The 284,271-nt window shown below is 38.9% G+C and overlaps 13 protein-coding genes and 1 long non-coding RNA gene across 27 annotated transcripts in view; 6 read left to right on the top strand and 8 right to left on the bottom strand.

The window, feature by feature from the left end:
* LOC134304487 (apolipoprotein A-I-like) overlaps nt 1-1,113 on the bottom strand; it is a 2,687-nt gene extending 1,574 nt beyond the window's left edge. The window contains exons 1-4 of the mRNA XM_062990017.1: nt 1,084-1,113; nt 823-976; nt 663-722; nt 413-563 (exon numbers count right to left, since the gene is read on the bottom strand). Coding sequence (XP_062846087.1) covers nt 413-563; nt 663-702 — 191 coding nt within the window. The 5' untranslated portion in view covers nt 703-722; nt 823-976; nt 1,084-1,113. The remainder of the gene's footprint in view (nt 1-412; nt 564-662; nt 723-822; nt 977-1,083) is intronic.
* Nucleotides 1,114-3,857: 2,744 nt separating this feature from the next.
* On the top strand, nt 3,858-4,965 carry apoa4a (apolipoprotein A-IV a). Its single transcript, XM_062990011.1, has 3 exons — nt 3,858-3,897; nt 3,991-4,141; nt 4,443-4,965. Exons 1-3 carry the CDS (start codon nt 3,858-3,860, stop codon nt 4,963-4,965), a joined length of 714 nt encoding a protein of 237 aa, XP_062846081.1.
* Nucleotides 4,966-8,139: 3,174 nt separating this feature from the next.
* Nucleotides 8,140-14,376, top strand: apoea (apolipoprotein Ea). The gene is made up of 5 exons (XM_062990010.1): nt 8,140-8,175; nt 8,266-8,330; nt 10,388-10,514; nt 10,664-10,951; nt 13,821-14,376. Exons 2-5 carry the CDS (start codon nt 8,288-8,290, stop codon nt 14,086-14,088), a joined length of 726 nt encoding a protein of 241 aa, XP_062846080.1. The 5' UTR covers nt 8,140-8,175; nt 8,266-8,287; the 3' UTR covers nt 14,089-14,376.
* Nucleotides 14,377-26,214: 11,838 nt separating this feature from the next.
* Nucleotides 26,215-39,693, bottom strand: psmd4a (proteasome 26S subunit ubiquitin receptor, non-ATPase 4a). Its single transcript, XM_063010777.1, has 10 exons — nt 39,619-39,693; nt 34,258-34,398; nt 33,410-33,524; nt 33,179-33,265; nt 30,571-30,639; nt 29,449-29,664; nt 28,354-28,462; nt 27,432-27,563; nt 27,238-27,293; nt 26,215-26,564 (listed from the first exon to the last, which is right to left on the bottom strand). Exons 1-10 carry the CDS (start codon nt 39,642-39,644, stop codon nt 26,394-26,396), a joined length of 1,122 nt encoding a protein of 373 aa, XP_062866847.1. The 5' UTR covers nt 39,645-39,693; the 3' UTR covers nt 26,215-26,393.
* Nucleotides 39,694-41,603: 1,910 nt separating this feature from the next.
* On the bottom strand, nt 41,604-62,356 carry pip5k1aa (phosphatidylinositol-4-phosphate 5-kinase, type I, alpha, a). Of its 4 annotated transcripts, none has more exons than XR_010014878.1 (15): nt 62,108-62,356; nt 60,885-60,972; nt 56,717-56,751; nt 54,581-54,670; nt 54,118-54,248; nt 52,752-52,869; nt 52,150-52,302; nt 50,162-50,461; nt 49,117-49,310; nt 47,698-47,781; nt 47,546-47,594; nt 46,852-46,936; nt 46,064-46,270; nt 42,420-45,043; nt 41,604-42,318 (listed from the first exon to the last, which is right to left on the bottom strand). XR_010014878.1 is itself a non-coding variant. In XM_063010755.1 (14 exons), exons 2-13 carry the CDS (start codon nt 60,928-60,930, stop codon nt 46,065-46,067), a joined length of 1,491 nt encoding a protein of 496 aa, XP_062866825.1. In that variant the 5' UTR covers nt 60,931-60,972; nt 62,108-62,356; the 3' UTR covers nt 41,604-45,043; nt 46,064. The 4 variants fall into 4 exon arrangements, 2 of the variants coding, with proteins under 2 accessions (XP_062866825.1, XP_062866841.1); XR_010014879.1 differs by having other exon boundaries at nt 44,969-45,043; XM_063010755.1 differs by having other exon boundaries at nt 41,604-45,043.
* A 20,745-nt stretch (nt 62,357-83,101) lies between these two features.
* On the bottom strand, nt 83,102-87,436 carry LOC134300946 (nematocyst expressed protein 3-like). The gene is made up of 4 exons (XM_062985436.1): nt 87,385-87,436; nt 86,507-86,623; nt 85,018-85,135; nt 83,102-84,386 (listed from the first exon to the last, which is right to left on the bottom strand). Exons 1-4 carry the CDS (start codon nt 87,434-87,436, stop codon nt 83,222-83,224), a joined length of 1,452 nt encoding a protein of 483 aa, XP_062841506.1. The 3' UTR covers nt 83,102-83,221.
* A 991-nt stretch (nt 87,437-88,427) lies between these two features.
* tpm3 (tropomyosin 3) lies at nt 88,428-119,666 on the bottom strand. 9 transcript variants are annotated; one of them, XM_063010744.1, is made up of 10 exons: nt 119,407-119,666; nt 118,287-118,412; nt 106,679-106,812; nt 104,745-104,862; nt 103,961-104,031; nt 103,579-103,654; nt 98,019-98,081; nt 96,415-96,484; nt 96,057-96,135; nt 88,428-88,922 (listed from the first exon to the last, which is right to left on the bottom strand). In XM_063010744.1, the coding sequence occupies exons 1-10, from the start codon at nt 119,518-119,520 to the stop codon at nt 88,763-88,765; spliced, it is 1,011 nt and encodes a 336-aa protein (XP_062866814.1). In that variant the 5' UTR covers nt 119,521-119,666; the 3' UTR covers nt 88,428-88,762. The 9 variants fall into 9 exon arrangements, with proteins under 9 accessions (XP_062866814.1, XP_062866775.1, XP_062866762.1 ...); XM_063010700.1 differs by lacking the exon at nt 88,428-88,922 and adding an exon at nt 93,661-93,934; XM_063010684.1 differs by lacking the exons at nt 88,428-88,922; nt 103,579-103,654 and adding exons at nt 93,661-93,934; nt 100,451-100,526.
* Nucleotides 119,667-125,115: 5,449 nt separating this feature from the next.
* On the bottom strand, nt 125,116-204,405 carry arhgef1a (Rho guanine nucleotide exchange factor (GEF) 1a). 2 transcript variants are annotated; one of them, XM_063010666.1, is made up of 28 exons: nt 203,841-204,405; nt 186,182-186,288; nt 185,788-186,008; nt 182,973-183,147; nt 180,722-180,827; nt 180,581-180,620; nt 180,330-180,471; nt 157,435-157,597; nt 147,066-147,133; nt 143,879-143,945; nt 142,470-142,599; nt 141,880-141,989; nt 140,905-141,048; nt 138,593-138,843; nt 137,826-137,951; nt 136,544-136,661; nt 135,166-135,414; nt 134,212-134,288; nt 133,515-133,690; nt 132,547-132,614; nt 132,167-132,355; nt 131,931-132,029; nt 131,447-131,496; nt 129,402-129,443; nt 128,587-128,637; nt 128,178-128,471; nt 126,682-126,859; nt 125,184-125,848 (listed from the first exon to the last, which is right to left on the bottom strand). In XM_063010666.1, exons 2-28 carry the CDS (start codon nt 186,215-186,217, stop codon nt 125,778-125,780), a joined length of 3,441 nt encoding a protein of 1,146 aa, XP_062866736.1. In that variant the 5' UTR covers nt 186,218-186,288; nt 203,841-204,405; the 3' UTR covers nt 125,184-125,777. The 2 variants fall into 2 exon arrangements, with proteins under 2 accessions (XP_062866728.1, XP_062866736.1); XM_063010658.1 differs by lacking the exons at nt 180,330-180,471; nt 180,581-180,620; nt 180,722-180,827; ... (2 more) ...; nt 186,182-186,288; nt 203,841-204,405 and adding an exon at nt 168,448-168,654 and having other exon boundaries at nt 125,116-125,848.
* On the top strand, nt 128,501-132,416 carry LOC134329417 (uncharacterized). Its single transcript, XR_010014870.1, has 4 exons — nt 128,501-128,669; nt 131,019-131,120; nt 131,903-132,016; nt 132,234-132,416. It is a non-coding gene; the product is annotated as an uncharacterized LOC134329417 (long non-coding RNA).
* Nucleotides 204,406-205,869: 1,464 nt separating the features above from the next.
* Nucleotides 205,870-230,734, bottom strand: si:dkey-240h12.4 (death-associated protein kinase 2). The gene is made up of 12 exons (XM_063010648.1): nt 230,623-230,734; nt 222,781-222,916; nt 221,508-221,729; nt 220,628-220,766; nt 218,809-218,938; nt 216,764-216,812; nt 216,333-216,359; nt 215,594-215,746; nt 213,376-213,421; nt 212,908-212,997; nt 210,590-210,676; nt 205,870-209,228 (listed from the first exon to the last, which is right to left on the bottom strand). Exons 2-12 carry the CDS (start codon nt 222,840-222,842, stop codon nt 209,148-209,150), a joined length of 1,086 nt encoding a protein of 361 aa, XP_062866718.1. The 5' UTR covers nt 222,843-222,916; nt 230,623-230,734; the 3' UTR covers nt 205,870-209,147.
* A 9,644-nt stretch (nt 230,735-240,378) lies between these two features.
* Nucleotides 240,379-253,075, top strand: si:ch73-109i22.2 (uncharacterized). Its single transcript, XM_062985423.1, has 9 exons — nt 240,379-240,406; nt 246,115-246,317; nt 248,025-248,188; nt 248,335-248,424; nt 248,501-248,681; nt 250,180-250,452; nt 250,592-250,940; nt 251,990-252,189; nt 252,743-253,075. The coding sequence occupies exons 1-9, from the start codon at nt 240,379-240,381 to the stop codon at nt 252,902-252,904; spliced, it is 1,650 nt and encodes a 549-aa protein (XP_062841493.1). The 3' UTR covers nt 252,905-253,075.
* Nucleotides 253,076-253,960: 885 nt separating this feature from the next.
* On the bottom strand, nt 253,961-257,721 carry ssr2 (signal sequence receptor, beta). Its single transcript, XM_062990009.1, has 6 exons — nt 257,665-257,721; nt 256,065-256,225; nt 255,258-255,356; nt 254,916-255,024; nt 254,634-254,711; nt 253,961-254,449 (listed from the first exon to the last, which is right to left on the bottom strand). The coding sequence occupies exons 1-6, from the start codon at nt 257,710-257,712 to the stop codon at nt 254,339-254,341; spliced, it is 606 nt and encodes a 201-aa protein (XP_062846079.1). The 5' UTR covers nt 257,713-257,721; the 3' UTR covers nt 253,961-254,338.
* A 4,925-nt stretch (nt 257,722-262,646) lies between these two features.
* On the top strand, nt 262,647-273,172 carry LOC134329379 (uncharacterized). 2 transcript variants are annotated; one of them, XM_063010629.1, is made up of 6 exons: nt 262,647-262,752; nt 264,983-265,157; nt 270,606-270,649; nt 271,239-271,624; nt 271,722-271,856; nt 272,671-273,172. In XM_063010629.1, the coding sequence occupies exons 2-6, from the start codon at nt 265,105-265,107 to the stop codon at nt 272,770-272,772; spliced, it is 720 nt and encodes a 239-aa protein (XP_062866699.1). In that variant the 5' UTR covers nt 262,647-262,752; nt 264,983-265,104; the 3' UTR covers nt 272,773-273,172. The 2 variants fall into 2 exon arrangements, with proteins under 2 accessions (XP_062866699.1, XP_062866705.1); XM_063010635.1 differs by having other exon boundaries at nt 262,664-262,717.
* A 4,403-nt stretch (nt 273,173-277,575) lies between these two features.
* On the top strand, nt 277,576-279,678 carry LOC134300932 (uncharacterized). The gene is made up of 5 exons (XM_062985410.1): nt 277,576-277,656; nt 277,737-277,768; nt 277,888-278,008; nt 278,659-278,832; nt 279,025-279,678. The coding sequence occupies exons 1-5, from the start codon at nt 277,654-277,656 to the stop codon at nt 279,676-279,678; spliced, it is 984 nt and encodes a 327-aa protein (XP_062841480.1). The 5' UTR covers nt 277,576-277,653.
* The last annotated feature ends 4,593 nt before the right edge of the window (nt 279,679-284,271 follow it).

The raw sequence follows: 284,271 nt of genomic DNA, 5'->3' as shown, positions 1-284,271 counted from the left end.
TAATTCATAAAAGTTATAACAAGTTTTGCCATTTATAAAAGCCTTGAAATAAAATTGGTGTTTCTTCTAATTAAGAGACGCCAACAAGGGTGCTTTAGGTATCTTGACGATGATCCTTGGTTGGATCTTGCTAGAGCTTTTCCAGCCCACTGGAAAAAGTCAACAGGGCAATCTCAGGTCATGTCTGAGGAATTATATCTAACTGTTGGTTTGGGAAGAATTTGGAGAACCTGTGGCCCAAGGTAGAGAAGTCTGGCCTGACCTTCTCAGCCTGCTACCACAATGACAATTACCAAAAAGCTAAATCTACCTCATAATTCTACTTGTTTAATAGATTAGTGCAGGTCCTCGAAACACTTCCATTTGTACACTTGCCCTTCTTGAAGAAGAATGTTTCCTTTTTGTTACTCACTTAATTTCTTGTCCCATTTCAGACTCTCGGATCTTCTGCATCATGTCTTCGGTGGTTTGGGTTGCCTTGGCTACGTAATCCCAGAAAGCATCTTTCACAGTTTCCATTCCGAGCTTGGCCTGGTCCTGCCACATCACATTAGCATGGCAGCCTTTGGGTAAAGAAAAGTAATTATTGCATCATATAAAACATGATAGTTTAATAGCACAGGTTTGCTTTTATTTATTTAAAAGTTAAAGAAAATACTCACCAGTAAGAGCAATAAGAGCGAGAACAATAAACCCCTTCATAATTGTACAATTTTATAGATCTGTAAAGTAAATAACGAATGTTAAAGCTTTAATTAGCATGTCTATAGTCTACATTTATACAGATTCTCAGGTATTAAGTAGATTAGACCAGTTTCTTACCTCTCTACTCTCTCCTTGTGTCTGTGTGTGTATTAAGAGGGAATCAGGGGTGTTTTTATACAGTCCTGTGCTGTGATGTAAGAGACAAAGTCCAGAAGTCACCTTATTGTTGTCATCACTGACTGTGCCGTCATTCATGCCACATCACACGCTCCTACTTAATCAAACTTAATTAGATCATTACATCAGCTACTCAAATCTTATGTGTGCCTTTTTGTCAATGATGTATCTACATGAAAAGAAACTTATTTCAGTTCTTACCAGTAACACAATGTTGTTGTACAATGAACTGTGAGGCCAAGAAGCTGCTGAAAATTTCATATAAAAGTATTTATGTTTGAATACATTTTAAATAAAAACTACTTTGGACTATATTTAAAATCAAGGTCATTATATAATATTATTATATATAATATAAAGATGATTATAAAGCTAGACATTATAAAAATAAGTGGACAAATTGACACTTTTGTATACAACCAAAACTAACACTGACATGAAGGTTTAACTAAGATCTCATGTTTTATGTGTGGCTTCTCATCTGGTATTAATATTGTTGTTATCTGGCCACCACTTTAAACTACCTGGGCATTCCTGACTTAGGCAAGAAGCATAAATCCTGATGTAAAAAACACACGCTGCAACCAGAGCTGGATTCTGAGTACCTCGTATCGAATCCAGCTCTGCCTCCCCGGTTTGAGGCTGAGAGGCTGTATGAGCAACGATTGGTCGGTTGCTCAGTTGGGGGGTGGGACAAAGAACCGGATGTGGGTCTCTCTCTGTCAGAAGGCGATTACGACCTCTGCCGGCTGATTAAGGGCACCTGCACAGAGATGAGGAAGAGTGCCCTTAGGGTGTGTCTCTCCGCATGCAACGCTAGGTGGCGCCACACTCATCAATGTGTGGGTGGCAAAAATGCATCCGGCTGCTGCGCATGTTTCGGAGGGGATATGGGTTAGCTTCAATCTCTTTGGTCAGGGCAGGGTTCGGCATAGACAGAGAGGAAGCACGATGGAAATTGAACAATTGGATGTGCTAAAAAGGGGAGAAAAAGGGGGGGGGGAAAATCTGTTAGTGGGGAATTTCAGGAAACTTGGCCAGGTAAACTTGTGACATCTCAACACATTGTGTGAAAAATATAGCACTGTTTATTTTGTAGAGACTCTGAATTGAAATAAATGTGTATTATGTAGTTTAGTTTAAATACAATACAAAGATCTGTTCTTTATTCTTTGATATTGTTATTGTTTGCAGTTGAAGTTGAACAGTAACAGAACTGATTCCAGATGTGGTCAGATGCTGCAAGATAAAAAGAAGTAGGTTAAGATCTAAGGTTGTCTTGACTTCTGTATGTTAATGTTCTGATTATCAGTGAGAAGGTAGGTTCAGTAAACAGAATGATTACATCACTGGAATGTGGAATTTCACATGATAATCAAGTTAAATGTCAAACTGTGCAATAAAATCCATTATAAACCAGACCTACCGTCTCCTTGTTTTAATCTAGAAGTAAATAATAATAATAATATTTATTTAAATATTAATATTTTATTTATATAATATTTAAAGTAATTATTATATAAATATATTATATTATTTCTATATTATATATATTATATATTAATAGTAATAATAATATTCTATATTATATAATACAGTATATTTTAATAGTAATAATAATAATAGCAATAATAATAAACTAATTATAACTTGGAACTTGTTATATACTGTTATATACTGTTTATAAAGTATGTTACAGAGAGTAACTGTGATGCATTACTTTTAATCATTATTATCAGGTGCCTGGTCATGCCACTACTACATAAAATAATTTGCACAACGGTCAATGTCATTTTGTCTCAGTAGTTCTGTCTGTAATATGACTGGCAAGTGGGACGCAAACAAACAACCCCAGACTTATGTTTTTTTTTTCCTAGATTGTGTGTTACATGACTGAGCAGTCACAATCAGTGCTGGAAATCACACTGCTATTGGACTTAGAAGACATGGATACACTGCTAGAAAGCATAGTGCTAGCTAGAAACTATGGTGGAGGAGGAACACAGGTTTTTGTTGAGTACCGTAGTATTCTAGTATTACAGTTGCAAAGGAGGGCAGCACCATATTAGAGATAGACAGATGGATGGATGGATGGATGGATGGATAGATGGATGGATGTATGGATGGATGGATGGATGGATTGTATGGATTGGATGGATGGATGGATGGATGGATTGGATGGATGGATGGATGGATGGATGGATTGGATGGATGGATGGGTGGATGGATGGATGGATGGATGGATAGATGGATGGATTGGATGGATTGGATGGATGGATGGATAGATAGATGGATGGATGGATGGATGGATGGATGCATTGGATGGATGGATTGGATGGATTGGATGGATGGATGGGTGGATGGATGGATGGCTGGATGGATTGGATGGATTGGATGGATGGATGGATAGATAGATGGATGGATGGATGGATTGGATGGATGGATTGGATGGATGGATGGGTGGATGGATAGATGGATGGATGGATTGGATGGATGGATTGGAAGGATGGATTTGATGGATGGATGGATGGATGGATGGATGGATTGGATGGATGGATGGATGGATAGATAATGTCTGTGGTTTTGGGATATAATTTCTGACTTTATGCTTATAATTAGGTTAGCTTGGCAGTAAAGTCTACCTCAAGAAAAAAACAAGCATTATTAATGTATTGTTTGTATGTATTATAAAGCAGCCACGTTTGGTGGGTTGGAGTGAGGATGTGGAATCGTTGACAGTTTAGTCACTGACGACAGCAGGGCGGTGAGTTTTGGACTTTGCCTTCTACATCATAGCTTTCTAATCTGTATATATAGTACCCTTATTTCAAACGTAAAGAGTCAGACAGGAAGAGAAAGAGACAGGTAAGAGCAAGACAATCATAAGATGATTTTTTTAAATTCATACATACTCAGTGTGTATTAAAACATTTTTTTATTTTAGTTTTTTTCCAAAGCTCCTGAGAAACCCAGACATGAAGGTCTTCATGATTTTAGCCATTGCCGTCTTTTCAGGTAGGTAAAATTGTTAAAATAAAATATTTACATAAAATAATTCACTGTTAAAACGTTCCTAATTTGTTTGTTTTTTTTGCTTGTTTTTTAAAGGCTGCCATGCCAATGTGATAAGGCAGGACCAGGCTCAGCCCAGTATGGAGATGGTAAAGGATGCATTCTGGGATTATGTAGCCAAAGCAACTCTAACAACTGAAGACATTCTGCAGAAGATCAAGGAATCTGAAATGGGACATGAAGTCAAGTGAGTGTCAAAATATACATTTACATTTTAGGCATTTAGCAGACGCCTTTATCCAAAGCGACCTACGTTACAGTTACAGTATACAGTCTGAGCAATTGAGGGTTAAGGGCCTTGCTTAAGAGCCCAACAGCAGCAACCTGGCAGTGATGGGGCTTGTACCAGCGACCTTCTGATTACCAGTCCTTTACCTTAAACACTACGCTACGGTTTGCCTATAGTATAATATAGTAATACAATATGCCAATATGTACAATAAATGCACACTAGCTGTTATTTACCGTCTAAATGTTTCTATGTTCAGTACCAGGATCTCTGAAAGCGCAGACGCTGTCAGCCAGTACGCAGTGTCCGTTCGTGGGCAAGTGTCTCCCCTGACCAAGGAGCTCCTGACCAACGTTTCGCAGCAGGCCGAGCAGCTGAAGGCGCGTCTGCAGCAGGACCTGAGCTCCGTGAAGTCTGAGCTCGATCCGTACATCGAGGAGCTAAATTCGGAGATCCAGCAGCAGGTGGAACAGCTCAAAAGGGACGTGGCTCCGTACACCGACTCTCTGCAGTCCGAAGATATGACGGCCACTCTGGTCCAGAAGAACGAGGAGCTGAGGATGAACCTGCAGAAGAGCATGAGCAAGCTTCAAGCCCAGCTGGAACCCCAGGCAGAGGAGGTGAAGCAAAAGCTGGAGCAGCATCTGCAGGACTTCCAGAAGAGCTTGGCTCCATTTGTCCCAAGTAGTGAGGAAGTGCACCAGAAGCTGGACCCTTTCGCCCATGACCTGAAGACCCAACTGACTGCACTGTGGGAGTCCTTCACCAAAAATACCCAGTAATCAGACATTTCTTCTGCTGAGATTTTTAGATTCAAACTTTATTTCAGTAGTGAAACTAAAAATCTTTAATGGTGTAAAGAACTGCTGGTTAACACTACTACACTGCTATTTTGTTTTTTATATATTCTTTATTTTTCCATAAATGTTCACGTTTGTATTTAAAGACATAAAAACATACATATTATAGTATATTCTATATTCTATATATATTTTTGTGTAAAGAAAACACAAAATAACATGTAATCACAGACCACCCGTAATGACCAACCCATAACTGTAGCCCATCATCATTTGATAAGTGTGTTGAGTCCACAGTTTATATGTATAAAACAACATATAGCAAGAATTTATTTTAAATATACAGTGAGAGAAAACAAGATTAAACTACTTTAGTTGTTATTTGATATAGTGCATATGTACTGTATATATTGTATATCCACTTTAAATGTACATGTTTTTTTTAATTGAGAACACAATTCGAGTGTTACAACAACTCCAGCACAGTGTAAGTACAGTAAATAAAGTAAATAGAGTAGAATAAAAAAAAAATATATATATATATTGACTATGTAATGCGATAATAATAATAATAAATATGGTAAATAAATATATTAATTAGTAAAAAATATATAAAAGTGTGTAATCACAAACAAAGATACGCCGATGAGGCATAACATTATGACCACCTTCCTAATATTGTGTTGGTCCCCCTTTTGCTGCCAAAACAGCCCTGCAACTGTGATGCCCTGTGTGTGTATTCTGATACCTTTCTATCAGAACCAGCATTAACTTCTTCAGCAATTTGTGCTACAGTAGCTCATCTGTTGGATCCAGCCTTCGCTCCCCACGTGCATCAATGAGCCTTGGCCGCCCATGACCCTGTCGCCGGTTTACCACTGTTCCTTCCTTGGACCACTTTTGATGGATACTGACCACTGCAGACCGGGAACACCCCACTAGAGCTGCAGTTTTGAAGATGCTCTTACCCAGTCGTCTAGCCATCACAATCTGGCCCTTGTCAAACTCGCTCAAATCCTTACGCTTGCTTATTTTTCCTGCTTCTAACTCATCAACTTTGAGGATAAAATGTTCACTTGCTGCCTAATATATCCCACCCACTAACAGGTGCCGTGATGAAGAGATAATCAGTGTTATTCTTATCACCTGTCAGTGGCCATAATGTTATGCCTGGGCGGTGTATGCTTGAAATTGATAGCAAGAAAAAGCTTTCACTCAGTTACATCAAAATGTTCTTATGTAACTTCCAAAGGATATGCCATTGGTTTGGACAATCTCCCACAACACTTATAATGAAAGTAAAGACACTTAAAAAAGATCTTACCAATAAAAATTAAGTTACAGAGCCACAGCAAATGCATTAATGTGCCAATGCAATTTATGCAGTAATATGCAAATGGAAAGTTCATGGAACCACAAATCAGCCCAGTACAGGTGGCTCGGTGGGTAGCACTGTCGCCTCACAGCAAGAAGTGTTCTCTCCGTGTCCATGTGGGTTTCCTCCGGGAGCTCCAGTTTTCTCTTACAGTACAAAGACGTGCAAGTGAGGTGAACTGGAGATACAAAAATTGTCCATGACTGTGTTTGACAAATCACATTTTATTTTAGAAATGAAATGAAAGTTGGCCCTCAGGTCTAAGGTCTAAAATAGTCATTCCTAGTTTGACCACTGAGCGTCGCTATTACACATAATCAGTCCAAAACGCTCCACATCTCTCATACGCTTATACGTTTATAGTCGCAGGCCTATTATTTTTTTATTATTTATTTTATTGCACAGAATTTGTGGCCTGTCATTGCAAGAAAAGTTTCAGCACCCGTGATCTACTGTAATGATCAAATCTAATTCGTTCTTTCTTCCTCCATAGCTGTTTGGTACGGCTCCTCCAACTCACTGGACCTGGCCAAACTCCCACAGCTTATCAGGACAGCAAAAGTGATTATTGGATGTAATCTGCATCACTTCAGAACATTTACAATGCTAATGTCATGGAGCATATTGACATGGTTAGAGCTGACCTCTCTTAACCTGTAAACCACTTTTTTCTACCCCCTTAAATCTACTTACATCGGTCGGAAAACTCTGTGCCTTTCAAGTCAGCAAATTTATGTGTGAAGTTTTTAACCCTACAGCTGTATTTCCCATCAGTTCCAGCTGTTTGAATGTCACGACCCCTTCATAATGGTTAATGCGCTCAGGTGGCACAGCGGGATAATCCGCTAGCACATCAGAGCAGAGATTGAACTCTCAGATTCAAATCTTGGCTCTATATGGGACAGTGGTAGCCTACTGGGTAGAGCTTTGGAAGATTTTGGAAGAAAACTCCTGGTCAGGGGTGCAGTGGGTCAGATTCATTTGATGAAAGAATAGGAAATACTCAGGACAAAGCACACACATATTCTCACACACATACATACACACACATACACACACATTCACACACATACACACACATATTCACACACATACACACATATATATATACACACACACATACAAACATATTCACACACACATACGCACACATACACACACACATATTTACACACATACATACGCACACGCATATTCACACACACACATACACATATTTACATACACACACACACACATATTCACAAACACACACATACACACACACAGTCTTGACTGTGACCATGACTGTTTGACTTTGAATTTGACTTGATGAATGTTGTGTTACCTGTAACTACCTGTCCTGTCATGAATGTAACCAACGTGTAAAATATGATGTTAAAATCTTAATAAATGAAGTGACTATCAACCAGTTTCTTTATTTATAAAACACACTTTGTCTTGTAATGGTGTAGAATTAATTAATTAATTAAATGAATAAAATAAATGAAAAACTTGTTTGCTTATTGTTTGCAGTAAATTCTTGTAAGTAGCTCTTAATCACTGTACCAAAAATCCTATATAACTTTCTATTTTTAATCTAAGGCTTTGACTTTAGCACCTTTGACTTTTGGAACCTTTATAAGACAACGTGGAATAAAAACAGCAATTAAACAATAGATTAGCAAAGCATGTGGAAACTAGAACTTCGGTCAGGGCCAGACACTTCAGCTCGATCTGAATGCCTTCTGTGGATCATGTGACCAGTTCCTCGCTGTATAAATACCAGACTCACTGCAGTGGTTCAGTCCACAGCTGAGAGAGATTCCTCACTATCAGTAGGTTTTACACCTGGTTTATGATCTTCATCTGGATTTTTATTTTACCTGAGTTTATTTTAAACCTCAAGCCTGTTGTGTTTTCTGCAGGTGTGCTCTCCACTGAGTCATCATGAAGTTTGTTGCTGTGATTCTTGCCATTGCAGTCATTTCAGGTGAGAATTTCTTTTATAAATAAATGTATTAACTGCTTATTTGGAAAGAAATTGTCTTATTAATACTTAATACACAAAGAGTTTTATCTATGCATACTGTATTTGATTACAGACTAAGAACATATCATTATGAATTATTATTATTATTATTATTATTACTATTATTATTATTATTACTATTATTATAAGGAATGAAATTGTATTATTAATACACAAAGAGTTTTTTATCGATGCAGGCTGTATTTAATTACAGACTATGAATATGCTATTACTTATTATTATTATTAGGAATAAAATAGTTCATTAATACACAAAGAGTTTTATCTTTACAGACTGTATTTAATTACAGACTATGAACATGTCATTATGTATTATTATTATTAGGAATTAAATTGTGTAATTAATACACAAAGAGTTTTTATTCATACAGACTGCATTTAATTACAGAATATGAACATGCCATTATTTATTATTAATATTAATATTATTATTATTATTATTAATAATAATAATAATAATAATAATAATAATAATAATAGGAATTAAATTGTGCTATTAATACACAAAGAGTTTTCATCTATACAGTATTTAATTAAAGACTATAAACATATTATTATTATTATTATTATTATTATTATTATTATTAATAATAATAGGAAATGAAGTGTATTTGTAATACAAAGAGTTTTATTTTTCCAGAGTTTTATTTTTTTATTACAGTATTTGATTATTTACTGTATTGAATTATTATATAATTTATTATTATTATTATTATTATTATTATTAATAATAATATTAGAAATTATTAGAAATGAAATTGTGTTATTAATACAGTATATTATATATAGTTTTTATCCATACAGACTATGAACATATTATTATTATTATTATTATTATTATTATTATTATTATTATTATTATTATTATTATTATTATTATTATAAGTAGTAGTAGCAGTAGCAGTATTACAAACCCCATTTCTGGAAAAATTACCTTAAACTTTTGCTTAATTGACAAAAGTACAAAGAAACACTAAGCAAGTACACAAGTACAAGTTTTTAATAAGCAACTTGATTGTTGTAAATGTAAACAGATTTTTAATTTGATGCCTTTTTTAAAACATGCTTTAAATACATTGGGACAGGTCGAAATAAGAGTGAAAAAATCTATAGCACATTAAAGTTTCACAGTTATAAAATATTCTTCAATAAGCAGGTGAATTGTTAACAGATGAGGGAATCATGATTGGCTGTAAAAAGGTATCCACTAAAGTCACCAGTTTGTGCCAAATTTCATAAGAGATTTGTCAATCAGTTTAGGAAGAGCATTTCTCAATGCAAAGCTGTAAATTATTCATGTCTTTCATAGAGCTTAATATAGATTTATGTATAGAAGCAAGTATTTTAAAAAGATTCAGGGAATGCAGTGAATTCTCAGTCTGTGTAGATCAAAACCAGAAACCACTGAGCCCTCAGATAGCACTACATAACAAATGAGTGCATGTGCTTGACTGGCCTGGCTGCAGTCCAGATCTGTCTCCTATTATAAATGAATCAAACAATGGCAACCACGGACTGTTGAGCAGCTGAAGTCTTGTAACAAGAAAAAACAGGAAAAATTCCACCTGCAAAACTGCAGCAATTAGTGTCTTCAGTTTCCAAACCATTAAAAAGTGTGATTGATAGAAATTGTGATGTAACACAGTAGAAAACATGCCTCTGTTTTAACTTATTTTGAATTGTGTCATACAGGCTAACAAATATACAAAATAATAAATGTGTGCATGCCTGCCACACAGGGACTAAGATGAAATGCCTAAACATGTGCTGAGTAAAACAAAAAGTATGCTACAGCAGATATTACAGATATTTGCAGATTGTTGCAGATATTACAGTGCAACAAATCAATCATGCACTAACTGTTACAATATATGTCATAGCCTACATATAGAAATGTAGGCTTTTTATGGCTAACTGCTATTATTATTACTGATTTTACTGTTACTTTGAAGATTTTTTAAATCAGCTATATGGTTTGTTTCTGTCTGTACTTTTCAGGCTGTCATGGACGCTCCCTGTTTAAGGATGAACCTGAACACAGTTGGGAGAAGACGGTGAATAAGTTCTGGGAGCAGGTCTCTAAAGCTCAGAACATGAAATCCTCTGAGCTTCGCAAAGAGCTCGAGTAAGTAAAGCACTTCATGCACCTGTTAATGATCCACATTCAATTTTACTCAGTTTACAAGAAAACCTGTCCAGCCAAAGATGTAGTAACCAAAATGTGCATTTCCTGAGTCGTTGAACTACATAAAACCTCGGTTTTCTCCCCTGCAGTTCACTGATCAGCGAAAGCATGGGCGAGCTGCAGATGTACGCGGATGACGTGCACTCAAAGGTGGCACCGTACGCCCAAGAGAGTGCTGATGAGGTGATTGAGGACCTGAAGCTGCTGGCCAACAAGCTGCGCACGCATATGGAGGAGGCGAGAGATAAAATAACTGAATATGGCAAGGAGCTTCAGACCGTAGTGGAGCAAAGCGCAGATGATGTCAAGAACAAAGTCGGCGCATACCTGAAGAAACTGAAAAAACGCCTTACCAAGGACACCCAGGAGATCAAGGAGTAAGTCAAAAACCTGAAAGTCCTTATTTTGTGGAGGATACAGATTATTCTTTGTAGCCATGTATTTACTAGTCTACCCTGAGTAAGCAGGTAATTTTTATCATTATAGAGCTAAAGCTGTATTAATTAATTTGTGATCTAAATAACTATAAGGTGTTCATGACAAAATTAAGTTGAATTTCATACATATACTGATCAGCCATAACATTAAAACCACCTCCTTGTTTCTACACTCACTGTCCATTTTATCAGCTCCACTTACCATATACAGTGTATCACAAAAGTGAGTACACCCCTCACATTTCTGCAAATATTTCATTATATCTTTTCATGGGACAACACTATAGACATGAAACTTGGATATAACTTAGAGTAGTCAGTGTACAGCTTGTATAGCAGTGTAGATTTACTGTCTTCTGAAAATAACTCAACACACAGCCATTAATGTCTAAATAGCTGGCAACATAAGTGAGTACACCCCACAGTGAACATGTCCAAATTGTGCCCAAATGTGTCGTTGTCCCTCCCTGGTGTCATGTGTCAAGGTCCCAGGTGTAAATGGGGAGCAGGGCGGTTAAATTTGGTGTTTTGGGTACAATTCTCTCATACTGGCCACTGGATATTCAACATGGCACCTCATGGCAAAGAACTCTCTGAGGATGTGAGAAATAGAATTGTTGCTCTCCACAAAGATGGCCTGGGCTATAAGAAGATTGCTAACACCCTGAAACTGAGCTACAGCATGGTGGCCAAGGTCATACAGCGGTTTTCCAGGACAGGTTCCACTCGGAACAGGCTTCGCCAGGGTCGACCAAAGAAGTTGAGTCCACGTGTTCGGCGTCATATCCAGAGGTTTGCTTTAAAAAATAGACACATGAGTGCTGCCAGCATTGCTGCAGAGGTTGAAGACGTGGGAGGTCAGCCTGTCAGTGCTCAGACCATACGCCGCACACTGCATCAACTCGGTCTGCATGGTCGTCATCCCAGAAGGAAGCTGACGCACAAGAAAGCCAGCAAACAGTTTGCTGAAGACAAGCAGTCCAAGAACATGGATTACTGGAATGCCCTGTGGTCTGACGAGACCAAGATAAACTTGTTTGGCTCAGATAGTGTCCAGCATAAGTGGCGGCGCCCTGGTGAGAAGTACCAAGACAACTGTATCTTGCCTACAGTCAAGCATGGTGGTGGTAGCATCATGGTCTTGGGCTGCATGAGTGTTGCTGGCACTGGGGAGCTGCAGTTCATTGAGGGAAACATGAATTCCAACATGTACTGTGACATTCTGAAACAGAGCATGATCCCCTCCCTTCGAAAACTGGGCCTCATGGCAGTTTTCCAACAGGATAACGACCCCAAACACAACCTCCAAGATGACAACTGCCTTGCTGAGGAAGCTGAAGGTAAAGGTGATGGACTAAACCCAATTGAGCACCTGTGGCACATCCTCAAGTGGAAGGTGGAGGAGTTCAAGGTGTCTAACATCCACCAGCTCCATGATGTCATCATGGAGGAGTGAAAGAGGATTCCAGTAGCAACCTGTGCAGCTCTGGTGAATTCCATGCCCAGGAGGGTTAAGGCAGTGCTGGATAATAATGGTGGTCACACAAAATATTGACACTTTGGGCACAATTTGGACATGTTCACTGTGGGGTGTACTCACTTATGTTGCCAGCCATTTAGACATTAATGGCTGTGTGTTGAGTTATTTTCAGAAGACAGTAAATCTACACTGCTATACAAGTTGTACACTGACTACTCTAAGTTATATCCAAGTTTCATGTCTATAGTGTTGTCCCATGAAAAGATATAATAAAATATTTGCAGAAATGTGAGGAATGTACTCACTTTTGTGATACACTGTAGATGCACTTTGTAGTTCTACAATTACTGACTGTTTCTCTACATACTTTTTTAGCCTGCTTTCACTCAGTTCTTCAATGGTCAGAAACCCCCCCACAGGACCACCACAGAGTAGGTATTATTTAGGTGGTGGATCATTCTCAGCATTGCAGTGACACTGACATGGTGGTGGTGTGTTAGTGTGTGTTGTGCTGGTATGAGTGGATCAGACACAGCAGCGCTGCTGGAGTTTTTAAATACCATGTCCACTCACTGTCCACTCTATTAGACACTCCTACCTAGTTGGTCCACCTTGTAGCGTCCTGTGACCACTGATGAAGGTCTAGAAGATGACCAACTCAAACAGCAGCAATAGATGAGCGATCGTCTCTGACTTTACATCAAAGTCAGAGACGATCGCTCATCTATTGCTGCTGTTTGAGTTGGTCATCTTCTAGACCTTCATCAGTGGTCACAGGACGCTGCCCACGGGGCGCTGTTGGCTGTATATAGTTTTGGTTGGTGGAATATTCTCAGTCCAGCAGTGACAGTGAGGTGTTTAAAAACTCCATCAGCATTGCTGTGTCTGATCCACTCATACCAGCACAACACACACTAACACACCACCACCATGTCAGTGTCACTGCAGTGCTGAGAATGATCCACCACCTAAATAATACCTGCTCTGTAGTGGTCCTGGGAGAGTCCTGACCATTGAAGAACAGCATGAAAGGGGGCTAACAAAGCATGCAGAGAAACAGATGGACTACAGTCAGTAATTGTAGAACTACAAAGTGCTTCTACTAAGTGAAGCCGATAAAATGGACAGTGAGTGTATGTGTATTTTAGCCTATAGACAGTTGCGGTTATAAATGGATACCATTCTACACATACTGTTTATAAAGACGTAATATTGCCTGTTGACTTGAACTTTGCAAAACAGGACAAAAAAGTTCTCTTGATTTAAAGCATGCTTGTTCATAAAGCCTCTGTATGAAAGTAATTTCTAATCTTTTAATCCCCTTTCAAGTAAAATAGAAACCTTCTTTGAGGAGATCCGCTCTCGTGCTGCCGAGCATCTGGATGACATCGGGAACCGTCTCTCAGATTTCTTCGGCTCGATACGCGAAAGCGCCAAAGACAAGTTCAACAAACTCAAAGATCTAGTCAATATCCAAGCTGAGGACGTAAAAGAGAAGCTGGAGGAATTCAGAGATCAAGTCGAAGAGACCAAAAAGAAATTGTGCGACTCATTCCGTAAAAAAATGGAAGATGTGAAAAAATGGTTCGGCTACTAAGGAGAAGCTGCGGATTGATGAGAGATTTACACCAAACATGAACTAAGTAATAGAAAAAAACAAAAAATTGAGGCTATATAGCAAAAAACTACATATACGACACTTTTCCATTGCTTGGTACCCTACAATACAATAAGGTGTGTATCAAAACCCAGAACTAATGTGCTGTTGCTCATTCCTGGTTTCAAAAGGGTATCAATGAGTGTAAAAAGAGTTCGTTGTAGGTACGCAATGGATGCTTTTCAGTTGTGCCCACCTAAATAAAATCTATTCCAGTTGGGTTTTAAATATGCCACTTTGACGTCTCTTTATTGTCTCACTTCAGTGGTGATTCAGTAACTAGTCAATTTCACCAATCAATGGTCTGCACTGATTTTTTGCTTCACTCATACAGCCTGCCTCATTATGCTTGGTCCCTGGTCAAAAAGGTAACCTAATTTAGACAGATCACAAGTCTCTTGGCAATAAAAACGACCACTGAATGTGGATCACAGGTCTAAAATACGGCCGTACAATCAGGTACCGTGCAGTGGAAAATAAGCACTAGGGTTGTATTGCATCAGAATGTGTATAGTCCATATAATCATTCCAACACTTCTCAAGAGTCAACTTTTTCTAGCCTATTTTAGACCAAAGCTCTGTATAATGGCTGTATAACATTGTGATGTTAAGTTAATGTAAGAGCCAGGGTGAAACAATATGTTGTCTGGTCAACTGACCACTGACAAAGTTTTTATCTGGCTAATTTATATTAAAGGAAAAAGTCTCAGTTGAGTGTGTTACAGATGCCATTTTTGTTTATATCCACTCAAACCCACATATTTAGTAACTTTATATTCAATACTGGAAGAAATATTAATATTTAATATAGAGAATTTATTATGCCAGGGGATTGTCATTAGCTTACTTAATGATAATTGTCGGCCTGCATTAGTACATTTAGGCCTCAAGTTAAGTGAGTAATGAACTTGAAAAGGTAATTAAATATAGTAAAGTAATTTTGCATTGACATTTGTGTTAAGTATCTAAACTACACTGGCCACCAAATTAAGATGTGTTCTTAAAAACAGACCCCAACATCATACACCGATCAGCCATAACATTAAAACACCTCCTTGTTTCTACACTCACTGTCCATCTGTTTCTCTGCATGTTTTTTTAGCCCCCTTTCATGCTGTTTTTCAATGGTCAGGACTTTCCCAGGTACCAGAGCAGGTATTATTTGGGTGGTGGATCATTCTCAGTACTGCAGTGACACTGACATGGTGGTGGTGTGCTAGTGTGTGTTGTGCTGGTATGAGTGGATAACACACAGCAGCAGGTAGAGAAACAGATGGATTACAGTCAGTAATTGTAGAACTACAAAGTGCTCCTATATGGTAAGTGAAACTGATAAAATGGACAGTGAGTGTAGAAACAAGGCGGTGGTTTTAATGTTGTGGCTGATCAGTGTATTTAGTTATATTTGCATGGGTAAAAAGGTAGCGTATTTTAAAAATAAACTAAGAAAGAGATTTTAGACAATTTTTGTCAGTAATATGAACAGCCCGCACATCGGAACCCCAGACTGATGACTGATAAACAACACTGTGATATCTGTTATGAAAGAGGCTTTAAAAACAAGTAACAGCATGAAACGTGTAGACCCAAAAAGATTTATGAGCTGCTTTTAGCCAAAAAAAGGAGCAAAGGAATCTGGATAAGTCAAGCTTTGATCTTGTAGTTCACAAGAGCCTTTTAAATTCATCTGTTAATGCGACCAAGATGTTGTCTGCTTTTCATTTACATCAAGATGTTCAGCAGGAGCTGAAATAGTTTACAATAAAAAGCAATGAAAGATTGAAGACAAATACAATACATTAAAAGTATTCAAACAAAGTATCTGTTTGGTCTCCTCTACAGGACATGAACCCATCAACTGATGGCTAAACAATTAATGATGAGGAACCTAACTCTCTAAAATAGTCTGTGGCTCTCTAGAACAGCATCAACTTACAGACATATCACATTTGTCAGACAAGTTTATTCCGATTAAATCAAATATAGACGTTTGAACAAAAAATCTTGATGTAAATACAGCCAATGTTACCTAACTGCAGCTAGGAATGAAGAGAATATATTGCCACCAGCTGCTCCCGGTTTGAGACAAGCTCTTGCATGCTGTTCTTCTAAAACATCTGAAATACGTATACAGTCTTGCCAAGAAAAATGTACCAGCAGTATTTCAAAGGCTGACACAGTTAGTGTTAGTGTTTACCTCCAACTATCAATCTGCATCAGTTCTACAAAGCCTTTTCAAACTCAACCTGATAGAGGAGCAAATGCGCTTGAGAGAGAAGATTTAAAACTACCTCAATAAAAAATGCTGAAAGCACAAAGGCAGAAGTTCTAACCCCTAAAATACACCACTTTCTTGTTCATCCAGACAGAAACCACAGATTTATTTACCTATTTTGCAAGTACATCAACATGGCATAACATTATGACCACTGACAGGTGAAGTGAATAACACTGATTATCTCTTCATCACAGCACCTGTTAGTGGGTGGATATATTAGGCAGCAAGTGAACATTTTATCCTCAAAGTTGATGTGTTAGAAGCAGGAAAAATGGGCGAGCGTAAGGATTTGAGCAATTTTGACAAGGGCCAAATTGTGATGGCTAGACGACTGGGTCAGAGCATCTCCAAAACTGCAGCTCTTGTGGGGTGTTCCCGGTCTGCATTGGTCAGTATCTATCAAAAGTGGTCCAAGGAAGGAACAGTGGTAAACCGGCGACAGGGTCAAGGCTCATTAATGCACGTGGGGAGCAAAGGCTGGCCCGTGTAGTCCGATCCAACAGACGAGCTACTGTAGCTCAAATTGCTGAAGAAGTTAATGCTGGTTCTGAAAGAAAGGTGTCAGAATACACAGTGCATCACAGTTGCAGGGCTGTTTTGGCAGTAAAAGGGGGACCAACACAATTTAGGTCATAATGATATGCTTGATCGGTGTACATGCAACAACCACAACACAACTAGAACTTCAGAAGCCCTTTGTCCTGCCAATGACTAAGCCAGAGGGCTTCGACTCTGATGATGCACAGTTCTCAAAGTCACCCAGAAGTAGATTCATCAGTAGAGATTTATTGCAGCAAGAACAACTAAAACCTCATGCTGGATTCAAACACTGATGTAGGGTCAAACTCAGCTGACAAAACCATTTCTGAGACTACTGATAGTGAGAAAAATTTGATTGGCTTTAAGAAAGGTGACTTGTCATACTTGATAATACCCAAACATCTACAAAGTGCATAATATCTCCAAAGAAAGCAACAGTTCTTAGTAATATAATTGAGTCAATTGGTCAGTAAACAAACTGCGATAGTAAAGAACTGCAAATACTGTGTAAAAGAAATCAAATCAATACTTGAAGCTCAAAGACTCTTGAAATTGTGTTACGCAAGGAAGATGTAACTGAACATAAACAAGTCTCATAAACAACACACAGATGTCCCACAGTGCACAGATGTCTCCCTCTTTGCACTTTGACTTAGTGGAAATGTCGGAAGATATAACAAAGTGAACTGCGTCAATCTCTGTCCTCAGTATTGTCTCATTAGTTTATTTCTGAGAATGTCTACCCTACGTTCAGATTGGCAATGATTTTTCATCTCTTGTCGCCTGAATCACGCATCACTCATCACCCTGTGTTCACACCTGAAGTGTCATTATCACCTGCATTTGGTTACCTTGGTTAAACTAAAAAAAAAATGCAAAAGCCATAAGCAGCACAGTGTACTTTACTGGCTAGTATATAGAACAAACAGCAAAACAATATGATCACAAGTCAGATTCCTTCTCACCCAGTTTAAAGAAAAAGACGTAGGATATAAGGAGCAAAGACAGTTTGTAGACCATATGTTAAATGGTGATCATACTTTGGAGTTTGACTCTATGAGATAAAACAATAATAATACAATAATCTATTCTAAGATAAGCATTTATTGAGTGCAGACATTTAAGAGATATTAGTGATGAAAAATCTTTATCCAATGCAAAGTTCCCAATTAAACATTTAGACAATATTGTGATAAAGACTTAACAAGGATATGTACACTGACCACCTCCTTGTTTCTACACTCACTGTCCATTTTATCAGCTCCACTTACCATATAGAAGTACTTTGTAGTTCTACAATTACTGACTGTAGTCCATCTGTTTCTCTACATACTGTTTTAGCCTGCTTTCACCCTGTTCTTAAATGGTCAGGACCCCCACAGGACCACCACAGAGCAGGTATTATTTAGGTGGGGGATGATTCTCAGCACTGCAGTGACACTGACATGGTGGTGGTGTGTTAGTGTGTGTTGTGCTAGTATGAGTGGATCAGACACAGCAGCACTGCTGGAGTTTTTAAATACCGTGTCCACTCACTGTCCACTCTATTAGACACTCCTACCTAGTTGGTCCACCTTGTAGATGTAAAGTCAGAGACGATCGCTCATCTATTGCTGCTGTTTGAGTTGGTCATCTTCTAGACCTTCATCAGTGGTCACAGGATGCTGCCCATGGGGCGCTGTTGGCTGGATATATTTGGTTAGTGGACTATTCTCAGTCCAGCAGTGACAGTGAGGTGTTTAAAAACTCCATCGGCATTGCTGTGTCTTATCCACTCATACCAGCACAACACACACTAACACACCACCACCATGTCAGTGTCACCGCAGTGCTGAGAATGATCCACCACCCAAATAATACCTGCTCTGTAGTGGTCCTGGAAGAGACCATTAAAGAACAGCATAAAAAGGGGCTAACAAAGCACGCAGAGAAACAGATGGACTACAGTCAGTAATTGTAGAACTACAAAGTGCTTCTTTATGGTAAGTGGAGCTGATAAAATGGACAGTGAGTGTAGAAACAAGGAGGTGGTTTTAATGTTATGGCTGATCAGTGTAGCATTCTACAGTGAATACCAACTGTGTGGTAAGAACTTTGCTCATTTGTCCAAACTCAAATCCCATCAAAATGTCCCTTTGCAGCCTGTTTTTGTCATGTCCATGTTGTAGTAAGAAATTCTCAGAAAGAAATGATCTGATAGCTTATTTTAAAATTCACCAAATACGACCTAGTGAACCAGACCAAGATATTCAGTGCAAACCTGATGCTCCATCATTCCATTCCATAAAAAACCAAGCGCCTCATTGAAAGTGTTGAAGACTCATAAAAAGGTTCATTATATTCTTCTTATCTTTTGGTCCATGAGAAATCCAACTGGCCTATTTTAAGGACGCTTTTATCCAAAGCGACTTACAATTATGACTGAAAACAACTTGAGCAACTGAGGGTTAAGGGTCTTGCTTAATGGCCCAACAGTGGAACTTGACAGTGACAGGGCTTGAACCAGCAACGCTACAATTACTAGTCCAGTACCTTAACTGCTGAGCTACCACTGCCCATATGCATGTTCTGTTGGCACCAAAAGTTTAACTCAACTGAAGGCACTGATGAAACTCTATGAACTCTGTGACCATGGCTTCACTGACCCACCTGCACTGTGGGTGCATCAAAAAACCAAGCCGATTGTGTCACTTGCGGAGCTGATTATTATGTCAAATTATTACCAGATATGCAAACAAATGAATCAGAAGTGGTACCAGTATAACTCTTCACCTTCAAAGCCACACCAAGTCTCCACTTTTCCTTTGCTTTACCTTCAGGCAGAGTTATCAGAAGGGTTCTAAGATCCAGGTCAAGAACTGGCCTGAGGTGCCTCAATCTCTACAACCTTGCACAGTTACCCAAAATGCTCTTACTTGACTTTAAAAAACAATTCCATGTCAGGTGCAGGCCTGTTTCAGAGGAATTTTCAAACACCCCAGGCAGAACAGCTAAGTTCTAAGCCCTCTAAGGTTGTCAAAGCTTCATTTTAATCATGATCAGTCTTGCAAGAATCCATCATTATTTACACTTTCTGTGATGACATTTGCCTCTTTAAATTATACCCTGAAAGGGGTAGAAACGTCAACCAATTGGTTAAGATTCCAGTGTCCACGTTGTTGCCGGAGGTACGAGTGTTGTATGCTTAATTAATGAAAATGGTGGCAATCTGGTCCCACTGTGGTTTACAAGATGTAACGTAAAGCCTACACAATGAGGCATACATGGATAAGTTAATTTCGTGTTTATCTGCCTGTTAAAATTTGTTTATTTAATTATTATTATTTTTCTCTGCAACCCATTTTTTTGGCTCGTGACCCAAAAACCCTGGTCGTACTCTATGCCCATCAAATGTGCCATTGAGATCCACTTTCCCAGTAACAGCCTGTACCTCAAGTATGCTAAAACAGAGACCTCATCCTCACCCAGAATCTTCTCCTACTTTACCTTTAATATCAACTCCCAATTATTGATGCCTTTCCAGAAAAGACACTGTATGCATACCCCCATGCAGACAGGCAGTGTGTGACTCCTATTTCAAGAAAACAGCCCCCGGTCATTCATTTGAACTCAGGGGATGAGGAGCTCCAACTGAGCACTGGCTCTGGACCTTTTCCAAGAAGTCCTTACCCACATCAGGCTTTGAAAAAAAAAACAGAATCCGCACATGCTCAGACACAAGCTACTGAACACATGTTAATCTGACTCAGGTAGTTGTGTTTTTAAACAAGCATGTTCTTAGTGGAAACGACTACTGGTGCACGATGAGAGCTTTAAAAAATAAACTCTCTTGAAGGCTTACATAAACATTACAGTAAAAAAAAGGGGGAGTGGTGGTATTGGATGCAGTGCACATTTTATTTGAAGGATACAGTATTATGAATGTCAGGCTGAGAGAATAATAAAACTTATTATGCTCCAGACACCACTTGTCTAAAAGTTAACAATGAGCATTTACCTGCTCAGAATAATCAGAATAAATTAGGGTAATAATCGGGCAGTTGTAGCTTAGCGGTTAAGGTACTTGATTAGTAAGCAGAAGGTCACTGGTTCAAACCCCACCACTCCCAAGTTTCCACTGTTGCACTGTCTTAAGCAAGTTCCTTAACCCTCAATTGCTTAGACCAGGGGTCTCAAACTCGCGGCTCGCGGCCCGCGGGCCAGTTGCGGCCCGCAGGCCGATATTTTGTGGCCCCCGACTTAACGTCAAAGTTCATTGTTAGTGCGGCCTGCGCGGTTTTCTCACATGCACCTGTTTTGCCGAGTCGTTGCGCAACTCATTATTTTTTCACTTAGCAACGTATTAGCAACGTCACTTGGCTGAAACGTGATTCAGAGCGACACCAAGTGGAAGGAAAATATATCCTGTCAGCCAGTGCAAGATACAGAGGACAGAAAGGTGCGATCGCAAAAGAAAACAAATTTACCAAGAACAATTTAATCAAAAAGAGCAAGAATTTAAAATATATAAAACAGACAATGCACTTGATATTAAGAATTAAGAGAGGTGAAGTAACATGGACACCAGAGTTAGCTCAGTGGCAGGGGATTTGGTAGAGCAGAAGGATGTGTAGGATGTAAACAAAAAGAATAAAGAAACTAGATTACTTTATTTATGAATGTGAAATGTATAAACACCTGAGAGATAAATGTAATAATGATAAGAAAAACGCATTTTCAAATTCCTCTCAGAATATATAGAAAGGGCTTTCTGAATAATATCCCAAACACTCAGGTACTGGGCAGAGGTGGAAAGAGTACTAAAATATTGTACTCAAGTAAAAGTACTACTACTTTAAATAATTTTTACTGAAATACGAGTAAAATTACTAGTCTAAAAACCTACTCAAGTAAAAAAGAAAACTCATTTAAAACGTACTCAGAGTAAACGTTACTTCGTTACTTGTGTTAGTAAAAAAAAAATTCTTAACAGCAGGGGGGGTCTCTCCTGTGTAATGCAAACAGGACAAGTGGATATAAATCTCACAATAGTTGTTTTTAATTGAAATATAATAGAAAAAACATGTTGATAGAACATTTAAAGCTTTTAGGAATGTAATGTGTTATTTTAGTACAGAACATCCCATAAGACATTTTCAAACTGTATAACCACTGAAGTTGGCATTAATTGTGGATTCTATAGAGCAGCCTTCTTTATACAAATACAAATACCAAACAACATCCTACTGCAGATCTCATAACTCAAAACAAGTCACGGTTACAGGTGTTGTGACTTTCACTAAATGACCCAAAGAAAACCTTCAAGATGTAAGACAATTCTGGGAATAATGGATCTTTGAAGGGAGCTGGATCTTTAGGTTTCTGGCAGCAAAGAGTAGGTAAAAGAAGCCTATGTTCTGAAAAATTGTTCATGTTCTGAACTGTTATTAATAAAGATTGAGAAGTTTGGATCAGTTGTACTTTTGTTTGGAATACCTGAAACCCTTTTTTTGTGGAATACTTGATCGCGGCCCAGCCGCTCCTAGACTCTACCTCCAGCGGCCCCCAGATAAATTGAGTTTGAGACCCCTGGCTTAGACAAAAGTAAGTGGCTTTAGATAAAAGTGTCTGCTAAATGCCAAAAATGTAGAGATTACGTTCCATAATTGGGATACCTGTTTTTAAAAGACCATCAGTGATCAGATTTTTTTCAACCTGGTAACGTAGAGAGTAGCATATCTGCTATTTTAATACAAGTACACAACAAGTACTCCCAAGGGGTAAATGGCACAGTGTAAGATAAACTGACAGTTTAAAGTAAAGAGTAATTGTGTATATTGGAATACACAATGGTTTAACCCATACTGCATGTCACATTGATAAAAGAAAGTAAAATTTTAAAGATTATATTCCTACCCTCCTCACAGAAGTGCACAACTTTATTACCGATCACTTTACACATACTATATTCCTGGGGTTTTTCTGCATCACCAACCACCCTCTGAAATGTGCTTGGAGGCAAAACAAACTCGACTCCTTGTCCAGGCAAGTTTGTCAGTTTCAGTTAAAACATAATTTCTGCTTTAACTGTAGACATGGGCATATTTAGGAGAGTAGCTCTTTCCCTGACATCATGAACTATTGTTTAAAAGTACTTTAATGCTCCGAGCAAAAATATGAACGGAAAAACTGCTACATGTTTTCTAAGAATTTTCAGGGGGTGCAAATAAGTGTGTTCAAAATATTTATTTCTTGATAAGGGTTTTTTTTATTATTGAAATAAATTCACTTTAATTACATGTTGGCTATTTCTTATTTTTTTAATGTAAGCTTACACCGATGAGGCATAACATTATGACCACCTTTCTAATATTGTGTTGGTCCCCCTTTTGCTGCCAAAACAGCCCTGACCCGTCGAGGCATGGACTCCACTAGACCCATGAAGGTTTGCTGTGGTATCTGGCACCAAGATGTTAGCCGCAGATCCTTTAACTCCTGTAAGTTGTGAGGTGGGGCCTCCATGGATCGGACTTGTTTGTCCAGCACATCCAACAGATGCTCGATTGGATTGAAATCTGGGGAATTTCCTTAGACCACTTTTGATAGATATTGACCACTGAATACCAGGAACACCCCAAAAGAGCTGCAGTTTTGGAGATGCTCTGACCCAGTCGTCTAGCCACCACAATTTGGCCCCTGTCAAACTCACTCAATCCTTACGCTTGTCCATTTTTCCTGCTTCTAACACATCAACTTTGAGAATAAAATGTTCACTTGCTGCCTAATATATTCCACCCACTAACAGGTGCCGTGATGAAGAGATAGTCAGTGTTATTCATTTCACCTGACAGTGGTCATAATGTTATGCCTAGTCGACATATTTACCAAAAAGTAAATTTCTTATAACCCTTTTTACACCTCTTTACTAGGAGTGCCAGTAATTTTGGAGGGGAATATGTTCAAGTAATTACTGACTATCAGCTTACTTAAAGTCGAAGTAAATTTAAACATTTGGAATGTGATACTGATGTGTCTTATTATTTTAATGTGTTAAAGCACAATTTCATTACTACAGGCTCTGAACACTTTATTACTGCGCCATTAAATGAGCAAGTTCACAAAGTTCTTTTGACTTGGTTTTAACTGTTTATTAAAATGAATATATAAACACACACACACACACACACACAAACACACAATGATCAAATACTTGGCCATGAGCTTGTTGGACTACCTATTCCAAACCCATGGGCTTTTTCTTGAATTTCCACCTTTGTAGCTTCAATAATATCAAATGTTCTGGATATAAACTGAACATGATTTAAATTTAAATTTACATTTAAGTGTGTTTGCAATAGAGGATGTAAATATATGCTTTATTATTATTATTAAATTTTTTGAGAGTTAAACCAAAGGGTGAGAAGTTTTGCCCAAGACTCCCAAAGAAGCAGCATAATATCTATGTGAAGCAAGAAAGTCTTTTGGTCTATTAAGATCTCAAATGGCACATTAACCTCCTATTTAAAATATGATGGTGGTAGCATAAAATGCAAATGCATCTCTTCCACATTAACTGGCAATTGCATCAGGATGAATGTGAAAATTAAAGGTAGACAGTACAGGGATCTGGGATGAAAAGAAAATGCCATTGTGATGGTGCAAGCAGTGTCTCTCACGTTGTATACTTTTTCAGTGGTTTATGGTGGACTTTTCCTTAAGGTTTAATTAATTCATTAGGATTTTAACGGTATATTTTACACACTTTGGTTACATACAGGACAGGTATTTACTGCTTACACAGGATTTATCAGTTACCGTCTTTTAATGTCAAATACAGTCACGGACAATTTAGTATCTCCAATTCACCTCACTTGCATGTCCTTCATAATAATAATAATAATAATAATAATAATATGTTACATTTATATAGCGCCTTTCACAATCCCTCAATTTAAATTTGAGATTAGACAGAAGCCCAGTGCTAGCTGATCTGAGGGTGCGGGAGGGACGGTACAAACAAAGCAGCTCACTCGGATAGAAAGGGGCAAGACCATGAAGAGCTTTAAATGTTCAAAGAAGGATTTTATATTTGATTCGGCAGACAACTGGTAACCAATGAAGCTGTTAAAGAACAGGTGTGATGTGTGCAGTGCGTTTGGTGAATGTGGAGATTCTAGCTGCTGAGTTCTGGATGTACTTGGACTGGGAGGAAACCCACCCAGACACTGGAAGAACATGCGAACTCCACACAGAAAGGGGCCTAGACCGTTCTACCTAGGAGTCAAAGCCAGGGCCCTTCTTGCTGTGGGGCAACAGTGCTACCCACAGAGCCACCCTCTTAAGGTTTAATCATGATGTTATACTGTTGAGGAACTGGTGTACACGTGTGTATTTGTAATAAGTGATGGAATTTATAAGCTGGCATTGAAAAGATTCTTCTTATATTGGCTTTGCTTTCATTTTAATGCATTATATGGTTGACTACTGTATCAGTAAATAGTTGATTTCCCCGTGTCTGCATGGTTTTCCTCCGGGTGCTCCGGTTTCCTCCCACAGTCCAAAGACATGCAAGTGAGGTGAATTGGAGATACAAAATTGTCCATGACTGTGTTCGATATAACCTTATGAAGTGATGAATCTTGTGTAATGAGTAGCTACCGTTCCTGTCATGAATGTAACCAAAGTGTAAAACATGACGTTAAAATCCCAATAAACAAACAAACTAATAGTTGATTTATTTAAGAGAAAATTACAGTTTGTTGATTAGTAATACAAAAATTCTTTAAATCAGGGTCTTCACGGACATTGCGGCACTGTTAGATCAACTTTTACTGGATGTGTAATACAGTTCCACTGCAAATGTTAGCTTCTCAATTTGCTTGTTAGTGAAGTGACTAAGTAGGTGCCACATAACATGGGTGCATGGTTCAGAATGTGTTCCTGCCATGCCTGTAGTGTTTGCTGAAGGACCATTGTGACCCTGATGTTGATAACGAAGTTGATCCCTATGCCAACACAAAAACATGCAGTGTAGTGAAACTCTAGGATTAGGGCTGAAAAATTTACAATCTTAAACTGACTGAACGTCTGGTCTATTTAAAGCATGTGTTAATAGAAGAAGCAGCCATGATGAGTACCTGCATCATTCATCAACCAGTTTTTAATGGAAACGTAAATGTGAATAAAAGAACAAAGGATATTAAGCTATGTGTACATTTTGATACAGGCTGAGCCAATGAATATCTCAACAAACTGAATATTTCCAAAGCTGTTTCAAAATGTTTTAATGTCCCCATTCATTCACTCATTCACTCATTCTTACACGTGATTACAGAACCTTGTATATTTATGGGGCTTTCTCACAGCATTTTTTTTGTTAATTTTGCAAGGATTTTATTCTCATCAAATAACATGTCTAACATTTTGGTTTTACCATAGTCTAGGTCAATCATTTCTTCTTTTCCTCATCTTTTTTGCCATCAGGCTTGGTTCCGCTCTGAGAAGCTAAGGAGCCCATGGCGTTACGGATGGCCTCGTTGTTGGGGTCCACACCGGGCAGGTTCTCCAGTACACTTTGGAGAAACTCTGGATCTTGCATTACATCGTAGTCGTCCTCTTCCTGTTAACAGTGAGAGGTTTAGTGACCTGCATTAGTGGCTCATTATTACAGTGGAACACTCTTTCAGGGATGTGATTTTTAAATCCTAAGCTAAGATTTAAATTACAATGAACCAAGTTACCCGCAAGAACACAAACTCTCATAAATCGGATCAAGCCAAAATAGCTGAACATCTATATGTGCCATGAGCCATGTTAAAAACCATAACTAACTGACTAAGCTGTTTTGCTCACACTTTTGTCAACAAGATTAGAGCAACACCCAGGCCAAACTCTTTCCAAAAGACAATATCCACAGATTTTCTTTGTGTCAGAAGCTGGGTAATGTGTTTGCCTCAGTCAGGCAGTGGGTGCTTAATTACTTTCTATTTAAGCTTATTTCCACTCTTTTTTTTTTACCCGATCCAGTTCTGACCTCGATTGCACAGCAGAGGAAGTAACTGCCTAGCAATGAGGAACTCCGTGTCTGTGTAGTTGCACGGCTGGCTAATAGCAAAACTGACATTCAAACTTGAGAGCTCGAGACCTCAGAAGTTACCTCTGTGCCACCCGAGCATCTCTCCTCAATATTAATATTGCTAAAAAACCCACACAAAAGAAACTGCCCAGAGTCTTGCCATAGTTTGCTACAGCTCTATAAGTTGTGAAGTTTGACCCCAGCTTTGTGTGTTTACCTTTGCTGACTCAGCTGTGTCCATCGGTGCTGCCGTGTCCATTGATTCCCCAAATTCTGTAAAATAACAGAAACAGACGCATAAATTCTCCCATAAAAACACAGTGAAAATAAAAGAAATAAAAATTGGGCAGATTGCATAATCTTTGGTGATTTAATAGGCACTGCCACACATGAACTCCTTTGCAAACGTACCTTCACCAGCCAGAGACATCTGCATGGCATAAGCGATCTGCTCCTCCTCAGTCATGCTGCTGAAGTCCGGTAGTGAGGTCACACCCGACTCTGGCTGAGAGACTGACATCTTCAGTAAAGCTTCTTCTGATTCTAAAAAACACAGACACAAACAATGAATGTGTGGAAAGACCCACATCATTACTAAAGGAAAGTTCAACACAGACACCATAAAGACTCCACAGATTTTACTGTACACTGAAACATGGAACAGAAACTGGAACAGAAACTGGAACAGAAACTGGAACAGAAACTGGCCAATCTGACTACTCTTGCGTTCTTTCCTAAGTAGATTGTTTCTACATTTTTGCAATAGACTATGACTTTCAAAATGACAGCTGGCTCTCACTGCATGTATGCTTCACAAAAAAATCAAACAAGCATGCTCAGGTTCTCTAAAAGAAAACACATGCTCAACATACACCATATGTATGTTGACACCCCACGGTGAGCTTGTTTTATTTCAAAGCAATATACGTGGATATGGAGGATCTGCATTTGCATCGTGAACAGCCTGCAATCTTCTAGGAGGACTTTCCACAAGATTTTGTGACGCGTCTGTGGGAATTTTCACCCATTAGGTCAAAGGAGCATTTATTAGGTCTGGTATTGATGTAGGAAGGCTTAAAAAATAGATCATTATTATTTTAATAAATAATAAATAACAACTGCACCATAATCATCCATGGTGGCCTATTACTTTTTTCTGACTTCTTACAGTACTGGCAATGAGCTGTGTTTATTTCTGTGTCTTTTATCTATTTAGCCATAATTGCCAATTTATCATCAGCTCTAAAAATTAAAGACATGTGCAGTTTTAATAATAGTGTAAAAGAAGTACAGGTCTGTGATAAATAAACAACATTTTAAATTCTGAACACACCATCAGCTGAGGGGGTGGGAATTCCTGCCTCAGCTGCTGATTGGGCTGCAGCTCTGCGAGCCTCCTCCTCCTGCCGCTGCCTCTGCTCCTCCATGGATACACGCAGGGCCTAACAAAATAGAAAGAAAAATCCTGTTTAATACTTCAGAGAACATTCAGCCTTTTACCGTTTATACAAAGTATACAATATCAAATGGAAAACCTAAAAATAAAAAATTAAATTAAATATGTAGAACAATACGATATTCTAATACCCAGGTACTGTTTTGGTGGTGTCGTAATAGATTTCTATACTTTTCAGGCAAAAGATTCACCAATACAACCCATTAGTCATTTACAGGATTTAAACCCCTGTTGCACACACAGTGTTGTGGATTTGATCCTAAATTTACCCAGTGATCCGCCTCTCACAATTTGAACTGACTGGTTGGTTTGTTTGTGTTTTAATGATATGGTTACACTGAGGTTATATTCATCTATTAAAGCAAAGATCTTAGCTTGAGGTTTAAGTCCTGATTAAATCCTGTATCTGAGAGGAATTCAGAGCATTCATTAGGTGTTTTCATGTTCAGATTTCTTTCACTGAATTTATTACGGAGAGCTTTTGTCAGGTCTGTAGGTATTTGGGGCATTTGATCAGTAAGTGTGTGTGGCAAGTAGAAGTGGGGTGGTTTCCCCTTTCAGTAAGTGCTAGTGTGTTAAGCGGGTGTGGCTTAATATAACCATAAACCTTCCCTAAAGTTGACTCCTAGGCCAAATTGGGCATCTGGGCAAGAATGATCTTCACAGAACCCAATGGTCTCTCAAAGTAAGCTCCAGAAGTCCTATACAGAGATGGGACAACCTGTAGGACAGACAACAACCTCAACAGTTGTTGACCAACTAATTTATGTACTATCTGGTGTACCATGTGCCTGGTAGACAGAAGTAAGAAATGGTGCCAACAGAAGCTTTTTACGTCAGGCAAAAGTAAATGTCTATATCACTATAGGTAATTGCTTTAATTAATTAGTGTAATGAGCATTCAGGTATTCAGTTTTTTCACATAAAGGCAACATTTATTCTGAATCTACAATTACATTGATGCTACCTTACCAGAGCAAGTTCAGGATCGGCGCTGGGGTCCACCCCAAACTCAAAGTCGCTGGCCCCAAGACCCATCATTGTGCCACCTTCTCCTGCCAGGATGGGTGAGGAGAGAAGAGCATCTGCCAAACTGGGGCCAGGGGGCACGGTGACCAGATGAGAGCCTGTGCCCTCCTTTCCGTTCAGAGTGTTTACAAATGCAGTGAGCTTCTCCGTGTTCATTTCCTACAGGGTGAGGAAAGTGAGACAGTCAGTCAACATAAGCTGCTGTGTTATTACCATACTATGATGTTGTTATAAAGGATGATAATCCTTAACCAACAATCAACTATTTAAGTTCAACAGGACCTCACACATTTACATAAACAATAAAAATAAATAGCATAAGCACAGCTTGTTCGGCATTTAAAATGTCATGGAAAAAAAAGTTTTTTTCATGGCCAAATGTATTTAGGCATTCTTCAGAATTATTAATTTTAGTTGTTCAAGCCATATCTATCGCTAACAGGTCACTTCCAACTTTTTGGCAACAGCTCAGGAAAGGCCCCTGTGCACAAAGTCATGATTCAGTTAGTTTGCTCAAAGAAACTTTAGAATGTAATCAGAATGTTTATTGTGGGTCTGGCCTTTATGTCCAGCATTAATGCATGACCTTACAAATGCTCCTTTGATTGAGTGGTCACAAATATTTACAGATGCACTCCTAGAGGAAAGAAGGCAGTCACAAAGCCCATGGTTTTGGAATGGGCCGTCCATCATGCTCCTAGCCAAGACAACATGATCAGCAGTGCCCTCTCTGTGTCTGCGCATTCAGCAAAATATGCTAATCATGCTTGTTAGGAAATTATGTGACGCACAGCCACATGTGCAGGATTTGATTATTAATGCACAAATCAATTAGGCCACTATAAACCAGTCATACAGATTGCATATAACAGATTTAAATGCAAAATAGTTTGCTTGTTTATCTCTGTTGCTTTCCTTTCTGATGACTATAACCTGCTCAATACTTTGCTACACCTGCATTAAGACCCAGACAAATAAAAGCAGATAGGTTCAAGAAGTAGTGTAGATGTCGGGAAAACTGTTCAATCAAGGATCTGTAAAGAAAATCTAAAAAAAGACATTTACCTCCTCTCCAAAACTGATTACATCCACATTGACCTTTTCTTTCTTCAACCGTTTAGCCAGTTTCACCAACTATAAAGAAATGAGAAAAATAAGTAACTGTAAATGACATATATACCGTGGATCAAAAAGTAAACACACGGTCTACACACTGGTTACAATGGCAGCTTTTTTTGATGTAAAAAAAACTTAAGGCAAGATGAATCATTTCAGAACTTTTTCCACCTTTAATGTAAACTATATGTACAGTTCCACTGAAAAACAACCTGAAATCCTTTCGGAGGGATAAAAATAACAATTAACTGGTTGCATAATATGCACATCTATTGATTTTATTACATCATTCAGTCTTTTTGGGTAGGAATCTATCAGCATTGTGCATTCTAACTTCTCAAGCTTTGCCTAGTTTTCTCTTGTGCACATACAGCCCTCAACTGGATTCAAGTCTGGTTTCTGGCTGGCCCATTCCAAACATTTAAACCTCTGGTGAAGCCCTTATTTGTTGATGTGGAGGTGTGATTTGGGTTGTTGTGCTGATAAGTCAAATGCATATGCATCTTCAGCTTTTTAGCAAGGTATAGTGCCAAAATTGAGTGACACTGGAACTGTTTATAATTCCCTCCACCTTGAATAAAGTCCCAGTTCAGGTTAAAGAAAAAAAAAGCCACGAAACATAATGCTGCCACCACCATGCCTTTTGGAATTATGGGCAAAAAAGATCAACCTTGGTCTCTTCAGAACATAACACACTTATGACTTGATGTAGGTTTTAGCAAAACGTAGTCAGGTTTGGATGTTTTTCTTGCCACCCTACCTCACAGCCCAGACATATAAAGAATACAGAAGATTGTTGTCAAATGTAGTACACAACCAGTGCTTGCCAGAAAATCCTGCAGCTACTTTAATGTTGCTGTAGGTCTCTTGGCCGCCTCCCGCACCAGTTTTCTTCATGGCTGGACACTCAGTTCTTGCTTTTACATTCACAATTGAATTGATGGCAGGTTTGTATTGAATACTATTTAACATGATAGTTTGTTTAATGTGAATGTGGTTTATTTTGAGCACAACCACATCTCCAATTATAAAAAGGGTTTGTACACATAGGCAACCACATTATTTTAGTTTTTTCTCCTCTAAATGATTTCACTTTCTTTTTCTATTGAATTGCACAGAATACTTAAATCATTTAGATTGGTCAGATTCTTTTTTTTATTTTTTTTATCATATATTGTGTATATATACAGGGGTTGGACAGAATAACTGAAACACCTGGTTTTAGACCACAATAATTTATTAGTATGGTGTAGGGCCTCCTTTTGCGGCCAATACAGCGTCAATTGGTCTTGGAAATGACATATACAAGTCCTGCACAGTGGTCAGAGGGATTTTAAGCCATTCTTCTTGCAGGATAGTGGCCAGGTCACTACGTGATGCTGGTGGAGGAAAACGTTTCCTGACTCGCTTCTCCAAAACACCCCAAAGTGGCTCAATAATATTTAGATCTGGTGACTGTGCAGGCCATGGGAGATGTTCAACTTCACTTTCATGTTCATCAAACCAATCTTTCACCAGTCTTGCTGTGTGTATTGGTGCATTGTCATCCTGATACACGGCACCACCATTGGATGCACATGGTCCTCCAGAATGGTTCGGTAGTCCTTGGCAGTGACGCGCCCATCTAGCACAAGTATTGGGCCAAGGGAATGCCATGATATGGCAGCCCAAACCATCACTGATCCACCCCCATGCTTCACTCTGGGCATGCAACAGTCTTGGTGGTACGCTTCTTTGGGGCTTCTCCACACCGTAACTCTCCCGGATGTGGGGAAAACAGTAAAGGTGGACTCATCAGAGAACAATACATGTTTCACATTGTCCACAGCCCAAGATTTGCGCTCCTTGCACCATTGAAACCGACGTTTGGCATTGGCACGAGTGACCAAAGGTTTGGCTATAGCAGCCCGGCCGTGTATATTGACCCTGTGGAGCTCCCGACGGACAGTTCTGGTGGAAACAGGAGAGTTGAGGTGCACATTTAATTCTGCCGTGATTTGGGCAGCCGTGGTTTTATGTTTTTTGGATACAATCCGGGTTAGCACCCGAACATCCCTTTCAGACAGCTTCCTCTTGCGTCCACAGTTAATCCTGTTGGATGTGGTTTGTCCTTCTTGGTGGTATGCTGACATTTACCCTGGATACCGTGGCTCTTGATACATCACAAAGACTTGCTGTCTTGGTCACAGATGCGCCAGCAAGACGTGCACCAACAATTTGTCCTCTTTTGAACTCTGGTATGTCACCCATAATGTTGTGTGCATTGCAATATTTTGAGCAAAACTGTGCTCTTACCCTGCTAATTGAACCTTCACACTCTGCTCTTACTGGTGCAATGTGCAATTAATGAAGATTGGCCACCAGACTGGTCCAATTTAGCCATGAAACCTCCCACACTAAAATGACAGGTGTTTCAGTTATTTTGTCCAACCCCTGTATATATATATATATATATATATATATATATATATATGTTGCATATTTATTCAAGTATATGTACAGTAAGAAGAAATTCAAAACTGACCGGTCATGTGACAACACATACACACAATCTTACATCTTTCTCATTGTCCTCTATTGGGCTTCCCACAAAAGCGATGATTCTCATCTTGTGGTTCTTTCCCTGTCTGTGCTTCAGTGCCAGCTAAAGAAACAAAAGTGCCATCAGTGGGTCAGTACAGAGCAGCATGTCCCCTACCATAAACACTTGAGCAATTAAATAAATAAATAAAAATAAAAAATAAAAAAACTTGAATATTTGTTGTAGGAAATTTTGAATCTGACTCACGTGAGCTACTCTAATGCCAGTACAGAAGCTGATCTTGCCAAGGGGCTGAACAGCATGGAGTTTGGAGAGTATACGGCCGGTGTCTGGCGTTAGAGTGGTCAGGACCTCACAGTTACTGTCAACATAAATCAGATGTACACACACACTGTTATAAATGGCATACAATCAGTTTAGCACTGTGGTCCTAATTTGCAACTGAAAAGCAATTGTTATGGAAGGAAACACAGTGCAAATTATAACCATGTTTGTTTAATAAATTGCAGGATGACATTAAATATTCAGCAATTTCTGATGAAATAAGTATCAAAGAAATCTAATCAAAGAAAAGGGCAATATCATTTAAAGCACAGCCCATATGACCATGGATACTCTTAAAATCACATGTTTCTGTATTATTTATAAAACAGGGTTTTTATTTTATTTATTGATTTTTTAAAACACTAACATTAGCATGCCAGCCCAAGGTGGTGATTTTTTTTCTTTAAAAAAAATTAAGTACAGCCTTAGATTGATTGGTTAAAATAATGTTTAGCTGTATCTTCTTGGCATCGTGTGCTGCTTTTTGAGACCTTCTAGACTGCTTAAAAGGCCAGACAGGTTCTATTTTGGTGAGGTCTGGTATTAATCATGCCTGGGTGTGGCTAGTGAAACTAATCCCAATACTCAATTAGTAGCTAAGTGGGAAATAACTTTTTCACATTGATGTTTTTAATAAATAAAACAAAACAGCTAAAGCACAAACAAACACACACCTCAAATAATTAGCACAGAAAAGATCATACCTTAATTAACTTAAATAAAAATCTGTTACAGGTAAATGTTCCTTTAGGATGACGAGCAAAACTCACTTTGCCATTGTGATGAGCCCCACATTGTTTTCAGGGTTGCTGCGCGTCTTTGAGTGACAAACGATATTGACGGCATCTTGCTGTGCCTGCAGACGGGTGGGTAGAAAATCTCCATTCCTCATATATTCACTGTTGTCCACACTGGAAAACAGAACAACAGTGGGGATAAGTACAGGTGATGTGCAGTGTACCCTGTAGACCGTAACAAAACAGACAGGACAGTCAAACTGCACATACTAAATTATCTGATAATCAACATTTATGAAAACACCCCTGAATAAACACATTCTGCATGCAGTTTATCATAAGTCAATCCGAATGTCTGGGCTTCTTCAGATTTAACATGCATGATACCAAGCACGTTTACAATGTTGTTGTGTTATATAACCATGTCCATAAAGTCCCCTTTTATGCTATCATCCAAACCAGTTACCAGAGCCTTTTGTAGGTTCTGACATGCATTTCATATGAGTAAAACTAAAGAGGATCAGAAAAGTCCTTTTTTAAATCAGATAGTGTGGGTGGAACCAAATATAAGGCCAATCATTCCTCATTCTTTTCTAGCAACTACTTTAACCTGTTTGTCACTGCAAGTCTAGAGCCACACAAAGACAGGGTGCAAGGCAGGAACACAGCGAACAACACCCTCTGGGTAATACACTCTCTACAAGAAACAAACTTAAATATGGGACTTTTCTATACATTGGACTGCAAGTTTCTTTTCATTGGAGTGTGCTGTAATGGTCAGCAGAACAAGGACACTATTATGCACTTAATAATTTAAATCATAAATAGGTAATGTATTATTTAATTACACTGCCCCGCTTGTGAACAGTACTGCGCCACCAGCAAACAGCACTGGGCCTAATAATACATTGTAATTATATATTGTTGTTACTGTGGTTAACTCAACCTTCTAGTTCTACATTAGTACAGTTAACTGTATTGTTGGCTGTATAGTATCCCTAACCAAACTTTCCATATTCCGTTTGTACGCACAAGATGTTTTTACATACTGCACAGTAAGAATCTAAAGATTTGATCTGTATGAAGTAGTCCTGATTTGCACTGACCACCTTGTATTTGTTTTTGAGTCAGCATTGACCTGCAACATATGTTGTTTTTACATTTGCCTGTTTGTCTTAAATGCTAATAAATAACAGAACAAAACTGTCTGAATGGTGCTCTATTAACAACCTGGCACTCAACACCTCTAAAACAAAAGAGATGGTCATCTGCTTTAGGAGACAGACAGAGGAACCTACTCCCTTATACATCGGAGGAAACACAGTAGAGAGAGTGTCTAATTTCAAATTCCTAGGCACACACATCTCCCAGGACCTACCAACACCACTTCTCTGGTGAAAAAAGCACAGAAGCAACTCTACTTTTTAAGGACACTAAGAAAAGCCAACCTGTCCAAGCAGCTATTGGTGTCCTTCTATCGCAGCACTGTGGAAAGCATACTCACCCATGGCATTCTGGTGTGGTATGCCAGCTGCTCTGAGGCTGACAAGAAGGCTCTTCAGAGGGTCATCAAATCAGCTCAGAGAACCATCAACACTGAGCAGCCTTCACTAGAGAACATTTACAGAACCCGATGCCTGCGTCGGGCCACAAACATCATTAAGGACTCATTTCACCCTTGTTGCAACCTGTTCTCCTTGTTGCCCTCTGGTAGGCGCTATAGGAGTATCAAGGCCCGTACTTCCAGACTCCTGAAAAGCTTTTACCCCTCTGCCATAAAAACACTAAACTATCAAACTTTACATCCTAGGAAATAATATGCAATTTATAGGGACTGTGCAATAACCTTCTTCTTCTTTTTTTTATGTAAAGTTCTTAAAACCACACGTTTATTTTTGTATCTAGATGTGTATGTTTATTTTGTAAATACATGTGTATATATATATATATCTGTGTGTACATACATGTACCGTCAAGGAGATGCTCAAAAATTTCGTTGTGCACTGTGCAATGACAATAAAGGCATTCTATTCTATTCTATTAAAACTAGCATTATATATGATTTAAAAATTCATGCAGGCAAAACATAGAAATTCAGAACCTGACCAGATTGATTCAACTTTGTTCCAATTAAAAATAATTAATTGAATAGCAGGTATGTTTTTCTTAATCTATGTTATATGATTTAATTGTGTCAATACTGTGTACATACAAACAGTATACAACATATAGCAAAACAGGTGGATACCTGACCATGAACTTGTTGGACATCCCATTTCAAAACCACTGGCCTTAATTTGCCCCTTCGCCAATTTTACAGGAAGCATTTGTGAGTGTGTCTGGTATGGATTTATAGATGATTTATAGATCATCTATAAATTCCCTTTATTTATCCAAAAGGTAATGTCTGGGAATTTGCACCTGTTCAGTCAAAAAAGTTCCAATTTATCCCATGGGTGTTCAAGGGAGCTAGAGGTGGCAGACGTGAAGATGCTGGGATTCTCAATGGGAGTGATTGGGGGAGATTGGGACAGTTTGGGCATGTGCAGAGGAGGGAGAAGGGTGCTGAGAATGGAGCCATGCAGGAGGAGGAGAGGAAGGCCAAATGGAAGGTTTGTAGATGAAGTGAGGTAGGTGTGACAGAGAAGGATGTTCAGGACAGGGCTAGATGGAGACGAATCTTTCTCTATTCTTTTAATCAGTGAACACTTTCTGATCAGGCTGAAGCACAAATAGAACACACTGCCATATCAATACCACATTAGTGTCATTGCAGTGCTGAAAATACTCCACCAACCAAATAGTCCAGGTTGATTAATGGGGTAAGCGGGAGGGGTGTATGTGACAATCTGTCTAGTAAAACAGATGGACTACAGTAAGTAATTGTATATCACACAGTTCATCTGTATGGCAGGTCTAGCTTAAAAAATAATCAATCAATTGATGTAACAGATTGTTATACCTATATAAAGTGCTCGGTGAGTGCATTTGCTGCACAGACTCCGATCATGTTTCTTTGGAAGAAGAGATTAATTAAATTTCCTTCTCAACCACATCTCTCACATGTAATTATAACGCATTTGTACAGTCGATTGGTGCGGCATAGCAAGAAGGTCCTGGGTTCTATCCCCAAATGGGTCGATCCGGGTCCTTTCTGTGTGGAGTTTGCATGTTCCCCCCGTGTCTGCGTGGGTTTACTCCAGGAGCTCCGGTTTCCTCCCACAGTCCAAAGACATGCAAGTGAGGCGGATTGGAGATACAAAATTGTCCATGACTGTGTTTGACATTAAACTTGAACTGATGAATCTTGTGTAATGAGTAACTGCTGTTTCTGTCATGAATGTAACCAAAGTGTGTAAAACATGACGTTAAAATCCTGATCCAAATCACAACCAGTAGACATATTTATATCGTCAATCGGTGTTTATAAAGTCGTAACGATCTTTAGTTTTAATTATTTTTTCTAAACACTTAAATTCCGTTAATACCCAACCTACGGTTGCCAACTTTCAGAACTGGATATAAGGAACACCCTGGGCGGTTAGGGTTGCACCTATAAAAAATATAACGGGTCTTACACCGCCATAGGGACATTATCAAAATGTTTAATTTAGGCTGTTTAACATATATTATTTTAATCCTTTATAATAATAAATCAGAACCATATTTTAGGCAAAACAACATGCATGAAGAACATCATGTAAAAAATTTTCTCAATAATGCAAACAACATTTTTACATAATCATTTGTAAATTTTTTTTTTTAATAAAACAGACCTGGTATTATAAAAAATGCTGAACATTTCTCACACTTTTCCATAAATACTTTTTCCATACATTTTTTTTTAGTCTTGTTTAGTGTTCTTTGCAGCAGTGTGTTGGGGAAGCAGCCTCAGAGCAGGGGATGTAAAGAAACTCAATAAACTGATCAGGAAGGCTGGCTCAGGTTTGGTCTGCTCACTGGACAGTTTCGAGCTGGTGGTTGGAAGGAGGCCACTGAATAAACTCACAACCATATCTGACAACCCATCACACCCCCTTCATGACCTGTTAGTCGGACAGCTGAGCACTTTCAGCAACAGACTCATCCAGCTCCGCTGTAACAAGGAACGATCTCACTGTATAACAATTCACTAGTTCGGGACATCATCGAACACTAAACCACTATCAGGACAGACCCATGGAGCATGTTCTAGCACTCTGTTCATAAAGACTAAAGACTATACTACGTATCTCTTGTTATTTAACACTACTACAGCTTAGTATATCACATTACATATCTCATCTAAATATTTAATGCCAGGATAATTCTTAGTTTGTTTTTTTTATATGACATACTACTCTTTTTTATTCTATTTATTCAATTTCATAGTGTGTACAACATTACTTGTGTACTTAATTCTTTGGACTTTTGTATTTATATACTTTTGTACTTTAATTCTCTGTACTTTTTGCTTTAATGTACTGGAGCTGCTGTAATAACTGATTAATAAAGTTATCTATCTATCTATCTATCTATCTATCTATCTATCTATCTATCTAGTTTATGTATTACAGTGGGCACTGTTTGGAATAAACTCAACTGTGTGGCATCTTTGGCTGGCATGTTACTTTTTTGTATTATATTTTGTTAGAATTTCATATCACATGTACACTGTCAATTTGATATTTTCCTCCACAAAGTAGTTTAAACTATTTTAGTAATTTTAGTTAACCAAACTAGATTTAAGTAATTTTAGTTAACCAAACATAAGAAATGATTTCGTATTTTACGGGACGGTTGGCAACCCTAACCCAACCTTGTCTAGCAAGCATCACTGACAGCCTGTCAGTAATAGCAGGGAGGCGATGTGATAATACAATAGATTACCGGTGACCTATAAAAACGCAGTGACATGTACAGTTGTTCAATAAATAATAATTATACTACTAATTACATTTCTATAATTATAATCCACTTAATTTCACAATGACCCGGTATAGTCATGGCCTAAAGTCGGCTAACTGAGAGCTAGCTGAATCACTCAACACAAACAGTGCTAGCTCGATCAGCTACCTAGCCAGTAACGTCCAGTCTAACATGACTGGAACCAGTTTAAAAATCAGCTCTGCTTTTTTCCTTCAATGTTGTCAGTAGCACCAGTGCACTCACTGCACACTGGCTGCTTTATTGACGTGCTGTTATTTATGTTGTATGTAGCGTTAGCTTGTTAGCTAGCTAATAGAGATAATGACTCAGGAGAATATCGAATACACACTAAACTCCTCACATTTCAACAAACAGCGACGAAATACATAAAACGTTCAAACAAAACACATGTTTGTGATGTATTTTAAATGTAGCTTTAGTGAGTGAAATATAAAGCGCGCATATAAAATATTCTTTCTTTCTTACCAGACCATTGTACTTTCCAGCACCATCTTGGAAACTTTGTAGTCCTGAACACCGCGGCTGCTGATTGGTCAAAGTGTCGCTCTTCATAACCACACCAGTGATTGGCTGAGAGTTTCTTCACCATACAAAAAACCTACAGAGGATTCAAGCGTCGCCCTCTCCAGTAATCAGTTACATAGCACTGGTCAGAACGATTTTATCAGCTCCACTTACCATATAAAAGCACTTTGTAGTTCTACAATTACTGCCTGTAGTCCATCTGTTACTCTGCATGCTTTGTTAGCCCCCTTTCATGCTGTTCTTCAATGGTCAGGACTCTCCCAGGACCACCACAGAGCAGGTATTATTTAGGTGGTGGATCATTCTCAGCACTGTAGTGACACTGACATGGTGCTGGTATGAGTGGATAAGACACATCAATGCTGTCACTCACTGTCACTGCTGGACTGAGAATAGTCCACCAACCAAAAATATCCAGCCAACAGTACTCCATGGGCAGCATCCTGTGACCACTGATGAAGGTCTAGAAGATGACCGACTCAAACAGCAGCAATAGATGAGCGATCGTCTCTGACTTTACATCTACAAGGTGGACCAACTAGGTAGGAGTGTCTAATAGAGTGGACAGTGAGTGGACACGGTATTTAAAAACTCCAGCAGCACTGCTGTGTCTGATCCACTCATACCAGCACAACACACACTAACACACCACCACCATGTCAGTGTCACTGCAGTGCTGAGAATCATCCGCCACCTAAATAATACCTGCTCTGTGGTGGTCCTGACCATTGAAGAACAGGGTGAAAGCAGGCTAAAACAGTATGTAGAGAAACAGATAGACTACAGTCAGTAATTGTAGAACTACAAAGTGCTCCTATATGGTAAGTGGAGCTGATAAAATGGACAGTGAGTGTAGAAACAAGGAGGTGGTTTTAATGTTATGATTAGTGTATATGGACATAATGTCCTGGCATTTATTCATTCACTGTCTGTTTTATCACCAGGTTGTCCGATTCAGGGTTGCAGTGGGTCCGATTCACCGGACAGGTCACTAGTACATCACAGGGCAAACACACACAGGGCAGTTTAAGCAGCTCTAATAAACTTGACTGCATGTCATGCAAACTCCACACAGAAAGGACCCGAACTGCCCCACCTGGGGATAGAACCCAGGACCTTCTTGCTGTGAGGCCACAGCGCTACCCACTGAGCCACCGTGCTGCCGTAAAACTTCAGCAGCTCTAATAAACTTGACTGCATGTCTTTGGAAGGTGGGAGGAAACTCAAGCAAACATGTAGGAGAGAATGCAAACCCAAGAAAGGACCCACTCCATCTGGAAATCAAACCCCGTCTTGATGTGAGGCGATAGTGCTACCCACTGTGCCTTTTGTCCTGGCATTGTTTTCATCCATATACATACAATACAAAGACTCTTAAAAGCCAGTTTTAACCTAATAATGCCTTAATGAAGTGACCATCAATGAGTTCATAACCTCTGAACCTTGGAACTGAAGGAGTTACCAACATTTCTTTTTGTTCTAAATTCCCAAACAATCCTGTGAGACTTTGGTTTATGTTGGCATGATTGCATCACATAATTGCGGCAGATTTGCCAGCATGACACAAATGTTTGATTTAGGATTAGATTTAGATTTGATGATGGAGACAATTGAAGTACACTGAACCTGAATGTTGAACCGAGACATGTTCCTGGAACCAGATGGAGATGACTTGTGGTTTGTGACATGGTCTGTTTTCATGCTGGAAGTAGCCATAAATTGTGGCCATACAAGGATGAACTGTGGCATTCAAACAATTATTAATATAATACTATAATACCATAATAATAATATAATACCATAATACCAAGATTAATTACATGAATGAGCAGGTGTAAACATGTTCTTAATAAAGTAACATGTGAGTGAAGCACAGATCCAAACCAAAAGAATTTCAAGGTACTGAGACATTTGTGACAATCATTTTTCACTTTTTAATGATTTCTTATGAACAGACAATAGAAAACTGGTTTTCATAAAAAGAAACCTGAGGAAACTTGAAAAAAATTGAATGCAAAGACATGAACAGGACATTTTAAGTACAGTATTATGAAGAAACAGTTAAGTTTGTGAACCAATTCCAAGACGCATACAAACTGAGTCACAGCCCACTTTAAACTTTAATAACATCTTTGTTGTAGTTTTTAAAAATTATTTTAAAAAAAAAAGAGTAGAATTCAAATGAAAACAGAAAGCAGTGAAAATTTTTTTCATGTATTAATTTTTTTCTGTAAATGACGCCTGCAATACAGGGGCAGTTTAATACTATGAACACTGCGGTTTGTTGAGAATGCAATCATGCTTTGGTATTATTAAGGTATGCAAGAAAGATCTAGTCCTTTATAAGCAAAATGTATGAGCATTCTTTTACAAGTGATTAAAAAGACACATAAAGTGCAAAGTATTTTTTTAAAGATTCAGAAAATAGCAGTCAGGGAGTTTAGCAGTCTAATATGCTAGTTTGCTATTGAGTAAACTTTAAGTGTCTTTTAAGGGAGGAAAGGTTTAATAATGTTTAACCTTGTTGCTGCTGCAATGCTGGATGAGATGCTGGCACACGTAGTGGAGGAACACGGCATAGCAAGGCTGTCTGTCATGGCTCTTTGTGAAAATCTACCACTGACTGGTGTAAAGAAGCGGCTGGTGACAGAGCAATTGTAATAGGGAATTAAAAATGACTACACTGTGATAAATGTGTAAATTTCAATCCTTCAGATGGCACTGCATTAGAAACAACATACTTCTGTAATAATGATTTCCCACATGGGCTCTGGAATACTGTGTCAGTACTTTTGTTTGCTGCATCCACTAGTGCAAGTAAAGCCATGTCAACCATATCCAGAAACACAGCCAAATTCTTTGGAGCTGGTGTACAGTGGAAACAAAAGCGGTCTTACTGGATTGTTTATGTAAATACTGTATTTGTATAGGGACAAAAAAACCCTGAACCAATCAGATTATTTTCAGTGTTAAGTTTAAAAGCAGAGCAGGGGGGCTGTGCTGGAGCCTATCCCAGCTTTTCAATGGGCACAAGGCACACAGTAACATCCTGGACGGGGTGCCAGTCCATCACAGTGCAGACACACATACACACACACATTCACCTATAGGTGTCATTCATTTGGTGTCATTATGGAGCCGCCAACATAATCAATAAAAAGGTAAAACAGTAATAAACATGTTCCTGCTTGGTACTGCTTTTTAGAATGTGTTGCAGGCATCAAATCATCATCGAAATCAGCATATAGATAAATACACTGAAAAATAAAATAAAATCACTGCTTTCTGTCTTTATTATTATTATTATTATTATTATTTTTTTTTTGAATTTAGCTTTGTACAATCTGGAAGTAGTTCTGTTTTTTACATTTTACTGTATTGCATAAACCCAAAGCTATCAGTTATAATACACATTTAGAATAAATAATACATAAATAAAGAATGACTTGACCTGGGTTGTTTAACTGTCTCCACTTGAACTAGATCATAAGATTAAGCAATTGCTATATTTACTCCAAAGTACATATGTTTATGTTTATATGAAAAGAGACAAAGAATAACCTGTGAGAATAACCTGTAAGACAATGTAAATAAAACAATACAAAAGGATACAGTAAATGAAACAGTACCAATAAAAATTTTGTGCTAAAGCATATGAAGATTACGAGAAACAAAAATTAAAATGGTTATCTTATTTTAGGGCTGTGTGATAAGATTTATAACACAATTTTAACCTGGACATCTACATTTAAATACAGTGTGCTTATCAACACAGTCTTATTGTGTCAGGTTTTATACTATCCACTCTTTTATACTATCCACTCATCCCCCAATCTTCTACCCAATCTAGTCGTATCCAATTACCCTGATTGCATTATGCTTCCTCTGTACCGATACTGCCCTCCACCGCTGACTGTGGAGCATCGCAACTGACACACGCCCCCTCCGACACGTGCACAGTAGCCGACTGCATCTTTTCACCTACACGACGTGAGTTTATATGCGGATCAGCTTTGTGTACGGAGAGCCACACCCTGATCAACGCATTATTCCTCGACTCTGTGCAGATGGCATCAATCAGCCAGCAGAGGTCGTAAGTGCATCAGTTATGAAAAGTCCCTATCCTGCTCCCATCCTGTATGAACATGTAGCCATCCAGCCCAGCCGGATGGCAGAGCTGAGTTTCGAACCGGCGAGTTCGAAATGTCAGCTCTGGTGTGCTAGTGTGTTTTACCGCTGAGCCACCTGAGCGACTCTGGATTAATTATTTTAGTTAAAAATGTTCATACTAGTATCTAATAAAGCAGAAGCAGAATGTCATTAAATAAAATGAGTAAAAGTATTGTTATAACTATAGCAAACATGATGTACTATCTGTAACTAAAAAAAAAAGCTTGCAAGCATGGGAATGATATAAAGTGAGTCAGACACAAACTGTTTGAATTGATAATTGACCCTTGGTAAACAGGATGCAGGTGATTAACTAGTGTCACCATGACTCATCTTCAGATGGTAGCACGGATAAACATCAGTTCTTGTCTACCAAATACAGCAAATAAAGCATTTTATAATAACATTTGAGCATGGCAGTGTTAAGTGTTTGCAGTTTCAAGACCTGGTTGACTTGCTGTCACTGATGAAATGATGATCTGGAAACAGTTATACAAAAAAGTTGGGCATGTTTCGGTTTTATTAAAACCTGATGCTCCACAAATTTCAATCCAGCCCTATTAAATTTAGAGCACAATGACAGGTGTAGATTGCTTTTTATTTGAAGCTCTGTTTTGGTCATATCAGAAGCGATATGTCTGCTGTCCAAGCTGCTACAACTGTTTTAGATTTAAATATATAAAAATAAAGATTCTATATGAATAAAACATCACATGCATGCCCTATCAAAACCTCCACCAGATAAGTGTTTCTTTGATTTATTTAGAGTTTAAGCAACTTAACGTGCCCAGAGACTAACATATTCAGTCCTTAAAGTTCAGCCACTGCTGTCCATTTCCATCCCTGGTATCCTTATGAGATGAGATCTTTATGCCTCAGTGGTAAACCATGTCTGGTAAAAATGTATCAATTGTGTGTACTGTACTGAGGTATGAGGGAACAGTTTCTTTATTAATATTTGGAACTGGTGTTGATGTCCCTTTAGCAGCAACACTGGATGCAACAATCACCCCAGTAAACATCTCTAAAAAAATTTTGTGTAGCTCCTTTAAAGTTCCGTCTTTTAAAATGAGTTCTGCTCTTTTACCATGGCTGAAAATGAAAAGAAAACATCAGAAACCTTTTTCTTCTTTACTTCTTTCCTGTTCAGCTCATTCACCTTCCATCCAGAGGCCTGTCTGTCCTTTTTATACCGCTATATAATTGTTTCAAAGACAGAAAAGAACAAATACAAATGTTAGAAATGATAGTCACTTCATACCCTGAACAAAAATGTGTTATTACATATAAATGAGCAACTGAATGAGTGAATGTGGAGATTTGTATGTTCTTTCACTTGCTGGCTCTCGGAGTACTTCAGATTCCATCCACATCTCAATAACATGCTCGTAGGTGGACCGCCTAACCTACACTTGGAGGGAGTGTGAATAATGTTTTCCACACTTACTTCAAATACAGGGTGTTTACACAGTGGTTATAGTCACGACAGGAAAGGTAGGTAATTCTCATATTTCAGTTTATAGTCCTTGTCAAGTGTTGTTCCTTATATGCGCTCTTTTAGACCCAAAAATACCAATCCAGCATTGTATGAATGTCACAATCTATCATATAATAGCTACCTGCGGCAAATCACAAATCTGCTTCTTTAAACGTCAATGAGTTCAATGTACTTTAACTAAATTATTATAACAGTGGTAGCCTCACTAGGGCCTTGGGCCACCAATCGAAGGGTTAAGAGTTCGAATCCTGGCTCTGCCATGCTGCCACTGTTGGACCCTTGAGCAAGGCCCTTAACGCATCTCGGCTCCAGGGGCCCGTACAATGGCTGACCCTGTGCTCTGACCCCAGCATCCAAAACAAGCTGGGATATTTGAAAAAAGCATTTCATTGTACTGTACACGTGTGCATGTATACATGACAAATAAAGGCATCTTATAATATAAGAATTTTAAAAATGATTGTCATACTTTTCACACCTATTACATTTACACCATTTAGAAGACGTTTATTACAAGCCACTTGCACGTGTGACAGAATAAAAATAAAGCAATTGTGGATTAAGGGCTTTGCTCAGTGACAAACAGTTGCAGTCTGCTTGTAAAGGGGCTTAAACCAGTGATTTTACGATTGCTGGTTCAGTACCTCACCCGCTGAGCTACCACTGTTAACTTTGGCGATTGTGTAGATTGTGTACTGAAATTTTGTAACATCTTACCCTAATCCCCTGCTGTCTCTGTCTCTGAGGTGCTGGACAGGACACTGTTGCTGTGTAGCCGGGTTGTATCTTCATCTGGTTGATTCTGTTCGGCATTTGCCAGATATGTAGCTACTGGCTGAAAGTTCAGGGATTGTCCAGTCAATGTTGTGCTGACTTTGCGACCACCAGACACTCCTCTACTCTTTTTGGAAGGTGATGCCTTTACTATGGATGAGATAAACAATAAATCGCCTTTAATGTCTTGATACATTTTAATTAAAGATTTAAATGGTATGAACCACTGTAGCCTTATTACAAATCCCAGAATATATTGCATGCAATATGTTTTTAGTTTCACAAATATACAATAATAATCAGCAATCAAAATGAAAGGGGGGTTACACTATTGTATATGCATGTATTATTACACGTTGTTTATAAATAATAGTCCACTTTTTTATTTAGCTGGATTAATCGAATGGACTGCACTGGGCACTCGGGTGGCATAGTGGTAAAGTATTCTAGCCCACTACCACTGAGTTCTGGGGTTCAAATCTCAGCAGTGCTATCGGTTGGTCGGATGTCTGTACAGACATGATTAGCTAGTGTCTGAGGGAGGGGATTGCTGAAACAGTCTAGCCATTGAGAGGTGCACTTGTTAACGTACTCTCAGTGCTGACCCCAAGTCAAAACAAAGAGAATAGGAGGGTTGAATTAGGAAGTCCAATTAATTTGACTTTCCATTACCAGACATTTAAAATGTAACCTGGGCAACTGAAATTATACAATGACATTGCATGACTTACTTGTCATTTTCCTGAAAACAGTGCTGCACATTATCTTCTGGAAGCGGTCTGCATAAAAGTCAGGCCGGTGTACTGATACAGTATCCTGAAAAAGGAATTCATTATAAAAATTATACACTATGTTGCTGTGAGACAAAATACATATATTTAAAAAATAAAGGTGCAGGACCAATGGTAGCAACAATACTGATAGGATTTGCTTAAAGATCCATTGCATACTTACAATAAAACACTATTAATTTTGCAAATTGTTAGATTACAAATTGAAACTTGTTTGTGCTAGTTAATAGTCATTTTAGTCTGTGTGAACATTAGGACTGATTGACCAAATCAATAATAGTTGATTTAAAAACAGTCGTCAATTAGCTGTATCATTAATTAGTTGGTCCATGGCTAAATAAAAATACGTTTGTGAGCTTTGGTAAGAGCCACACTGTTGGTAACAGCAGTGCATGGGTTCCAGGGAATTGAATCCCAAGCTCTGCTCACAAATACAGATCTATGGTGTTATGTAAAACTAGCTATTGGGGGCGCACACAAATATTAGTGCACTCTTAGTGCTGGTCCCAAGCTCAGATAAATAGGAGGGTTGTGTCTTGAATGGCATCTGGCATGTAGTTTTTAAAATATACTGGAGACAATATTGTTGCTTTATACCACTCATCCGCACTACAGCAGTTCACAAACCACATACCCCATCATGCACCAAGGCTTTCAACGAATGCTCCAATCTCTTCACGAGCCTAACAGACACAAAATTTAACTTATATAAGCTATGAAGTATCAACTTATCACTTGGTTACTGAATAACAGCAGCATATCTGAACATTAGTAAAACCATTGTACCTGTATGACTGCAGAATGTCAATAATGCCAATAAATACCAGTAACCTCTCCCCCTTCGAGTTGCGTGCTGGGATTCCACCCATGCTGCAGTGATAAACAATACAAAAAGGAAATCACTGGTTACGTCAACATGACCAGCAGATACTGTACATGATGTAAATAATACACTATGCCAAATTTATGATAAAAAAATAAAAATAAAAAAATAAAATAAACATGAATAAACATGAATAAACATATGCTAATGGATAAGCATATTTATCCCAAACTCAGCATAAGAACAATAGATGTGTATATAGATGTGTTTATGTGTTACGGAAGAAAAAAAAAACAGATTTTATAGCATTTATAAACAACAAGCATATGGATATAATCAATGCTAAAGTTGTGAGCCACTAGGTGTAATTGACTACTTTTTGCTCAAGCAAGTACATTTAATTATAGTATAGTATTTTTTAATTTTAAATATGAGGGTTTATTTTTTAGGTCAATTAAATAAACTACAAAAAAGTTTTTTAAGAAAAACTTTCTAATTGTTGAAATTGTAAATACAGACCGACAAAGGGGGCATGGAGGCGCAGATGACTGATGTGTTGGCTCCTTTTAACTGACAGTAACCTGCACCTCATGGAGCGTTATTTTGCTTCAGGTATGAGTGTCTTTATATTACAGTTTCTCCCTTTAGACTTACCAGCTCCTCTGTCTGGCAAACCTGCTTTTCTCTATTTTCAGGGAACTCAGCTGGGGGTGTCTTGTTTGAAAATGCCCTGGATGAGCGAGCTGCTCCAAGATCGATGTGACAATCCCTCTTTTGGAGCGGTCCACTAATGTTTCGCTGTCCTAGGCTTGTGTTTAAGGTTCCCTATCAGTTCTTTTTTTGAGAACTGGGTTGACTAAGATGGATATGTTGAGACAACCAGTACTCGGGCTATAAATAGTTTTTGAAAACTCTTTCACTTGTTACTTTGTTTCCATTATTTTGGCCATCTTATTATTATTATTATTGTGATTGTCCCTTTTTTGTTAGTGGCTTTTTAAACATTTTAATTTGGATTTATTTTGATTTTTGGAGGTGTGGGGCTTCACTTTGTGCTTTACTCGTGAGGAGCAACCCACCCAACTACAATAGTGAAACAGTTTTGGTAGGTTACCGTGGCGCAACACCTGCAGGCAGTGTATGATGGTTTTTCATTTAGTCTGTCAGCTGAAAAGCTGAAGTTCAGTGACTTTAAAGCTAAAATTGTTACAAGTAATTAAGCTTGTAACAAATCTGCTTCAAAGATTATTGCCACTTATTACCAATATTTTGAAGTACAATAGGAAAACATGAGCTTCTTGCTACTCTAATATTATCTGCAAGATGAAACTATAAACTGAATTAAATTAAGAAGAAGGTAAAATAATTAAAAAAAGTCTAACCTCTCGCTGAATTCTGGTGTAGCACTGTCGCTGACCTCACAATGAATTGCATCCATGGCAGTGCAGTAGAGCGGCTTCTGGCCCTGAGCCCTCTTCTGATCAGGCACTGGCATAGACGTCTCGTCCCTAGACTTGTCCATATTGTGGATCCCAACCAGCAAACTATAGTCCATAATCTTGAAGCTTTGAAGCACCTGAAATGTAGACAGAATGGTAAGATTAGTCTCAAGCAGACTGTACAGAGTTTATTAGGGCTTTGGATTATCAATTAGAAAGTTAAGGGTTTGGATTCTGGTCCTGCCAAGCTGCACTGTTGGATCCTTGAGCAACTTCCAAACAAGCTGAGATATACAATACAAAAACAATTATATTGTACTGTACTGTGTTTATTACAATATTACAACATTACAATATACAATCATTTTATTTATTATATTTTGACCATGGAACATGGTTTGAGGATATCAGAAGATCAGTACTTTAAGCAATTTTACTAGCTCTGTGTAAAAAATAACTGATCAGTTGTAGAATATAGTGAATATATTTGTAGAATATATGTGTTTTATTTATTTTATTATAAAATATTCAAGAAGCCCTGCACTATTTCCTTTGTGCACACTTTGCATCAGTATTAATGTATAACCCTTTGGTTTAGAACCACTTCAGTCATCGTAAAATCACTGCAGCATGAATAAATAATATATGCATGCAAATAAAGGGTGTTGCATTTGAACCACACTGCCACATTTAAACCAATACAGAGGCCAAAAGCTTGTGGACACCCCACCTAATTCTACTTTCGGTCAGATAGTGTATTTTCTATGGTATAGTGCAAACCTTGTGATCAATTGTGTAATAGCCTACTAAGCTCCAGATGCCTAGAGTATTCATTTTAACCCACAAATGCTAAAGTAACATGCCCTTTTTATTTCGCTTTATGCATTCATTTAAAAATAAATACAACAAGTCTTGCTTTACTGTACAAATAACAGCATCTGAAGGCAAAATCATTTTTATAAAACATTTGACATGATTTTCCTCTCACCAGACAGTCTCGAGAGATGGTCCTGCAGAGTGCATTGTAGATTTCAGACTCTAGCAGCAAGCCCTCAGGAAGGTCCTGTAAGAAATCTAAGTCTTTAAAGGTGGGCACGCTCTTCATTCTTTCCTTAGGTGAGGCGCGTCGCTTGTATGTAGAGCCCTTCAGATCAAACTTAAGGTGCATGGGTACAGACCGCGGCAGTAGGTTGTTCATAACCGCTATACGGATATTCTTCCCTCCGGCTTGAATGCAATAAAGTCCATAAAACTTGGGCAGTAATGTCCGCTTGTTCTGGTTAAGGTTCTGGAAAGAAAAAAAACGAAGATAAGCGAGCATACCATACACATACGATGAATATCAGTCATGAGATTTACATGCTGTAGTTACATGTAGTTCGCAGCGTATCAGCTGTAGGAGGGAAACCAGTGTACAAGCTCAAAAATAAGACAATCAGCTTGGCTCACAAACCTTATGCAAGTTAACTTACTGCTTGACAATGTAGCTTCACTACAATGTAGTGTGCTTTCTACTTATTAGCACACTGCACACCTCCTCATACTACAGCAGATAAAAGCATATAGATATTACTAATTTATTAGGATTTTAATGTCATGTTTTACACACTTTGGTTACATTCATGACAGAACAGGTAGTTACTGGTTACACAAGATTCTTCAGTTCTAGTTCAATGTCGAACACAGTCACAGATAATTTTGTATCTCCAATTTACCTCACTTGCATGTCTTTGGACTGTGGGAGGAAACTGGAGCTCCCGGAGGAAACCCACGCTGACACTGGGAGAACATGCAAACTCCACACAGAAAGCACCCGGGCCGTTCCACCTGGGAATCTAATCCAGGACCTTCTTGCTGTGAGGCGACAGTGCTACCCACTAAGCCACCGTGCCACTCTCAAGCATTAAGATAAAATTGTTCAGATGTAATAATGATAATGTTATAACCCCCATTTTTTGGCACAGCAGTGAATTGCACTAGGCCACTACCACTGGGATTCGAATCCCCAGCTGCACTAACAGCGTGCTGGCCAACAACATACAGACATGACTGATTCCACACGATGGATTCACGCCCAGTGATTCCAGGGAAACCTGACCAACTGTGACCCTGACTAGGATGAATTGGTCGTAAGAAATAATAATAAAATCAAATAACTGTTAAAATAGCATTCACACTGCAGATGTGAACTGCACAACAACGTCTCCCAAGTGAAACTGCATTTAGCTTTGGTGCTAAGCCACACAGTAAACAGCAAATTATCTACCAACTCTGAAACAAATGTTACTAGTAAAAGGACAATAAGATACCGATAATGAATTTTTTTTATAACTATTCTATAACTTATAGCCACCAGTACAGCAAAACCATTTAAGGCTTGCATTATTAAATAGCCTTCCAAAGGAGTTTTAGGCATGTCGGTCCAGGTGCATTGAGCTCAGGTGTACTGAGCCCAGAATAAAGAGTTAAATGATTGACTGTGTCATCACAGTATTCTTTTTTTTACTAGTGGGGAGCGCAATGACGTCTCTGATTAAACAGAATGACAAAAGCCACAAAAGCCACAAACTACTGGCAATCATAGGCTTATTTCACATTTGTCCAATGACCTTTAAGTATTTTAAGGATAATGTCCTGTTGACTTTTCAAGAACAATTTGAAAGACCTGGATATTGTTACATCTGGCTTATAACAAAGAGCATTTCACAATAAGAACATCATAACAATAGTCAATCATAAAGCAAATATTTTGTTACAACAAGGTTAAGTAAAAAAAACAAAGTTGATCATATCAAGTTATCAGCATTTAAAAGTCAAGTATCTGCTGAGGACTCTAAAAGGGGAAAATAATAAATATAAGGAAATTCAAACCAGAATTTTACAGAAATGATGACAACTGTTCTAAAGGTAAGTGAAAACCAGACAGACAGGAAATGAGAGCTGAATTCAAATTCCACCCACACATTAAGTTCTTACCATGAAATACCCAGGCAGTAGATTTTGTAGGAATTCTGCCTCCTTGTGCTGGACTGTTTTAATGATAAACTCGTCGTCACTCGACACATAGAATACAGACCCGCTCGCTCCAGGGTTTGATAACTCTATCAGTGAATCACTACAAAGAGAGTTCTGTAGTACAAACACATTTACAAGTCAATACATTAGCTTTGTGCTGATGCAGTAAGCTTTTTTATTTACAGTTTAAAAGTTTGTAACATTTTACTTAGATTTCAAATCACTGATTTAGTAATCTGGCAATTTAATTTTGATATTAATTAATTTATTAAAGTAAAAGCTTGCACATATACACACACATAGGTTTGCTGGACCACATGATTCAAAAGTAGTCAATATACAACTGATTTAATAGTTCTGACTGTAAATAATAGCATACAATGTTTTTGGCAACACTAGCTACACACTTGAAATCACAAATGAGAAGTGGATTAAATGAAAGACATGTCAACTACAACAATGTCAAAAGCAATTGCAGTACTATTAAAAACAATTATTATAACAGAAGTAAAAAACAGACTGACTTCTCACAAATGTAAGCCAAAGGTAGACAAAAAAGTTACCAGGTAGTCATCAGGTCGAATACCAAACAGGTCTCTAAAGTAGCGGAAGGCAATTGGAGCATAGGTTTTGAACCTGAAGTCGCCATGATGGTGGCCAGGGGTCACATTACTGCCCTCACTTAAAGAGACAAAGAGACAGAGAACAAATAAAAAACAATAATACTGCAAGAAATACAATTTTAATCTATTAATGCCAGTTGCACACATGCAATAGTTAAACTTGCCATATTTATTTATTTATTTGGGATTTTTACAACATGTTAGACACGTGTGTCATTTAAAACTTGCCATATTAGTCTGGGACAAACCATTAACAACATGAAGTTGGTGAAATCAGCTATGCCATGTGACACAGTGCTTTGCAATTTATTTCATTCTGTGTGAAACACAACCATGCTTCGTTTTCTACTAGATACTTGTTCCTATGTAGAATAAAAGATGTTCTGCTTTTAAAATAACAGTTCAAAAATAAAAACAATCCTTAAAATGTATTTGAACTTGTATTGCCAAGTGTGGGTTTCAGTGGCACATAAAAAGCCAGTAACAGCCTACAGTTGTGAATCAAAATGTATTGTATACTGCCATACTAAATAGTACACCAGCACAGATTCATTACTATACTATGCAGTATGCTAGTATATTTTAGAAGCAGTCCATGTAAATTTAGGCACATTAAAGTTAAGTAAAGTTAAAGTATTTAAGTTGCCACTGTTGGGCCCCTTATTTACCTTATATACAGTTAACCTCGCATAGCCGCAGTGGTGGGCTAGTGTATTACACCTAGGCAGTGGTAGCACAGTGGATAGGATATTGGACTAGTATTCTAAAGGTGACTGGTTTAAGCTTCCCCACCCACCACAGACAGGTTGCCACTGTTGGGCCCCTCAAACCTGCATTGTATTCATCAAGCAATTTCAAGTCGCTTTAAAGGGGTCTAGTAAATGCTATAAATAAGGTCTACCTAATAAATTCTATTTATTCTATTATTCAATTTATGAATGTTATTTAATGACTGCTGTGAAATGTGGCACTTTTCTGTAAAAATTCGTAAAATCTGTGATTTTTGAATAACGAGGTCCATTAAATTAAGCACGTTTTCCTGTGAATGTAGTAGGGCCCTATCCATAAATGTAAAAGTACACCGCTGTCTCACCCGAGCACCCATTTTTGTGTTTATTTCTTAAGTATGTATTATATAGTCATTCACAATATTAACAAAATTAACTGTGTAGATCAATAAATGAATTTTTTTTTTTACTATTACTGCTGTGTTAATGTTTATTTTATTTCCCTAGTAGTGATTATACCTTACACGAGGTATATATGAGTCATCTGTAGACATATTTGCTTTTATGTTTGTACACACCTGGGAAAGAAAATGCTCTCCACTACTTCAAAGTCCTGCATAAGCACATCTCTCTCTGGCTTGCTGCTCAAGCTACCCACCGTATATGTGATGCCAAGCTGGATGGCACCTTTCAGAGCAGATGAGGTTGTCTGAAAAGAAAGAATGGCAGAAATGTACTTAAATACGGCACTCATCGATTAAAGAAATTGATAGCTTTAAAAATAACTATGGATGACCAGCTGACCAATATCAGAATGTGGTTTTATCTACTAAAAAGGATCTAAATAAAGGTTGTAATACAATATATATCTGTGTAAAGGCATAAAGTGCTGAAAAAGCAGCACTGCGATTTTAAAACCTAGGCATAAATTTGTGCTTCATTAAAAAAATTAACAAGCACATGAACATGTGATTTATTTAAAGATCATACGTGCCTCTCAAGCCGTGTGTGTGTGCATCAGATCAACAAATGTATTCTTGCCTTTTTGTATGTAGTCTCGCCTGTGGGGTCAATCCCGCGATGACCGATAGTTTTCTTATTGGTCTGGGTTAAACTCGAGGGGCCCGGACCCTAAGAGATACAAAGATAGAGCAATAAGGCAGCAGATTTCAGCATACAAATCCAGGATGTATCCAGTATAACTTTACTGTTACTGTTTAAGCTTTGATTAATTCCAAAATATAAAATATAGTCACAGTTACCATATATGTGACATCATGATTATTCCAAAAAAAGTCTTTAGGCTTTTTAATTATTCAGAAAATAAAGTAGTAATTTATAAATAAATGTCCTAAAAAAACATTTTACATCTGCAAGGAAAAAAAAAACTTTAACATTTTAACCAATAAATGACTGTCAAAAGTTACAAGTTAACTGCTAATCAACAAGCTACAGTCTCAAATTATAAATATATCACATCACTGAGTTATATACAGTGTATCACAAAAGTGAGTACACCCCTCACATTTCTGCAGATATTTAAGTATATCTTTTCATGGGACAACACTGACAAAATGACACTTTGACACAATGAAAAGTAGTCTGTGTGCAGCTTATATAACAGTGTAAATTTATTCTTCCCTCAAAATAACTCAATATACAGCCATTAATGTCAAAACCACCGGCAACAAAAGTGAGTACACCCTCTTAGTGAAAGTTCCTGAAGTGTCAATATTTTGTGTGGCCACCATTATTTCCCAGAACTGCCTTAACTCTCCTGGGCATGGAGTTTACCAGAGCTTCACAGGTTGCCACTGGAATGCTTTTCCACTCCTCCATGACGACATCACGGAGCTGGTGGATATTCGAGACTTTGCGCTCCTCCACCTTCCGCTTGAGGATGCCCCAAAGATGTTCTATTGGGTTTAGGTCTGGAGACATGCTTGGTCAGTCCATCACCTTTACCCTCAGCCTCTTCAATAAAGCAGTGGTCGTCTTAGAGGTGTGTTTGGGGTCATTATCATGCTGGAACACTGCCCTGCGACCCAGTTTCCGGAGGGAGGGGATCATGCTCTGCTTCAGTATTTCACAGTACATATTGGAGTTCATGTGTCCCTCAATGAAATGTAACTCCCCAACACCTGCTGCACTCATGCAGCCCCAGACCATGGCATTCCCACCACCATGCTTGACTGTAGGCATGACACACTTATCTTTGTACTCCTCACCTGATTGCCGCCACACATGTTTGAGACCATCTGAACCAAACAAATTAATCTTGGTCTCATCAGACCATAGGACATGGTTCCAGTAATCCATGTCCTTTGTTGACATGTCTTCAGCAAACTGTTTGCGGGCTTTCTTGTGTAGAGACTTCAGAAGAGGCTTCCTTCTGGGGTGACAGCCATGCAGACCAATTTGATGTAGTGTGCGGCGTATGGTCTGAGCACTGACAGGCTGACCCCCCACCTTTTCAATCTCTGCAGCAATGCTGACAGCACTCCTGCGCCTATCTTTCAAAGACAGCAGTTGGATGTGACGCTGAGCACGTGCACTCAGCTTCTTTGGACGACCAACGCGAGGTCTGTTCTGAGTGGACCCTGCTCTTTTAAAACGCTGGATGATCTTGGCCACTGTGCTGCAGCTCAGTTTCAGGGTGTTGGCAATCTTCTTGTAGCCTTGGCCATCTTCATGTAGCGCAACAATTCATCTTTTAAGATCCTCAGAGAGTTCTTTGCCATGAGGTGCCATGTTGGAACTTTCAGTGACCAGTATGAGAGAGTGTGAGAGCTGTACTACTAAATTGAACACACCTGCTCCCTATGCACACCTGAGACCTAGTAACACTAACGAGTCACATGACATTTTGGAGGGAAAATGACAAGCAGTGCTCAATTTGGACATTTAGGGGTGTAGTCTCTTAGGGGTGTACTCACTTTTGTTGCCGGTGGTTTAGACATTAATGGCTGTATATTGAGTTATTTTGAGGGAAGAATAAATTTACACTGTTATATAAGCTGCACACAGACTACTTTTCATTGTGTCAAAGTGTCATTTTGTCAGTGTTGTCCCATGAAAAGATATACTTAAATATCTGCAGAAATGTGAGGGATGTACTCACTTTTGTGATACACTGTATATATATAAACAAATAATTGAACAGCAAAGATCACTTACTTCCATGGATGACATCCTAGAAACTCCAGCAGTTCCTGCAGGAATATATAAATATATTTTATTCTTGGCAGCAGTATAAGGTGTGAGGTCAATTCTGAATGGACATGTGACCTGGGGTAGGTAGCAGTGTGGGGTATTCACAAGTTGTTTTTTTTACTTAACATGAGAAAAATATTGTATAGTTTTGATTTGTCTTTGATTAGTATTTTAAACTCAATAACCCAATTAGTTCATGTATTTATTAGTGACACGTCAAAGGAAATAAGTGAGTTAGTCTAATGGGCAGTAATGAGGTTCAATATTACAGTGAAATAGGAACTATCCTAATTGAACATGGTTTCCTCTTAACTGTGCACTTGCTGATGTCCTTTATAAGCAGATTTATGGAACCCGGGCTATCAGAAGACAACAGCATTCTTGGATTATAAAAATGGATTAAATACATACTGCTGACCTTAAGTCTACATTTCACTTAAAAGTTGTATTTAAATAGTGCAACAGTCTCTGGTACTGAAATGAACATCTTTCATGCCTTTATGGACCATAGCTTGTGCACTGGGGCACAGTCATGCTGGAATAGAAAAGGGCCTTCCCCAAACAGTTCCCACAAAGTTGGAAGCATACAATTGTCCAAAATGTCTTGGAATGTTACAGCATCAAGATTTCTCATCATTGAACTAATGGGCGTAGACCAACCCCTGAAAAAACAACCCCAAAGCATCTATCCTCCACCAAACATAACAGTTGGCACAATGCTGTCAGGCAGATAACAATCTCCTTGAATTTATCAATCCCAGACTCATTCGTCAGAAAAGCGTAATTCAATACTCCACAAAACTCAATCCCACCACTCCAGACTCCAGTGGCGAAGAGCTTTACATCACTTTATCCAATGCTTGGCCTCAGCACTCGGCGACCCTGGTCTATAACTTTACATTGTCTGCCACTTCATGGCTAAAATGGTGTGGTTTACCACACTGTAACTCGGTGAGCACTGTAGAATTACCAATTTTTCACAAATACATGTAAAGCAGACTGAATCTGAATGAAACACCTGAAGTCAATGATTAAGAGGTGTGTCCCAATACACACACACAGAGCATGTACAGTATGTATATACATCATGTTATAGATTAACCCACAACTTATACATTTAAACAAATGAACTACACGGAAACAATACAAAATGTTCATAAATGTACTATGTAATGTTATGCATCTGACAATGAACCAAGCGGTTTTGTGGAGTCATGCTTTTAGCATGGTTATTTAGCAAGCATTTCCTGTAATACCAGTTCTCAACGTTAGTTGATTAGCTCTGCTTGGAGGAAAGGTTTTGCATCTTATTATACAAAACTAATATTAATCTCAAGCTAGGGTTGAAGCTTTCTAAAAACATATTGTGCCTGTATTTAATATACTTTCAGTGCATATATTCACTAAACTTACTACTGACCAAATATTAAAAAAAAAAATTCTAGCAGAAACATATAATTACTTACAATAATAATTAATAATAAACAAAATAATTAATCAACACTTGTTTCTTCTAACAACTAACAAGTAGAAAAAAAACAACACCTTAAACATCCCTGTCTGTACAATTTAGTAAACATAAACATAAACAAGTGGAATGTTTGTGTTATGTAAGTGATCAAGGGTGTGAAAGTAATAAACAAGCCAGTACTCAGAAAGAGTGGCAGGATGACCTGTAATCAGCATGAACAACAGTTACACAGAAAACAAAGGCAATAAACGATTGTGTAAATATCTTTTAACACCAAATAGAAATTCTCAGGTATGAGATTATTTAGTCTATTGGATAAAGCTGTATAGGTCATGGATTTAAATCGAGGGGAAACTAAATACAATGCACCTGTAAACAAACCATAAACAAAGCTAAGACAGCTGTTTTGATTTATGATTTTTATGTTGAGTTTGTATGTTTGGTTTAATTTAATGTCATGTTAGCATCTATGGCTTTAATGACGTGCACCAAAGCCATGTATTCATTCTCTCTGGAGAGGTGCCAGTCCAGTGTTTAGTTTCTACACGAGTGGTTTATTTTAATGAAGTAAAACTTATGCTGGTGGGAATATTCATAGTCCATAAACAGGAAGAGGTTTTGGACAGGGAAGGGGCTGGAGAAACGAAAATTGCTATGTGAACTATACAGTCTAAATTATTAGAATAAATAAAATCCCAAGTTAACTGTTCACCTGGTGGCTAATTTATCTGTAAACTGCAACAATAAATGGAGGTCCTTAAAAAATCCCCCACAGATATGCAGAAAAAGAATTCCATTGTACTGTACACGTGGTTTGTTTATGACATTTTTTTGCATGTATTCCTTTGACTGATTCACAAATGTGAAAAAACACTAGACACAGTATTTACATACTGAGTGAAGTGTGACACTGACTGCCAATGCACAATCATACAGCGTGCACAAACACCTGGCACACGGCTTTAATTTCACAGTTTTTACACAGAAAAACCACGACACACCTGCACGCACTAAAAATATCACAAACAGAAGCAGCACAATGGAACTAAAGACTCTGGATTAACACATGCACTTCTTTCAAGATTAGTACAGCCGTCTAAAAACAACAACCAGCACACATTAGCGTGTAGCATGTACCTCTGAGGAAATAATCTCCTTCTCCAAAACAGAAATACTGCATCTAAATCACAAACATCAATTTACTACGCAAACTATTTAAATCAGGTTATTATGGTCCAAAATCACAGAATGAAAAGAACAATTCTATAATTGCAAAAAAACTGATTTTACATCCACTGTAAATCCACAGGGTATGAAACTTTATTTATTTATTTTTATCTATTTATTAGGATTTGAACATCATGTTTTACACACTTTGGTTACATTCATGACAGAAACGGCAAGATTTAAACAAGATGTCGAACACAGTATGTCATGAACAATTTAGTATCACCAATTGACCTCACTTGCATGTATTTGGACCGTGGGAGGAAACTGGATCTCCCGGAGGAAACCCACGCAGACACAGGGAGAACATGCAAACTCCACACAGAAAGGAACTGGACCTCCCCACCTGGGGATCAAACCCAGGACCTTCTTGCTGTGAGGCGACAGTGCTACGTACTTAGCCATCGTGCCGCCCAGACTATCAGTAATCAGATTGATTTCATAGGTAACAAGCATTCAATGAAAACAATTTTCAATAGTTAGGTGGTATTATCTTTTTTTTAATCAAGCAGCTAAGAACTAATCATAAGTAATACTTAATAATTTTATCCACCACATTTAAGCATTTAATATTTTAATATGCATAATATACTGTAGAACTAATTGTTACAGGTCCATCTACACACACTTTTATTTATTTATTAGGATTTTTTAACGCCGCCTGGTTCAGTTCAAGTCTTTAATGTCAAACACAGTCATGGACAATTTTGTATCTTCAGTTCACCTCACTTGCATGTCTTTGGCCTCCCGGGAAAAAAAACCCCATGCAGACACGGGGAGAACATGCAAACTCCACACAGAAAGACCTAGACCGCTCCACCTGGGAATTAAACCCAGGACCTTCTTGCTGCGAACAGACTGAGCCATCGGGGCGTCCACACACACCTTTCCCTAAGGCATAAAACCCTAGGTCGAAATAAGTAAGTCTTTCAGTAGCATCTTTAAAAGTGGAGCTGTGGGTTACCAACAAGAAGGTTGTGGGCTTGTAATTCCTCGGCTTCAGTAGTGCAGTACAATGGCTGACCCTGCCCTGTGGACCCAGCTTCCAAAGAAACCGGGATATTTGAATAAGGAATATCATCGTACTGTACACATGTAAATGTATATGACAAATAAAGGCATTCATTTCATGCTGTTTGTGTAGGAGGCTTGAGGATATTTTCTTGAGGATATTAGCTTCTAATGAGTGGCTTTACTATTTAACTATAATTCCAAAATACACATTAACCAATTGAATAACCAGATAATTGCATTTATGTGACTCAGAGAGAGAGTTTTGTTAGTGCACATGCAATCACACTTGGTGTAAGGAAAAATCACTCTTTGATTTTTGTAAAGACAGTCAAAACTAAACACTGTTGTTTTGTACACCAATATAGATTCTAATTCATTTTTTAAATGTATTTATTTTATATAAAATGTTGTCCCACTTACCAGGGGTGCTCACTCCCTCTGTAGAGACTGGACCAGCAGTAGCCATTCTTTGGTGAGCGGTTTCATAGGTTCTGGTACCTCAGACTGTCTAGAATCAGTATACAGAAATCAGCATATATAATGGATAATGCATAGCATGTATAAAACATTCAGCTTATTTATTTACATATTTATATTTATTGTATTAGGATTTTAACGTCATGTTTTACACATTTTGGTTACATTCATGGCAGAACAGTAGTTACTGGTTACACAAGATTCAACAGTTCAAGTCTTTATTGTCAAACAGAGTCCTGGACAATTTAGTATCTCCATCAAAATCTAAATCAAGTGACACATTCACAATAACATGCCTATTTTTTTTTTTATCTTAACATTGACACAAACGCAGTCTGGTTTGCATCCGGGCCAACTTGGATTAAATCTCATATCCTAGTTTACAGATCATTCAGTACGAGAACGAAAACGACAGTTAAAGAAATCATTGAAATCCCAAGACTGACATGACATACATGGAATTTAAACATCTGACCACAGCTGTATATCCAGCCAGTCAGGTGGTGGATACCACCCAGGGACAAGTGTCTTTAGGCACAGTGGTAGCCTAATAGGTAAGGCTTTGAGCTATCAAATGAAAGGCTGAGAGTTCGACTCATCAGCTCTGCCTTGCTGGGCCCTTGAGCAAGGCCCTTAACCCTCTCTGCAGCTGTACAATGGCTGACCCTGCGCTCAGACCCCAGCTTTCAAACAAGCTGGGATATGGGAAGAAAGAATTTGTTGTACTGTACACGTGTATATGTATATATGACAAATAAAGGCATTCTACTGGGGTCTAGTTTAAATGGACTTGTCGAAATAGTTCAAATTAGGGTGTGAAATGCAGGTAAAACATTATATCAGCAACTTACATTTACTTCAGGTTCTGTCTGGGCACTCTGACATGTTTTGTAACAAAAAGGTGGAATCAGAAAATACATTATAATGATAATAATAAAGTGAACGGAACACTGTGACTTAGTGCTACACTATTTCAAACACGAAATGTAAACAAGACATCTGTCGGTGATAAATTAAACAACCAGTAGAACAACATAACTAACTTTTACTTTAATTAGCAACCTAAATAAGCTATTATAACGTTAAGTTTTGGCCAGAAAACAAAAATAAAGACCAAAAAGAGGCTAAAAACTGTTCATTTGGAAAATGAAGTGTAAAAAGCATACCTAGCTCAGCAAGTATCTGTAGTCAGCGCTAGTTAGCTATATGCTAACCTCTTCAGTTTTGTGTTGTTGACACTTTGTTGTTGATTTTTTAAGTATAAAAACAGAACCGAATAAGTTAAATAAAAGTTGTTGTTTTATCTCCAGCCACAGCCAGTTAATATAACACCCGCGTATAAGGAATTCTTTTATATTTAAAAGTAGAAGTTTAGAGTTTTGACAGGAAAAATGTCGAAAACTGTGCGTGTGAAGTAAAGAAAAGCAGCCGCCTTCTGTAGCTCTGTGTACTGAGGAAGTGAAACAGGTTCCTCCCTCCCTTCAGATCCCATATACAAATACAACTAAAGCCATCTACTGGAATGACATGACAAAAGTCAAAAATTCTGTCACCAAAAGTAAAGTTTTACTTAATAAGTTATTAAGTCAAGTCTTCTTTTCCTGCTCCTCTAGGTGGCAGGAACAAACTTCTATGTTTTCATTCGTTCATTCATCAATTCGTTTATTATGTACAGCAAATTAACACAAACTATACATATAGTACAATCTTAATTCAGAAATATAAATACAGTGGTACCTTGAAACTCAACGTCAACTGGTTCTGGGACTGGCGTTGAGTTTAAAGGGCGTTGAGTTTCAAGGTATGTATGGGAAACCTGTTAATGCGTTCGTTCTATGGTCTCATAGAGCTATGTATATTTTAGGCTACTGTAAAACAATGGGGTTGTTTGACACTTATACACTGGAAATAACACAAATATTATATTAAGAAAATACTTAAATACAATTAAAAACAGTTACAAATCAATAAAAAAATACAACCCCAAATCAGAAAAAGTTGGGACAGTATGGAAAATGCAAATAATAATAATAATAATAAAAAAACACACAGAGTTTCTTACATTTATTTGACTTTTATTTCATTGCAGACAGGATGAACCTGAGATATTTCATATTTTGTCTGGTCAACTCATTTAATCTATTAATAAGCTTCACTGGCTGCCCATTAATAAGCGTATTCAATATAAAATTCTGCTTCTTACTTATAAGGCACTTCATGGGTCAGGTCCGGCTTACTTGATGGACCTTCTCAGGTTCCACACTCCATCTAGGAATTTAAGGTCATCAGATGCTGGTCTCCTGGTTGTTCCTAGGCACAGGCTCAGTACCATGGGTGGTCATTCCTTTAGTGTTGCTGCCCCCTCACTCTGGAACTCTCTTCCTTCCTCTTTACGTTCCACTTCCTCTCTTCCTGAATTTAAAATTCTCCTAAAGACTCACCTTTTCTCTCAGCACTTTCTCACTTCTTCTTCTGCTGGTTCGGTGTGATTGTTTTATTTTTTGTTTGTGTGATTGTTTAACTTTCTGTTCAATTTTGTGTGATTGATTATTTTCTGTTCATCTTCTGCGATGTATTTACTTTCTGTTTATTTTTTCTGTGTGTTTGTTATCTTTAATGTAAAGCGACCTTGGGTTTGTGAAAGGCGCTATATAAGTATAACTTATTATTATTATATTATTAATAAACATCCATTCCTGCATTTCAGGCCTGCAACACATTCCAAAAAAAGTTGGGACGGTAAAGCATTTACCACTTTGTAATGTTGTCGTTCCTTTTCACCACACTTAAAAGACATTCTGGCACCGAGGATACCAAGTGATTTAGTGTTTCAGGTTTTACTTCTTCCCATTCTTCCTGCAAACACGTCTTGAGATGTTCAACAGTACGGGGTCGTCAGTGGCGCATTTTTTGTTTCAAAATTCTTCAGACGTTCTATGTTGGGGACAGGTCAGGACTGCAGGCAGGCAGGCCAGTCCAGTACCCTCTTCTCCTCTTCTTCCGCAGCCATGCCTTTGTAATAAAACCTGCATCTTACCTTTACTTCTTTATTGTTTCCTTATGCTTCTTAATCATGGAGATGCTTGATCCTGGAATACCATAGTCCTTTCAGTAAAGGCACATTCACATGAGAAGCGACACAAAGCTTTAGCGCTGCTGTGCCGTTATTTCCTACAGAGTGTTGTGCTAAACGAATTTCATTAGTGGAGAGAACTTATGAGCAGTAATAATTAAGAGGCGTTTAATACATTAAGTCACGTTAAGCTTTTTCTTAATGACAAGCGTTTTAGACTCTTGGAAAAGCTGATTCTTACAATTTCTCAGACCCCTGAGCTATAACACAAGTTTAAAAGTGAAACAAGGGAAAAATCTAGCTGAACACAGATACATGTGGACACTTTCAGAGTGGATTTGACAGGTCTTCCACACAAATGCAGATTTGTCTCATAGTCGCACTTTGATGATGTTTTACTGCACCGCTCAAGCCAAGTGCTGAACAAGCGGCTGTTCATTGTTAATTTGAAATAAAAATGAATAAATTTTTAAAAAAGCTGAACATGTTGAGTTTAAGGTAAACGTTGAGTTTAAGGATACAGATTTCTTGACAAAGATACCACTGTCTACAGTAAGCAATGAAATCAGTATACTGTATTATATCAGTTGAATATTTAAAATATTTTTTATTAAATAGTTATTAAGATTTTCAGCAGTAAAGATGATTTTGGTGGTTCTTGAATGAGTTTTCTTTCTAACTTTACTGGCCAACAGACCACTGTTATATAACTGTTAAATGTAAAACACTTTTTTGTCCCCACATACAAAAGGGATGATAGTAACAGACACAGATTTCTTTTCCATAAAGTTGGTATTTGCAGAAGACAGTAATATATTTGGGCCACCAAGTCTCCAAAAGTTTGATGCAACCACTTTTTGTTTGGCATATTGGACTAAATTTATTTCTTGAATAATTTAACCTGTATTTTTAACTTAAACTTTACTTTATATACAGTGAATGGAAACAAACACTTTTGTTTTTGTCATTTCAAGTTCTTTTACTGTATATAACTACTAACTTTTAACATAAAAAAAACTACTGCCTTTAGCCTTGTAGACACACAGCCTTTCACATAATGTTCACATTACAAAAGCAAGTTGATACATGCATAAAAATATCTCGCACAGTGTATAATGACTAATAAACAAACTTAGTTTAGCACTAAATTACTTGGAGCATTTGGCTGCTGGAAAACGCATTCATTTAATGTAGATGGTAAAATTTTTAGGTCAACCACTAGACGGCGCCAAAATGCAGTGTTATTTACTGACTGTCACAAAATTCAGCTTGTACGTTTCTTTAATAGTATGGATGTAACGATGCACCACAATACAGTTAATAACCGATTCAAAAATTCCACGATTCAAATCGATTTGACATGTAAAATGAATCGATATTCACTTTAAACAGCAGAGGTCACTGGCACTATACACCTCGCCTGGTTGCCAAATTCGAGGCTTTTCAGCCAAATTAGGCTTAATTAGTTTTGCATAGTTTGTACCTACCTCAGGAATAAAAGGGCGTTCATTATTTAGATTAATAAAAGATAATCACCAATACAGTATTTTTTTTTTTTTAAGAGAAATAATAAAAGGAAACTTTGTCATTATTTGTCTTCAATGCTGGAAATGTTTCTGCAAAATATGTTTCTGCAAAATAGCTCAGACAAGGCAACAAAGTGGCCCCCAGTTAACTATACAGTCTGACCTAGTTTATAAATATCTGCCTTGAAGAATGGGATAAACTGTCCAAATCCATGTGCAATGTAGAGACATATCCAAGAAGATTTAAATCTGTAATTGCTGCCAAAGGGACTCATGCAAAGTATTGAGTAAAGCGTCTAAATGTGTATAGATTTATGGGATATTAATGGGTAAAACTGGCAATCACAGCAATTTAAAATCAAATCCACAACAGAACAAAGAGTGCAAAAAGTCAAGGAATCAGACTAATCCACTGTATTCATGAGGTTCATTGTAAGTCTATAAAATGCTGATGTCTGAACAATTTAAATCAATTTCAGAGTTTCGCAGTATTTCGTATTTGGTATGGCCATATATATAATGTTTATCTTATTTTAACTACTATCTTGAAGACAAACTACAGTATGCCTCTCTAAAAGCGCTATATAATTGAGTCTGACTTGACTTGATATAACTTATTCTGTACAATACCTGCACATATGGGCATTATAAAATTATTCTAATTCTAAAGTGAAACGTTACATGCCGGAATAATACTTGAAACATTTACATTTGCATATCAGAATATGTCTTTTCTACCTCACCCATCATTTACTCAGTACCATGTACTGACCAACACTTGTCTCTTGTCTTGTCTTCCTTAATTACTCTTTAGATTAGAAATGTCTTTTTGTATTTAGGCCTTTTTTGTATTTATTGTACTGTTGTCTATCTGAACTGTATTGTAATGTCTTGCACTTTTGTTCTATGTTGCACCCTAGAGGAACGTTGTTTTGTTTCAGTATGTACTTGTATATAGCTGAAATGACAATAAAGCCTCTCTTGACCTCTTGAACTCTTTCTTCTCTTTTTTTGCAGCACTTCATGAAGGCTGAAGACACACTTTCCTCTTCTCATACTGGGTGGATACATTCACTGTCATTTTCTAATCATATATAAATTACTGTCTACATAATTTCTAAATCATCATTTTAGAACAGGCACTATACCTGGTTAATACTAACCTAATGGTGTAACATGGTGATGGTTCTATCATTTTTACAGTACATTTTTGAGAGTACACTAGGAAAACCCATGTAGATATCGGAAAAGCATGCAAAACTTATCATGCTATAAACAAAGTCCTCAAGACCCATCTTACTGAGCAATACCCTTTCTGAATCATATGCACATAGACAAGTTATAATAAAAAATGAAGCATTGCAGGTAAAATGAAAGTATTTATTTGTAAGCTCCATTTAGCAAGCCAAGTAAATCAAGCAAACAATCAATACAATTGATGTTCTAGCATTAAACTTTAAAACAATGTAAAATGTGAATACATGATTTCCTTTACATTTAATTTATGCTGAATTAACAACAAAGAATGAATCTAAATAAAGCATAAAGCAAATTTCAAACAAATGTATGTAATAGCATTTAATTATTTAAGATTCTAATGCAATATCAGACCAAAACCTCATTATTATAGTTGGTATTTCACAAAACTATTGACGCAAATTATAAATCCAAACATGTAAAGTCTAGTGCTTTGTAGTTATGCAAGTACTCCTCAATAACGGCGATTTCGTTGTCAATTCCACAGATGCCACACACCTTGTCTGCCATTGTTTTACCTACATTTGCTATTACACCCTTCGACAGACTGTAGGACACTCTAAAGCCAGACGTATGTCCAATAACGATCACATCTTCAGACTCCTGAATTGTAATTTCTTTGATTCGGTAGGGTAAACGTACCAGTCTCCCATTAATCTGGAAAAAAAGTGAATAATTGTGAATAATTAGTTACTGTTAATGATGCCTAACATTGCTATAATCTCAAGTGAATTGTAAATACTATTTGACATCTGTTACAATAAACATAGTACAAACAAGATCTTTCTGTTTGACAAGGTGCAATTTAAGGACCAATGTTAAATGTTTAAAACTCATGTTAAACAGGTGATGCATTCCCAAAAGATGCAAATAAGAAAATAATCCAACGGTTTAACTGCAATGTACTGTAATATACAATTGCATGGATTTTGGGTATTTTGCCATGTACAGTGCATAATACCATGAAGTGCAAGTCTGGACTACACACAAATGCAAGCATTAATGAACAAAATCCGGACACACAGCTGTTCCTCTGGGCTCAAACTCATCTGAGATTAACTGACACAAATTTAACGGCAATTTATAGTAGCCAATTAATTTTTTACCATGCTCTTGGGATTTGTCAGAAAACCCAAGAAAATGCAGGAAAAACATGCGAAACTGACCGCAAAGTGACCGGAGACAAGTATTAAATCCCAATCCCCAGGACCCATGAGCATTATGTACTTCATGCAGGTTTGAAACTCAGCTCTGCCACCCAGCAGGCTGGGCGCCTACATGAACAACGATTGGCTTGTTGATCAAGGAGGGTGCCGGAGGGAATTCCACATAACTGGTGCAATTACGACCTCTGGCTGATTGATGCACAGAGACGAGGGATATTGTGGTCAGGGTGTGTCTCTCCGTACACAAAGCTGATCCACATATAAATTCGCCTCATGCAGGTGAAAAGATGCAGTCGGCTACTGCACAATTGTCAGAGTCACACACAATTGTCAGTGTGTTAGTCACGGCTCTCCTCAGTCAGAGTAGAACTCAACATCAATAGAAAGGGAGCATAATGCAATAGGGTAATTGGATATGACTAGATTGGGAGGAAAATTGACAGAAAATGCAAAAATAAATTGAAAGAGAAGATTAAAAAACACTTTTATTTAGGAGACCTACCCAGGTGGCCTTTGTGCTCTTAATGGAAATGAAGGTTTCCTCAAAGAAGAGATGCACAGACACAACACTGCTAAATCTTCCAAAGCTCTTTAACTCCACCACCACACGGAACCATTCAGCTACGAGTGCATCATTACACACTTTTACCAACTCATAGAATCCCACAGATGAAAGGATCCATCTGTGTCCACTGAAAAGTGTGAAAGAGCCTTCAGCCTCCAACGAACACTGTTTCGGGTAGCATCCACGAATACCATCCTTCAGCTGGCAGATCTCATCACTCTTACATGAAATTTCTTCATATTTTACTTCACCAGAAGGATGGCAGGTCATACGTTGTTGGCAGTTGTCTGTTATAACAACCTCGTTTATCTAAAGGTGAATAAAACGTTAGTTCGTTAGTTAATTAGTGATATGAATAATATTACATTAATGGTGTACACCGTTCAGCCTTAACATTAAAACCACCTCCTTGTTACTACACTCGCTGTCCATTTTATCAGCTCCACTTACCATATAGAAGCATTTTGTAGTTCTACAATCACTGACTGTAGTCCATCTGTTTCTCTACATATCTTTTTAGCCTGCTTTCACCCTGTTCTTCAATGGTCAGGACCACCACAGAGCAGGTATTATTTAGGTGGTGGATCATTCTCAGCCCTGCAGTGACACTGACATGGTGGTGGTGTGTTAGTGTGTATTGTGCTGGTATGAGTGGATCGAACACAGCAGCGTTGCTGGAGTTTTTAAATACTGTGTCCACTCACTGTCCACTCTATTAGACACTCCTACCTAGTTGGTCCACCTTGTAGATGTAAAGTCAGAGACGCTCATCTATTGCTGCTGTTTGAGTCGGTCATCTTCATCAGTGGTCACAGGACGCAGTCCAGCAGTGACAGTGAGGTGTTTGAAAACTCCATCAGTATTGCTGTGTCTGATCTACTCAGACCAGCACAACACACACTAACACACCACCACCATGTCAGTGTCACTGCAGTGCTGAGAATGATCCACCACCCAAATAATACCTGCTCTGTAGTGGTCTTGGGAGAGTCCTGACCATTGAAGAACAGCATGAAAGGGAGCTAACAAAGCATGCAGAGAAACAGATGGACTACAGTCAGTAATTGTAGAACTACAAATTGCTTCTATATGGTAAGTGGAGCTGATAAAATGGACAGTGAGTGTGGAAAAAAGGAGGTGGTTTTAATGTTATGGCTGATCAGTGTATAACGTTTACTAAGACTTATCAGCAATCTACCTTATAGGTGTGTCCGTTCACATGACAGCCACACTGATCTGCTTTAACACAGCTGGTTCCATTAGTGAACAATCCAGAGTCACACATACATCCTTCATGACAGGTTTGTCTCTGACATTTTATGATTTTATCGAGGCCGGGACAGGGTGTGCTGCACGTCTTTGCACAGACTTCATACTTACTGTTAGATGGACATGTAAATGCTGCAAACATTAAAAGTACAAACTGTTATCAAATGCAATCAAACACAGTTAGATTTAAAATGAATAGAAAATAAGAATGCTTACGACACAATGTTGGCGTTCTCCAGTTTCCAACATTAACCCCAAAGGCATGACAGTCAGTCATATACGCAGCAATGCTGTGGCAGAGCATGTGTGCATCTCCCTCACCCATGCAGACATCAAATACACAATCTCTGAAGTAAGATTCTGGGTTTATTACGTTATGACAGGCAGCAAACGGACCTCTGGGGTTGGTAATAACACTGCAGTCTTTCTCGAATGCGAGTTTTTTATCTTCGGGACACTTTGGACAAAAGTCGCCACTGCAGCCGTCGCCACATACGACCCCAGGAACGGCCAGTTTCCAAGCAGCTCCAAATGCCTGAATCTGTTTGGTTTCTTTCCCATCTGGTAACAGGAATTCATCATTTCTCTGGCCATTATTGTTTCCACACAATCCACAGGTTTTTCCGTGGTAGCTGTTAGGAACTGAGATGAAGACGTTATAAATCATGTTATAGGCAACTCGTAGACCGAAGTCTGTAATGATCACATTTTGAAAGCCCTCCTGCTGGATCCTGACTTGCCCTTCATTAAGGTTTACAGGAATATTGGTTAAGATACCATTAACCTGAAAAAGAAAGTGAGAATTAGTCATAAGATAAACCTCACTCACTCACTCACTCACTTTCTTAACTGCTTATCCAATCAGGGTCACGGGGGGTGCTGGAGCCTATCCCAGCTTTTCAATGGGCACAAGGCACACAGTAACACCCTAGACGGGGCGCCAGACCATCGCAGGGCAGACACACACATATACACACATACACACACACATTCACCTATAGGGCAATTCAGTGTCTCCAATTAACCTGTCTGCATGTTTTTGGACTGTGTGAGGAAACCGGAACTCCAGGACGAAACCCATGCAGACACAGGGAGAACGTGCAAACTCCACACAGAAGGGACCGGACCGCCCCACCTGGGGATCGAACCCAGGACCTTTACAACCTTTACAATGAACATACAATCGTATCGATACATAAGGGGAGAATATGTGGACGCCTGACCATAAGCTTTTGGACATGAGAATATGGAGTGTAACAGCCTCCACTCTATTAAAAACACTTTCTATAAGAATTTGTGTCTGTGGGAATTTGTGCCCATTCAGTTTAAATAATATTTACAAAGTCAGGCACTAATGTTGGACAAAAAGGCCTGACTCACAATCAGCATCCCCATTCATCCCAAATATGTTCTGTTGCCATAAAATAGCATAGAATTTATTTTATGTTACTGCAAAACCACAAACGTTCGGTCAAATAATGTTGTGTCATAATAATTACCTAATTAATAAATATATAATTTATTTAATGACTCGAAAAATCAATTACCGTCCACTGGTATGAAAACTATTTTAAATTAATCTTTAAAATGCTCAGGTTTGTTTGTAAAATGTAGAAGGGACTGGTAAATATTGTTAAAGTACTGGACCAATTAATTATCGACGTACAGAGTCCAATAAAGAAGATTGTGTGCAAATGGATCAGTGCACACATTATTACAGCATGCAAACTTGTATTTAATGATATACTAACCATGACCTGATGTAACTGATTTCTTCTTAATACGATGATGAAGTCGTAAACCTCCACAACAACCACTTTCGCCATCGAGACGCTTGGATTGCGCTGATTTTCATTCCACCCTTCATTCTCCACTACAACTGTAAACGGAGTGAGACCCGTTCCTTCCAGGTCACAGCCCTGAGCTGCAGTGTAGGTGCAGGTGCCCTGGAAGTCGTAGGTAACGTTGTCAAATGTCTTGTAGTGAGGGTCTCCACGGATGCTGCAGGTAGCATACGGTTCTAGATGGCATCTTATTTCTCCCTTAATTCTCTTGCATTCAGTTCCAGCTGGACAGTCTGCATTCACACATACTACTTGACCATTGGTTGGATTGCAGGTGCAGGATCGTCTGCAAGTGTCATCAGCCCAGACGGATTCTCCAGCCTGTAGGTAACGTTCATCACCACCATTTTTGTACATGCAACCACACTGGGTTTTAGGAACACATCTGTTTCCGCTCCATAGGTAGCCTTCGTCACAGACGCAGCCCTCAACACAGTTGGCTTTGCAATCAGCAGAAGGGGTACGATTCTCACAGGTAGCAGGACAGGCACATGCTTCAAAATGGCTGTTCTTAGGGCATGAAGGGTGAGCTTTATAAAAGAAGCAAAGGATCAAGGATTAGTGAAGGATCGGCACATATACAAAATGTATTTTAAGACACTTGCATAGCTGAAAACATGTAAATGCTCATTCAATATACGAGGGATCGTCAAAAAGTTTCCACACTTTTAAAACTCTATTTATTAAGAATTTCAAAAATAAATTACATGGCTTTTCTACATAGTCACTTTCCGATGCATTGTTCCAGTGTTGTACCAACTTTTTAATGCCATCAGCAAAAAAGGTTTTCAGTTGAGCGTGCACAGGTCATCACATGTAAATCTTCTTCCCCTTAAAGCTTCTTTGAGCGTCCAAAAAGGAGGAATTTAGATGGCGCTAAATCCAGACTATAAGCTCTCTCTCAGTCTCTCAGACATGACAAGTTACTACTCCTCCCGCCCTCACCATTTCCAACCAAAATACAAAAGTGAAACTTTTTGAAGATTCCTGTAATTTTATTATTACTTTTATTCAGCCTGTTTTACTAAGTAAATATGTGATACTCACGACATTTAAGCAATTTTCTCCATTCATAAACGTGTATGCCAGCTAGCTTGCATGCGACAGTGTAAAGTTCAGCAGTGTTACATAAGAATCTTATTACTTCTTTGCCAGAACAGTAGTCATATTTACAGATATCATAAAAGACTCTGGGATCAATGACACTGCTGCATTTTTCGAAAGCTCCTTTAGTTAAGAACGTGACAGCACTGCAGCTAACTTTAGCATTCATGCGAGTAAACCACGAGGCATCCTGACAGCCCCGACACCGTCCTGGACACTCATCACGACAGAAAGTATCACCGGGTACGTGTGGAACCCTCCAGCTTTTTCCCAGCTCTGGAATACTGTCTGCTTTACAGCCACTTGGATTGGTAAGGTCATCGTTCTTATTCCCATTGAAGTTCCCACACATGCCACACATTCGTCCCATGAAACTGCTTGGAACAGTCACGACCAGGTATTGATCAAAGTCGTAAAGCACTGACAGACCGAAATCTGTCTCCACGGTAGCATAAAGGCTGTTTGCATTGAGTTTCACACGGCCATTATTTAAAAAGATGGGAAAGTTCCATGATAAATCATTGATCTGAAACAAAAAGGTATGAAGCGTGAGTAAAATAACATCTTATTACACAGATATTTATTAAATTGTACAGTAGAAGTTATACGTTTACATACATACACAGTAACGTACTTAATCTTAGAATTTTAACAAACTGACCATTGAAGTTTACCATTTTCTGTGACAAAAAGATTGGTACTTTCTTTGTGTCCAAGAAAACTTCAAAAAAATGTTGAAAAAAAGGTATATAATATTAATGTGGGTTTCCTAAGAATACGGTAAAATAAGAGGTAAAAGGGTACATACAACCACTTAGAATATTAATTTATTTCCTCATTCCATTATGATTGACTATAGCTGGTAACTCTTTTGTAAGCATTAGAGAAGCGAGCTCCACCCATTAAGAAGTACCTGGTCTTCTGCCAAGGTTGGTGGTAGGTCTAAACAGTTACCTCATTTACATTTTCAGCATTTAGCCGACACATTTATCCAAAGCAACTTACAATATATTATCTAAGCAATTGAGGGATAAGGTGCTGGCTCAAGGGCCCAACAGTGGCAACCTGGCAGTTGTGGGGCTTAACCCAGCGACCTTTTAATTACTAGCCCAGTACCATAACCGCTAGACTACAACTGACCTCATGCTAGGGGAATATTGTCTGTAGGGACAGAACCACAGAAACAGGTCTACTATAAATTTAAAGCTGCTAGAACATGGGTGATACTGTCCACAGTCAGGGACAAAACTTCTCTTAGAATAAGGTAACAGTTTGAATTTCCCTCCAGACCTTGACAAGAGATCACTGATCCATGTACTTTTAATAGCTGCAGTCAAACTAACCACATTTTATATGCACTGAGAAATCAAATCCAATGTAATTATTGCTATAAGCCATTATAATTATATAATAAAAAATTGTAAGGTCATGTCACATGGGTTAATTACATTATATAATGTATTACAACGTATTTATTCACTAATTTAATAATCTAAATTGTTGTATGTTTATTTTACCCAGTATATTCAAGAGCAAATCCACAATAAATGTAAATTTAAAACTTCTCTTAGAATAAGGTAACAGTTTGGGTTTCCCTCCTGACCTTGACAAGAGATCACTGCTCCATGTTCTTTTTAATGGCTGCAGTCAAACTAGCCATATTTTATATGCATAGAGAAATCAAAATCCAATATAATTATTGCCATAAGCCATTATAATTATGTAATAATGAATTGGAAGGTCATGTCAGAGGGGTTAATTGCATTATATAACTTATTACATCGTATTTATTCAGTAATTTAATAATCTAAATTGCTGTATGTATATTTTACCCAGTATATGCAATAGGAAATCCACAATACATTTAAATTTATATTTTTTTTACAATTAAAACTAAATTTGAATGTGTTTGTATCTGTCAGAAAAATAACAGTTGCAGACATCATTCAAATTCCAAATTCCAGTTACCTTTTAACTGTACAACTCAATAAATTAGAATGATTAAACCTACTATTGCGACGCCATACTCGTAGCGGTGAAAGGTGATCGTATTGCCGTACACTAAAACAGTGACTGCAGAAACGAGTGTTTTTTGTGTGTCTTTGTTGCGTTCATTTTTTGTGTAGATCTCAAACTGTGGGTGTTTATCATCATCACGGCAGTTCTTGGCGAGGATGTAGGTGCAGTTGCCCTTGAAGTTGTAGTAGTTTCCATCAAATGTGCGGTAATGAGGATCACCCATTACCAAGCATGTACCCTTTTGATTTTGACAATTTTTTCCATCTTGACATGTGGTGCTGGCTTTACAAACTGTTAGAAAATCAACATATTATACTGTCATATTTACATACATTATATTCAAATGTGTTTTTTTTAAAAGGGAGACATATTTGCCAAACATTAAAAAAAAAATTACATCCAGACTTACCAAGGACTAATAAGAAAGCAGTGGTAACAAGAATTCCTTTCATCTTTAAACCTGTAACAAATGGGTTTCCTTATTAGAGTTAACCAAGCAAAATACTGATTAATATTTATAATACTAAAGTGTCTATTTAAGAATTCCAAGTTTTATTTAGCTAGGTACTTCTATTTGTACATACCTAATGAGAGTCTTCTCTTGCAGACTGCTCAGCTTTAGGTGCACCAACTTATATTGTGTTGGATGACCAAGTCAGCAACCAATCAGAGTCAATGAAGTCACACTGATGTGAACATTTGCTAGAGTGCACGTTTCTATAGTTTCTATAGTCTATAATTGTACACTGGCACAAGTTAATCTTGATAAAGATAAATCTTTTCTGAAAAACATTAATCACATCTGGGTGTGGTTCTTTTATAAAAGTAGACATGCAAACTGACTTGTACTGCTTACTACATTTGCTACTTTTTGAACCTTTGTCTTATTAACACACAAAAAAAGTTAAGACGTGGCTTAGATTGCATGTTGTTTTATGCAAAGTCAACTGTTCAGCATTAAGTTTCCTAAACAACATAAATAAGAGGCTGAGTCTTTGATAAGCCAAGATGGCCATAGGATCTCCAGTTTGTCAACAAATGTACCTCTAAAAAAGATTAGAAGGGATTTGCATTTTTCTCCCTCTACAGTGCATAATATCATTAAACGATTCAAGGAATCAGGAAGAATTTTAGTGCGTAAAGGACAAAGGTGCAAGCTTAAGCTGAATGCCCGTGATCTTCGATCCCTCAGACGGCACTGCATCAAGAACCGCCACTCAACAATAGCTGATATAACCACATGGGTGAGGGATTACTTTGGCAAACCTTTGTCAAGCACTACAATATGGAGTTACATGCACAAATGTATGAATTGCATTATATTTTGATGTAAGAACCTGCAATGCATTATTCTTTCTGATAAAGTAAGAATACTTAATAAGAACCCATTTTTTGTATGTACTCCTCTGTGTTCTTATTGAATATATGATTTACTTATATTTATTTCATTAATACAGACTCCAAAGGCAACAAATGGAATAACTTGATTTGGCTGTTGCATTAACACCCAACGCTCGGACCAATCTGCTAAGAAAATTGATTAATCTAGGTCTTGCATTTCTGTTCATCGTGTGTGGTGGAGATCAGGTATGGCTAATATATTTTTTTTCAGGCTGTGTCTGATAAAGTGCTATGAATTGTATCATTATCATATGTTAAAATATTTCCAACATAAATATTTTAATCAGATATTGTATGCACGCACTTACACCTTACTTTTTGTACATTAATTGTGTTTCTGATTAGTCAAGCTTAGAAACCCAGCCCAGATATGATCAGCAGTTGCCACCCTTATTGTTTTTTAACGTATAACACCTTGGGTCAACAAGATCTGTTTTGTTTAGAGGTAAAGTGTAAAATAATTAAAGACAAATAAAGCCTGTTGTATAGTGTGGATTTCTGTATTACTCATAGATGCCAACAGTGATAGAGGAGAAACAATGATTAACAAACTTCTAACCTCAAAAGCATTTGATTTCCAAGAAAGACTATTAAAAATGTGTCTTTTTTTATTTTAATAACAATTTAATACAGTACTGTGAATTCAGTTGAACTGTGTAATATATTTGGAAATAATGTCTGGACTTTCAATACAATCTAAAACAAGAGGTCAAAAGTTTTTTAAAGCTTTTCTCTATGGGCAGTCAAGTTTCTTCAGGCTAGACCATTTTCCAGAGTATACAGTTACAGAAATAAAGTCATAGGTTTTGCATTAATTGCTTATAATAATTACTCATTACAATTAACAATAGCAGAAGAAGTCGCTTAGGTTGCCCAGCGGTAAAACACGCTAGCACACCAGAGCTGGGATTTCGAACACATCATATCGAATCTCAGCTGTGCCATCTGTCTGGGCTGGGCGGCTACATGAACAACGATTGGCTGTTGTTCACACAGGGTGGGAAAGCCGGACCAGGGTCCCTCATAACTGATGCAACTACGACCTCTGCTGGCTGAATATTGGCGCCTGTGCAAGGTCGAGGAATAATGTGAACAGGGTGTGGCTCTCTGTAAACAAAGCTGATCCGCATATGAACTCGTCTCGTGCAGGAAAAAGACGCAGTCGGAGGGGCCGTGTGTCAGTTGCGGCGCTCATTAGTCAGCAGTGGAGGGTAGTATCGGTACAGAGGAAGCATAATGCAATCAGGGTAATTGGATATGTCTAGATTAGAGAGAAAATTAGGGAAAAAAACAATAGCAGAGGAAATTATATAATTAATAACCAAGTGGGAGAAAAAGACATACAGACAGTCCTAATGAGGTGAGTGGGTGCTTCTTTTAGCCATTTTGAAAGCTAGCTTCAGTATTTTGTTCATTTGGTGTCTTGTGGCAAGCTAAGTAGTTAAAACAAACCATTAGCTTATGCTAAACTCTAGCTTGCCTCACAGCACTGTTTAATACAGATTGGTTCTGTTTTTACTTGTATCGATGCGTTAGCTAATGTGTCATATAAATTGGGTTGAAAACCAGCACTAAGACATGTGAGTTTAAGTGAAGCAAATCATACCCAAAGCTCAAATCCAAAATGTTCTACATACCACCTACGAAATCGATCATTTATAACTGGTTTGAAGTTCAAATTCTTTAGTTAAGAACTTTTGATAAAAATTTTTATCTAGCTAACAAACAGAGTAAATTGGAACATGATAGTGATTGAAATAAAGTCTTCAGTTTGTGGACAAACTGATGCCTACTATATAGACCAGGGGTCATCAAACTACGGCCCGATGCTTTAATTTGACCGGCCCCTTTAACCACAGCAGCAATACATGTTGTCTGGCCACTGTTCATCTTCGAACTCACAGTATTATAACGGGGGGAAAAAATAACAGAGGAAACAAAAATTGGCCACCCGGAGTCTCAGTAGATTATACGGCAGCGCTCCAAGCATGAGGGGAGTGATTGGCGCATCAATAGAGAGATGAGTGACCGCAGCCACTGAACTGTGTTGCAAAGCAGTTAAGTGGGATTTCGTTATGAAAATCCTCGTGTCCTGTGTTAATTTCATTAAAGCGAATGCTCTTAACTACAGGCAGTTTCAGGAATTCTTGTCTGAGATGAAGATGTGCTTTACTGAGATCCGCTGGCTGAGTCGGGGCGAGTTTTGAAATGTTTTAACGACCTGCTCCCGGAGATCAACGCATTTATGCATCCAAAATCAAAACTCAAGCACATTGTTTAATTTTTATGCTTCTCTTTCCATTGTGAGCTCCCCAAACTCAATAAAACATGAACTCAAAGTAACTACTGTTTTCGGGAGCATCTACTTCTGTGTGCAGACTTTTTCGAAGTTGAAACACCTTAAATCTCCAACCAGATCCAGACTCACTGATCAACATTTATTAGCTATTATGACTGGCAGTAACAAATATGGAACCTGACGCTTATTCTCGTCAGGCAAAAGCAGGCTCACAGTTCACACTGATTTTTTTAAGGAAACACTGTATGAGGTAGGATAATGGAAATTATTAAAATAAATAACATTTCTGCATTATCATTATGAACTACAATTATACAAAGCACAGACAATACATCCAGTATACATAGTAAATAGCTTTTTTGGGTGTGTTTACTATTTCACCTGCGCTCCGTCCCCCTGAAACACTGAAGAACAGTAATCTGGCCCTTTGGTTAAAAAGTTTGAGGACCCCTGATATAGACTAACCACATGGCATGTAACATCTAAGGATTTTCCTGATCACACCATGAACTATAACCTGGCCATGTCATGTGAATAAACTAACCAATCAACACAAAGGCTGGAATTAAACAAGAAAATTATTAATTACTCTAGAACGTCAGTAGAGGGAGTACCATAAATAAAGAAAAGTTCTTACAGGACATAAAATATACAGAACCACACACACACACACACACTGTCCATGTTATCAGCCCCACTTTCCATATAGGAGCATTGATTGTAATCTACAATTACTGACTGTAGTCCATCTGTTTCTCTGCATGCACAAACAATAACATTCATTCACCCATTCATTCATGAACTCATGCATTTATACATTCATTTATCTTCATTTATCTTCTTTCAGGGCGCAAATCCATCACAGGACTTTAAATAACCATCCATATACACATTCAGACTTAGATGCGATTAACAACAGGCAATTCCTGAACACGCAATTAGAAGAACATGCCAAATGCCTGGACGATAACCTAGAGGCGAGGTTTAAACCCCTAGTGCTGGGTGACATACCGTACCTGCTGTTCCACTGTCACTCAGCTGGGCAATAGTTGTAGTCTAGCAGCTGTAGCCTAGTGGTTAATGTACTGGACTAGTTTGTTTGTTTGTTTATTAGGATTTTAACATCATGTTTTACACTTTGGTTACATTCATGACAGGAAACGATAGTTACTCATTACACAAGATTAATTAGTTCACAAGTTTAATATCAAAAACAGTCATGGACAATTTTGTATCTCCAATTCACCTCACTTGCATGTCTTTGGACTGTGGGAGGAAACCGGAGCTAAACCCACGCAGACACGGGAAGAACATGCAAACGCCATACAGAAAGGTCCTGGATCACCCCACCTGAGGAATAAACCCAGGACCTTCATGCTGTGAGGCGACAGTGCTACCCAGTTAGCCACCACCATGCCGTCCCTACTGGACTAGTAATCAAAAGGTCAGAAGGTTGCCGGTTCAAACCCATCAACCTTCAACCTCTGCCAGGTTGCAACTGTTGGGCACTGGAGCAAGACCCTTAACCCTCAATTGCTTAGATTGTATACTGTCATAGCACAGTAAGTCGCTTTGGATAAAAGCATCTGCTAAATGCTGTAAATGTAATGAAAGTGTCTGGCAGTTAGGGTACTGGACTAGTATTCAAAAGTTCACTGGTTCAAGCCTCATCACTGCCAGGCTGTCACTGTTGGACTCTTGAGCAAGGTTCTTTACCCTCAATTGCTTGGACAAAATACTGTCACAGTGCTGTAAGTCGGTTTGGATAAAAGCGTATGCTAAAAATGTAAATGTAAACTTATCAACAAACTCTGTTCATTGCTTCATCAACAAATACACATTAAGACAGTGCTACTGACTGCAGAAGCCACATATCAACAATGTCCAGAAGTGTCAATAACCCATCAAATGCACAGCAGTCAACTTGAAATGTCAAAATGATTAATTTTAGGTTGTGTTAACTGAGACAAAGAAAAAAAGAACCGTTTTGATAGTTTGCAGTGTACATTTTTAAACCCAGTCACTGTTATGGACTACTAGTCCTCATCGAATGATGAATTTGCACATCTGTAAGGGCAATGCCAGAAGTGATTTTGAAGCAATAAATGCTGCCTTTCAGAGGTACATTATTATTTTACAGTCTATCACAAAACACCAGAGGTGGAAAGTAACGAATTACATTTACTCGCATTACTGTAATTGAGTAGTTTTTTTTGTGTACTTGTACTTTTAAAAGTAGATTTTAAAACCAGTAATTTTACTTTTACTTAAGTATGTTTTGTATTAAGAATTGTAATTCGCTACATTTTAAATAACATCCGTTACTGAGTAAAAAAAACGATAAAAAGCTGTAATCTAGGTATAGAGTAGGGAAGGAAGGGTGATTTTAAAAGTTTAACTTGTTTGGAGTTTGATGTTTCATTATTTGACAACAAAGTTTTGTCTTACATCTTGAAGGTTTTCTTCGGGTCATTTAGTAAAAGTCACAACACCTGTAACCTTGACTTGTTTTGAGTTGTGAGATTTGCAGTATGACTGTTGTTTGGTATTTGTTGGTGATGAAAAGAAGGCTGGTCTATAGAATCCACAATTAATGCCAACTTCAGTGGTTATACAGTTTAAAAAAGTTTTATGGGATGGTCTGTACTAAAATTACACATCCCTAAATGTTTTAAATGTTGTATCAACATGTTTTTTTCTATTATATTTTAATTAAAAACAACTATTGTGAGATATATCCACTTGTCCTGTTTGCATTACACAGAAGAGACCCCCCCCCGTTAAAAAAGTATCAAAGTAACGTTTACTCTGAGTAAATTTTTTTTTAAATTATCTATTTTTTCCCACTTTTTCCCCCCAACTTTTATCCCCATTCTAATCGTGTCCAATTACCCTGATTGTGTCCTCTATACTGATTCGACCCTTTTGCCTCTGACTGAGGACGGCACTCAACTGACTTGCGCCCCCTCCGGCACGCAGTCAGTACAGCCTGCATTTTTCACCTGCATGAGCCGAGTTCATACACCGAGAGTCACACCCCCCTCAATGTTATTCCTCAGCCCTGTGCAGGCACCGTCAGTCACCCAGCAGGGGCCGCAGTTGTACCAGTTATGAGGACCTATGCTCCGACTCTACCCCTAAGCCCGTGAACAACAGCCAAACGTTGTTCATGCTGCCGCCCAACCCAGTCGGAAAGGTAGAGCTGAGTTTCGATACGATGCATCTAGAAACTTAACTCTGGTGAGCTAGCGTATTTTACTGCTGCGCCACCTGAGCGACTCCGAGTACATTTTAAATTAGTTACTTTTTACTTGAGTAGATTTTTAGACTAGTAATTTTACTCATACTTAAGTAAAAAATCATTAAAGTAATAGTACTTTTACTTGAGTACAATATTTTAGTACTCTTCCCACCTCTGCAAAACACTTAAACGCATTTCCAGACACTTTGACTTATTTTAATTTAACATTAAACACAAACTAAATAGTCCACTTTTTCTTCTGTCTGTTCCTGTAAGGGTTGTAACAGTGGATCATTCGTCTCCATCTTGCCATGTCCAGAGCATCTTCCTCTGTCACACCAACCACCTGGTAGGTCTTCCCTCACCACATCCATAAACCTTCTCCTTGATCATCTTCTTCTATTCCTATTGGTGGCTCCATCCTCAGCAACTTCTCCAGCTATAACTCGCATTTCTCCTCTTCACATGCCCAAACCATTTTAATCTCTCCTCCCTAACTTTGTCTCCAAAACATCCTACCAGCACTGTGCCGCTAATAAAGTTCATCATCACCACTCCCAATGAAAATCTCAGCATAATTTAAGCTGTTTACTTTGTCAAAACGCTACAAATTTCTTGTAGAATTAAACACAGCACTCAAAAGCGTTGTTCTCTTCTCAAAACTGATTTCTTCCATCAAAACTATACACACGGCTTTCATGTGCTGATTTCTTAGAGCATAAAATAAACACCACCAGTAAAAGTGTTCATCTGTGTTTTGTCTTCATGAAGCATTGTGACATATTTAAATGCATACAAGTGTGTGGAAATAAGTTTTGTTTTTAATTTTGGTGAATTTCTGGTCCCAAAATACATGTATATGCAACACAATTCATTTATCTTTGTTAAGATAAGGCGCAAATCAATCACAGGACTTCCATATACACATTCAGACTTCACAACAGGCAAAAAACATGCCAAATATCAGGATGATAACCTGGAGGCGAGGTTTAAACCCCTCGTGCTGGGAGACGGTATACCTGCTGTTCCACTGTCACTCTCAGCTCAATTCAAGTATTTATGCAATATAGACTTTGACAAATCAGTTCAAGTATTTATGCAATTTTATTATTTTTTTGGCTGCTTTGCTTTTTTGGCTGCGCTTCTCTAAGGGGCCTGTCGTGGGAATAGGTCTGAAAATGTGCCAGTAGTCGGTGGCGTGAACACTGGAACCTCTTTGATTTCTGTGCTGTCGGACTCTGTTGACCGGCACACGCCATTCTCCTCCACGTTAACCTTCTTGCTGGTTTTTGTTGTTGTTGTTTTCTACAAACACACAAAGGTTAATGCAGGTTAAATCTCATTTGATTTCTTTAAGACTGAAAAATAAACCAAAACATTTTAGGGAAGCTCTTACCAGTATGTTTCCCGGCACGAGAAAGATGTCGACCCTCTTTATATGGGTGTGGTGGTGCAATTTAGCAATTTGGTTTCCCCAGCACTGACACGCCAGATGAGGTGTTTAAGTCAAAATCAGTTAAGAATTACTTAATAAAGGTAGCAGGGGGCAGGCACTGGAGCAGGTGCCAAGGCAAGTGCTGAACCAGATGCCAAGGCAGGCACTGGAGCAGGTACCAAGGCAGGTGCTGAACCAGGTGCCAAGGCAGGCACTGGTGCAGGTGCCAAGGCAGGTGCTGAACCAGGTGCCAAGGCAGGCACTGGTGCAGGTGCCAAGGCAGGTGCTGAACCAGGTGCCAAGGCAGGCACTGGAGCAGGTGCCAAGGCAGGTGCTGAACCAGATGCCAAGGCAGGCACTGGAGCAGGTGCCAAGGCAGGTGCTTAACCAGGTCCCGGTGTGGGCACTGGAGCAGGTGCCAAGGCAGGTGCTGGGCCAGGTGCCGGAGTAGGTGCCCGGGGCGGGCGCTGGAGCAGGTGCCAAGGCAGGCGCTGGAGCAGGTGCCAAGGCAGGCGCCAAGGCAGGCGCTGGGGCAGATGCCGGGGCAGGTGCCAAAGTAGGCGCTGGGGCAGATGTCGGGGTAGGCACTGTAGTAGGTGCCAGGCCAGGCGCTGGAGCCGGTGCCGAAATAGCCACTGGAGCAGGTACCAAAGCAGGTGCCAAGGAAGGCACTTGACCAGGAGCCAAGGCAGGCACTGGAGTAGGTGCCCGGGCAGGAGATGGAGTAGGTGCTGGAGCAGGCGCCAAAGCAGCCACTGGAGTAGGAACCAAAGCAGCCACTGGAGTAGGTACCAAGGCAGGCGCTCGAGCAGGTGCCAAAGCAGGTTCTGGAGCAGGTGCTGGGGCAGGTGCTGGGGCAGATGCCGGTGCAGGTGCCGGGGCAGGTGCTGGAGTAGGTTCTGGGGCAAGCACTGGAGTAGGTGCTGGGGCAGGCACTTGAGCAGGTCCTGGGGCAGGTCCTGGGGCAGGAGCTGGAGCAGGTGCTGGGTCAGGTGCCTGGACAGGCGCTGGGCCAGGTGCCTGGACAGGCGCTGAGGCAGGTGCCAAGGCAGGCGCTGAGGCAGGTGCCAAGGCAGGCGCTGGGGCAGGTGCCAAGGCAGGCGCTGGGGCAGGTGCCAAGGCAGGCGCTGGAGCAGGTGCCAAGGAGTTGCTGGGCCAGGTGTCGAGGCAATTACTGGAGCAGGTGCCAAGGCAGATGCTGGGCCAGGTGTCGGGGCAGTCGCTGAAGTAGGTAGCTCCCGGACGCCTAAAGTCATAAAGAGACATTCATTTAATCATAGTCTAGCACCACTTACCATCCTAATTACAGTAGCTCTGGGTCTGATTCACTGGGTGAAATGTAGGAAACACCCTGGACAGGTAACCAGTCCATCACAGGGCAAGCAAACACACACACACACACACACACACAAAGACACACACTCAAGACAATCAATAAACAGAGTGAATGTGAGCAAAAGTGATGACACATTTCATACTTTCCCCAGTGTTACAATAGCTGTGACTTTAAATCTTTAAACCTGATGAATGACACTATCATTATTAGTGCTGGTGTGCAGTGGCGTAACTACAGGGTGGGCAGGAGGGGAGGCTGGTCTATAGAATCCACAATTAATGCCAACTTCAGTGGTTATACAGTTTGATGGGATGGTCTGTACTAAAGTGACACATTACACATCCCTAAATGTTTAAAACGTTGTATTAACAGACATCCCAAGTTGCAAAAACTCATTTCAGGGAGGTACCCCCGGACCCGGTCAACCCGGCCCAGCCCCAACGAAATTTGTTGGGGGTGAGGAGGCCCAAACAATTTTTTTGTACTGGGGCCCATGAGCTCCTAGTTACGCCACTGCTGGAGTGTATGGTGGTGCACTGACCCTCGGTTTGGACAGCGTTGTGTTCCTGCTGCCTCTTGCTCCTCCGCTGCTGCCACCTGTAAAGAAATAAACCAGAGGTTACCGTGGCAGCTGCTATGCCAGCCACATAAACAGCTGGCTTACAATCCAGAAAAAACTTTGCAAACATCACTGCTGAGTTGAATCCGAGAGATGAGAGATGAGAGGAGAGCGATCGCTGTGCGTCCGTCCTCGTCCGCTGTCGGTTAACGACTGAGCAATCAGCTCACTCGCTCCACTATATATAGAGCTCAGGTGCGTTCCATTTAATCTGTCACCTAGCAACCGAATTCCGAGTCCTGGCTTTACTGTGACGTCACTTCTGCGTACTTAGCCTCAGAGTATCATCCACCACAATCAGCTGACATTTATACTATTCTGTCCTCAGTGTGTGTGTGTGTGTGTGTGTGTGTGTGTGTCTGTACACAAATCGGACACACTGCGGTAAAGTGAGTTTTATATTGGACATTCGCCTGACATTCGACTTTCTTTCGGCTCGTTCTCGGCTAATAAACATCCAAAAATACTAATAAAACTGATACCTCAGTAAACAAGGAACAAACTACAATCAAATTTGTTTAAAAAGTTTTTCTGTTAATATTTATTTAACGTTATTTCGTAAATGTGAGCTGCATCTGCGTTGAAATGCTAAGGAAGTGCTTATATTTATTTTCTGTTAATTCTAAATGAAGATCAGTAATTCTGTAATAAATCCATTAAAGTCTTGTAATGTATTGATGGATTAATGTCAAACTATTTATATACAAACACATCAATGTTTCTCATCTACTACAAACCCTATTTTTTAAAAGAAAGTTAATATTTATTTTATATTAATATTAAATGAAGAACAGTAAATCTGTGATAAGTTTATATTGGAGATGAAAAAATCTATTAAAATCTCTTATAATTTAATGAATTAATATAGAAGTATTTTTATATACAAACAATCAATGTTCGTCACCTACTACAACATTTTTAATTTATTTTATAATAAGTGTTTGCAAAAGTTAAATAAATCTATTAAAGTCTGATATGGTCTGATGAATTAATGTCAAACTATTTTTTATGAACACATTAATGTCCCTCACATCATACAATCCTTTTTTTATATAGATATTGCTTTTATTTTTATTTAATTTTTAATTTAAGTGAAGATGAATAAATCCATAATAAGTGTATATCAGAGATAAATGTATTAAAATCTGACATGATTAAATATAATGAAGTCAAACCACTTTTCCAAGGCACAAACAACAGAAGGGAATGATGTGACAGCTGGAGCTATTATTAGCTTCAGATCAGAGTGTTTCTATACATCTCAACCTCTCCCTCACAGCCTTTCCAGCTCCTCTGTTTGGCAATCTGCTCTTTCTCTGTAACTGTGATACCAGGCTTGCTCTGATTCGGTTTTCTAAAAGGTGTCTTTTCACTCAAACCCGGCTGTACTTACAGCATTTTCAGTCCTCACTATGGAAGTGTCCTGGAATAGCAAATTGCTCTATAGGTGGCGTGCTGTCCCTGTTCCAGAGTAGACCCACTTCTGCACTGCCATCTCCTGGGTTGTTGCATACACAGCCAGAGCAGTCTGTCAAATTGTGATAACCAGTTATCAGTTATTAGCTATCCCTTTTCTATCCACTTTCTCTATTGAAGGCTGCGGACTTTTTTTTGCCTTTCAGTCGTTTTTTTTTTTTTACTTTATATCAAATTCCAACATTAGTTTTTATTTCGAAATTTTTTTTAATCATGATTAAGTGCATCAGCATTTTAAAGTGCTCAACTAAATATAACTGGTGTACATAAATATTGATATATTTTTTTCAACTTTTTTTTAAACTGTTCTTTCCAACTTTTAACATGGAGCAATACTATGGTTTGTGTACAACGTCCATAAATACATGCTCAGACAACCACAATGAACAGGCTGAAGGTATAGCTGACAAATTCTTATTTCTCCAACATAATATGGACAGCTTGGTATGTGTGCATTGTTTAAGCACCGTAGGACGATTCACCAGCACAATGTACAGAAGTTGAAGGGTGAAGATACAAGAAGATTCCTTCAGAAGTCTTGTGGAGTTCATGTCTCGGCAGATCAGAGCTGTTTTGCAAGCATATTAGGTGGTCCTAATGTTTTGGCTCATTAAAGGTGCTCATTCAAAAAGTGATTAAAAAAAACAAAACCCTTGCATTTAAGTCCATTACCTAAACATGAAATATGTCTGGAGTTAAATAGTGTTAAATCAATTATACCCTTTTGATACCCTTATTTAAGTCCTTACATTGCCACAGATGCTCAGGGACTATCACTAGGTCATGTAAGTACAATGTTTCTTTGTTTAAAACCACTCCAGTGTGCATTCGGAGTCTTGTTTTCGGTCACTGGGTGCAGTGGCATGGCTTGTATTTGTGGTGTGTGTGTATAAGGATGGTCAGTGGTGAGGCTAGTAGGAAGTTTACACTAGTGTGGGAGGTTGTGGAGACGCATGGCTGGAGTAGACTTGTATGAGAAACTGACATCAAGCTTCGTTTTCACATTTTATTTCATTCCCCATCCTTTTGGAAATGGCTTTGGTAATACTGTAAATCATAAAAGAAATCTTTAACCAGCTCATGTCTTCAGAATTTTACACCCTGAATGGGTAAGTCTAAAATAGCTAATAAAATTAGTTTTTTCATGTATGGAGTGACGGTAAAAATTGTCTTTATTAAAAAAAAAAAGCATCATCACAAAGACAAGTAACAGTGATTATATATATATATATATATAATGTATTTGGATTTGCCCAGTTAAAACTATGCATTCAATCTTAAATCTTTATTTATATATTAAGCACCCACTGCTGGTCCTGGAAAACATATCGAGATCTGTTTCCTTTGTTTATAATGTAGAGTACTATTGCTGTATTTCTCAGCAACTTAACTGGCAGTGATTCTACTCTTTCAGGGTTTATACTCTAGGTGCATTTTTAAATTATTGCTCCATCTTAAAAAAGGTTAGTACAGTCCACTTACTCATAAGTGCTCATAAGCAAGTTTATAACTTGGCTTATTTTAGCACCAAGGTAGTTGCTGTAAGCTCCTAATTGCACAGTGGTTACTAACTAGTAGTGGTTCAAGAAGGATTACTGTAATGGAGTTTACAAAGAAGGCAGGACAAACATAACACAGTCGAACTCCAAAACTAATCAAGTTTCCACTTTTGAAAACGGACAACATAGACATAAAGAATACAATTTTAAAACATAATTTTGTGGTTATGGTTTCAAAAGCCTGCATAAACTAAACTAGGAAAGTGGTTGGGATAAGAAGGAAAGCGGATTAAAGAGAAAAATATATATTTAACAGTGCAATAATAGCATACAAGAGAAATTCACTGTTAGGAAAACTTGTGCTTAGGAAAGCTTTATGGAGTAGGGATAATGTCTAGACACACTTATGATGGTCGAAACTGTACCAAAGCTTTGTCAATCAAAGCAACACATTAATTTTGGCACTGTAATAGCTCAGAAACAAGCTTTCTAAGTTTGCAAAAATACACTTCATACACACACCATACTAGGCTGCTGAAATGTCACTCAAAGCTTTATACAATATACTCAATAGGGGAAATTGGGGCAAATTGCTGAAAGCTTGCTCCAAGAGGAGTTGGGTTCAGAGAACTTAGTCTCTGATAATGACACAGAGCGATTGGAAAAATCAGAAGGCAAAAGCTTTGAGTTATTTAAGTTAGGACTGGATGAGAAAAATGAGATGGGTGGGTCAAAAATGAATATAGGGGAATGTCTTGGTCAAGGACATCTAGAAGCTGTTCAGTTCGCTCAAGGTCTGGTCCAGAGTAGCGTGGATCTTCAGGTTCTCTTCCTTGGCGTCCGTTAGCTTTCCTGCAAAAAGAGAACAACACAGTCATTAACTTTCCTATAAAATAAACATTTTTTTAATAACTGTAATTTATGTATACAACTGTAAATGTGCTAAAATTAGTGATGTTTGAATTTATCCTCAATTTTACCACCGCTTTATCCAGGTCAAGGTTGTGGTGGGCCTGTTTGACCTAAAAACACTGGTGGGCATGAGTCAGTAAATACACCCCGGAAGGTGTTAATCCATCATGAGGCTTCAGCCACCCCTAAATTCCGGTTCGAACCCGGATCTCAGCAGTAGTAGGCTAGCATAACACACTGCAGTGCCACTCAAGCACACTAGTGATGTTTGATTTGTAAATTAGGTGATCTTAAGCCAGCCCTTTTGGGTAAATATTGGGAGCGGACAATATAATCAGCTTTATAAACAGTTATTTGGCAAGAGCCAGTCATGCTGAGATACATATTGGATAATATTCAGGTCAGAGGAGTTATTTAACAGATATTTATAATATAAATTAAGATAATTATTAGATGTGCACCATGATTCGTAATTGTATGACCTTAAGATTTGGCCAGGTCACCCAGCCCTAATTTATTATCAATTTGATACTGAAGTTTCCTGGTGATTCATTTTGTATTAAAAGTAGTAGCAGTATGTTATATAGCATAAAGAGAAGAAAAGGTTTATTATTGTCATATAGCTCAATTATTAAAAACTCAATAAATTATTGCAATGTAAAGGGGACAATTATGTTTTTATATTGAAGATTTATGAATTGCATGTTTGCTTTAATGTTTAAATAACCCTTAAAAATATAACCATATATACAAATAATCTATAAACAAATGAGACCTAATGAAACATATTTAAACTTAAAAGTCTAATTGATATTGAGAAAGTCAAAATACTGTGGCCGTAGCAAAATCATGTAAAAATGTTCAGGATTTGGTAAAGTTATACTTTCGTATTGGTTTCACAAATAATAAAATCATCATCCATTTGTTATTAGTATAATACATGCTGATTGTTTAAAGTGTGTAATAGGTTTAAATTTTAAATATCTATATCCAATATCCAATCACTTGTAATCTCATGGTTGGACTACTGCAACTCCCTCCTGGCAGGAGCTCCCATGTCCACTATTAAACACTTGCAGCTCATTCAAAATGCAGCTGCCCGTCTGGTTTTTAACCAACCTAAACACTGCTACATCACCCCACTAATGCGTTCTCTTCACTGGCTTCCTGTAGCTGCACGCATTCAGTTTAAAACACTGATGCTCGCCTACAAAGCCAAAAATGGACCAGCCCCAAGCTACCTTCGTGGTCTAATCAAACCCCGCTCTGTACCACGCAACCTCCGAGCCACTAGTCTCGCTCGACTTGAGCCTCCACACAGGACTAAAGGAAGACAAGCATCAAGGCTCTTCTCTGTTCTAGCACCCAAGTGGTGGAACGAGCTTCCTCTGTCTGTCCGAACATCTGAGTCTCTTGCTGTCTTTAAAAAACGATTAAAAACCCACCTTTTTACTAAACACTTCAGCTGACTTGTACTTATTTTACTAAACACTTCAGCTGACTCGTACTTATTTTACTAAACACTTCAGCTGACTCATACTTATTTTACTAACACTTTTCTTCCATTTCCAAAAAAAAAAAAAAAAAAAAAGAAAAAAAAAAAAAAAAAAACTTTGGTTCTAACAGGTTTCAGCAGATTTGTGTTCTTTGACTGTTGTTTACTAATACTTGAGAAATGAAATGTTTACTATGGAAGCACTTCTGTAAGTCGCTCTGGATAAGAGCATCTGCTAAATGCAGAAAATGTAAATGTAAATGTAAATATCAAACAAATGTTCAGTCTAAAACCAACTCAATGCCAGTACAACTCCACAGACTTTAAGGAAATTGTTTCTTTTAATGAAGTAGAACTTGCAGATAGTGCCTGTCTAAGTTAAGATGCTTCCTTTCCTTCGTGCTTTTCTGAACTGGCAGGACATATTTCGACTTTATTCTTATTCTTATTAGCATCATGTTATTAGCTGTTCTGAATCTTAATGATGTACTGTACGTAGAATACTGGAAGCATGAATTTTTTTTTAAATAAAAAAATATTAAGGTGTGACTTGGTTTAAAGAAACTTTGTAAAGTGCTTAGTTTCTCCAACATTTGGCTTAGAAATAAGTAAATTAATAACTACATTACAGTCAAGTGGATGAACCATTTACTGAATGCTTATTGTGCGTATACGGAGGCATGTTTCTATGGTGCTCATGGCACTATCTAGTAGACGACAATAGAAACGCCATGCATGCTTACACATTCACTGCTTTAAGTACAAGCAACAGAGAATGATTTTTTATTAAAAAAGAATCTCAAAATCAACTCACGTAGAGATTATCGATTATCGAAAGGCCTATACCAAAACATCCACGCCTAACTTCAATGTAAGATAGCCAAAAAAAAAACCTTCAAGCTGCTTCTGTAAGCTGCTGTGTTTATGGTATTTACAGTGAAATTAATAGGATATACACCGATCAGGCATAACATTATGACCACCTTCCTAATATTGTGTTGGTTCTGCTTTTGCTGCCCCACACGCAACAAGACAAGTGTATTCTGACACCTTTCTATCAGAACCAGCATTAACTTCTTCAGCAATTTAAGCTACAGTAGCTCGTCTGTTGGATCGGCAAACACGGGCCAGCCTTCGCTCCCCAGGTGCATCAGTGAGCCTTAGCCGCCCATGACCCTGTCGCCAGTTTACCACTGTTCCTTCCTTGGACCACTTTTGATAGATACTGACCACTGCAGACCAGGAACACCCCACAAGAGCTGCAGTTTTGGAGATGCTCTTACCCAGTCATATAGCCATGACAATTTGGCCCTTGTCAAACTCACTCAAATCCTTACGCTTGCCTATTTTTCCTGCTTCTAACACATCAACTTTGAGGATAACATTTTCACTTGCTGCCTAATATATCCCACCCACTAACAGGTGCTGTGATGAAGAGATAATCAGTGTTATTCACCTCACCTGTTAGTGGTCATAATGTTATGCCTAGTTGGTGTATAGGCTAATAGATAAATACCTTTTTTTTTTTTTTTTTTTTTTTTTAAGGTCACCACCAGATCTAACCCACTGGCAGGTTTATTTAAAACAACATTTATGTTACTTAAAAGTTAAATATTAAATGGGTTCTCTTAATCTATATAAACAAGCCTTATCAAAGTTTAAGAGTTCAGGGAAAAGACATTGTTTTACTAATGCATCTACGTAGTGTCAGAAATAAATGATTGATGCATTCATTAAAATAAAATAGGGTTTGACTAATTACCCTTGTATAAGAAAATACATTTTAATTTCATTAAGTCTATTATAAGCCCAGTATTTTCTATGGCGACTGATTGTTGTGTGGAAACAGTGCAAGTACATTTAATAGCATGATTAACAGCACACACTAATAGCACAGCATTTTTGTGCTGTAATGTACATCAAGCCATAAAAGGTGGACTAATTCAAGTTATTTTGGAAAATTTAAGAGACCACTGCAACATGTTTCTCTGGTTTTACTACTTATACTATAGATTTGTGTTGAGTAAAAAGAATATTTTTTATTCTGTAAACTGACATTTCTCCAAAATTGTGAACATTGTGAAAGATAAATGAATCAAGTCACGTTGGAGGTTACTCTAGTAGAAAGCCTGTCTTCTGCTCTGACAAAGATAAATCATCCCAAATCTTGTTTAAATGATCAACAACCCTGCACAAAATGGCTTGTAGGCCTCGACAGGTCCCAGTCTAACCATTAGACTCAGAGATAACCAAACTCCAGCTCTCTACAATCCTTGTGGTCATTTGCAAACCTCAGTGTGCTTCTCATTGTTGGGCTTTTCTCTAGCTTAATACGACTTCAGTCCTCCCCCAAAAATCTGTTTCGAATCATTCTCGACATGCACTCTGCCCAGGCTGCTGTTTGTCATTATTTTTCTAGGTCACTTAATGCCATATTATGGTTGTTGAGTGAAAATAGAATGAGTTGGCGGTCATCCCAGACAGTGGAGAGACATTGGTCTGCTGCTTGACCCTGTGAATAATCAAAGCAAACACTCACTGTATCCCTCTGCCAGTTAGGAAGTTGGCTGGATATTTTTGTTTGGTGGATTATTCTCAGTCCAGCAGTGACGATGAGGTGTTTAAAAACACCAGCAGCGCTGCTGTGTCTGATCCACTCATACCAGCACAACACACACTAACACACCACCACCATGTCAGTGTCACTGCAGTGCTGAGAATGATCCACCACCCAAATAATACCTGCTATGTGGTGGTCCTGTGAGGGTCCTGACCATTGAAGAAAAGCATGAAAGGGGGCTAACAAAGCATGCAGAGAAACAGATGGACTACAGTCAGTAATTGTAGTGCTTCTATATGGTAAGTGGAGCTGATAAAATGGACAGTGAGTGTACAAACATGACTGATCGGTGTATACAAAATGTAACAGGTGGCAAGTTATCTATAAACTAGTAAACTAACTACGAACTAATAATCTAGTCCATACATTAAGGATCTTTAGGAGGTCTGTACAGATCAGCTAATAGGAAGCAGTAGTAACATATGTAAAGTTCCTAGTTCTTAGTGCCACACCCCATCCCGAGGTTTACAGACAGATAAAGGATTTTTACGAGCAACCTAAAAGGAGTGGATAGACAGACAAGAAAAGGAAGACAAATGAAAGAAACAATGATAAAAGAAAGATCAAGTCAAAGTATTCCTTTAAGGTCTGATATAATTACAGTACAGTGGGAAATGAAAATACAGTGCATAGGCATCATAAATACTGACGAAAAATGAAGCACAATGTAACAGAGGAGCAAAAAAAAAAAACAAGAAAAGAAGTACAAAGCGAACACAGAAGGATGAAAGAGTCGCGAGAGCAAGCAGTCTGGACAGAGACAAGGTGGAGAATAGAGGACCATGTAGGATTTCTTGAAGTCAAAGGCAGCCAGATTAAAGTCCAGACACTTATTATCTGTAAATAACAGGATTATAAAATGTCACTATAGAGACCACTTGACAGTCTAACTTCAACAACAGATAGTTAAATACAGTAACACAGGTTAACCACCTCACAGCAACCTTAAAACCTAGTATTAGCCATTTTCTCTGTTTTTACAGAGTATGTTGCATAAACAGGGTGTCTGCAGATATCCACACATTTTATTTAATACTTTGTAAGACATAAGTGATCATTAGACCGCAGATATTAGATCTTTCTAGTGCAAAAGGCAAATCATGCAGAATTTGAAGTGACTAATCAAGTATCCTCCATCAAGTATCCATCATCAGTGTATAAAAACACTGTTTCCTGTTCATATATCATCTTACCTGAAATATTTACTACATGCTTGTGTACACAAGTCACTAATCTTTTTTTTTTATTATTTTTTAATACAACTGATGGAAAGCTTAGACACTAATTCTTTTTTTTCTTTTGCATTTCCCCAATTTCCCCCCCAATCTAGTCGTATCCAATTACCAGACTGCATTACACTTCCTCTCTACCGATGCTGATCTCCACTTCTGATTGAGGACAGCGAGACTGACACACGCACCCTCCGACACGTGTGCAGTAGCCAACTGCATCTTTTCACCTGCACGAGGCGAGTTCATATGCGGATCAGCTTTGTGTACGGAGAGCCACACCCTGATCAACGCATTATTCCTCGAATCTGTGCAGGCACCATCAATTAGCCAGCAGAGATTGTAATTGCATCAGTTATGAGGAGTCCCTGGTCTGGCTTCCCACCCTGTATGAACAACTGCTAATCGTTGTTCATGTAGGCGCCCAGCCCAGTCGGATGGCAGATCTGAGACTAAAAATGATGTGTTCAAAAATCTCAGCTCTGGTGTATATTGATGGCATTTTAAATACAGGAATCAACCTGTGGTCATTATCAGTGGGTAAAATTCCTAAGACATCTAATTTTACATATTTGATGTGTCCACACAAAGTTTTATTCTTGTATTCATTCACTTCTCTCACCCCTATCCCAGGTTAATTCGTGTCCAATTTAAGCCTCTCTTTCTCTTGCCAACATGCGTGCACCCGCCCAACCTTCTTTTCACATGCCAGGGGTGGAATCTCACAAAGAACAGTATCACATGCAGAAAGCCACGCACTGCCATCCGTGATCAGCAGCCCCCTGTGCAGTCGTCTCAAGTTGCTGCAGCACCAAGGAACCCTGCATTGACTTTTTTCCCCTCCCCCTACAGACACACAGCCAGTCGTGTCTGTGTAGGCACCCGCCCAGCTGACAGCACAGTTGGGATTCGAGTGAGAGCATGTTACACAGCCTATACTGATATACATTTTATTTGTAACTCCCATACCCTAATTTTGTCACAAGTGTCTTTATCTTACTTACAGTTCTCTAGGTTTGGTTGTTCAAAAAGTACAAGGGTTCTTCAAAAAGTTTCCATTCTTTTAAAAATCTATTTATTAAGAATTTCTAAAACAAACTGCGAAGCATTTTTCCCAGCGTCATACCATTTTAATGCCATCAGCAAAAAATCTTTTTGGTTGAGTGTGTAGCCACTGATGCAACGCTGCTTTCACATCATCATCACATGAAAATCTTCTTCCCCTTAAAGCTTCTTTGGGTGTACAAAAAGGTGGAAATCAGATGGAGCTAAATCTATAAGCTCTCTCAGTCTCTCAGACACGATTGATTACTACTCCTCCCGCCCTCACCATTTTCAACCAAAATATAAAAGTGTGGAAACTTTTTGAAGATCCCTCGTATAGTTGGTTTTGGATGAGCCAACAAGTCCCTGGGAGGCAAATAAATTAAGACCTTTAAACAAAACTGCAGACACCCTGTAATAAGAAACACCATGCAATGCTTCGTTAGCATGTTAGCTGCTTCGTTCACACTCAGTGCTCAGTCACACAAACGCAACACTCGCAGTGGCAAGTCAAACTTTTGAAACTTAATAAATTGTGAAGTCACGCAGGATAAGTTCTGGCAATTAGAAAATAAAGCTCAAACATAAACTCGGTGATTGCGAGGCTTAGGTGCCTAAAGGGACTGAAACAATGCGCATGTGCAAACGTGCACACACAAACAAACGAGCACAGGCCAGGACATTACATAGAGGTCATGTCGTTCAGGGCGTGATCCAGCTCTTCACTAATGGCCTTGTACTTCAGTTTCTGAGCATAAAGCTCATCTGTTTTAGAAGGGTAAAGAAAAAAAAGAAAGAGAAATGAAGAAAATATAAAAAGGAAATTTAGCAAAAACAGAAGGAATGATGAAAATGGCAAGAACAAATGGAGAATTATGGACAAGGCATTGGACAAGGATTATATACTTCACAACAAGAAACCAATAAGCAAAAAGTAAAAAGGGAGCACATCAATGAAAAAGCAGTGTGTATATAGAATAAAAAGTTATAAGATTTACAGATTTTAAAAGGTTGGAAGCACATTCAATGAACATAAGACCCTACCTTCAAGATCATCGATGGTCTTTTCCAGCTTGGCCACAGACCTCTCAGCAAACTCAGCACGGGTCTCAGCCTGACAAACACACACAAAAACAATGTAAAAAACATCAAAAAACACAATATGCAACAATGTTAGCAACTAGTTTATTTGGCAAGACATGATAAAAGTCACATGATGTGCCACGAAACCACTGCTCTGACTGTGACTGCTTTTCTTAGCTTAGCTTAACTGATCGAACTTGGACCTAATTTACCATTGACCTTTTTAAAGCATCACCAATGAGACAAATTTTCTACTGGGCACAGACATGGCAGATTAGAACTGATTCTCATTGGTTCACAAAACCCTGAACTGTTGTGTTCCACTTCGAATTAAAACGTACGCACTGTGAGCATATGGCATGTATTCATTAATTTATTAGGATATTTAACGTCATGTTTTACACACTTTGGTTACATTCATGACAAGACAGGAAACATGGACAATTTGGTATCTCCAGTTCCCCTCACTTGCATGTCTTCGGACTGTGGGAGGAAACCGGAGCTCCCAGAGAAAACCCACGCTGACACTGGAAGAACATGCAAACTCAACACCGAAAGGACCCGGACCGCTCCACCTAGGAATCGAACCAAGGACCTTCTTGCTGTGAGGCGACAGTGCTACCCAATGACCATGTTTGCATTTTAAATAGCAATTCACTTTTACTAATCCTGGAATGGCTTGTTATGGATTCACAGCTCTTTAATAAGATTTAACGCACCCTTTGATTAAAGCAATAAAGATTCAATAACCCATTTCCTTTTATATCTTCTCATGTTTTCAAATGCCGACCCAAACAGCGCTATCTTATTTAAAACTGAAAGACATTTTATACAACGCTGCGTGATGAGTAAATCCTAACACCAATAAACTGCATGTCACTGTAGGTCAATATTGTGCCTTGTTTCCAAGCTTGTCATTTAGTTAAACAGCCAGGGTAAAGTGGTTTTGCCTTGCATTATGTGAAAGGTGAACGAAGCGAAAAATGCTTATCATGTGAAAGCTACCTGAGCAATTTAATAGCAGCAAAACAGTTCACAGTTGGAAGTCTTAACATAAAGCAGATTCTTAAAAAGAAGACTTGCAGCTGTAATTGTAATTTTGTGAAGGAGATTTTAGTTTTCATTCTTGAATTAATTTTGGAAATACGGTACTAAAACATGTTTTTACTTTGTCGTTATGGATGTTTGCAGCCAAGGGTCTGCAATCCAGACCGCTCACTTTTAAATAGAACAGTAATTCAACAGTGGGAAACATGCTCGTTGGAAAAATGTCGCAGGCATCGCAATTTACTGCGGACACACATTAAAATTGTGTGTATATCAAAAAGATGTATGAACATATAAGGAAATACAATATACGCTCATATTGTTTAATGTAATATGGGTCAAAGTAAAGTGATTGTTTAAGTTAAGTGTCCCAACTTTTCTGAAACTGAGGTTTAATATGAGTCAAACATGTCAAAAGATTTTAACATAGCTATAACTGTAAGGTTAGAAAAAAGCTTTAGAGTCAAACATGAGTAGCAGTTTTACCAGTACCTAAAAGACTGTAAAATTAGGCTTACCTCTTTCAGCTTATCAGTCAGGATCTTGATCTCCTCTTCATACTTGTCTTCCTTCTGGGAGTACTGTACACATAAACAAAAGAGAGAAATATAATATAATACTGTATAATATAACATAACATAATATATACTCAAACAAATACAATCTCTGTAAGTAAAGATCAATATGTACAATTTTGATTGAAAGTGCAAATTTAACCATTTAGCAGTTGCTCATATGTGCATGTAAAATATAATAAAGTAATCCAGCTAGTATTTAAACCAGCTATTAAAATGCAACCCAACCGTTAAGTCAGAAAGATTTTCGAACCCCAAATTGTTTTTGTTCTGACAGGGCTTTAACAGAGCTGCTAGGTGTTCAAACAGATCAGGACATGTGTACAGGAATGTGGCTGCAACAGCAACAACACGAAACAGCAACGGAACGTCAAGGTTTACTCAACAGTTAAAGAGCTAACTGATGATTAATGAATGAGAACTCTACCAACTATTTCCCCCCCAATAAAATGTCATTTGACCAGACGTGTCCACACTTTAGCATAGAAGTGTACACTGAACATGTAGGTAAAGTATTTCTAAATATACTGCACCACTTTGTATTTAAATATGTCCCAATTCAATACCAAGTACTGGCACTGTGGCCAGTAGTGTTTAATGTTTAAAAACGCTGAGCAGATTTAACACATATTTCAATCTGATCTATTAAAGGACTCAAGTGTAAACCAACACAATCTAAATCATTCACCTCAACATGGGTCCTTAAGTTTTACCCAATACTTAAAGTTCTGATACCTGAATAAGATCACAAATAAGGCATGAGCTTGGGGCATCCTTAAGTTATTTTAATAGTAGTGGACGAATTTCACCCTAAAGACAGTCCTGACATCATAACCAACATTTATACCTACATTGTTCTCTATTAAATCTCTGGAGAAGCATTAGATAATATCACTAACCACACTGTACCCTGATTACCATGCAAGGATGAGAGCTCACTTCTCTCGTTTCATTTACAGGTTCTTCCTGGTGTAATGGGCTGGATGTAATGTGACTGAACACGTTTGGCATTTCAGTGTCTCTGATGAAACACAGATGTGCAGGCAGGAAAAGGCCACTTGCAAAAGCCGTATGATCGCATTATGAATACATGACTGGGCAGGACTGGGCAGTAATGAGCAACTACAGAAGAAGTTCAGGATATAGACGCTATTCTGCCACAATAGCACTAAAATCTTTATCGAAGCAGTATCACCAAAATCAGGGAACTATTTTGCTATATGTATGAGCACAGCCAGTGAAAAGTCTTTTGACGCAAATTGTTGATATATTTACAAAACAAAACTACTGCTTAATGTTTACATTTACACAGATTAAAAGGCCTGGCTCACAATTTTATACAAGTAGGTTAAATTTAATCACTCATTTTATTGTACTTCCAGATACTGCTTCAATTTGGTTTTAATTTGGTAGATTTTTATATTATTTATAGTTATTTTCAGTTTAATAAATGTTTTTTAGTAGTTCAAGTTATATATAATATATATATATATATATATACACACAAGGGATCTTCAAAAAGTTTCCGCTCTTTTTTTTTTTTTTAACTCTATTAACCATTTTAAAAACAAATGACATAAAGTTTCTACATAATCACCTTCCGATGCATTTTTCTCAGCATCGTACTTTTTAATGCCATCAGCAAAAGATTTATATATTTGTATTGTTCCATATGTATATTGTTAAAATTTAGAATTAATAGTGCCACTCAGGTGGCGCAGCAGTAAAACACGCTAGCACACCACAGCTGGGATTTCGAATACATCGTACCGATTCTCAGCTCTGCCATCCGGATGGGCTGCTGTATGAACAACGATTGGCTGTTGTTCATAGGGTAGGACAAGCCGCATAGGGTCTCTTCAAAACTGAGCGAGCTACGACCTCTGCTGGCTGGTTGATGGCGTCTGCACAAGAGTGGGGGAACAATGCTGATCAGGGTGTGGCTCTCCGTGCACAGAGCTGATCAGCATGTGAACCCGTCTCGTGCAGGTGAAAAGATGTACGATTACTGCGCACGTGTCGGAGGGGACGTGAGGCAATCTCGCTCTCCTTAATCGGGGCGGGGAGTCGGCTCAAGTAGAGAGGAAGCGTAATGCAATTGGGTACAAACTGGACGCGCCAAAAAAATATCGGGAGAAAAAGGGGAATACCAGTCCCCCTAAAATGCTCAGTTAGCTGAGACCTTTGTCAATAAATATACCTGTATTAAAGTAGTATTGAACAAAATAGAAGCCCTAAAACATATTTGGTCCCTTATCCTAAGAACCAGTGCTATAATAACCCTACTGAAAAAGAAATAGAGCAAAAGTACGATTAGACACTGTTACACAAACTCTGGTTGCTCTTCAAAAGTTCATCTTGCACAAATTCCCTACCTTATCAGCCTGGGCCTCCAGACTCTTTAGATTGTTGGTGACATTTTTCAGCTCCTCCTCCAGCTCAGAACATTTACTGTAAGCAGGACGGGCATTTGGTTTCAAGAGCAGCAGAAAAAGAAACAGCAGAAGGGAGGGGGGCAAGAAGGGAAAAGGAAGGTACAGAAATAAGTCACTTTTATAGAATAGATAGAAAAGCCCCAAGGTAGACAGAAAGAAGAACGGCAGGTGATTGATGTCCTATTGAATGGCAAAGTGATGTAGTGGTATAGACTTCTTTATAAAACTTAAGGGGTCAGCAACTCAATCAATATGAATGTGACATTTGACTTGCAAAGTGTGTCCCTGCCTAAAGCTTAAAGCCTGAGTAAAAAAGGTGATGCTGAAGTGATTGGCAGTTTCAAAACATACATTTTCAAGACCTTTGCAGAAATATTTTAGAACTATAATGCTGCAGAATAAAGAATATTACCAAAGAAAAAGTAACATTCTTTAAAAATCTCAGTCCATTACATGGTGAAATGGCAGTTATTTCACCAATAATTAGGGCCGGCTCGTTTAAAGACGAGCAGTTTTATCAATGCAGAGTAATGCAGAAGTGTTTCATTTTAATTCTGGGCGCCAGTGAAACGTTAAACACATTCCACTAAACGTTTGCTCTTGTTTTAAATATACTAATTCACACTCTGGAAACAGATGAAAGACAAAAAATAGAATAAGTGGTGAGGTATAACAAGTACATAGGCTTCCAGAAAGGTCTAATGCATGATGAAGTCACCCAATTAACATTCTACCATCCCTTACCACAGCCAACAAGTGAATTTTTTAAATACTTGACCCATACAAGAGGTGGATCTGCTGGCTTAGGCATTTTGTTTGCACGGTTTGGATCCACTTGCAAAAGGTCACAGGAGTTATTCTGACTGAACAGTTCTATAGGATGGATGCGGTCTCTTTTAGGAGGGCAAATGCACCATCCACAGCTCAACAGGGGTCACCGAGACGTAAATACATTTTTATTTAATGTAATTTTTCACTAATGATTTGGTGGCACGAGGAAGGAATACACCCAGGACAGGTTGCCAATCTATTACAGATGTAAATCATACTATGTAATGAACCCCTATAGAATCTTCCTTGGAAAAAAAACTTTAATCCCTGTAGTACAGTTTCAGATTCTTGTACAACTGAAACAGACAGTATAAAATCAGTTCTGTCAGACTGTACGGGCAATAGGTTTTCCTTTAATTTGTCACTCATCTATAGACCCTGCTTATTGTACATTTATGTGTTATACACACTACATACACTTATTTAAACTAATGTAGTTTAAGTCTTTGGGGAGCAAACTATTTATTAAAAAAAAAAAAGATAATTTGTGGGATACAACCCAAGTCCTCAGAACAGTCCAATAAGATCATCTATGATGAGGGCTAGCTTAATCCCATTCAGCGGCCTGCTGCGCCAGGTGCTGGCAGGTGATGTTCCCAATCATTTGCATTAAGTTCAGAATTGCTTTTAGGAACACCTGCTTCTCATCATTCTCAGTTTCAAAAACATTTCAACAAAACCCTTTAATAAAGAGTTTTTTTTAAATGCTAAAAATAAACAGTGGTGATTCAGAAGTTCTTATTTTCACGCTGTTCTCACAAACTAGATCAGCACTGTGTGTGGAAGAAGTATCTACAGGATCCAGGAATTCATTTCTCCTGTTTGTTGCTTATGTGGTTATGATACATTAGGTCTTGTAAAATGAATGTGACTACTTTGGAACCATGATTTCCTTGATGCATAGAAAACTGAAGGGGACGACATTAACGTCTACAGTTTCGAAATGTCAAACAAGCTCATAATTTTGGCCACATGGTTTTAAAAATGCTCAAATCTGAAGCTTTGTTTGACTTTTGCGGAGTTAGCTAAGCTAAGGCTTAGCTTAGCTAAGCACACCAAAAAGTTGACTGGGAGATTTTAAGCTGAAAGTATCATTGTTGCTCAGTTAGCAATTTAGCTATACCTAAACCATAAAAACCCCAATTTAACAATCCAAAATGAACTTGTTTGACCATCATGTACATACAGCTTTAGATATTTGGAGTCTGTTGGAAATCTGGCTTCCTGTCTAGGTCACAGTTAGCACGCTAGGCTAAAAACGGTTCTACACAAAAATGTGTACATTGATTTTACTGTTTGTTTAGTTGAAGATTTCCATCTAATTCATTTAATACAGCCAACCTGACTCACTGCCAGCAATGTTGCTACATTTTTATTCAATACTTTTATCATCAGGTTGGATAAAACAAACAGAAGGACTGTCCTTTCAGAGGTGATCATAGTAGATGTTTTTTTTATTGGTCACAGTCGTGTATTTCTAGATTAAAGATTAACAAATTTGTGCTGAATAGTAACTTTTGGCCTGACCGGGCCTTTAGAAGAAGTCATGTTGTTCAACGTTTGTCTTTTTAAGCAATGTCCTAATTTTTATACGCTTTAACCTGCTTACACCCGATCGTACAAGTTAGGTGTAACTATATTGCTAAGATTACCAACTACCTATGCTGTAAGTCATAAATTGTGTTCCAGCTGTTTTCCAAAGGTGCAGTTGCATCGTTTTCCATGGCATAATCTGCAAAGGTCTTTGTGTAGGTTTTAAACAATATGTGCAGGAATTGTTCTAGTAACCAGAGCTGCAAATATTATAATGTAAAATAGACATGCACAAATTTCTTTCGAAGCTGTAAGGACTTGTCAGTTTTTCTCTCAGTTCAAGCAATCAGCAAGCACATTCATGCAAAATTTAATAAAGAGATGCAGGTTGGAATGATGTAAGTCAAGATAAGGTAAAGAGAGGGGAAAAAAAGATGGCACAAAAGAGCAGAGACATTACGAGTGGCCTCGGCTGGAGGAGGGATCCTAGGAACTTTTTGGTTGACTTCAGTTGACTTATTTGCTGAAATGCATGTTCACACATTCTATTCCCATCTCAAACTTTGGCGTTTAAACAAAGACTCATTCAGAATGACAATAGAACAAACAAAAGTGCATAAATACTTTTTTCTAAAAACACAGAAATAACTTTTTCCCTCAAAGATGGCTGTAGAGGAAAAACACATCACATGTAGCTTTTCTACCTTGTCCTCAGAAGCCTGCAGACTCCTCGTTGCTTGGTCCAGAACCCTTAGCTCATCCTCCAACTTCTTCTTTTCGCTGTTAGTTCAGCAGAGGATGTCGCACCAACGGGTCAAACATGCACGAATTTGCGAGTAAATGATGCGGGGGGAGAAAAAAATGGGGGAGGGGATATTAAGTTAGGACAGTGCATTCCATTTGACATGCCAAGGCAAGCATTTTTCTTCATGCCAACATTGGATTCGAGCATGTCTGTTATGAAACAGACACATAGTTAGGCATTTTTAAAGACACAGGACTCAAAGTTTAGGAGTCTGTGAAGTGTGGTTTGAAATGTGTGTGTGTAGGGTGAAAAATGTACAGTGCAAAAGTTGGGGGACTCACGCCTCAGCAAGTTCAGCCCTCTCCTCAGTGCGCTCCAACTCTCCTTCCACAATCACCAGCTTACGAGCCACCTGTACGAACACACACACACACAAACAAACACAGTCAGTTGTTTCCAAATGTTGCAATGCCTCTCCAGGGTGTACAGGTGCAGATGAGGTTTTCCACATGTGAGTGAAAGAGTGATAAACACACTGTGTTATAGAGTACATTCGTTATTGCCCAGTCATTTATTTACTTGAAATCACTTTAGCCGGTGCAAACGGTGTGAGCAAATACCGCTCTCTAAAAGGACTAAATGCCCACATAATAATACATGCCACTTGTGTCCCAGCTGTTACCCATGAAGTGTTTGAGTTTCTTTAAACATTTAATGCAGCCTTTATTTAGAAAGCTGAAGAAAAACAAAGATTTAACTCAGTTACTGAGGTTTAGGTCACAAGTCATATGCCTTGACACCAAAGTTCAATGTACCAAGTACTTAATAGAATAGAATAGAAAGCCTTTATTTGTCAGATATAAATATACAGGTGTACAGTACAATCAAATTCTTTTTTAGCATATCCCAGCTTGTTTGGAAGCTGGGGTCAGAGCGCAGGGTCGGCTGTTGTACAGCACCCCTGGAGCCGAGAGGGTCAAATGCCTTGCTCAAGGACCCAAAAGTGGCTGCATAGCCCACTATGCTACCACTGCCCCTAATCAAGCAACCTGCACTTATGAAGGATCATTAAACAAGGATGCTGTGTGGTAACAGGTTGGATTGACCATGTTTTTGTTTACTCACCTCCTCGTACTTGCGGTCGGCCTCCTCTGCAATGTGTTTGGCCTCCTTCAGCTGGATCTCCTGCAACTCCATCTTCTCCTCATCCTTCAGGGCTCTGTTTTCAATGACCTTCATCCCTCTATTACACACAAAAAAAAAACTTACTTTATTTTCTTAGCTTAGTTAACCAGAAACATTATAACCCCATAACATTCTGGAGTAGATGGTTCACTGGTTGAAATATGCATGGGAAAAGATGGAATGCAGTAATTCAGGTAGTCTAAAACCAACGTGCTGACAAAGCAAAATCCACAAGCACAGACTTGGGAACCATTGCTGTCTTTGCACAGTCTTGGAAGTATTTTATTTTTTGTTAGGTGGGTGTGAAATTTTAACGGTTAAATGCGAGATGTACCTTACTTTGCAGTCTATTTAAAGATGCTGGCTAATGTGTTCTCAGCTTAGACCACAAAATACATTCACTACACTCGTACTGGGTAAAACCCCTTTTTTCACTCCTAGAATAGCCTAATTTTTGTACCAATGATTCCACACAGTGTTAAATTAATGCTGAAAATATGCCCTATTTAAATCTGTTGACTAAACTTAATACAACTATGGCCGGTCTGTATGGCCTAAAGTTGGGTTACAACAATAACGACATTCAATTGCTTCAGCTGTGATGTGTTATATATTCACAACAACCAGAAATGTGTTCAAAGTGTGTTGCAATCATGTTGAAAACTAAACAGCTATTACAAAAGCTGAAAAAAGATAGTTCTAGTGCACCAAAAAAGGCAATAGATAATAATCAGATTTTTTTAGACCTTGCACATTCCTAGAGACACCACTGGTATTCTTGGCCAAAAGTTCGACTGGAATACGCCAGAAGGAATTTGGATAGGAGTTCTGGGACACACTTGCAATGAATTATTAAACATGGAACTGTTTGGCCATATGGATCAGCATTTTGTCTGGTCTAAGAATGACAAGGCAAACAACAACCCTATCCCCACAGCCAAGTATAGAGGTGGGTCCGTGATTACATGGGAATGTTTCTCTGCTGAAATAACTGCCTATCTTGACCGTGTGACTGGCATCATGAATTCACCATGAATGAACTTTGAGGAGGGATGTTATGCATTCTGTAGTAAAAAAACAAAAAACCTTGGTGATAACTAGACTTTTCAGCAAGACACTCTTCCAAACCACTCTTCCAAATCAACCAAAGCTTGGTTAAGAAATCAGTTGTGGGATATCAGTCTCAAGATTTAAATCTCATAGAAAATATTTGGTGGGATTTAAAGAAAGCTAATTTAGCATGAAAACTAAACCTCAACAAGCTGGAAGCTTATGCAGGAGAAGAGTGGGTGAAGATTCCACAAGAGGTGACAAAAGCTTGTCAGCACTCAACCTCTATTAGGGGATATTTGGTATCAAGGGAAAAGGCTGGGGGTTGATTACCAGTGTCTACATTTGTCAGAGAACTAGATGTATTTATTGCAGAAATGTTAACTAATCAAAATTGCTTGTATGTATGAAATTCTCTGTTTACTGAGACTTATCATTGTGTATTTTTATTGTAAGTACTGTACGTAATGTACGCATCAGTGTTCTCTGGGGTCAGTCTGACCCCGGGCAGTTTTATCTGTATAAAACATAACATTTCCCACACATTTCTTTTGATTGTTGTGAATGACAATATTTAAAATCCCTGCTGCTTAAGGAACCACTAATAGGTCAAACAACATGGTTTAGGAAAACACATAATTCCTCCAAGAACTTTAAAATGTGTTTCCCACAAGGACTTTGATAGTTCCCACAACATATAGCAGGGTTAAATACATATTTAAGATGTCGGCCTGGTTATCAATTTTGTACTCTCTGTCCATTAATAATCTTAGGTTTTGCCAAGAGAATATGTGCACAGGTCAAGTGTGAACACATTTATGTACCTCTCACTCTCGTCAGCTGCTTTCTCTGCCTCTTCCAGCTTCTGTAAAGCAGTGGCCAGTCTCTCCTGAGCTCTGTCCAGCTCCTCCTCAACCAGCTGGATACGCCTGTTCAGAGAAGCCACCTCTGCCTCAGCCTACAACACACATCCCAAACTGTTAGTACACTCCAGCCATCTAAGGCAATGAACGCGACAGAAAAATGATTTAGGAAAAAAGGGCAGCAAACTAGGTAAACATTAATGAATCAAGAAAAACAGATAAGGAGCCAACACATACATTTAGATTTGGAGAATGAAAGTAATGAGGAGTGAAGGAACATGGAAACGGGCACATTCACAGGGGCATTTTGGCATTGTCTATACAAAGATAAACAGTTTGTACTGGTTGAGGAGTCACTTTAATTAGCATCTATGTTGATACAGGCCAGTTTATTAAACAAGAAATCAAAACAAAAATGTCAGGCTGTTCCTAGACAGGGCACTGATCTATCACAGGACACTTTCACTCAGGAGTCAGGAATAAAAATCCTGCAAAACCTAAACCTAAATATAGTTGCAACATTTCTTGTTGCTGTCTTCATAAGTTTGTAATGTTTCTTTATTATTAATACTCTATATCAGTGGTCCCCAACCACCGGGTCATGGACCGGTACCGGTCCGTGGGCTATCTATTACCGGGCCGGACAGAAAGAATGAATAATTAGAGATCGTTTTCACTGCTTCTATTTTAAGTGTTATTGTCTTTGCACCCCTAGGTGGGAGCAGCGTCTCGTTGCAGCAAAAAAGCTCATTTCACATCGTTTGTGAGCAATATTATTAAATGCCCCCGCCGGTCCGTGAAATTATATCTTATATGAAACCGGTCCGTGGTGCAAAAAAGGTTGGGAAACGCTGCTCTATATGACCGAAAGTATGCAGACATATGACTAAGAGCTTTATGGACATTTTATTCAAAGCCAGGGCAATAATAGTCGTCCCTCACTACATTTTCGCCCGTTTAGTCACATAAAAGCATTTGTAGGGTCATGAGCTAATGTTGGACTGAAAGGCCTGGTTTGGCAACCATTCAAATTAATTCCAAAGGTGTTTCATGTTATTATGGTCAGGGTTCTGCGTAGGCCACTGGAGTGCCTGTTTTATGAACTTTAGAAGTGTGTTGCAGGGAGTGCCTTGTCTATGAAGTTAAATGTTTAAACACAGTTGTAAGACCTCAATATTTTTTGTTACTGTTTCCATAAGTTTGCAATATTTCTTCATTATTAATACACTATATGATCAAAAGTATGCAGACATATGACTATGAGCTTGATGGACACCCCAATCCAAAGCCAGGGCAATAATAGTTGCCCCTTACTACATTTTTGCCCATTTAGTCAAATAAAAGCATTTGTAGGGTCATAAGCTAATGTTGAACTAAAAGGCCTGGCTTGGCAACCATTCAAATTCATTCCAAAGGTGTTTCGTATGATTATGGTCAGGGTTCTGTGTAGGCCACTGGAGTTACTGTTTTATGAACTTCTCAAACCATGTCTTTATGAACCCTGCTTTGTACATAGGGGTACAGTCATGCTGTACTAGGAAATGGCCTTCCACAAAGTGTTGCCATGAAGTTGAAAGCAATTTATTTGATATACCTGACAGCAGCTAGGCACGCTGTAGCCTAGCGGTTAAGGTACTGGACTGGTAATCAGAAGGTCGCTGGTTCAAGCCCCACCACTGCCAGGTTACTGCTGTTGGGCTTAACCCTAAATTGCTCAGACTGTATACTGTATCTGTAAAGTCGCTTTGGATAAAGGTGTCTGCTAAATGTAAAAATGCAAATGTAATGTGCCTTTAACACCTAAACCCAAACTTCCATACTTTTGGAAAAAAAATTATTTTACTCCTACAGTATACAACATTTGATAGCGTACTTGTTACAATGACAAATCATGACAGAAAACACACACGAAATGCCTCTTTGTTATCGAATTAACGTTTATTTTTATTGAATATTCGACACAACAGCACATAAAGCACACAGTGTCAGGCTAAGTGCTGCACCTCCTTCCTTGAGAAATAGCATGAACCAGAGCGCATCGCTGCTCTAAACCGGATGTGACGTGGTCGCTCGCGAATCCTGGCGTTTCGCTCCTAATAAGGCATGATGAGGGATAGTAAAGTCTGAGGCGGTGCACTCGGCCCCAACACTACACTGAAACCGAGCGCTTCAACGGTGACACAACAACTAATCATTTCTATTCGACAAAATGAGTCAGGTAAACCGTATTAGACGTGTAAAGTAAGAAAGAAACCGAATTTACCGAGAGCACCTGCTACAGAACGATAAAGTCGAGTGTCATGGCGCACCTGAGTCTCCTGGCTAGTCTACCTAGCAAGTCTACCTAGCAAGTCTACCTAGCAAGTCTACCTAGCATTAGCCGTTTCTCTGGGTGTCTTGACTCCCAGAAATATGAATGCACATCTACAGCCTAATAATTCGATATAAAGTAACATACTTTAACTTTAAAAGGCTTAAAATAGATGATAATTGACCATATTCGAATATTCAATATTATTCAAATATTCCATCAATGAGAATAGTTCATTTGTATGGACAAAACAGTTCAGTATGGCTTAAAACATTAAACCTCATAAAAACGGCTACATTTGTTTTATTGGGAATAATACAACCTCTATTCAAACAAGTTTTAGATACAAAGGTTATGATCTCAATATTCAAGTAACGGTGCCACTAAATAAACCCAAGGTTTATTCAGAAATATATATGGCATCAATATCAAGGGAATTGAAAAGTATATAGCAAAAATTATGCTTAAATAAGTCTGAATATTAACATATTTGAATAGCAGCCACTGTTCTTACTAACTTGTATGGCCAATTAGGTAAGAAATGCTGTCAAATTGGCCCACCAAGTTAGTACACAACTTAAGACCACCTAAAACAAAATGTACAGATAAAATAAGCAACAATTAAACCATTTTAAACGTTTTAATCATTCAGATATTTCAATAAGACAATGATGTACATCCCACAAAAAGTCCAAATAAGTCCAGCTTCTACAAATGATTCTTTATGTAGTAAAAAAATATAAGAAAAATCAATGTTGGCTGTTCAGTGATGAGTTCGTGTTAACTTTTCATAAAGTGCTGACTCTATACGAAGCCATGCCGGGATGCTGGCACCAAATGCCTTTCATTGCTCAAAAGGGCGTCAAAGTAAGTTACAGGGGCCACTTTTCTTACTAACTCTTATGGCCAATTCAGTAAGAAATACTGTCAAATTGGCCCACCAGATATATTCAGTTAGAATGGGGTGTTTAAGCTAATAAAGAAATTACCACCACCTAAAACAAAATGTACAGATAAAATAAGCAACATTTAAACCCATTAAGTTTTAATCATTCAGATATTTGAATAAGACGATGATCTACATCCCACAAAAAAGTCCAAATAAGTCCAGCTTCTACAAACGATTCTTTATGTAGTGAAAAAATATAAGAAAAATCAATGTTGGCTGTTCAGTGATGAGTTAGTGTTAACTTTTCATAAAGTGCTGACTCTATACGAAGCCATGCCGGGATGCTGGCACCAAATGCCTTTCATTGCTCAAAAGGGCGTCAGGGGTGTGAACTAAAAGCCAAATTCAAGCACACCAAGTGACATTTTCAAAATATGGAATTTAAAGATGCATAAAATTAGTTTTATTGAAAGGTGCTCGCCTAGTAAAAGTGCCTCGCCTACAAAGTTAAATGTTTGAATACAGTTGTAAGATCTCAATATTTCTTGTTACTGTCTTCATAAGTTTGTGATGTTTCTTTTTTTTTTATTGATGCACTATAGAACTATGAGCTTGATGGACATTTCATTTCAAAGCCAGGGCAAAAATAGTTGCCCCTCACTACATTTTCGGTGTTCTGTGTGATTATGGTCAGGGTTCTGTGTAGGCCACTGGAGTCCATGTTTACTAAACTTTTCAAACCATGGCTTAAATAAGTCTGATAGCAGCCACTTTAGTATGGCCAATTTAGTAAGAAATACTGTCAAACTGGCCCACCAGATAAACTTAGTTAGAAAGTTAAAGAATTAATAGTGTGTTCAAGTTAATAAACGATTTAAGACCACCTAAAACAAAAATATGCATAGTCATAAGTTTTAATCATTCAGATATTTCAATAAAGACGATTAATCATGTACAACCCCCAAAACCCAAGTTACTCCAGCTTCTACAAACGACTCTTTGTGTAGTGGATAAATAGAAGAATAATCAGTATGTCTTTATTGATAAGTTAGTGTTAGTGACTCTGTACAAAGCCATGCCAGGATGCTGGCACCAAATGCCTTTCATTGCTCGAAAGGGCGTCAAAGTAAGTTACAGGGGTGTGAATTAGGGCTTCAACGGACGCAGGTCGTCGATGAATGGAAGTCTGAGTTGCATTACAATGCAACATGAAGTCAAAAATGAAAGCATTGTTGTAATATGTTGCAGTGTTTACCTGCTCACGGGCGCGCTTCTCTTCCTCGACCTGACGCTGTAAATTCTCGGCCCTTTCCTCCGCTTCATCCGCCTGTTGCTGCAAAACTTTAATCTTTCTCTTCACCGCGTCGATGCTGTTGGTTCCGGCCATTTTAAATAAGTTCTTTGCTAAACGAGTAGTGTGCTGGAGAGCTCTGGTCTGGTCCTGCTTATGAAGCTTCGTAGTGCAGAGCTGTGAGTGTGAGAGGGGGAACAAACCAACGCCCCGCCAACGAATCAAACTCCAGCAGCACAGCAGTGATGGAGGGATGCGACCACTCAGCCTGACACTGTCAGAGCTCGGAGATGAAACACGACGTTTTGTAGTCCGAGGTTTTTTTTTGCAGGAAGCCCAAAAAGTTACTTTTTTCCTCCACTTGAAGTACGTGGCAGTTTATCCAAATGATCTGGCTTCCGCTTGTAGTTCTCCACGCTGTCTTTCTTTCAAATCTTTCTCCTCGAATGAACGATTTTAAAGTTAGCCGCGGTGGAATGTCCTCTCCCCTCCCCTTAAATCTGACTTCACACCGAGTTTGCCGGATTGCTTCAGCTCGTCCTTTTTTCAGCCCTCTTCCGGCTTTGTTCCACCCTGTTCAAGTGGCAGTTTAAGAGACACAATCGAGCAAGGGTGCAGACCTTGAATCAGGGCTGTGCGCTCACACTGAAATCTGATTGGCTAACAGATGCGCAGGTGCTGATCCTGGATCAGTCATTTTACACGTCTACATGGTAGACAAGCCACCCCTTGGATTACACGTGTCCAGGTAAATTACGTAAGTCACTGTGGCATTCCAAGCCGCTCCTTAGCCTAGGTGTGGCATAGCCTACTACATCTTGCTGTGCTTAAGCATGATTTTATTCATTCATTCATTCATTCACTGTTTGTTTTCTACTCATTTATCTTGGTCAGGGTCGCAGTGGGTGTGATTCATTGGTAGAAATACTTACTGTAGTGGTAACAGGGTACGAGTTCCTAATTAAGTCAGACAAGTATTTAAAAATCCCAACAACACTGCTGCACTTGATCCATTTATTCCAGAACAATTTACACTACCATGTCATTATGTACCATGTCACTACCATACCATTTGCACATATCTCATTTGTTTATAATTTCCATCTATACTGTATTCATCTGTATCACCTTAATCTACATACCACCTTAATCTTAATCTGCACCTCAATCTGTACATCATGTCTATAGCAATCTGTATATTTTGTTTATAGTACATTCAACAATATATTAAACTGTATATCTTGTTCATACCACTGCCCATATCCTGTAAATAATGTATATCATAGATACCATTTATCCTGCACTTGCTGCTTATCGCACTTCTGGTTAGATGCTAAACTGCATTGCGTTGCCTTGTACTTATACATGTGTAATGACAATAAAGTTGAATCGAATCGAATCGAATCTAATTACCAGTCCAGTGCGGGTTCCATGGGGGTCACTTTTACTTAAAACTTGGGTCACAGAGGGATGAAAAATGTACAAAAATGCGGAAAGTATTAAGACACCTTGTCATTATTGTGTTTGCAACCTTTCTGGAATAATGTGACGTTTATATCAAACAAAATGACCTTTCTCATATAGTTCTTTGTAATAACTAAACTTGACATGTTTGTGGGAAAAAGTTTGCTAATAGAAACCTGGCCTAGCGACAAATAATGTCTTATTAATAATGTCTTAATTATTTTTTCTCCATTCAGTTTGTATCTTTTTATACATTCATTATTTCTTAAAAACAGTTTAGTTAATATTTATGCTATATACACACTTTACAAGTGGAAATGTACATTTACGGCATTTAGCAGACATCCAAAGCGACTTCGTATACATACGTGTGTGTGTGTGTTGTGTATTTGTATATACATTTTATTTTTTTTGCTTTTATTCTTACTTATTGTATGTGTAAGCACCGTTGGATTGCTACTCAATTTCGTTGTACACTGTGCAATGACAATAAAGGCATCTTATCTTATCTTATCTTACAGTACTGTGACAGTATATTGTCCAAGCAACTGAGGGTAAATTGAGGGCTCAACTGCAGGAACCAGGCAGTGGTGGGGATTGAACCAGCAACCTTTTAATTACTAGCCCAGTACCTTAATCACTAGGCTACACCTGCCTTGAATTAGATATGTTAATTAACAAAAGTGGTTAAATATCATCTAACTATCAAACAGGAACATTTCATATACTTTTATTTCATTTTCAGCAGACACTTTTATCCAAAGTGACTTACATTATACAGTCTAAGCAATGGAGGGTTAAGGGCCTTGCTCAAGAGCCCAACAGTGGCAGCCTGGCAGTGGTGGGGTTTGAACCAGCAACCTTCTGCTTACTAGTCCAGTAGCTTAACCACTAGGCTACAACTGCCCTTTTACCAACTGCCCTTTTAAACAGGAAGTTGGACAAATGCACCAAATTCATCATACATAGATTTAGCAACTTGGTGCCAGGTTTTCACTCAGAAGTTTAGAATGTTAAACATCCATATTAATTCAATTTAAATGTTATAAACATGTGTAATTCATATTAATCACACAACATTGCAAAACATGGTGTGGAAATGTGAGCCTCCCTGTCTCTCTTTTTTATAACACAACAGGATGCTGAAACATGTACTGACACACTCATACCTAGGATACAGCCAGCACCTGCAGCAGTCTCCTACATGTTAGTTCCTATCACACTTTCACAATATTGGTCATGTATTGCCCTTTCTACAAAATCTGTAATCTGTAGAATGTGCACCAGTTTGTTGGGAGTGTGATTAACATAAGTGAATTCAGCTCAGGATGCCTTTTTTGTGATGTAATCGGGGTGGTAGAGTGGGTGTTGCACAGTAACACGAGCCAGAAGAAGACCTGGGTACGATCCTCGCCTCTGGACATTGTCTACATGTGAGGAGTTTTACATGTTTCCATGTGTTTGTTCTGGGTACTTTGGTTTCCTTCCACTTCTCAAAAACACAGAGAAGGTTAAGAAAAGTTGCTTAATATTGTATGTGACCCTACCTGAACTGTATTCCTGCCCTATTCCTAGTGTCTCTGGGTGGGGCTGGACCTGATTAGGCTGAAACAATTAGTAAAAAAAAAATACAAAAAAATGACTACGTAATGGCTGGGTGGTGCAACTTAGTCACTGTCTGTGTGGAGCTTTGCATGTTCTCCAATTGTCTGTGGGTTTTTTCTAGAAAGTCTTTATGAACACTCAAAACATGCCAATAGGTTGAGGGTATTCTTTAAGGCAACTAGTTCTGAGTAAATGACTCACAAGAAGCTTCGAAGCCACTGCCATTCTGGACAGTATGAAGTGATTATGAAAGGTAAATTAATAAAAAACTGTTTGTTGGATGTTTGGGTCTATGGTTTTAAATTTCACCAGATGTCAAATATAAACATTATGTTAATGCCAGAACCACCAGGATAAGGAGTAATGACCTTTCCCTTTATGCACTGAAATTCTTCCAGAATCCTTGAATCGATTAATGTTATTATGCACTGTGCATGGAAAAATATGCACATCCCTTCCAATCTTTTTTGAGGAACATATTGAAATGTTTTAAATTTAAATGTTTCCTCACACATTTTTTGACAAAGTGAAGATCATCTGACTCAGCCTTTCAAGGATACTGCTTTTGTACCAAATCATGATTATAATGTCAAGTCAAGTCAACTTTATTTATATAGCGCTTTTTACAATAGACATTGTCTCAAAGCAACTTTACAAAATCCAGGACCAACAGATACAAAAACCCCTAACCCCTGTCAATAATCACCTATTGACATCACCTGTTTGAAATCACATCATTATTTATTTATTTTACCTCATTACTAGACCTAAATTGCCCTGTCCCAACTTTTATAGGAATGTGTTGCAGGCCTGAAATGCAGGATTGGATGTATTCAGTAATGGATTCATACTGTTTTAGTAAGTGTAAGAAACTGCATTTTTTTTATTTGCATTTTTCAAATTGTCCCAACTGTTTTTCTAATTTGGGGTTGTACACGCTTCATCTACCCTTACCTGGGTATTTACCAGGTTCAAAATGCACGATCACTTAAGCATGATTTATTATCACACTGGAGATATCGGTAGTATAATGTTTGCAGGCCTGATGGCAAGAATTTTGTCAGATATTTTCTTATATTCATACAGACTGTCTTAACTGCAATTTTTCCAACACAATTTGCGAGTTTTGGGTTAGTGGATATTCTCAAACCCATCCAGGGACAAAGGCTGGACCTACATGTAGTCACTGTATCCTGTTGCTCCTTTCCGGTCCTTCCTCATGAGTGTGGAAAATGTTATCCGTGCTTAGTCTTTCTGTTGGGGTGTAGGCTTTATCTGCACCACTACAAGCACACCAGCAGATGGAGCCAGAGATTCGGATCCAAATCTCATACCAGAGGGGGGAGTTACTATTTAAAATATACCACATGAGGGGTCACGAAAATTAATCCAGTCCTTACATTATATTTTTGCGTGTACAAAGCATCGAGAGAAGTTTGAGTTGTCTTAAAAATGCATCCACAGGTTTAAATTTTTAGCTTTCACTGAGTAGCTTTCATGCCTAAGTAAACACATGGGTTTCTTAAATCAAATTGATATGCACTCACTACTGGACAGGTGTTTATGCTGTCAGACTTTTAAAAGTAAAAACATTTTGCCAATAGATTATTGCTGCATCCAATTTACCTCAGAATTGTGATGCTGGATTACTGAATTATGTCATTTATAACCCCTGGGACTTTAGGCTTAATGTCAGAATTATGGATGTCTCTACATCTCCAATGTTTTTTGTTCACTTAGTATGAGCACCAAAGACCTATAAACTTGCCCTTTCCTTTTTAAAAAAAAAAGTGTTTTGTATTGAAGACAGTGACATACCCACTGAAATGATTTAATTAAAATAGTGCAATGATCATTACTGTTTTTACACTATTTAGTATGAAGATTTTGCTGTTTGGAACACAGCCTTAAGTGACTATCTTTTTCCTCCATCAAATGCCTATAGCTTTTTTTCCTGCATGGGAGAAGTCATCTTTAACTTCTCCAATAACCGTCAGAAAGAAGCCAACCGCTGTACTAAGTTACAGGTATTTCATCTACATTATTCCATACCCTGAAGCCCACGTTGGATCCTAGAGCCCCAAAAGCTTTTGTGTGGGGCTTGTAAGACTTGGACTTTTGCCCCTGTAGATTTGCACTACTACAATTACTAGTTTTTCTACTATTACTACTACTACTAATAATAATAGAAATGAAAGGGGATGGCATACTGGTGCAGCTCTTACAGTGTGTGTAGGGTGTATACACAGTACTGGTATATGTTGTACATCACAGCTATATTTTAAGTGCATGATGACTACTAATATCTGGCATAATAAGGTCTAGCTGATAGAAATAAAAACCTGGTCATATTGCTTAAACCTTAGATATGTTAGGTAAACAATAGCTTAGCTGTAAAGCTTCGGCTCAAGGTTGGGTTTTAAAATAGGATTTGGAAAGACAGCTGTAATGGTGACAACCCACACTCAGTCTCTAATGGCAGAGCAGTGATTTGACCCACATGATTGACACGGAGGTTTTTAGATCACCGGAGGCCATAAATTCTCCTCAGATGACACTGAAAAGTGTGTGTCTTTAAATGGGAACAATGGGTGCATGCTATAAAGAGGAACTAGCTTTGTTGTCAAGGTCTCCAGTTCACCATCACACACTCAATGTCATACATACATACACAGGGTATCTACCCTCTCATTCAGTACTACATGTTGTAGAGCTACATTTCAGATTTTGGTCATATTATGATCATTTGAATTTTGAAACCACTAAAAACTGCAATCCCATAATAAATAGTCCACTTTTTAACAGTGTATGATGTGATGTAGCAGAAATGTTTATCCCCACAATCAAGGTTTTGGCCTTTTTTAGTTGCATCAATTTAGTTATATCTGGTTCATGTAACCCTAAAATAGTAACATTAAAATACAATATCAATACAAAAAAAAGGCTAATTACAACAAAAGCAAACTTAAAGCTTTTGAACTTGGTACTTCTGGAGACATTAACCTCTGGGGTAATATTATGTACACCAGTAAACTCTATTTCCATTTGATTCGTATCTTTAGGGTTGTGGCAGGTTCGGTTCCGCTGGAAACTGGACACGACAGGAACACCCAGATCAGGGTGCCAATTTTTTTTTAAATGTACATATTTGCCAGATATATTGTAAATGTGTAAACAGATTTACACATCATGGTACATGTAATTTAATCACATGTTTTATTAAGCGATATATGGGGTGGACTGCACAGATATGTTTTATTTTAAAATACTTGTCACTTCAAATAAGGATTTTAATTCATTTTTATATTAACAATATACCTTAAGTGATTAGATGTCTTGAATGGCTTAGTTCCCTATAGAACAACTACACACAATACCCTCTCAACCTGTCACACAGACAATGCATAACTTAAAAGCCAAACATTATCAGAGCAGGTGTCACTGCTAAATCTAGAACCCTGACTACACAGTTAAACATGAGGGGAAAGATGGGGGAGACATACAGACAGAAATCACGACTTGATAACTTCTTTTAACCTCTCACAAGAAACGGATATGTATTATACTAGAGTTTATTTGAGCACTGTAGGACTTCAATGATAGATTAATTTAAGTGGATGCTTTAAGCGGTTTGACATTTACCACAGCAGATTTGATCTTAAACTGGTATGAAAGGCAAATAATGGCCAATACCCTTCTAACCTGTTCAGTATGTTGGCCTGCTTATTCAGGTTCTGTGGGTCTTTATAATGTCTTATGTAGATATAAACATAAGACTCAGACTCAGTGGCAGTTGACAAAGTTATGCACTATGGGCTGAGCAAGAGACGATTTGACACAAAGACAAAGGGTTACAATAGTGGGGACATCTCTGACATTGTTAAATGTTAAATAATCAACTGTATATAAACTGTGGAGTGGGGGGGGGGATTAGGGTGGGATGGATGACTGAAATATAAAGATTGAATGTAAAGTGGGTCTGTGTGCTATTTATATTGCCTTCACTCACATCAGCAGCCTTCTTCTCAGATATCTCCAGTTTCTCCTGGGCATCCTTCAGGGCCTCTGAGTATTTATCAAGCTCATCCTCAGTTGCCTTCAGCTTCTTCTGCATCTGAATCAGTTCGTCTTCATGCTGGGAGTGCAAAAAATAAGCAATGATTTCCAAAAATGTTATCACTTGTCCTGTGGCTTAAGTGGACAGTGTTGGCACTTAACTACAAGTCTATAAGACCTTCCTATGACTTTTTGAAATTCATTGTGATCTGCATATCTGTTTCAGACTTAGGTCTGCAGTTAACCCTAGGTTCATTCTTTTTCCTCTAAAACTAGATTCTGCTGAATCAGTGTTTGCTTTCACTTAAACAGTTCTCAACCTGTGGCAATTCTATACTGTTGGCTAATTATTTTATAGCCTACATTCATGCATGTGTGCAATCCACAGGGCTTTATTATAATAGGACAATGATTGTTGCAGCTTATTAAAGTATTAGGTAAAAAAGCCTTTTCTAGATCTTAAAGGTTTAAACAAAAAGTCAAGTTTTAGGAGTTTCCACTGCGATATACTTGAGGTTGTCAAAATAATATACATGCTGCTGTTGCTGACCTGGCATTGAACTTATCCATGTATCCTTTATTATTTTGAAGAGCGTTCGCTCCAAAGCGATGTACGCTAGAGGTTTAAGGGTCTTGCTTAAAGCAACTTGGCAGAACCAGGATGTCAGAACTTAAGCACAGAATCACCAATAAGAGTAGGGTTCTTGATAGAAAATAATAATAAAAACTTTGTTTACAGTGATGCCATAAGGAACAAAGTTTGGTTTCCCAAACACCTCTAAACTGATCAGTTAAGACAAAAATAACATTTCTATTGTGAAATAATCAATGTTTTGTGTCACTCTAAAAATGATAATGAACAATAAAGAACTTTTGTTGGCGTAATATTCTGGAGGTTATGAGTTTTAGTTATCAATGAGGTATCAGTTTAACTGTATTACTTCAAAACCATTGTTTAGTTGAAACAGACATCACACATCTTCCAGAATCATCTCAAATAGCCAAACAATCAAGCAAAACATTTCAGTTTCATAAGAAAAAAATCTCTGGACATCTTGACCTCTCCTTCTCACCTGTTTGCTTCGTTCCTCAGCTGCTTTCCTGTCGGTCTCGGCCTGCTCTGCCTGGTCCAGAGCGTTTTCCTTATCCAGCTTCAACATCATCATCTTTTTCTTGACGGCCTCCATCTTGGCTTTGGTGTGTGGTGCTTAGGGTACAGGAATCAGAGGTAGGAGTATGGAGCCACAGGTTAATGGCAAAGTGAAGGATGGAGCTTGAAGACCCTGCAACTGAGGGTAAGAGGAAGAAGGAGAAAGGGACGGAGTGCAGCAAAGAGAGCCCAAACTCAGCAAGAGTTAGGGGAAGGGTCTTTATATTGGGGGTACTTACTGCTCCTCCCATTTAACTAAACTACACCCATTTTTTGTTTTAGGAGTTACCTAATACAGGCATAACGCAAAACAGAGCACTAATAATGGCCAGGTAAAATAATATTAATAGAATAAACATAGCTGTTATTGTATCAATTGGACACGTCATTTAGAGACAGTAAGTGCAAAAACATTGCTTATTGATATTAGAATATTGGTGAGATTTGTGGCACCTACATGGTGTATCTATACACACTCTTCTATACTTTTTGTATTTATTTATTTAATCCCATTGTTTCTTGCAATTATCTTTTGTTTCCTGTGTTGTGTTTTCTTACTTTTAACATATCCTGTGTGGGGTCTTCAAAGACTAGAGTGGAATGGCGGCGAGTAACATGAGACAAACAAGACAAAAGAATGGATCATTGGTGTGGAATGAATATGGCCTTTGCTATAATAAGACAAAGCCCATTTGTGACAGGCACAGGTGTGTGCATATGTGCCCATGCGTCTGGCATTACTGCCCTCCCTGGGTGAACAGTACATTTATGGCCTGTTAATCACTACAACAACTATTTGGTTTTAGTAAGCTCTCTGTGTCACAGAATAACTCGATTGTGCTTCATTACTTGTTGGTTGACACTTGGTATCACCTTTGTACTATAATTTAAAGCCATTGATCAAAAATATACAAGCAGTAAAACCAGTCATGATGAATGTACAGCCAAATGGTTGAAGGTGAGCTGCACAGTTGTCGTTCAGACCTAAGACTAATTTTAGGCAGACTGAGATTTTTAAAAAGGACAATAGGGATTCCCTTCTAAAGTGTTCAGCCCTCTATACTATTTTAGACCTCATTGTCTTTGTTTTTTTCTTCCATTAAATATATGAGGGTAGCCTACATATAACAAACCAAATGACCCAAGTCTTTCACTAAGTTACAAAAATTAAATATAAAAAAGAATATGATGAGATTTAAAGAAGTAATTACCCTGTGCAACTGTAAAACTAGTTATTTTATTAACACTTTATTTAACTTGACATCTCACTTCAGTGCTAATACCTGTAGAACTTCAGATTGTTTAATAAATCAGTAAATAAGAAAGAAAATTACCTAGTAACCTACCTGTGAGGTATGCACTTCTTTAAAATAATGCTCTGATTTTAATCTATTAAAATAGGGTCATTATCCAGAAAAGGTAAAGAATCCCTGACATGCTTTAGTGCTGCTTAGGAAAAATGCAAAGCTCCTCAAAGACATTAACTGTTAAATGATCTACTAATGGTTTTTAACATTTATTTCATTGCAGAGAGTATAACCCCAAGATATTTCATGTTTTGTCTGGTCAACTTCATTTATTAATATACATCTATTCCTGTATTTTTGGCATGCAACACATTCCTAAAAAAGTTGGAAGAGGGGCAATATAGGGTTAGGCTTAAAGTGACCGATCAGTGGTCATTAGTATTCAATGTCGGTCTTTGGCCCTGTACACACAAGAGTTAGTAACAGATTGTCTGAATCATTTACTAATGTTGGACTGTAGAAGGCAAATCTCTTGATTCCTTGCAATCATGTGTTGAGAGACACTGTCCTCAAACTGTTTGACTTCGTTTGTTTTTTGCAGATCAGATTAGGAATCAGATTATATTTATAAAAGTTAATTAGGTAAAACTTACTTATTGATAATACCTGTAAAACAAAGGTCACTAATTTCTATTTTTATTTTTGCAACTGTCCTTTTAGGAATTTATTGTGCACTTTTTTGTCTTGCAAATGTCATTGTCACTAATCTAAAATCTTAAAAATATACAGAACATATCAGAATGTATTTAAACCCCTTGACTGTTTGCACACTTTGTAAAATTGTTGTAAAATGCAGAGTGAAGCCTGCATGGATTGGAGTTGTTTGTCCAGCAAATCCCACAGCTGGTCAATCAGACTGAGATTTGGGGAATTTCGAGGAAAAGTCAACACCTTGAGCTCTTTGTTGTGTTCCTAAAACCACTCTTAAGCAATCTTTGCAGCGTTTCAAGGTACTTTAATAATGCTAAAAACGGCCACTGCCATTAGGGAATACAGTTGCTATAGTGTACTTGTTCTGCTACAATGTTTAGGTAGGTGGTAAGTGTGAAAGTAACATTCACATGAATGCCAGGACCCAAGCAGAACATTGCCCTGAGCATCACACTGCCTCCGCCTGCTTGCCAGCACCCATCCACATAATGTAAAATAAAACATAATTCATCAGACCAGGCCACCTTCTTCCATTGCTCCATGTTTCCATAGTAGTAGTGTTTGGTGTTAGACAAGGGTCAGCACTATGACAGGTTTACGGATATGCAGTACCACTCATAACAAGCTGTAATTCACTCTGTGTTTTGACATCTTTTTATCATGGACATTTCAGCAATTTGTACTACATTAACTCTTCTATGCCATCAGACCAGACAAGGTAGCCTTCTCTCCACTCGGGCATCAATGAACCAAGGCACCCCGTCACCAGTCATTTCTTGTACCACTTTTAGTAGGTACTAATCTTTGCATGCTCTGACCCAGTTGTCTAGCTGTCATAAGTTGTCTTGTTTCATAGTCACTCAGATCTTTGTGCTTGAATATTTTTCCCTGTTTTTAACAAATCCACTTGAAGAACTGACTGTTCATCAGCTGCCTAATATATCCCACCCCTGTACAGGTGCTATCATAATGAAATAATGTTATTCACTTCAATTGTCAGTGGTTTTAATGTTGTGACCGATTGGTGTTTGTATTGTGGTGCTGTGTTCACTGGTGTCTGCATGTATAAATGTGTTTGTCCTGGTCATGATGGCGGTGGGTCTGGTTTCCCAGGAATAACTGGGCGCAATGCAGTAACACCCCAAACAGGATGCCAATCCACCCTGACCCCTCGGACATACGCCTCCCACCCAGACACAGCCAATCATATCTGTATGTACAACCCCAAATCAGGAAAAAGTTGGGACAGTATGGAAAATGCAAATAAAATGAAAATGCAGTGTTCCTTACATTTACTTTGACTTTTATTTGATTGCAGACAGTTTGAGCCCAAAATATTTCATGTTTTATCTGCTCAACTTCATTTCATTTATTAATAAACATCCATGTCTGCATTTCAGGCCTGCAACACATTCCAAAAAAAGTTGGAACGGGGGCAATTTACTAGGGCTAGTAATGAGGTGAAAAAACTAAATAATGACGCGATTTTTTAATGCAGAAAAGTACATTGAGAGCATCTTAGAGCAACATGTGCTGCCTTCAAGACGTCATCTTTTCCAGGGACGTCCAGCATTTTTCAACAAGACGATGCAAAACCACATGCTGCACACATTACAAAGGCATGGCTGCGAAAGAACAGGGTACGGGTACTGGACTGGCCTGCCTGCAGTCCTGACCTGTCCCCAATAGAGAATTTTGAAAGGAAAAATGCGACAACGACGAACCCGTCTTTTAAGTGTGGTGAAAAGGAATACCAACATTACAAAGTGGTAAATGCTTTACCGTCCCAACTTTTTTGGAATGTGTTGCAGACCTGAAATGCAGGAATGGATGTTTATTAATAAATGAAGTGAAGTTGACCAGACAAAACATAAATGATCTCAGGTTCATCCTGTCTGCAATGCAATAAAAGTCAAAGTCAATGTAAGAAACTCTGTTTTTTATTATTTGCTTTTTCCATGTTGTAGACCCCCAACCGGCTGATGGCACTGTTGAGGATTTGAACCTAGAATCTCAGAGGTAGTGAACTAGCGTAATTTACCCCTTCACCACACGAGTGCTATACAGCTTATGTCAACAGGAAACACAAATAACTTATCAGATTTATTTCTATGACAATGATCAGATAAAAAAAAAAAAAAATAATGACATGCCCAAGTACAGTTGGTTTCTACTTAGATAAGGACTGGTAAAAACTGAACAGTAAATTACTGATAACTAGATCCAGAATATGCAGTAATTCAGTTTATCATTATTGGTCTTTTTTATGCAGGGTGAGAGTTTCAATAGTTCTTTAACTTTAGAACTGAGGCATGCTGTAACAAAAATATAGAACCAACAACAGCACGTTCATAAACATTTATCAAAATGGTGTATTAGGGTATTGTACATAATCATGAAAGCCCTTATCTAACAGCTTACATTTTTAAAACATGGTAATATTTCTGTTCTTCATCATTATATAAAGTAAACAAATAAACATTGCACCTACTTTAAAAAAAGAATACCAGATACAATAATTTCTGTGTATATATACAGTATATTCTGATAATCAGTGTTATATACCTCATCGGTTCAGACGGGCAGCAAGTAATGCCGTTGTCAAATTACACCAATCAGCCATAACATTAAAACCACCGCCTTGTTTCTACACTCACTGTTCATTTTATCAGCTTCACTTACCATATAGGAGCACTTTGTAGTTCTACAATTACTGACTGTAGTCCATCTGTTTCTCTACATACTTTTTTAACCTGCTTTTACTTATTTCTTCAATGGTCAGGACCCCCACAGGACCACCACAGAGCAGGTATTATTTAGGTGGTGGATCATTCTCAGCACTGCAGTGACACTGACATGGTGGTGGTGTGTTAGTGTGTGTTGTGCTGGTATGAGTGGATGCTGGAGTTTTTAAACACCGCGTCCACTCATTGTCCACTCTATTAGACACTCCTACCTAGTTGATCAACATTGTAGATGTAAAGTCAGAGACGATCACTCATCTATTGCAGCTGTTTGAGTTTGAGTCATATTCGAGACAGTGGTCTCAGGACGCTGCCCACAGGGCACTGTTGGCTGGATTTATTTTTGGTTGGTGGACTATTCTCAGTCCAGCAGTGACAGTGAGGTGTTTAAAAACTCCATCAACACTGCCGTGTCTGATCCACTTATACCAGCACAACACACACTAACACACCACCACCATGTCAGTGTCACTGCAGTGCTGAGAATGATCCACCACCTAAATAATACCTGCTCTGTGGTGGTCCTGGAAGAGTCCATAGAAGAACAGCATTAAGGAAGCTAACAAAGCATGCAGAGAAACAGATGGACTACAGTCAGTAATTGTAGAACTACAAAGTGCTTCTATATGGTAAGTGGAGCTGATAAAATGGACAGTGAGTGTAGAAACAAGGAGGTGGTTTAACTGTTATGGCTGATCGGTGTATATGTCCAGCAAAAAAAAATACAAACTGTAATAATCATTCAGTCATAATAATCAATATTAATGTTATGGAAAAATAACTAAACATTGAACACATTCACCAAGTTTTCAGGGCTCTAAAATAAAACAAAACAACAACATCTACAGCATACTTCAGTATTCATGCTAATATAAACCTGTAATTACTCATAAAATCATAACATTTGGTTTTACATTTTCACTTTCCTGTAAAAGTACATAAAGTACAGCAATAATCTTTGTTCAATTATGGCTTTCAAAGTATTTCAGCGTGTGTTCAAAAGATATTTCTAAATCAACAAATAAAAAATGAATAAATAAATTACAAACAAAAAACAACTTCCTATTTGTTTTGTTTTAATATAATTTCATTCTATAAAAAAAAAGTTTGCAACACCAAACACTTGAGTGTGGGATATGTGCTCTTGCAGTATATATATATATATTATATATTACAGTATATCTGCCTTTATCAAGTACTTCCTGAAGCTTTTGTTCAGTTTGGCTATTTTATGTGCTCACATGACGTGACAGTGACAGAGCTTGTCTAATATCACAAGCCCTGCTGTTTGTAAAAACTGGCCTCCTGCAAAGCCACGGTCACTCATGCTGCTTTGGCATAAGCTTATTGGTCCACTAAAGCCAAACACCTGGATTTCCAAAAACGAATGAATAAAAACTCAAATAACTTGCCACAGAACAGCACAGCTGTGCAATAAGATTACTAGGTGCAATAAAATATGTACATGCTTAAAATTTCTTCCTTTGAAGATAAATCTTTGCTTTTCTGTACCCGTACAGTTAGGTACATTGGGTTTATTTTCACTGAGCAAGACCAGGGTCCAGTCCAAAATTCGGGCCAAGAGCAGACCATTAGCAATGTGAGACGTGTATCTCTCGCCCCTCCGGAGTTGACTCGCTCTCCTCTGGAATGTCTTGCAGATCTGGACAGAGAATGTAATTAACAAATAAACATAAAAAAACTTAACTAGACGGTGGCACTCCAATTAAAAATATAAAAAACAACTAGCGTTCAAGCGTCATCACTGTCCGAATGTTAGCATGGTTTGTCCCTATACTTGCTTGTTTATTACATTTACATTTTACATTTTCAGCATTTAGCAGACGCTTTTATCCAAAGCGACTTACACAATGATCTGAACACGATGAGCAGTTGAGGGTTAAGGGCCTTGCTCAGGGACCCAACAGTGGCAACTTGGTGGTGGCGGGGCTTGAACCGGCAACCTTCTGTTTACTAGTCCAGTACCTTAACCACTGAGCTATCACTGCCCACTGTTTATAGTTGCGTGTGAACACAGTGTTCTTTCTGAAATGTCATGAAGAGGTGTCCAATTAGAAAAAAAATGGCTGCATAGCTGTTTTCACTTAATATTCATTCATTATTGCACTCCTCATGCCCTACTGAAAGCTGAGTGTAATTTGTACAGGGACGTGGGTGTGAATTTTTTATGAGTTATATAAAACACTGCGAGCTTTAACTAAATCAATATCACTTACATAAGTATGTGTGTAGGCTGCTATTAGTGTTACAGGGGGCTAAAGTTCATTATCTGTAGACGGGCCAAAGCACCTTCAATATACAGTCTTATGCAAAAGTTTTGGGCACCCCTAATCAACTTGAAAACTAAGTTCAAACATTCTCTACAGAAAACAAACGTGTGTAAATTTCAGCCAGGTCGGTAGCACTGCTGGGATTCAAACCAATGATAAGCCAGCACCATTAAAACATTTGAACAAGTCTGAATTGTGGACTGACCTCTAGGGCTCTCTGAGCGTGGAGACACCTTAACATCATCCTCATCATCGTCTGAGATCGCATCTACGTCTACATCACTGCAGTCCTGTAGACCGTCTGTTTGCTCAAACGATGCCTGGCTGGCCAGTGGAGTGTCAGTGTTTGGGTCAGTTTCACTTTCTTTGCGCTGGGGTGGAGCCTGCAATAGCAAGACTGGAGTAAAAATACTGATACAATTTGTCTTGGTTTTACCAAGCAGGCTTCAACTGGATCAAATATTTACCTTTAAATAACCTGATTGTAGCAGAATGAGCACTATTTGTACACTATATGTGTACAAATAGGCTACAAGGCATAATTCACATGCATCATCATCACCAACAATTAAAGAATGGCAAAAGGGTGGGTAATTGGCAGCATGGTTTGTAAGCCCCCCACTTTGCTCCTTTAACAGCCTCTACACTTCTGGAAAAACAAAAACATCAAGAACTCAACCCACCCAGGTCACAGACTGTTTGTCCCCCTCCCATCAGTCAAAAGATACAACCATCAAGAGACGCACAAACAGACTGAGAAACAGCTTCTTCCCTAGAGCTGTAGCCTCACTCACACATCCATAGCTGCTGAAGACCAAAACCAAACTGTCCTGTACCCTGCCCTCCCCAAGCTGCTATTAAATGCACAGATCACTTTACATTCTGCTGTTCTGTTGCACTATTCAAACCCTGTGTATATAATCATATCACCATGTAAATATTCTATATTTCATTTACTTTTAGCTTTATATCCTATTGCACCTAGTCGTACATTTTTATATATATATTTTTTTGCTGCGTCTCACTGAGAGCCACCAAACAAAGTTTAAAAATAAGATAAGGTAGACATCTTAGTCTATCTTATCTTATTAATGTACTATTGCTGCACAGCTGGAAGAACACAATTCTCTAGAATTGCACTGTATACGGCAGATGTGATGTTCATTTTTTTCACTATAATGAAGGGGTTTAGTCAGAAACATCAAAACAACCACTGACCATTATTTTTTGTGCTTAACATGTGTGCTTAACATTTCTCCAGCTGTCATTTATCACTGAGCATGATGATCTGAGGATTGTGCACAGCTGCTCATTTATGGAAAACCAATTTTTTGAACCTTCCAACAAACTAGAACTCTGTAGTCAGTGTTTAAACTTGTTATGGTTGACAGGGTCAAGGCGAGTCGGGTTTCACAGGGAAACGCCTGCCACCAGGCAGGAATACCATTCTATTGCATAGCTTCATGTCTGTGTGGACGCCCAATTGGCCAAAAACATCACTGAGATTTGAACCAGGGTCTCGAACCAGCCACCTGAGCACCAACAAAGATTTAATGACAGAGCCACACATTCACTGACCTCTTCATTACAACCCATTCTAATGCCAGTGTTTGTCGATTTTAAGCACCAGTTACCAACAGATGTGGTTAACCTAGGCAAATCATTTGGTTGTGTAGTGCGAATCAAGCCATCTGCTGTTACCTGGAAGCTTCCTGTTCCTTCGTCAAGGACAGCGCTACTGGACTTGAGGTCTCTTAGCTGCCTCTCAAGCTGGACCCGTGCCTTCTCGCTGTCCTTAAGCCTGCTTTCGGCTCCCCTAAGCCGAACGAGTTCCTCCTGCAGGAGACTGTGTTGGCGCTGGAGCAGTGTCAGTTCACCCATCGTGCCCACGTCGCTGGCTGCATCACGAGAGAGAGACCGGCCCATTCGGCACGCGGGCGTGACACCCTCGTGCACACACAACTCTACGATGGAGTCCTGCCGAATGACCGCCCCCTGGAAAAATAGCAAAGGTGTACAGTTTAGCCAATAAAAATGCAGGACAGTCAATTTTAGTGGATCGTAATGGATGAACTGGATATGACTCGGATGTTGTGGGCCTAAATCTGACCTGCAGAGAATGGAGCTGAGCACTGAGGTTCACCAGCCGCTGAGACACCTCCTAAAACAAACACAAAGTCCATACATGCACAGGTAAGGAGTATGTGTGCACTTATTTAAAACAGTTTTCTGATGTTATCTTATGTATGTATGTATGCATTTATTATCACAGAATAATTCATTTTATAACACATGCATCTTCAAAATCACCTGTTTGTCAGTGAATTGCATTTACTTTAAATGCATGTAACATGTTTTTGTTATTTAATAAACTTCCAGTGCACATATAGTCTTTCAAGAAAGTTTGAACACCCTGGTTCTATTACACACTATTGGGGTGGGGGTAATTCAACATAAAATGTGTCATCTACAAAAAGTAATGACATTTAATATGTGATCTTTTACTTTCTTAATACTGTGCACTACATTTTGCAGAAAAATTACATTAGCAATTTCTTCACCCTTAGTGGATGTTATTTTCTAGTGTTGTGCACTTGTACACTATGTAGCCACAAGTATGTTGACAAAAAACGCAGGCTTTCCACGCAGTTATGAAGTGTGTCTGTGGGAATTTCTGCCTAGTTAGTTAAAAGAAAAAAAACATTTTGTGAGACTAGTATTGTGAGACCTGGCTCGCATTCAGTATTTTATTTCAGTTCATCCCAAATGTATTTAATGAGAGGTCAGGGCTCTGTGCTGAGCAATGTCAACATTCTTTTGGCCATGCAATGCAGAGTAAGCAAAAAACAGACAAATGATTGAGGTCATACTGCCTTTGGAAAAAACTGAAGATGATGCTTCAGCTGTTAAAAATGATTTCTGTACCTCACTTGACATCCTGTCTTCCATCTGATTTCCATTCCCATCCTGTGAACAGTTCAATGGAATATATTAGTTGACATAAATTCGAATATTAATTAATAAGGACTCAGTGCCTTTAAAAGTATTAAGCCCCACCCCGCCCCCCAAAACCATTTTTATATTTCATCGTCTCTGAAGTTTGGGGATCTTCTGTTTGTTACTCTCTTTGTAAGATATTGCAAATACTATATACAGAATCAATAAAAAAGAAAATCTGTGGGTTTGGGTGGTGCAGCGGTCTAACATGCTATCCCACCACCAATGCTGAGATCTCAAGCTCTCGGAGGCGCCTGCACAGACACAGGGAATAACGGAGATCAGTGCGTGACTCTCCATATGTCATGCCGATCCCTATGTGAACCTGCCTTGAGAAGGTAAAAAGAAGTGGTTGGGTACTACACAGGTGTGGGTGTGTGTTCGGTACAGCCCTCAGAGTAGGAGATTATAACTTTAAATTGGGAAATAATTGAATAATTAGAAATAAATACACTTAGAGTTAATCCCCCAAAGGTTTTGGGATCTTCTGTTTGTTATACATCACAATAAAAACACTTCACCTCATTGTAAGATATTACAAAGACTATATACAGTTCCAATAAAAAAGAAATCAAAGCGCAGCGGTTTAACATGCTAGCCGACCAGTGCTGAGATCTGTTTGGATACCACACAGAGACAGGGAATAATGGAGATCAGTGCATGACTCTCCATATGTCATGCCAATCCCTATGTGAACCTGCCTTGTGCTTGGCTACTACACAAGTGTGGGCATGTGTTAAACACAGCCCTCCTCGGTCAGGGTAGGGATACAACTTTTAATTGGAAGATAAGGGCTAAAATGCATAATTGGAATAATAAAAGAAGTGTGCATCAAATAATAGAAAAGCTGAGAGCTACGAAAGTATACAAGACCAATTTAACGACACCAATCTTGGTTTAGTCCATCATATAAAAGAAAAAATAATAAATAAAGCCTAGGTCAGATGTTTTTGTTTTTTTGAACATTGTTAAACTAGAAAAGCACTTGTTAATATAAGTACTGTAAACTATTATATTACAAAGGAAAAAAATAAAACTAAAAAGGAAAAAAGCACCACAAAGTCTCCCCATATGTTGACATTAAGTCTTTTTAAATGCATAGACTGAAAATTCAGTCAGGAATAATGGAAAACAAGTAGTTAACACAGTACACAAAGAGACTAATTCAAAAGGCTACTCACTATTAAACTGCTAAAAAGGGCTTAACCAAGTACTAAACAGGTAAGATGAATTTTCCCAGAAGACCATTTTTCTTTATATTTTTAGCCTTGAAAGGACTTAGAATCAGGATAGATCAGGAATAGATTCTTCATTCAGGGCACTATATTTGTGGCAAGTTGTAAAAAAAGGCTTTCATTTATGAGTTAAAGGCTACAAGTTTAACAGATACAGGATACAAGTGAGTGTTTGCAAATGATTTTTGTAGAGAAAGTTTGGCAGCAAATGCTTCTACAGAATCGTGATAGGTTTTACTGGATTCAGGTTGTCATGGAAACTTGTGAGTGTCCCACAGTCGTGAATAATGAGTAATTATCCTTATTACAGAACAGAACAGAACAGAACTCAGTAATGACAGGAAACATCCTCTGCATTTATGGACGAGTTTGCACAGACGTCCATCAGAAACTGCACAGATGAGTGTTACTGGTATGTGTGGGTGGAGTTTATTTTTTCCCTACATCTCTGGAAAAGTTTCCTCACAGATATCACAAACCATGGCTTAAATAGTGTATAAAATAGTTACCACACTAATTGCTGTGTAATAATTAGTTATTTAGTTTAGTTTATTTTAATGATGTGGATTGGAGCACCGGTCTATTATGCTAGCCCAGTTTGAAGGGGGTGGGATAAGCTGGAACTGGACTTGCCACAATAACCAAAATAAAAACCAGGGGAAAAATTGGGACAGCCATTGGTGCTAATAAATGATATAATACACATTATTTATTGCTTTAAACATGTCTGTCTTTTACCTGAGAGGCTGTGGTATCCCGTAAACCATTGACTATCACCTCCTGTCCATCTGAGGAAGAAAATATTTGGACAGTACATTTATTTAAATAAATGAACTGTAGACAATACCTTGAATAAAAGCTTTCATTTTAAAATATGAATCCTCTAATTAAACCTGACTATACCAGTATCATTCCACCCATACTGACAGCACAATCCTAAAGTGATACCAGATTATGTGCTGAGAAACTTAGTTAGTCTGGAATCAAGAATGCTGCTACGTGGTATCAGCGCAATGTATAAAATCATAACATCTCAACCAAGAGCTTCAGTTAATGTTCTTATTAAATCAAAAGAGAAAAATAAAAAATAATCATCTGATCTGAGTAAGATTAACCGTAACGTGGCTATTTGATTATATTATATTATATATTATATTTATTAACATTTTTACCAATGTGAAGTGAAATTTCCAGGTTGTTATGGAACATGGATCATACTCACTTATCACTAGCGCCCCTGTGTGATTGTGGTGGCCGTTGGAACTACAGGATGAAGAGATTTCCAAACTGGATCCCAGTAACAGCTCGGTCAGTCTGTCAACTAGAATGAAATCAAAATAGATCTTATTAATACATGAGGTCATCTTAATAATACGCACTTTAAGAGCAATTTCATTAGCTTCCTTTAAAATAAAAGGTTAAAATATTTTGTACTGTGAGTTCTTTATTTAACATTACCTTCAGTAATAGCCTGAGTAAGCAGCTGTTCCCCTCTTGGGGCATGTGGTGTGTCTGCTCTGAACAGGTTCCTGGAGTTTTGTGGCAGTGCAACTTCTTGGCCTCCCATAACCTCAGTAAGATCAGTGAAAAGTGTGACACGCTCCTGCAGCAGTTCAAGCACCTCCCTGTCCTTCTGCTGGATATCAGCTATGAGAGAGGTCAGAAAGATATAAAGCAATGAAGCAGTGTATAAAGTGTAGCTGTAACATACAGAAATGTACAGTGAAACAGAACCCAACACACCCTCACCAGGAGGAAGTGGTTGATGAAAACGAAATAAAAAAGTATCACTATAACATTCATTCTTTGAATTTAAGTGTGAAGTGTGTTGTACGCACATTTCAGTCTCCGCATCAGCGCCTTATCTTCTGTCTCGATTAGTGGAAATTCTTCTTTGGAGGGACATCTAAAAAAAAACATCAGGTTTTTAGTAAGCTTGTTATATGTTTTAGATGTGTATATGTGTTGAGATTATTGAAAATGATTTGTTTGAAATGATTTTACACAATTTCATGGACCATAGTAACAAAACATACTGACCACAAGCTTTCCTTTATTGCTTAGTTATGTAGTGATTATAAATGTTAACAATTTCTTAGCATAAAAATAATCAGATTCAACTAAAGATATATTTTACATATATAATGCCAATTAACAGTCTGAATAAATGCTTGTTCTTAATAATAATTCCTAGTATTGTGTTTGCTGGACCCTTTGTGACCCTGACCATGAAACATGAATTGTGTCCATGTACACCGATCAGGCATAACATTATGACCACCTTACTAATATTGTGTTGGTCCCCTTTTTGCTGCCAAAACAGCCCTGACCCGTCGAGGCGTGAAGTCTGACACCTTTCTATCAGAACCAGCATTAACTTCTTCAGCAATATGAGCTACAGTAGCTCGTCTGTTGGATCAGACCACACGGGCCAGCCTTTGCTCCCCACGTTCATCAATGAGCCTTGTTGCCGGTTTACCACTGTTCCTTTCTTGGACCACTTTTGATAGATACTGACCACTGCACACCGGGAACACCCCACAAGAAGTGCAGTTTTGGAGATGCTCTGACCCAGTCGTCTAGCCCTCACAATCTGGTCCTTGTCAAATTCACTCAAATCTTCACGCTTACACATTTTTCCTGCTTTTAACGCATCAACTTTGAGGATAAAATGTTCACTTGCTGCCTAATATATCTCACCTACTAACAGGTGCCGTGATGAAGATAATCAGTGTTATTCACTTCACCTGTCAGTGCTCATTATGTTATGCCTGGTGTATGTATGTATGTGTATCTGTGTGTGTACCTGCTGACAGCTTGCTCAATGTGCCGTTTCCAGGTGTTTCGGTCCTCTTTGGAAGCTGCGTGTAGCTCGTACATCTCTGGTGGGCTGCACTCCCTGCTGATGAGGAACAACCCTCTGTCCTGATTGGCTTTGTCCCTCACCAGGAGATTGTGTAGTGAGAGTACTGCAGGTTTATCCTACAAAGAGATGTACAAAAACAAATGTAAGAGACCTGAATCAGTGATTTTAATAGACTCCCTGGTTCAATCTGAATCTGAGTGGAAAATTCTGAATAAAATTTTTCATTTGAAGATATTTGCAGTGACAGAAACTGCAAAATGTGGTTTTGTTAAAAAACGCAGCTTCCAAGATTTTAAATTTTCAATTTTACCAGATCATGCCTCACCACTGAGGCACCAGGTGTAGCCCTGCACCTGCAAAAATTCCACCTGGAGCAAACTAACACTAAACGAGGCACCAGTGACCGTCAATTAAAAGTAACCAACGTCAATCATCTGCACCTTTATGCCCATTCTACCGGCCATATTTGGCAAGGCAGAAGGACATCATTCTGTAACTGTAGCAGATGGGCCTGTTACATCACAAGTGCGAACAAAGTTGAAGATGACTGTGTGTGCACCTATTTTAAATGTGAAAAGAAATGAAAGCTTCTTCTGTGTACACGTTTGGTATTACATGAGTCAACAGGCTGACTCACCAGACTGGCAAAGATGTATCTCTGATCTTTCTCCTGCAGGAACACTACTATGTCAGTCATGAGCAGAACTTGAACATCTACAAGATAGAAACAGCAAAGCAAACAGAACTGAGTCCTTTGGTACATTTTACAATCCTAAATGCACTGCTTACGCGAGGTTAGGGTCTAACACTGGACGGGGAGGCCTGCCTTACAATCAACATTTGAATTAATTCCATAGGTGACTGGTAGAATTGATCATTGGAGTTTTCATGTTTTCAAATCATGTCTTTATATACCTCGCTTTGTTACACCAGTAAAAAGTCAGACTGGACATCTCAACTGTTGCCAGGAAGCACATCATTTTTTGTGATTTATAGTATAACTGATTTTGCAAACATGTTAGGAATGGGTGTGACTGAAATCCCTGAAATAAACAAATAGGAGGGAGTTTAGCATACATTTGGTCATATATTGTATTCCAGTTTGGGGTTGTTGTTTTGTTAAAATGCCCATATTTTCTCTCTTTCAATATGATTGCAGCCAATTCCACTATTTGTGCCAATTCCTGGCTGCCTGCTCTGCCACTTGTGCTGGTTGAGGAGAGTCGAAACTGACATGTGCCCCTTAGACCTGCGCAGCTGGTGGTGGAGTTTCATAGGGAGGGCTATATCGTGTAAGTGGAACTAAACTGAGCAAGGACTCCACAAACTGCCATCACTAGTGCAGGTGCCTCGACCAAACAGCAGAGGGAGCAATTGCACCCGATTCTGCCTGTTGGACACTCCTAGAATTCAAACTTGAACGTTTGAGCCACTTGAGTGCCCTCTATCTTGTTTTCTCATTAAATGATTGTAATGAAGCTATCTTTAAATGTTTAAACCTTGCTTTGAAGTCAAGCTAGTTTTTCATGTGGTGTTTCAGCTATTTAGTCCACGCCTGTGTATATACACTTATGTCTGTGCTTCTGCCTACCCTTGAGTCTGTTGCTGGGGGTTTTCCACAGCAGTGTACCCTCGTGGATGAGCTGTCTGCGCAGTAACTCTGCGGGTCTAAACACGGCATCCGAGTGCAGTTTGGCCTGAGAGCGTGGATCCAGTCTGGAGCGGATCTCCTGCAGCCGCTGTGTCCGTTCCAACTCCAGGACTTGCTGGTCCACGCTGCACAGCAAATCCCGCAGCAGCTGAAGAGCCTGTGCCAGCTCTGCCTCCTCCTCTGGACTGTCTATGTGAATCAATACAGAGATGCAAGAAAGTCAAGCACATTTGAAATGGAATCACCATGATACGGTCACCCTAAACATTATCGAAGGTGTTTATGATATAATTTTACTTAAATTTAATCCGGTGTGCAGACTTAATAAACAGTCACTGCAATGGGTTTGTTAAATGAGTTAGCTTTTGTATGAGACCATATAAGAGCATGTCATAATTAAATATGCAACAGCAGATTAAGTGACAGCCCTTATGGAGAAGAATTTGGGTGGGAGGTACTTCTTTATTTAGTAATTTAGTAATTAATATGACTAATTACTAGCATATATACAGGTACCCTGACCCTAGAGCCCAAACCATTCTACTAAGGCTTGAATTCAAAATACAGAGCATAACTGAGCACAACTAAATCTCACCTTTCAGCTGTTACCTTCTGGTAATAGGCACATATCACTGGGTCCCACGTATAACACCTAGCACCATGATACCAATACATGAACCAATAAACTTTCTGAATTTTTCCCTTTTATCTTCCAATTAAGTCATTTCCAGTTTCTGACTGTGAATCTGCTGCCGCTTGCACAACCCCTGATCTTATCAAGATCACTACACACCCCCTCCGACACATGTCCATTCTTTGGTCGCTTCTTATCACTTTGGCAGTGTTGGGTTCCCACATAAAGCCAAACTGTGTACGCAAACTGAACAGGAAGAGGGAAGGCTGATGTTTTTGAAAGCCTATGGTCAGGTGTTCACACACTTTTTGACATTTTGGTGTTCTGAGAAAGCATTTCCCAATACTGCCTCAATAGCCCTCAGTTCTACTGGTTATTAATATCTTCTGCCTACTGCACGATGGTCTTGCATGGTCTTCATAAACACATTACAATCTTCACCCTTTCATTTGCTTATACTGGAGCTCTGCCAGACTGCTGTCGAAGCAAGAAGGTGAATCACTATCTGGCTTTTCCTTCCTCAAAGATTGCAAAGGCCAACTGTGTCTGCTGATCATCATGCTAGGCCGATAAGGGCTGGTGGGGTAAACTGCTGCACCACCAGAGCATCTTAAATAAGTTTGTACAAATGTATTCTTACTTAGTGAAATTAGTTTGATGTCTGTTACCATAGCGATGGCTTACCCTTTGTGTTGTCGAGGATACGCTGCACCAGTACGGGATATTTCGTGATGCGCTGAGTGACCAGCAAAATGCACTCCAGAAAACCGTGTCGCCGTAACAGAGGTCCTCGACTTACCCTCTGACAGAAAGAGAAAGAAAAGAACTCCATGTTTATGTGTCCTGTCTTGTTAGCTAGCACTGCAGTATTGTATTCAGTGCCATTACTTCTGCTGCACTGTATTCAACATAACATTTGTTTCCTATTAATGGCCTGCAAGCTTTCCGGCTAACGTCGGTAAAGCTTTTTTGCTCAAAGCCAGCTAGCAATAGAAAAAGTAATACAAGAACCTGAATCACAGAAAAATAAAACACCTAAACATTCTGATGAATCATCCAGCTCTGACATCATGCAGGCAGCAAGGCTGTTAGTGCACATACCTCCTACTTCTATCCAGCTGTTCATCACTGTCCTCCCACTGCACTAACACATACCTACACACGTCTCTATCCCTCCTGTCCGACTAGCATTACTGTGTTATATAAACACACATATACACACACCAACTCACCTAATTACCCACACACTCCTTAAATTCTATCTCATCTGTATTTCATTCTAACACAACACTCCCTTTTTCTAGCTGTCGTTTCTTGATTTCTTTCTAAAACATTTTTGAGATGTTTTGCAAAGAAAAACTGTCTCTATTTAAAAGCAACTACAGCTATAAATGTCAGATTCCTCAAACATGATCTGTGCTCTATGTCATTGCTGCATTATCTGTTAATACTTTAATGTTCAGTTGCAAGAAGAAACAAAATTGTGAACCAATTGGGATTAGCGATACTTTAGCAGAGTTCATGTTAGGTCTTTATTGAAAACACTGATCATTTATTAATGGTCACTGATAAAATAAAATCTGGCCCTCTGAGCCTGTTTATTTAATGAGTTCCTGAACCTGGTGTAGAAGCAGGAATGTTTTCTGTAGCTGATCACCAGGACTTGTCTACATGAACAGATTAGGTAATGAAAGGTCATGTTTACCACTGTTTTATTCTGGTCAGGGTCACAGTTGGTCTACTTTTCCTAAAATCACTGGACTCAATTCAGCAACACACCACAGTCAAGACCCCATTCCACTGCGGGGTCTTGCCAATCATCTTCACGCCCTCCTCTTGACATAGCCAATAATGTAGTATACGTATATCCAGTTTTTGTTGATAAATGGTAAGTGCAACAACAATTCAGTAATGTTCAACTAAACCCAAAATGTAAATAGGGTTGTTCAAACACTGTTTCCCTTACCCGTATAAAGTACTGCAGTCTCTTGTCTCTGGCCAGCAGCTCTTTGTACAGCTTAACAGCTTTTAAGTGAGAACTGCAAAATTCAGCATAGGTTTTCTTCATCTCGTCTGCAGATTGACCTGAGAACTATAACAGAGATGTAGCGATCAGTTTTCCTATGCACAGGGCAAGACAGAATTACCTTGTACATCTGATAAATTCTACAGAAACTGAAAACGAGAGCTAATATGAATACATGCATGCAGTTAAATAGATGACGCACGCCCATGAGCAAATGTATATTAAGCTCGAGAAAGCTAATAAGACAGTGTTGTACACTCAATCATGTGTCCAAAATAAAATGATCTAGAGTTACTTCGCTACTTGATCATCAAAAAGTGTTTACTATTTATACTTACTACTTACTCAAAGGACTAAATGTGCTAATAAAATTGTGGATCTTCAAATTTCTGTTCACTTTACAAATTACATATAAGCAATACTTAAACTGTGGTTGCGACTGTTGGGCCCCAGAGGAAGGCCCTTAACCCCCAATTGCTTGCACTGTATACTGTCACAATTGTAAGTTGCTTTGGATAAAAGCACCTGTTAATGTGAGTGATCATATCCTAATTTTAGTACCAACAGTGAAGTAAGTTGTAGGAAAGACAATGGTCTGAGTCTGGTCCCTCCTTACTTACATAAAATCAGAGCAGCAAATTGTGATGAGAAAGTGTTAATATGTGTAGAAACTCTAAACACACACACACACTCACACACACAGTTACCTGCTGCAGGAGGAGATCGCTGATGCGGCTGATGGTGAAGTTGTAGGTGCTGTTGGGCTGCAGACAGTGCTGACGGCGGTTGAGCAGCTGTGTGAGGAAGCGAGTGTGTATCAAGAGCAGCTTCTCAAGGCAGGGGAAAAGTGCGTGAACGACCCCCGGCTCCAGCTGCACCTCGTCCAGCATTCCACGTCGAAAAACGCCATCCATGATGCGCAGCGTGCGCACATGATGCAGCTCAGTCTGGATCAGTTCTGCATTTATAACAGACACATTATTACATTAAACACACTGAAAGCTGTTCAACTTTTCTTTTCTTTTTATTTAATATGCTTGATTCTTTATCCACCCGGAAATGCACTGTAAAAATAAAAATAGCTTAATATGCATTTTCGTGATCCATACTGGAGTAAATAAATGGGTGGGTTTGTGTTGCTCTGCAATGGATTGCCACCCTGTTCAGTGTTTTTTTTATTTTTTTATTATTTTTTTTTTTACCCCTTTTTCTCCCCTTTTTAGCGCATCCAATTGTTCAATTAGCATCGTGCTTCCTCTCTGTCTATGCCGAACCCTGCCCTGACGGAGGTGACTGAAGCTAACCCGTATCCCCGCCGAAACACGAGCAGCAGCCAGATGCATCTTTGCCACCCACACATTGACGAGTTTGGCGCCACCTAGCGTTGCATGCGGAGAGACACACCCTAAGGGCACCCCCTCCCATCTCTGTGTAAGCGCCTCCAATCAGCCGACAGAGAACGCAATCGCATTCTGACAGAGAGAGACCCACATCCGGTTCTTTGTCCCACCCCCCACATGAGCAACCGGCCAATCGTTGCCCATATAGCCACTCAGCCTCGAACCGGTAAAGCAAGGCTGGATTCGATACGACGCTTCTCAGAATCCAGCCCTGGTTGCAGCGCGTTTCTTTTTACCGCTGCGCCACCTGAGCGGCCAGTGTTTTTATATAGACACCAAACACTAGGGCTGGGTATCGCCACGATCGATTCGATTCCGATTCACGAGGTCCCGATTCGATTCGATCTTCGATTTTCGATTAGATTTTCGATTCAATTTCGATTCAACACATTTAGGCATATTTGAGTTACATTAACAGGTTTCATTAACATTCATTTTTTATTATTATTTTATATGTCTGACACGCTACAAGATTGTAAATGTAATGTAAACATACACCTGGCTGTTGAAGAGCTTATGCCAAGTTTACACTACACGACACTCGCTGTAATGTTCACACTACACGACTGATCGGCGATGGGGGGTTTTACACTACACCATCTATCACCAGGGGGAATCACAGGCGAGCTTCTCTGGTCTCCAAAACTACGTTTTGTCACGAAAACACACGTGAGAAGTGATGAAAGGTTTAATGATACCACGTCCAAACATGCACATCAACAAGTAGCGAGAGATCAAAGTTTGTGCGCTGATGAAATAAATGAATCTGAGTGGATTTGGCAACACGAGCAGCATGGCTCGTTCTGCAGTGAGTTGGAGGTTAATAAATATTTTGTTTTGTAGAGAACGATCAGGTCAGAAATACTGTAAAACTCGCATGTGCTGATGTATTCTGATAGAACCTATATTACGCCCCTGTACCACCTGTTTACAACCTCTCCCCTGTGTTTCCCCTCGCTGTTTCTCACATCGATCGAGAGCCGAGTTTTGATCGCAGAGCGAACATCGAGTTCCTCCCGAATCCAGCACCGACCCGTCGCCGAGCGAAAATCAGTGCAAGAAGTTGTGTAGTGGTCATAACTTGAGCTTCTGCCATGCTGAACTGATGTGCAGGTCAGATCTCGTTGCATGAAAAAACACTGGCTGGTCACGCGAAATTAAAGGGGGTAACAGATTTCCGTGTACACCGTAAAAAGGGGCGTATTTAAAAGATCGATCTCGCGTTTATATGAATCGATATCGGATCGTTCAAATAAAGATCGATTCGAATCGAAAAAGCGATTTTATAAACCCACCCCTACCAAACACAATAAAAAAGTTTTACTAAATAAACATCTGCTGACAAAATACCTTTAGTTCTGTCTTATATTACAAAAAACATGTGGACATAAGGAAAACAATCCAAGCTCCATACAGATGGGAACCTAAGACATGTACTGAACATAGGTTCCTAGTGTTGTCCAGCCCTTTTTCAAAATTTTGTTTACTAATATGTACTTTTCTTACTTCGTTTTATTGGTTATCAATTATAATAAAACAGTGAAAACAATGTGATGTAGCTTTATAGACTATTAGCTGGCATTACCACCACTCCCTCTGTTTACTTCTTTTCTACTTACCATAGATGACGTCCTGTCTCTTGATCACGTCTTTTCGGTGGGTCTGTAGGTAAGCGGAGTCCACAACCATGCTCCAGGAGTCTGCCTCAAAGTCCCGTCCTTCAATCTCTAGCTCCTCCAGCATTGAGGCAAAGTATATCTCACCTATATAATGTTAAAGGGGGTCTATTCAGAAGCAACTGACTGATATAAAATAAAAGCACTAAAATTAGAACCATTAAACCTAAAGGCAAAAATTGAACGACCGTAGGAATTATTAGAAGATCCTGAATCAGTGTTGGGATTAAATAAGACAGCTTCTTTTGGGATCGTTGTAATGCCTCGATCAGATACAGTTCTGAGTCATTTAACTATTATGAAGCAAAGTAGAACTTGCAAAAGTGGGAATAGTAATTCCTTCACACATTTAGTGTTGGAGAGACCTTCGTTTAATAATTACAAAATCAGATAAATTTGATTTGAGCAAATAAAACCAGACAAGTTAAACTGAAAATGAGCGTCCAAATAAGGGTAAGAACAGGTCTATATAAAGGTATGTATAGGTCTATATAAAGGTCTATGTAAGGGTAAGTATAGGTCTATATAAAGGTCTATATAAGGGTAAGTATAGGTCTATATAAAGGTCTATATAAGGGTAAGAACAGGTCTATATAAAGGTATGTATAGGTCTATATAAAGGTCTATGTAAGGGTAAGTATAGGTCTATATAAAGGTCTATATAAGGGTAAGTATAGGTCTATATAAGGGTAAGTATAGGTCCATATGAAGGTCCATATAAAGGTTCTCTAGCTGTGGAACCTGGGCACTCAGGTGGCACAGGGGTAAATCACATTAGCCCATTCACCCTGAGATTTGTGGTTCGAATTCAGTGCTGCTATCAATAATGATAATGTAGTTGTTTACATATACCTATTCATGGGTACCAAAATTCTTTACCAACCTAAACTGTGTATGTGTGTGTGTGTGTTCATATACCCTCATCATTGAGTGATTCCATAGACATGGTTCTGCTTCTGAAGTTTAGGGAGTCTGTGGATTGAGACAAGATCCTGCGCAGCCCCAGGGGAGAGTCATCACTCAGAGTCCTATACATATGCACACACACACACACACACACCACATGCATGCAAACACACAAAATGCACCCACACACACACACACATGCACCCCCACATATGCATGCACCCAACAACCAAAAACAAAAATAATAAATGAGTGCAAGCAAGAGACAAAAATAACAACATGTACCTATTAAGTGGTTTTTTTTTAAATCATGGCACACAAAAAGCATGAAAATGTAAATGATCCACAAAACCCTATAAACATCCACAAATGCACTTTGATTCACAAATGCTACATAAATACTACGCAGTGAGAACGTTACTGGAACATAAACTACAAATGAACCCATGTCACATTTAAAAACAATGTGCTGCACAAAAATCTGAAAAGATTAAGTATTTTAAACCACTGAAACAGATTTTATTTAGCAAAATGAAAAGGAGTAAGTCACAGCATTCTCTGTATGGCTTAGAGATGATAGGCAGCTGGGTGGAGGAACTCACCCTGCAATGTTATTGGTGGATACACTTTTGGACAGCAGGAGGGAGGAGCGGCCACGCCTGGAGCCAAGCAGTGACTGGCGAAGGCTGTCAGAGGGGTAGATAGCTGAGCTTGGCCGTTCCTTTAAATGTGCTACATGGAAACAGATAGGAGAGCAAAAAAGCATATATAGAGGAAAAAGGAAAAACAGAATAAGAAAATACTAATGTACTATATAATGAGATACAATGAGAAACATGAATAAGTAAAATAGAGGAATAAACAGTGCTAATGACATGGTTTATACTTCCTTCTCACCACTAGGGTTCCGCAAAGATTGGATTTAAACACATGATCAGATTATTTATCCATTCACTTCATGTGAATCAAAATGTTTGGAAATATTTCAATATTTCTTTCCATCCCTCAAAGTGGCCTAATTTGGCTGGCAGTTAGGGGCACGGAGGCACAGAAGCATGTTGATTTATCAGTTTTTCCAGTTGCCAATCACCTGTGGCTTCTATTTCTCTAAGCTGCCTAGTTTAGAGAGCTCAGCTGAATGTGATCTGTCTGTCTCTCTTAACTGACAGCCATCTGTGCCTCCTAAGTGTTAATTCACTTTAGATGGAAGGCTTTCTATACATCACAATTACAATTCTCTGTGATGGCAGATCGCTCAATCTGGTCCAGTTATCTTATGGAACTTGCTACAGAGTTGCAGCTTGTTTGGTCTCACAAAAGAGATGCCCTGGAGGAGCAAACTGCACCAAATTTTGAATTCGCCCATAAAACCTCAAACAATAAATTGGCGTGGTTGTGGTCCTGTTCACATATTGCTGGAACCAGCAGGTTAGGACAGTTCCCTGTCTTCCTAGAGCCGGTCTTGTTGCAGACTGGCAAAGTAGCCTGTCAAGACATCTAGTTAATTTCTGCACTATCACTTTTTAATCCACTTTAGCCACTGTTGGTTGCAGACATCTTTGTGCCTTTTATGTATTATCTTGTCTCTCTCTCTCTATCTATCTTTTGGTGTTGCCCCCTCTTATGTTAGTGGCTATTTAGCCACATTCTACCTCGATTAAATATCTGTAAATGGTTTTAATTTCCTTTCTTACTGGTGTGTGTATTACTGTAAGTTGGTTATTTTTTAATAAACATACATTTCATCAGGTTGACAAATGACTTTACTTTAAATTGTACCATTTGGTCATATTGGTACTAAACTTCAACAGGTATCTAAGGTACATAAACTGGCCCAGCGGAAAAAGTGCAGCCCTAGCATCCTGGCACCAAATGTTCAAAACTGTCCTTTCTGAATGGAAAAAGACTAAAAATAAGTAATGAAAAGGTCCCTAAATCTGGAAATAATGAGAAACTGGAGTTTAAAACAGCACTGAAACACTGCTTTACTGTTTATTTCTGGCGGACTTACTCTTAGTCCTCAGTGTCACTGTTCCTCCGTAGGCCGAGCTGTTCCGCATCAGTGCCAGCTTCTGTTGCTGTGGAAATTCAGTAATGTTACAGCTGCGTTACATAAGCAGGGGCAAAATATAGAAACCTATTACAAACCCGGTCTTCAGAAAAGTCGGGACTTTTTGTAAAATGCCATAAAAACAAGAATCCGGGATTTTAAAATAATCTTGAATCTTTATTTAACTGGCAAAGTATAAAAAGGGGCGGCATGGTGGTGCAAAGGGTAGCACTGTCGAACCTTTCTGTGTGGAATTTGCATGTTGGAGCTTTTTGTGTGTGTCCTGTGATGGACGGGCAACCTGTCTAAAGTGTCCTGACTTTCGCCCAATGAATCGAACCCATTCAGAGGGTATTGCATGAGAAACCGTCATGCTACTGTAATAAATACTGGCACATGGGATCAGAAGTACTTAACATTGTCACTTAACACAGTCTACCGCTGCTAAATAAGTACTTTTCTGCTTCTACGACTTCTCTGAGCCTGAGGTCATCTAAGACAAAGGAAATGTGCTGTGGTCAGATGAGTTCACATTTTACCTTGGTTTTAGGACAAATGGATGTCAAGTTCTCTGTGCCAAGGACAAAAAGGACAATTCAGGTGCCCAGGTGGCGCAGTGGGATATATCCCGCTAGCACACCAGAATCGAGATTCTGAACTCCTCGGTTCAAAACTCGGCGTTGCCACTGGTCGGCTAGGCGCCATCTAGCGGCCATAATTGCCTGCAGCAGACACGTTTCTGCTAGGGGGGATTACCGGACTATGTGGGTGGGTTTTCAAACGCTGTGTAAGCAGATAGAGAGGCGCCCGTGCAGAATGTATGGGTGAAAAAGGGTTCAGCTGAAGGCTGCATAGGGGTTGGAGGAGGCGTGAGCAGCAACATACCCACCTCGACTGCAATCAGGGATCCCCCAGCAGCGGAAGACAAATTGATTACGCTAAATTGGGAGATAATGCATAAACAAAATAGAAACAAAGCACAATTTAGACTGTTATCAGTGAAAGGCGCAAATCCCAACATCTGTCATGATATCCTGGTACCATGGTTATTTCAGTAAGATGATGACAGACGTCATTCTGTATTGTTACAAAGACGTGATTAGGCATAGAGTGTACGTGCTTGTTTGGCCTCCCTGCAGACCACATCTGTCATCTATTGAGAATTTATGTGCATCATGAAGAGAAGAATCAGACCACAGACTGTTGAGCAGCTGAAATCTTGTATCAAGCAAAAATGAGCAAAACGACCACCGACCAAAATCTGTATCCTCAATTCCCAAGCAAGTAAAAAGTGTAATTAATAGGGAAGGTGATCAAACTGTGGTAAACATGCTTCTGTCTCAATTTTTTAAATATGTTAAAGGCATTCAAATTTGTCTATATTTACGAAATAGAGTTGTGTTGGCCAGTAAAAGAGCATAAGAAATCCTGTTTTTGTACTTTGGACATTAACAAACCACATATTCTTGTTTTTAGTGCATTTTACAAAACTCTTCCATCAAAAAGGTTTGTATAAATGTCATTATTCATCACAATATAGGAAAAGGGAGCAGAATAAATACGCTACATATAGTATAAAACAGGCTTGGCTTCCACAGCTGCTGGTAAGTTCTATAAGGCTGATTGCCAAATAACAGCATGTATAAATCTGCGAAAGTGCTCCGACAGCTGGAGTTTAAATTAAGATAGGGGAACTAACAAAGTTTCATAAAGACCAAATAGTGAGACCCAGATTGCAAGTGCATAAGTCGCAGATGGGCGATTCTTTACTGTTTTAGAGAGGTCAGTCTTAAGAAGTCATGACAGCATGGATAAAAAGCAGCAATAAGATTCAGCACTTTCACTTTTACTGTGAAAAAGCACCTGATGTTTTCATATTTCAATGTGAAACTCGAATCTCAAATTTAAGACGTGAGAAAAGATAAAAGTACCAATCTTTCTTTCTTTTAATCTCGATACATTTATAAACAAAATACATTCATAATTAATTTATCAGGATTTTTAACACTTTGGTTACATCTATGACAAGACAGGTAGTTACTGATTATACAAGATTCACCAGTTCGTGTTTTAATGTCAAACACAGTCATGGACAATTTTTGTATCTCCAATTCACCTCACATGCAATTCACCTCACACCTCAGTCTTTGGATTGTGTGAGGAAACCGGAGCTCCCGGAGCAAACCCACACAGACACAGAGAGAGAACATGCAACCTCCGCACATAAAGGACCTGGACTGGCCCACCTGGGAATTACAGGACTTTTTAAATGCATTTTACCTCCTGATTTAGCGCTGCTGAGGGATACCCGATTGCACCCGAGGAGAGCATGTCACTGCCCACGCCTCTTCCGACACGTGCACAGCCCTCCTCTTCTCGCCCCTGCATTCTGCACAGGCGTTTCTTCCGCCAATCAGCGTCCTTACACAGCGTATGAAGATCCACTCGTCCCGCCCTATACGCTGACCAATTTATGACCGCCAGTTGGCGCCCAGCCGACCAGTGGCAACGCACAGTTTCGAACCAAAGAGTTCAGAATCTCGGCGCTGGTGTGCTAGCAGAATATTCCGCTGCGCCACCTGGGTGCCCATATTCAGGACCTTCTTGCTGTGAGGCAACAGTGCTACCCACCAAGCTACCGTGCCACCTTTGCTAACTAACATGTACTAAGTAATAAGTGTTAAATCCATCAAGGTATAAACAAAATCTGGTGTAAATCATTAGGTTCAAGTATTGTTTTGCATGGCTGTATGACAGCCAACAGTTCTAGAATAAATAAATAAGGTGCACCTTGTGGTACAGAAATTATTTTCTAATTAGGTTTATTTTTAATTGAGATCGTAAGATCATAATGTTCCTTTATATACTGGTGAAATGAGTCAAAACTGATTTCATGAACACCAGGATTAGGATGTTTCACCCCATACTGTAGATGTTAAGTGCAATTTTGTCCCTTAATGTCAGTTTTGGCTTAATTAAGGTAATATTTATTTGTTTCACTGGCATCATTTGTAGGCTGATACAATTTAACATCGAAGTCAGACCAGAAAGTCTAAAATTCTCTTAAGCTTTACATACTGATTCATTCCCCATAGCTATATAAATATATGATTGTATGCAATTGATTTCATTATGTGACTTCTCTTACCCTCTGTTTCATTTTGGCACAGTTGGGTAGGGTATCTCTGCAGCGGTTGTGGATGGTGACATTACAGGCTGGAAAACAAGAGAGGAAGCATTACTTCATCAGTCTGTACTTCTCATCATGTCCAAGCACAGAAACTGCTTTTCCAGCAACTATTCAGCTTCATTTTAAAGCGCAGTCAGTCTTTCTAACAGTGTTTTGTTTCCTCTAATACCACACAATGCTATCCACAATGACCATGTATAGCATAAAGCTAGCACATCCTCTTAATAACTCAGTTCCTCTCTAAAACACGACGACAAAATGTGAACAGAAATCGACGACATACAGTACCGGTCTTTTGCCTTTCCCTTTCTTTTTCTTTGTCTTGCTTATTATCCATGAGTTTGATATAAGCCGAACTTCAGATTCGTATTTTTTAAGTGCTACTCGTTTCTGGATTGTTTCTTCTATAACGGCCTCTACAGTGTGCAGTGTTTGTTAGGCCCATTGTTTGAGGGCAGTTGTACTTCCTGTTTTGAGTCTGATTGGGCAGGAAAGAGACTGAAGTTCCTGGTGGGCTTTCCCCGACCTCCCCCTAAAACACCGCCTTTTTTTTATAGTACATAGATCGCAGACCTTTCACAGGTTCCTTTTACCTGCACCACACCACATCTAAACCCCAATTAGCATGCACTCCCTCCCCTCTTTTCTCCCACTTTAGCGCATCCAATTTCTGCCCGTCAATCATCCTCTCACTAATGCTGGTCCCTGCTCCTGATTGGGGAGGACGAGGCTGCTCCACGCCCCCTCCGACACGTGCACAGCAATCGAACATCTTATCACCTACACTTGACGAGTGCAGTGCAGTGCAGTACAGCGCTGTGTACGGAGAGCCACACCCTCTACCGCACTGCTTTCCCATCTCCGTGCAGGCGCCACCAACCAGCCCGCAGAGGTCGTAATCGCACTAGTCTGAGAGAGAGTCCTCATCCAGCCTAATCCCGCCCCTATCTGAACAACAGGCCAATCGTTGTTCATGTGGCCGCTCAGCCTCAGCGTGTGTTTTTACCACTGCGCCACCTGAGCGGCAGCATGCACTTTTCCAGTGTGTTATTTGGCATTACATTACTGAGAAGAGGATAAGAGCCGAAGTGTCAGAATTCACTGTACACTGATTCAAGGCCTCAGACTATTTTGATGCATTAACAGTATTACAGTGAGGATGCATCTGTAAATGGGCTACAAAGAAACAACTAACCAATCTATCACCAGACCTCAACCTTCCACTTTCCTCAGACATAGGGTGTGTTCGAAAAGCTAGTGATCTCTCTACATAGACGCATTTTACGTCATCCTATGTGCGCTCCCGAGAATGAGGCTGTTCGAAATCCTAGATGCCTTAATAAGCTGTCTAGTTAGGCATCTTCAAATTTCAATGTTATTTTGACTCAAGAACGAGTGAGCATCGGAAGTGTCCTTAGTGATCAAGGCAATCCCAGCATTCAGTGCGGCAGCTCTTCTTTCACAGAAAAATTAAAAAAACATGGCTGAGGGGGCGGAGAAACGAATGGAGTTACTTTCAAACGTAAATAAAATTATTATTGATTTTTAACTTGTATATACTTGCACGAGTGTTTTTATTTGCAAGTTCGGGCTTGTCAGCGAATCTAACCGTTTTCGGTACACGAAGCGCGCTGTGCCACCCCATCCCATTGGTTTGAATGGCAAGATGCTAAATGCTAAATGCGAAACCTGATGGAATCGCTGTCTAAGTAGCACGTTCGAATAACCTGACTTATAAGTCATTGACTTATTAGAATCCTCTCTATTTAGGCAGCTGCCTATGTAGGCAGTAAGACAGCAAGGCAGCTCACTAGGTTTTCGACCACACCCATGGTCAATCATGTCTGTATGTAAACGCCTGACTGGCCGTTGGCACCTCTGAGGATCTGAACAGTGGATCCCAGTGGTATTGGGTTAGCGTAATTAATCGTGGAAATTACAGAATGAGTTACGTAGCATCAGAATAGAAACGGTAAGAAAGGAGGTGTATATGGAAAAAGAAGAGGACTAAGTACAGAACCCTGGAGAACTCCAGCTGAAAGATTGCATAGAGGACATAGAGGATTTTTTTTAATGCATTTTCTCCCAATTTTCCTCCCGATTTAGCACACTCAGAAACTCTGTGCTGGACATTTGTCTCATTTAGCATATGCTGTTATTCAAAGAAACTTACAATTGTGACCTAAAAAAATGAAAGCAAGCGCCCAAACAAGGCAGTGGTAGGGATTAAACCAGCAAACTTCTGATTACTATGTCTGTACCTTAATCACTGAACTATCACTGCCCTGGAGGAAATGCCACACATCAAGCACAGACTTTCAGGTATGCATTTTGTTTACAGCTTTTTCATTATGGAAAATCACCCCTATTTTCCTCCCAATCTAGTCATATACAATGACCTGACTGCATTACACTTACTCTCCACTGATGTTGACCTCCACTCCTGACTGAGGAGAGCTGTGACAAACACACGCCCCCTCCGACACGCTGCATCCTTTCACCTGCACGAGGCGAGTTCATATGTGGATCAGATCTGTGCATGGAGAGCCTGACCCTGATCCCATTATCCCCCGTCTCTGTGCAGCACCATCAATCAGCCAGGAGAGGTCGTAAGTGTATCAGTTATGAGGAATCCCCTGCGAACGTGCCAATCATTGTTTGTGTAGCACCCAGCTTGCTGGTACCAGAGCTGAGATTTAAAGCAACGAGTTTGAGATGTCAGCTCTGGTGTGCTAGTGTGTTTTACCACTATCCAACATCTATAATCTATATAAAACCCTTTAGCTAATAAACTAAGCTAATCATTTAGATCGTATCACTTGCAGCTAATTTGTATGGGCTTCCCATGTATGCACAATACCTTGAACAGACAGGGGTCCACTTTATTGCAGAGACTGTGTGGAAATATTCAGCAGATTACAAAGCTCACAGCAATCACAGAGCCAATTACAACAGTTTGGAAGCAAGGTGCCTTTAAATATAAATTACAGCAGATATAATAAGCAAGTCTCTGGTAGTAATGTCTCATCTTTTTACGGACCCTGATGTCTAGATTTTACACACTGCAATCTATACCTGATGTAGACCGGAACAAGCTTGATTACAGGTCAGTGATCTTTTTTACAGTTTGAAGGTTGCAGTCATGAATTGAAAAAGAAGAACAATGGCGAAATCAAGAGCAGGGGTGAACTGAGTAACACCCAAACAGGAAAGGGTGTGGGGGCATGTGTAGCTACAAAAAAAAGTATTTTCTTTTCGCTAAACTGTTTAAAATGGCTCCAGCTCCAGTAAGTTTGTGTCATCTTCTGAGAAGTTTGGATCAATTTCTATGTAAAAATAGTACAGTTAGAGTGTGTTCGGGGCCGGGGGGGGGGGGGTTTACGCATGTGTATATGGATGTGTGTGGGAGTACTGGGCACATCATTCTTGTATCTCTGCCAGATCAAACTGACATGCAAGTGCAAAATGTATATTTGCTTTCAGCTTAATTTTGTGTGTGTGTGTGTGTGTTTTAAAGAGAGTGGGTGGGTTTAAAACATGCATATGATGAGCATACAAATCAATATTACAGTCGTATTTACATACTACGTTAAATGTCACATATTACTGTAGCAGGATTTCAAGTTGTAAAAAGTTAAAAGATTACATACACATTTACGTAATTAAAGTCACCCCCTTCCAACTATACATAAATAAACCCAGATATTTTCTATTTGGACTAGTAGAAAGTTCTATAAAAAGGTCTTCTTGAGTAGCAGAAAGTTCCACAGCCTCATCATTCCTTGTAAACATAATTATCTACAGGTAGTGATTTTTCTGTGCCCATATAAATAGGGATGGTCTACTGCAAGTAGGGTTGGGCGGTATGACGGTATTACGGTATACCGCGGTATTTAAAGATGTTGACGGTAATTAAAAATGGTGATGGTATTTTAAAAAATGTGAAGCGCCAAATTTCTGCTTCAGGTTTACCTTGAAAACTGAGACTTTAAGACAAAAAATGTATTTCTTAGTTATTTGTGCTTGTTTTCTGTATGTTCTCTCTGTAGCTCGGTTACGGCTCTTTCTCTCTCTCTGTGTGTGTGTCTCGCTCGCTCTCCGCGATATTAAAAGTGTTTTCGGATTTAAATTCGACAATAAACAGCTCTTATTATGACTGACTGATTCCTTCTATTGATGCCAAGCTGAATGGGTGGATTACAGCCGATAAGAACTGCGCAGAAATAAAAAAATATATATAAAGAGACGCATTCACACTTATGCGTAAAATATTTATTATAGATCAGATAGGATAAGCAATGTTTGACGTTCTGATTGTTTAATTTTTTGAAATAAAACCTTTGAATACTGTGATTACACTGTAAAGTTTGTCCAACTCCCCCAGCACCCCCTCCCGCGGTAATACCGTATACCGCGGTATTTTCTGAAGACGGTATGACGGTATGAAAATCGGCAATACCGCCCAACCCTAACTGCAAGCATAAAAAACAGCAAAAAAAAAGCAACAACGAAACCTTTTTCTGAGCAGAAAGAGCAGCCCCTAAGGTTATAACAATGTAAAGCTTGCTTGACTGTGGTGCATGTCAGCAGCTTTTAATTCCCGGCAGAACTTTTATTGGTCATTCTTGGATCTGACCATCGAAGATGTTTCTGCTTAGCCTATGTCTACAGTGTAGGTTTTTAACCCTAAACTCTCTATATAAGGGAAGATATTAGAAACCAGCTCTATTCAACCATAGTCACTATCAAGGAATGATTAACCATGCTATACAACATTACAATTAGTTATTTAAGTTGCTGTATGTTTTTATGTTCGGAAAACCTCCATAAACCTACAAAATAGCTCAAATTAGTTATACTGAAGCGTGCCCAGGTGTTGCAGCTGGATATTCTGCTTGTGGGAATCCACCGAAGTATGAGCGAATAACAAGGGGTTGAGGGACTGCGCACGTGTTGGAGGGGGCATGGGGCAGGCAAATATGCCCTTCTCGGACACAATCGGGATCCCCAGCAGCGGATTAATTGACTACGCTAAAATTGGGAGAAAAAAGGTGAAAATGCATAAATAAAAATGAAAAGAATATAGACTGATGGTTAAAAATAGCAATTATGTAATAAAGTGGGTCGTGCCTCATTGCTGAGGAGCCAGGTGTAGCACCACACCAACAGAAACTGAACTCAATCTGCACAATGCCTAACCAAGGTAGAACAACCTGTGACTTAGCCACAAACAAATAGGTGTTAACGGAAAATGAAAGCGGTGGCCAAAATAACAAAGAACAAAAGTAAAACGGAAAGTGCAAACGGAAAATAATGCAAGCTGCTCATAGAACCTGTGACGACCAAGTTCTCAGATAAAGAGAAAAGAAAGGAAACCCAAAACAAGCCAGTGACAGCAATGCATGAGCATCACCCCACCCCACTGTTTAGCTTACCCACATCCAAGTCATGGAAAAACCCTGCTCCCAAAAAGTCCCAAAAAGGCTTTCCTACTACATACACACACAGCCACTGCCAAAACAAGCAACTGACTTCAGTGAATGCCAATGATGAATTACGAACCAGCCAAAAAAAAAGATGAAAATATTATGATATTATTTTTTGCCTTTTGAGTGCAAATATCAATACTGACACATAAACAAAGGGTCTGTCTGAAAACCTAGTGAGTTCCCTACATAGACTGCATTTTATATCTCCTATACTCTCTCCTGAAAAGAAGGCAGTCAGAATTCATAGACACCTTAAAATGCTGCCTACTAAGGTGCCTTATTTTAAAGCGATAATCGGACTGAATGACAAGGGAGCATCCAATGCTTCCTCAGCTGTGAAGGCAATCCCAGCATTTTCCTTACAAAAAACGACGGACGAATGCAGCACAACTAACTCAGTTCTTTTCAAATGTAAATAAATTCTTAAATTTGTATAAAGGTGGACGAGCGTCATTCATTTGCAAATTCGGTCTTGTCTGTGACAATTTAACACAGAGGGCGATGTTAGCTGGCATGCTAGCGGGTTGTTTCGCCTCAGCCCATTGGTTTGAATGGCCTGAGGCTAACTGTGTTAGCTTAGTAAGCAAAAACTGCGGTGACGTAATAACAGTAATCGCTGTCTAAGTAGCGCTGTCTAAATAATCTGCCTGTCTAAATGAGTCTGATGTCTTATTAGGATCCTCTCTAGTTAGGCAGCTGCCTAGGTAAGCAGCAGGCAGCAAGGCAGCTCACTAGGTTTTCAGACAGACCCCAGATGAGCATGTTACAGTTTGGTTATGTTTACTTGTCAGATGAATCCATATTTTAATAAAGGATGTGGACATAGTACTTGCCAATTTACTAGGTCCACATCCTTTTAGACCAGATTTGCTTGCATTGAAACTGTTAACTTTAATTACTTGACAATCATAATAATGGAGGTAGGGAGTAGGCAGCTCACTAGGTATTTGAACAGACCTGATATCAGTGCATCAGTGTATAACCGGGTTTCCATCCAAATGTTTCGCAAGTGTAAAGCGCATTTATGAAATATCGGCAGAAAAAAATGCGGAAAATGTTGCGTTTCCATCAACTACATTTATGCGAGAGAGACGTCGGGCAGAACGAGCAATGGCCCGTTTAATGTGGGCTCAAATCTCCGTGCCACGGCGACGTTCACCTCGCATCTGGGAACGTAAGCGCACTAAACAATTTTGGGAGCACGTTGTGCAGAACAATTTTTCAGACGAGCTTTGGATCAAGAATTTCAGAATGTCAAAATCAGCCTTTGATGAGCTATGCACCATGATCGGGTCATCTGTAGAGCCAAAAGTTTACAGTCACCGGCCACCCGTGCCAACTGAAATGAGGATTGCTATTGCCTTGTACAAGCCGGCCACTTGTGCGGAGTACAGGGTAGTGGGCGAGACGTTCGGCGTAAGCATAACAACAGTTCACTGTAGTGTAAACGCTGTATGCCAAGCAATAACATCAAAACCACAATCATTTATTAGTATGGTGTAGGGCCTCCTTTTGCGGCCAATACAGCGTCAATTCGTCTTGGAAATGACATATACAAGTCCTGCACAGTGGTCAGAGGGATTTTAAGCCATTCTTCTTGCAGGATAGTGGCCAGGTCACTACGTGATGCTGGTGGAGGAAAACGTTTCCTGACTCGCTTCTCCAAAACACCCCAAAGTGGCTCAATAATATTTAGATCTGGTGACTGTGCAGGCCATGGGAGATGTTCAACTTCACTTTCATGTTCATCAAACCAATCTTTCACCAGTCTTGCTGTGTGTATTGGTGCATTGTCATCCTGATACACGGCACCGCCTTCAGGATACAATGTTTGAACCATTGGATGCACATGGTCCTCCAGAATGGTTCGGTAGTCCTTGGCAGTGACGCTCCCATCTAGCACAAGTATTGGGCCAAGGGAATGCCATGATATGGCAGCCCAAACCATCACTGATCCACCCCCATGCTTCACTCTGGGCATGCAACAGTCTGGGTGGTACGCTTCTTTGGGGCTTCTCCACACCGTAACTCTCCCGGATGTGGGGAAAACAGTAAAGGTGGACTCATCAGAGAACAATACATGTTTCACATTGTCCACAGCCCACAGTCCACAGCCATTGAAACCGACGTTTGGCATTGGCACGAGTGACCAAAGGTTTGGCTATAGCAGCCCGGCCGTGTATATTGACCCTGTGGAGCTCCCGACGGACAGTTCTGGTGGAAACAGGAGAGTCGAGGTGCACATTTAATTCTGCCGTGATTTGGGCAGCCGTGGTTTTATGTTTTTTGGATACAATCCGGGTTAGCACCCGAACATCCCTTTCAGACAGCTTCCTCTTGCGTCCACAGTTAATCCTGTTGGATGTGGTTTGTCCTTCTTGGTGGTATGCTGACATTACCCTGGATACCGTGGCTCTTGATACATCACAAAGACTTGCTGTCTTGGTCACAGATGCGCCAGCAAGACGTGCACCAACAATTTGTCCTCTTTTGAACTCTGGTATGTCACCCATAATGTTGTGTGCATTGCAATATTTTGAGCAAAACTGTGCTCTTACCCTGCTAATTGAACCTTCACACTCTGCTCTTACTGGTGCAATGTGCAATTAATGAAGATTGGCCACCAGACTTGTCCAATTTAGCCATGAAACCTCCCACACTAAAATGACAGGTGTTTCAGTTTCATTGTCCAACCCCTGTATATACTGTATATATACAGTATATAATAAATGTTCATTTTTTTTGTTTAACAATAAATGTGAATTCTTCTTCATGGAAAAATAAGACATCCCCTGAAAATAAGACCTAGCGCATCTTGGGGAGCAAAAATTAATATAAGACTGTCTTATTTTCGAGGAAACAGGGTATATATACAGTGTATCACAAAAGTGAGTACACCCCTCACATTTCTGCAAATATTTCATTATATCTTTTCATGGGACAACACTATAGACATGAAACTTGGATATAACTTAGAGTAGTCAGTGTACAGCTTGTATAGCAGTGTAGATTTACTGTCTTCTGAGTGAACATGTCCAAATTGTGCCCAAATGTGTCGTTGTCCCTCCCTGGTGTCATGTGTCAAGGTCCCAGGTGTAAATGAGGAGCAGGGCTGTTAAATTTGGTGTTTTGGGTACAATTCTCTCATACTGGCCACTGGAAATTCAACATGGCACCTCATGGCAAAGAACTCTCTGAGGATGTGAGAAATAGAATTGTTGCTCTCCACAAAGATGGCCTGGGCTATAAGAAGATTGATAACACCCTGAAACTGAGCTACAGCATGGTGGCCAAGGTCATACAGCGGTTTTCCAGGACAGGTTCCACTCGGAACAGGCTTCGCCAGGGTTGACCAAAGAAGTTGAGTCCACGTGTTCGGCGTCATATCCAGAGGTTGGCTTTAAAAAATAGACACATGAGTGCTGCCAGCATTGCTGCAGAGGTTGAAGACGTGGGAGGTCAGCCTGTCAGTGCTCAGACCATACGCCGCACACTGCATCAACTCGGTCTGCATGGTCGTCATCCCAGAAGGAAGCTGACGCACAAGAAAGCCCGCAAACAGTTTGCTGAAGACAAGCAGTCAGAGAACATGTATTACTGGAATGCCCTGTGGTCTGACGAGACCAAGATAAACTTGTTTGGCTCAGATGGTGTCCAGCATGTGTGGCGGCGCCCTGGTGAGAAGTACCAAGACAACTGTATCTTGCCTACAGTCAAGCATGGTGGTGGTAGCATCATGGTCTTGGGCTGCATGAGTGTTGCTGGCACTGGGGAGCTGCGGTTCATTGAGGGAAACATGAATTCCAACATGTACTGTGACATTCTGAAACAGAGCATGATCCCCTCCCTTCGAAAACTGGGCCTCATGGCAGTTTTCCAACAGGATAACGACCCCAAACACAACCTCCAAGATGACAACTGCCTTGCTGAGGAAGCTGAAGGTAAAGGTGATGGACTAAACCCAATTGAGCACCTGTGGCGCATCCTCAAGTGGAAGGTGGAGGAGTTCAAGGTGTCTAACATCCACCAGCTCCGTGATGTCATCATGGAGGAGTGGAAGAGGATTCCAGTAGCAACCTGTGCAGCTCTGGTGAATTCCATGCCCAGGAGGGTTAAGGCAGTGCTGGATAATAATGGTGGTCACACAAAATATTGACACTTTGGGCACAATTTGGACATGTTCACTGTGGGGTGTACTCACTTATGTTGCCAGCTATTTAGACATTAATGGCTGTGTGTTGAGTTATTTTCAGAAGACAGTAAATCTACACTGCTATACAAGCTGTACACTGACTACTCTAAGTTATATCCAAGTTTCATGTCTATAGTGTTGTCCCATGAAAAGATATAATGAAATATTTGCAGAAATGTGAGGGGTGTACTCACTTTTGTGATACACTGTATATATATATAAGTGTGTGACTTAGAGCTTGAAACGTCATTGTTTATTCGCAAAACCAGTTTCCATCCCCTTTTTTCGCATTTCGGCGATGCGATATTCTAACTTTTCCACCTCGTTCAAGTGTGAAAACATTTTTTGTGATATTTGGGACTTTTTTTTTTATTTTGAGCTTTTCCATCCAGTTTTTTTAATGCGCATTTTCAAAATTCGCAAAAAGTTGGATGGAAAACCGTCTTATGTTAGATAAAAGCATTAGTACAAAACAGACCATGGTCTCATTAATTGCAAGTCTATAAGAGCACTCTGATCTATCTAAAACACAATTATACAAACGTAATGATTTCTCATTATCAGATTACTGAGGTGTTTGTATCCCTGCTGATGGGATTACTGGTGAATGCTATGTTTTGTGACTACATATGTGTATAAGACTCACTGGGGCAGCTGAGAGCTTCTTTAGCTGTGATGCTCTTGTTGCAGGCAGAGCAGAGTGTGGTGCCGCTAACGGTGAGGGAGGTGAAGAGATGGCCGTTGGAGTAACGAGCCTCCCGCTCCCGTGCCTCCCTTTCTCGCTCCCTCATCCTCTCCTTCTCTTTATTCTGGAAAAAACACACAACACATGACCAACAGTTGGTCAACAGTTTCCAACTAAGCACATTTTTTCATTGTATTTCACATCAGGCTCATACCTACTAATAAGTACAGGTCTTATTAGAGTCCTGAATAGGTATTATGCTATATGATGAATATTTTTGCCATTATGAGCTAGGGTGGAGCAGTCTAATACGCTAACCTACCATTGCTAAGATTCGAGTTTGACAACCAGCCAAGTGCTTACTGCTGCAGTTGTGGCCTCCAAAATAATGGAGAGCAGCGTTGTTTAAAAAAGGTGCTAAGGAGGAACAAGAGGCAGAGTTGCTTGGATGCTGGAGTGTAAACTTAAGGCGCAATAATTGCTTATAATTTGGCAGTTGGCCAATCAGAAGCTTGTAAACATCATTACACTGATTTCTGAAATCTCTTGATTGTTCAAATAAACTCCTGACCCACTAAAAATAACTAACTAAAAATTAAATTAAAGCTAAAATTAATTCATTTAATTAATCATGTTTTTTAAATTTGCTATTGATTTTTTTTTCCACCCAATTCAGTCATATCTAATTATGATCAATAATCAAGAAACACAGTAGGGTCAGACCTTGTTTGGAATAAAATTCAGTGCATAACATAACATTTGTAATCTTTTGTTCTAAAAACAGCTGACACTCATCAGCCAAACTGCTAATGCACTAGCGAGCATTAATCCTGAACTTCTGACCTACTGACTGATCTTCCTCTTTTATGCAACAGCTTAGATCCATCAGTAAAACCTGACTGAAACTCTTGAATTCTTTATTTTTTATGTTTTAAAGGACACCCACACTGACCACACAAAGGCCACAGCCTACCAAACGCCTCGCCTCCTCTGATAAGTGGTGCAGCCATTGGCTGCCTTTCCCACAGAGAGTCCTACATGCACTGAGAAACATGCCAGGCTCTCTGTGTTTCAGTGCTGCTTGAGCAACACCTCAACCAGTTAGTAAGGCTGCATTTACATGATAAGCGGCAAAACTGATGTTGCTGTGTCGTTTATCTTGTCATTGCACTGTGCATTCCCACTTTTGGCTCCTGTTTTTTACAGCAGGTGGCTGCGCTCAAAGTTAAATCATTTTGCTGCTGATCTTTTTGTCACCAATGAGACATTATTTACATGATGTAGACAGCGAGGCTGAGACATGATGGAGAGAAATGGATTCTCACAGTTTAAAAAACCTTGAACTTTTTCATACAAGCTTAAATCTAAAATGAGATTGTGAGCAAAATAAGGCATGGTGACTAGTAAGCTGTGAAATATGGAAACCAGGTTTGTAGTGTGGCATTATTCATCCTTAGATTAACAAAACAATAACGTTTTATGAAGCCACTTTATTCTTTATTCTTGTTTTTTTATTCTCTCACGTCTCCCAGTGACGAGCATTAACAAAGCAGCCTTGTATAAACTAAAATTCATTTAATACAAAACAGCATGTAAATAAACTGTCAGTACGGTCAATCAATATTGTTAATAAATTCAAGGCTTAGTGCTACTGCCAGTAGAAAGTGATTTTGCTGCAGGTGAAACACTACAAAATAATGTGCATACCAATATGCATCAGGTATTTTAGGGAACACAACGCAATAAGCTGATCATGTGAAAGCATCCTAAGGCATTGCTATTGCAGGGTTTGTTTGTTTATTAGGATTTTTACGTCATGTTTTACACCAGGGGTCATCAAACTACGGCCCGATGATTTAATTTGACCGGCCCCTTTAACCACAGCAGGCCACTGGCCACTGTTCATCATCGAACTCGCAGTATTATAATGGGAAACAAAATAACAGAGGAAACAAAAATTGGCCACCCGGAGTCTCAGTAGATTATACGGCAGCGCTCCAAGCATGAGGGGAGTGATTGGCGCATCAATAGAGAGATGAGTGACCGCAGCCACTGCACTGTGTTGCAAAGCAGTTAAGTGGGATTTCGTTATGAAAATCCTCGTGTCCTGTGTTAATTTCATTAAAGCTAATGCTCTTAACTACAGGCAGTTTCAGGAATTCTTGTCTGAGCTGAAGATGTGCTTTACTGAGATCTGCTGGCTGAGTCGGGGCGAGTTTTGAAATGTTTTAACGTCCTGCTCTCGGAGATCAACGCATTTATGCATCCAAAATCAAAACTCAAGCACATTGTTTAATTTTTATGCTTCTCTTTCCATTGTGAGCTCCCCAAACTCAATAAAACATGAACTCAAAGTAACTACCGTTTTCGGGAGCATCTGCATCTGTGTGCAGACTTTTTCGAAGTTGAAACACCTTAAATCTCCAACCAGATCCAGACTCACTGATCAACATTTATTAGCTATTATGACTGGCAGTAACAAATATGGAACCTGACGCTTACCCTCGTCAGGCAAAAGCAGGCTCACAGTTCACACTGATTTTTTTTAAGGAAACACTGTATGAGGTAGGATAATGGAAATTATTAAAATAAATAACATTTCTGCATTATCATTATGAACTACAATTATACAAAGCACAGACAATACATCCAGTATACATAGTAAATAGCTTTTTTGGGTGTGTTTACTATTTCACCTGCGCTCCGGCCCCCTGAAACACTGAAGAACAGTAATCTGGCCCTTTGGTTAAAAAGTTTGAGGACCCCTGTTTTACACTTTGGTTACATTCATGACAGAAATGGTAGTTATTCGGTACACAAGATTAATCAGTTCACAAGGTTATACCGAACACAGTCATGACAATTTTGTCTCTCCAATTCACCTCACTTGCATGTCTTTGGACTGTGGGAGGAAACCGGAGCTCCCGGAGGAAACCCACGCAGACACAGGGAGAACATTCAAACTCCATACAGAAAGGACCCGGATCGCCCCACCTGGGGATCGAACCCAGGACCTTCTCAGGGTTAAAAAATGAACCCCAATATGTCCTTTCCTCCCTATGACACAAGCAACTTCGTCTGTACAGCGCTCAACCAGACCGGGGCCTTTGATAATCTGAACGGTGATATGACTGGCTACATCTGAGGTGGGGTGGCCGAAGCCTTGCGAAGGATTGGCACCCAATCCAGGGTATTCCTGCCTTGCGCCCAGTGTTTCCCGGTGGAACCAGACATGCCGCGACCCTGACCAGGATAAAGTGGTTCACTCACTCACTTTCTTAACCGCTTATCCAATTAGGGTCGCGAGTGGGTGCTGGAGCCTATCCCAGCTTTTCAATAGGTGCAAGGCACACAGTAACAACCTGGATGGGGCGCCTGTCCATTGCAGGGTAGACACACATACACACACCCATTAACCTGACTGCATGTCTTTGGACTGTGGGAGGTAACCGGAGCTCCCGGAGGAAACCCACACAGACACAGGGAGAACATGCAAACTCTGCACAAAAAGGACCCGGACCTCCCCGCCTGGGGATTGAACCCAGGACCTTCTTGCTGTGAGGTGACAGTACTACCCACCATGCCACTGTGTGAAGCAGTTCATAAAAACATTTTTAATGAAAAATCCTTTATAAATAAAAACCAACCAGCAGTTTTCCAGTCCATATTAACACCTCCACCCTCTCTGTACTCTATGATTGTCACTGTTCAGCAAAATTATTATTCTCTTTACATAATAACAGACCTTGGCTCAAGACTGCACATTATACTCTACGAGTGCACTGCAATTTTCTGTAAATTGTGCATAATGTATATTGTGATGAAGTAGCATGTATATTTTTCCCTAAATGTATAGAGGAGTATAAAAGTCCAACCCCAAGAACTGTTTAATGACTCCAGTTAAATGAAACAAATACAGTTAGGACAAATAAGATTTCTTAAACATTACATAGTGTAAACATCACTAATGTTAACAATAAGATATGGAGCTCTGGTGGTGAGTATTGTACTGGCTTTAAATTCTCTACTACTAACCACTAGATAAAATATTCTTCCAGTCAATACCAAATAAAACACTATCCTGTCATGAAAATTATAATCTACAAAACTTCAAAGCGCTCAGTTGATGCAAAGGTAAATCTCACTAACCTACTTGATGTGTTGCACCAAAAATGTTCAGAACTCACTTTGGACGTCATCACAGACTGGACTAAATAATGAAGAACTCCAATAACTTGTTTAATCTTTTTTTAATTAAAATTATTCTCCAGGCCACCCAAGAAGAAAGGAGGTCCCTGCTGAGTCTAGTTCCTCTCAAGCTCTCTTCCTGTAATTTAAGGAAGTTTCTCCATGCCACATACTCAACAAGGGTTTTTGGTCTGTCGGTCCTGAATTCTGTAAAGCTGCTTTGAGACAATGTCTACTGTAAAAAGCACTATACAAATAAATTTGACTTGACTACCTGCTATCAGCAATGTCTGGGACAGGGAAGTGGCTGAACAACCTAGCCATTGGGGTGGGTGCTTGTCAGTGAGCTCACAGTGTCGGTCCCAAGCCTATTGTTGTCAGTTAAAAACGTCAGATTCCATTACCTTATAATAATGACTCTAATGTCGTCAGGAGCAGCTTTAATATACTGAATGCATCTCACTTGATTTTGATTTGCATGTCTAATTAACACTTGTAGTAAACTGTTTATTACTAACTCTGTATAAATGTAACAAGTCCATCTGTCAAATAGAGCAACAAGCTAAACAAATTGCAGTATCAGACCACCAGGCCGTTCACTGGGACTGGCAGGGGGCATGGAGGTGCAGAGAACTCACAGTGTTGATTCCTTGAACCAATGCCCTTTGCGCCTTGTTAAGCACTGATGTGCCTCAGCTGTGAGAGTTTTAACTGTGGAATTCGAGGAACAGCCTACTGCTGGTGCACTGTGTTGTGTACTCTGCTAGGCTATCCTAAGCTTAGCTTTCTTTACTGTTCTGTTCTTCATTCTTCAAACTTTTTTCTTGGGAAATCAGCCGAGGCTTGACATCATTGGAAAAACCTGGCACACTTTATTCCTCCTGGATGGAAAAAGCGTCATACGTGAGAGTAGCAGACCACCTTTGTTCTTTGCTTAGTCGCCACTGGGTTGATGAAGTTCCCTGCCTTCGGTTTGTTTTTCTTGAGATGCTGAGTCGCAAAACCAGTGGATTAAGCAGCTGGTATTCATTCTTTTCCTTTTATCTATGCTTGCCATCGTTTCTTAATGGTCGTGCATTTCGCTGGGGGGATTTATGGATACCCTGTAGTGTGAGTGCTTGGCTACCTGCCTTTTCTGGCATTTGCTGTGCCAGCTTAGCATTATTTTAAAAAGCTGATTACTTAGTACTCAACCCACCTTTTGCATGTTATAAAAGGTGGGAGGAAACCCAAGTACCTGATGACATGATGAAACATGTGAAACTCCTTGCATACAGTGAGTTAACCTCCTGAGACCCGAGCTTTGATTTTTTCAATCAATTTTTCTGATGATTGAAAAATGATTCAATGATTGAATGATTGAAAAATGATTTTTTCAATCATTTTTTCTATTCCTTTTGTTTTTAACCTTATTAGTTGGGCGGCACGGTGGCTCAGTGGGTAGCACTGTCGCACACTGTCACAGCAAGAAGGTCCTGGGTTCGATCCCCAGATGGCGCGGTCCGGGTCCTTTCTCTGTGGAGTTTGCATGTTGTCGTGTGGGTTTCCCCCGGGTGCTCTGGTTTCCTCCCACAGTCCAAAGACATGCAAGTGAGGTGAATTGGAGACACTGAATTGTCCATGACTGTGTTTGATATAACCTGAATCTTGTGTAATGAGTAACTACCGTTTCTGTCATGAATGTAACCAAAGTGTAAAACATAATGTTAAAATCTTAATAAAGAAACAAACAAACTTTATTAGTTTTCTAGTACTTTTGCTACCACTAGATGGCAGACAAAAGTGTCCACTAATGGGGACAATCGGTCTAAGTTTAGCAGGTCAAGGAATAAGGCATAACAAAGCCAAAATGTAATGTCCTCATATGTGACCGCAGGGTCTCAAGAGGTTTTAAAGGATAAAGGATAAAACCCAGATCCTCAGGACACTGGATGTCACTGTGCGGCCCCCACTATGCCAGCTGTTCTATTGTGCTGCCAATAAGGGGTAAACCAAATTTGAAACTTTGCCAGCAAAAACTGAAGATTGCTTCAGGATTGCAGTACAATGCTATTTCCGGTGCTGTGCCCCAATTTGGACATGCTGCACAGGAAACAGAGAGCAAGCACTTCCTCTTTCGTATGTGCAATGCTTAAAGTTGTCATAGAGTTGTCATGGGAACATGACATGGGTACAAAAGGTGTTTGGTAAGAACTGACTAGAGTGAAACTGTGCTAGAGAAGGCAAGTATGTGGTAAAGGTTTTGCTGGGTGAAATAATGACCTTGATATAGTGATATGATTTGCTGTCCCTGCATGAGTACTTGTACTGTAAATAACTGCATTGGTGTGCACTTGAAAACTGTACGACTTCAGTCATGTGAGTTGGATTGGAGTAGACTGCTCTAATTCAGATGTCATCTCTGATCTGTGTAAGTGCAGAATGAAAGACGTTAACTCTGGTGCTTCAGTTTTAAATCTCTTAAATTGGTCTACAGTGGGCTTGTGGCCTCAAAAAAGTGAATGTACAAGAAGTATACACTGTTTAAATAAAATAAAGAGAAACGAAATAAAAAATAATAATTTTTATTTTATTTTTTACCACCACTTCATCATGATAAGTTGTGGAGTTGTGGTAGGTCATGTGTCCCTGAAATCACTGAGCTTAATGCAGTAACACACCCCAGACAGGATGCCAGTCCAAAGCGGGGCCTTGTTCAACCCCCCACAGTCATTGCCAATCATGTCATGTCTGCAGACGCCGACTGGTTGAAAGCACCACTGGGGATTCAACCCTGGATCCCAGCGGAAATGGGTTAGTGTAATATACTACTCCTACTACTACAACTAATACCAAAAATAATAATAATAAATAATAAAAATAATAATAATAAAACCGCTTCATCCTGGTCAGGGTTGCGGCAGGCCAGATACCACCGGAAAACTCTGGCCACAAGGCAAGAATTCCCTGGACAGGGCACAAATCCGTCACAGAGACCCGGCCACCCTTCCCAGACATAGCCAATCATGTGTGTGTAGGAACCCGGCTATCCAATACCACTGCCGAGGTCAGAACCCACATAATAATAATACATAGTAATACAATTCCAAAATCTGTGCATTTAAGTGAACACAGTTTTCAACTTCTGCTGGTTACTGATCTAATTTCCTTTCATTTTCACTGTATCCTGGTCTGGTTCCTCTAGGAACCACTGGGTGCACAGCAGGAAGGCCAATCCATTGCAGGGCTTTTTCACCTTTTGTTCAGTTTATTACTTTTATACCACCCTCTTATATCCATAAGACAGTAGAAGCTGCAGAGCAAACATTACACCTAGGGACCTGAGTTTAATCCATACCTTTATGGTTACTTATAGTTCCTAGAATTAAAAAGATCACAGCTGGTGGAAAAGCATTTTCTTACAAAGCTCCACAACTTTGGAATAATCTTCCTGCCTCTGTTCGGGATTCGGACACAGTCTCAATGTTTAAGTCTAGAATGAAAACATTTATTTTCTCAGGCTTTTGATTAGTATAGACAAAGGCGCAGAGCTTGGGGGTTCTTGGTCATAGAAACTTGTGGTGATCAGGGATGTTGGGTTGCTGTCGTTCTGCCTCTCCTGTCCGATCACTCAGGTTTGGGTAGGGGAGGTGGGCGCTGATGTCCTGTGAAAGCCTTCATGACCTTGTTACCTGCTCGCTCTCCATTTTAGTTATGCTGTAATAATTAGGGCTGCCGGAGTCCAAAACTCTCTGTAAAACTGTTTTACTTAACTAGCATTGTACATTATTAACTACATTCTCTATTGTTTTACCCCAAGTTTCCTTCAGACCACCCAAGAAGGATGGGCCCTGCTGAGTCTGGTTCCTCTCAAGGTTTCTTCCTGTAATTTTCAGTTCAGGAGTTTTTCCTTGCCACAGTCGCCCTCGGCTTGCTCAACAGGGGTTTTTGTATCTGTTGGTCCTGGATTCTGTAAAGTTGCTTTGAGACAATGTCTATCGTAAAAAGCGCTATATAAATAAAGTTGACTTGACTTTATAGTTTTTTCCCAGTGTGTTTCTACCTTCACAAAACATACACAAGGTAAACTGATGGCACCAAATTGCCCAAAGGTAAGTGAGATAATGTAAGTGAGATGATGCTGTGGTGCACTGTGATGGACGGGCACCATGTCCATGTTCCTATGCCGTGTTCAGTGGGCGACATCTAGTCAACATGACGTGGTTCATGGCACTTATAACTTTTTATTCTTTTTAAGTTTGCTCAATTAGTAATATGGACCTTCTAACAGTGTCTGATCCAGGAATGTCCTTACGCAGAGGGGGGAAATGTTTGAATGACATACTGTTGAGATTCATTTGAATGTTTGAATATGTGATTAGCCCTGCTTATTTATATACATTATGTATTAATACATGTATTAATATGTATTAATACATGTATGTATTGTATTGTGGCGCAGAGATGAAGAAATAAAGGTTCTTCATATGAGGATAATGCTGAAGATAATTTATTATTATTGATTAAGTGTCATCAAAGTCAATTCCAACACTTGGCGACTATATGGATAGTGTTTCTCTAGACTATCCTGTCTACCGTTTGGGTCTTTAGACTTCATTTCAGTAAATGTGTAGGAACACAGCAGCTTAGTTGTGTAACTAAAGCCAATTGAAGAGTCAGAGTACCACACTTCCCTTTTTATGCCTAACAGTCACACACAGGCCTACAATCAACATGTTAAGGCCATGTTATGTTCCTGCGTGGCAATGCACCTATGCACAAAGCAAGATCCTTACAGATAGAATCTGTTTTGGAAGATCTTGACTGGTCTGCCCTGATCAACTGCTTTTAACATCCTGATTCCAAACTGAAATGCCAATTGTGAGTCAGGCCTTATTACCCGTCATCAGTGTCCAGACGTAACAATGTTTTTGTGGATTAAATCTCAGCCATCATTTTCCAACAAGTCTTGCTAGATGAGACGAGGCTGTATCACAATTGTAAGGTAGTTAACTGATAACAGCCGGCATACTGGCTGATTTGATTATAAACTTTAAATGTGGGTATGTGCTTCTGTTTTCTCCTAACCTCATGTTTCACCCAAAATATTTAACCTCAAAGAGAAAGTGCACTCCTGAATGATACATGGCTGTATTATCTGGTGTGTGTGTCCAAGTTGCTGTGGAACAATGCTGTTATTGTTAAACTTTTTATTAAAAAAGACCTTTAACTGTAATTAAAATCCTTAAAACTAAAACTACATTTAGCCAATTTGTTTTATTGTCAGTTAGTTAAGAATGATGAAGCACGTATTAATACTGGTTGTAATTACAGCGTTTTGTGAATTTTATTAAAACACCTATGATTTTCATGGTTTATGTAACATTTTATAGGTGGCACAGTGGCGCAGCTGGTAGAGTGGGTGCCCACATCAGCATGTTCTAGCAGTGCCTGTGTGGGTTTTTTCTAGGTAATATGGTTTCCTCCTACATTTAAAAAATGTGCTGAAGGAAGAGTAGTTACTGTTAATTTCCCCATGGTGTCAGTAAATGAATAGGTAAATGTGTGTTACCTGTAATGAATGTATTGAATGAGTCCCCTGTCAGCTTGCGTTCATTGTTTACAGGTAGCACTGGACCCATAACAGGTAAAAAAAATGTATGAATGCATGTATTTGTCATTATTAATCACTTTTCTGAATAGGGTTGAAGCAAGGACGGTCATCACATAATTGTGCATTTAATCTTCAATTCACCTCCTGGCATGTGGTAGCCTAGTGGGTAGGGCTTTAGGCTATCAACTGAAAGTTTGGGGTTTGAATCCCAGCTCTGGGATTCAAGCTCTGTTCCTCTCTGCTCCAGGAGCGCCATATAAAAGCTGACCCTGCGCTATGACCCCAGCTTCCTAACAAGCTGGCATATGCGAAGAAAGAATTTCACTGCACTGTACACCTGTATACGTATATATGACAATAAAATGTCTGCACACAGGGTGATGCCAAACTCCTTAGTCTTCTAAAACAAGGATGGATCAAACTGCAGGTTCGGACGGCATGGTGGCTAAGTGGGGGGGTCCGGGTCCTTTCTCTGTGGAGTTTGCATGTTCTCCCCGTGTCTGCGTGGGTTTCCTCCGGGAGCTCCGGTTTCCACAGTCCAAAGACCTGCAAGTAAGGTGAATTGGAGACACTAAATTGTCCATGACTGTGTTTGATATGACTTTGTGAACTGATGAATCTTGTGTAATGAGTAACTACCATTTCTGTCATGAATGTAACCAAAAATAAAGTGTAAAACATGACATTAAAGTCCTAATAAACAAACACTCACACAAACAAACAAACTGCAGGTTCCTGGAGCTGTTAAAACTCACACTACCTGATATGCCACTGAAAAATAAAATAAAAAATGCCCAAACATAATAGCTCTGATGTTGGAACTGGTATGGATGCTAAATCAGTAGCCCGATATTTCTATGGCAACCGTTCTTTTTGGCTGTCAGTGCCTCCAGTTTGTTCCATTATACGCTCTCTCTCCACACACACCTACACAGCAGATCAAGATGCCTAAAATGACTGAGAATTACTCACAGAAGAGCCAACACACTTTACATTTACGTTTTAAATGCGTAACTGCGAAGTTAAATCACTTTGATCGTTCCATGTGCGCACTAAAGAGGAAATTGCGCATCACATGCGCAGTAAACACCCCATTATAAGAGTAGCTATTTTAAGTTAAATATTCTATATGACTACAGCCTGTTTTTCCACTATACCACAGATCAGTAGGTATGTCAGGGAGCAGCTCTTACCCGGAGTGCGATCTCCTTCATCCTCTCCTGACGAACTTTCGAAACATCCGTAACTCGAGACATTTCTGAACGCGATGCCATCATAATGCGGCGCGGAGGTGAATCTGTTCCTAACCAGCATAAACCAGTAAATCACCAGCAGTGTGTCCAGTATGCCGTGTGTGTGTGTGTGCTGTGTACTGTGTAATAACTCATAGAGTAGCTCTTCTAACTCTCTATGTGCACGCGCGCGCCTGTGCGTGTGTGTGCGTGTGTGCGCGTGACCGTACACCACTTTTCCTCTTCTGAGTCGCTTCGGTACAGGAAGAGCGGTGACCAGTCAGCAGTTCCACAGACCTAACATAAACCACGCCCACCCCCAACACACACACACACACACACACACACACACACACACACACACACACACACTACAAATATACACCCACTGAGATGAGTAACATTTATACACACACTCTGGACACAGACATTACACGTTCTACATATACACTGCAAGGATGCAATAATAGACACACACTACACATATACACACATACTACATATATATACACACTCACTGCAACAACACATTCATACACACACATTCTACATATACACTGCAAGGATGCGTTAACACACACTATACATACAGTGCCTTGCAAAAGTATTCAGCCCCCTTGAACTTTTCAACCTTTTGCCACATTTCAGGCTTCAAACATAACGATATGAAATTGTAATTTTTTGTGAAGAATCAACAACAAGTGGGACACAATCGTGAAGTGGAACGAAATTTATTGGATATTTTAAACTTTTTTTAGAAATAAAAAACTGAAAAGTGGGGCGTGCAATATTATTCAGCCCCCTTGCGTTAATACTTTGTAGCGCCACCTTTTGCTGCGATTACAGCTGCAAGTCGCTTGGGGTATGTCTCTATCAGTTTTGCACATCGAGAGACAGACATTTTTGCCCATTCTTCCTTGCAAAACAGCTCGAGCTCAGTGAGGTTGGATGGAGAGCGTTTGTGAACAGCAGTTTTCAGCTCTTTCCACAGATTCTCGATGGGATTCAGGTCTGGACTTTGACTTGGCCATTCTAACACCTGGATACGTTTATTTGTGAACCATTCCATTGTAGATTTTGCTTTATGTTTTGGATCATTGTCTTGTTGGAAGATAAATCTCCATCCCAGTCTCAGGTCTTTTGCAGACTGCAACAGGTTTTCTTCCAGAATGGTCCTGTATTTGGCTCCATCCATCTTCCCATCAATTTTAACCATCTTCCCTGTCCCTGCTGAAGAAAAGCAGGCCCAAACCATGATGCTGCCACCACCATGTTTGACAGTGGGGATGGTGTGTTCAGGGTGATGAGCTGTGTTGCTTTTACGCCAAACATAACGTTTTGCATTGTGGCCAAAAAGTTCGATTTTGGTTTCATCTGACCAGAGCACCTTCTTCCACATGTTTGGTGTGTCTCCCAGGTGACTCTTTATAGATATCTTTGAGAAATGGCTTTCTTCTTGCCACTCTTCCATAAAGGCCAGATTTGTGCAGTGTACGACTGATTGTGTCCTATGGACAGAGTCTCCCACCTCAGCTGTAGATCTCTGCAGTTCATTCAGAGTGATCATGGGCCTCTTGGCTGCATCTCTGATCAGTCTTCTCCTTGTTTGAGCTGAAAGTTTAGAGGGACGGCCGGGTCTTGGTAGATTTGCAGTGGTCTGATACTCCTTCCATTTCAATATGATCGCTTGCACAGTGCTCCTTGAGATGTTTAAAGCTTGGGAAATCTTTTTGTATCCAAATCCGGCTTTAAACTTCTCCACAACAGTATCTCAGACCTGCCTGGTGTGTTCCTTGGTCTTCATGATGCTCTCTGCGCTTTAAACAGAACTCTGAGACTGTCACAGAGCAGGTGCATTTATACGGAGACTTGATTACACACAGGTGGATTCTATTTATCACCATCAGTCATTTAGGTCAACATTGGATCATTCAGAGATCCTCACTGAACTTCTGGAGTGAGTTTGCTGCACTGAAAGTAAAGGGGCTGAATAATATTGCACGCCCCACTTTTTAGTTTTTTATTTCTAAAAAAAGTTTAAAATATCCAATAAATTTCGTTCTACTTCACGATTGTGTCGCACTTGTTGTTGATTCTTCAAAAAAAATTACAATTTCATATCGTTATGTTTGAAGCCTGAAATGTGGCAAAAGGTTTAAAAGTTCAAGGGGGCTGAATACTTTTGCAAGGCACTGTATATACACACATACACACACACTACATATATATACACACATACACACTCACTGCAATGACACATTCATACACACACATCACACACGTTCTACATATACACTGCAAGGATGCAATAATAGACACACACTACACATATACACACATACTACATATATATACACACTCACTGCAACAACACATTCATACACACACATTCTACATATACACTGCAAGGATGCGTTAACACACACTATACATATATACACATACACACACACTACATATATACACACATACACACTCACTGCAACGACACATTCATACACACACATCACACATATTCTACATATACACTGCAAGGATGCAATAATAGACACACACTACACATATACACACATACACACCCACTACATATACTGTATATACACACACATACACACTCACTGCAACGACACATTCATACACACACATCACACACGTTCTACATATACACTGCAAGGACGCAACAATAGACACACACTACACATATACACACATACACACACACTACATATACTGTATATACACACACATACACACTCACTGCAACAACACATTCATACACACACATCACACATATTCTACATATACACTGCAAGGATGCAATAATAGACACACACTACACATATACACACATACACACACACTACATATACTATATACACACTCACTGCAACAACACATTCATACACACACATTCTACATATACACTGCAAGGATGTGTTAACACACACTATACATACTGTATATACACACATACACACACACTACACATATACACACATACACACTCACTGCAGCAACACATACACACTTTACATGTACAGTACACTCACTGCAACGACACATTCATAAACACTCATCACACACATTCTACATATACACTGCAAGGATGCAATAACACACACTACACACATACACCTATCAACCATAACATTAAAACCACCTCCTTCTTTCTACTCTCACTGTCCATTTTATCAGCTCCACTTACCATATAGGAAGACTTTGATGTTCTACAATTACTGACTGTAGTCCATCTGTTTCTCTACTTTTTTTTTTTAGCCTGCTTTCACCCTGTTCTTCAGTGGTCAGGACCCCCACAGAACCAACACAGACTAGGTATTATTTGGTTGGTGGATCATTCTCAGCGCTGCAATGACAAGGACATGTTGGTGGTGTGTTAGTGTGTGTTGTGCTGGTATGAGTGGATCAGACAGCAGAGCTGCTGGAGTTTTTAAATACTGTGTCCACTTACTGTCCACTCTATTAGACACTCCTACCTAGTTGGTTCACCTTGTAGATGTAAAGTCAGAGACGATCGCTCATCTGTTGCTGCTGTTTGAGTTGGTCATCTTCTGGACCTTCATCAGTGGTCACAGGACGCTGCCTATGGGGCGCTGTTGGCTGGATATTTTTGAGTGGTGGACTATTCTCAGTCCAGCAGTGACAGTGAGGTGTCACTACACATACATTCACTGCAACAACACGCCTATACACACGTACACACTCTGCCTTCACACTTAGTGTTTCCCGCCTTTTACCCAATGAATCGAACCCACCACAACTCTGACACAATTCTCTAAAATGTCATAGTATGCTGTAACATCACTGAAACAAAGGTGTTCAGACCAAGAATCAAAAGCAAATCTCCTAACTTTGCACGTGGCACTACATGTGAGCAGATGATATTTTTTGGCATCCACCAGTTGCTTATCATGTACACATTTTATCCTAAGATTCTGGTATCTGGTCGCACATTGGATTGGAAATGGGGGTGGACAGGATAAGTCTTGGCTATGATGCCAAATATCCTCGTTCTGAGCTTGCCAACAAATAAAAATATAGTACCATGTCACTGCCATGTTTCCATGGTAATGATTTTACCATGGAAAGGCTACTGTAACAGCCCTACCCATAACACTTTTTACAAGCCACTGCAGTTGTTTTATCCATTAAGGATCTAACTTTATACCACTGCACACATGCAATGGTGAGTTATTTGAACCACCATGCCAGAAGTAGAAAACATCAGACAGATGTGGAACTGTTAAAGCTAACCAAGTCATTCTCTTTTTCCATACTTCTTTATGTCCATAACTCTCCCACAGTAGAATAGTGTGGAGGTTTGGGAAAAAAGGGCAAATGTTTTTGCTAGGGGTACACAAAAGTGGTGTTTTTTGGCTGCGTTATATATTAACACAGTCCTGTACTGGAGCACAGAGAATGGTGCATATAAAAAGACATTATTAGCTGTGATGTTAATTGTCTCTATGTTGGAGCTACGTATTGAGGATAATTAGAGCAAACACCTGAGTTGTAAAATAATCCGTAAGCCATCTGTGATTTCATAACATCCTGAATTGTTCAACTCTCTTCTATGATCATGCTCAGAAACATTTTACACCCTGCAGGAACTGTAGCACTTTCCCACGCACAGCATACCAAGAGCAATAGCTGAAACCAGCTAAGCTGCATGCATTATTACACTTTTTCATTTCATCATCAATTGCTTTATCCTGGTTGGCAACATGGTGGGTCCAGTTCACTGGGAAACACTGGGTGCAAGGCAGGACTGCCATGGTGCAGATCCATCACAGGACTTCGGCCTTCCCCACCTCAGACACAGCCAATCGGGTCTGTGTAAACACCTGGCCAAGTCATACACGTATTAAAATAATTAATTTCTAAAATTCGAGAAAAATGGAGAAAATGCATTAAAAAATGTGGCTTAGTAGCCAGAGAGTGCATATGCAAGACTGGCCTGCCTGCGACACTGAGACCCCAGTGCAATATATGACACTCAGATCCTAGGCTACTGCGTACCTGTGTTATATTACTTATCTGTGTAAGTGTTATATCACACAAGAATTTTGCAACTTCAACAACTGTGCCTTTAAAATAGAATATGTTTATAAGGCAAAGTGATGTGATTGTGGTAAACATGCCCTCAGTCTCAATCTAATATTTTGGCAATATAATGTAGCTTGTACAAAATCTTCACATCTTTATACCACAGTAAAAACAATCTCTGCATGTAGAGACAATTTTATCATCAGACTGTAAATATCATCCTACTGCCCAGACACACTGTCTATGATATTGGTAACAACAACATGAAAAACAAATTGAGGACATTAGTCTTGTTAAAGCCCAATTACAGTACATTTTGTACATGCTATTCCTGCAAGATGTGCAGTGTTGATCGCTCGACCTGTGAACACTGCCAGCTATTTAACTTGAGCATTCATTCTCTCTCTCTCTCTCTCTCTTTCTCTCTCTCGCTCTTTATCCTAGAAGAGCACAGATTGCTCTGTGGGTGGTTTTCCACACTGTTTCAGCATTTTCTCGTTTTCTCTGTTCATAATTTCCACCAAGTTACAGCACACACAAAAGTGAGGAATTACCTAATCATCACAGCTACTGAACAATGAATCATTCTTTCATTTAATTGTACTGACATGGTTGTTTACTGTCTGATTAAATCCAACAGAAAAATTACTTCCCGATCGATATGATGAAGCAGAGATGAAGTGAAATGTCTGACTTTGGAAAACGTAATTTAGAAATGCTGAATAGTGAACGTGTGCTTTTAAAGAGTGCTGATGATACTGCGGCAGTCTGATTCATACTGCGGACTGTGCCAGAAAACACTGAAGTTACTAAGGTTAGAAACAGTTGTTTTGATACAGTGGATTCAAAAAGGATTCAGATCTCTTGACTTTATGGATATAACTGCCATTTTTACTCATTAATCTACATTTATTCACCAGACAACATGTTTACAGTTCCCGAGAATGAAATTCTGGCCAGGTGCATCATGTTTGCTTTAATTATCATTTAGATGTGTCAAGAACTCAACTGAAGTCCAGCATTTGATATTTAAATTGGACATAGTTTGCACTCCTGGGTCTATAACGGCACATAATTTACACTGCACTACTAGGACTATACCCAAACCATGATGACCAAGGAAATGTCTGTGGATCCCCTGATCAAACAGCAAGGCATAGATTGGGACAAAGATACTCTACAACCTCTCTAGAGCTGGCCATCTGGAGTCTGGTCTTTTTCATGTTGGTGAGAAGTAGCTACACAGTTACTCTAAAAGAGCTCCAAAAGTCCTGTTTAGAGATGGGAGAATGGACAACAATCTCTGCAGCAATCCATAGATGGCAAGATGTAAGCCTCTGTTGAGTAAAAGGTATGTAAATGACTGGCACCATGAGGGAAAAGATTCTACAGGCTGATGAGATAAAAAGCTCTTTGTGCAGAACTGCAAGCTCTGTGTCTGGCAAGAGCAGGCACTGTAAATCACCCGGCTAATACCATCCCTACACTGAAACAAGGAGATGTCAGCATCATGCTGTGGGGATGCTTCTGAACAGATGGACAGGATGACTGGTAAGAATTGGGTGACAAATGGATACAGCCAAACACAGGAAGACAAACGCAATGACCTGAAGCATACAGGTAGCATCTTGGCATAAGGAATAATCATCTGGAGCTGCGAGCTGCTACCATGGTTGCAGTGAAGCATTCAAAAAAATTTTAAAAAGCTGTTTGCTTTTAAGTTTGTGAGAGATGTCCTTGTGCACAGAGTCAGGCTTATAAAGGTCTGGTTTGCCAAGTTTGGTTTGGAACAACTTGACTGGCTCTGACCCTGATCTTACCTCCATACAACAGTTTTGGAAAGAATTGAGAAGACAACTGCAAGCCAGTTTTGTGACAGAAGATTGAAACAAAGGAATCTAAGCAGTTATTTTCCCAAATTTTGTGAAAAGTCCCAAGTGTGAGGTCTGATACAGTGACATGAGGGAATTGAGCTTTATAACGAAGACAAATATCAGTTCTGCCATCCGGCTGGGCTGGGCGCCTATATGAACAGCGATTGGCTGTTGTTCATACAGGGTGGGAGCTGGATCTCTGCTGGCTGATTGATTTCACCTGCACAGAGACGAGGGTTACTGCACTGATCAGGGTGTGGCTCTCCGTACACAAAGCTGATCTGCATATGAACTCGCCCTGTGCTGGTGAAAAGATGCAGTCAGTACTGCACACGTGTTGGAGAGGGTGCATGTCAGTCTCGCTCTCCTCAATCAGGGCGGGGATCGGCATCAGTAGAGAGAAAGCATAATGCAATTGGGTAATTGGATAAGCTAAAAAGTCGGGAGAAAAAGGGGAGAAAATGCATAAACAAACAAACAAAAAAACAAGGACAAATAAATGCAGTGTCTGGGTGTCCATCCACATACTTTTAAATATTTAGTGTAGTTTTGTATTATTACTCTGTTTACTTTATCTTAACTGGCAACTAATATCCAAAATACAATTACAAGATAAAGAGTCTTGCTTAGAAGATGTCTTCACCAACAGTAAGATACAGGTTTTAATCTCAGCGGTTGCTTTTAGCTGGCCTGGGATCTACACAGGAATGATTGGCTGTGTCTAAGCGGAGTGACCAAAGACCTGCGATGGATGAGCACGCTGTTCAGGGTGTTCCTACATTGTACCCAGTTCTCTGCTGCAACCTTGACCAGTTTAAATGAGTAAATAAAAATGTTTTTCATAGAAGAGTAGACATTTTTATGGTATTAACTAATATCTTTTTAAGAGAGAGAGAGAGAGAGAGTACCAAGGCGAAAGAAAGCGAGCAAGCGCTGAGCGTTGCCGTGGGTTACCACTCCATCAAGGAGCTGCTCTTTAGAGCTGTTCTGTGCCAGGCAAGAGAAAATGTGTGGGGATGCGTATGTGTTTTGTGTATTTTCACCAGTAGGAGTTAGTGTGTGGGGGCGGTGTGCCATTGGAAGTCTGTGTGTGTGTGTGTTTTGTGATAATGACCAGGTAACTGTGTAACTGTGTGTCTGAGTCTTGTCATTTAGCACAGAATGAAAGCATTTAGGGGCGTATGTGTGTGTTTGCACCACATATCAATAATAAAAGAACATAACTAAACTCAAACACTTTTTTTCTAAAGTTTGAGATTCAATTACAGAAATCGCAGTCAGAGAGCGGAACACAAACACACACATGCTGTACAGATGTACACTAGAACAAGCGCTTAACACAGCATGCTAAAGGTCAGGCTTTACTTTTTTGACATGGCTCCAGTTTAGTTCTCCTTGATGTAAATGGAAGGAGCTGCTGATCGCGCAGATTCGATAAACATCAGCGTAAATGAGCTGTGTAAGATGATATTAAATTTCTTATGTGCAGGGTGACCACACTTGATCTGAAAACATCTAAAGACAATCTAAAATCATACCCTGGTCACATAGCGCACAATCTAATCATCTAATCAATCACATGAATAATTCAATTCTTTTCTACAATTTATTCAAATGTACCTTTGTCCAAATCTAATTGGCTTCTGATTTTTGAATGAATTACAATGCTTACAGAAGCTGAAAAAAAACATTTTGAACAAATTCCTGACCCTAAAACTGCTCTAAAATGTTTAATTCCTGTTTTATTTAAGGCAGAGCAAGGGGGTATTAAGACGTTCAAAAGAAATTGTGGTACAAGAACAGACTAGTCATGGTGTCTCTATCAAAAGAAAAGTTTGAAAAACTCAGCTGTGCTATTGGCCGGCCAGGCATCTTAAGACATGATTGACTATGTCATGCTGGGGTGGCCACATAGCCTAGTCATTGAGTTTTACACTTGTCAGCGTGTGCCATACTGATCCCAAGCCCGGGTAAATCAAAGAGGGTTGCGTTAGGAAGGGCATGAGGCGTAAAAACAGGAGCAGTCAGAAAAGGAAAAAATGGATTGTATCTAGCTGTTAGTAACAAGTAGGGCTGAAACAGCTGGACCACATCATTAGTATCATTAGTATGGGTGACCACATTAATAACACATCGGCTTCTCCTACTGAGAGCAGTCCGGTAGGTGTGCTGTGTGTGTTTAACCTCCGAGCCTCTAGTCTCGCTCGACTTGAGCCTCCACCCAGGACTAAAGGAAGACAAGCATCAAGGCTCTTCTCTGTTCTAGCACCCAAGTGGTGGAATAAACTTCCTCTGACCGTCCGAACATCTGAGTCTCTGCTGTCTTTAAAAAACGATTAAAAATCCACCTTTTTACTAAACACTTAAGCTGACTTGTACTTATTTACTAACATTTTTTTTCTATTTAAAAAAAATAAATAAATAAATAAATAAATAAAAATTGGTTCTAACAGGTTTCAGCAGATTTGTGTTCTTCGACTGTTGTTTACTTAAACTTGAGAAATGATATGTTCACTATGGAAGCACTTCTGTAAGTCGCTCTGGATAAGAGCATCTGCTACATGCAGAAAATGTAAATGTAAATGTTTAAGGACATATCAAGTGTTTAACAGCTGATCTGTGTGAGAAAAAAACAGATCCCATGAGGTCCAGTGAGACTAGAGGACATGAAAAAAGAGAGAAGTAGAACATACTTCCCAAACAGACTAATCACATGATGCACAAGGCCAGCAGGCTTAAGGTGATGAATCTGAAAAATGCTTTTGTTTTTACATGTCAATGTAAATGTGTAATAAATGGTGACACATTCAAGTAAAATGTCCATCTCCTCTAGCTGCATTATTACATTTTATCCATGTGCTTTTATGTTGAATCGAGAATTAATTTCCTAATAAGGACATATAATGGGATGTGCCAATTCTGTCCACAGTCTGCTGTCCCTGTCTGTGTCTGTCTGTGTGTGTGTTTATATGTGTGTCATTAGCACATGATTGTGTGTGTGGGTGTTACTGTATGCCTTTGTGTGTCTTGTGTACACTTTGAAAAATATGTACATGTTGAAAGTAGTACGCCTGCATCAGACCATTTTAATGAAATAAATGTGTAAATGTCTTGTTTATTAAAACACTGGAGTATAATCGTTCACTTTATGGCCAAAGTGTGTGGATAACCCACTAAATTATCTATTTATTTTTTGCATTTTTCACCCAGTTTTCCTCCCAATCTAGTCGTATCCAATTACCTGATTGCGTTACGCTTCCTCTCTACTGATGTTGACCTCCTGATTTAGGAGAGCCCTGACTAACACATGCCCCCCGACACGTGTGCAGTAGCAGAGGTCATCATTGCATCAGCTATGAGAAATCCCCTCAGGCACCCTCACTGAACAACACGAACAATTGTTCGTGTAGGCGCCCAGCCTGCCGGTAGCAGAGCTAAGATTCAAACTGAGTTCGAGTTGTGCTAGAGTGCTTTACCACTGTGCCACCTGAGCGCCGATATTGTACTAAATTATTACACTCAGATGTTTTAGCCACACCCATGGCTAACAGTTGTATACAAAATTGATTGAAGAATATATGCTTCCATCAGGGAACAGTTTGGAGAACACACAAAAGGTTGTTCCAGTCTCAAGTAGAAATTTTTTTCCAATTTAACCTCCTGAGACCCGAGCTTTGATTTTTTCAATGCATTTTTTCTATTCCTTTTGTTTTTAACCTTATTAGTTGGGTAGCACTGTCGCACACCGTCACAGCAAGAAGGTCCTGGGTTCGATCCCCAGATGGGGCGGTCCGGGTCCTTTCTCTGTGGAGTTTGCATGTTGTCGTGTGGGCTTCCCCCGGGTGCACTGGTTTCCTCCCACAGTCCAAAGACATGCAAGTGAGGTGAATTGGAGACACTGAATTGTCCATGACTGTGTTTGATATAACCTGAATCTTGTGTAATGAGTAACTACCGTTTCTGTCATGAATGTAACCAAAGTGTAAAACATAATGTTAAAATCTTAATAAAGAAACAAACAAACTTTATTAGTTTTCTAGTACTTTTGCTACCACTAGATGGCAGACAAAAGTGTCCACTAATGGGGACAATCGGTCTAAGTTTAGCAGGTCAAGGAATAAGGCATAACAAAGCCAAAATGTAATGTCCTCATATGTGACCGCAGGGTCTCAAGAGGTTAAAAGGTTTGTTGAGGTTTGTTGTTTTTACGTAAATAAAAAAAACTGACTGCAACCAGATAGTGTAAGGGTCACTGAGGTGGCATGTGTACCCCTGGACCTGCTAGAACGGGTAACTCAATATGCAGGATGCTTAACCAAGGCAGAACAATACTGTGGATAAAATGCCACAGACAAAAATGATTCTGTAATCTAAGCTCATGTCAGGTGAGCCCATAAAAGATGATTTACTCTGACTTCAAGCCAAAGATGTTCAGCCTTCTAGTGCAAAGCAAACGCTACTCAAAACTCTATGCCGGGTCTTCTTTGTACTTTTCTCCAGTGAACTCATGGGTTGAACTCACAAGTCTTCATGATGAGTAAAAGCCTGGGTTTCAGACAGGACTAAATGTGACTCAACAGCCAAGTAATGAAATAAACAGAAGTGGAATGTCTGCATGTGTGTTTGTGTGTGTGTCTGAGGGACATTTCATAGAACGTTATCGTTTCTCCTAGATTTTATGACTTATGCTGCCCACTGCTGGTATGATCCAGTAATGCATCTCAGACTGGTGACTGCAGATTTCATGTCACTTCAAACTTACCAGCTATACTTAAATAAGGTGTATTTAATAAGAAAGCCTCCTCTTTCCTTTAATTTTTTTCTTTTAAAGTGACCAGAGGACATGCTGACCTCATGTAGAATAGCTTCCTGTAAAGAGAATAGGATGCCTCAGTGGCCTGTTACCTTCCGATTGGAGGTTATCTTTCGCAGGAAGCTAAATGTTCGGACTAAAGCATTTTCTTCTGTCTCATCTCCGTCCTCATCCAGCTCTCCTTTTAAAACCCCTCCAATGTCCCAGTTAAGGGCAGAAAAAGCACGGTCTAGACTGGGACAGAGAAACACGAAAACATTTATTTATATGAAATAAGATCATGTCTGATGATCATGCCAATGCTAATTAATACAATCCTGGGAATAAAGTTAACTCAACCAACCTGTGAGTTGAACCTCTACCTTGGCAGTATGGCACGCTTTCTGAATTAAAAACAAAAACACATATATATTATTACGTAATTAAACTGCAATAACACATAATGTTTGTAACAGGGGAGGTTTAATAAACACATTTTTCTTACCATTGCAGTATGAGCGAGGGCGAGGAGCAGAAGATTTGGGGATGCGTCTCACAACAAAGAGACTTGGGGCTGAAGCACTGCATCCATGCATCTGATTTGCCTGCTCCTAATTATACAACAAGTTGTTTGCAATTAAGCTCAGAAGTGTACATACACCTACATACTTTCAATGCTGTCATTTAATTTTGTGACATTGCTTTCTAATTCACTGCTGGATCACAATTTGGTGACAACTGGTGTTCCAACATAACACTAGCACTGGTCAAAATTAGAGTGGTCAAAGATTCAACCAGAGTTGTGCCAGAAGCTTGCTGATACACTTTGTGATCACATGATGCTGTTGGCTTTATATTTTGGTTTGTGCACTATTCTCCTCCTAGGATTAACAGTGAGGTATTTAAAAATCTCTACAACACTTCTGCACAACACACACGGGCATGTCTTTCCCATGTTAATGTCACTTAAGTGCCGAGAACGGTCCAAATAACGACCCAAATAAAATCTGGTCAATGGGGGTCCTTATGGGGGAGAACGGGTGGGTGAGTAAAGTGCACAGAGCAACAGAGAGAAGAGATGAACCACAGTCAGACACACAAGACACACAAAGATCATTTCTATGGTAAGTGTAGCTTATAAAATAATAACTGAATGTATGTGCCAGATAGGTGTACCCAGAGTGGTAGAGAGAGAACAGAGTGGCGACACTCCCATAGGGAACCGTTGGAAAGGGGGCGGGACATTTTTTCTGCGCAGCTTCCGGGTTGTGGAGCTCTGAATAGTTCCAAACATCCCATAGAGCCCCATTCATTTCCACTACTTATCAAACATTTTTAGCTGTATGTTGCTTTGTTTTAAAAAAATAATGAATATACTTAATACTGTTATTGTTTAGCATTTGCTCAGCACTAAATGTTACATGTTTATCTTAATTAATAGGTATAACCCAATTTAGCTTAGTCAGTTAAGCTTAATTAATGACACACGAGTCTTTTCACCTAAAATGAGTTGATTAATCAAGAGTCTTGTTACAGAAATGATCATAAAACATTAGAACCACAATAAATCATTATACTTTTACTTTCATACTTAAGTACATTTGAAGGTAAATTTAGTTTAGTACTTTAATGGAGGTAAAGAGTATTTTTACTTTTACTACTACTTTTACTGGAGTAATATATTACCTTGGATATCTCTACTTTAACTCAACTTACATTAGACAAAATTAAATTCATAATGAATTCATTCATGTATTATGTAGGAATCAATTATTAATCACTCATGAAATAAGAGATGAATGAATGCTATTTCATGTACCTGCACTATAATGTTAAAGGTACGGTAGTGTGTTTATGAATCTGTTCATTCAGTGCAGGTAAACCTTATGAATCCAGCACATGACTTAGTGTTTAGCCAAAATGATTATTATTATGAATCCTCAGGAAAGTGAAGGGAGGTTAGTTTATGTAAAAAACAAAACATAAAAAAACTTTAATCTCTGTACTGTATCTTAATGATATTGCATTATGTAATGTATGCTAATATAATGTACTGTGTGTTAACAAGAACGACCTATTAACAAGTCATTATAAACATCAATCTTCCACTTTATATACCAGATTGACATTAAAGCAGATGCAGTAAATGTAAACGCAGTTGAAAATACCCAGAAATTGTACAAATGTTTATTATTTAGCGTTTAATATTTCATTCACTGCTGCCTGTCCCATATGAGAACATGACAGCGCCGGGTTTGTTTGGAACTATTGGAGGGTTACATGAACCACGTGACTGCGTAGCGGCGAGATCAAGGAGTGTCGCAACTCTCTCTATCTACGGCTCTGGGTGTACCTAATGAAGTCCTTAGTGATTATACATGACCCTTTCAAGTGTATGTAAACATGATAAATACCAGGGCCAGTGATAGCTCAGTGGTTAAGGTACTGGACTAGTAAACAGAAGGTTGCCGGTTCAAGCCCCGCCACCACCAAGTTGCCACTGTTGGGTCCCTGAGCAAGGCCCTTAACCCTCAATTGCTCACTGTGTAAGTCGCTTTGGATAAAAGCGTCTGCTAAATGCTGAAAATGTAAATACCATGGTATACAGTACCATTTAGGGGTCAATCAACATTTGTACAAACCAAAACAGCATTTTTGTGCAATCATGGACATAATAAATAATTACTTTTTAATTATGCACAGAGACAAGACTTTTAGATACAAGAAACTACAGTGCATACTATTCCTATACAGACCTCTAATGGTGAGTGTAGCTGTGGCAGTGTCTCAATCCCAGACTCTTCCTCAGTGAGGGAGGACAGGGAGCCCTCACAAGTGACGGACCTGCGGGCGTCCCGCGCTCTCCGACATCCCAGCGCTCCACCCAGCACCAATGCCATCTCCTCTGGGTCCAGGTCTTCCAGGCTCACACTGACAAGCAAAAATAGAGACATATATATTACAAAAATAACATTAAAACAGGCTTTCTGAAATTAAGGTACACTTAAATGTATTTAATGTACATTCACTCAGCAGTGATGCTGTAGAAAAAGCTGGTAAGTTGTGTATTAAATGTTCTTATTGGTTCTGTAGTAGATAGGGGTGATGTAAACACATTTTAAAGGTTGGGGGGAAACTTCTCAGTAGTTGGGTGTCTTTTGCTGGGTGTGGTACTGGGATTGGACATTTTCAAACAACAGTGTAAAACAATCTAGTTACTAGAATGACAGTGAATTCACACATTTTATGTATTTAAAATCATAGAAAAAAGTTTACATTAAATTGGCCACTTTAAATTGCCACTAGTACCCCTTTTCCACCAAAAAAAACGTGGTTCTTGAACCGGTTCTGTTCAGGTTTCTCTGAACCTTGGTGTTCTGTAGAGAACCGACGCGCGTTTTCACCAGTTTTTGAGAACCAAGCAGTGTCATCATCGGTGGGTGTTACTTACTAAGAGCTAAGAGAAGTAATATCATGGCGGAGTGTGTGGATTATGTGCGAGCATTTGTGCTGCTGTTACAGATGTTTGTTTACATGTAAAAAGCAGCGATCTAAATATCGGTGATAAGAAGACGTGACTTGTTTGTCTCAGTTGTTGTTTTCTTTAGTTTATTGACGTGAGAGGAGTTTTGCGCTTCGCTTTCACCGCGACTCTCGGCGCAGATAGCCGATTTGCTCAGCGCTCGACTCGAGCGGTGAAACATCATTAAAGTTCCACAACACGAACATCCATCTGTGTGAAATAAACATCAAATCCAGTCTAAAATACCACATGTATCTGTGTTTAGCTGGATTTACTTCACGTGTGTTTATGCAGCTCGGGGAGTTGAAAAAGCTTCACGCTTTATTTTTCACGTTAAGCGTTTTTCGTTCTGTCCGGGTCACTTTTATCTCGTAATATCACACAATTCACCTTTTTAAAGGCGCTTTGAAAATATCAGAGGCAAACTGGTTCAAAATGTAATCAGGTCAAGTTTAAAAGATAAAAATGCAGCATTAAGCTCCATATGAGACCCCAGCGGACGGCACTGTTGCTAACGCGCTATGCTGTAAAACACGACACGCCCATAGACGGACGTCACGGTTCGGGCTGAAAAACCAAGTATTCTGTGGTGCCAGATTGGCCCGCTAGTTCACTGTCTAGAACCTCTTTTTTCCGGTGGAAACACGCGGAACCGGTTCAAAATCAAGTTCGGGAACCGGAACGGGCTCTGTGCCGCGTCGGTGGAAAAGGGGTACCAGTGTGAGCAAGTAAGAGAGTCCAGAGTATTCCTGCCTATCACCCTACAAAAATGAGGATTTTCTTACACACTATAAAAGCTTTTCTAATTAGTGGATGTATTAAATGTTCTAAATGACGCTAAATTCTGTGGTACTATTGTTCACAAGAACACAAGTTTTCTTACCCATTCCACCCACTAATCTAAACAGACCCCAAAACACACACAGTTAAAAACGAAACCCAAATGAAATCTTACTCACTCATTCCCTGAATTCAGCACAACAGCCGATCACAAATCACAAGAAGACAAACTACTGTAAACTGATACAACTGTACAGCCTGTAGGAGGCATGTGTGTGTGGGGAAGCGGATGAACACATGTAGCTGTGATAAGTACATTGGCACTGGCTGGTAGCATTTTCAACAACAGGCCACAGTGCTGTGTAAGCCATAAAGAGTGTGTATTTGTCACTGACAGAGAAAGAGAACAATACACTAATAAACTTACAATAATAATGAGCAATGGTGTATCACAAATTGGTTAATTCAGTGGTGCACTCCACTCCACCATTAAGTTAGCCAACCGCGTGCCACTGTGTCTAAATCTCAGCTGTGTAATCAACCCACACCCATTGGCTGTGCCTATACAGCAGGGAAGTCACAAAGGTCACAAAGGAAAATCCATCTTCTTTTAGCCAGCACCCCTGTTAGCAGACCACACAAATCTGGCTAAATCACCAGAGCTAAAAGACACTAAAACAATGGCTGAGTTGGCTGTACTACTAGACCAATGGCTTTAGTTCAGACCAATGTCAGTTTTTGCTGTGTTTTTTACTATGTCACATGCTGGTGGACTGAGTAACTGCTGCATTTGTGAAAACCGGTTCTCAGTCTGTCTCTATCCTTTCCCTGTCTTCTCTCTCTGCTTTGGGCTTTGGATTATGGTCTGATTTTCTTACTTTAATCCCAGTCTTGTTTTGTCCTGCAATATGGTTTCATTTTCTAATTCTCTTAGGTGCCAGACTCTGCACTGTTACAAACACTTTCTATTTAATGAAGCAAGATGTCTATTATCACCTCATCAAAGTGCATACTGCTAATCAGGGTTGCCAGATCTTTGATGGGAAAACAGTAGGTAATGCTAGGCTCTTATTTTTGCTGCTTTTCGAGTCAGAAGAGCACAAAAAAGCCTAACTGCTAATTAAATGATGGGCATAAGACAGCAGGAGAACAAAAATAAGAGTGTGTAATATTAAAAAAATGTCATGCCGATAATGATACTGCACTTGAGTGCCAGGATTGGTATAGAGAGCAACATCATATCAGTGTGTAACAGTGTGTTTGTGTACCTGCGTGTGTCAATGGCAGGGTTGCCCTGTATGACGGCACCTGGCTCCCAGCTGTGTCTTCTCCAGGGGTCGAGGTGAGTGAGGTGACGTGTGGCAGGAGAGCGAAAGGTCACAACTCCTGACTTGAGAGGGGAGATGGGTGGAGAAGAAAGAGTGGAGCATGGGGAAGGTGCAGAAGAGCGGTCGCGAGGATGAGGCGAGGAAGGTGGAGTGTTTGACATCTAGAGTGGAAAACAATAAAAAGACGGGATATAAATGATTGTTTAAATACTATCCACTGTCAAATTTTCTTTTATTTTAAGAACAAACACAATTGGCTGTGTCTGAGGAGGAAAATGCTGTATAGGAAAAATATAAAGAGCCTAACATAATTCTTTACACGTAAGTTTCATACCATGTCACTCAGGTGTAGTGATTCCTCAGGACCCATACTCAAGCAGCTTCTTCACAGCTCCATCTACAGATCCACCACTGATATGGCAATCCTTCTGTTCCTGCACCCTGTGGGACAAAACATACAGTCTTTGTCTTACAACAGTAGAATGCAAACTGTTTTGCAAACAGATCCTGCATACATCTGGTAAATCTGTTCAACTTCCATACCACTTACAAACAAATACCTCCTAAAGTACTAAATAAAAGAACCTAAGCACCCCGTTCTAAGTTTAGGAGTTTTTATAATAAAACTATATAGTAAAAGGCCAGAAATATGTGAACACCTAACTATGTGCTTGTTAGGCATCCATTTCCAAAGCTATGGGAATTCTAATCCCTCAGGACCACTCCTCTCCACTCCAAAGCTCTTCACAAATCTTTGTAAACATGTTCTTATTTAGTCAAATGAGCATCTGTAAGGTTAGGCAATAGTAAACAGATAAGTGCATAGATGTACTTTATTTATCCCCAAGGAAGAATTTGGGTGCTTCAGTAGTGACAGTATGCACTCATATTAAATACACCCACTCATACATACTATACTTATTTGCACTTTGTAACAGTGGCCCAAAACACAAAAAAGTGCAAATGATGACATTAAACATTCAACACTCATGCTGATCATTTACTCTTAGTATTCTCTTAGTATTATGGGAGAATTGCTATTGGGTTTTTATATGGTCTATGGTTCATGCTGTGAGGGTGTAGACAAGAGAGCATGTTGACTGAAACTATTGGGGAGCGAGACAGCAGCAGAAAAGATCTAGTGCATCTTAAAAGCATCTATGTGGACTGAGTCTGTGGCTAATGTTGCTTCTGCATATAGGGCCATAAACACTAAATGCAGGCTACTGTGCTTTATTTTATAATTCTCACTCTTTATTCTTTTTCCATGAACTTGGGTTGTCACATGTCAACTGAGTAGCTGGCATGGAAGTCACTAAGTTGTCTTTTTTATTTATCTTTCTTTTACTTTACTATGTGGTCCGTTGTTTCACTTTGGGCTGGGGCTTACTACTGATCCCCCTGTGGGGCGAGTGCATGGAGTTCTGTCCCTCTTTTTTCTGCATGACTGTGTGGAGAGTGATGTGTATTTTTCATTACACCGATCAGGCATAACATTATGACCACCTTCCTAATATTGTGTTGGTCCTCCTTTTGCTGCCCCATACACAACAAACTGTGATGCACTGTGTATTCTGACACCTTTCTATCAGAACCAGCATTAACTTCTTCAGCAATTTGAGCTACAGTAGCTCGTCTGTTGGATCGGACCACACGGGCCAGCCTTTGCTCCCCACCTGCATCAATGAGCCCCGGCCCTGTCGCTGGTTTACCACTGTTCCTCCCTACTTTTGATAGATACTGATCACTACAGACCGGGAACACCCCACAAGAGCTGCAGTTTTGGAGATGTTCTGACCCAGTCATCTAGCCTGCCCATTTTTCCTGATTCTAACACATCAACTTTGAGGATAAAATGTTCACTTGCTGCCTAATATATCCCACCCACTAACAGGTGCTGTGATGAAGAGGTAATCAGTGTTATTTACTTCACCTGTCAGTGGTCATAATGTTATGCCTTGTCGGTGTATATCTGTTCTTTTGCTTATTTGCCTTAGAATTTAATTTGTTTTTATTGTTCTACCTCTCAAAAAAAGGAATTAGAAAAAAGAAACTCAGTAAAAACTAGGATTGACTATTGAAGTGCAGCAACCAACTGATTTAGCTCGCATCCAAGTGCGGAATCATGTGCTCATAAAAATGCTGTGACGCTGCCTCTAAAGGCAGCTCAGTTTGGTCATGGGAAAGCGTGATGTTCAAATCACTTCCCATTTGAGTCATTGTAATTCTGACAAGGCAACAGAGCATTGCTGTCTTAGCTCATTCCTGGGCTTTATTAGATTCCTAACATACCAAAATGCATACACCAACTAGCATATTAATGAATTGTGCATTGTAAACATGAATGAAAATAACAGCTGTGCATCAATTTGATTTGTGTTATAAGACACTAAATGATTCTTGTCTAGTCCTTGCTAAACACTATTAGCAATACAACAATTAACATAATTCACATCCGTCTTAAATGTTGTAGAAATTGTTAAACTTTAAAACACCAATAGGGAATGTCATACTGTACGTAATTGTAAGCATTACAATTTTGACTAGAGTTGCCAGATTTTAGCTGTGGGGGGGAAGGGGTCATGGGCTGTCAGATGCTTTAGTCACCTTTTCTGCTATTACTGGCTGAACTCTTGGGAACCCTCTCATCATAAACCATGTGCAAAGAAATTAATTTAAACCTGATCAGTATTATTTGTTAAATGGGTGGGGGGCATAAAGGCAATTCACTTTTTGTGGATCATGTCCTCCCAGTTGCTATGCTTTCTATTAAATGACAGCTCAGCTGTTTGTCCTGAGTGCACACAGTGTGTTCTGCTGATACAAGTTCGGGTAGATTATTGGCTTATCACACTAATAAAAAGCAATGCAGTGACATTTCTTTTGGGTACAAAGTAAACTCATTATTAAGCAATGTAGCGAGATATATGTGCTAATTTCTTCAGCTTGTATAAGGAGCTCAGTCTCAAGTTAAATACACTCTGTTTGTAGAAGGGCAAGGTCTCCTCCAAAGAAGCACATCGATTCCTTTTTAGATTCTTTTTCCATACTAAAAAGTATTAAGTTGGCTTAAAGGCATGGCACATTGATGCAGTATGGTGATGGGTTCAGATCTCACCTCCAGTCACTGTCTGTGATGAGCCTGGCATGTTCTTTCTTTGCATGTGTGGGTTTCCTTCAGGTACTGGTGTGTGTATGTTGGCCAGAATGAATGTTTATCAAATACTGCACAACGTCATTTGCAAAATAGTGTTTGGTTGTTTGTGCACGAAAGTGCATAAAAGTAGGTGATGGGGTATGACTTCACAGATCCGTGTTCCCACACACTCCTACAGGCTGCTCAAAGCTACTATTCATACAGCTGTACTGAGTAATAAGCATGTGTGTATAGACACGTGTGCATGCAAACCTGCCAAGAGCACTTCAGTTAATCATAGTCAGCTGATAAGTCTGTTATTAACTTCATACCACACCTTGGCACACACTCACCTACACACATAGACATATATAGTTAGTCAGATAGAGGAAGTAGGAAGGATGAACAAGAGACCTTTTGGCCTCTGTAGTAGGGCTGGGTGATTTTGCACAAAAAAAAAAATCTCGATTATTTTAAAATTATACCCGATTGTCGATTACGATTTCGATTTTTTTTGTTCTTGTATAATGCAATTAAAATAAGACTCAAATTTCTTTTTTTGCATTGTAATTAAAGGCTGCAGAAGTGCAAAAATAGTAACAGCACCACCTATAATTATCCTTTTAAGGGACTCAAACTTTATAACAATAACGATATCACAATAATTAACAATAATTAAAACAAAATAGATCTAAATTATCTATATCCTTATCTATCTATATCTAAGAATAGCTCACAAACAACTTTTATTTTAAATAATGTTCAGCAGAACCTCCTTACATTAGGAAAAAAAACTACAAAAAGTTCTTTGCATGTTTCTTAAAAGGAACACGAGCCTGTACTGTGCTGTTTCCACCACTGAGTGAGTCTGCATCAGTATCTACACTGGGGGGGCATCAAGCGATCACTCAGCTCAGCTTTGATTTTGTCCTCTTGTGATTTGGGGGGTGGATACAACATTTTAAACATTTAAGGATGTGTAATGTGTCATTTTAGTCCCATAAAACTTTCAAACTGTATTAACCACTATTATGTGTCGTAGAATGATTCGATTCTATTGAACGGCCCTTTAAGCCAAAATAAAGGAACCGATTCGCGCATTTGGGAGTCGTTACATACATACGGCTCTTTAAAAGGAACCGAGACAAAAGATCCGACTCCCTATCGCAGAATTCACTGCAGCAGTTTCCCAGACGCGATTTTTTTACTCAGTAACGGATGTGATTTAAAATGTAGCGAATTACAATTCTTAGTACAAAACTTACTTAAAAGTAAAATTACAGGCTGTAAAATCTACTTTAAAAAGTACAAGTACACAAAAAAAAACGACTCAATTACAGTAACGCGAGTAAATGTAATTCGTTACTTTCCAGCCAATCCTGATCGCGCTCATCGGCTCCGTATTTTGATTCAGTTCAGCGGTGTTTGATTCAGTGAATCTTAATTAAACTCTTCTGTTTGTGTCTCGTTTAGCCGATCGTGTTTGCGCTCCTTATTACTGAATCTAACCGTTACCGTGTATAATCCTTGTTGTCTTCCGTTTACTGTTTTGGTTTTCGCTGGTTTTGGACTCTACCTGATTTTGTACCCTGTTTTCGCCCTTTTTATATCAAACTTTCCCTGATTTATATTCCGCGAGCGTCTGGTCAGTTTCTGCTTCGTGACATGTTGGTATTTTAATTAAAATATAAAGTATACAAACAATCGCGATTGTCACATTCTAACATCGGGTGAAAACGTTCATGCGAATTAACCGAATTAATCGTGAAAATCGCCCAGCCCTACTCTGTAGACATCACACTTCCAGTACACTATATTAAGAACAATCTGTACTGTGAACATTTTATAGTCTTAATAACAATACAAACACATCTGTAACTGCCCCCCTGCTGTGGAGATTGTTGGGTTGGCACTGTTACAGAATCATGCCTGTCTGCATTGCAATATACAGTAGTATGGCCGGCAGAGATTATAAAGGCTCAGATCATTGATGTATCAGTTCCTCTTAACTGACGGTCAGTGGTGTCTCATTGAGCGGTAATCCACCCCAGGTGGAAGTTTATCTATTTATCACGGTTCCTGCCTTACAGATGCAGGGAAACTTAACGAGTAGTTGCCAGGTCCTGCATTTCCCACTACATTATTTGACTCCTATGACAGAACTTGTGGAATGACTCAGAAAACTCAGAAGAGTTATCAGGGGCTAGTCTGCTACCAGTGAGACGAGAAAGAGGACAGTAGAGAATGCTGCCAGCAATCTATGCAGCCAACATAGTGTGTCATACTTGACATACATTTAAATATTCATATATTAAAACATGAACTAGCAGCCATGTGATTTGCTCTTCTTCTATACACTGATGAGTCAAAACATTAGATGGCTGTTTGGTAACAATTGTACTTTAATGCTTGGATATATAATTTTAATACTGGTAACATGATGTTATGCAACAACACACAGTGCATCAAACCCTTCTGTGTATGAAGCTATGTAGTTGCAGGCCTATCAAGAGTGGCTATGCTGTTGTCCACCATTGAGAGCATCTACACTGGGCATGTAGGCATTGCAACTAAACTTTAGAGCAAGATCATGTAGATGGCAAGCAAATGTGCATCGTTTTTCCACAGAAGATATTAGACCAGGATGCACTGTAGGATGATCCACTTCAAAAAGTACAGCTGACGTTTAAGGACGTTCTGGTAATTTCCTGGCAGCAGATAACACAAGACTCAGGTCAGAGTTGTTTTGCTGTACAAATATATATACTCATCAGCTCTTCTGTGAGTTCAGAGCAGTGATTCGCCAGCCATAAGAAATAAACCTAGGTCTGCATTACAGAAAAACATGATTGTTAGTTGAGTGTGCTGTTACATGACCAATAAAAAAGCTTATTGCACTTTGGCAAAACATACCATGAAAACGTCATCATGTTATCTCACTGTGAAGGCAGCCGGCAGGCTTCTATAAACACACCCAAATGCTTCCTATGTGTTCCAGATTTCTCTTTCCCTCCCTTCCTTCTATCTTTTTCACTCCCACCCTCGTTCCTGAAACATTTGCTTGCTCTTCTATTTTCCAGATTTTCCCCTTTCTGTTCCTCACTTTCTGTCTCTTTTTGACCCCACTGAATTTACTCAAAAATCTCAAAAAGATTATGTAACATCCCATGTGTACATAATTAAAGTCAAATGTCAAATATTGGGACTGAATTACTGGAACAAAATTACTGAAAAAAAAAAAAATGAGTGAAGGTTTTCTAAAAAAGCTAGTTTTGAAAATACTGTATATATACAGCAACTTTTTCCTCACATTTTGGTGATGTTTAAAGTTATATATTATCTATAATAGAATGCCTTTATTTGTCATATACTGCATACATATACATGTGTACACTCACTCACTCACTTTCTTAACCTTGTCACTTTGGGGGATAGAGTGCTGGAGCCGATCCTAGCTTTTCAATGGGCGCAAGGCACACAGGAACACCCTGGACAGGGCGCCAGTGCCGCAGGGCAGACATACATACATACATACACACACACACCCATTCACCTATAGGGCAATTCAGTGTCTCCGATTAACCTGGACTGTGGGAGGAAACCGGAGCTCCCGGAGGAAACCCACGCAGACAAGAGGAGAACATGCAAACTCGCCTGGGAACTGAACCCAGGATCTTCTTGCTGTGAGGTGACAGTGCTACCCACTGAGCCACCGTGCCGCCCTTACATGTGTACAGTACAGCAAAAGTCTTTCTTCACATATCCCAGCTTGTTTGGAAGTTGAGGTCAGAGCGCAGGGTCAGCCATTGTGGGGCGCCCCTGGGGCAGAGAGGGTTAAGGGCCTTGCTCAAGGGCCCAACAGTGGCTGCAAGGCAGAGCTGGGATTCAAACTCTCAGCCTTTCAGTTGATAGCCCACTAGGTTACCACTGTCCCTGTCATTTACTATTGAAAAATGGCATTTGTAATTCATGTTAGTAATAAGACTTCAGCTAATGATTTTTCTGTTGTCATTAAAAAGCACAGTGAAGAGTGAATTCTCGCCAGGGTCAGTAGAAAACTTACAGTAGAGTGTCTCTTTATAGCAAGATTTGTATACCTCTGACAAAGCACATTAATTTTTTAAAGGAAGGATGATTTCCAATCATTGAGTCACAGCAACAGAACAATAGCAGAAATAAAATATTGTAGTCACAGCAAAAGCAACACAAGCTGATTAACCAGACTGACAGTAACACATCTGTATGTCAAAAAAAATCTATTTGTCATATGACTCATTTTAATCATATTGTTTTACAAGACTGAAACACCTCTAATGATGATTTCCCCTCCCATAATACTCAATTTATAATTAATAAAACTGACGTAACCCTTACACCACTTTCCCTCTCCCAAAGCGCAAACACTTTTGACAATAGAATTAACGATGGGTGCACTGAGTCAGAAGGAGGATGTTTGTGCATGTGTGTGGGTGTGTGTTAGGGCTGCACAAATAATCTAATTTTTATAGTTTCTACGATAAAAACATGTTATTGCAATATGCTATTGCACTTTTTGTAGTAGTATTCTACCTCGGTTAAGCATCCTGCAAATTGGTTTAATTTTATATTCTTGCAGGTGTGGGCCTACAACTGCCACCTAAGTGGCAAGCCAGGACCCGCCCAGTTATATAAGATCAATAAAAGGTACAGGATTCCATCCCGAATGTATTTCTTCCATCTCGCCGCACCATGCTTTTATGTTAGTGGCCCAAATGTGCACAGACAACAGATCTGTGGTCAGGTAGAACAGCAGTATAAAACATAAGCCTAAGAATTCACAGCATTAAGCAGGACTTTAAATTAATGTGTGAAAGAAGATAGCTTTTGGGTTTGCCACATGCAAATTTTTGTACTGTAATAATTTGCACAACTTTAATTTAAAGAGGTGATTTGTTTTTAAATATACAGTGTATCACAAAAGTGAGTACACCCCTCACATTTCTGCAAATATTTTATTATATCTTTTCATGGGACGACACTATAGACATGAAACTTGGATATAACTTAGAGTAGTCAGTGTACAACTTGTATAGCAGTGTAGATTTACTGTCTTCTGAAAATAACTCAACACACAGCCATTAATGTCTAAATAGCTGGCAACATAAGTGAGTACACCCCACAGTGAACATGTCCAAATTGTGCCTAAAGTGTCAATATTTTGTGTGACCACCATTATTATCACTGCCTTAACCCTCCTGGGCATGGAATTCACCAGAGCTGCACAGGTTGCTACTGGAATCCTCTTCCACTCCTCCATGATGACATCACGGAGCTGGTGGATGTTAGACACCTTGAACTCCTCCACCTTCCACTTGAGGATGCGCCACAGGTGCTCAGTTGGGTTTAGTCCATCACCTTTACCTTCAGCTTCCTCAGCAAGGCAGTTGTCATCTTGGAGGTTGTGTTTGGGGTCGTTATCCTGTTGGAAAACTGCCATGAGGCCCAGTTTTCGAAGGGAGGGGATCATGCTCTGTTTCAGAATGTCACAGTACATGTTGGAATTCATGTTTCCCTCAATGAACTGCAGCTCCCCAGTGCCAGCAACACTCATGCAGCCCAAGACCATGATGCTACCACCACCATGCTTGACTGTAGGCAAGATACAGTTGTCTTGGTACTTCTCACCAGGGCGCCGCCACACATGCTGGACACCATCTGAGCCAAACAAGTTTATCTTGGTCTCGTCAGACCACAGGGCATTCCAGTAATCCATGTTCTTGGACTGCTTGTTTTCAGCAAACTGTTTGCTGGCTTTCTTGTACGTCAGCTTCCTTCTGGGATGACGACCATGCAGACCGAGTTGATGCAGTGTGCGGTGTATGGTCTGAGCACTGACAGGCTGACCTCCCACGTCTTCAACCTCTGCAGCAATGCTGGCAGCACTCATGTGTCTATTTTTTAAAGCCAACCTCTAGATATGTCGCCGAACACGTGGACTCAACTTCTTTGGTCGACCCTGGCGAAGCCTCTTCCGAGTGGAACCTGTCCTGGAAAACCGCTGTATGACCTTGGCCACCATGCTGTAGCTCAGTTTCAGGGTGTTAGCAATCTTCTTATAGCCCAGGCCATCTTTGTGGAGAGCAACAATTCTATTTCTCACATCCTCAGAGAGTTCTTTGCCATGAGGTGCCATGTTGAATATCCAGTGGCCAGTATGAGAGAATTGTACCCAAAACACCAAATTTAACAGCCCTGCTCCCCATTTACACCTGGGACCTTGACACATGACACCAGGGAGGGACAACGACACATTTGGGCACAATTTGGACATGTTCACTGTGGGGTGTACTCACTTATGTTGCCAGCTATTTAGACATTAATGGCTGTGTGTTGAGTTATTTTCAGAAGACAGTAAATCTACACTGCTATACAAGCTGTACACTGACTACTCTAAGTTATATCCAAGTTTCATGTCTATAGTGTTGTCCAATGAAAAGATATAATGAAATATTTGCAGAAATGTGAGGGGTGTACTCACTTTCGTGATACACTGTATATGTAAAATAGCTGAAAGTGTTCTGATTTCATGATGTCGTATTCATTACTCCATTCCAGATTCTGAATGTACTGCTGTACTGCTGTTGATACACCTCAACCAATATTAAATCAATGTCTCATTATTAAATACACTGATTAGCCATATCATTAAAACCACCTCCTTGTTTCTAGTTCTACAATTACTGTACTGGACTGTAGTCCATCTGTTTCTGATCCACTTATACCAGCACAACAAACACTAACACATCACCACCGTGTCACTGTCACTGCAGTGCTGAGAATGATCCACCACCGAAATAATACCTGCTCTGCGGTGGTCCTGTGGAGGTCCTGACCATTGAAGAACAGGGTGAAAGCAGGCTAACAAAGTATGCAGAGAAACAGATGGACTGAGCGTAGAAACAAGGAGGTGGTTTTAATGTTATGCCTGATCGGTGTAATGTTATTACATGTCACATTTTGTCCATATCATGCAGCACAAAAAAACAAATAAGCAATGTTTTACAGTTGGGACAGGGACTGTGTAAGACTGTAAGGTAAAGTGGTCAAAACACTGAATAAATATAAACACATGAGTTGATCCTGAAACACTTGATGCTGTCATGATTAACTATAGATCACTGCAGTTAAATCAGGGATTATTCCACTCACAGTCTATTAAAATTCAGAAAATCCTCTAAGGCCTAAAACCAATGCTAAACAGCCGTGACCCTTCATTTCTCTGATGAAGCTGCATTAAAATCCAACATTGTTCTATCATGAATATAACCACAGAGGCTGGGGAACATTCTAGAAAACCTGTCAGTAAACACAGTGTGACGTTGAATCTACAAATGCAAGTTAAGACTTTACGATGCAACATGGGAGCCATATATCAACAACTTCTCTGGGCTCAAGCTCAGTGGAAATGTGTGCTGTGGACTAGTGAGTCCAACTTTCAAATTGGTTCTGTGTGTCTTCACCCAACTATTAATTCAAGGTGTTTCAGCCACACTCATTACAAAATGTATATAAAACTATATACTAATATATAAAAAATATATGTTTGAGTATGTTTATGTTTAGTGTGTGTGTGTATCTGTGTGTGTGTGCGTCAGTGTGTTATGGGTCAAGCCTTCAGGTGCATCATGAAGACGTTTGAGCTTGATACATGACTCAAGCTACACCGGTCTCCCTAGAAACCAAATTAGCATTCAAAACAGAGGCGGCTGAATCTCTTATCAACAAAGGCTGTATGTTAAACTGCTGCACCCAAAGCTAAGAACAGCTTCACTTTCTTTTCCTTTCTCTTACCAACAAATAGTCACTTTAAATCCATTGATTTATTGTAAGTATTAGAAATTTCTGAACTAAACAAACCTGGGACGAAAAGATTTTGTGCCTGGGCTACTGTTTTGTCATTTGTTCTTGAGATTTATTTCTCCCACAAAACAACCAGAAAAAGTGTTTCATACATGTTCCATACATCATTTCTTTAATCTCTGGTCTATACTGTGCATGCAACACACTTCAAAAATACACTTGGTTTGCATATTTCTTGATGACACAATAAAATAAATTTGCGCTCAGGTGGCGCAGCGGGATATTCCGCTAGCACACCAGTGCCGAGATTCTGAACTCCTCAGTTCGAAACTCACCGTTGCCACCGGTCGGCTGGGTGCCATCTATCTGGCATAATTGGCAGTGCCTACAGCAGACACGTTTCTGCTAGGGCGGGATGACCGGACTTCAAACGCTGTGTAAGCACCCTGATTAGCAGATAGAGAGGCTCCTGTGCAGAATGTCGGAGGAGGCGTGAGCAGCAATATACCCACCCCGACTACAATCAGGGATCCCCCAGCAGCGGAAGACAAATTGACTACACTAAATTGGGAGAAAATGCATAAATAAAAAAGGAAAAATGTATTCAATCAGTTACTGGACCTTCTGGACAATGCTGTGGGTTTCACCTTACAACAACATACTCCAATGCTTTGATTTGATTTGGGAAAGGACATCTTTTTTAGCCTACTGTTTGCACCTTTGCAGCATTTAACATTATTTACTAGACATGGTTTTGTTCTCTCAATTCTGCCAGAATTATTCATCATGTAAAGTGGGATCTTGTGGAGTTCTATCCTCTTTACTCTAAAACCCACACTGCACTGAACTTTCCATGTCAGATCTTTAAACCACAGGTAGCATTGTAGTGTTTTACATTGGTCCTGAGCCCAGCAGAGTTTGTCATGCCATGCGTTCTAAGGGCTCAAAAGTCTTGCACATTCAACAGTGGTTTTTGGCCTTGCCCTACAAGAACAGGCATTTCTCCAGATTCCAAGAATATTTTCACAATGTTATGTATGGTAGATGATGAAAGATCTAAGTGCATTTAAGAATAAATTTTTCATTCTTTTGGTTCAACGTCACAAAATACAATTACAATTACCATCAAAAACCGTCTTTTTGTACTTCTGTCAGTTAAATAAAGATGCAATATAATTAACAACACAGATTCTTGTTTTCATGGCATCATTTAAATTTCCCAACTTTCCTGGAAATGGGTTTTACATTAGTTTAATTTTATTTCAAAAAGAACATCCTAAAATCCTGCAACTGCAAACACATCTGTATTTATTTTTCTAGATCTGTATTTATTTTTCTATTTATTTTTCTAAACAGTACTTTTGTTTACAGAGCGTCCATCACTGATCTCTGCCAGTAACAGCAAAAACAAATATTAATAAAATAGCAGCTTGCTGTACAGAGAAAAAGAAACAAACATCAGCCCCTAAAGGCATGAATAAATGCTTGTAACTTGAATACATTTGTGAGCTACCAGCACTCTTTTAATTGTGTTCTTGCACAGTCAAGCCTCACTCCAAACCTAAACTGGCTTGGTCTTGTCTTGCTTATAAAGAAAGCATGCACATACTGGTTCAGGGTAATGACAATGGGTTGTTAGTTTGAGCTGAAAATGCATCCAAGTACCATTAACAAAAAATACATGATATTTTAAAACTAGTGAGCTCTGCCTGTTGGATTTAAATTACTACACTCATTAGTCTGCACTGAGACAATGCGCTAATCATATTGTGATGAGATCAGAATCAGATCTGCAAGCATTCAGTATTAGGGAAACTATAAAATGTATGATGCAGTTGATACTTGTAAACTATTTAATAAATTCCTTCTGAGTTAATAAGACTCACTCAGTACACCTAAGACTACAACTTTGAGGAGTTGTTATATAGAAGAAAGAAGTGGTCCTTTGGACCACACTTGTCCCTGACCCTCTTGCCTTGTGTTGTCTTTTTGTTTCCTTCCCCACCACTAATCTGTTCATCCCCCTGCCACCTCCTGTGCTGTCACTCACTTCATGACCATAAACATGCCTTCCCCCGTTCCTCTTTTGTATCTCTCTCTTTTCGGCTCTCTCTTCTTCCTTTTCTTATTCATTCAAAAGGAGGGCAAGTGTGAACTCCAAATGGGTCCTGAGTGGAACTGGGATTGCAAGTCAGGCTTTCTTGCCCATAGACAGTGTCTGACCTTGCAAATGCTGATGATAGTTACTCCTACTGAACATGCTGAATGCAGCAGATATGAGCAGCATGAGCACAAAGATTTGAGTGACTTTGATAAGGGTCCAATCACTATGGCCAGACAACTGGGTTGATGTATTTCCGAAACATCAAAAGCAAAGGGTGCTCACAGGCAGACAAGCCACAAACCACAAACAATTTGTTGGGCAGCTAAGACTCACTGATATCAGAAGACATAAAGGTTACCAACAAAGGCCTACTGACCTTGCAAATGCTTTTTTTTTTTTTACTAAATGGACACAAATTCCCACTGTTACTCTTCAAAATATTATGGAAAGACTTGAAAAGTTGGCTGTTATAGCTGCCAAAGGAGGCCATCTTTCTATTAAAGCCCATGGTTTAAGATAATAAGTACATATCAATCTTTATACCGAGAGATGCAAAATATCCTCATCATTTTTGTAAACAAGCGTGTACAGCTCTTTAGCTTAGATTTCAGTTCAAATCAAGCATCAGCTGTTGGTGGTGAATTTAAACCAAAAGCATCAAACAAACAGTGATTTAATTGTCCATTATTGCTTAACTGGTTATCATTAACATAGTTCATATCTCAATAAAAAGAATAAACTGGTTGAGCATTTTGCTGATCTTTATCGAAATCCCCAAAAAAGAGATGGATTGGTGTGTTGTCCGGTGTTGTTGCATCATTGTATCTATTAATTCTGGAAAACCAGACTCACCGCACCCTTGACAACAATAATGTGGTGGTAAAACATGAAAATGAATTTATTGGAATCAGCTGCCCATGTCTATGCTTTAGCACCTTTCCCACTTTAAAGTTTCACTCCAACTGCCAATAAACCCCCCAAGTGGGTCACTACCTCACTATCATTGGTCTTTATGGCCCCATTAGTCACAGCTGGCTGGTAAACATGCCATATGTATCCTAACAACAAATTCACACATACTGCCTCTAAATGGCATGGTCAGTGTCATTAGAACCACCCCCCAAAATTATGCATAATGTTTACATAATAGGCATTGCCATGTATGTCACAATCAGGTATATATTAAATGTTGAGCTGATGGTAGTTACTCTTACTGCATGTGTTGAATGCAGCAGATATGAGCAGCATAAAGATTTAAGTTACTTTGATAAGGGTCCAATCACTATGGCCAGACAACTTGGTTGACGTATTTCCGAAACAGCAAAGGGTGCTTCTATCAGACAAGCCAGCAGTAAATAAACTTAAAAAGAGCCTCACAGTAAAGATAAACCAGAGCAGCGCGTGCGTGTGTGTGTGTGTTTGTGCCTTTAGAAGAGACGCTTTGTTCACAGTATCGCTATAAGTGATTCATTGATTCATGAGTTGATTCGTTTTTATGTGAAGCGTAAGTTTCTCTTCTCGGTTATCTCTTCGTGTTTACTGTTATTAATTAAATGTCGTGGTTTTAAATAAACACCAGCTACTACAGAACATTTTGTGTGACTCTCTTACATTAAAAAGCTTCATTAAAAAGCTTAATTAAACTGCTATTACCACAGATCTGTAAGCGACCGTCAGACTCGTTCCGTCTAAGGAGCTAAAAGTTTTCTAAAAGTTCAGCAGATGATCCTGAACTAACGAATTTGGTAATGAATAAACTTTTGCCTCTGATTGGCTCTGTAACGTTTTCTGTTCTCATCTACATCACAAGTAAGAACCGCTTACGATTTACCAAAGTGAACCAGGAGTTTATATAACGTGCTGATAGAATCGACTCAGATGTGACCGGGTTGAATTATCTTTTTAAAGTAAATATTACAATCAGCAAAATTACATCGTAAGAGCTTTCACGATGGTTTCTGTACGATTGTTGATGAATGGTGATGTGATGGTTGGTGCTTCGTAGCTCAAAGTCTGGATCAATCCACTGAGCTGTTAACTTAACATGGTCTTTATATATCACACGATCGGATCGGCTACTTTTAAGAAATATCGCCGATCGCCGATAGCATATTTTGATTAAAAACCGGCCGATACCGATTCGTAGCCAATCGATCGTCCCATCTCTAGTCATAATGTAAAATTATGAATTGTAAAAAAAAATGTATAAGCAGCATTTAAATGAGCATGTTCCCCTTTTTGTTTTAATTACAGCATGCCCTCAAGTTGGCATGGACACCATGAGCAAAATCTGATGATCCACGATATCCCAGCATGAGTTCACTGAAGCATTTCCCCAGACACTGGCCTCCAATATGTTCAATATACAACACAAGTGTAGGAAATAATACTAATGTTTCCTCTAGTTCTACCCTCTAGGCTCTCTTTTATTTCTCACTTTATTCTCTGTTTCTTTCTTTCGCTCTATGAGGTCATGTTTTTAAACAGTGCTTTCTGGGCATAAAATTCTGAAAAGGCCAACACAATGGTCTCAGGTAGCTGGAAAAATAGGGAGTGTACAGGTACACAGGCCCAAACACAATGTACCTCTTAGTGCACCCCTCTCCTACTGTGTATGCTCAATTAAACATTTTCTCTGGTCTATTGCACAAGCTTTATGTCTACAAATCTTAACAAGCGTCGCTTGCCCTTCCACTCCACAATGACCATAGACACAAGTAGACAACTTAACTCAACATAAAGGAAGATGCCTTATATATTTTTTCACACATATGTAAAGAAAGGGGGCATAATAAGGGCATGATATCATGTTTCTCTGTGCTGTATTACTTACTTAATGAGGAAAAACAAACCTACAATATATGAGGACAAAATGTACCCATGTTGTACTTTTGTAATTACTGACTAATTAAACATTTGTTAAAAAGTGTATTGTATTCTATCTATATACATCTGTATAATCGTAACAATTATAAAACATTTAAAAAACTCATAACATATTCACACAACACCTGTGATGTGACATGTAATGACAAACATGTTCTGTATGAAATCTCTCTCCTGCCATATTTCCATAATTCGTTTACATGAAAAAAACATTTATGCAACTGATATATTTAAAGCACAATTTACAGTTTAAGTGATCTGTTCATACCACAGTATAAAATGTAAGATAAAATCTCCAATGGTATTTTCTTCTATTGTCAGTATCATGTTATATAATGTCATACTGCCCAGCTGCTTTTATTCTAACATACTTAAATATAATAAAATGATTTGTTTGCCTATCAAGACAGATTTTTTTTTTGTATACAACTAAAGTGAAATGGTGTTTGCAAATGGGCATTATCTGAGTTATTCAAAGGGCTGATATCTCTGCTATCGCTGGTTCATTTTTACAGGTGAACAAGGTACATTAATTAAATACCTCAAGTATCTGACAATATTGTTTGTTTAATTTTAACAGGAGGGTTTTTTTGTAAACTTGGTAGCTCTTTTTTGAAGTGTATAGCAAAATATATTAGAATTGTGTCATGTATTTGCAATTTGGATAAAGTAAACAGAAATGTATTTATTTATTAGGATTTTGACGTCATGTTTTACACACTTTGGTTACGTTCATGACAGAAACAGTAGTTACTTGTTACACAAGATTCATCAGGTCACAAGTTTACTGTCAAACACAGTCATGGTCAATTTTGTATCTCCAATTCACCTCACTTGCACGTCTTTGGACCGTGGGAGGTAACCGGAGCTCCTGGAAGAAACTTACACCAGACACTGGGAGAACATGCAACTCCACACAGAAAGGACCCGGACCGCTCCACCTGGGGATCGAACCCAGGACCTTCTTGCTGTGAGGCGACAATGCTACACACTTAGCCACCAAGCCAGCAAGTAAACTGAAAACGACTAAAACTAAACTGCTATGTTATGTTATAACATATTTGTATGGCAAATATTCACTTGCTTTATGGCATTAGTCTGCAAAATTAAAGTATCCATGACACCAGTAATACTAACAGTAATACATTTACATTTTCTGCATTTAGCAGACACTTTTATCCAAAGCGACCTACAGCACTGTGATAGTATACTGTCTAAGCAATTGAGGGTTAAGGGCCTTGTTTAAGGGCCCAACAGTGACAACCTGGCATGAACCTGGGGCTTGAACCAGTGATCTTTTGATTACTAGTCCAGTACATTACCCACCTGGCTACAACTGCCCTTTAATACCAGTATATGTGCTACAATTTATAGCAATATGGTCAAAGTGTTCAGTACAAAAGTGTTGCACACAGTTTGACCCATTTCATGAGGTTTTGAAGTATAACTACAGTATATACTAACTATACCTAAGTCAATAATAAATAAATAAATAAATAAATAAATAAATAAATAAATAAATAAATAAATAAATAAATAAAACAGTGTGAATTGTGTTCAAATATCAGGAGACATTTTCACCTAAATTAGCATTAAACTTGATTATAAAGCTCAACTCTATAGGAATCACTGGCATGCACGGAACACTGTCACCACACGACCTTCCGTCGAGCTGATGGCAAAAGTACAAAGAGTCTCAAAACCTCAAAAGCACCGGGGTTAGTTTTAAATAAATAACTTATTTAAGCTTTACGTAATATATTATTTTATTGTATTATTTGCTTCACGTTTAGTTCCCCTTAAATGTCCACATTTAATTGTAATTAATTCAAAAGTCAACGGAACACTGACTGTACTGTGTGTGTGTGTGTGTGGGGGGGGGGGGGTATACAGAAAATACACTAATACAGATAATCTCAGAAATTTTGCTTTTAGTTAAAATTTAATTTAAATAACAACTTTACCTTGTTTAATGTATTCCAAACACAACTACGAGATAAATATGACTTAAATGTAAGGTAAAGTTACCTGTGAGCGGTCCTGTAGCACAGTAACGGTAGTTAATCTCTCTCTTTTGGTGGTCTGTCGGTAACTCCCCGTTCACACACAAAAAACACTCTCGTTTTACAAAGTTCCTGTCAGAAAGTTCTCAAAAGTCGTCAGTAACAGCTGAACAAGCACTTTCCTTCCGAAAAAGTTCCTGTTTTAAGCTGTCCTCCCTCTAACAGCTGTACAGGTGGACGGTGGTGATTTCTGGCTGGGCTCTCTAGCGGCTACACACATCCAGGACTGAACTCTAACGCTCGCGAGCCTCGCAGCCTGGGTTGCCAGATTCTACTGCTCTCTAGAGGCTACACACATCCAGGACTGCGCTATCACACTCGCGAGCCACTCAGCCAGTGTTGCCAGATTCGAATAGAATAGGTGGTTAAATCTCTATAATGCCATAAACTAGTGATTATAATGGACTAAATCTAGTTTAAAAAGAATTAAAAAGAACATAGAACTGTAGATTATTGTTAGAAGGAAGACTTAAACTATCAACTTACTCTGAGATAAATTTGTTCAGATAGATGTAACTCAAGAAGCACCATTATTCCATTAGATTATAGTCTAAAACACGACAGACAAGCAGGTTTACATCATCATGGGATTAAAAGCAGGACTCAAATTCCCCTTTTCTTTGACAAAAATAAATCTAAATTTCATACAATTACTTTTAAACTCAAACTTATTAACTCATTAAAGCTTTAACCGTTTAAAATAAAACAAACAACTTAAAAGAAAACAGCAATCAGCTGCTGCTCATGTTGTTGCTTTGAACAGGCCATAGGAGGCGCTGTTAGTACGTTATACCGTCCCAGTTAATTAAATGATTAACTTTTTAACTTGAGATACTGCATAAAACGAGAGACTGTACCTATGATGTAACAACATAGGTTAAATCAAAGTATCAAAAAAGTACAATCAAAAAGTATCATAAACTATTATAAACCAGCATTAGCTGGTTTAAGCTGGTTTCTGCTGCAAAATACTGTGCTAATACTAATTTAGACTGGACATTGGTGGTCCATTGATGGTTTTGTATTAAAAGCACTGCATATCATAGTGACCAGCAAAAATAACATAAGCATGATTAAAACATATGTTGATTAATACCAGTATCAGCCTGTCTCTGCCGTTTTTAGCAGGGATGTTTATATGTGGTAGTTAATCAAGCCTAGCCTAAATCATTACGGCCTAAAACTATTACCACTATTCATAATCCAGTGAACTCCTCATCTGTCTAAGAGTAGACCTCGTATAAACACACACACAATGTATAGCTTTTTTAGTAGTTTTTGTCACCAGTCAGGTGATTGTTAGTTTTGTCCCTTGGTACAGACACCTAGCTATCGTGTGTTTGAGGTAGAGACATAGCCATGGTAAACTACACTGTTTCAAGGTGCAAAAAGGTCGAACAACTGCTTACTCAGGCCATTATGGTATTATTAGAAACAGCAGTCACGTTATACTAAATAGGTTAGCAGCAGTAATATGCAACACAATCTGATTATATCTTATGATGTATCAAAAAAGAAATAACCACCTTAGTGAACATAAAGTTACATCATTGTAGTAGTTTGTCGTAAAATGTGTTTACAGACAAATCACACATTAAAATTTACCAAATCACTCTATAAATTACAAATCTATAAACAAAGCAAATGTCATGCCAAAGAACAATGCTATAAACAAGTCAAGGCTTCTGTTAAATAACCTGACACTGGCAAAAAAGTGTGGAGTGGCAAAGTCTTGACATGAACCCAGTTGGCAATTCCATAGCGAAACTTATGTTTAAAGTGTTTAGTTGTATTATGTATTATGGAGTAAATTAAAGAGTAATTTAAATAAATAAATACATATTTTTTTTTACAAGGGTAACATGCGAGTTGGATAAATACATAATGTTGGATTACAAGAAATTTGTTTTGGTTCCCTTCGTACAATAACATTTTATCTTTTATATAGTTCAATAATCTCCAATCATTTAGTAAGACAAACAGACAATAGCAAATTAAACCAAAAATGTTTTTTTTTACTTTTCACATGCAAATGACTGTAAAACAAAACTATTTTATTAATATTACAATGCAAATCTGTTACATTAAGGGCAACATTTTACAGGAAACATGTTATTGCATCACAGAAAATATGGTATTGTATCTTTGAAAGAATATAAATGAATGTATTTTAAATAAAAAAACATTTTACATTTTCAGCATTTAGCAGACGCTTTTATCCAAAGCGACTGACACAATGAGCAATTGAGGGTTAAGGGCCTTGCTCAGGGACCCAACAGTGGCAACTTGGTGGTGGTGGGGCTTGAACCGACAACCTTCTGTTTACTAGTCCAGTACCTTAACCACTGAGCTATCACTGGCCCAAACTATTCAACACAACTCAATGTTCCTAAATAATGGTATATACAAACTCTTATCAATTCTATCAAGTTAAAATGCTTTAAATCACAGCTCCATTTAGTTATTCAAGGTTCCTTAAAAAACAATAAAAGACAAACTGAGTTAGGTATATAATATGAACCCAAAACACAGAGATGTTGCTGAATGCAATGTATTGTTTTTTTATTGTTGCTGTAAATGGAAGACTTTTCCTAATAAACATTGCATATTAAACAAGTCCAACTTGTAAAGTCTGCCATTCATTAAACACTTACACTGTGTTTTAAGGCAAACCATCACTTTTAACTATTTTTTTCTAAACATATAAAATGTAGTACAGTGTAAGAGCTTTTAAAAAGTGTCATTATTTATCACTAAAGCCAATTTTAATTAAAAACCCAGAGAAACATGAGCCAAAGACTCCCAGGTATCTGTTAAATGGCTACTCCAGCCTTACTTTATCAGCATGCATTGCAATCACATAAACATTTTACCCACCCGCTTTTTAGCCCATCAGTTAATCTCTGAAATACAAGAGAAGCAGCTGAACAGTGAAACACTTAACATGGATACAACATAAACCTCAGATTTAGCTCCTTCCTAATTCCAATCTGGAACAAAAATTTGTTCCATCGATCCTTTCACACTCTACCCACCCTAAAAAAAAAAGCATAAACATAGTGTTCATCTCCAGTGTGCACCAACAGCTGGAACTGGTTTTGAGTCAGTAACACATTTAATAGGAAGTAATGGTACAGATCCAGAGTGTGCTATCAGCTGAGTGTTCAGAGGTCAGGAATCTGTTCATTATTTATGTCAGTAAAGGCACGCAGTTTGTGAACATTCCATTCCTGGATAAATTCACTCAAGTTCTTACATTTAAATATTCCAGCTTGATAATTCACTGTTACTATCAGTAAATATATTTCCAGACTGTCCATATTAATCTTTATTAATAACAAGTTTAAAGGGACTAGAGCCAAACTCTCCATAATGTTTAAACTGAATTCTTAAAAATGCTGTCATAAATCTTTTTTGTAGTGGGATGTAGGGATGAACAAGTTAGAGACATTCTTTGCAGTGTGCACTTCAGAATTCGTCCATAAATCTTTAATGATGAAATGAAGGTGCAAATGTAGTTATGCTGATAATGAGACATTGACAAAGAGTGTATAGGAACTAGGGATGTAACGATGCACCACAATACAGTTAATAACTGATTCAAAAATACCACAATTCAAATCGAATTGACATGTAAAATGAATCGATATTCACTTTAAACAGCAGAGGGCACTGGCGCTATACACCTCACCTGGTTGACGTTACAGGCGATATACGCCTGATTGCCAAATTTGGGGTTTTTCAGCCAAATTGGGCTTAATTCAAAATTGTTTTGCATAGTTTGTACCTACCTCAGAAATAAAAGGGCGTTCATTATTTAGATTAATAAAAGATAATCACAAATTTTCTTTTTTTAAGAGAAATAATAAAAGGAAACTTTGTCATAATTTGTCTTCAATTTTAGTTTTAAAAAAATCGGGGGAAAATCGTATCGTGAACCCAGTATCGTGAATGGCATCGCATCGTGGGTAGAGTGTATCGTTACATCCCTAATAGGAACTGGAATTATTATATTGTCACATTTTTAAGCTTCTGTTTGCTTGCTTGGTTAGTTTAAATGTATTTATTTGTGACCCTGCATTCTGATTTTAAATTTTTTAATATCTGTATTCATTTATGTGCTGATTGTAGGTATATAGCAATGTGGGAGAATACAAAATACAAACGTGTGTACAATCTTTATGTAAATTCATTATATAATCTGTAATTTTATTCACTTTTAGTTTGTGTTGAAGTTTTCATTTATAATTTGAATTTGGCTTGGGATGTATATCTCATTCTTATTATTATAATTTTTTTAATGCATTTTCTCCCTTTTATTCCCAATTTTTTAGCACGTCCAATTTCTACCCAATTGCGTTATGCTTCCTCTCTACTGGTGCTGACCCCCACACCAATTGAAGAGAGCGAACTGACACACACTCCCTCCAAAACGTGTGCAGTACCCGACTGCATCTTTTCACCTGCACGGGGCGTGTTCATATGCAGATCAGCCTTGTGCACGGAGAGCCACACGCTGATCAGCATTATTTCTCTACTCTGTGCAGACGTTCATATAGCCGCCCAGCCCAGCTGGATGGCAGAGCTGAGATTCGATATGATGTATTTGAAATCCCAGCTCTGGTGTGCTAGCGTTTTTTACTACATATTTTATTATATATTATTATTTTTATAATTACAGTTGAAGTTGGAGTCCTTGTTTAAGGAATGATTGTGATTTTGAGGAGCTGTTTTCTCAATTGGACAATAAACTTGCTTAGATCTAATTATTTGTGTTATTCTACTTTGCAGTTTTTCCAGCATTATTTGTAACAGAAAGAACCAGAGAAGTACTGTTCAGCCTTTTTAACATCAATACCAAGTTTAGAAAGATGAGCTAATCACAGATTTCACTTCGCCACGCTGCGATAGGCAAGAACAGTTTTTTTGAATTGCGAGTCTGTCTAAAGCATGTTGGTCTATCATTTATGTGACTTTTTTTTTTACTGATAGTAAGACTAGTAAGCTTAGGTTTTTTGAGGTTATAGCATGGTTATGGCAATTCATGCTCAAGTGCCTTCATTTAGATTTTCCGAGGTAGCAATCTGTGATTAACATGCATATTAATATGTGTAATAAAACAACCCATGTGGTTTTGGCCAAAATTTTTAAGTAATCTCCTGCTTAAGGTGTGGACTTTCTGGTGTCTCTGGTATATAAAGACTGCGGGTGGCTTTATCGGCAGATAAATGCACGAGGGCTGTAGTGTTGTGTCACTCTTTTTCGGGTGGTTCTAGGAACTGTTGCTGAGTCGCCGACGCAGTAGGGAGGCTGTTTTCGTTTCTGTGTCCTCTTGGTCACTCTCACACTCCCTCTAACCAATAAAAAACCACAAATTAAAAATAGAGATGTGAGACATCTCAAAGAAAAGACAAGCAGAACTGAAAGTTACCATTGAGGTACTAATCTAATTGCCTCTAAAAACCACTATCAAACCGTCCTCGCTGTGCACTTTACCCCAGTTGCTGTTTGCCATTCTTTTGTAGGTCACTTGATGTAATCATACAGTTGTTGAGTGACATTCAAATAAGTTAGTGGTTATTCCAATCAATGGATGATTATTATCTTCCTCTGTCAGCTTTGTTGCCCCAGTGTCTGCTAACTGACATTGTTCTTACGTAGCAAAATCATATAGCAACCTGTCACAATTTCAGCTGCTTTTAAAGAACAACTAGAACTGGTTTTAAAACCCAGCTGGTACTATAGGAAAAGGAAAATGATAACCACAGTAGAACCAAATTCTGAATGAGATCTGGTTAAGTTAATCATTTATTCTAATCAAGTAAAACGAGGTATGCCTGTGATTGAATTCCACAGGTACTGAAATTGAATGGCTGCCATATATACAGAGATGCTGGTTTTATTATTTTTCTGTATTTTTTATAGAGCTGTATATTTGATGACAGTAGGTGTTTAGTAGTGGTTTTCATTCCTACAATTTTCCAGTAGTGTAGAAATGAAAACTCCAGCAGCTACTGGACCACTGTTCAATTTTTTTACTTGAACTTCTAAAGTTTTTTTCATTCTCATTGTATTTCCTTAGGTATTACCACAGTGCCCCTGTTAATGTATAAATATGTCCCAATTGCACCATCCCATTCTGTCCACAGGAGGGCTGCAGACTTTCATTCACCCCCTCCTAGACGAGTGCAGTTGTAGCTTGTTCCTCAGGCAAAGGTTAAATTAATTATGCACCAAGACATTTATCATGCCAAACTCAATATGCTAACGACCTTCCCACCCTCAAACACAGCTAAGTGAGTTTGTTGGGCATCTGGACAGGTTGGTGCCATCGATCACATGCTCTGTCACACCACTGCTGAGATCTGAGTTTAAATGATATAATGATATAAAGATTTAAGATAAATGAGCTTTATGTACTTTACGACTGGATTAAATAAAACCTGGGTATCTTTAGATAGCTAAATTGGCCCATCAAAAAATTTGACAAATAAGTAACCAAGGGTAATATGGGTGGCACAGCATTGATACCTAAATCAATTAAATTCCTTGTTTGCTTAAATTAGGTTGTGTTTATGTATTATCATATTTTTCTCATGGATCTGTAATTATTAAGATGGCAAATATTTAATAACAGTGCCCGTCAACTTATCTATAGCACTGTAACTACGGTAACTACTTCTACATTTGAGTCTGTGTTTGTTAGCATCCTACCAGGTTTTGTGTTTCCAAAAGTTTGGTATTACAGACTAGCTTAAGCTTGCACAGCCTGTTGCAGGCCGACACCATGTTATAGGACATCTGCAAAACACACACACAAACACACACGCTTAAGAATACACATACTGGTAAATAAATACAATCAAATTGTTATCCCTTTTAAACAGGTACAGCTACCCTCTGCATATATTAACTACACATTAATGTGTTGTGGTAATGTAATGTTCCTTAACAATATATAACCTTTGATTAAAGTGAATTCATTCATAATCATGAACAAAATCTTACAAACAAAATTAAGTTAAAGCTTGTTTGATTTGTTACCTCAGTATTTAGGTACAATTGCTGCATGACTATACATGCATGTAGACAGGGGCGTCGTAGTGGGGTGAAAAGTGGGACTGAGCTACCAGGGCCCAAGGCGGGGGAGGGCCCTTGAGGAGTCTAGAAGGAGTCTGGACTGGGGTGAGGGGGGCCCATGGGCACTGCTTGTGCATAGGGCCCAGAATTTGGTGCTACGCCCCTGCATGTAGATATGCAGCTTTGAACACAGTAGCTGGAGGACTACAATTTATCCACTAGGGGGCAGAACAGCTAAAAATCATTGTTTGTGTCCCTGTATATTTGAAATAGGCCACTATGTTCGAGTCATTGTATTCAATTTGGGTTTAAGTTTGAATACCACTGGGTAAATTCCATGTTTAGTTGATTTGTAATTAATTATAAATTACTTTATTTACATCATATACAGGGAAGAAACTTCTGGACATTTCAATGCACAATTAGTGTGTAACTGCAAAAACTTAACAATTTTGCATGTGCACAATTTAGGTCACATTAAACATTTTAAGCTGTTGGTGTTTTTCCATAAAGGTAAAGTAAGCAATTAAATAGAGATTGTGCACTAAAAGGGGAAATTGTTTGTTAAACTCTGTTCCCTGTATTTAACTTTTGCATATTATTGTGAATAGTTTTGCTTTATGAATATTAGAACAATCTGCATTGCACCAGAGTAAGTCTTTCGTTTTCCTTGGGGATTTTAAAACATAACATTTAGCATTGTGCTTGTATTAGTGCTGTTTTTTTTAAAAACCCAATATTTTATATGCTAATAAGAACACAACAGCAGCACAACAGTGGTGAAAAAGTTTGTTTGTTTGTTTATTGGGATTTTAACATCATGTTTTACACTTTTTGGTTACATTCATGACAGGAACGGTTGTCACTCATTACACAAGGTTCATCAGTTCACAAGGTTATATTGAACACAGTCTTGGACAATTTTGTATCTCCAATTCACCTCACTTGCATAACTTTGGACTGTGGGAGGTAACCGGAGCACCCGGAGTAAACCCACGCAGACACGGGGAGAACATGCAAACTCCACACAGAAAGGACCCGGATCGCCCCACCTGGGGATCAAACCCAGGACCTTCTTGCTGTGAGGCGACAGTGCTACCCACTTGCCACACTGGTGAAGAAGTAACCACTCACTAAAATGAACATAAACTGTGCATGATTTTACAGTTTTCTGTTGAGGTCCTATTCGTAACATTTCAGCCAGATTTTAAAGCGTGTCTGTGGGAATATGTGCCTGTTTATTTGAAAAAGCACTGGTGAGGTCAGGTACTGATGCTGTACTTACAACCCCAGGGACACAGGCGTGTGGAACAAAAAATGGGCTTTCACAAATTGTTTCCTACAATGTTGAAACTTGTTTTATATCATTTATTTTATACATCTGTTAGCAATGTGTGTGGTGAAACACCTAAACTTGATGATTTGGTGGGATGTCCTCATACTTTTGTCATATAGTATATTTGTCTGTTTTAAGGGAGTTCTGGAAAGATGATGTATTTAGATTAACTGTAATCTAAATTCAAATATCACATGCTATCAATGATAATTAAATGGCAATAAAATGTTAAATTTTTTTGGGAGAGAGAGGCTGTGAGTATTTTTGTTTAAAAAAATGAACGCTAACGTTTCCACCAGTCTTACAATCCTGATGCAATTCCAACAAAATCCCCAAAGGTTTGTTTGTTTCAGAATCCCAGTACATTACAATACTGTATAAAGAAGCACACGTATACGCTTTTGACCGATTGAGTATTTATAATTTTGTTTATATGCAAGGACAAAGTGCAAATACACTAAAATAAATAAAAGCACACCTAGTGGAGCATGCTCGGACTATCAGAAGTCATATATCAAAAGCTGTTAGCACACCTTAACCTAGTGTTGTTTGCCCAAGTTATGGCAATGCTATCAAATGTGTGATGACTCAAGAGCCAGGAGGAAACATAACCTACCTTCCACTTTCTCTTAGCATTAAACATCTTAAAGTTCTTCATGTTGATGGATGAGCGATTCCTCTTAGCTATCTGTGTCCTGTTAAGAGGCTAACAGAGGAGAAATCAAATTGGAGCAATACATCTTTCTACCTGGCTTTCCTTTTTACAAAACTTTAATTGATCAAACACCCACATATCTTGCTTAGTGGAATTAGAATATTACAATTTTAAAACAAGCCTGGCTATTTTGTAACTTTTCTAACACTTTATACATTAACATATATGACTGTCTGCTTGCCTCTCGACCCATGCTATTGATTTTTATCTTTGACTTAATAAAAAAAATCTATTTTATGCACATGCATCCTGTCCCACCTTAAGCAGACAGACACGTTGTTCTTACAGTGAACCATCGGCTAAAAGTCTTTTCACAGTCATATGTAAAGTGAAAGAAGTGAAAGTAAAGGCTTCAGTGGCTATTCTTACCTTGATCCAAGGGTGTATCAGGCATTCGTCCGCAGTCATTCTCTCACTGCATGTACCAAAACACACACAAAGACACATTAATAGAGATAAAAAAATATTATTACAAATATTATTTAGGAAAAAATAAAATATGCAATGGATGATTATTTTATAGACAGACTTTTCTAAACAAATACATACCAAAGAAAAATGTAATATTAATTTAAATAAGTTTTTGACTCACCCACATTAAACCCACATACGGCTTTAATTTATAATATTAAAAAGGCTCATACATTTTCATATTTAATAACAATAATCAGTAGCTAGTGACACAGAGCCACATACAACTGGCTGTTTTGTATTTAGATCTTACAATTTATCATTTTCACCACCACAGTGTAGGTATTATTTAGGTGGTGGATCTTCTTAGCACTGCAGTGACAGTGACACCATGGTGGTGTGTTAGTGTGTGTTGTGCTGGCATGAGTGGATCAGACACAGCAGCGCTGCAAGAGTTTGTAAATACCGTGTCCACTCACTGTCCACTCTATTAGACACTCCTACCTAGCTGGATTACTTTGTAGCTGTAAAGTCAGAGACGATCGCTCATCTATTGCTGCTGTTTGAGTTGGTCATCTTCTAGACCTTCATCAGTGGTCACAGGACGCTACACACAGGGTGCTGTTGGCTGGATGTTTTTGGTTAGTGGACTTTTCTCAGTCTAGCAGTGACAGTGAGGTGTTTAAAAACTCCAGCGGCACTGCTGTATCTGATCCACTCATACCAGCACAACACACACTAACACACCACCACCATGTCAGTGTCACTGCAGTGCTTAGAATGATCCACCACCCAAATAATACCTGCTCTGTGGTGGTCCTGTGGGGGTCCTGACCATTGAAGAACAGCATGAAAGGGGGCTAACAGAGCATGCAGAGAAACAGATGGACAACAGTCAGTAATTGTAGAACTCCAAAGTGCTTCTATATGGTAAGTGGAGCTAATAAAATGGACAATGAGTGTAGAAACGAGGTGATTTTAATGTTATGGCTGATCGGTGAATACATCTAATATAATGTTGAGAAAAACACTTTGCTTTTTTTTCCCTTTTCTCTCTTCCTCCTTGTTGTACCTAATTCCCCAACTGTACGTTCCTCCACAGTTGCAGATCCCCACCCTAAATAAGGAAAGCTGAAACTATCACATGCCTCCTCCGGCACATAAACAGTCGCCTACCACTTTTAAATATCCACACTGTTTAAATGTCTTTTTAATCTTCTTTTAAATACAGTAATTAAATAATCAGATTACTGCCAGAACCTAAAAACTAATCAGTTTACTAGTGTGTATATAAACACACTCAATGATAACAACTTACAAAACCCTCTCAATCCCTTACTTACTTTCTAAGCCTCTTATGCTAATCAGGGTCACGGGGGGTGCTGGAGCGTATCCCAGCTCTTGATGGGCGCAAGGCACACAGTTACACCCTGGACAGGGCACCAGTCCATCGCAAGGCAGACACACGAACACATTAACACCTTAAAGGGCAATTTTTAAAGGGCCGATTTACCTGACCACATATCTTTGGACTGTGGTAAGAAGCCTATGCAGACACGGGGAGAACATGCAAACTCCACACAGAAAGGACCCGGACCTCTCCACCTGGGAATCGAACCCAGGACCTTTCTGCTGTGAGGCAATAGTGCTACCCACCGAGCCACCGCACTAACAAAACCTCAACCCTATAATGAAACAACCTTAAGGTTATTAGACAGATGAGAGGCTTGTCCAGAAGATGTGAGGTACACAAGGTAGACAAGACATAGATCAGGGGCAGTGGTAGCCCTAGTGGTAGTGGTTAAAGTACTGGACTAGAAAACACAAGGTTGCAGGTTCCAGTCTCACAGTTGGGCTCCTGATCTACGTCCAACAGAGATGCTGTAAATGAGTTGATGCTGAAAAACTAAGCAATGTGTTATGCACTGATTTCTGAGCTAAACTGTTCCTAACTAGTTTGGTATGACAAGAATTCTTGTGTGGTGTAGCAACGGCTGTCCAACAAGTAAACAAAATTAAAATAAAAAAATATCCTTGAGGCCAAATGGCTTTAGTCATATTACATCACATATCACAAGCACACACACCCTCATTTCCATTTGCTGTTTGTCTCTGATCTGATACAGATCCTAAATCAATCAAACTGCTGCATGTTTTACTCTTGTGATGAACTTACCTTTGATCTTTGACCAGAAGTTTCTGGATGAAGTCTTTGGCCATACTGCTGGTTTGACTGAAGAAGTGCGGCACAAATTCATACTTCAACGCTACAATGTTCTTTAGTGTCTCTTCATCTGTCTCTCCTTGGAACGGAGACAGACCGCTCAGCCTGAGAAAATAAAATGTCGTTTTATCTTTCTACACACACACTGTCCATTTTATCTGCTCCACTTACCATATAGAAGCACTTTGTGGTTCTACAATTACAATTACTGTAGTCCATCAGTTTCTCTACATACTTTTTTAGCCTGCTTTCGCCCTGTTCTTTGATGGTCAGGACCGCACAGGACCACCACAGAGCAGGTATTATTTGGGTGGTGGATCATTCTCAGCACTGCAGTAACACTGACATGGTGGTGGTGTGTTAGTGTGTGTTGTGCTGGTATGAGTGGATCAGACACAGCAGCACTGCTGGAGTTTTTAAATACCGTGTCCACTCACTGTCCACTCTATTGGACACTCCTGCCATGGGGCGCTGTTGGCTGGATAGTTTTGGTTGGTGGACTATTCTCAGTCCAGCAGTGACAGTGAGGTTTAAAAACTCCAGCAGCGCTGTTGTATCTTATCTTTTATTTTGCCCCCACCTCAACCCCGCTCTGGACATGTTTGACTTTTTTCTTGAGTTAGGGTATTTAGACAGTTTATCTGTAGGTAGTATTAAAGCATGAACTATATGGAAAAGCATAATTACTTACAGGATGTAGGTGATAACGCCAACACTCCTGGAAAAAAGAAACACACAAGAAAACACTTTCACTTCTCATATTACGTGTGAAACAGGTACACTGTAAAACAGGTAGGGCGGTTAGAAAAAAGTTCAGTTTCCCTTTTAACATAAGGTTAAACAGTAAGCTTAACTTTCTTATAGTGTAGTCATTAAGAGTAGCTGTGTTGTTTTATGAAATGTCATAAGTGCTACTTATCAAAAGTCGTATACACATACAGTACCTATATTTCAACTGTTAGCTTTAAATGTGTATACTGTATATATTGAACATGAAACAAATCTGTGCAAGAGGGATCAGGTCTAAACTTGCCCTAAATGTACCCTCAGGCTTTTCTACAGGAGGTTGTGCTTCAGAATGGTGTGTGTGTGTGTGTGTGTGTGTGTGTGTTTTATACTTACCACATGTCTGCAGCTGTGCCAAGAGGTTCAAAGTTGATGATCTCAGGGGCTGGAGGGAAGGAGGGGCAAAGGAAAGTAGGAGATAAAAACAAGAAGGAAACAGACATCAAAAGAAAACACAAAAATAAACTGGTGTCTATTTTTTTAATGTACAAGAATAAAACTTCCCCTCATTGCCATTAGTAACCCAATCATCAAACCCTAGTATTAGTGTAGAGATTGTTTTTACTTGTTTTTATGTTATTGCCCACAGTCCTTACTGTCTGTGTTGTTCTTGCTGGTAGGCCCCCAGAGTAATAGTAACGTTTGGTAATTAAACCCAATATTTGACATACATGAACTGAAAAAATCACAGTGCAGTGTTTAGTTTTTAGTACAGAGTGCACTGTTTCTACCAGTTACATCTAGAAAATATTTATACAGCAATGAACTTTGTATTCAATGTTTTCTTTTTCCGGAAAGTCACTCGGTCACTTCTTTGTGTTCCAAAGATACAAAAGCTGTAACTTCACTGACAAGGTATTGAAGTGTTTCGTACTTAACTAAAACTTTGTATCATGTGCTTATCATCTTGAAAGCAGACTCAAGTCTTTTGTATGACATAACATGACTTAACAAAATGCGTCAGTATTAATAATGCATAACAAACTTGCTGAGAACAGTGTGCAGTTGAGAAAGTGTTTGATGGAGACCTAGTTGCCACTGCAACAGTGACTTCTAATGCCTAGCCAGGTAAAATAAAATTGTTTACATGCTGAGAATCTGCTGCTTCCTGGTTTAAAGATGCATAACAACAGTAGTTGTACTGATTACTTTTAAAGGATTTTCTATATACATATTGTTTGTTAATTAGGATTTTAACGTCATGTTTTACACTTTGGTTACATTCATGACAGGAACGGTAGCTACTCAATACACAAGGTTCATCATTTCACAAGGTTATATCAAACACAGTCATGGACAGTTTAGTGTCTCCAATTCATCTCACTTGCATGTCTTTGGATTTTGGGAGGAAACCGGAGCACCCGGAGGAAACTCACACGGACACGGGGAGAACATGCAAACTCCACAGAAAGGGCCCGGACCATCCCACCTGGGGATCGAACCCAGGACCTTCTTGCTACCCTGTATATACATACTCTGGTGGGTACAAAGGCATGCAACCTAATTTCAAAAAGGCTAAACAACCCGATGTATGTCTGTGCAAAAACCTGCAACCTTGCAATTGTCGATTGCTAAATGTGTATGCCGGACATAATTTTTACAGTTATTAAAATTTTAATTGTTCCGCAAAGTCATAAATTATGCAATGAAAAGATCACATTTGCAAGATACAATGTTCAGCTAAATACTAGACAAACCAATTGCTAAATGTTGCTAAATGCACAATTGGTTGATTGCACCTAAAACCTGGTCCAAAAATTGTGCCTCCACCTTGAACTGAGCTGCTGTTGCAGTGGAAAGAAACCCCATATGATCTACCCTCCCTCGGACATGGCTGATTGTGTCTACTGAGCATGTGGTCATGCCAGTAGCATCACTGTCTCAAACTCAGAAGACAACTGAATTTGTGATGAGTTTATTCATGTCTGTGATTAATAAATTAAAGAGTGTAACTACCCTCATTCGCAACTGATTTTAAACATTGCCTTCACAAAATTCTTCACTGTCTTCAACTGCAAGCAATTAATTCACACAAAGTGTAACACACATCCTTTTTCATCTATTATGCACTGGGCTTGAGCCTGATAACATTTCTTCAATGAACAGTAATTACTGCTGGCTGCTACAAATGATGTGTGCATTTCTGTGTTTGTGGTCAGGAGACCAGTTCTCTCTTCTCGTTTCAGTCCACTCATCTCTCACATCTCTGGACCTGAGACTTCCTGAACTATCGGCCGTCTCCATGGAGACTACCCGACCTGTAAATCCTGTTCTGCACCAAAGCTCAAAAGGATCTGACATGCACGCGAGCACACACACGCAGACACACTTTGTATTCTGTCCACTCTTTTAAACTGAAATGATAATGGTGCACCGCTCACCGATGTACTGTGGGGTGCCACCCATACTTCTGTACTCCTCTCCCTGTATGAAGCAGTGAGCCATGCCAAAATCAATTATCTTAATGTCGGGGTCGGGGACTCGCTTATTTGACAGCATGATGTTCTCTGGCTGAGGGGACAACAGGAAAACCATAATGTTAATTATATGATACCATATTATATTGAGTATATTAATCCAAAATACGACCATTTTAAACAATACATTAAGATTGTTGAATTACAAACATGAAATGTATTGACATTAAATAAATGAACTAGGATAGAATGCCTTTGTCATATATACATATACATGTGTACAGTACAACAAAATTCTTTCTTCACATATCCCAGTTCATTTGGCATCTGGGGTCAAAGATTGTACGGCACCCCTGGAGCAGAGGGCCCAACAGTGGCTGAATGGCAGAGCTGGGATTTAAACTCTCAACTTTTAGGTTAATAGCCCAAAGCTCTACCCACTAGGCTACTACTGTCCCTGGTATTTTTTATAATGACTTATTTCAGTTAATTACATGAGCAGTTGAAGTGTTGTATCAAGCAAGACAAGGCAAGAATTATGCTTGCTAAACTGCAACTAACACTTAGTGCCCCAAATTCCCAAAAGATGATTAACAGTGGTAAATACACTATATGGACAAAAGTATGGGACACCCATTAAATTTTTTTGACATTATGTGTTTCAGCCACAACAGCTGCTCACAGGTAAATTATATGCTTTGCAGTTCCAGCAAGGTCTATAAAGACTTGAAAAGCTTGGTTTGAAGATATTCCAGTGGTATGCACAAACCCTGACCCCAGCCCCACTGAACAGATCAGTTTGGAATGAACTGGAATGTTAACTGAGTCTTCCTTGACCAAAATCATTGCCCAGAGATACAAATGCTGTTTTGACTAACCATGCACAAAAATCCCACATACATACTTCAAAGTCTTGTAAGAAGCCCCCTGCTGTATAGCTTCAAAGATTACATAGACGTCACTCCATTTTAATTATTTAATAACTTTTGTTTTTAAAACAGGACGTCCAACAAGCTTGTGGTCAGGTGTCCAAATACTTTTGGCCATATAGTGTGTGGCCTTTCTCCCTAATCTAGTTGTATCCAATTACCCTGATTGCATTACGCTTCCCCCCTACCAATGCTAACCTCCACTGCTGACTGAGGAGCACCGTAACTGACACACACGTGTGCAGCACCGACTGCATCTTTTCACCTGCACAAGACGAGTTCATATGCGGATCAGCTTTGTGTACGAAGAGCCTCACCCTGGCCAATGCAAGCCAAGCCCTGGTCCGGCTTTCCCACCCTGTGCGAACAACAGCCAATCGTTGTTCATGTAGCCTCCCAGCCCAGCCGGATGGCACAGCTGAGATTCGAAACGTTGTGCTCGTGAGTGTTTTACCGATGCATCACCTAATTGCAAGAAATTTTAACAAAATTTTAAACAAAGGTTCGAGAGTATGAACAACTTTAAGATTCTTGTTTTTATTGCACTTTACAAAATGTGCCAACTTTTTTGAAAACTTTTGATTTGAACATCAGCATTTTAAAAAAACTTGATTTCTTATGAGAACATGTGATCGTTTTCACACTTTGGTTGAGTACTTAAATTCATACATGACATTTTTAGGGTGTGATTAAGGAAGAGGACTTGAGGCTTGTTTATATCAAAATAAGTTAAGTCTGAAGTGTGGATCTGCTGCCATCAAATCTGCTATGTGAAATATCTTTTGCACATCAGTTTTAACACTTCTGCTGGCTTGTTTAAGCATTGCTACAGCGTAAGCTTTATTAAAGTGCACCTTTAGGTCGAAGTGGCCGACATGTTTGTCGTGCATGTAGCGCACTCCCTCTAGAATCTGCTTCAGAAAATCTATGGCATCTGTCTCTGTCAGGCTTTCTTTCTCAGCAATGAAGTCAAACAGCTCACCTCCTCGAATACTACATACACAAGAGAAAGCAATGCATGTATAAAAACATAAAAAGAACATATAATATGTGAATATACTTGTACTGTAGGAGTGACTGCATTTTTGTTTTTTATTAACTGTAAAAAGTGGTCAGAGGAGCCAAAGTTCCAGTACCACCCTGAAACACTTGGCACAATGCAAGAACACAACCTGTTGTAGATAATTTAGTGTAGACTTAATGTTTTGGGTGGTGGAAGGAAATTGGAGTACCCAGAAAAACCCCACAGGTAACGGGATATGCACTAGTCCACCACAGAGGAAACCCAAATTCAGGTCTCAGAGTTGCTATTGGTCTGAGGGGGGGAAGGCTGGGTGGAGAACACTTACCCTTTTACTACTTCAACAGCAACTTCTGCTGGTGTGTTAAGATGTCTGCATGAGTGGTGGAGAAATACAGAAAGCAAAGCATGATCCTGTAGATGTTAAACACTGTCTTTAAGAAATCACAACTGGCTGGTGGAGTGGATGGTGGCTTTAAGTTTCAAAGGGGGCATGTGGTAGTTTGTCTCATCTGCAAGTGTAGGTGTGATGCAGTTGGTGTAGGAATTGCAATAAGAGATTGAAATGACTTATTTGGCAGAAAAAAATAGAAAAATAATTAAATATAAATAATTTGTGCATTAACTCAAATGTAATTTAAAAAAAGAAACGAAGTAGAAGGTGTCTTTAATTCTTTTCAATTTAAGAAGCAACAAAATATGTTTGCACTTACAGCTCTACGATGAGGACCACCTCCGCCTTGCTCTCGAACACATCTCTCAAAGCCATGACGTTCTGATGTTGGAGGCTCTGTAGAATCTCCACCTCTTTCTCCACGCTTTTCCTCTCCAGGCCGAGACGGCTCCCCGCTCCACGGCGCAGCTTCATAAACTTACCTGCCCATAACGTGTCTGTGGCCCGCTCGCGCACCTCACGCACCTGTCCGAAATGACCACTGTCCAAAGAAAAAAAACCCACTGTAATTAAATAAAAAAATACACACTTTTAAAGTTCTCTACACTTCTACAGTTCAGTGTGGCATCCAATACATCAAAGTCATAAAACAAACTGTTAGCATACACTGATCAGCCATAACATTAAAACCACCTCCTTGTTTCTACTCTCACTGTCCATTTATCGGCTCCACTTACCATATAGAAGCACTTTGTAGCTCTACAATTACTGACTGTAGTCCATCTGTTTCTCTGCATGCTTTGTTAGCCTCCTTTTACTCTGTTCTTTAATGGTCAGGAGCCCCTTATTTAGGTGGTGGATCATTCTCAGCACTGCAGTGACACCGACATGGTGGTGGTGTGTTAGTGTGTGTTGTGCTGGTATGAGTGGATCAGACACAGCAGCGCTGTTGGGAGTTTTTAAATACCGTGTCCACTCACTGTCCACTCTATTAGACACTCCTACCTTGTTGGTCCAACTTGTAGATGTAAAGGACGCTGCCTAGGGGGTGCTGTTGGCTGGATGTTTTTGGTTGGTGGACTATTCTCAGTCCAGCAGTGACAGTGAGGTGTTTAAAAACTCCATCAGTGCTGCTGTGTCTTATCCACTCATACCAGCACAACACACACTAACACACCACCACCATGTCAATGCTGAGAATGATCCACCACCCAAATAATACCTATTCTGTAGTGGTCCTGGGAGAGTCCTGACCATTAAAGAACAGCATGAAAGGGGGCTAACAAAGCATGCAGAGTTCTCCTATATGGTAAGTGAAGCCGATAAAATGGACAATGTGTGTAGAAACAAGGAGGTGGTTTTAATGTTATGGCTGATCGGTGTATGTGTTTCAGCCACAACAATTGCTAACGGGTGTAATATATCAAATGTGGCATATGGGAAACAGCCAAGTCATTTGGACTTTGACTTGTGTGTTTAAAAATAGGCAAGATTGTGCCTTTGTCAATCTAACCTTACCAAACACACTGATATTTAAAATAGATAATTACAATTTCCAGAGAGAGTACACATACATCACAAAAGATCCTTACCTGCCCAGTACCTCTCCAATTACATATAAGTCTTCGACATTTTCCAACTTAAAAACAGCCATGATGCCTTTCCTCCTTTGTTTCTGTTCTCAGACTTCAGAGATCACAGCCCTACAGCATTTTTGGAGTGCTTGGTCTAAAAGAGAGAGAAAGGGAAAAATGTCAGCAGTCATGACTTCATCTTGTAGTGATTCTGAAACCCTTTCAGAAACTGCGGGTGCAAGGCAGGACTACACTGTAAACACACTGAGGGGCCATTTGGAATAGGACAAAGGAAATAGTTGCAAGTTTTTAACAGATATGTCAATAGATAAGTTAAGTATTACCCAATTACAGACAAACCTCCTAAGAAAGCATGAACTGTTTTGGAATGTTACCAAATATGTCATATGGCTGAAGTACAATGGAGACAGGTATACAGATAGCAAAAAGAAAAATCAGCCTCAAAATAGACACACTATATGGCCAAACACATGTAGACACCTAAGCATGAGCTTGCTGGATCTCATGCTGGAACTCATTTTCCAAAACCTTTCCCAGACTGCAATTTCATGCACAGATCACTTCACATTCTGTACATACAATATATATACTACTTGTGCAATAATAATAATAATAATTACTACCTGTTTCTACTGTGATAAGATACCGGTTACACTGTTCTGTTTGCACTATTCAACCACGTGTATGTGTCCATATAGTTTTAAATCACCATGTAAATACTCATTCTTGTAATTTTAGCTTATTTTGTGCTGTACCGAGTTTTTATATTTTTGTAAGTTTTTATATATTTTAATATTTTTATCTTATGTTTATTATTGCTGTTGGTCTCACTGACAGCTACCAAACAATGTTTTGTTGTATAACTACAATGACAATAAAGTCTATCTTATCTTGATTTATTAATATAGAGCCGCCTTTTGAGGCGCATGAATAAAGAGGAATGAGCCCTCCCCATAATGTTGCACAAAGTTGGAAGCAAACCATTCATTTTGTATAATTTGTTTTAATACACCCGTCCATAAACATTTGACCATATGTTGGGTAGACGAACAGAGACAGACACACAGATGTTTGTCTGTTGCAGAATCATAACAACTTTAATGTGCTTTCCTGATAACAGCCCCTTCTGCCTCCACCCACTGGCTTCCTTTAGCGTCAAATCACCCTCAAAGCACAACAGTCATACGCAGCTGTTTTCAAACCATAAACGGTTAGAGGGCCAAGCTGCTGAATCACAGCCAAATTCCACAAAACACATAGCTTGGAACAATTAGAGTTTTTATACGCTAGAATACAATCTACACTATACTGCCAAAAAGTATTGGGACATCCGATTTCAAAAACAAATGTTGGTAAAATAGAGCGACTTTTGTGTGATCTTTTTCAGCTTTAACAACAGCCACCTTCTGGAAAGGCTTCTCACAAGACTTTGAAGTATGTCTGTGGGAATTTGTGCCCATTCAGGCAAAAGAGCTTTTGTATGGCTGGGCACTGATGTTGGTCAGGAAAGTTCAACTGATGTTCCAGTTCATTCCAAAGCTGACTTGTTGAGTGTGGCTGAGGTCAGGGCTCCATGCAGGCCACTAGAGTTTCTTTATACCAAGCGTCCTGTGACCACTAAATAAGGTCTAGAAGATGACCAACTCAAGCAGCTGTAATAGATGAGCGATCGTCTCTGACTTTACATCTACAAGGTGGACCAACTAGGTAGGAGTGTCTAATAGAGTGGACAGTAAATGGACCTGGTCTTTAAGAACTCCAGCAGCGCTGCTGTGTCTGATCCACTCATACCAGCACAACACACACTAACACACCACCACCATGTCACTGCAGTGCTGAGAATCATCCACCACCCAAATAATACCTGCTCTGTGGTGGTCCTGTGGGGGTCCTGACCATTGAAGAACAGGGTAAAAGCAGGCTAAAAAGTATATAGAGAAACAGATGGACACAGTCAGTAATTGTAGAACTACAAAGTGCTTCTATATGGTAAGTGGAGCTGATAAAATAGACAGTGAGTGTAAAAAAAAAGGAGGTGGTTTTAATGTTATGGCTGATCAGTGTATGTATTTGTGCATAATATAGGATATAGCATTTATACTTGTCTGTGCTAATACTTATAATCATAAATATGTCTATATATTGTTCTGCAAATGGTTATATGGTAAAAAAGCACTGAATGGTTTAGTGTTCCTCATTATTGTTTGTGTTCTCTTAACCCATTGTGGTTTATTTGTTAGAGAATGACTTACAGAGCTATTTGCATGTGCTTTTGTGAGACAGCTTTTTAGCTTAGCTTTAGCATTTGTCGCTATTGTTCAGTTTTGAGAAATAGCTTGCTGGTTCCATTCAAGGGTTAGGCTGTACCTTTTAATGAAAACCGAATCTACAATAAGCACTCAGTTACAACATTATTACTTAATAAAATAATAGATCGAATAGAAGCAAGTACAATATACAGTGGTGTGAAAAGGTATTTGCTTCTTTAACAATAACCCAAGTCTTCACAAGTGCTTCTGATTTCATGATTATTTCAGTTATTTATGGAAAAATGCTGTTCCACCCTACATGGCCCTAAGTGGAAAAAGCAATCAGCAACAAAAATCTACTAAATCAACCAGTTAATCCAATTTAACTAAAAACTGCGTTCAATCTGACTAGCCACACCCAGACATGATTACTTCCAGACCTGTTGAATCTAACCATCACTTAAACACAACCTGTCTGGCAATGTGAATCAGACTAGAAGGTCTCAAAAGGAGCACATGATCCCATGTTCTAAACAGATTCAAATACAGATGCAAAACAGTTGTAAACTACCAGTCTGGAAAGGGCTCTGGGGTGCTCTGGGACACCAGCCAACCACAGTGAGAGCCATCCTTCACAAATGTAGACAGTTGTAGACGTTCCAAGGAGTGGCCAGTCTAACAAAAGAACACATCACAGACCTATCCAGGAGGTGACAAAGGAGCCTTGACTAACATCTAAAAAACTGCAGGCCTTAATTGCATCAGTTAAGGTGAATGTACTGTATATGATTCCACCATAAAATACGACAATGTGCAAACTGCCATCCATGGAAGAGTTGCAATGTGCAAACCACTGCTGACCAAAAAGAACACAAACTCTCATCTTGCCCATCTTGTGATGGTATTTCATTGACTGATGAGTCAAAGGCAAAACATTTTGGAACACGTGGTTCCTGTTACATCTGGCATAAAGCTAACACTGCATTCCACCAGTTTTAGCATCGTGGCAAAGGTAACGACTTGGGATCCCCAAAATACTACTCCCTTTTCATAGCTAGTTAAATTGAACTCCAAAATGTTCATCATAGGTGTTTTTATAACTATTGGTAATTTCTAATTTTATTTATTTAGTCCGCTACTGCTGGGATCCAGGGTTCAAATGCCCAGAAATGCTATTGGCCAGCCAGGTTTCTACATACAGACATGATTGGCTATATCTGAGGGGGGAGAGAGATTACTGAGGCCCTACAATTGTTTGTTTGTTTGTTTATTAGGATTTTAACTAGAGATGGGACGATCGATCGGCTATGAATCGGTATCGGCCGATTTTTAATCAAAATATGCTATCGGCGATCGGCGATATTTCCTAAAAGTAGCCGATCCGATCGTGTGATATATAAAGACCATGTTAAGTTAACAGCTCAGTGCATCGATCCAGACTTTGAGCTACGAAGCGCCAACCATCGCATCACCATTCATCAACCATCGTACAGAAACCACAGTGAAAGCTCTTCATGACCTAAAATAACATCATTAACGTTGTGCATCATACATACGATGTAATTTTGCTGATTGTAATATTTACTTTAAAAAGATAATTCAACCCGGTCACATCTGAGTCGATTCTATCAGCACGTTATATAAACTCCTGGTTCACTTTGGTAAATCGTGAGCGGTTCTTACTTGTGATGTAGATGAGAACAGAAAACGTTACAGAGCCAATCAGAGGCAAAAGTTTATTCATTACCAAATTCGTTAGTTCAGGATCATCTGCTGAACTTTTAGCTCCTTAGACGGAACGAGTCTGACGGTCGGTTACAGATCTGTGGTAATAGCAGTTTAATTAAGCTTTTTAATGAAGCTTTTTAATGTAAGAGAGTCACACAAAATGTTCTGTAGTAGTTGGTGTTTATTTAAAACCACGACATTTAATTAATAACAGTAAACACGGAGAGATAACTGAGAAGAGAAACTTACGCTTCGCGAAAAATTACTCGTGAATCAATGAATCACTTATAGCGATACTGTGAACAAAGCGTATCTTCTAAAGGCACAAACACACACACACGCGCGCGCGCTGCTCCGGTTTATCTTCACTGTGAGGCTCTTTTTAAGTTTATTTATTTTATTTACTGCTAACACAGTAAAAAATAAGATGTCCAAGATGTCAAAGTGTAACGCAGCTAAAAACTCTACTCGGGTAACTGAGTTTGGAAAACTCCCAACCAATTCTGTGAAAGCTGGATTTACAGTCAACCGTTCTAGGTTTTCAGTCAACTGTTAAGGTGGGCTATGCTGTGTATTGTTGCTTCCATTTCTTCTGTCATGTTATTAATTTATATATTACAGGCTTCATGTGTCATACTTTAAGAGCAAGAAACAAAGACGTAACAAAGATTTAATCACTTCATCCTGTTTAGGGTTGTAGTGGGGCTGGTTCCAACCAGGAAGCAATGGTCAAAAGAGAACAATAGCCCTTAGACAGGGCACAGGTTTATCACATGGCAACATACACATTCAATTACTTACTTAAACGTAGGTGGGAGAAAACTACAGTGCCCAGATGAAACCATTGCAGTCACTGCAAGAACATGCAATACTCCTCACATACATCGGTTATAGATAAAGGTCGAACCCGTAATTGTAAGGGGTCAATCACATAATTGCGACATGCCTAGATAAAAGTACACAAAACAATTTTAAAAATGTACCAGCAGCAGAGAAAAATAAGTTGTCAAACCTGCTGATTCACAAGCAGAGCTAGTTAGTGTTATCAGTATCTGTAGTAGGTTTGACATTCATGTTTTTTATTTACACTTTCAATACAGTAAAATCACAAATTTCTTTCTGTTCTGTATCCATGTGTCTGTGTGAGGGATGTGCATACTGCACGAGTTCAATCTTAAAACCTTTTAGACTGCAACACCAGCACGACAGCATTAATCGAGCAGTCACTAAAAGGGGACATAATTGTGTAAGCTGAGATGATTGTTCATGCAAATAACACGCAAAACACAAACTGTAAGAGTATGCGTGGCATGTACCAGCATGCATTCTATACAGACGCAGTAATTTGCACTAAATGGCTCAAAGTATGTTGAATTCTATGAAAACTATGAATTAATGTGTTTTCATGTGAGACTATAGCTAAGAGGGGGATAACATAAATTCTATAAAACAAATTCTGGGCTTCCAACTTGACCTTAACCTATTAATAAATAATAAATCAAATAATTTAATACAGGGTGGGCCATTTATATGGATACACCTAAATAAAATGGGAATGGTTGGTGATATTAACTTCCTGTTTGTGGCACATTAGTATATGGGAGGGGGAAAACTTTTCAAGATGGGTGGTGACCATGGCGGCCATTTTGAAGTCGGCCATTTTGGATCCAACTTTAGTTTTTTCAATGGGAAGAGGGTCATGTGACACATCAAACTTATTGAGAATTTCACAAGAAAAACAATGGTGTGCTTGGTTTTAACGTAACTTTATTCTTTCATGAGTTATTTACAAGTTTCTGACCACTTATAAAATGTGTTCAAAGTGCTGCCCATTGTGTTGGATTGTCAATGCAACCCTCTTCTCCCACTCTTCACACACTGATAGCAACACCGCAGAAGAAATGCTAGCACAGGCTTCCAGTATCAGTAGTTTCAGGTGCTGCACATCTCGTATCTTCACAGCATAGACAATTGCCTTCAGATGACCCCAAAGATAAAAGTCTAAGGGGGTCAGATCGGGAGACCTTGGGGGCAATTTATTTTGCATTGACAATCCAACACAATGGGCAGCACTTTGAACACATTTTATAAGTGGTCAGAAACTTGTAAATAACTCATGAAAGAATAAGGTTACGTTAAAACCAAGCACATCATTGTTTTTCTTGTGAAATTCTTAATAAGTTTGATGTGTCACATGACCCTCTTCCCATTGAAAAAACTAAAGTTGGATCCAAAATGGCCGACTTCAAAATGGCCACCATGGTCACCACCCATCTTGAAAAGTTTTCCGCCTCCCATATACTAATGTGCCACAAACAGGAAGTTAATATCACCAACCATTCCCATTTTATTTAGGTGTATCCATATAAATGGCCCACCCTGTAGATCAAAACATTATTCATTCATTATTCATTACTACGCAGTTTTGTTTCCACCTGCCATGTCATTAATGGATGGTAGGTGAGCATGGAAGACTTTTAAACCAGTGGTTCATTTAACCCAGTCTTGTGGACATCATCGTCAATACATTGTTTCTCTGTGTATCAACTATTTCCACAGTGCCTGTTGATTGGCTTGGTGTCATCACATGTGTGAAAACTTTCAGATGACCTTTAGCTTCATGTCTATAGATTGTATTGTCAAAATGAAAATGTACATTAAATAATGTAAATAATTATTTACAAGGTGTTCATGTCAGCAGCACTGCCGCTCACTGGATGCCCCCAAAACACAACAGAAATCCTGTGTAAACTCTATAGAAATGCTTTGTAAGTAAAGAAAATCCCACTGTCACCACTCAGATCGCATTTTTATCCATTCTGGTGTTTATTTAAAGTATAATGTAGCCTCTCAGTTGGCACAGCGGTAAAACACACTAACACACCAGAGCTGACATTACGAACTCGACAGTTCGGAACTCAGCTCTGACGACTGGCTGTTGTTCATACAGGGTTGGAAGCCAGGTAGGGACCTTATAACCGATGCAGTTACGACCTCTGCTGCTAATGCGTTGATCAGGATGTGGCTCTCTGTACACAAAGCTGATCCGCACATCAGCTCGCCTCGTGCAGGTGAAAAGTTGCAGTCGGTACTGCACAGGTGTCGGAGGGGGCATGTGTCAGTGTCGCTCTCCTCAATCAGAAGTGGAGATCAGCATCAATAAAAAGGAAGCGTAATGCAATCGGGTAATTGGATACGACTAGACTGGGAGTAAAATGGGGAAAAATGCGGGGAAAAAAAAGATATAATGTTATGTAGTTAATTTTTGCCACACGACTCAATAGATTCAAATAGATCAAAGATTCAATCATTACATACATGAGTATATGTAGAGGTGATTATAATAAAGTGGCCTCTATCACTGTTAATAAAAGTGAAATAGAGGTTTTGTCAATGTATAAAAAAGTTTGCACTGTATATTTGTGTTATATAGATGAACTTAAGTCTGAAAAAGAACAATAGGTGAATTTATTCAACAATGTAGTGTAGTGTAGTGTAGTGTAGTGTGTAGTGAACAGCAACTTGTGGAAGTGATGCATGTAACAACTTGCTTTCTTAATGGTAAAGGAATTCCAGCACAAATTCCAATCTACATTCACAGGTTTGAAAAATGCATCACGGCTTAAATGCATCATATAAAACCAAAACCAACCCTCACTGTTATCTGTTCAAATCAAGTAGTGATAATCAAACACGATAAGCAAACACAACTACATTAGAATTCTATGCCAGTTCCTTGTAGCCCGTATCAGTCGCGTTACTGTACCAGCAAAAACACACCAGTCTTTTATTCTTATTATATCTATATAACCAAATTTAGAAAAAAAAAAACCCTAAAAGTCTATTTGTTACAAACACTGACCTGTGTACTATGAGAGGGGTTTTGAATCCGTGTCTGTTCAGTCTTCATGTAGACCCGTCACCAGTGTTCAGTATGTTCTTGTTACTGCTGCGCGTACTCTTCGTGCTGGATCTGGACATCGGACACGCGCATTTGAAAAAAAAAACGCGCGCGCCCGCGACAGAAAGGTAACCGTGTCCATTACGGGAGGAGCCTAGTTTTAACTAGTTGTACATAAAGCATACTTCACTAGTTTAAGACATGCTGTTCCTCGTATTATTTATCAAAGACAACATACACCGATCAGACATAACATTAAAACCACCTCCTTGTTTCCGCACTCACTGTCCATGTTATCAGCTCCACTTACCATACAGAAGCACTTTGTAGTTCTACAATTACTGACTGTAGTCCATCTGTTTCTCTGCATACCTTTTTAACCTGCTTTCACCCTGTTGTTCAATGGTCAGGACCCCCACAGAGCAGGTATTATTTAGGTGGTGGATCATTCTCAGCACTGCAGTGACACTGACATGGTGGTGGTGTGTTAGTGTGTGTTGTGCTGGTATGAGTGGATCAGACACAGCAGCGCTGCTGGAGTTTTTTAATACCGTGTCCACTCTCTGTCCACTCTATTAGACACTCCTACCTAGTTGGTCCACCTTGTAGATGTAAAGTCAGAGACGATCGCTCATCTATTGCTAGACCGTCATCAGTGGTCACAGGACGCTGCCTATGGGGCGCTGTTGGCTGGATATTTTTGGTTGGTGGACTATTCTCAGGTGTTTAAAAAACGTATCCACTCATACCAGCACAACACACACGAACACACCACCACCATGTCAATGTCACTGCAGTGCTGAGAATGATACACCACCCGAATAATACCTGCTCTGTAGTGGTCCTGAGAGAGTCCTGACCATTGAAGAACTTTGATGGACTACAGTCAGTAATTGTAGAACTACAAAGTTCTTCTGTATGGTAAGTGGAGCTGATAAAATGGACAGTGAGTGCAGAAAGGTGGTCATAAGGGTGCAGAAATGGATGTTTATTAATAAATGAAGTTGAGCAGATAAAACATAAAATATCTCAGGTTCATCCTGTTTGCAATCAAATAAAAGTCAAAGTAAATGTAAGAAACTGTATTTTTTTATTATTTGCATTTTTTCATAGGTCTCATAAACAAAGGTAAGCAATGAAAATCTAACAAAAAATATCAGCAGAAGTCCATTAAGGTCACCAGATAACGCTGGTTAAATCCTAACAGTTAAAACGCAGGAGCGCACACACTGTGTTTTTTTCGCTCTCTTAAATCAATATATTTCTTTTAGTTAAATCATGAATAATTTTTTGTCTAATCTTTCTGCTGGACTGAGAGAGCTCAACCTGCGCCCCCTGCTGTTCGTGGCTGGGGCTGCCACTGCCACTGCATGGGTATACTATCTGTACAGCAGGTGTACCGATCACCAGCAGAGTACAAACACGGAGGAGGAATCAGTCCAGACTGACCCAGAAGGTAACGGAAGTGTGAACGTTATGTCCGCTGAAGGAAGCAATATGATCACACACACACACACACACACACACACACACGCAGGGAAATACCCACAAACACATAGACCTACTGTACATATTATATGGGCTAGCCCAATAGCCCAATATGGGCAAGCTGTAGCCTAGTAGTTAAAGTACAAGACTAGTAATCAGAAGGTTACTGGTTCAATGGTTCAAGCCCCACCACTGCCAGGTTGCTGCTGTTGGACCATTGAGCAAGCCCCTTAACCCTCAGTTGCTCAGATTGTATACTGTAATGGCACTTTGGATAAAGGCATCTGCTAAATGCTGAAAATGTAAATGAAAAACGTTTAGACTTATTAAAATAAAGCTAAAAGTAATAAAGAAGTTTACTAATACAGTTTACTGAGAGCTCTCATATGGCTCTGTTTTTAGTTTCTTTTAATTGAGTTTCGTAACAAGGTAATAATACAATCAGGAAAAAATACATACATAAAACATGAGTGTGTTCATCTGATCCCCTTATCCCACCCTCCCCATCTTCAACCGCTTCTCTAAAACCCAAATCATTATCAGACAAGGTCCCCCCTGATGTAAAAGAGGCCATTCTCCGGTATAGCAAGTTATTATGTATCTGCAGTATATTTTTAATCATCTGGGTCTAGTGTGTCTATTTTATCCTTAATATAATCAAGAATAGGATCCCATATTTTGTGAAAAAAGTCAAGAGATCCCTTCAGGAAACATCTTATCTTTTCCAACTTACCACACGCCAAAACCTCTTTAACCCAATGATCATATGTAGGTGGGAGACAATGTTTCAATTTAAGCAGGATGGTATGTCTAGCCAACAACGTGGTAAAGGCAAGAACTTTTTGCGAGGTGACTGATAATGATGCCCCTGGATGGACACTAAAAAGGGCTATTAAAGGATTAGGATCAATATCCAATTTGAAGCCAGAAATCTACCAACTTGGGACAGGTCCAAAACATGTGCAAATGATCCACATCACTCCTGTCAGGGAAGACACGCTCTAGTCTCTCATTTGTGAGGTGTGCTTTATGTATCACCTTACATTGCAACAAACCATGTCTCACACAGATAGAGGATGAGTGAACTCCCCTTAGTATTAGGTGCCATTGTCTATCTGTGATGGTAGCCCCCATGTCCCATTCCCACCTCTTCATATGTGAATCCTCTACAGGTGATTCAATGGCTTTGTTTTTATCTTTTTTTAAATTTACGAATAGTGCAAGCAAATGTAAGTAAAGAAAATGAAAGTTCTGATCTATCAGCTTTAGTGTCTCCTCATGTGAAATGTGGAAAATAACAAACTCTAATTATTTATACATATAAACACCTTTTACTGTTTATATGAATAAAAACATCTATCAGACAAGCTTTCTTATTATCAGTACATGCCACATGTTTTCTTTTTTTGTCAAAATGCATACAATTATTCTTCCATACTTCTTATGGATAACTAGATGGTGAAATGTTTGTCTATACCTAATATTACTTCTAATTATGTATCTGTTTTAGACTCAGTACAGCCCTTAGACTTAGACGCTTTACCTGTGGACGAACTCCACCTGGGTGAAGTCCACAATGTTAAAGTTCATCAGGATGAACAGACAACGAATGCATACCAGGTAAATAGGACGAAACACTTGTCCTTTAGTTTAACTTAAGTTTTTAGGAAATTTGACTTACTGTTAAATTTAATTGTGTTTTTTATTGTTGTGATACCTCAGGGTCTATTCTTAGAAAATGAAACAGATCAGCAACAACCTAAAGAAATCCTACCTTCACACTTGACACTGCGCCTGTCCTTTTGCTGCTGGCAAGACAGACACACAAAGGTATCTGCATGTACAGTATCTCTGTCTTTGTGCACAATATCTAGTTATTTATATGTTGCACTGTGCAGAGTCTTTATCATTGGTGTACTTGTTTTCCACAGGTGGTTCGTGTAAAACAGCACTACACACTGATGATATGTGGTGCAGTGTCACAGTCGTGGTGGGTTCTCACCCACGACTTCCATAAGCACACAGCCGAGGTAAAAGCTCTTCTTTTTGTGCTTATGTTACAGTTATGTTCACGTATCTCTTACAGGGCCTTCAACGCTATACTTCAGCGCGCAGAGTCACACTTGCTGTGGTAAGATATCTAACACTATAGCTCTGAAAGGCTTACTTAAACATGGCTTTATTTTGGTGTTTGACAAAGGGAACACTGGTGTAAGTTCACTGAAAATGCTCAAATGTCTTTTTAGCACGTTGATGGCCGACGGGCTCGAGTAGCCTCTTACCTGTTTACTAAGCACTACTCAACTTCAGCATCATGGGGTGTTCAGGTAAGCATGTTTGACTTCATACTATTAAATTTGGTTGAACAAATCAGATTTTTTTAAATGCAATATAATATGAAATGTTTCCTGAAGGTCGGAGACACATTTTGGTCTTGTAGAGGTGTTCTTATTAGTGATAGCCACTGTGTGGTAACTGTGCCCTGCGGTTCAGAGGTTGTGCCATACAGTCCAGATTCCAGTGCTTTCCACCAGGCAGAAGAATCTTGTAGACCTCAGACCAACCCTGAGGTAGAATTTAACACACAGTTATTGAGTGTAATTCAGGATTTGTGGGACTGTAATAAGCACTGAATATTTGATGTTACAGCCAGATGAAAAGAGAGAATGTATAGAGGGGAGGCATGTACCTGCTTTATTGTAAGTACTTTTTAGTAGCAGCAGTTTTTACCTTTAAAACAATAATGAACATGATAAGTTACTTGTTATTTGATAATTTACTGTTTACATAGTTACTACTGCAGAATGAGGGGGATTGACAACTTCACCTTCAAACTGGAGGCGCTGCGTCAAGCTTTTGACGTAAGCAGATTGTTCTAGTGTTTAAGTATTTTTTCTTATGTAGGTATGTTCATTCACTGCTACGTTCTCTGTTTCATTTCCTTTAGATTATTTTCAGTGACCCTGTAAACTATGACTACACCTGTGTTGCTGGAAACGTATTTTGTCTTGATTTGGCATCCTCACAAGACGGGGTAACACAAACATGATTCAAAAACATGTATCAAATAATACAAGTGATATTTGATTTGATAATATTTGGATAATAATAATATTTCTCTCTTAGAATGTGTCTGCTTTGGATGATGCATAAGACCGTCTGATAAATATGATTGAGAATCCGGCCAGTCGTATATGGATTGAAGTGGAGCTGGCACAGATTGGGGTAAGTTTGACTAGTACAACCTCACCCAGTCAGGTCCATACTACCGATTAAAAAACGGCACATACGAAACTCTACCAAACTAAGAGTGTCTTATAATTACACACTAATGTTTCCTTATACTCACAGATCCAGCAGTTCAACTTCATTGATATTTGTTTTGAGCTGCTGTTGCTGGGATATTTGGGGAGAGCAAGGGTGCTTCAGATCCATTTAGTAAGAGACAGTCTGTGCTCTATAGAGTCTACAATATAATCAATCTCTGTTGTACTACAGATATAGTCAAATACAAATACACTGGTTTCTTATATTTGTAGATGTTACGATACCAGAGACGAAGGAGATTTCTTTATCGTTTGTTGGCCTTGATTTCAGAGTGCACTACCCCTAGCTTGCAGGCACGGGACATAACAGAGCGTTACTTATTAAAACTCCAGGTATGTATCCTTTACACTACAAAATCTTTACTGAAACTGTCTACTAGTAATCTTATATGGATGGAGGTTATGTGAATTTCGTCTTTTTTATAAACAGTTCCTGTCACTTTTTGTCTCTTAGGTTGAAATGTTTCTCCTCCTGGATAACATATTTACTCTGGAGGAATCATTGTACGCAGACCCTAATACCCTGGCTGCTGCAGTGAAGAGGTGTTTATGGAGGAGCCTTCACCATTTTAATGAATGGCTGGAGACAGACGACGTCTAACTGTCCTGCGCTGATGAGAACCTTAATTTAACTTTCATAGATACATGTCATATTGTTCAAGTGTGTAATGTTTTTTTATGGTGAAAATCAGCCAGTCAAATAATACCCAATTATTTCTGGAGATGTTGCTGATCCTGGACCTGTTGCTATGTCTGGAGCATCCTAAGGTGTTCAGGTAAGTCTACTTGTCAACAAACATTGATTTTGGAATGCATTCTGGTCAAGTAGAATCCTAGAATTATTCTAGGATCAGCTGTTGCCTATGACCTGTTTGGACAGCTTCACGCTCACAGAGACCCTCTTTTAGTAATTAATTATAGATATTAAGAAATGTGATTTTTTTGCTATTTGTCTCTCAAGATAGAATGTTTTGTCTCCTGAATAAGGTATTTACTCTGGAATAGCCCCTGTATGCGACTAGCCTTGGATGCTCTGGCTGCTGCAGCGAGAATCTGTTTACTGAAGCACATCCACCTATTCCACGAAGGGCTGGAAACATCCAACAGTGCCGCACTGCTTTATATCCTTTACTGTTTCTCCATATTTTATTGCTTTAAGCAGTGATGGCTGTAGATATCTAATTGAAATAAGATTCTACCACGATAGCTTCATAGATTCAATAAATAAGCAGCAATTCTGAGGTAAGCAACAAAAATCAGTTCTTTGTTACTGCTTGATTGCTGACTTGTACTACAAACTGTTTGGATGCTTGACTGTATGTTGATGTATTTATATTGTGTTTTATTGTTAAATGCAGCAGCCAAAACCCAAATCTTGCCCCAATGTATCACTGTTTTTGTGCATGTAGAAGTTGCTGCTTCTGGAACTGTTAACATCTGTCAGACTATGATTTTAGAGAGACATATGCTGCAGTGAAGGCAACTTTTTTTTCTTGGAAAGCTCGTGGCCAGGCCTCATTCTGTAACAGCGTGGCTTTGAAGACACTGACCTGCCTGGAAACCAGATCTGTGTAACACACTGGAACTCTTCTGTGTACTTTTGTTAGTTAAATAAAAATTCATGTAAATTGCCACAGATAAGTCACAGATTCTTGTTTTTATTGCATTTTTACAAACTCTTTCAACTTTGACAGAAATAGTGTAGTTGAAGTGTAGAAGTTAATACAGACTTGCAAATGTTAAGTTGTCTTAATTGGGTTTTCCTAATGATAGAGTAAATGTGGCTGTCCGATTTAGAGCAGAATTTAAGATGGGGTCACAGAGGAGTCTTTACAATTTTGTACTATAGTGCCAGGCATAGAACCATACTTAATAGAAGTAAAAAAAAAAGTAGTAGAAAAACAAGTTATAGGAGAAACATCAGAGCTCATCTAATACCACACCCCAAAACAGAGAAGTGAAAGAACAGTAAGATGAACACATTAGTAGAGGGTATCACACTCCACATACTGTACATGACTCAGAATAGAAAAAGAAATGTTCGGCCTACAGGGACATACGCCTATGCTGTCCCCAGTGAATGTCATAAATCTGGCCCTCTAAATCACAGATCACAGATTTCTTTTAAGGAAACGTAGACTACCTTAATAGTAATTGAATATACAGTGTATCACAAAAGTGAGTACACCCCTCACATTTCTGCAGATATTTAAGTATATCTTTTCATGGGACAACACTGACAAAATGACACTTTGACACAATGAAAAGTAGTCTGTGTGCAGCTTATATAACAGTGTAAATTTATTCTTCCCTCAAAATAACTCAATATACAGCCATTAATGTCTAAACCACCGGCAACAAAAGTGAGTACACCCCTTAGTGAAAGTTCCTGAAGTGTCAATATTTTGTGTGGCCACCATTATTTCCCAGAACTGCTTTAACTCTCCTGGGCATGGAGTTTACCAGAGCTTCACAGGTTGCCACTGGAATGCTTTTCCACTCCTCCATGACGACATCACGGAGCTGGCGGATATTCGAGACTTTGCGCTCCTCCACCTTCCGCTTGAGGATGCCCCAAAGATGTTCTATTGGGTTTAGGTCTGGAGACATGCTTGGCCAGTCCATCACCTTTACCCTCAGCCTCTTCAATAAAGCAGTGGTTGTCTTAGAGGTGTGTTTGGGGTCATTATCATGCTGGAACACTGCCCTGCGACCCAGTTTCCGGAGGGAGGGGATCATGCTCTGCTTCAGTATTTCACAGTACATATTGGAGTTCATGTGTCCCTCAATGAAATGTAACTCCCCAACACCTGCTGCACTCATGCAGCCCCAGACCATGGCATTCCCACCACCATGCTTGACTGTAGGCATGACACACTTATCTTTGTACTCCTCACCTGATTGCCGCCACACATGCTTGAGACCATCTGAACCAAACAAATTAATCTTGGTCTCATCAGACCATAGGACATGGTTCCAGTAATCCATGTCCTTTGTTGACATGTCTTCAGCAAACTGTTTGCGGGCTTTCTTGTGTAGAGACTTCAGAAGAGGCTTCCTTCTGGGGTGACAGCCATGCAGACCAATTTGATGTAGTGTGCGGCGTATGGTCTGAGCACTGACAGGCTGACCCCCCACCTTTTCAATCTCTGCAGCAATGCTGACAGCACTCCTGCGCCTATCTTTCAAAGACAGCAGTTGGATGTGACGCTGAGCACGTGCACTCAGCTTCTTTGGACGACCAACGCGAGGTCTGTTCTGAGTGGACTCTGCTCTTTTAAAACGCTGGATGATCTTGGCCACTGTGCTGCAGCTCAGTTTCAGGGTGTTGGCAATCTTCTTGTAGCCTTGGCCATCTTCATGTAGCGCAACAATTCGTCTTTTAAGATCCTCAGAGAGTTCTTTGCCATGAGGTGCCATGTTGGAACTTTCAGTGACCAGTATGAGAGAGTGTGAGAGCTGTACTACTAAATTGAACACACCTGCTCCCTATGCACACCTGAGACCTAGTAACACTAACAAATCACATGACATTTTGGAGGGAAAATGACAAGCAGTGCTCAATTTGGACATTTAGGGGTGTAGTCTCTTAGGGGTGTACTCACTTTTGTTGCCGGTGGTTTAGACATTAATGGCTGTATATTTAGTTATTTTGAGGGAAGAATAAATTTACACTGTTATATAAGCTGCACACAGACTACTTTTCATTGTGTCAAAGTGTCATTTTGTCAGTGTTGTCCCATGAAAAGATATACTTCAATATCTGCAGAAATGTGAGGGGTGTACTCACTTTTGTGATACACTGTAAATCTAAAACAAGCATCTCAAAGAAACAAACTCAGTTACCCAAGTCGTGTTTTTAGCTGCTTTACATTTCGACATCTTGGACATTTTGACTAACCGATTGCTAAATGAATTACCGTAAGATTGTTCGGACCGCCTCATATTGAAAATTAACCGGTAAATGTGCTTAAGTGCTACACAAATGACATCACTAAACATCAACCTTAAAGTTTGAATTCCACAGCGAATTGCATATTACAGGGGAAAAGGCTCATTTCACGGTCCGTGATGTGTTTTTGACAGTCGTAAATTAGGTAGGGCCTTAAGTATAAAACTCGGGTGGGTTTTGGATGGACGTTTGGCACTGGCTAAAAGTTAAAAGATCAAAGAATGCCAGCATATGAATAGGCAGAAACAAAGAGTCTCACTGAGTGTGCAGATGTGGAACAGGCATGGACACCATAAAACACGATGCCAATGAGCCAGTTTGTTTATTATGATTTTAACGTCACGTTTTACACTTTGATTTCATTCATGACAGGAAACGGTAGTTACTCATCACACAAGGTTCATCAGTTCACAAGGTTATATCAAACACAGTCATGGACAATTTAATGTCTCCAATTCACCTCATTTGCATGTCTTTGGACTGTGGGATCGCCTCACCTGGGGATCGAACCCAGGACCTTCTGCCAATGAGCCAGTGTGTTAAAGATAGAAACAGGAGGGTTGCATCAGGAAGGGCATCCGGTGTAAAACCGTGCCCAGTCTGATAGCAGTCGAAATATAGAAAGAAATATATATATATATAAAATATATAATTCTAAATAAGTGTAGTGTAGCGCTAGTTAAATCAAAGCTTCAATTTAATCAAGTTAAATCAAAAGTAATTTGTGATGTTTCATTTCTCTTTCTCACATCTTTTTGAAAATTTCTCGTTGTTCTCTATGCACGCCCTTTATTTCTTCCGTTGTGGTCTCTCTCTCTCTCTCTCTCGCTCTCTCTCTCTCTCTCTCGCTCTCTCACTCTCACTCTCACTCAAATGAAGATACACTTGGTGTTGCAAATACAGTTATGAACACATGCCAAGCTGCTGCACCTCAGCATCCTGTTTTCAAAGATGGACTTTGACTACCAAAAAATTAAAGGTCAGCGCTGTTTTATAACTTTAAAAATCAAAGGAACTATAAGCAGGATTGAATAATGTAGAAATAAAATAACTGCTCAGCAACATTACACAGCTGAATAGTTTATTGTACTGTATATTTTACCCCTTTGTTCTTAAATAGTTTGAATATTTTACTATGGAGTGTATGTTAAAGCTTAATTTAAGTAAATTAGTTTGTAATGCAGACATACAGATAGCAGTTATTTGTAAATTCATTTATCAATTTTCACCTTTAATTTAGCAACAACAACAACAAAAAAGTATGTTTATGGATAACTTGTGTCCAGATGAACTGATTCAACTTTGTGGATTTGTGTACCTGGAATATTGAGCATGAATCAAGAGATATGTTTATGGATATACTTATTTGTTTGGAAGTTTATGCCTGCAACACATTACATAACAGTTAAAACAGGCTTGGGTATAATATCTAAATCCAGGAAGATTCTAGTCCTTTATGCTTAAGAAAGTGTTTAGGCTTACCAATTGTCAGTTTAAAAACAACTTGCCTCTCTGAGTGATTGCAAGGATTTTATGTGTTATCCTCTACAGTCCATAATATTATAAAAACATGGCAAAGCCAAAAAACACTACAGACTGCATCAAAACATCCCACATTTAAACCCATGATGCTTACATAATGTAAATCACTACACAGGATTGAAAAGACAAACGTGAGGGTTACATGACATGGTGGTAAACATCCTCCAATCCTTATATTTTTACATTTTTTATATTTCTGTTTAAAAAGTATATTTTTACACAAAAGCAAGGTCAATGTGATGCCTGTTATCCACACAGGGCTGTTGTTACATTAGGTTTTTATTTCACCTGCGAAATGAATTAGTCTCTTCAAATCTTTAAAATGGCGACACAATGCCCCTTTATCAATAATGGTTTTTACACAAGTATGTTACATGTAAAAGGATATATTATTATAGCATACATGTATCCTCTGGATATATGTAATATACTGTATGTAGGTATAAGTTTATAACATATATGAAATACCCATAATAATATGTGTATATGTACATATATTAAATATATCCATAGGATACATTTTTATATGGTATTATATGATAGCTTAAATATTTATTTATGCAATTTTATTAACATAACATAAATTTTAAAAAGGCTGTAGGCTAACATATGATTTTTCTTATTTTTAGGCATTTATGTATGTTCACTCACTCACTTTCTTTATCGCTTATCCAATCCGGGTCGCGGCCAGGGGCGGGGGGTGATTGCTGGGGTTAGTGCTGGAGCCTATCCCAGCTTTTCAATGGGTGCAAGGCACACAGTAACACCCTGGACGGGGCACCAGTCCAACACAGGGCAGACACATACACACACACACACACACACCCATTCACCTATTCACCAGTGCCTCCAATTAACCTGACTGCATGTTTTTGGACTGTGGGAAGAAACCGGAGCTCCCGGAGAAAACCCACGCACGCACGGGGAGAACATGCAAACTCCGCACAGAAAAGACCCGGACGACACCGCCCGCCTGGGGATCGAACCCAGGACCTTCTTGCTTTGAGGCGACAGAGCTACCCATCGTGCAGACCTTCATGTATATGTTTTTTTTTTTCAATGTTGTGTAATATCCACTTATACACTGCCTGGCCAAAAAAAGGTCACCACCTGGATTTAACTAAGCAAATAGGTAAGAGCCTCCCATGGGATAATTACTGCATGGGTGATTATGTTTCAGCTGGCAACAAGTTATTTAACCCTAACTGATGCAGTAAGTAGCTTCTCACTTGTTAAACAACCATGTTGAAAGACACATCCTGTTTCAGAAGGGTCAAATTATTGACATGCATCAAGCAGAGGACACATCTAAGTAGAAGCTGAAACTACTAAAATCGGGTTAAGAACTGTCCAACAAAAATTCAAGAAAAAAATCTTGAATGATCGTGATCGGTGATCACTTAAACGTTTGGTGAAATCAAATGGTAGAAAAACTACAGTAGAACTCAGGGAGATGTTTAATAGTGACAGTAAGAGCATTTCCACATGCACAATGCGAAGGGAACTCAAAGGATTGGGATTAAACAGCTGTGTAGCCTTAAGAAAACCACTTGTCCGTGAGGCTAACCGGCAAAAACGGCTTCAATTTGCTAGGGAGCATAAAGATTGGACTCTGGAGCAATGGAAGAAGGTCATGTGGTCTGATGAGTCCAGATTTACCCTGTTCCAGAGTGATAGGTGCATCAGGGTAAGAAGAGAGGCGGCTGAAGTGATGCACCCATCATGCCTAGTGCCCCTGTGGGGGGCAGTGCTATGATCTGGGGTTGCTGCAGTTGGTCAGGTCTAGGTTCAGCAACGTTATGTACCCAAAGAATGAGGTCAGCTGACTACTTGAATATACTGAACGACTTATGAAGGTTATTCTATCAATGGATTTTTCCTTCCCTGTCAGGCCCTCACTTGGCAGCACATACACAATGCATTTAATCTCTTTTCTGGTAACATACAGGCAGTTTAAGTGTTGCAATAGGATTTTCTTAATTTTGAAACTTCAGTTTCGAGAATGCTCTGGCTGTGATAGCGTTGTGGTTAAAACACTTCCGCTCTACAGGCCATTTTTAGATTCAGGTCAATGTATGTGTGATTTGTTTTAGTTAAAAAGCAGCCATAATGTTTGTTATATTAAAAAAAAAAAACAGCTAAGCTGTATATACACTTCAAGGTAAAAGTTAATCTACACTTATAGACATCAATGATAAAACTGCTTCTTCTTTAATACCTGACTTATTTATTATAAAATATAAAGTGGAAAAAGAATGGGTTCAATTAGTAAAGTGGGTTCCTTCCATGTAATGCTGGTGTGTTGCAGTATTTTTGTTCCATACAATGAAAGTTTTTTAAAATACTGGCTAACAGGGGCATGTTAAGAATCCAGTAGCACTTGATGTTACAGATTAGTAATGGGACGGACAGTGGTTAAAACATAGGATCCTTGTCACTAGGCAAATACAACCTCTGCTTGTCATTTAGGGTTTAGTAAGCCTTAAGGTATAGCCAATTTTTAAAGTACATCACAAGGTAGTCAGATTTGGGTCATAAAGAGGCTTCTGGACAGGGTTAACATAAGACTTCTGCATTTGTAAATTATATTGTTTGACAAAGGTTTGCTAAAGTAATCTCTTGCCCATGTGGTTAAATCAGCTAGTGATGTTCTTGATGCAGTGCCATCTGAGGGATGAAAGAGGCTTGTGCTCTTGCCTTATATGCACTGAAATTCCCCCCAGTTCCTTGAATTGTTTAATGATATTATGCACTGTAAAGGAGGAAATATGAAGAACTCTTCCAATCTTTCTTTGAGGAACATACAGTAGTTTTTAAACATTTAAATAAATTCCTCACACTGAGCCTTTTATGGATGCTGCTGTTGTACCAAATTATGATCAATGATTTTTGACATAATCAATCATCATTTAGCAGATGCTTTCATCCAATTTACTTACAATCACGACTGAACATGATGTAAGCAACTGAGGGTTAAAGGCCTTGCTCAGGGGCTCAACAATAGCAACCTTCTGAATCTGATTACTAGTCCTTAACTACATAGCTACTGCTTTTAACATCATGTGGTATTTGGTATTTTTACCTCATTACTAGTCCAGGAATAGATGCATATTAACAAATCAAATAAAGTTAACTTGACAAAACATGTAATATCTTGAGTTCATTCTGTCTGCAAAAAAATTTAAGTCATTGTCTTTGTTTATTTGCATTTTCCATAATGTTCCAACTTCAGTTTTTTTTGTTTTATACACCTTTGAGCAAGGATTGAAGAAATGTTTAAAACTCTTGAACTTAATAATAACAGGTGATGTCCACACACTTTTAACCATATATATATCTATATATACAGTGTATCACAAAAGTGAGTACACCCCTCACATTTCTGCAAATATTTCATTATATCTTTTCATGGGACAACACTATAGACATGAAACTTGGATATAACTTAGAGTAGTCAGTGTACAGCTTGTATAGCAGTGTAGATTTACTGTCTTCTGAAAATAACTCAACACACAGCCATTAATGTCTAAATAGCTGGCAACATAAGTGAGTACACCCCACAGTGAACATGTCCAAATTGTGCCCAAATGTGTTGTTGTCCCTCCCTGGTGTCATGTGTCAAGGTCCCAGGTGTAAATGGGGAGCAGGGCTGTTAAATTTGGTGTTTTGGGTACAATTCTCTGATACTGGCCACTGGATATTCAACATGGCACCTCATGGCAAAGAACTCTCTGAGGATGTGAGAAATAGAATTGTTGCTCTCCACAAAGATGGCCTGGGCTATAAGAAGATTGCTAACACCCTGAAACTGAGCTACAGCATGGTGGCCAAGGTCATACAGCGGTTTTCCAGGACAGGTTCCACTCGGAACAGGCTTCGCCAGGGTCGACCAAAGAAGTTGAGTCCACGTGTTCGGCGTCATATCCAGAGGTTGGCTTTAAAAAATAGACACATGAGTGCTGCCAGCATTGCTGCAGAGGTTGAAGACGTGGGAGGTCAGCCTGTCAGTGCTCAGACCATACGCCGCACACTGCATCAACTCGGTCTGCATGGTCGTCATCCCAGAAGGAAGGTGACGCACAAGAAAGCCCGCAAACAGTTTGCTGAAGACAAGCAGTCCAAGAACATGGATTACTGGAATGCCCTGTGGTCTGACGAGACCAAGATAATCTTGTTTGGCTCAGATGGTGTCCAGCATGTGTGGCGGCGCCCTGGTGAGAAGTACCAAGACAACTGTATCTTGCCTACAGTCAAGCATGGTGGTGGTAGCATCATGGTCTTGGGCTGCATGAGTGTTGCTGGCACTGGGGAGCTGCGGTTCATTGAGGGAAACATGAATTCCAACATGTACTGTGACATTCTGAAACAGAGCATGATCCCCTCCATTCGAAAACTGGGCCTCATGGCAGTTTTCCAACAGGATAACGACCCCAAACACAACCTCCAAGATGACAACTGCCTTGCTGAGGAAGCTGAAGGTAAAGGTGATGGACTAAACCCAATTGAGCACCTGTGGCGCATCCTCAAATGGAAGGTGGAGGAGTTCAAGGTGTCTAACATCCACCAGCTCCGTGATGTCATCATGGAGGAGTGGAAGAGGATTCCAGTAGCAACCTGTGCAGCTCTGGTGAATTCCATGCCCAGGAGGGTTAAGGCAGTGCTGGATAATAATGGTGGTCACACAAAATATTGACACTTTGGGCACAATTTGGACATGTTCACTGTGGGGTGTACTCACTTATGTTGCCAGCCATTTAGACATTAATGGCTGTGTGTTGAGTTATTTTCAGAAGACAGTAAATCTACACTGCTATACAAGTTGTACACTGACTACTCTAAGTTATATCCAAGTTTCATGTCTATAGTGTTGTCCCATGAAAAGATATAATGAAATATTTGCAGAAATGTGAGGGGTGTACTCACTTTTGTGATACACTGTATATATATACTGTATATACAGTATATATATATATATATATATATATATATATATATATATACATATATATATATATATATATATATATATATATATATATATATATATATATATATATATATATATATATATATATATATATATATATATATATATATATATATATATGCTGATATTATATGCTGTACTGTAATGTCTGTGTTAAGATGAGGAATCTTGTCAGAGGGAGGAACGACTTGGCCCCTACCTAATCCAACAACCAAGACCCACTCCTCGAACCAGTACTGCACCAAATACCCCACCAAGTAGCCGGAAACCACCAATAAAACCCAGACGCAGTATTAAAAATCGATCTGTCACTCCGTCAGAAAAAGTGCAGGACAGCCAGGACAATCAGACAAGAACAGAGGTAACTATCACCCAATCACACATTACTGTTTTATAAATGTCCAACAATTCCATATTGTTTAGTGTGAATAGGTTATGCACCTGGACAAATGAACAGTGATTTCAAATGTATTTGCATCCTTTCTGATTCATTGTGTTACTCCATATTTGTGAGACTGAATGATTTCAGATTATCAAACAAAACACAGAAGGAAAACATTAAACAAACGTAATTGGGGCGGCACTGTGGCCTCACAGCAAGAAGGTCCTGGGTTTGATTTCCAGGTGGAGCGGTCCAGATCCTTTCTGTGTGGAGTTTGCATGTTCTCCCCATGTCTGCATTGGGTTTCCTCTGGGAGCTCCGGTTTCCTTCCACAGTCCAAATACGTGCATGTGAGGTGAATTGGAGATACAAAATTGTCCATGACTGTGTTTGACACGTTAAAATCCTAATAAATAAATAAATAAAAAATAAACATAATTTAATTTATTCCAGAAACAAATTTATTCTTCACTCATATAACATGGTTTGAGAATCCTCATATTGGTACAGCGTTGGCCAGTTAAGGTACTGGACTATTTATCAGAGAGCTGCTGGTGGAAGTCCCATCTCTGCCAAGTTGCCTGTGTTGGGCCCGCGAGCACGGCCCTTAACCCTGAATTGGTTGAACTGTATTCAGTTAGAATTGTCACTTTGTATAGTAGCTGCTAAATGCTATGAATGTCACCCTGTTCTTCAATGGTCAGGACCCCCACAGGTCCACTACAGAGTAGGTATTATTTGGGTGGTGTATCATTCTCAGCACTGCAGTGACACTGACATGGTGGTGGTGTGTTAGTGTGTGTTGTGCTGGTATGAGTGGATCAGACACAGCACCGCTGATGGAGTATTTAAACACCTCACTGTCACTGCTGGACTGAGAATAGTCCACCAACCCAAAATATCCAGCCAACAGCGCCCCGTGGGGCAGTGTCCTGTGACCACTGATGAAGGTCTAGAAGATGACCAACTCAAACATCAGCAATTGATGAGCGATCATCTCTGACTTTACATCTACAAGGTGGACCAACTAGGTAGGCGTGTCTAATAGAGTGGACAGTGAGTAGACACAGAATGTAAAAACTGCAGCAGCACTGCTGTGTCTGATCCAACCATACCAGCACAACACACACTAACACAGCCACCTGCTCTGTGGTGGTCCTGACCATTGAAGAACAGGGTAAAAGCAGGCTAAAAAGGTATGTAGAGAAGTAGATGGACTACAGTCAGTAATTGTAGAACTACAAAGTGCTTCTATATGGTAAGCGGAGCTGATAAAATAGACAGTGAGTGTAGAAACAAGGTGGTTTTAATGTTATGGCTGATCGGTGTATATTGTCTAAGCAATAAAAGGTTAAGGGCCTTGCTTAAGGGCCCAACAGTGGTAACCTGGCATCATACCGAGTTCAGAACAGCAACATGGGTCCTAGGGACCTAAGTTTAATCCTCACCTTTAGTTAATGTCTCTAAAAGTTTCATATTTGCCTTATGTTTGTGTAAATTTCAAAAACCACAAGTATCCCAATATCGTGATGCTCCTACCTCCATAGTTTACATGGTTGGGGTTCATTTTGCCCCATAGAACTATGGTTTTTGACTTCTGAATAAATGATTTAAGTTTATCTGAGAAACATAGTTTCAAAATTTCTGCTCTAAAAATAGAAAAATAATGATGCTGCTTTCTGACAGGAAGTGAAGCGAATTGCTCCATCTCAAGTGCTGAGCCCTGCAGGGCCCCTGGATGCTCAGACTCCATCTCTGCAGGCACATAATCTGCTGTGGTTTCAAAGAACACAGCTGCCTCGGCTGCCAAAACCCGTACCGTGCTGGCTCCATGGCTTTGCTTCTCGCAGGTTCTTTCTCAAACACACACACACACACACACAAACACACACACTACCGCAGGTGTCCAACCACATTTGCACTCTGTATATAGCACATTCTATGGAAGGTGACCTGTTTTCACTGCCTACATAGTCTCTTGTTTTCTCTTTCTCAGGGAGGCAGAGCAGCTTTTGCAGGATAAGCCGCAGGGCTGCTTCCTGTTAAGGCTCAGCGAGTCAAAGGTTGGCTTCGTACTTTCCTACAGGTATGTGCTTAGACATGCACTTTGAAGCTGTGTGTTTACATTCATTTACACGCATTAAAATATTATTCGCTACCAGAGGTGCAGATAAGTGCCGTCACTTCATCATAGAGGAGGAAACTGATGTGCCTGGAACAGAAGGCCGGTATCTGATTGTTGGGGAAAAGAGCAGACATTGGAGTCTTGAGGATCTTCTTAAGTACTATACCCAGAATCCTGTGGGGCCCTTCAATGAAATTCTTACTGTGCCCTGTATGCAGGTATGCTCCAGTCTACACAAGCATGGGCACGTTCATACACAAACACAATCTCTGTCCTGCATTTCTATTATTCTTGTGGATTTAAGCCCTTGTTTCCTGTTGATGATAAAGGGTCCCTATTTATAATGACTATAATTTTAGCAACAGTACAAGGTGAAATTATTATATGGGTGCTATTTGTAGGTATTCAATATAGATTAGGCAACCCTCTAGGCAACCTTGGATCTTTTTGTATGCAAAAAGAATCCATATATGTATTTTACAAACCAATTATTTAAATGTCAAAACTCATCCGCTGAATGAATTTGGCAGTGAGGCAGTGATGTTAAGAGTTGTGTCCTTCTGCATTGCCATTTTGGCTGGCAGAGGGGGCACAGAGGGCTTTTCCTCTTAATTGACACTCACCTGCACCTTGTAAGTATTAATTTACTACAGGTGGAAGTTTTTCTATATAGTTTTCTCCCTTTCAGATTTGCCAACTCCTCTCTTGGCAAACCTGCTATTTTTCTGAAGGCATGATACCAGGCTGTGAGGTCCGGTCCAGTTTTTTGCAGACATATGATGCCAGAATACTTATTTCTTACTGGGTACTCACCCGGGGCACTGCACAACAAAAAAGACTTATAAGTTCTTCAAAGTTGCCATTGGCCACCTGGTAGCTTCCCTGGGCAATATCTTACTGGCTTGGTCATCCAGTTTAAAAGGAAAGCCTGATCTTGGCTAGGTGTTGGTGGTGCCATATGCTTTCCACTCTAAACAGTACTCAGAGGGTTAATTAAAGCTAATTTTTATACCCCTCTCCTAACTTGTGTCTTTCCACAACTTTATCACTGATCCCTTTAGAAGGCACCTTTCCAACAAAACCATTACAATTGATGTCAGGTGTGGGTCAGTTATATGTGTGATCCGGAAGCTGAATGGTTGTACCTGAGTTTATAATGGTTACTCTTAGGAGCTGGTAAAATATTGATACAAGGTATTTTACTAATTAAAACAATTTATCAGATTTTAAGAAGTGTAATTTTCACTTTCATTAGGGTTATAATGTGTAAATACAGCTGGGAAAAGGTAAAATACTTAATGTTCTCATATTTTTATGGTATAATGTGACAAAAGGCAAGGATTTCAAAAGGGTGTGAAGGTTTTCTATTGCCACTATATTTACATACACACTATTTGGCAACAAGGATGTGGACACCTTCCTGATTGTCCATGTTGCTAACAGGTGTTTAAAATCATAAAATACATAAAGTTAATTAAATGCTTTTAACCACTTTGTTGCAACAATATGGGGCATTTTTCAGTTTGAGCATGACTGTGAAATAGGCAAAAAAGTGAAGTTCATGGACTGAAACGTTTGATGAGGTTGAACTCCAGTGACCTGCACAGTGCCCTGACCTTAAATAATAACTCATATTACATAAGTCATAAATAAATTAACATTGACATTAACATTGATTCAGAATTGTTGTCATACACTGTCTCTCTTTCACTGTAGGCAAATGGAAGCTGTGAGGACAGAACAAAGCTGGAGGTAACAGTAGAAAGAGGTGATGAAAGTAAAGAAAAAATAGCATCTATTCCACCTTCGATCATTGAAGATGATGCAACAGAATCTACAGACCAAGTGGCCCATACTGGCCCTGAGTCAGCACAGTATGCAGTGGTAAAGAAGCCCCTAAGAAAGACTAAATCTCTCATAGAGTGCATGAGTATACCAAAGATGGAACCTCCTCTTGAAGAAGATACAGATAACAGATCTAAATTTGAGGTATAACACAAACATAAAATATCTAGTTATCTACTATTTTAAAAATGCAAATATTTAACAAGTGTCAGTATATCAGTGAGAGATGTATTCAGGATTATTATAATAAATTAATTAATATAAATTATTTTCCTGTCCTCAGAATGGCACAGAAGAGCCAGCGGTCAGCAACGCAGATCTACGTGTAGGAGGAGATGTGGCCCATCCAGTGGATGCCCCATATGCCCGTGTAAACAAACCTCCCCGGGCAGCTACAGCTTCTTCCATCAGTGATATGAATGACGTTTCCTCCATCCCTGATGTTAATGGTAGTGTACTTGGGGCATCAGCAGCTGCTGATTCTCAGTGGTCTTCCAGTGCTGCTGCTGAACAAAAGTACTGGCAACTGGAACCCATGCATACGTATGAAGAGACTCTGCACACATGCACTCGTGATAACCGAAATGATTTTCATGCTATGGGAAGGCAGAATGAAACAGCAGAGGATTCAGGTAAGAGATAAAAGAAAAGAGAAAAATGAAAAAGTTAAAGTTGTGAGGAGCATTAAATTAAGAGAAATTAAAAGAATGGGTAATACTAATAGAAGAAGGCGTGACTCCTCAAATATCCTCATTTATCTTCATAATTAGGTATTTTTTCATGTTGCCAGAATCCGATCAGCCATAACATTAAAACCACCTCCTTGTTTCTACACTCACTGTCCATTTTATCAGCTCCACTTACCATATAGAAGCACTTTGTAGTTCTACAATTACTGACTGTAGTCCATTTGTTTCTCTTTATGCGTTGTTAGCCCCCTTTCATGCTGTTCTTCAATAGTCAGGACCCCCAGAGGACCACCACAGAGCAGGTATTATTTAGGTGTTCGATCATTCTCAGCCCTGCAGTGACACTGACATGGTGGTGGTGTGTTAGTGTGTGTTGTGCTGGTATGAGTGGATCAGACACAGCAGCGTTGCTGGAGTTTTTAAATACAGTGTCCACTCACTGTCCACTCTATTAGACACTCCTACTTAGTTGGTCCACTGTTGTAGATGTAAAGTCAGAAACGATCGCTCATCTATTGCTGCTCTTTGAGTTGGTCATCTTTGAGATCTTGGCTGGATGTATTTGGTTGGTGGATTAGTCCAGCAGTGACAGTGACCACTATGTCAGTGTCACTGCAGTGCGCCGAATGATCCACCATCTAAATAATACCTACTCTGTAGTGGTCCTGAGAGAGTCCTGACCACCGAAGAACAGGGTAAAAGCAGGCTAACAAAGTATGTAAAGAAATGGATGGACTACACTCAGTAATTGTAGAACTACAAAGTGTTTCTATATGGTAAGTGGAGCTGATAAAATGGATAATGAGTGTAGAAACAAGGAGGTGGTTTGAATGTTATGGTTGATCAGTGTAATAAAAGGCACAAAAAGTCAATGGGCTTCAATACTTTCTGAACCAACTTGCTAGGTCCGTAATTTTCCCACTAAAGAGAACTGCATTGTAACTGTGAGTGCAACATTATTTTCATTTATTTTTTGTATTTGATCTGTTTAGGAAGTATGTTCAATCATCACCTCTACTCAGAGGTCAACATAAGAGGGACCAGAGATGACTTCATTCCAATGTCGATTTCCCCACCAGTCAGAGCAGGTGCATGGAACTCTAACACTTCATCCACAAGACCAATTCCTAGACTGCCCCAAAGACCACCACCTAGATTAGCAAGTGCTGCAAGACTTGATGTTGGTGCACAAGTAAGAATGCTTTTATTTACTTTGACCTGTATTTAAATTAAATACCAGACTAGATATATACACATACACTCATACAAATGTTAAGTGTATAACATTCGAAAAAAAGGACAAAAAGTAGAACATTCCCATAAACAAACAAAATCTTTAAGACCAAGAAGCAGTCAAAACAAGTCTGGGATAAAGTTCTGGAAACTATCAACCAGGGTTTGGTTATAAATATAACACAAACTGAGAACCATTAAATTCATTATTAAAAATGGAAAGAAAATGCCACAAGAGCAACTCTGGAGGCACACAATCACATTTTATTTTTAGAGTGGAATGTTCAGTTAGATTTATGCCTGATATAATGGGACATTCATCTACGAAACATCATTCCAAAATGCTTGGGCGTCATCTAGGCAAATATGAAACAAGCCTTTATGCTTTTCAGTGGTTAGAAAGCATAGTTTTGGCTAAAAATGCAGTATAATCACAGTTCAATTGTAACCAGTGCCAAAAAATTACCTATATTCTCCTCCTCTCCTTATTCTTATTCTATATTTCTTCTCAGAGTTTTGGTGGTTCACCAATGACGACGTTACCCCAGAACATCAGCCTCAACCAGACAGAGCAGCTGCTTTCAGACAACTCTGCCTCTGCCATATATGAGCAGATTCCAGAGAGACGAATTAAATCCAGACCTCCTCTTCCACTTCCTAACGCCAAACACTGAGCCCTGACCATCTCCTGTAAAGAAATACTCCAGCGCTTTTATTATCCACAGCATCTGTAGTGTTCGGGACATGTCATCGTAGTTATTGGAATGTTAATTACTTTGCAACTATTCTTTTTCTGTGACATGACTGGAACACAATGTACATTATAAAAAAAATAAAAGAATCATGGGTTCACAGAATGACAGTCTACCATAGTAACTTAAGATTGATAATTTGGTGTAAAATGTTCATCATTTTGGCAGTACATTCTTAGTAGTTATTATGGATAACTACAGCTGCTGACTTCTTTTTACAGCAGCCTCTAAGCCCATGGTGAAAAGATTGTAAAAGAATAAAGGAATCCAGAGAAATCTCAGTCCCTATAGGGAATGTTGACAGTGACGTGCATATACAGTAATAAGACGTACAAAATTTAGGAGCATTTTGGAAGACCCAAATGCTTCTTCTAATCTTTCATAAGAATGTGGAAAACACTTGCCATAATAAGATCATAATGGCAACAAAAGTGAGGTTATAACGACCTATTTAAAATGCTAAATCCTTGTTAATTTGGTAAAAAAAACACCCCACTACAAAGTGTTTGTTAGTGTAACATACAGTATATTTATAATCAAAAGGATCTTTTGTAGTACTAAGTGCAAGCACATGCATGCACAAGCATTCGGTTCAGAATTCTCCTGCATGTTAACTGGAACAAATCTTTTAGACTGCTGAATTAATTGTGCATAGAGGCACACGGGTCAATCCGAATCTGCAATCCAATTACATTGGAAGATTTATATAAATCTTTACCTGTTAAGAGTCACTAATGCTTTGTTTAAATCAATACTACCAATAAAAAAGTAACATTCAAGTAACAAAAGTGCAAGACAACTTCTGACGCTGACTAATCGCTTTCCGAATTAATGGGCTGCAAATAGCCCACAGGCTAGAGACTAAGAACCGCTGACTTATGCAATGAACTTGAACTACTTCAAGGTCATCGCACTAAATACACAAACACTAAATACATAATTTAAATTTTTTTTACTCCTAACAAAGAATCTCAAGCATTTTTTGTAAAACCCACATGTTTATTTCAACTGGCTGAACCGGCAAAAAGTGAATACATTCCAAATGCATGTGAACACTTAATTACAAAAACAAAACCAAAGCAAACAGTAAGTTATGGAATATCTTAACTATTCTCCGGCTCTTGAGCAGCCAATGATGACCAATGAAATGACGTTTAAAGGTAGGACAGTACTGTCAGCAGAATACATCAGTTCTCAGCCACACTCAAAAACAAAGCCTCTCATCCTTAATTATTTTACCCCAATATGGGTAGTAAAATTATTGAAAATTACTCAAAATCCAACCCCTTGCTTGACCCCTTTTATATTTTCCACCCCCATTTCAGCTTAAACGTACACATCTGTCCCACTTCACTATTAGTTCTTCTTGCTCTTGGGTGAGTCGTATTTCCTTTTGCTGGAGTACCAGAGGAGCAGGGGGATACCGATGGAAGGCAGGGTCATCACACCAAAAGCAGCCCAGTCCATCTATAGAGTAAAAGAAAATGTATTTACATAAATGTACATAAGCTTTTAAAGCGATATTAGAATGGACAGATTTTTAGTGTTGGACCAATTGTATTAAAAACAAGCTAATGACAAACATTTCCAGGGGATTTTGAAAGCATGAAGGATTTCATGTGTGGTTGGTTTACTAGATATAACCACTTACGAAATGGGGAGAGAAGCGCCTGTCAAACTCTCTCTGGGCCAGAATGCCACCCTGTCCAGGAGCACTGGTGTATCCAACCTAACAAAAGCAAAAAATGTTTCTTAATTAAATAAAACAATCCACCTGTACCAAGGGTTTTCGCCACTGTTCTTTTCAATGCCACTGTAATCAATATAAATGTCACTAACCATGCTGAAAATAAAACAACACTATTTCACTATAACCAATATACAGTAAAAAGAGAATTAAAAAACTAAATAAGAAGCACATGACGACACTCACCACAACCTGTCCTCCCTCTTGGGCCAGGTAGCTGACAGTGGCTGAGGTGAAGTTGAAGTAGCCGGCCTTCAGTGGCCGCAGCACTACTGTATGAGATACGTTGCTGGCACTGATAAACAATGAGTTAAGAAACATGACCAACTATTAACTGGCAGAATATACAAATCATCTTACATTTTATTAAATTGTAACTGGGAACTGATATCTGACCCTACATAAAGATCCAATACTAGTCTACTAGTAGCAATACATTATATTAGAAGGGTGAGAGTGCAACAGCCAATGTTGACTACCAAAAAACCAATAGGTCTGCATTGACATATTTTTAAAAAAAAAGGATACGGAGCGATGCGGTCCCACTTCACATTGAGCATTCCAGAAACAATGCCAAAATCCTCAGGAGGAAATGAGTCATCAGAGAGCTCCACCTCCAATGCCACACTAAAACATTATAAGAAATGTACATCAATACAACAAATAATAACAGAATAACATGTACCTTACAGATTCTAACATTGCTATGTAGTAAAAACAACAAAGAAACTGGGCCAAAGACCAGCAAAGAAGTCATATAGCCCATATTTACATTTAGTCAATGTTTTGGCCTAAGTATAGTGGTAAAGAAACTGGACTAGAGATTGTTGGTTTAAACACCATCAATGGCAGGTTGTCAGGTGCTTGAACTGTATATTATTGTAAGTCACTTTGGATGAAAGCATCTGAAGTTGGAGGGCTGTGGTAGCTCAGCAGTTAAAGTTCAGGACAATTAGAAGGTCAGTGGCTCAAGCCCCAGTGCAGCCAGGTTGCCACTTTAGGGTCATTAAGCATGGCCATTAATCATCTGGATTGTCTTAATCGTAAGTCACCTTTATTTAAAGCCTCTAGTAAGTGCAGCAATGAGTCTGTAATGAGGACGAGTTAATTATGTAATTACCAGAAAATCAGTTTGATACACACCAGATATCAACTCCACCAGATCAATTAAAAATAGGATTTCTTTTTAAATTAAGGGTTTACCATGTCAAATAGTCACATGAAGCCAGGTATGTGTAAATCCAAAGTATTACACATGGTTAATGTGTAAAATATCTAACTCTGACCCTGGAAGCATGTTGATGAACAGTAGTAAGACTACTGTGCAAATCGTACCTGGTGCCCACATTGTAAATGTTGTACTGCAGTGTAAGATCTCGGCCCTCCACAGCATAGCGATTCAGCAGGGACTTAGAGGCGAGCAAACGGGCACCATCTTCCCCCGTTGCCGCCAGTACCAGTGAAGCAAGCAGAGCAAACACGTGCAGCATCCTCATCTGTGAAGAAAATGTTTATTAGCATCACGTGTCAGAAGTCTGACAGAAGTCAGGCAGACTGAATAAATGATTAGCACATGATTAGTCTCTTACAGGGCAAAACATTTAAGATCATGACACATCTGGTTACCTTAACTTGGTACTAATACAGATTTTAAAAAGCATTTAAGTCTAAAAGTCTTTGGATAATGCAAAATTAGGGCGCTATACAAGAAGTCGCCATATGGATTCCTGTTAACACTTATACTGTAAGTCAGACAATGCACACTGTTCAAAGCTGAACAAATCAGTACCTAAAATCCAAGCAAGACCCCCTTCCAGCTGTTGTTTGTTTGATAGGATTTTGTTACATTCATAAAAGAACGTGTAGTTACAGGTTACCCAAGATTCATCAGTTCAATGTCAAACATCGTCACTCACGGGCAATTTTGAATCTCCAATTCACCTAACATACATGTGTTTGGACTGTAGGAGGAAATCAAAGCTCCCTGAGGACACCCACACAGACACAGAAAGAACATGCAAACTCCAACAGAAAGGTCCAGAACTGAACCCAGGAACTTTTAGCTGTAAAAGAACAGGGCTACCCATCAAGCCACTGTCCTTCCAGTTGTTAAACTAATGCATTATCACCCCAACTTACAAAAAGGTGACCAGAATTGGTGAAAAAGTAAAGATGTGCCAAGGTTTGTTCATTTGTAAGAAATTATATCCATAAAAAATTATTGTTTTTAACTCTGACTGTTTTATACACCTTTGTAGCATATAAAACATATACTGTTTTACTACTTTACTCCTTAGGCCAATAATTAGTGTAATGCTGGCAAAAACAACAATATTTTAATACCAAGACAGAATGTGCTGTTTATAGAGTAATATCACGGTGTTCCGTACAATGTTGATTTTACAGTCGAGATGGTATCACTGAGCAAAAGTGTGTCTTATCTTTTGGTAAAGAAAAGACTAAGACACCAGTGTAAAGAGTACTAATGTGTTATTTTTACATGGACATAGTTAATTATAGCGTATGTTATTAAATGTTATTCAAAAATGATATAAATGCTTAGCTTAGCAAACTATGCAGAGTAGCTCATTACAAGCTATAAAGATACAGAACACTGAAACAACGCAAATAAAAGTATATATTTAAAAAGTGAGGCTGAAATGTATATTTAATGCGTTAAATTAATTACACTATATAAAAACTAAAGGATAAAGAAGAAGTTTGTTGTGCTAAATCACAACCCTGTATGCGCTTACGTGTACTTTAGCTACTAGCACTCAATCAATGAACTAAATATATAAACAACAGGTTCACTAGGACTGTAATATAATACGATATGTTAAATTAGTTAACAATATACAGACAAACACATGCAAGGAAATAAAATAACACACTGACATTAACAGTATATTCTGACTGTAAAAGCAAACTGTACCTTTCTGCAGCTAGCGAGTCGGCGACGTGTGAACAGACACCGGCGCATGCGCACTTGTTTTGATCTTTCACAGGCATGACGTGTCTCATTTTTTTGCATGAAGGAACTAAACCCGTCAAAGCGCCATCCAGTGTTCCGGGGTTTATTTAGTCTAAAACGTTTATATCGGTGGTTCTTAAACTTTTCATACCAAGTACCACAACATTTTACTTAAATGTACTACCTTATAATTCCAATCTGTTCAGTTATATATAAAATAGATGCTACATGGCACAGCACAGTCCACCAAGAAGGCAAAGTCTTAATCAAGAACACTTGTGTTTGTCCTCAGTGGTGTAACTAGGAGCTCATGGGCCCCAGTGCAAACAAAAATTTTGGGCCCTCTCAACAAATTAAATGCCCGAATGTTCCCTGGAAGCACCCCAGAATGTGCCCTGGGAGCACCTCAACCCGAATGTGCCCTGGGAGCACCTCAACCAGAATGTGCCCTGGAAGCACCCGAACCTGAATGTGCCCTGGAAGCACCTGAACCCAAATGTGCCCTGGGAGCACCTCAGCTCGAATGTGCTCTGGGAGCACCCCAACCCGAATGTGCCCTGGGAGCACCTCAGCTCGAATGTGCCCTGGGAGCACCTCAGCTCGAATGTGCCCTGGGAGCACCCCAACTCGAATGTGCCCTGGGAGCACCCAAACCCGAATGTGCCCTGGGAGCACCTCAACCCAAATGTGCCCTGGGAGCACCCCAGCTCAAATGTGCCCTGGGAGCACCTCACCCGAATGTGCCCTGGGAGCACCTCACCCGAATGTGCCCTGGGAGCACCCCAACTCGAATGTGCCCTGGGAGCACCTCAGCTCGAATGTGCCCTGGGAGCACCTCACCCGAATGTGCCCTGGGAGCACCCCAACTCGAATGTGCCCTGGGAGCACCTCAGCTCGAATGTGCCCTGGGAGCACCTCAGCTCGAATGTGCCCTGGGAGCACCTCACCCGAATGTGCCCTGGGAGCACCTCACCCGAATGTGCCCTGGGAGCACCTCAACCCGAATGTGCCCTGGGAGCACCCCAACCCGAATGTGCCCTGGGAGCACCTCACCCGAATGTGCCCTGGGAGCACCTCAACCCGAATGTGCCCTGGGAGCACCTCAGCTCGAATGTGCCCTGGGAGCACCTCAACCCGAATGTGCCCTGGGAGCACCCCAACCCAAATGTGCCCTGGGAGCACCCCAACTCGAATGTGCCCTGGGAACACCTCAACCCGAATTTGCCCTGGGAGCACCCGAATCAGAATGTGCCCTGGGAACACCTCAACCTGAATGTGCCCTGGGAACACCTCAACCTGAATGTGCCCTGGGAGCACCCGAATCAGAATGTGCCCTCGGAGCACAATGTGTAGAATTGTGTAGGAATAGTGTAATAGTGTTTGTGGAGGAATGTTTATTAAGAATGTTACGTTCTCCCTCATGTTGCCTAGCAACACTGTTACCGGACTACCTGATGTCGCGGAAGAATGCTTTTTGTAAGTGTTTTTGTAAATAAAAACATTTATGAATTGAACATGGTTGTTTTTTATTATATTTTATTGTTGACCGCCGTTTTATAAAAGCAATAAGCCACTCGAGACCGTGCGGTACTGCTATGATTTTATCATGAGGAAAGACGTTATAGAAAAACATCCTTCCCCGTGATAAAATCGCAGTAACGCACTGTCTCTCGTGGCTTATTGCTTTAATTAAGAATACTTCTGCTTGTCCTCCTTATCCTCTCTTTTTCTAATAGTTCCTGTAAGGTTTTTCTCTTCATTCATCATTGTAGTTCAGTTTATTAATTTAATATCCCTCAGTTTAAGTTTAAATTTATTTAATTTAATTCTTCGATGTCCTTTCATTTTAGTAGATCCCCTTGTATACCACTAGAGGGAGCTCGTGTACCACCAGTTCTATTACCACTGGTCTATACTTTGTTGGCATGTGATCGAAGATCTGATGTGATTTTTAGAAAACAATTAACATGTAGTTAAAACATGTTATTAACACTTAATTAAAAATATATAAAAACAAATAATAAAAATATTTCAACAATGGCCCTAAGACCCTGTCGTAGTCCTACCTAGTAAGCCCAGGAAATGTTTGTTTGTTTATTAGGATTTTAACATGTTTTACACTTTGGTTACATTCAAGACAGGAACAGTAGTTACTCATTACACAAGATTCATCACTTCACAAGGTTATATCAAACACAGTCATGGACAATTTAGTGTCTCCAATTCACCTCACTTGCATGTCTTTGGACTGTGGGAGGTAACCGGAGCACCCGGAGGAAACCCACACGGACACGGGGAGAACATGCAAACTCCACACAGAAAGGACCCAGACCGCCCCACCTGGGGATCGAACCCAGGACCTTCTTGCTGTGAGGCAACAGTGCTACCCACTTAGCCATCGTGCTGCCCAGCCCAGGAAAAAAGAGCAAGCTAAAGTTTTGTCTTAAAGACCCTAAATCTATATAACCGTCACATTAAATGACCAAACACGCTAATATTTTTAGCTTTTTAGGTAATTCAATGCCATATTTCATTGTGGTACTCATATCTGACTGCACAGTCTTGTGTCAGATGCCTTTATGCTGACGTGTTCTTATTTGTTTCAGTAGGCCTCTCACATTTTAACAGCATTTAGGTTAGCATTATCATCCCCAAAAATGGAACATGTGTGTGTTCGCACTGTAGGATGTACCAGGTCCTGTAAAACTATCTTTATTGTTAGCTGTAACACCATGCAAACAATCAGTGGATCAATAGCATTACCCATACAACCATGGATCCCTCACCACATTGAACAGCTAGCAGCAAATGCTATGAGTTAAAAGCAGCTTTCAGATAAATGACATGATGGCGCACTTAGTGAGGGTGTGGTAGAAATGCCACAAACATTTTTGTGATTAAACATTCTCAGTAGCAGCACAGCATTCTCCTTGGTTATCACTTTAGCACCACATGCACTTTGTTTTGTTACCCCACACCAGGGCTCTCAAGTTTTCAAGTTTGCTTGGAGTGAGATGGGGTGTGGGGTGGGGGTGGGGGGGGATAGCTACTATTCAAACGAACACTTTAACCGACAGGTATAGGTCTTATACAAAGAGTAGGAAAACTATAGTAACTTTAGTAACTAATGAAAGATTAAAATAAATGAAGATATTACCTAGGGTGACCATATTTTGGTTTTTCAAAAAGAGGATGCCTGGTTCAGGGAAGGAGGGGGGGGGGGGGGGGTATTTCATGTCGTTGGTGACACCATGGTAATGTGTATGGGGTAGAGGTTTAAATAGTTGACAAATGAGTGAGTAACCATCCAGCTGTGTTACTGAACTTTAATAAATGTACAGCTGCTTTTTAACTAGGGCCTTTATAATCAGATAATCTTATTCCTTCAAATTCAGCCTTAAGCCCTAAACAATAATAACAAGAAATTAATACACAGTAATCACCTATAAATTAAAATCCCTTTATTTTTTAGTTTCTTTGATGTATTGTACAATCGTATCAGTCGACTTATTAGGAGTGTTTAACTTTAATTTGCTTCACTTTGATTACTTGCTCACAACAGTAGAAACCCAGCAGTAAAATGTGTCTTCTAGTGCATTTTTTAGGTCTCAAAAAGAGGACATGCAAAGTAAATAATTTCTCAGAGTGAGAAATGCCATGTGTGGCGTGTGAGCGTGTGAGCTTGTTGAAATGCGTGTGTCTCACGCTCAATGCGTGAGACTTGAGAGCCCTGCCCCACACAGTCTATGCCCCATTGTCATTGATTTGCTCCATTTGATAGACCTATGCCCTATTGTTCTCCTTGTGATTAGTATGTGTTTATATGCATCTTAGTGTTGTCATTATTTACACATAAACCACGTTCTGTACAATTACTGACTGTAGTTCATCTGTTTCTCTGCATTCTTTGTTAGCCCCCTTTTATGCTGTTCTTAAATGGTCAGGACTCTCCCAGGACCACTACAGAGCAGATATTACTTGGGTGGTGGATCATTCTTAGCACTGCAGTGACACTAACATGGTGGTGGTGTGTTAGTGTGTGTTGTGCTGGTATAAACGGATAAGACACAGCAATGCAGATAGAGTTTTTAAACACCTCACTGTCACTACCGGACTGAGAATAGTCCACCAACCAAAAGCATCCAGCCAACAGCGACCTGTGGGCAGCGTCTTATAACCGCTGATGAAGGTCTAGAAGATGACCAACTCAAACAGCAGCAATAGATGAGCGATCGTCTCTACATCGACTTTACATCTACAAGGTGGACCAACTAGGTAGGAATGGCTAATACAGACAGTAAGTGGACACAGTGTTTTAAAACTCCAGCAGCGCTGCTGTGTCTGATCCACTCATACCAGTACAACACACACTAACACACCACCACCATGTCACTGCAGTGCTGAGAATGATCCACCATTCAAATAATACCTACAAAGTGCTTCTATATGGTAAGTGGAGCTGATAAAATGGACAGTGAGTGTAAAAACAAAACGGTGGTTCTAATGTTATGGCTGATCAGTGGTTACTCTTAGTTATTTCCTTGACGGCTGTAACATATTTCACAAAATTTAGAATCCTGCTGTAATTGTATAAAACTAAGGACACCAAATCATGTAGCTGTGAAAAACAAATTCGTGAACATCAAATTTCATTCTTTCTGTATACAGTATAACATTTCATAATGCGTCACATGTTTTTTGGTAGTAAAAGTGAAAAAAACAAAATTTAAACAGGATATGATGTACTTCCAGTCTGCAAAAAACTTATACAATTATTTTATTGTACTTCAATTGTAACTTCTATTACTATTATTTAATACAGCATGTTATAAATTAAACTCAGACATCAGACACAGTTAAAATGACTTTGTTCCTTAAATGCAAACGATTCATAACCACGTGTTCACTGACTGTGGTGAGCAGCATGTCCTGTTTGTTCTGAACTGGTTTGGGTGTGGTGGTGTGTTTTCCTCTCAGAACTGAACTGAACGACAGGGTACAAAGGTGAACAAATGTAAGAGGAGCTTATTTCCTGATAGAAGAACTCCAGTAAGCGTTAATCTACAGTTTTATTATTATTTACTTTAAATAATTTGTGTTTCTCAGTACAGCTTATTTAATTTGGTACAGTTTTGTAATTTTTCTGTGGTTGATAAAATGGCGAACTTAAGTTTTGAGAATAATAATGGCGACTGCTCTTTGGCTCTATCTGAGTCTGCTTTTAAATTTTGTATTAGAAATTAACATAAATATCAAAAACAAATGATTTATATCCTACATTTGACTGATTATGTAAGAAATATATTAAATATATTACATTTTATGGATTTTTTTGGTTTCGTTTACTTAGGCTGTATATAGTTTTTTTTCTACTTATAACGTCCTGTTAATATTATGGGCTGTATATAGTTTTTACTTGTATATAGTTTTTCTACTTATAATGTATTATTAATATTAACTCAGACGTTGCTGAATTACACATTACACACAAAATTGTCCACAAAGTTTTTCTATGGTTGATAAAATGGCGCACAACTCCTCTTTGCCTCTCTTAGAGTGTCTCAGAGCTTTTAAATATATACAATATATACCAAATACATTACATTTTATAATATTTATAAAAATCATTGTTTTGTGTCAGCATGGATTATTTTGTTTCATTTCTACAAAGACTATATAGTTTTTCTACGTGCTTATAATGCACTATTAATCTCAACTCAGAAGTAGCTGAATTACACATACTTGACAAAATTGTCCACAGACTATTATATTTATTTACAAAAGGAAAAACTCAAGGAAGTGTTAATCTACAGTATTATTTTTTCTTGTTTTACATATTTACACCCATTCAAATTAATTCAGTTTCTCAGTACAGCTTATTTAATTTTTTTTTTTTTTAGTTTAGGTTGATAAAATGGCACACTTGGTTGTGAGAATAATGTTGCTTTTACATTTATATTAGAAATGCACATGAATATAAAACATTTTTTTATCCTAAATTTCACTGAAAATATATATAAAATACATTTTATTATAGTCATTGTTTTGTCAGCATGGATTTGATTCATTTCTACAAAGGCTGTATATTGTTTTTCTATATATATATATATATATATATATATATATATATATATATTCTATATATTGTTTTTTGCATATAATGTACTTTTAAAATGAGCTCAGAAGTTGCTCAATTACACATACTTGACAAAATTGTCCACAGAGCGTTCTATTTCCTTACTATTGTAACAACTGTAAAGTAATTACTAATCTACAGTTTTATTATTTGTTTTTTGTCCATTCGAATTAATTCAGTTTCTCAGTACAGCTTATTTAATTTGGTAAAGTTTTTAGTTTTTCAATGGTTGATAAAATAGCGCACTTGGTTATGAGAATAATGGCGAGTCAACGGCTGCTTTTTGACTTTCTCTGAGTCTTCTTTTAAATTAGTATTAGAAATCATAATAAATATTCATAAAATCATTTAAATCCTAATTTTGTCTGAAATTATATACCAATTTTCATCGCTTCAAATGAGTTCAGGTTATTTTAATTGGTAAAGGTTTTAGTTTTTCTATGGTTGGTAAAATGGCGCACTTGGTTATGCAAATAATGTTGAGTCAACAACGGCTCTTTGGCCCTCTATGGGTCTGATTTTAAATTTGTATTAGAAATCAGCATAAATATAAATAAAATAAAAAAACAAAAATTATTTAAATCCTAAATTTGTCTGATATATATTAAATATAGCAAATACATTACATTCTATTTTCTTTACAAAAGGAAAAACTCACTCAACTTTACATATTCACATCCCTTCAAATTAATTCAGTTTCTAAGTACAACTTTTTTAATTTGGTAAAGTTTTTAGTTTTTCTGTGGTTGATAAAATGGCGCACTTGGTTATGAGAATAATGGCGAGTCAACAGCTGCTTTTTGACTTTCTCTGAGTTTTTTACATTACATCTCAATTTTACTGAAAGTATATGAGATATACCAAATTACATCACTTCAAATTAATTCAGGTTATTTAAATTGGTAAAGGTTAAATTTTTCCATGGTTGGTAAAATGGCGCACTTGGTTATGCATATAATGTTGAGTCAACAACGGCTCATTGGCTATATCTGAGTCTGCTTTTTTGTATTAGAAATATACTTGTATATAAATAAAAAAAAAAACAATTCTGAGCATACTGCTGTAGCTTTGTACCTGTAACTAAAAATACTTTTTTATTGTCAAGCATTTTACAGCCATTTTTTCCTTCTGCTTCTTTATCAGCCAGCTAGTGTGTATTCATTAAAGTGAAGGTTTAAGAAAGAAAAAAGAAAGGAAGAAAACCCAAAAACCTTTCTTTCTCTTTCACTTTGCTGAATACACATTTAGTGCAACTGCGTAGGACGATGATCACCGACGTTTTATCCATGAGAACAGGAGACTCAAGCACAGACAACAAGTAAGCAAATTTATATTTAATTTTAAAGTAATAATGTAACCTGCTTCATTTGCTCAAGTCTAATTCTGATTTTTGGCTTTTAGTTTTTACAGCATACATGTATACCAGTATGGTTTTCTGCTACCATAAATACAAGAACAGCTTATTTGCATCTTGGTGTATATTCTACAAGTCTGTGAAACTGTATTGGTAGAGATTAAACACAGGTGGTATTTCTAATATATACATAATATTAATAAATTCATCATAACAAATAATTCAACCAACTTTAGAAATAATTAAAATGGCAACACAGCTATAATTTAATTATTTATTATTTATGAGTGTATGTACACTGTTCTAAAAAGTTACTATAATTTATAAAAAGTACACTGTTACCTTGGAGGCAGCAAAAAAATATTAGGCAGCATGTACAAACGAGCAGAGACATGTTCACTTGCTGCTGCTATAGAAAAAATCTGATATTGAGTGGATTGAATACTAGACAAGACAACTTGAGGTTTGAAAAATTGCAACTAACACTAGATCAACTGTTAAACTAGTAAAATATAAGTAATGTTTTAAAGTTGGCATTTTTTTATTAAAAATACCCACTTTAAATAACCCACTGCAGCACTACAGGAATGTCCCAGCTGTCTTAACTAACTGGGACTTACTGACTTACTAAGGCTTTGTCCACATGAACATAAATATTCTCTACACATAGTTTTTTCTTCAGGTTGAATTAATATTAATATTTCACTTATAGATATGTTAAACTGCAAATACAAAAGTGAAAGTTTCTAATCAGCGCGGCACATGTAACATCTATTGAATCTATTGAACATTCAAAAGTTCCATATGTTCAATATGTACTTGGTCAGAGTTTCCTGTTCGAGCTGTTTTTGCAACATGGCTGTCGCTGTGGGGTTTACCAAGAGAATCCAAGAGATTTAACCTTCCACCTCTGAAGTTGGCCAAAACCTATTGGAACATCAAGCAGGATCAAGCAGGAACTGGATTGCATTGTTCAATTTGGAGTCATCAAACAATCAAGTTTGTGGTGTGCTACCATGGTTCTCGTCCTTATTTAAATGAAGATGGCTGCATCTGTGTGAACCTGAAACATTTGTAAGGACAATTTGTTCTACTCACAATAGATGATATACTACCAAAGCATCGTATGGCACCAGCAGGCAACTAACACCCATGGAGAGGTATCTCTTTTATAGTTTACACTTTGCCGTTACATGTGCTTCTAAAATATTGTCAGAGCTACTCAGGGATGTTGAAGAACCTAAAGTATTATGCCATTAAATGAAATTATATGATGATAAATACATCTAAGACTGTCTTAATTAAACTGTCTAAAATATTTCTTTGGTGGAGGTGGCATCTGCCCAGACTCAGCTAAGGTGTGCGTTCTTGGTTTGCTTGTGTCCCCATCAGCAAACACAGACTATGAAGAATACTGGAGATGCTACACAAACTTTCAGAGATCATGAAACCACTCCAAAAAGTTTAAGCAATTAATCTCTGACTTGAGTGGTATTTTAATGTAGCAACATGGAAACAATGCTTGTACAGCAGCTGTTTGGGCCTGTAAAATGTTCTTCACCTACCGGTATGGTCTTGACTCTTGATTCTTTAACCAGATGTCAAAAACTTTGTATCAACGATAAACAACAAGATTTGAATGCTGTGTTACTAGGATGTCAGAGATTCCTGATGTGGATAATAAAATACAACTCGACAACCATACAGAAGGTACCTGAAACTGGTGAGTGAGATGCGAACATATGAAGATTCCAGACACACATGGCCTTGTTTTAGTTAAAACTTGAACAAATCAAGCAACCAAGAGGACCCCAAGTTACAGACGTTACATTCAGAAGTCAGAAGTTCTATTTCAAAAGCTATCATCACATATAGAGGATAAGAGGAAACTCAATCCAAATGAGCTCCACACCACTTTTCTCATGATCATGGAAAAGAATAGCTGAAGATATAGGTATAGCCAACATTATTTCTCATGATACTTGAAGACTGCACATCTTCCACATTTAATGGACATGCACATTTGATGTACTTGTAATGGACAATGGACCCTGTATTCAACATTTTCAACAGTCAAAAAATAGTAGCACTGATGAGCAACACCCCTTTGCACAAATGTCCTTCACAAATCATGTTTGAAAAATGGATTAAGACTACATTTTCCACACTGAAAAGCCAATGTTAAATCAAAAGGTGCAGCATACAGCCAAACCGACAAAACAATGCCTACCTTTCAACATCAAAACCAGGACATAAGAGTGTATTAAAGCTGGATGGAGACAGTGTCTGGGCTAACTCTTGAGAATGTGGTTCAGCAACAGACCACACACAGTCATATTTGATTAGGAATCACAAAAGGCATCACAGACATCATCTTAGTCATCTACCTTAAGCAGAACCTGGAGCAAAACCTTAAAGAGGCTGAGGAACATGCTCTTGTAACTACTATTATTATTTATTGGTGGTGTCTGAATACTATTTTTATGTTAAGTTAATTTTTAAGTATACCTCTGTATATGTTAATTATACACAATGTTAATTACAAACATGTATCGAAACATTATGTGTATATTTGAAGTGGATTTAAGTACTTAAAGTACAGGGTGGGCCATTTATATGGATACACCTAAATAAAATGGGAATGGTTGGTGATATTAACTTCCTGTTTGTGGCACATTAGTATATGGGAGGGGGAAAACTTTTCAAGAAGGGTGGTGACCATGGTGGCCATTTTGAAGTCGGCCATTTTGGATCCAACTTTAGTTTTTTCAATGGGAAGAGGGTCATGTGACACATCAAACTTAAGAATTTCACAAGAAAAGCAATGGTGTGCTTGGTTTTAACGTAACTTTATTCTTTCATGAGTTATTTACAAGTTTCTGACCACTTATAAAATGTGTTCAAAGTGCTGCCCATTGTGTTGGATTGTCAATGCAACCCTCTTCTCCCACTCTTCTCCCACTGATAGCAACACCGCAGAAGAAATGCTAGCACAGGCTTCCAGTATCCGTAGTTTCAGGTGCTGCACATCTCGTATCTTCACAGCATAGACAATTGCCTTCAGATGACCCCAAAGATAAAAGTCTAAGGGGGTCAGATCGGGAGACCTTGGGGGCCATTCAACTGGCCCACGACGACCAATCCACTTTCCAGGAAACTGTTCATCTAGGAATGCTCGGACCTGACACCCATAATGTGGTGGTGCACCATCTTGCTGGAAAAACTCAGGGAACGTGCCAGCTTCAGTGCATAAAGAGGGAAACACATCATCATGTAGCAATTTCAAATATCCAGTGGCCTTGAGGTTTTCATTGATGAAGAATGGCCCCACTATCTTTGTACCCCATATACCACACCATACCATCAATTTTTGTGTTCCAACAGTCTTGGAGGGATCTATCCAATGTGGGTTAGTGTCAGACCAATAGCGGTGGTTTTGTTTGTTAACTTCACCATTCACATAAAAGTTTGCCTCATCACTGAACAAAATGTTCTGTGTAAACTGAGGGTCCTGTTCCAATTTTTGTTTTGCCCATTCTGCAAATTCAGTGCGCCGATCTGGGTCATCCTCGTTGAGATGCTGCAGCAGCTGGAGTTTGTAAGGGTGCCATTTGTGAGTAGCTAATATCTGCCGAAGGGATGTTCGACTGATGCCACTCTCCAGTGACATGCGGCGAGTGCTACGCTGTGGGCTCTTGCTGAATGAAGCTAGGACAGCCACTGATGTTTCTTCATTAGTGACAGTTTTCATGCGTCCACATTTTGAAATCTGCTGCAATGACCCGGGTTCTGCGTTCACCAGACATCAACACAATTTCTATCCGCTCCTCACGTGTTAACCTCTGCGACATGTCAATGGCTGTAAACAAAGAGAAGCTTGTAAATAACTCATGAAAGAATATAGTTACGTTAGAACCAAGCACACCATTGTTTTTCTTGTGAAATTCTCAATAAGTTTGATGTGTCACATGACCCTCTTCCCATTGAAAAAACTAAAGTTGGATCCAAAATGGCCGACTTCAAAATGGCCGCCATGGTCACCACCCATCTTGAAAAGTTTTCCCCCTCCCATATACTAATGTGCCACAAACAGGAAGTTAATATCATCAACCATTCCCATTTTATTTAGGTGTATCCATATAAATGGCCCACCCTGTATATTAAATAATTAAAATAAAACTGGTTGAATTATTCCTTCCCTTTTTTGTATGCTTCAAATATCTCCAATAGAAGTGTAGCTGGGTTGGAATCTTGAGACTTTGCAGTCTATAATATACGAGGGTTCTTCAAAAAGTTTCCACACTTTTTTAGCTCCATTTCTAGAATTTCAAAAACAAATTAACCAAGTTTTTGGTTTAGCGTGTAGCCACTGATGCCCCACTGCTTTCACACCATCATCACATGAACATCTTCCCCTTAAAGCTTCTTCGAGCGGTCCAAACACTTGGATATTGGATGGCGCTAAATCCGGACTATAAGCTCCCTCTCAGACACGACCATTTACTACTCCTCCCGTTCTCACCATTTCCAACCAAAATATAAAAGTGCGGAAACCTTTTGAAGATCCCTCGTATAATTTACTATGCAAAGTTTGTTCTTCACCAGTCAAACGTGGATTCTTTGAATTACTATAGTTTTGCTTATGTAGAATGAGTAAATGCAAAGGTATTATCCAAAAGTGATAAACACAGAAGAGAAATATTACCAGAGAATGTTAATGTAAGATAAAAATCCAATTCCATACAAATACATATTGCCTTTTATTTTTTTATATTTTGAAAATTCAGGTCACTTCATTCACTTCATCATGTACCGTGTCTTATAAATATATAAATTACAGTTCTGTGAAAAGGTATTTATCCAATTTCTTCTATTTTGCTCTTTTGTTACATAAAGGTAATTCTTTAATATAAGATAAAGTCAGCATATGTAAACAAAACTGGTTGTTCCACCCTTGGCAGTAACTGCATTGAAACGTTTGCGTTAACTTGCCTATAAATCTTCCACTTGATCCATTTTGTGTTTATTTGGGTTGCCTTTGTCTAAGATTAAAAGTAGTTTGAAGATCTGAATCATATAAATGTGGAAAATATGCAATGATAGAAGAAATTGGAAATGGGCTTTTTCACACTACTGTATGTCAACATAGCAAAAATGTGTTGATGTAATGTATTTATGTGGGAATGATTTACACAATAAAATTAATTCAAGCTAGAGCTTTCCCCTGTATTGTTTGCAGTTATTTTTTGATATTTATTTGTTTTTAAATTTTAATTTGTCATGTTTGTTTTTGTATACAGTATAATGAAATCATTATATTTAGTATACATTAATGAACTATATACAGTATATTTAAATGTTAACTTGACAAATGTTGCCATTAGTTAAATGTTTTTTTGTTTTGCTGTGTAGTTGCAATACAGTGACAACTGAATTCCTTGGAGCTTACAAAGAAGGTATGTACAGTATATGTGGATATATAATAATATAGACCACTGTATGTACAAATACCTTTAATGGTCATTTCTTTGGAACAGAAATCAAATCATGTATTATAAATATGTTGTAATTTAATCCATATGGCCAAATTATTAAGTTCAGATGTTCAGTCACACTTATTGCTAGAAGGTTGTTGGGTAATTATATAAAAGACATTAAAATTTTACACTTGGAACAACACTTTGGAGGAAGGTCCTTTCTTGTTCTAGGATGACTCACCCTGTGCCCAAATGGAGATCCATAAAAACATAGTTTCATGACTTGACCTCTAGCCCACAGAATGCCTCACGAATGTTTTTTTAAACCAACTGGACACAACTTTCCACAGGAAGTCTCCAAAATCTTGTAAAAATCCTTCCGAAAAGATTGTAGTCTGTAATGCCCATGACTTTGGAATGATATGTCCATTAAGCTTATAATCAGGTGTCCACAAACCTTTGGCCATATAGCATATCTTATATGTTAATATTATTCAATGCATTTCAATCAACATCACTTATGTAGACATAACTTTATAGTTTATTAATCATTATGTTCCTATTTTAGGATGTGTAAACCTCACAGAAATTGCCAGTGTTGTAAAACGTCACTCGGGTACAGCGGTTCCTCTGGTGAAACCAAAGAGCTACAGTTTGAGGGTGTGTGGTCAGGATGGCACAGTCTATGCTGGAAATGAGGATCAGCTAGAAGCCTGGAAAGATTACTACCTACCAGAGAGGATGGAAATGGAGGTGATCGGTGCACTTGATGATTTTGCGTGTGAAGCGTTTGGTCTGCAGTTAGTGCTGTTGGTGTGTGAAGACGGAAACATCTACGCCTACGAGGATGAAGTTCTGCATCTTGTAGCCAGAAGTTTAAGCGAGCTGTTTAAAACTGGGATGACCTTTCCTGGAATAGAAACCTACAAAGAAGGCGAATGTTTCGAGGATTATGTAAGTCTTTAAACTTTCCATAAAATGTTGACCTGACCTGTAGTGATAATGAATCTGTCTGATCTAAACTCTTCATGTGATCTGTTTTGCTTCTCAGACAGAGGAAGAATACAATGAAATGATGGAATCTGAGGAAATTAGGGAAATGAAAGAAGCACACAGCGAGTTTCGAGAGTCCTTGGAGCTTGAAATGCTGGAGTCACTAAAGCAGTTCAGACCAAGTAAATCAAAGGTATTTTTCAGTTTAAAAAAAAATATATATATAGTTAAAGTAAGAATTTAAAAATGATTCAATTACTGCTGCTGTGTTACAATCCCCTCCACAAATACTGGATGAGTAAAAAGGTTTTTAACCTTTTATATTTTAGTGAATTAGCTCAATCTCGAACAAAAAAACGAACAATTTCAATAGTAAATTTATTTATTTATTTTTATGCATTTTCTCCCCTTTTCTCCCGATCTTTAGCGTGTCCAATTTTTACCCAATTGCATTATGCTTCCTCTCTGCTGGTGCTGACCCCCGCCCTGATTGAGGAGAGCAAACTCTGACGGGTGTGCAGTAGCTGACTGCATATTTTCACCTGCACAAGGCGAGTTAATATGCGGATCAGTTTGTGTATGGAGAGCCACACCCTGATCGCATTATTCCTCATTTCTGTGCAGGCGACATTAATCAGCCAGCCATTATCAGTCATAATTGCATCAGTTATAAGGTCCCTATCCGGATGGCAGAGCTGAGTTTCAAACCGAGCCACCTGAGCGGCATAATAAATTTATTTTGGGAAAAAGAAATTATTTTAAGCAAAAACGTCTTTATACAACCTCTTTTTGTCAATAAAATAGCACTTAGTTTTTTCCTAAAACATAAGGTCAGAAAGATCCTTCTAGAAGATCTAACAACGACTTATTATTGTTTCATGACAGACAGATTTAGATATAAAATCTTATAGTATTTCATGCCAATAATTGTGGAGGGAACTATATATGTTGCACTTGTTTAGTATATATTTGTTTTTCAACTGGTTTGTTTATATTTTGTTGTTCAGGCATGTAAAGAGGATGCGGAGACATCACCACCTTCCCAGTGTGGAAGCATCTGTGAGCACAAGCACAGAAATAGGAGTCTGTTGAATCAATTAGCTTATTAAAGCATTTACAAAGCAAAAGCAGTGCGTTACTGAGGAACTGGAACTTTTATACTGCAGAATATTTTATACCATCTGTTCTGTTTTAAGCTGGTATAGTGTCCCTCAGCAACATGGTGCCTAAGTTCAGTACAGTTGCATAGAATGGACTGGCTACTATTTATATGTATATGTCGCCATGTGATAAATCAGCATTCTGATCGAAATGCAGAAGTGTAAAATATGCTGGTAAGTTGGTAAAGTATGACACACTGTGTGTGTGTGTGTGTGTGTGTGTGTGTGTGAGAGTGAGAGAAAAGATTAAGAGAGAGAAAGAGACAGAGAGAGAATATAGTGAAAACGTGTGAATATGTAATGTCTTATTATGGTTGAATATATGACCTAAATAAAAGTATTTTAGACATTTGTTTGAATGGTGCTGTTTTACTTAAACTATTATTTAACCAGGTTTGAGGTTCTGGTTGGGAATGGATGATTTTATTTGTCCATGTTTCTTATTACCAGGTTGTTGGGTGTGATCTACAGTATTATGAAATGACTAAAAAGGTTTTATGTCCAAGCACAAGTTTTCTATCATATAGTTAATGATTGCTGTGTATTATTATTATCATTATTATTATTATTATAATTATTATCACCACCAATTGTTATTATTATTATCATCACCATTATTATTATCATTATTATTATCATCACCATTATTATTATTATCATTATTATTATTTTTATTATCATTATTATTATTTTTTTTATTATTATCATTATTATTATTTCATTTTCACCAGCCTGTGCAATACTGGGCGCAAGGCAGAAATACCCTGGACAAAGTGCCATATAACCCTGAATGCAAAATAACCCTAAACCCAGTAATGTATGTATCTTATAATTATATAACCATAACAGCATTTTATCTACTTATTGACAAAAAAGGCTCAGAAATAAGTTCAATGAGAGGTGTAAAACCCAACAACCACACCACCTTATACATACACTGACCATAACATTATGACCACTGACAGGTAAAGTGAATAACATTGATTATCTCTCCAAGTGAACAGTATATCCTCAAAGTTGATGTGTTGGCAGCAGGAAAAATGGGCAAGCGTAAGGATTTGAGTAAGTGACAAGGACCAAATTGTGATGGCTAGACGACTGGGTCAGAACATCTCCAAAACTGCAGCTGTTGTGGGGTGCTCCCGGTCTGCAGTGGTCAGTATCTATCAAAAATGGTCCAAGGAAGGAACAGTGGTGAACCGGCAACAGGGTCATGGGTCAAGGCTCATTGACGCACGTGGGGAGTGAAGGCTGGCCCGTGTGGTCCGATCCAACAGACGAGCTACTGTAGCTCAAATTGCTCAAGAAGTTTATGCTGGTTCTGATAAAAAGGGTGTCAGAATACACAGTGCATCACAGTTGCATGACTGCAACACAATACAGGTCCTTCTCAAAAAATTAGCATATTGTGATAAAGTTCATTATTTTCCATAATGTAATGATAAAAATTAAACTTTCATATATTTTAGATTCATTGCACACCAACTGAAATATTTCAGGTCTTTTATTGTTTTAATACTGATGATTTTGGCATACAGCTCATGAAAACCCAAAATTCCTATCTCAAAAAATTAGCATATTTCATCCGACCAATAAAAGAAAAGTGTTTTTAATACAAAAAAGTCAATCTTCAAATAATTATGTTCAGTTATGCACTCAATACTTGGTCGGGAATCCTTTTGCAGAAATGACTGCTTCAATGCGGCGTGGCATGGAGGCAATCAGCCTGTGGCACTGCTGAGGTGTTATGGAGGCCCAGGATGCTTCGATAGCGGCCTTAAGCTCATCCAGAGTGTTGGGTCTTGTGTCTCTCAACTTTCTCTTCACAATATCACACAGATTCTCTTATGGGGTTCAGGTCAGGAGAGTTGGCAGGCCAATTGAGCACAGTAATACCATGGTCAGTAAACCATTCACCAGTGGTTTTGGCACTGTGAGCAGGTGCCAGGTCGTGCTGAAAAATGAAATCTTCATCTCCATAAAGCTTTTCAGCAGATGGAAGCATGAAGTGCTCCAAAATCTCCTGATAGCTAGCTGCATTGACCCTGCCCTTGATAAAACACAGTGGACCAACACCAGCAGCTGACATGGCACCCCAGACCATCACTGACTGTGGGTACTTGACACTGGACTTCAGGCATTTTGGCATTTCCTTCTCCCCAGTCTTCCTCCAGACTCTGGCACCTTGATTTCCGAATGACATGCAAAATTGGCTTTCATCCGAAAACAGTACTTCGGACCACTGAGCAACAGTCCAGTGCTGCTTCTCTGTAGCCCTGGGGAATGCGGCACCTGTAGCCCATTTCCTGCACACGCCTGTGCACGGTGGCTCTGGATGTTTCTACTCCAGACTCAGTTCACTGCTTCCGCAGGTCCCCCAAGGTCTGGAATCGGCCCTTCTCCACAATCTTCCTCAGGGTCCGGTCACCTCTTCTCGTTGTGCAGCGTTTTCTGCCACACTTTTTCCTTCCCACAGACTTCCCACTGAGGTGCCTTGATACAGCACTCTGGGAACAGCCTATTCGTTCAGAAATTTCTTTCTGTGTCTTACCCTCTTGCTTGAGGGTGTCAATGATGGCCTTCTGGACAGCAGTCAGGTCGGCAGTCTTACCCATGATTGCAGTTTTGAGTAATGAACCAGGCTGGGAGTTTTTAAAAGCCTCAGGAATCTTTTGCAGGTGTTTAGAGTTAATTCGTTGATTCAGATGATTAGGTTAATAGCTCGTTTAGAGAACCTTTTCATGATATGCTAATTTTTTGAGATAGGAATTTTGGGTTTTCATGAGCTGTATGCCAAAATTATCAGACCTGAAATATTTCAGTTGGTGTGCAATGAATCTAAAATATATGAAAGTTTAATTTTTATCATTACATTATGGAAAATAATGAACTTTATCACAATATGCTAATTTTTTTAGAAGGACCTGTATTAGGAAGGTGGTCATAATGTTATGCCCGGTCGGTGTACATGCATACATTATATTTTCCTGAACATTTAAAATGGAACACCAATATACAGTCATATCAAAAATAATATGTAATATAATGTCACTAAGCCTATTGTAACCTCTTAAACCCTAAAGTTGTTCCTCATTCCATAATGTCAGATTGAGCTGAAGAACCAGATGCTTGCAGATGAAAAGTAATGATGTTTCCTAATAAGGGCAAACCAGAAGAGTAGTCTTTAAGCTGGCAGAACCATAAAGCACACAATACAACAATACCAGTAAGAGTAAAAAACTAGTACAATATTTCACAAACAAACTGGATAGGTATGTACAGACATACCTACGCACAGTTGAGGTCAATTAGAATTCTGTGGAAGTGGGGTGGTGTAGACCCACTTAGAGAATTGATGTTTACAGTTTGGTTAAAGACACTGGAGTATGCGGGTAGCATGTTTTTGTTTTGTCTTGGCTTTTGTGATTAAGTTACTTTTAAATTTACAAACTACTGTAACTAAAGTTGTCAGATATTTAAGTCCAATTCTCTTTAAACAGCACAAAGATTAACATAAAAAATTTAAAATTTATTTTAATGTGTGATGGGTTCACTTGCTGTATAGCTTGGCTGCGGATTACAATATCATGCCCACCTACTATGCCACTAATACCCAGCAGATACCCATGGAGGCACAGATGACAGAAAGGGTTGGTTCTTTTAATTGGCAGTCTCTGCACCTAAATAAACATTATTTAGCTTAATAATCCTGGCTAGTTTTTTTTTTTTTCAATTCTCTCTGAGGGCATGCCACTGGCATTCTTTTTAAATCTTCTTTTCCAGGAACTCATGTTGTGTTGCAGCATCTTTTGCATGGTGGCACTCTCATCAGCTGACCTCAAATTGTCCACAATAGATGGAAGTGGCTGCTCCACTCCCTCTAATTTCCATTTTATAGCCAATGTCAACGGCTTGCTTTATTTGCTTTTTTCATCCCCTGAACTAGGGTTGTCACTTGCTGGAGTTGCTGGCACATTTGTGACAACCCGTTCTCTTTATCCTCTTTATCCCTGTCCTATTTTTGATTGTGATTTGATTTTCAATTGATAATTTTCTAGTTTGGCAATTTAGTATTTTGTTGTTAGTTACCTTCTTTTGTGGCTTTTCAATTGAAGGCAGTAGCCATAGTATTGTTCTGTGTTGGTTAAGCATCCTGCAAATCAGGTTTATTTCTTTAAATACTGCAGGTTAGGGGCTCTATCTGCCACCACTGTAGAAGGTATGATGAATTCTGTTACATTAGGACACTTGTTGTGCACTTGTATTGACTACAAAATCACCAAGACCAATGTTTGCACAAATGTTTGCCAAAGAAGTGACATCTGACAATGATTAAATGGGACTTCAACCCCCTTTTGTGGCTTTGTCTCTTGTGGGAAGGCTTTCCACGAGATTTTGAATGGTATATGTTTGCCTACTCATTCAAAAGAGTATTTGTAAAGTCATACACTAAAGATGAGTAGGCTATTTTTACAAAATATGTGTAGTTTTTACTTAAGTTTACTTTGTGTGATATATTTTGTTACTTGACCTGAAATCATTCAGTGTCACATATGTAATTAAAGAAACAAGTGGAAACAGGGCAATTACTTTTTCACCCTGCTGTATATGACTAATGTGGGCTGATACTGGTTACTGGAAAACGAAACTCAAGCTGATCAGTGAATGAAGTTTTGAAGCAGGAAGGGTGTGGTGAATCACTCTAAAGCAACAGGGAAATACGTATAAAAATGCAGAGCTCAAACAACTGAGTACGTTCTAATCTTCAGCATTGTGACTGGAAGATTTTTTTCCCTCTGCTGAACAATACCAACAGAAAATACAAACCTAATGGTAAGATTTGTTTTTTAACAGGTATTTACAAACTGCTACATTTTTCTGTTCTAATGAAAGGTACTTTATCATTTCATCAGCAACCACAGAACAATGAAGACTCTAGGAGGAGGTAATACAAAGTGATTTTGCTTATTTCTTTTTGACTTGTTTAATCTATTAGTTAAAGGTTTAAAATCATGGCTGATGACTATCTGATTGACAGGCTATTCAATATTTTTCCTTCTTTAGAGAATTCAATTGGTCTCGTGAATATAAGAAAGAAAGCCTAAAATCATGTGGCACCTTGTTAATCAACTCCATACTGAAGCTGCCAATACAGGCAAATCAACTTAACAAACACATGGATGAGGTAGGTAAAAAATATTTTTATTGAAAATATTTTGTTCATATTTATTGTTTGAAATACAAACATACTACACGGTGTTATTTGTTTAGTACATACATGTGCATTTAACTTTATTTTAATCAATAACAAAAATAAAAAAAATAATTTAACCCCTGGCTAGGTTGACACCTCTCCTAATTATTAAGTTAAGCTATTTTAAATGCACCAATTGTTACTATGTGTTACTAGTTATAGCCACAACTGGGGGGCAGACTTTAACTTATGCCCATAGTTTATAAAACAAAATGTCCACATAATGTGTGTAATATATTGTGCTATGTAATTTCTATTTAATTCAATATTATATATTTTATATAACTGGTTAAGCATTACGATACATACTGGTGCAGTGTTTCTGACCTGTACTTGATCCTCACCATTGGTCACTGTCTGTTACCTTTCACCTCCCGAAAGTTTGCCAAATTGCCTAATCTAATTGCCCCTATGTGTGAGTGAGTGAGTGAGTGAGTAAGTTTATTGCCATAGAATGAATGTGTTAGTGTGGAATAAATTGATACCTCTATGTATTTCTGTCTAATTCATTAGTGGTGGAGAAGCAGATCTGTTAAATAACTCTGTATCTGATATATTTGCAACGATTTTGTTTCTTGTAGATGCTTCATAGCATTTTCTTCTTGGGGCACATTCATGAATTTAGCTTGCGACCTAAAGACTTTTTCCCGACTTTTACTTCTTATAAAAAGATGAAGAGCAATTTTCCTGAGCCATTCAAAAAGTACAACAATCACTTGCCGAGCCGTACTCCTTTTTCTGTTCTACTGAGCATGGTGAGTCAAAAGTGCATAGATTAACTTTCTTTAACTGTCTTTTATTTGCTTGTGTGCTGTCAAAACCTTTAAAGAGCAATTAAAAAAAAAAAAGTTTACACTCTGTGGTATGGTATAGTATGGTGTGGTATGGTATAGTATGGTATGGTATGGTATGATATCCCTGATGTGCAATGTTTTTGGTAATTTCAGATGGAGAAACTCTACTGCACTGAAGAGAGAATTATAGATGAACTTCTGCTCCTTCTGAAAAAACTGAATTTTCCAAACCCTCTTCACAAACCAGGAAATACATGCCAGCAATATTACACACTGGAGTCAACAGTAATCTGTGTGTGTTCTGGTTTGGGTCCTCAGAAATATTATGGAGCATCACTATCCTGCAAAGGAGAAGCTGCAAAGAGAATAATGATTGATGTGTCCTGCCTTAAAACATGGCACGAGTACGTAGCTCATGCAGTCATGTCATTTTATCCAGACGAAGCTTCTGGTGACACTATCACCTTCCCTCAGTCATTGAGATGCCAAGCATATTATAGAGATTGGTCGAAAAATGTTTATGAAAAAAGGCAGCCATGTTTAAACTGTAAGAACTTGTTTAATTTACAGAATGCAGAAACAAAGAGAAAGGATTATCCCTATGGGAACTGTGCTGAGACTGAGTGCCTGAGCAAACTACTGTTTAATGATCAGGCCATGCAAGAGGAGACAGAGATTAACAATCATACAGAAGAAAACCTAGAGTACCTCAGATATTTAACTAAAGAACGCTTGATCAAACATCTCAATAATGTTGGCATTAATGACATACTTTTTTATAAGCCAGAGCCAATTAGTTTTGATTGATTTTGCTCAGTGATCCAAATATAATTTTGAAATTTTAAGAAAGAATGGGCGCAAGGAAGAAATATTGGACAGGTTGCCAATTCATTGTAGGGCTCCCCCCACCTCAGACATTGTATAAATTCATGGATGAATATGACCCAGGTAAATGACATTTAAAAAAACATTGGTTAACTTGGGTGCCACTTGCCTGGTCAGACATACTACAGACACACATCTTCCTTGGCCAGTACAACAGAATTACAAAATATTGAAAATCCTTGATTGATAGAAATCTGAGAGCACTCCTCAAGATTTTTGGATCATTGTTTTGCAAATAGATCCATCATGAACCAATTTCTTTTAGATTCCTGGCAGGGGCATTTATGTTCATTTAGGTTCTTCTATGAAATCCATGCATCTGTACTAGGATTAGTATTAGGTGAGATTTTTTCATAAGCATTCCAAAAGGGTTAGTTGCCAAAATGCTCTGTTTTTGTTCCATGTGACAAAGGGTTCAGTTCCATTAGAGTTTAGTAAATTTCAGGTGCTTTAGTTTGTGTTTAATTAAAAGAAAAGGCTTTCTTCTGGTGTGCAATCCAAATCTTTTTGGTTATGGAAATTTAGTGACCACAAAATGCTGCCATCTCATGCCAGTTTCCACACATGATCCTTAAATGAATGTACTACTTTACGTATTTAAAAAAAAATAGTGTACCATACAGATGTTTTTATCTTAAATATATATTAACCAGTCACCAATCATTCTGGAGTTTACTATATAAACTGTTATGACTGTTGTATTGAATTTTATGGTTTGTTAGCAAAGTTGGTTTATTTATTCAAATAAATTTCTTGTATTTTTCTGTTTGTACTACATCAATATTTTTATGTTAAAATTACTGAAACTCTGCTCTGCTTCTTTTCATTTGTATTTGTAACATAAGAGACCAGTATAATTTCTCTCAATAATTACTAGCTGTTATGGTATTGATTTTTGTACAGTATATAGTGCAGAGTTAACAAAAACAAAAAATAAAGTTTTTTATTAATAATAAATAAAAAATGACTTGTTCTTTGGGCCAATGTTTTCCAAATAATTATTAAAAAGGTTAAACTAATGGCATCTAATTAAATTAAATGATCTCAAAGCCTGGCACGGTGGCTAATTGGGTAGCACTGTCGCCTCACAGCAAGAAGGTCCTGGGTTCGATCCCCAGGTGGGGCGGTCAAGGTCCTTTCTGTGCAGAGTTTGCATATTCTCCCCGTGTCTACATGGGTTTCCTCCCACAATCCAAAAACATGCAGTCAGGTTAATTAGAAACACTAAATTGCCCTATAAGTGAATGTGTGTGTGTCCCCTGCAACCCTAATTGGATAAGCGGATAAGAAAATGAATGAATGATTTTAAGCCTCTACATAGGTGTAAAATTCTATGTGAAATGTTTCTACTTGGTTTAAGGGGCAATAACTACAGTATTTAATAGTTAACATTAGATATACCACCCCACATTTTCTAGGGTTAGGGACAGACTTTCATTTTTGAACACTTATATTTGCTTGAATACCAAAATCACATGTAACCTTTACTGTGATTGATTGAAAATGGTGCCTGATTAAATAATATAAAAAATAACAGTACAGTGTAAAAAAGCAAAACAAATACAGCATAACCTGGCAGAAAGTAATCTACTACAAAAGTGTTATTAACTTTTCGTTCTTTTTCAGTTTGACTCTTCATCTTTTATATTTAATTTCAGTTATCTATAATAAAAGAAGTAGCATTAAGTTGGGACAGCACAGGGATGGCACATCATTCCCCTGGTTTAATGTAGTTGAAATTAATTAAAGCACATGATAGGCACAAATTTTAAGCTTGATTCACTCTGTTGGCATAAAATAAATCCTCTCACTTTGAGACATCTCTGTATTTTTATCTTTCTGTAAAAACATGACATATTCATTAAGACAAACTCACCATTACTTATTTTTAAATCAATTTCAAGATGTACAACCACATTCAGAAAATCAGGGGATTTCCTGCTTTAGGATCCTAGTAAACAGATCTGACACATTAGCAGTGTCTTAGTTGGGATGAGAACTGCAGTCAAATCAGCTATAGATAAATAAATACACTGTCAAGTACCTTTTTATATAAAAGGTACTTTTATAATAATACTCCACCAAAGTATGACCGCACTGTTGGGTATGTACAGTATGAGCAGGTCTGCACAGGCAGTTCGCATTCATAACTAAATTAAACTGGGTTTGTCTAAGGTTCCTGGTGAGGCGGGGAACTTCATGTTCACACAAGTCTAATGTTAATGTAAAGGAATGTCGACAACCCTCCTAATTTTTTTACTTTTAATGTTTGAACCACATCCTTTGCTAACGTATAAAAATCAGTAGATAAAAATGGTTTGCTTTTAACTTAGAGGCAGCAGTTTGGAGATATCCTTTCCTGTTCCTGTATGACTGTGTTATTGCTCAAAAAGCAAATTTATAAAGAAATGAAGTGGAGGAACTTCAATGGCCTGAACAGAACCCTAATCTCAACACTACTAAGACCTTTGGTCTGAATTAAAAAGCTGTGAACCAGACCAATTTATCCATAATCAGGGTCTGACCTCACCAATGCTCTTTTGACTTAATGGGCACAAAATCTGAAATCCTGTGAGACGTTTTACCAAAATAGCAGTATAGTAGTAATGTATTACCCATAGTTTTGACATGGAATGTCCAATATGCTTATAATCAGGTATCCACATACTTTTAGTCATATAATGAGAGAGATAGAATTCATAAATAAATTTAGAAACAATGCTTTTTGTGCTTTTATTATTCCAATAAATGTGTGAAAGCTCTGTACAAATACATGTTACGTGTCTTGGCTTGACTAAAGCTTAGAAATACTTAATAACATTCAGTGCTGTTTCGTCCTGTCTGGTTTAAATGGTTCTTGTTGGGTACAGGTGGTGTTAGGCATGTGGTGCATTAACAGTATCATATATCAACTAAGATAGGTGGTTTCATAAAACCTGTTTATATGAGTCCGTTTTCTTTTTAATTGTGATCTTTATTTCAAAATGACATAATATTCAAAATGTATCATAAAAATCAGTATTGATTTAAAATGAAAATAAGCTGCTGTGAATTTATTTGCTGCATAGCCACACAGGGTGCTGGGTAACCAGGTTTAACCCTCGTCTTTGTAAAATGTCTATGAGACGTTGGATAGATCAACAACCTGGACATTACTGCCCTGTGCCCAGTGTTTTAGTGTAGGCTCCAGACCCAACTTGACCTTAATCAGTGGTTACTGTAGATGAATATACAACGTGAGCATGTGTATGTACAGGAAGTAAGAGAATAATAGTTAACAGGTATCACAATAATAATTAGGTTAACAGGTATCACAATTGTATCTGGTTATCTTGTGATGTGTGCCTTGCTAGATTATTAAAGATAAATCTGTATCTTGTATTATTTTAGTTAATTTGAATATGACAAATTATTGTAAACGATTTTTAAAACGATGCTACAACAATGGAAACAGCGGCCTCTTCTGGTACGAACATTTACTTCACATGCATAGTAATTTACTTTTTCAAGCTTAAATGTCTGTTTTAAAAAATTTAAATTTTTTTTTTTTTTTTTAATAAGACCTAAATTCAAGTCAATTTATTAGTAAATCACTTTTTATGATAAAAAAATTTAAAAGGGGTTTGCAAAGACCCAGGTCCACAATCCCTAATCAGTAGTTGTCAGGAAAAAAAATCCCTCTATAAAATAAAGTGACCATTAAAAATAAAACACGAATTTAATTAACCAAAATAAAATTAGGGTGGCATGGTGGTGCACTGCATATCACTGTTGTCTCACAGCAAAAAGAGCCAGGTTCTGTGTGGTTTACATGTTCTCCCTGTGTACACTTGGATTTTCTCCGATTATACCGGTTTCCTCCCACTCTAAGTATAAGCAACTCTACTCTCATTGTTTGTCTATGGTCATTGTATGTCTGTATGCTTAATTTTATGCTCCTTTTAGTAATGAACTGTATCCAAAACAGCTGAAACGTGTGTGTATCCTAAAATGTACACATGGTTAAAGACAACTGGTCCATTTTGAACACCACTTGCTGTTTACAGTGTTTACATTGTTCCAGGCCTTATTAATTCATTTATTTACTTAATTTTACTAAAGATTTTATCTTGGTTAGGGTCCCTGATCGTACAATTTTTTTTACACCATCACACAAAATCCTGTGGAAAGACTTCCCAAAAGAGTGAAGCCTATTACAGCTGCAATGGTAAGGGTGTGGGGGCTGTGTCCATATTAATGCCCAAATAGTGTATGTAGCTTTCCTAAAACTAGATACAATATTACATGACATGTACATTGTAATCCCTCCTTTACAAAAAAAAACAGACTGGATTGTCACAAATCCACCAAAAGTTGGGCCAGTAACCCTAAATGTCTGGGACTGGGTATATACTGTATATAGCCATTGTTGAACATCCTTTGGCCATATTTATCCCTATAGATAAATAATAACTTTTGGCCTGTCGTTCTTTTTACTGACACTAGAGGGCGACAAAGAAGCTTCTTTAATTTAAC

The sequence above is a fragment of the Trichomycterus rosablanca genome, chromosome 2 (assembly GCF_030014385.1).
Source record: "Trichomycterus rosablanca isolate fTriRos1 chromosome 2, fTriRos1.hap1, whole genome shotgun sequence".
Taxonomy (NCBI): domain Eukaryota; kingdom Metazoa; phylum Chordata; class Actinopteri; order Siluriformes; family Trichomycteridae; genus Trichomycterus; species Trichomycterus rosablanca.
The sequence above is the reverse complement of the archived record's forward strand: the minus strand, read 5'-3'. Positions and strand labels throughout refer to the sequence as shown.

Bases quoted from the DNA above. Each gene is read 5' to 3' on its own strand.
- apoa4a (XM_062990011.1), top strand. From the start codon at position 3,858: ATGAAGGTCTTCATGATTTTAGCCATTGCCGTCTTTTCAG. The intron at 3,898-3,990 runs GTAGGTAAAATT...TGTTTTTTAAAG, and splicing joins AGCCATTGCCGTCTTTTCAG to GCTGCCATGCCAATGTGATA. The intron at 4,142-4,442 runs GTGAGTGTCAAA...TTCTATGTTCAG, and splicing joins GAAATGGGACATGAAGTCAA to TACCAGGATCTCTGAAAGCG.
- apoea (XM_062990010.1), top strand. From the start codon at position 8,288: ATGAAGTTTGTTGCTGTGATTCTTGCCATTGCAGTCATTTCAG. The intron at 8,331-10,387 runs GTGAGAATTTCT...TGTACTTTTCAG, and splicing joins TGCCATTGCAGTCATTTCAG to GCTGTCATGGACGCTCCCTG. The intron at 10,952-13,820 runs GTAAGTCAAAAA...TCCCCTTTCAAG, and splicing joins GACACCCAGGAGATCAAGGA to TAAAATAGAAACCTTCTTTG.
- psmd4a (XM_063010777.1), bottom strand. From the start codon at position 39,644: ATGGTGCTGGAAAGTACAATGGTCTG. The intron at 29,665-30,570 runs GTAAATGTCTTT...CTCACCCTGTAG, and splicing joins TAATCAGTTTTGGAGAGGAG to GAAATGAACACGGAGAAGCT. The intron at 26,565-27,237 runs GTAAACACACAA...CACTGTTAACAG, and splicing joins ACACAGCTGAGTCAGCAAAG to GAAGAGGACGACTACGATGT.
- pip5k1aa (XM_063010755.1), bottom strand. From the start codon at position 60,930: ATGGCTACTGCTGGTCCAGTCTCTACAGAGGGAGTGAGCACCCCTG. The intron at 47,782-49,116 runs GTTAGACTTTTT...TTATCACTGCAG, and splicing joins ACACCAGAATTCAGCGAGAG to CATGGGTGGAATCCCAGCAC. The intron at 46,271-46,851 runs GTAAGTCATGCA...TCTCATCCATAG, and splicing joins TGTTTTCAGGAAAATGACAA to TAAAGGCATCACCTTCCAAA.
- LOC134300946 (XM_062985436.1), bottom strand. From the start codon at position 87,436: ATGCCACTGCACCCAGTGACCGAAAACAAGACTCCGAATGCACACTGG. The intron at 85,136-86,506 runs GTGAGGACTGAA...CTGGATTGTAAG, and splicing joins TATTCCAGGACACTTCCATA to CCAGCTGTTTATGTGGCTGG. The intron at 84,387-85,017 runs GTCAGTGCACCA...TTATGACTTTAG, and splicing joins CAACGCTGTCCAAACCGAGG to GCGTCCGGGAGCTACCTACT.
- tpm3 (XM_063010744.1), bottom strand. From the start codon at position 119,520: ATGGAGGCCGTCAAGAAAAAGATGATGATGTTGAAGCTGGATAAGGAA. The intron at 104,032-104,744 runs GTGAGTAAACAA...GTGTTCGTACAG, and splicing joins CCGACCGCAAGTACGAGGAG to GTGGCTCGTAAGCTGGTGAT. The intron at 96,485-98,018 runs GTAAGCCTAATT...TGTGTTTGTCAG, and splicing joins TGACTGATAAGCTGAAAGAG to GCTGAGACCCGTGCTGAGTT.
- arhgef1a (XM_063010666.1), bottom strand. From the start codon at position 186,217: ATGGGTCCTGAGGAATCACTACACCTGAGTGACATG. The intron at 138,844-140,904 runs GTAAGTAGAAAA...TTATAAATGCAG, and splicing joins GAGACAGGACGTCATCTATG to AACTGATCCAGACTGAGCTG. The intron at 129,444-131,446 runs GTAAAAGACAGA...AACTGTTCACAG, and splicing joins GGGATACCACAGCCTCTCAG to GATGGGAATGGAAATCAGAT.
- si:dkey-240h12.4 (XM_063010648.1), bottom strand. From the start codon at position 222,842: ATGGCTGTTTTTAAGTTGGAAAATGTCGAAGACTTATATGTAATTGGA. The intron at 216,360-216,763 runs GTAAGTATAAAA...TCTTTTTTCCAG, and splicing joins GGCACAGCTGCAGACATGTG to GAGTGTTGGCGTTATCACCT. The intron at 210,677-212,907 runs GTAGGTTATGTT...TGTGTTTTGCAG, and splicing joins ATGCTAAGAGAAAGTGGAAG to ATGTCCTATAACATGGTGTC.
- si:ch73-109i22.2 (XM_062985423.1), top strand. From the start codon at position 240,379: ATGGACTTTGACTACCAAAAAATTAAAG. The intron at 248,425-248,500 runs GTATGTGCTTAG...ATTCGCTACCAG, and splicing joins GGCTTCGTACTTTCCTACAG to AGGTGCAGATAAGTGCCGTC. The intron at 252,190-252,742 runs GTAAGAATGCTT...ATTTCTTCTCAG, and splicing joins GACTTGATGTTGGTGCACAA to AGTTTTGGTGGTTCACCAAT.
- ssr2 (XM_062990009.1), bottom strand. From the start codon at position 257,712: ATGCGCCGGTGTCTGTTCACACGTCGCCGACTCGCTAGCTGCAGAAAG. The intron at 256,226-257,664 runs GTACAGTTTGCT...TTTTCTTCACAG, and splicing joins GACTCGCTAGCTGCAGAAAG to ATGAGGATGCTGCACGTGTT. The intron at 255,025-255,257 runs GTATCCTTTTTT...ATTGTTTATCAG, and splicing joins AAGTGGGACCGCATCGCTCC to TGCCAGCAACGTATCTCATA.
- LOC134329379 (XM_063010629.1), top strand. From the start codon at position 265,105: ATGATCACCGACGTTTTATCCATGAGAACAGGAGACTCAAGCACAGAC. The intron at 271,625-271,721 runs GTAAGTCTTTAA...TTTGCTTCTCAG, and splicing joins GCGAATGTTTCGAGGATTAT to ACAGAGGAAGAATACAATGA. The intron at 271,857-272,670 runs GTATTTTTCAGT...TTTGTTGTTCAG, and splicing joins TCAGACCAAGTAAATCAAAG to GCATGTAAAGAGGATGCGGA.
- LOC134300932 (XM_062985410.1), top strand. The intron at 278,009-278,658 runs GTAGGTAAAAAA...TGTTTCTTGTAG, and splicing joins TTAACAAACACATGGATGAG to ATGCTTCATAGCATTTTCTT. The intron at 278,833-279,024 runs GTGAGTCAAAAG...TGGTAATTTCAG, and splicing joins TTTCTGTTCTACTGAGCATG to ATGGAGAAACTCTACTGCAC.